The sequence below is a fragment of the Epithele typhae genome, assembly GCF_022376455.1.
Source record: "Epithele typhae strain CBS 203.58 chromosome Unknown BXZ73scaffold_8, whole genome shotgun sequence".
Lineage (NCBI taxonomy): Eukaryota > Fungi > Basidiomycota > Agaricomycetes > Polyporales > Epitheliaceae > Epithele > Epithele typhae.
This window is the reverse complement of record NW_025954199.1, coordinates 1-230353: the sequence shown is the minus strand read 5'-3', so window position 1 is coordinate 230353 and position 230353 is coordinate 1. Positions and strand designations below refer to the sequence as shown.

The following is a 230353-nucleotide window of genomic DNA, read 5'->3' as shown; positions in this document are numbered from 1 at the left end:
TCCACCTCGACTGGATCTGGTGGCTCCTCGGCATATCCAAATGGACTGGAACGGAACTCATCATACACAAACGGGACGACCACTTCGTCGGGCTACCAGGACAGCGAAATCCACCGACCATCGTCATCGCTGGCGACGACGGTGAATCGAGGAGATTCAATAGGCTCGTACGCGTCTAGAGGCTCCGACAGCGGTTGGTCGAACAGTACGCCTCCTTCCGTTCCTCCTACGTTCCAACATCAAGCTCCCGCGCAAGCGGGCTATTTCCATGAGCAAGATATGTATCATGCTCCACCTATGCAGCCGGTGGCTTCGTCATCGACATGGCGTGACCCTGACGTCGTTCGCATCGTCGCCGACCTGAAGCGACCGCTGGAACTCCACGACAACTACCAGGACGAGGACGACTTCTATGAAGAGGACCCTTCAGAGGACGGAGATGATCGTTTTTTCAACCCAGCGTTGCTCAGCCACATCGCCGTTCGGCTCCGTGACAAGGTACCAAGAGGTACACATGTGAAGGGCAACATTCCATACCCGCGCGCATTCACTGGCAAGGACATCGTCGTACGTGCCTGCTGCTTTTTCCGTGCGAAAATAGCACGCATCGCTTTGTGATTTGCTGACATGATCGGACTCCCCGCCTGTGCCGCAGTCAACAATCCAGTCTCAAATTCAACGGGAACTACTGGTTACGCACGGCATCTCGACCAACGACAGACGTGCAGCGTTACAGGTTGCACGGAGCTTGCAAAGCCAGCTGTTCTTCTATGAGGTCGAGTGGGTCGACCGGCCGCTGCAGGATGGGGTGGAGGACGTGTACATGTTTTGGGACGACCAGGAGGGTGCGTCGGATGCGCGTATGGAGCGTGAGGAGCTTCCGACGGCAGTCATTACGCTCCTCACCCGCTGTTACGCGTCGAGCTGCGACGAAGAGAATCCGTGCTACTCGTACACATGTCCCCGAAGGGTGTGTATCGACTCGACTTCGGGGTGGAGTTGACGCTGATGGCCTTGTTTCAGGGGGGAGCTCTGCCGCTCATTGCGCCGCAAGAGAAGGACGAGGAGGAGAGCAAAGACGAGTGGAGGGGAACTGTGCCTCAGGAAATCCTGGAGTCGCTGCCAGAAAGCGAGAAGAAGCGTCAAAGGTGAGCCCAGTATGCCATGGTCCTCGTCGTTTGCTGACCCAGGCGGTAGTATCATCCACAAACTTATTGGCAAGGAGAAGCAGTACATCCGTGACTTGGACACCATCGAGAGCGTGAGTCTACCTGATAGTGTGGTTCCCACCGTGTCGTTGAAAGCATGACCTTCCAGCTTTTCATTCGCCCCCTGCGCAATGCGAACCCTCCTATCATCCGCCCAAGCGAGATCGACGAGTTCATCGACGAAGTCTTCGGCAACGTCCTCGATCTTCGGGAGTGCAACCGCCGCTTGATTGAGATGATCTACGTCCGACAACGCGAACAAGCACCTGTTATCCAAGGTCTCGGCGACATCTTCCTCGATGCCGCGACCGAGTTCCGGCTTGCGTACCCGATTTACGTTGGACATTTGCCGGTGGCAGAGAAGCGGATGAAGGACGAGCTGGAAAAGAACGCGGAGTTCAAGCGCTTCGTCGAGCAGTGCTCTCGCCACGTGGACGCGCACGGGTTCGAGCTCAAACATTTCCTCAGCCTCCCATCCGAGCATCTGCAGAAGTATCCTGTGCTGCTCGAAGCAGTGTGTACGGCGACGACGGACGGGAACCCGGATAGCGAATTTCTGAAGGAGGCAATCGCAGCAATCAAGAAGCTACAGACCGTCGCACAACTGTGGACATGGCAGTCGGCCATGGGCAAGGGCCCGACGGGCAAGATGGAGTGGTACAACCTTGTTGCGGAGGACGTGCGTCAGGACTTGTCGAAGACTGAGGTCAAGCGTCAGAAGTGAGTCGGTTTGAACACGGCGTTCGACGTTGAGTTAACCGTAGCTCTCAGTATTATCTTCGAAGTCATCAAGGGTGAGATGGATTATGTCCGTGATCTCGAAAACATAGAAGTGGTAAGCTGATTTTGGTTCTTACTCGACGTATACGTTTCTCAGCCTATTTTCAGATGTACGTGGCCCCGCTGCGCGAGATGGATCCGCCCATTATCCCTCGCGACCGCCTGGAGCAGTTTATCCAAGAGGTCTTCCATAATTACGCGGAGCTGCATGGCCATCATCGGAGGATGCTGGAAAAGCTGCACGAAGTCCAGCGAGATGAGCACCCCGTCATTCGGTCAATCACTGCCGCGATCTACGACGCGGTGCTTAACTTCCGCGAGGCCTACATGGAATACATCCCCAACTATCCGATCGCCGCGTACCGGATTGACGATGAAATGGCAAGCAACCCGCAATTCAAGGCCTTTGTGGACGTGAGTATTTCGCTATGTGATTTCCCGCTCAAATTGCATGTTTCCGATGACTGACTTTGTGTAGCAATGCACTCGTCACGCAGACGCGCACAGGTTGGATATGAAGAACTTCATCAACCGTCCCATCCCCCGTCTGCTCCGCTACGAGTTGCTACTGAAGAACATTCTGGACGAAACACCAGAAGGACACGAAGACCGCGACTACATCCCGCAGGTGCTTGATGTGATCAAGGCGCTGGGTAAGGAGACGGAGCCTGGTGTCGTCTCGGCCAAGCAGAAGGTAGAGGTATGGCGATACAACTCCAACTTTGTCTTCAAGAGCGGAGAACACATCGTAAGTGGTCTTTCTTCGTTGGCCTTTGGCTCCAGCTGATCCTTATCTACGCAGGACATGGACCTATTGAACGAGAACCGCTCGTTGATCCACACCGGCAAGCTTCTGCGCCAGCCTGATACCGGTTTTGAATGGAACGGATGGACTGAGCTCTTCGTGTTGCTCTTCGACAACTACTGTGCGGCTCATTCCCACTAACACCCCTCGCTGTTTCCTAACAAATTGCGCAGTGGTCATGACTAAGCCGAAGGAACGGGACGGCATCACCAAGTACACTGTGTACAGGAGGCCTATCCCCCTGGACCTTCTTACGCTTGCCAACTTCAGCGATCCGGCCGTGCAGCGTGGTAACAGCATCCTGCGTCTCGGCCGTGGCGATCGGCATGCAGGCGACACGGGCACTCCAGCAACGGCATCGCCTGACACGGCCACCGACTCGCGCCTCGTCTACCCGTGCACTGTCCACCACAACGGTCGCCTTGGAGGGCTGTATACCGTCTTCGCAGAGTCACAGCAAGCACGGAATGAGTGGAAACAGAAACTCGAAGAGGCGATCGGGTTGCGGAAGGTCGTCCAGGACTCGAACAAGGTGTTTGAGATCGAGACATTGAGCGCCGACACATTCCTCGTCCCGTCGATGATGAACAACGCGAACACGGCGTACAGCCACGAGAACGCATTCACTGGCAAGGTGACGTGCTCCGTGCCATTCAGTGAGTGTCTTCAATCTTGGTAGTGAAGCCGGTGTACTGACTTGTGGGTACAGCTACTTCCGACGGCCGCGGGTTGGTCGCGATCGGGTGTGCTGAGGGCGTCTGGATTGGGTTCCGTCATGATTCTCGATGTGAGTTAGTCTCTGGCTGGCGTGATACCTTTTCCTTACCTGTTGATCCACAGCATTGCGACGTGTCCTGCACCTGAAGATGGTCACGCAGTGTGCCATGCTCGAAGATTTCGGTATCTTCCTTGTCTTAGCGGACAAGGTACGCATTTCAGATCGCTTTATGGGACTTGACGGCTAACTGGTTGCACAGTCGCTCTTCGCATACCACATCGAGGCGTTGGTACCGTCATCACCACAGAGCGCCCACACGTCGCAGACTCCCCAGAAGCTCAGCGGCAACAAGGACGTGCACTTCTTCAGTGTCGGCAATCTGAACGGGCGCACGCTCGTCATCTACATGAAGAAGAAGGGGGTATGTATGGCATACTGGGAAGTCTTCGTCTGGCTGATGTCTTCGTCTTGTAGCTGGACAGCGTCTTCCGCGTGTTGGAGCCGGTTGTGGGGAAGATCAACGAGAAAACAACCGGGCGCACCCAGACGTTCGGGTCTCGGCTTGGACTGCGGTCTCAGCGGTCAGAGTGGTTCCGTGTATACAGGGTAAGTTCCACGAAGGCATTTTTCCTGAGGATGGACGCTCACTAGATATTCCAGGACTTCTTCCTCCCGTCGGAAGCGTACGACCTGATCTTCCTCAAAGCCAGGATCGTCATCCTGTGCGCGAAGGGCTTTGAGATCATGGACCTCACCGAGTGCGTCATCTACTTCCATCTGTGTGTGATGGCTTACCAAGTCTGGAAACAGCTTCAAGAGTGTCACGATCCCTCAACGCGACGATCCACGTCTGGAGAAGCTGGCCAAGCGGTGCGAGTCCTGCCGTCCCATGGGCATGTTCCGCTCCAGCAACGACGAGTTCTTACTCTGCTATGATGGTGAGCTGTCTCAGGTGTTGTATGACGTTTGCTAATGATCGGTTTCCATAGAATTCGGCCTGTACGTCGATCGTCACGGGGATCCCAGCCGTTCGATCGGCACGATCGAGTGGGAGGGCACTGCAGAGCACGTCGCGTGGCACCCGCCCTACGTCCTCCTCTTTGACAGCCGGTTCATCGAGATCCGCCACGTTGAGACAGGCCGTCTCGCACAGATCATTCCTGGCAACGAGGTCCGCTGCATCTGGGATGGTCGCGGTGTCACCGGTGCCGCACCCGCTACGCCTGCGCCGGAGGGCTTCGGCCAGGAGGCTATCTCGCAGGAGCCACGCGTCCACGGCGTGATGAAGGCGGCAGACGTGGCCATCGGTCCCAACTCGCGCGCCGCGCGCCCGACTGCGCAGCATGTCTTCGAGCTCATCCCGACGATCCCACTCTACCTCCCCGGCTCGCTCGCGTCGCCGTCACAATCGACGACGTATTTCTCGCAGAACAACTCACCGCCGCACTCACCCCGCCTCAACCCGGCACTCTCGTGGGGCCACTAGTGATGACCACGCCTACGACCAACCTTCCCTTTATATATCAGACGTCTCACGAACCAAGCATGCGTATGTTGTTTATACCGTCAAGTCGCACGTGTCCCGCGCGAGCTGAAGGACGTATTAACAAGTATTCTATGTGGACATAGACTCTCTTTGTATAATAACCCCATTGGCTCGCTCTCCAATATTCATAAACGACGCCTTGCGAACGACCCTTTGGTGCGCATACGAGCGACGGGCGCGAAAACATATGGCACGTCTCGGCTGCAGCCCCTTTGTCGACACACGCTAGGTATAAGGCAACTGAGGGCGCGTCGGAGGGCCGCGACAACCCCTCCTCCACCACCACAGCCCATATGCGAACCACACGAAAGGCGCTGCCTACATGTCTAGCCTCAAGATCAAAGCCAGCTCCCACCGGATGATCTTGCACCGAAGTCCCAACCGCATCGTGGTGTGGCGTCGACGCGCATCCAAGTGGATTACGGCCGTTCCAAACGGGGTTGGCGAGGGGTCCGAGGATGGGGACGGAGCGACCGCCGTTGGAGACGAAGACATGGTTGTAGACGTCGTGGGAGATGAAAATGCGGCCGTAGACATTGTTGGAGACGACAAGGACGCCGGGAAGCCGGGAGAGGTCGAGGATGGAGCGGTGAAGCCTGACGGGGACGGCACAGTGAAGAGCGAGGAGGGCGACGCAGTGACGGTGGACAACGAAGATTCGGACGAAGACGACGAAGCCGACGAAGCCGACGATGACGACGTCGACGGCGGGATCTGGATCAAGGAAGACCGGGTCGGCGGGCTCGAGCCCGTCGTTTGGCCCCGCCTGACGTTCCGCGATGCGTGGATGTTCATGCCGAACCTGGTGGCGGCGAGCAGTAGAGTGAGCACTTGCGAGTGCCAGTTGCGGAACGCTGGAGAGTGCCACCGGGACGGCGGGGGTTGCTTCTGTGTATGCGACGGGTGCCAGCAGGCGTTTTACGAGACGAGGAGCGGAGTGGCGTCGGTGGGGGGGAAATGGGCGGTGTGAGGAGGGTAGGGCCGGTGTGGGACCCAGGAGAGGATGGTTGGTGGGAAATCTCCGGACCGGGACGTCAAATTTTCGGTGACCTCTTGCGATACACAATGGTCCTCCAAGCCATGGCTCCGGCCGCGTTGTGTTTCTGAGCGCTATCTGAGCCGTGCCTCAGTGTCAGTGCAACGCCGTGTGTGCATGGTTTCCACGTTCCTCCGTCGATAGGGCACGTCAACCGTCAACCACAAGATCCTCGCCGCCCTGCGAGCTCACGGTTTGCCCCACCTCATTGTCCTGGACGGAGACGCTAGAAAGTTCGCAGGGTGACGCCATCGCTTTGGGTAAGTTCGGCTTTCGAGTGCCGTCCGTCCACACAAAGGCGGAGCGGCAATAATTTCCAACGTTTGGTTTGGCATGACTCCCAGCAGCTCCAGCCACTGCCACATGCACCCCTCCGATCCAAACTACTCAAAACAATGAGAGCCGCGGGCACCGCGAACTGGATAAAAACCGGTAGCCCCGAGAGAGAGCAACAGCACCCCCTCCTCTCTCCTCTCAACCAAATATTCTCCACCATCCCTACGGCTCTCCTCGAACATCTTGCCGTCTGAATCACCACGTTCACTACCCTCTCCATCCACAACCTCACCCAGCACTAGACGTAGGAACGCTACCGAGACTCAACGCCATGCAGCTGAGCACCCGCACCGCGGCCGACCAGGACGTGGATGACTGCCACGAGTTCTTTGAGCCACTGAACAAGCCCCACGACGTCCCGTTTCCGGTGGACGACGACGGAAACACCATCACCACTGCCGGCGGCGCGAACACCCACACCTGCCACGAGCAACTTCCAGAACGCTGGAAGCAGCCACGGCAGGAGGCTCAGAACCCTGCATATTTTGTGCGCAAGATGAGGCGTCCGCCTCCATCTTTCTCTCCTGCGTCCCGCAAAGGTCTTCGCGAGGATTGCATGTCCCTTATCAAGCGTCTACACGGCAACGGCAGCGCACGAAACCCGTCCTCTAGAATCGCCGAAGACTGAACGATTGAGCGACGGCGCGACGGCGGCTGCTTGGACAGCAAAGCATCCGCCGTCGCGTCGCCCGACTCTCAACATCGCCCGAGAAATGCACCCTGGTCTCTGAGCTCAAGGAATTCTTGTATCTCGTACTTCCCTGTATCAACGCCGATCCGAACGACCCCTCTGTACCATTATGCTTGTGATCCGCTATTGTACTCTCCAACCCCAGTTGAATGTTCGGGAGGCTGTTCCTCCTAAATTGAATCGTAACATATTGACGCATTGATTTTTCTCCTTCCTTTGAAACTAGATGACGGCGAGACCGTTGGTGTGGCTGATTAAAATAAGCAGAAAGTCTTAGATGTGATGATAGTGGTGGAGGACAAGTCACATTGACGCCCACGTCCACGCCCACGCTTCTAAACCTGCACCGTGTCGAATGCAGTACCTCGTACATACGATTCACGAGCTCATCGTCGATCCTCCGAAGTTTGATATCATACATATTACACGTGACTCACTTAAGGATGATCCGGCGACTGGCTGTGGCCGGCCACTTACGTTGACTTGGCCACTGCATCCAAGTGGCAGGTGCCACTGAAGTCAAGTACCACCCAAGCACTACATCTCAAGACTTGTGGTTGCGACAAAGCGGGTCAACATGCGACACGCCTTTAAATGCGCGAACGCGTGGCGAGAGGATATCCACTCCCGACACAGTGAGCCCTCCTCCCACCGAACGCCTCCGATCTGGTGAGCACTTCGCTTCTCGAAGAAATATATTCTCAACGCTCATCCCAAAACATCCAGCCCTGCACGATGCAACCAACCATGCACGCATACCAACACCCGCCCATCTGCGAAGCGTACTACAGGGCAAACTTTCCACCCCACATTCCCACCCAGCCGATCATCACCGACCAGTCCGCATTCATGCACCGCATCCCAGCCCCGGGCCCCTGTCGTCCGTTCCCGCAGTCGCAGTTCAATCCGTCCGTCGCCCGCCAGCTGCTTGCCCAGCTCACCGCGTTCGTTGAGCCGCTCGGCTGCCGCGCCTTCTCGGATGCGGTTCACATCATCGCAGCTTCTGACCGTCCGATGCTCGAGGTGTGGGAGGTCGACGTCCTGCACAACCTCCACAAGTTCACCTGGCAGTATTGGGGGTACTCCCTTGGCGAGGCGGTAGATGCGTTGCTCGAGCACTTGCCGGCGCAAGAGGTGGCCATTGATCCAGAGGCGTGGAAAGGACTGAAGCAAAGGGTAGTTCTGGCGCGACGATTCGCCATCGAAAGAGGGGCATTGCAAGCACAAGTAGCCAGGGACGTGGTGGTGAAGGAAGAGCCGGAGGAAGCGAAGGTGCTGGTTAAGCAGGAAGAACAGGAAGAAGTCAAGGTGGTCGTCAAACAAGAAGTTCAAGAAGATGAACATACCCTATTCATGAGTGCCGGCGACGTCGTAGACGAGCGTGCCATAGACAATAAGGCGTACTTGAGACACCCGCGAGAAGGCGTGGTACGTGGCTATGTTGTTACTCTTCGAGATTGCGATGACGGGCCGCTGACACGATATCTCTGACAGGAAAACTTCATGCATTTCCTGAGGTCTGCGCGGATCAAGTTGGAAGCACGTACCGCTGGCCTTGGTGCTGGCTCCTGAATGATCTTCGTTCATAGCAGAATATCTGTAGCGAGCGCATCCATTTGTATACCCACTTGATGTACCATAGCTGATCGGTGATTTATAGCAGACATACCTGAGGGTCTGATCAGTATGGCATATTCCAGAGTGTACTTTAAAAGATCGAACCAGTCAAACGAGTCACTTTGTGCTAGGCATCCTGAATGTCACTGCATGCGATGTGCACGTTTTATTGGCTGGTGAGCCACAAGACGTGAGGGTCGAAAACGTGAGGACGGCCCCTCGAAGAATGAAGTGAACGCAATGACGCACACACATCGCCATGCCGTCTACTTTGGCGCAAGCGGAAAGAAACCCCCGAGAAGCGTGTGCAAGCCCTCAAGGCCTCAGGTCCGCGGTACACCCGACGACCTTGCATATACGCAAGTCTGCGCAGAACCGAGCGAAAATTTGTGTTGTGGTACGGAACAGGGCAGGAATGCGGTAGGAAATAGACATCGTTCACTCACCCATGCCTTTGAATCTCGTCCACCGAGATGTACTGCACCTGTCCGAAGCGGAATTGGCGATCTTTCGCCCGCGAAGATATCGAGGTCGAACGGCGTCCAGTGCGGCGTGCCCGTGCCCGAGCCGTCGTCCATGTGCGAGGTCGATGACGGTGGCGAGGAGGAGATGATGGTGGTGAGAGTCAAGGGAGAGCCGCTCGTCTGGACCGCGGACGCACGCTGGAACGGCCTCACGAGCCCTACCCTCTCTTTCAGCCACCATGTTCATCCAGCACAATGCATCCGGCCGGACGGACCCACTACAACGCTCCCGAAATTCTTCGTCAGCATATACAAAACGCGTTATCAAAGCCAGAGCTTCGCCCGTACAAGGTCGATGTAGCAGCCCCGTCGGCCGGACATGGCCGTCTCTAACGCACACGAGTACCGAACCGTCATCCAAGGCGAAGCGCACAACGAGAATCTCCCGAGGCCATCTGGAGGGAGACAGCCCGGCGTATATATGCTGCAACGACCTGCTCGTTAACAAAAGGCGAACTACATGGGCGGACCGCACTAACCTGAAGGGAGTCCATATAATTCCTTCACCAACAGGTGGGGAAAGCCTTAAAGAGTGCCAGCTGACGTGCTTACTACGCGAAGGTGTATGCGTCTATCAGGAGCCCACGCTCTTCTCCGTGCACAAGGAGCGACCAGTGACTTTGCCGGATGGACACGCCTCACCGGCCGACGCTGTATAAAAGCCACGACCACCGCCCATGTACCATGTCCCGCTCATCTTCCTCAAACTAACCATTGGAAACCTCCTCCATCTTACTGGAAACATACATGGGTAACGCATGGTCCGACTTCTCATACAACCTTCACGGTATCCTGCAAGCTTTTCCGCCCAAGTCCCAGTTCAGCATCGACCAGATTCCTGACCTCACTGGCAGGGTCGTCATCGTGACCGGTATGTGAGAAATAGCTGTGTATTTCGCGCCAAAATACACGAGCTGGCGTTGACACACACATAGGTGGTAACGTTGGTATCGGTCATGAGACCTGCAAGGTGCGCCCACAGGGATTCCGTGGCTCGTGACGATCTGAGCCCAGTCTCGCAGGCGCTGTTAATGCACAATGCGAAGGTTTACCTTGCGGCGCGCAGCAAGGAGAAAGCTCTAAATGCCATCACCTTGCTGAAAGAGCAGACCGGCAAGGAAACCATCTTCCTTGAGCTCGACCTATCGGATCTGCATTCTGTCAAGACCGCCGCCGAGGAGTTCCTCAGCAAGGAACACGAGCTCCACATCCTCTTCAATAACGCGTGCGTTTCCCGATCTTCTGCATCTCTCTCCCTTCCGCTGATATGTCTCCCGTGATCAGAGGCGTGATGTGGGCCCCGCTCGACTTGCTCACCAAACAGGGATACGATCTGCAGTTTGGGACGAACGCCATTGGCCACTTCGCGTTTACCGAGTTCCTCATGCCCGCCCTCCTCGCCGGCGTCGTGTCCTCACCCGACCACCACACGCGCATTGTCACTACGTCCTCGAGTGCCGGGTACGTAGGCAAGATCGACTTCGATGCCATCAGGGACGGCCCCGCGCGGAGGAAGCTGTCCACGTCACAGCTGTACTTCAACAGCAAGCTGGTGCGTTCAAATCCGGCGATTCCTCGATCAAACGTTTGAAGTCACTGAGCTGGCACTTGACAGGCCAACGGCATCGTCGCTAACCAAACTGCAAAACGATATGCCGATAAGGGCATAATCTCTGTCTCGCTGAACCCCGGTAAGTAAGCCCGTCATTGCTTACCTCGTTAGTGGTGCCAACGGTGTCGAAAATAACAGGAAACTTTGTTCGGACCGAACTCGGACGCTATGCGAGCCCGTTCCTGTTGTTCTTCCTGGTGCGCCCGCCTCTTTTGTTGTCGGCACCCGCCTCCTCATCATCACCTTCAGGATAAGATTGTGGTTCCCGCCAGCACGGGCGCGCTCACACAGCTGTATGCGGGGACAATGCCGGAGGCCCTCAACCACAACGGAGCGGTACGTGCCGACGCCTTCGGAAGTCTACTTCGTGCCAATGTCTACTAACATCTATCATGCAGTACTTCATCCCCTGGGCCCGTGTCGGGAGATTCAGGGAGGAGGCATACGATGACATACTAGGCGAGAAGATGTGGAAATATCTAGAGGGGGAGGTCAAGAAGCACACCTCTTGAGAATACATGAATTGACTTTGGCACTTGAACGCCCGTTCGAATAAGTCGGCAGGTTGGCGCTTCTTTTCAAGACGTCGATGTTGACACATCCCCAGACATACAATAATCTAGCGGAAATTCCTTCTTGGGCGTTGGGTTGGTCGTTGGCTGCGGTAGGCTGAGGCTGCGAGGCCTCTGATCAGATGAAGATGCGCACCGGCTACGGATCAAGCGACCCAAAGCACAGCCGAGCCACTACCTTCGGCCATTCGTGAAAAGCGAACACGACAGACTACAGGCACACACACACAGCACACGTCCCGCGTTCTCAGGCGAGCTTCCCACCCATTGTACGATCAACACGTGTAACTTGAAGCTCGGCCGGCTGCGCCAGACCACTGCACTCCTCTCGAAAGACTAAGCGACCACTGTCGACCACAACTCCTGTCGTCCCGCCCCTGCCAACCGGCTATGCCAAAGAAAAAGACGCAGTGGCGAGTTCGAGGGGTTCAAAATCCCGAAGTGGGGCGGGGGAAGAGCAGAGACTCGACATCCACTGCTGCCCAGATCGCACTCAGCTCCCCTCCTCTCAGTCGCACTTGAGTACGTCCTTGCGTTCGTATGCTGGCCGCGTTTTATATTGATTGGAAACACGCTAGTTTGTAACCATGCACTCAAACACGAATGCTTATTGGCAGCAAACCCACGCAAACATGGAGGCGTTCCTCCATAATTTTGTGGATCCGACGCCTACACTTAGGGCCGATAACAGCGACTCGGTGGCTGAACAGGCACCACCGACCTTGGGGAACAAGTACGTCCTACGCTGCCTTATCTCAAAACTCTATTACTCACTGTAACGACTCTACCAGCGCCCTCGGCTTGTACATCAACGGCGACGTACCTCCCATTAACAGGCCCACTCTGTCTGACGAGGTGGTGGTCGGTCCCACAACCGCCGTGCCAATTTCCGAGGTACTTGCGCCTGGGCCGAGACGTGCCTTCGTGCGCCCACGGTGGTTCTCTAGTCCCGAACCGAGACCCTCCCCGCCTAGCACGCCAGTCGATCCGACCACCCACCAAGGCTACATCCATCTTCCCACTGGCAATGGACCTTGGCCCGTCCCCGCGAGCGACTTTAACCCCCCCGCGCCACTCGCGCTAGGCCTTCTTAACCTCCCCGAGGGGGTGTGGGGACCGACGTACCAATACGAGTTCACCTTCCCGACGGGCCACCACGGCCAGGCGGCCCTGCCACAACCATTCAACATGCAAGGAGGCTTCTTCAACAACACCGGGATGGGGGCTTTCGAGAACAGAGGTACACCTCTCGCGCCAGGCCATCTTAACCTCCCCGCGAGAGTTTGGGGATCGACGTACCAAGGCACGTTCGCCTTCCCGATGGCCAACCACGGCCAGGCGGCCCGGCCGCAACCATTCGGCATGCAAGGGGGCTTCCTCAACAACACGGGGACGGGGGCTTTCGCGAATGGAGGTATGAGGATGATGGGAGGAGGGGAAGGGATGTACACCGCGCGCACAGGGCCGTCGACGGCTCACGCTCAAGTACCGTTCCCCACCTATCCTGTGAGTAGCGCCAAAATCCATTCTCAGAACAAGGGACAAGGGTTGCTAACGAGACACTTCCTCAGCATCCCACGCAACCTGCCTTCGTGCAAGACGCAAACAACGGGTGGCTCTACCGGCGTTCGCTCCCTCGGGGGCCGCCGCCTTTGGGAGTTCCCGGGCCTTCACGATGGCAGGCGCCCGCGCAAGAGAATGGGGCCTTCACGTCTCAGCCGGGGGACTCGCAACCCCGTGCTATATCCCCTGACTTGAATGCCATGATGCGTCCGGCCGCGTCACGATGCTACAGATGTCGGGGTTGGCACCCAGCTGGCACCTGTCGCAGGAGGCGCAGGACGGGCCACGGGGCACGGTGAAAGAGTAGACATTATGCATATATTGTAATCTATGAACACAATCCAGATGCCCCTCGTCTAGCCAATCCACGCCGCATCATGCGCATCGTTGGACCGGTCTGTGAACAAGCTTTCCTGCGGACAAGTGCACGCGAAGCCCACTCGGCAAAGTCCGAACTTCGCGGCGCTCGCACACCGGCCTTCCTCAGCGTACACACATGCCCATACGAACACCGATACACAAGTGGTCATAGCACCGCTGGGGCCCACTACGGTGTCACGGATCAAGATTTCCGATGTGGTCCCACAAGACTCGAGTCTCACAATAAGTGGGCGCTTGTGTGTGTACCCGCCGCACCGGCCATCGAAGCCTGCCAGTGCATACAGTGACATCACGCACGAAGGCTGCATAGGATTTTGGGAGAATACGTGCTCGACGCGGGAGGAGGACGTAGAAGTAAGAGAATCGGGGAGAGGTGATCGATGGGAACACACCTGCCGCGTTATGTCTGGGTATCCAGGCAGAATGCGGGAGGGTTATCGTGGCCCATCTCATGATTGTGAAATCAAGCACAAAAACAGATGGTTCATACTGACGAAAGTGATAGCCCAAGGCGCGCTGGCGGGTGAAAGTGATGGAAGTTGAAGCACTTCGTCGAGAACGATCACTTCTTCGCCGGATGGTGGATTCCACATAGGATATGAATTCCACCATCTCAGTGTAGCCGTGCAAAGGGAGATATGGGGCCAAATCATTGCGACTCGCCTGGAGGATTTCTATCCCTAGCCTGAACGCGGCCATTGCACCCTGACACCGTGGCCCTTGGATATAACAACCCCTCAGGCTATGAGACGTTCGACTATGCCAAATAGCAGCACTGAATGCGCCTTCACTTATAGGGGCGTGGAATTGTTCGAGCTGAGAGGAGGCGGCGGCGGCGGAAACGGCTGAGTACCAGCATGGTGGTGGGTCGGGGTAGGCTTGCGCTGCGCTGACACGGGTGGTTTACGACACTCGCAGTGCACTGCGAATCGGTCCTCAGAGCGGACGGTGGGTGGGATATATGGTCGAAGTGAGAGCTCGCGCAGTTCCAGGCATTTTGGAGTCGGCCGAGGTACTTAGAACGGTGGGGATGGTGGGCGGAGACAAGGGAATAGACGCCCATTGTCGCCCAGCCGAATCCCGCTCGTCGCCCTCTGGCGCGCCGTACGTCCCTTGTTTTCTACCCATCCACCATGTGTCCACAGTCTCCTTCCTAAGCCCAGATTTACTGATCTCTCCGTCCACGCAGGCAAATATCTGTTCTCGGGGCACCCCGTGGCATCACGGGCGGCCCGTAGTCTCAACCTGCCACGCGCGAATCGCGATCAAACGACAGTCTACCACAGTGCGCCTCTCCAAAGCCAAAGCGAGATCGTCTCCGCCCCGCACAGAGTCTTGCGCAGTTACAGACAATGTGAATAGCCACTGTCGGCGCGCGTCAAGTGTCTGCCCTCCGTCAACACGTGTGTCCCGTCGGCCCCTGCGCCCGCCGCGACGGCAAGACACCACACGAGACTCCCAAGCAGACGCCATTCGGCGAACCAAGCGGTACGCCTTCACGACATGCTTGGGGTGCCAAATTATAGGCCAGAGCGGCGCGTTCGAGGGGTATAAAAGGCGTACAGGACGGTACGGGAGGAGCAGACCCCAACTTCGTCCGCGACGCCAGCCATCACCGGACGCTTTCCAAATTTCGCATTAGTGAGTGACCACCTTTCGTGCTCGATGCTCCTCTGGCTGACAAGAGGACGTTCAGCCATCATGACGTTGATCAAACTCCTGATCGAAATAGCCTCTTCGAACGACAAGGATCGCGAGGCCAAACTCGAAAAGCTCGACGCGAAAGCCGCGTCCACTTTGCCTGGGGACGTGAGTGTTCCATTCAGGCATGTTACCAAATATTATAGGTCAGGTTGCTAACGACACACTTGCCAGGCCCTGGCGGAATATTTCTTCCTCCGCCTTACGCTCTATGGTCGAACGCCTCAAGGGAGAATCGCTCTGCGAGGCACTAGATTCTCCCCTTAACTTCCGCGCCCCCACGCTAGATCGTCGTCCACGTTCCAAGCAATTCATTGCCAAGATCAGGGCATGATCGAGGACATTGGTGCGAGGTTTGGCGCGACCCGGGAGTTTTGAACAGTGTGCAACATCTGTGATCTGGCTATACCTTTGTACATTACTTTTGCTTTCTCTCCCTACTTACTATGCAATATTTCATATGTTGATTTCGAATGAAGTGACATGAGCCACTCGGCCGCCTCTCCCGGCCTCGTTAAGCCTTGAATCACGTACAAAATTATGAGGAGACTCTCTGATACATCTCGAGGCCTTGAGCTTGAGGCCTGAGGCCTGAGGGCCGAAGGGCACGCTGTTTTGGTCATCATCTCTCTTCTGGCCACGGCGTCGAACACCCGCTTCCTCCACACGGCCAACATACCACCCATATGTACACTGGAATACAAGCACCCATCGCACAGGCCAGATCGACCGGGTCGTGCACGGATCCAGATTACAGATAGCCTAACAAGCCGTGAGCCATACAATAAAGGGCGCCTCTGACATGTGGGTGGTCATGACTCGTAGCCAGGTGGGTCACGGACTTCGAGCCACCTCAGACTATGGGTCGCGTTAGTAACGGAAAAGGTAGCCGCGGGATGTGGGGCGCGGTCACGGGGAGTGGAGGAGTTATTCGGTGCCCGAGTCAGTGGAAGTGCATTCAGTACACAGCGGACGGCAGGCCACGATCGCTTAATGACCTCTCGTCCCCGGTTTTCTAAGAGGCGCATATTATGTATGGCTTAGACACATCTGCATTTGCACAACGGAAACAAACGGGAGGTGCTTGCGTCGGAGATGGAGAGGTATTGCTGGGGCCATAGGGAATGACGGAAATCGCGTGGACATACGAGAAATCCCCCATTACGCCTACAGCATGCATGTGAAAATAAACAAGTAGACACGCACATTCGTCTGAGTAAGGAGTTCCTCCACAAACATACTACTATGCGCCAGCCGTCGAGGAGCCGTACGAAATACCGCCTGGTGTGATATTGTGACCGCTCATCAATCCATCGTGGAGACAGAACCACGTCGGATTCTCTGGTTCAATGCATCGAACACTAAGTGCCAGAGTCGCAGAGGGCAACTGAGCGGCGAGTGGGATGATGATGGCGGTGGTGGGAGAAAGCGAGGGGAATGATGACTTGCCCCGATAAGGCAACCCTTCTGTCAGGCCACGTAATCACTGTCGGCGTTCTACTTCTCAGCTCAAGACCACCATGTACCCTGCCGCAAGTCTCTCAACTAACTCTCTGCATCCATGGCTCACTTATAGAGTCCTACAGAATGATGATGTGACAGTTTGCGTCACGACGACGCAATACCTCGAGGCTCCTCGCCCCCGCCGCCTTGCTCACCGATGACCAAGCAATTCAGTGCAGTCTACCACGTCGTGAAAGGGCGCAGCCGCAGTCGCGCTTTCTGATTTGGCAGGCCGCACTTGTTGTCGATCAGCGACTTGTTGCCCGCATCCGGCTCAATCACCACAGGACGGCCTCTGCACCGGCGTCTGGACCTCCACGAGCCTCAAGCAGGAGCCACTCGCCATTCGAAAGCCAAAGCGACCAGTGTCTACACCCACACCGACAATTGGCCCTTATTCAGGGGCAAAGCGTGATCCCATGTCGGGGAGGATACAAAACGCAACGGCGTTCGAGTCGGGGAGGGCAGACTTCTCGCTCTACCTGAAGTCTAACACGCCACTTCCGCGTTATCTTCCTCCTTCGAACACTCGACTCCTGTGAGTATGCGCTGCTATCATGTCATAATGCGTCCCGGACGGCTGATGAGCTTGACAGACATCACCATGTCTCGCGGGCCCACTCCCTACGACTACGCACATCTGCTCGCGAACCGCGAGGCGCTCGACTATGATTCGCCTCCGCGCATGTCACAGGACACCTGCGAATGTAGCATATGCGCAAATCGGAGCACCACGTACTCGGTCTCTGATGAATACGAGACCGACTCTGGCGGACCAAACAGCGTCATGACGGACGACGACATGACGGGCGATTACACGACGGGTGGCTACACGACGGGCGACTACACGATGGGCGATTATACGATCGACGATGACTCGAACGACGACGACGCAACAGACGACGACGCGACGACACTGTATAGTTCGACCGCGACGGTCAGGCCACGCGAGCACTCCCTCCCCCCTGTGTTCCCGCACCCATCCCTGCCCCGCCGCGAGGAGACGCGCCTTCCGCCGTTCTACGTCGGGGACCCGTTCATTCCGCGCCCAGTCCCTCGCCCCATTGAAGGCCATGAGGAGCACGAGGATCTCTACGCGCGGGCCCAGACGCCCCAGGCCTCGGAAGCCGCGCAGGACGAGCATGCGGCCCACCCCACCACCGTGGTCACAGAGGAGGACCTTGAGGACGCTTTGACGCGCTTTTGGGACGATCCCGCCAACGCTGACTTCAAGAACTTCTTTGCTGGGGCTGCGTATACCGGCGAGGTGAGCATTGTCTCTCGTCCTTCTGCCTGCTAGATCAGGTACAAGGCACACCCGCTGACCTGCGTCCTCCCGTTTGCAGACGGCGTCTCCCTCTGGGACAATGCGGGGGCAGGGGATGTGGATCCAAGACTCGGATGACAAGGCTTGGTACTACTGGTCCCAGGATGAGGACGGCTTGCAGTTCCCGGAGTCGTTCGCGCGCGGGGAGCCGTTGCCCTGGCCCCAGTGGCTCATTTCACCGGACGAGATGGCCGGACGGCTGGCCATGAGCGATGAAGATCTTGAGCGCATCGGGTCTTTGTTGGAGTGCTTTGAGGAACACGGCGGTTTTGGGTATATCTGAGCTTCGGGATCTTAGGGCGAACTCGTCGCGATTCTTCGTTCCTACTTATTATGCACTTTATGGTTATGTTTTATTGAATATATGCACACTCTGCGCCTATTTCTCCCACTTCTGCAACTGCGCGATTGACGCAATACTGTTGTTTGCGTGGTATCAGACCGGTCTCTCGCGGCGTCGTAGCTGGCGCTGGAACCAGGCACAGTGGGCGCTTACTACTAGAGTGTCGACGTCGCGGCGACAAGCCTCGTCATAGTCAACGAATGTTCGAAGCTGCACAGGCAAGTACCTCTGAGCCTACTAACACGAACCACGCTCTACGTGGGGCGGCGGAAATACTATTCATATATATGGATTAGACTACAGAAATTATCCACCGCCATTGCGGCCGCAGACCCGGGGCCTCGTCGCTCGAACAGCTTGCCAGACGTCCCCAAGCCGTGACATACCGACAGTACTCCGGCCGTTCCATGAGGGCGCCCAAGAGGGAACGGACGCCATCAGTGGCTCTCACGGCGCCCGCCTGACGATCCATCAGCACACTCAGCACGCCCCTTCCAAAGAAACCGCAAGCCAAAGCAGAGACCACCGCACCTAGTGGCGCGGCGCTTTCTAATGAGCGGAATGCAAAATCGCCCGCTCGTCGCAAACCATGGTCGATGCATCTGCGCCGCCTGCCTCTTTGCCGCATTGCCGCAGACCTTAGCCCCGTGTGCGTGGCGTCCGTCCGCACAGAGGCAATGGCCCGGCCACGCAGGCCAAAGCAGAACTCGACCCCCACCGCGAGTGGCGGAATGCGACTGGATTAAAATGCGAGCGGGTTGAGCGGAGCGAGGTCGTCAGGATCTCAGCCCCCTCAGACCCAGCTTGAAGTGAGAATACAACCCCTCCACAACCCAATCCCCGATATGAACTCGAGATTTGCCGAGTAAGTCTCAGCCTTTCTTGCCGTCAAACGCGCTCACCGATTCCAGCAGCCTCAGGGCTCGTTCAGCGATCCTTTCCACCGAAGTGAGGGTCCGAGTTTGGTTGGCCGAGTGCGACGGCATCGCCGTCGCCGTTAGACACACCGAGGATCCCGTGCCGATGCAAGAGGATGCGGTAGAGGCGATGAAGACAGCGTCCATGGCGTCGTCGCCCACGCTAGGCTCTGATCCTATGGAAGTTGACGTCCCCTCTCCTCGGCACTCTCCTTCGCCTGCCCGCGATGAGACACCTCGAGATCACTGGGTCACCGCCACGTTTAATATTTACCGCGTGCTCGACCGCGCGGACCAGAATGACCGGGAGAAAGGGATGACTCGGGGGATGGCCGGGGCACTGGGGGCCGAGAACCGGTACAAGACGGCCAACTGGGGACAAGCGGCCAGAGAGGTGGAGTCGATGGAGGTGGACGACGTCGAGAGGGGAGGAGAGGGAGATCGCGGTTTTACCAACGCGGTACGTCTTGTTTCTCCATATCGGGAACAAGGTCCAACGAGAGCTGACGACCCGTTGCCGGTAGACCCCTTGAACCTGGAAAGGTTAGCATGTTGGTTCAGAAAGGTAACGAGTAGCACGATACGCACGTGTTCACGCGGGGCATAGCTCCGCCTCTTAAGTTCGACATATTGCAGCGGCCTCGTACCTCGTCCTACTGTTTAAGCCACAATTACACTAGTCTTTTCGTAATGCACGTAGTTTGGGAATCTATATTTGCCGTTTTGACTGTGTACATGATCGTGCATAAATGTATTGGACTGAACCAGAAGGTGCCAGATCTCGTTTGCGCAACTCACAGCCGTGCCGAGTGGAGGCTATCAAGTACCACCCAGTTTCTCGATATCCGGGCGATGCTGGGACGGAAGGCGGTGATAGAAGGCAATATTTCGCAACAAGAAGCGTGTACTAGACGTGTTTTTGATGCCGCAGCCCCGACTGCTAGTATGAACACGCTGCTTGGCAGTGGTACTCAAGTACTCAGTGTGTGACACGATGTGTGACTGGCACAGATGTTACGGCAGGATGGCTCCTGTTCTGCCACGCAGCGACCTCCTCCTCTACTGTGGGTCCCATAAGAAGATCGTCCCGTGATCCAACACAAGCACCCACAGCCCAAGGTGGATGGCAGGACAGTGCGCCGATCAAGATCCTAGCCAGATGACCACACAATACTACGAGCGTCTACGTGCGCGTCACGCGTGATCGCCTCTGTCTATTGAATTTGTTGCTGCCGGTATACGTCCGCGGACCTGCCCCGGGAAGCGTCTGAGTCCTCTGTGCAATGTTCAGAGACGGCAGGCGGCCGAAGGAAGTGCGCGCCCGCGTGAGCTAAGCACAAGCTGCCCACGACGGCCCCACAAGTCTTCCACAATATGGCATGATCAACACGACGGTGCACCTCCCGCACATCCGCGAGACGTGCGCCGGCGCGCTGAAAAGTCCTTGAAAGGCTTCCTAAAACGTCCAAATGTGATAGAGAGCACGCACCTGAGAGACGAACACGACGCAGCCCCGGTGGGGTGATGGTACTGCGTGGAAATATCCGCGACGTTCCGCGCACCGCCCCTCAGGCTGTATGTTCACAGTCTTTTGTCATGTCGCAGTTGTTGGCCGTCTTGAAAAATGGGGGCGCAGAGGACGGGGTCTGGACATGAGGAATCTTCGATGATGGCTCGAGACAAATGATACAAGCGCTTGCCAAAGCAGGGCGTGCGCACTTTGACGGCAAGCGCGCGCCTGGCCAGCCTTTTCGTTTCCTCCATCGTGGTTCGTGCAGTACTCCGGCCTCTCTCCCAAGTTCCCTCCCTGCACTGGAAACAGCGGAAGATGTGCAAAAACCTCCGGCGGGGTTACTAATCCCTTGCCATCATCCACCGAAAGTCCGCTGGCGGGATGATGTGTGCGTTATCTCGAGTGGCTTCAGTTAGCACCTCTTGACCACTGCTCACACCCACGTACAGGTCTCTCGCAGTCTTTGTTGCTGTTGATACGCGCGGGCAAAGCCATCGCTCCCGGGCGAATCTCAAGATGCTGGCAGCCGATCAAGCCTCAGCGCACTTGAGCCCGACCACTGCACCATTTACCACAAAGGCTAGCCCAAGGCGACACCCCGTCCACAGACCTCACAGTTGCTACATACCTGTTTGTTGAGCGCAATTGTTGCGGGAGGGTTAAAATGCGCGCGCGCGACGGGGTGGGTGCAGACGCACCTCATCATCCTCATCCCCACTGCTGCGACACCCACCCGTGGACTTCGCACTGAACAACACCCGCTTCTGTGAGCATACAGCCTTCGCCGCACCTCGCCTGCCCTCTGATCTCGTACGCCTAGATATTCGCAATAGGAATCCTCTGGTCCTTGGTAGCTAGATGCCCTTGCAAGATGCCGACTTGCCTTCTGCCCCCGCCGCGCCCCCGGAATTTCCGCTTCCCACTCCGCCGACTTCCCCCTCTCCGAGTCCGACTCCGCAGCGACCTCCCTCTGCTCCGCCTCTCGTCTTCGATGACTTGCTACCGGTTTCGGGACTCAGCCCCCTCCCGCTGGCTCAACAGTTGCCCGGATTCCAGGCCGCCTTCTCGTGCTGGCTTGGCGTCCTGATCGAGTTGAACGAAGCCGCGAAGGCTCTCGACGAGGCGCAGAAGCTTCAAGTGCGCGAGCACGTGTTCGACGCCGCGCGGATGGTTGAAGAACTGCGGTCCATGTGGGGCACGTGTATCAACGAGGAGATGTTCGGTGGGGAGGCGGTGGGGGCGACCCAATGGCAGGCGATGGCCTACGTGGCAGACCAGTTGGAGGAGGAGAGGCAGGGAAGCCAAGGGGATTCACTGGTCGAGAGATTTGTTGCACTTGACGTGCGGGAGGTGAGTACGATGTCCCTCGCCAGAAACAAGGAGCGAGGACAAGGTCGCTGATGCCGCCTGCCTTCACAGAGCGCCCTGCGCGCGCAGATGCAAGCACAAGTCTTGTCGTTGTGACTGCCGATGGAGCTCGCGAACCTCTGGCCTCTGGACGACGCATTATGTAATGACCACGGCGAACCTTTTGAGGGCACCGACGACTGGGTATACGATATAGGGAGCATTTGCTGGTTGTTTTTAATGTACTATGTATTCCACGCCATCTGTTTTACACAAGCACCATCTAATCTCTCGTGTGCCATATGTTTTGACGATTCTAGCGAGAGGCGTGAGTGAATACCGCCCATAAAAGTGACAATGAATCCGAGGCGCGGGGTGTCTTGTCGTCACCGTACCGCAGCCGGCGCTGGGGACGATGGGATACACGTGTGTCACAGTGTGGACGGGGGGCGGGCACTTGACGCGCGCCGACAGTGGCTTCTTCGCATTTTCTGGAACCGTGAAAGGCTCGGCGCGGCGCGGAGACGATCTCGCTTTGGCTTGCGGGAGGCGCACTGTGGTAGACGAGCTCATGAGACGTTGTCGTTTGATCGCGATGCGCGTGCGGCAGGTCGAGACTACGGGCCGCCCATGATGCCACGGGTGTCTCGAGAACAGAATGCCTGCGTGAGCTGAGGGGGTATGTCAGTAAATCCCAAGTAAATCTGAGCTCAAGAGGGAACAAGGGGCGCACGGCGCGCGTAGTGGAATTGGGCTGGGGATGACCGGGCGTCTGTTCCCTTGTCTCCGCCCACCATCTCGTCAGTCCCCAGCGTTCTACCTCGGCCGTCTCCAAAATGCGCGAGCTCTCACTTCGAATGTCTACCCTACTTCCCGCCCGCTCTAAGGACCTATCCGCGGTGGATGGTGAACGTCGTGAACCAACCCGTATCAGCGCAGTACAAGCCTAACTCAAGCCACCACAATGCCACTGGCCTTTTCTGCCGCCTCCTCTTCTCGACTCGGACAATTCCATGCCCCTCGACGTGTGGGCACATTCGGTGCTCCTATGCGGCGTGTTCTGACGTTTCCCGGCCTAAGGGTGGTTATGTCAAAGGGCCACATGGTGCGAGGCTTCAGGCTAGGGATAGAAATCCTCCAGGCGAGTGTTTGGCCCCATATTTACATCCCCGCACGGTTACGCCGAGATGGTGGACTTTATACGTTGTGTGGGGTCCATCATCTGACGAAGAAGTGATCGTCCTCGACGGCGCCGATGTATACCTTCTATTGTTGTGCTCCATTTCTACCTCGCTTCTATTGAAGAGACGAGCCACGATAACCCTACCGCGTTTTGCCTGGGCGCCCAGACATGACGCGGCAGGTTGGCCACCTCTCCCGGTCCCCCGTCGAGCACGCATTCTTCCCTGACTCTATGAGGTCTTCGTGCGTGATGTCACTGTATAAGTACCAGATGGCCGGTGCGGCGGGTGCACACAAGCGCCCATCTATTGTGAGACTCGAGTCTTGTGGGACCACATCGGAAATCTTGATCCGTGCACGCCGTAGTGGACCCCAGCGGTGCCATGACCACTTGTGTTCGGTGTTCGTATGGGCGTGTGTGGACGCTTTGGAGGAAGGCTGGTGTGGGAGCGCCGCGAAGTTCGGACTTTGCCGAGTGGACTTCGCGTGCACTCGTTCGCAGCAAAGCTTGTTCAGAGACCGGTCCAACGATGCGCATGATGCGGCGTGGATCGACTGTACGAGAGGAATAGGGATTATGTTCATAGATTACAATATATGCATAATGTCTACTCTTTCACCACCCCCGGCGACCCGTCCTGTGCCTCCAGCGGCAGGCGCCTGCTGGATGCCAATGGCGGCATCTGTAGCAGCGTAACGCATCTGGGCGTTCCATGGCGTCCATTTCGGGGGATACAGTACGGGGCTGAGAGTTCCCCCGCTGACCCGCGAACGCCCAATTCTCCCGCACGGGCGCGGGCGCCTGCCATCGAGAAGGCCCGGGAACTCCCAAGGGCGGGGGCTCCCGAAGGAGCGAACGCCGGTAAAGCCATTCGTTGTCCGTGGCTTGCGCGAAGGCGGGTGGCGCAGGGTGCTGGGGGCAGCGTTTCGTTAGCAACCCTTGTCCTTTGTTCTGAGAACGGACTCGGCGCTACTCACAGGATAGGTGGGGAACGGCACTTGAGCGTGAGCCGTCGACGGCCCCGCACGCGCGGCGCGCATCCTCCCTCCTCCTCCCATCGTCATGCCCATACCCCCGTTCGCGAAATCCCCCATCCCGGTGTTGTCGAAGAAGCCGCCGTGCATGTTGAATGGTGGTGGCTGGGCCCCCTGGGCGTGGTTGCTCATCGGGAAGGTGAACGCGTCTTGGTGCGTCGGTCCCCAAACCCCCGTGGGGAGGTCAAGATGGCTTTGCGCGGGTAGCGCGGGGGGCGAGGCTCGTGGTTGCCCATCGGGAAGGCGAATGTGTCTTGGTACGTCGCCGCGGGGAAGTTAAGAAGGTCTAGCCCGAGGGGCGAGAGAGGGCGAGGGTCGCTCGCAGGGAGGGGCCAAGGTCCATTTCCAGCGTGAGCGTTGATATAGCCTAGGTGAGTGGGCGTGTCGACTAAGAAGAGCGGCCTGTCGATGGGAGATACGTCGCCGTTGATGTGCAAGCCGACGACGCTGTTAAAGTCGTTACAGTGAGTAATAGGGCGTCGGAATCAGGGAGTATAGGACGCACTTGTTCCCCGGGGTCGGGGGTGCCTGTTCAGCCACCAGATCTTCTTCAGCCCTAAGCGTAGCTGTCGGGTCCAGGAAATTATGGAGGAGGGCATCCATCAATATCCGATTTGCGTAGGTCTGCTGCCAATAAGCATTCATACGGGATGGCATGGTGACAAACTGGTGTGTTTCCAATAAATATTAAACACGACCAGCATACGAACGCAAGGACGTACTCAAGTGCGGCTGGGAGGAGAGGGGGACTGAAGGCGATCTGGGCAGCAGGATGTCGAGTCTCTGCCCTTCCCCCGTCCCCCCTTCGGGATTTTGAACCCCTCGAACGCGCCACTGCGTCTTTTTCTTTGGCATGACCAGTTGGCAGGGGGAGGACGACAGGAGTTGTGGTCGACAGTGGTCGCTTGGTCTTTGGAGCGGAGTGCAGTGGTCTGGCGCAGCCCGCCGGCGAGGTACAAGTTACACGTGTTGATCGCACAATGGTCGGAAGGCCCGCCTGAGAACGCGGGGCATGTGCTGCCGGCGTGTGCCTGTGTGGCTCGTCGTGTTCGCTTTGCGCGAAAGACCAAGGGTAGTGGCTTGGCTGTGCTTTGGCTCGCTTGATCCGTACGTGGTGCGCATCTTCACCCGATCAGAGCAGAACAGGGCAGCTTCGGGCTACCGCAGCAAACGAGAAACCTGACGCCCAAGATGGAATGTCCGCTGAATTATTGGCACGTCTTGGGTGCGTCTAGGGAAACGTCAAAACCAATATCTTGAGATGAGTTGTCAATTGCCGAGGTAGCTGAAGTGCGGACGTCAATTCATAAATTCTGAAGAGGTGTACTTCTCTTCTAGATATCTCCACATCTTCCCGCCTAATTTTCATCGTATCCCTTCTCTCTGAGTCCCTCGGCAGGGGCCCAAGGGGTGAAGTACCGCACAATAGAAGCTAGTGGACGTCACGAGGTAGACTTCCAAACGCGTCAGCACGTACCGCTCCGATGTGACTCAGGGCGTGACGTCCCCCGCGGCAGCCGCCTCCCCTTGATGTCCCATACGCAGAACGCGGTCATCGAGGGTGTCGACCAACCGGTCGTCTGCCCGCTGATGTCGTGCCGAACGATGTTGTCCCAGGACGCGACTCGTGTCGACCTCGCCATCGAACTTGGACGAACCAACGGAGGACGGGCCGGAGGAACCCGGTCCACGGGTGCGAGGATGGTGATCTAGAGAGATGGACTTAAGGAAACTCAGGCGTAGACGGGCACAGAGTGTGGACGGTGGAGGAGCTGGCGTCCGTTTTCGAGATCGATTGAAGCAGTCACGGCTTACTAAGCTAGCAGCCGCGGCGCTTTTCTTGGGTCGCGGCGAGCGCTAGGTCCCACGCCTCTCGTTCTTCCTTAAACTCAATGGTCACGGAATCCGGGCGACACATTCTGGAGATGCCCCGCTCTAGTGAGAATCCTCCGCGCGTGGACGCCTTGAGAGTCCTGGCAAGCCTCCGATCCGCGCGACGACTCGAGGAGCGTGGCACGCGACTGGACGGAACGCTAGCGCTCAACCCTCTCCTCCGAACCTCCCCTCTTCATTCCAGAACATATTCCACCAGCACAGCATGGGGCCCTTCGAAGCTTGCTTCTCATCACCAGTTGTCTCAAGCTAGATCTCGAGCCAGATAGCGATCCGCACCAACCCGGCGCCTGGCCCAAGCACCCGCTTCTTGGTTCCAAGCGTTTGCCGAATCAGTGCGTGGACGAGTGGCGGGCCCGCTTCTCGAGGTCAATGTCGCTGGGCTTCTGGAGGATGGACAAAGCGAGGATATCTGAGGTTAAAAGCTGGGGCGCGCGAGGGACGAGAGAGCAGGATCGTCTCTCTTTCGTTCGCACCTCGGAGTAGCCACACAGCACCTCGCGTTCAACACAGCAGAATTTCTTGCAGTGAGCGACCGGATCCGTCTATTCTATCTCTAAGAGGTATACTGACACGGATCTTTCCAGTATAACCGCTCACGAACATGGAAAACCGGACTTACACCACGCCCTCGCCGGATGTCGTCGAACGGCTCCTCGCGGACGACTCCCCGAGCCCCATGCACGTTGAACCGGACAGAATTTTGCACTGGGTCTCTTCCCCGGGAGGTTCACCGGCCCACTATCCGGAGCCCTCGGCGACCACCGCCTCGGAAGGCTCTCCTGCTCCGCCATCCACATTCTCTGGCATTTCGCCATCCGCCACCCTCGCCGCAACCCCGAACGCCTCCGCCGGACAACACCACGGGCTCGCGTCCCGCTTCGAGTCCGAGCCCGAGGACGAGAACGAGGCCGAGGCCGTCCTCTCGGCCGGCTCACCAGGCGACCCGCGCTCCCCCTCGGCGCTGGGGGGCACGCCGCCGCCTCCTCTGCCGCCTCTGGACCCGAGCCTCGGCCCCCCCTTCTCCTGCCCTGCTCCGTGCCCGAGGCGCGACGCGCGGGGATTCTCATGGTGCTGCTCGGCGACGCCATCGGACTGGTATGACGGGCTCTCTCCCCCCGACTTCCGCGCCGCGCCGCGCACGCTCGGCCTCTCTGGCGGCGCTGGCTCGGACCACCGCGACCCGGAAGAAGGGGGTGCAGGAGAACTCGAGGGAGAAGGGCAAGGGCAAGACGAACAAGAACAAGAACCAGGGGAAGAAGAAGAAGATCGCTGAGAGAGGAAAGTACGGCGACATGCTCGAGCAAGCGAGCGTGTATGGATGGTCAGAAGAGATGGAGAAAAGGGCGTCCTTGTAATCACGCTCCCCTACTGTACTCTAGAGCTGCCTTCACCGTGCCGTCCCGATGAGAATATGTATTCCATCTTCCTTCTCCTTGAGTATGGTGCGCCGTGAACCAATCGACATGAAGTCCAGCGTGGGCGTCGGGTCCTGCGGACAGATGAAGCCCTCTCCCGAGTACCCTTGTTCAGGCTGACGGTCACCAGGTCGAAGAAACCGCACGGCACACGGCACACGGAAAATCATCCAGACAAGAAAGCATGCATTGCGCGCGGGGAATATACGGTACTTTATACATTAAGAGCCCCGCCCGGCCACGCGCGACCGGGGCGGGGGTGGGGAAGAGGGGCCGGTATGGTCGACAACATCGTGGAGGTGGTGGTGGTGGCACTAGTGGTGGCAGCAACAGTAGAGAGCACATGACGCCAGGGGGTGCACCTGGCGTCGCCGTCGTCGTGAGCGCGGGCGCGGATAATACGTATATAGTCTTAGCGGAGGGGGCGTCGTCGTCGTACACTGCGCGGGCGCGCGCAGGCGGGGCGGAGGAGGAGGGGACGGGAGAACGGGACGCGCGCTTAGAAGAGCACGGCCGCGATCTTCTGCGGGATCGTGACGGGCGTTTCCTCGGGGAGCTCGGTCTCCTCGATGGTCGGGATGCCGGTCACGAAGTCCATCTCGTGCGGCTTCCAGACCTTGGTCTTCTTGAAGAACTTCCAGAAGACGTAGAGGGCGAGGAAGAGCGGGATGTTGATGTCTGCGGGGCGCACACGACGAGGTCAGCACGCGGGAACGGTTGTACGGGGCGCGGAAGGAGAGTGGGGACGCACATGCGGTGAGGAAGTCGGACGCGTTGAAGTCCCAGAAGACGGAGAAGCCGTTGATGAGGATGAAGATCGTGATCCAGAAGACACCCCAGTACGAGAGCCAAGGCTGGAGCCTGTTGTAGTACACGAGCTTGGTGCGGTCGAGGCCCTGCGCCTTGAAGCCGCGGTCTGCAAGCGCAAGAAACAGTCAGCGGTCAACCCTGCGGGCGATTGAGGGCGCCGAATACTCACAGAAGAAGATGTACGTGATGTTGAAGGCGAGCCACGAGAAGAAGCCGCCGACGGTGGACAGGTTGACGAACCAGTTGAACACCTGCTCGGCCGAGGACTGGACGTTCAGGAACGAGAGGAAGGCGAACACGGAGGCGGCGAGAACCGCGAAGAGCGGGAGACCGCCCTTGGTGCAGTACGTGAAGACCTTCGGCGCCTGTCCACGGAGCGCGAGACCGTAGAGGACACGCGAGGAGCAGAAGAGGAAGGAGTTGCCGGCGGAGAACGCGGAGGTGAAGACCATCGCGTTGACGATGTGGGGGAGGATCTTGATGCCGGCGAGGTTCATCGCGATGACGTACGGCGATTGCGCGGCGTTACCGGTGCTCTGGAGCAGGTTCGGGTCGTCGTAGGGGACGATCAAGCCGGTGACGAAAACACCGAGGAGGTAGAAGACCAAGATACGCCAGAACACACGGCGGACGGCCTTCGCGATGTTGCGACGCGGGCTCTGGGTCTCAGAGGCGGCGCTAAGGGATGCATAGGTCAGAGCGAGGGGACGGCAGGAGTGGGCATGGGGGGGCTTACATGGCAACAAGCTCCATACCCTGGAAGGAAAAGGCAGCCTGGACGACGACCTTGAGCATGCCGAGGAAGCGGTCAAGACCGATGTGTTTGGGCTCGAGGCCGACACCAGCGAAAGAACCGGGGGTCTTCCAGTAGCGGAAACCAATACGGTCGTGCTTGGGGGCACCTCCGAGATCGATGACAAGACCGGTGATGATGAGGATGGTGATGAGCATGACTGGGGGAGAAGGATGGAGTGAGCTTTGAGGAATGGGGGAGCGAATGATCGCACTCACTCTTGATGATCGAGAACACGAACTCGGACTCGCCGAACCACCGGACACCGAAGATGTTGATGAGGCAGGTCAGAACGCAAATCGCGGCGGTGTAGCCCGCTTGGTGGTTGGTGTCCGAGTCCCAGAAGGTGAGGATGAGGCCTGCGGCGGAGATTTCGACCGGGACGGAGATGGCGTTGGTGTAGAAGTAATTCCAGCCGACGGCAAAACCGAATGCGGGGTCTACCCAACGCGAGGCGAAGTGGGGGAAGGAGCCGGAGATGGGCGCGTGCGACGTCATCTCGCCAACGGCGCAGAGGGACGAGTAGACGACGGTGCCGATGAACGCGTAGACGATGAGCGCGCCGGCAGGACCGGCGTTCGCGAGCGCACCGCCAGAACCAAGGAAGAGACCAGTACCGAGGGTGCCCGCGATCTGTGCAGCGGAGAGGGGTGAGTACACTGGACGATCGAGAGCACTGGGCGCGTCGAGGAGGAGCGTGGGCGGGGGTGGGGGACAGTGCGGGGAAAACGGAGGACACTGACGGCAATCATCTGGACATGGCGCTGCTTGAGCTTGCGCTGGACGCGGTCGAGGTCGGCGGCGTCGAAGTGGTAGCGCTCGTCGGTCTGGGTGACGACATAGTCGTGGACGGGGCCCTTCTCGAGGGAGGAGGTCTGGTCGGGCTTGTCGTCGAAGGAGGCCATGGGGAGAGCGGGCGCGGGCGCGGCGGAGGGCGCGGCGGCGGGGGAGGGCGCACGGGTGAAGGAGCGAGCGGGGCTCGGCTCTGGTGCGTGGAGGAGAGAAGCTCGACGGAGAGCGTGGGCGGGGCGGGTGTATATAAACCATCACCCACACCGGTCCATCATCCCCCGTTGGTCGTCCGCCTGTCGCGCCAGGCGATAAGCCTCGCGCGTGCGCCCTGTGCTCCGCACGATAACGCCTGATTTCCTGATGGCCCTTGGCCTGTCCCGCGTCGCTGCGTCCTTGGCCGCCCCAGACGCCTCCCCGCGTTGCACCTCGCGCCGTCAACCTCGAAGGAGGCGTCGGGCGGCGACCCCGGGCTGGTCGCGCAGGCCAGCAGTGCGAGCGCCGATATCGCGCGCTCTGCCACCCTCATCGCAGTCCCCCTCTCGTCCTTGCACTCGTCTTGTGCAACCTCCCTCGCGCACACGACCACAGGGGAGTCTAGCGAGGCATTTTGCTCCATCCAATCTTCTCAACACTTTCTCCGCCCTCGCGAACATCTCCGCGGCCCCCGTTTCCGCCACAACTGGCGAGGCGCGGTCCCGCACGACCTTGCTCGCGTTTGAGGTGGAGGGAGACACCACCAGCAGCGCACCTCCACCATGTACAGGCCGTCGTCAACACGCCGCCTCCACCCCCCTGCCCGCTTGTGCTCAGGCGTAGATCAGGAATCAGCGACTTTCGCTCGTCCATCGCCTGCGCTGATCCGCACCGATGGGCGCTATCACCTTTTGCCGTCCCAGGCTCGCGACCCTAGGCTCAGGAACGCGTCCCGGGCTCTTGGCCGGAAAAGCTGCCCGCCACAACCACCGCGCACCAGAGCCGTAATCCCGCAATCCCGGCTGCTGGAAACGCCGGGCTGGAGCACTTTCTTCCAACGTTCGTCGGAGCGAGGCCCGGCTCTCCAGAGTCCCCCCGTCAGTGCTCCGACTTCCAAGCTCGGACTCAGGCGCGGCGGCCGGCGAGACTCGAACGCATGAAAACTGTCGCGTCCGAAGCGCACGAGCGGATTCGTGTCGCGTGCGGCATCCTGCGGGATCACACATGAACCGCGTCCCGGGCCCTGGCCACCGCGGAGGCAGAGCGATCCATCTGAACAGGGGCGCAGAGATTGGCGGCGGTGGGTCCGCTCCAGCGAACTTTTCCAGCGTGTCTGCCGGTGTGAAAGGAGGGGGAAGGAGCGAGCCGGGGTCGAAGGATAGGAAGAAAGAAGGAGGCACAGGGACCCGGAGCACGCCCCAGATAACCCCAGGCACGGACCAGAGGTGCTCCAGCTCCAAACGGCTGCACTTCCCGTCCCCGTGCCGCTCGGCCTTGCTTCGACACAGCGCTGCGCAGCGAGCTGAGCTCCTGCCGCGGGAGACTCGGCACACGGGACCGGGGGGATTCGGGGTGCGATACGGGGGAGCATTCTTCGGGGAGCTCGAGGAGACGAAAGGGGCGCGGTTCGCGCGACGTCGTTGACGAGCTCGTTCCCCACAGCGCGACGCATCAGGCCAAGTGAGCACCGTCGCGCGCGAGAGATGGCATTTGTGGGTCGCGCGACAACCCGAGCGATTCAGTGATGGATGGGCTGATCCCTACCGTAATCGTCCGCGTCGCGTCGTGTTGGATCACCGACGTCGCACAACGAGCGAGTCTCAGCAGGTGCGGAAGCCTGCAGGCCGTCGACCGTCGCCGAGTGAGAGCGTACCCTGGCGAAGGAGGTGGAGGGTGGGGGCCAGAAGAGCATGAGCATGCAGGCCTGTCACGGCCCAGGTGCTTCTCGGAGCTCCTCCGCGGCGAGCTCTGAAAAAGGACGACAGTGTATTGCGCGAGGCCGGGAAGGCCGCGCGCAAGAAAGTACACGATGCCAAGATGCTCACCGTATGGTCCGATGGGGTTCGGGAGTGCCTCCGGTCTATTGCTCTCAACCTCCCACCCTGGCTGCGCCCCTCCCTTTCGGCCATAGCTCCCGTCCAGAGGGCGTTTGTCCGTGAACTTTGTTTGGGCGCGTTCGCCCTTGGACTCGGAGGGGACAAGTCCTCAACGTTCAACGACTATCGACGGTGTGCCTGGAAGACTTTGCGATTCAAGGTTTAAAGGACGACCATAGGGCCATGGAGTGGGACCAGTCACGGGTGGTCCCTATGCAAGAGCCGCGCCTGGTCCGCACACCAGTGCCGCTGGCGTCCATACGAACCGCAGAATGATTGAGGGCGAAGGATGTGTGGGAGCGTCCGGCTGCATCCACAATGACAGGAGTGAGCAATGATTGATGAAGGTCCTGGAGTGGCACTGCAGATAGACAGCTGAGAAGATTGAGCGGTCCGTTGAGGTAATGTGGTCTGAGATGATGGAAACCCACAAAAGCGAGCAGATATACAAAGATAGGCGAGTGCCTGAAGGATGCGGAGGTGGCGTGTGGTATGAGAACGTCTCACCGCCTTGTGAGTACTCAGGAATTGATGGACTAGCCTGTAACTTGCACGGCGCGCTGTGTGGGCATGTGAATGACGCGAGCCTGTGTGAACATGCCATGGTATCAGTGTTCCAGGAGCAGGGGTGAGTCACAGTCGTACTTGTGGTGGCGTCGGAGGGTTTCAAGAGCGAGGGGCTGCTTGTGGTCCGGAGCTACAGGAACGCTCACCTTTGGTACTCGTGATACAAGTAGAATAGTTTGGGTGGAGTGGGCGGGTGGACGGGCATTGTAGACAAGGAAATGACTTGCAACTGGGAGGGGCCTTAGCCTGGCGCTGAGCGGCACTGAGTGATCCACCGTGGCAGGGAAGGACGTCATCTCGCCCTGGGAGCGCGAAGCCGGCCCACGCTCTATCCCCTCTACCATCGCAGACCCCGTCGCGCGCCCGGTACGCACTATATGTTGTTCTCTCCTCGCCGTTCCCCCGCGCAACAGCGCCGATTCCCCCGCGCATCAGCGCCGATTCCCTTGCGCATCAGCGCCGATTTCTACGCAACTGTCCCGGACGCTCTCAAGACTCTGTATCGGCAGCTCCACGAGTGAGCTTCATCCTATCCCTACGCGATTATCGCCGTCGTGCTGTTTCCCTGAGCATCAGCGCCGACTTCGTCTTCGCGAGTTGTCATACTCTATGGTCCTTCGTGTCGTTTCCCTACGCTTCAGCGCCGATGTCTCCACTATTGTCCTGCTCCTTCAGAGCCTTCCTACTTCTCACTCACTTTCTCTCCCTCCCGTCCTCTGCCCCCATCTTGTCTGGTGTGTAGGTGCTCCTATTCCTATTCCCCTGCACCCCTATGATTGGTGACTCGCGACATGAGCACCCCTAGAAGTGGTGACTCGTGCGCATGACGTCACGGGACATTGGCAGGCTGGCGGCGTGGATCGGAGACAAGGCTGCTATGACATTGATGGCAGGCCTTCTGATTCATACTTTCCATATATGCGGTGGCTGATCACTGCTTCAATAGTTTCGTGACTTTCGTATATACTATATTAGACATGTGCTCGTGCGGCCACTCGTCGGACGACGGGGCGTCTACAGGACAGCGCGGGAGTCGGCGTGCTGCCGTGCTTATCTAAGTAGCGTTCCGGGATCACCTCCGGTAGAGGAGGTGATTGAACTGCCCTCTCTCTCTCTCTCTCTATCCGCATTCGTTTCTCAGGAGAAGCATCGGAGGCGCTCCAACGCTATCACGTGCGTGTTCTGCATGGTGGACCGTGCGGTGGGCGTATGAGGCTGGGGTCGCCCTCGCAGCAACTTGGCCCCTTCCGCCTCGCCTTCAACCCATCCGACGTCTCCCCCCTCTACTGTGCGTCTCCTCCCAGCCATCGACGCTCTGTGTGATATCAGGGTGACCACCGCAAAACCGACCCACTGTCGCGGATACCCTCATCGTACGTGCGCTCTTCCGATGATGTGTATCGCATTTGCTCATGCTCCCCCAAGTGTCTGTACTCCTCGTACACCTCAACTCGCACTCGGTATTAGTGCTTACCCTTGCGCGACACGCCCGTGCTAATATTCGTGATCGAAGCGATGTGGCTCCTGGGCACCGCGCGCGCAAACCTCGTCTTCTTTCCCCAACCCGAAGATGTTCCTGGACTCGGCTATGCTATCCTGTCGCACACCTGGGGAGAAGAAGAAGAAACGTTTCAAAAGGTTCAAAAGCTGAACGAAGAATCCAACAGCCCCTTCTGGAATCTGCGGCTCGCGAAGATGCTCTCCACCGGGTGGAATCCCGGATCATGCAGACTCTCGGGTTGCCATTGCGCTTACCCCCTCCTCACCATACCGAGTCCTCTCCCATCGTCCTCGATCGCGCCGAAGGGAATCGCGGAGACGGGCGAGCATCCGGTACTGAATTCGAGCCTGGCGGTCAGTGTAATAAAAGCTCGTCTTCCCTCCTCGACACTGACATACGAGACCCAAGGCCGCTCAACCCATTCACATCCACGTGTCCCCGCGATATCGTTCCCCCCTCCTCCTGCACCCGTCCCAGGACGTGCTGAGCCACACCAGTCCTCACCACCATGGTTCAACCCACGCGATCGCCTCACTCCGAAAGTTCGATCATTCCTTAAGCTCGCCGAACAGCACGGGCATGAGTACGCTTGGGTCGACACGTGCTGTATCAACAAGGACAGCAGTTCCGAGCTCTCGGAAGGCATCAATTCCATGTTCCGCTACTACGCCCTCTCCGACGTCTGCTACGTCTACCTCAGTGACGTCAGATACTCAGACACTGATTTAGACGGCATGTGGGACGCCTTCGAAACCAGTCGCTGGCACGAGCGGGGCTGGACTCTCCAGGAGCTGATCGCGTCCCGCATCCTCGTGTTCTATTCCAAAGAGTGGATATGTCTGGGCACCAAGTACGAGCTCGCCGATCGCCTAGAAGAAGCAACCGAGATCTCTGCGGCGGTCCTCCGCTTCGAGAGCCCGTTTACCGACGAGACCATTGCGACGCGCATATCCTGGGCAGCGCGTCGGTTTACCACGAGGCCGGAAGACGCGGCCTACAGCCTCTTCGGGCTTTTCGGGGTCAACATGCCGACGCTGTACGGCGAAGGGCGGCACGCATTCTGCCGGCTCCTTATGGAGATCTCGAAGACCTCGCGGGATCCTTCAATTTTTCTCTTGGGAGAACGAGTGGATGTGGACGACTTGGATGACCTCAAATTTCACCTCCAGCGAAATCCCAGAAGCCAAACCCGTTGTCATCTTCTCCCCCTTCAGCCTTCGCGCGACCTTCGAAGTTCTGTGTTCTACGACCCAAGTGCACGATCTCAGAAAGGACATAATGAGGTACGCTGGTATGGATATCATTCTACGCTGTGCTACATTGACGACCATTTGAGCGCCACTGGTTTGCAAGGACGACCGCAAAACTCCGTGCTCCCACGTTCTCCATTTCACCAGATGGGATCGAGCTCCGCGCGGCCGTTCGGCCTCTGGATGATACAAATAGATTCATCCTCGTCGATTTATTCTGCAGAGATCCCGAACCCCTCTTCCTCTTGCTTCAAAGGGTGGACAACAAGAGGTCCAACGATGGCGCTGCTCTGCTCTATCAGCCCACGGAGATACCTGTTGTGCGTATGAGGAGACCAAGCACGGCCATCGCCTCACATGGCTGGACGATGAAAGACCTGCACGTTGTAGCCCTCCCGCCGTACACCGGTGACCTCTCCGAGCGCAAAACCGCAGGGATGGAGTTGCTTAAACGCTTCTGCGAAACCACCACCACCAGCTCCCCCTTTCACCTTGCCTTTCGCGACTTCCTCCAGCTCAGTTATAGCATGTTCATCTTCGACGGCGAAGCAAGCACCCTGCCGTCGCCTTCTTCCGCCGAAAACGTCTCCCTTTGTTTCAATGCAACCCCGTATCAGTTAACGTTGACTGTCGTTCTTGGGACATGCTCTCACGGCGAGTCCCCCATCGACAACCACCTGCGCTCATCTAGGCTAACCTCGCTGTCGTATCAAACTGCGACGAATACGCCAGGTCCAGACGTACCGCGCCGACAACACTTCTGCGTCCTTCGTTTCTCCCGGGCTGATGAAGAAACCTCCGCCTCCGAGGATGCGCATTCGTGCGAAACGGATCACATCGACATGGACGAACCATGGCCAGTGCAGCGCCGAGTGCGGGGTGCGCTTCGGGAAGTCGTGTTATCGTTCTCCCCTAGTCCATTTGGTAGAAAAACGCTGCAAGTGAGGGTCGATTATATGATTGCTGTATAGCGTCAGGTTTGGTGGGACGGGATGTAGAGTATAAGCACGACTTATTGAGAATATAACTGCGCACCATTCGTTCATGTTTTAGAGAGTCAACCGACAGTAGCATCGTGCATGGAACGGTCGTGACGATGCTGTTACACGCTAATGTGACGCCAACTCCGGGGTGTCGACAGGGGTGAGGGTGAGAGGGCGAGATAGAGTCACCGCGAAGCTCGGGAAATCGAGTGAGGTGAAAAAAGAAGCAAGACACGACGTGTCGCGTGGAGGGGAAACGCGAAGAGAGGTGGAGCAGGTAAATTCGCGTGGCGCGCGAAGTGGACAAGGACGGTGGAACAGACACGAGGAAGACGAGCTCGCGCACACGGGCGCGGGGCGCTGGCGATATGATAAGGGATGCGAGGGAGTGGGCATTGGCGTTGGCGTATGCGAAGTCGAGGTGTGGCGAGAAGAAGTCGAGGAGACTGTGGACGAACACACCACACACGCGAGAACAGCCGGGAAGTGAACTATGAACCTGAATACATACGGCTCGTGGCGCGAGGACGTATCTAAGAGAAGAGACTGTACCGAAGACAGTAAACAAGAACGTACAGATCTGAAGAAAAATGTGAATCCTCGACACAGGAGACACTGCAGAAGAGGCGAGTGTGTGTGTGGAGATGGACGGAGGGGGACCAAGACAAAGAAATGAAGAGGAAACGAAGAGATGTGTGAACGTGTGGTATAAAGAAAATGATCATGAAGCGATAAGAGAATGTCCACGAGTGCCATCGCGAGAGGGAGAGAACGTTGCGCCGTGGGCGGTGGTGATCGCGTACGCGCGGTGTAGACCGTGAGAGCACACGGAAGGCGCCGCGGTGCGTGTTCTGACTGTTCTATCCGCTGTACTGACGCGTTTATCCTGTGGCATCCGCGGGCGGATAGCGAACGGTACGCGAAGCGGAATAGACGAGATGCACAAAGACGAGGACGAACGCGGGAATGATCGTGCAGGCGTGTTCGTGCGCCTGCGCCGTACGGCTACAGCGCGTGCGTATCAGTGGATAGGCCCGTTATACGGAGGTATGGATGTCAATACGAGCCAAGTCCTGTGATGTGTAGCGTATTGACTTACAACCCAAATAGCACACACGAGTGCTTCCTTGGCCTCTAGTGCTGTATATAGGCAGTCCGCCTTTCGCATCGAAAGCATCCTCTTCGCGGTTTGAGCAAGTGCAGGCGCGTACATGCACTTTGAGACTGCAACGACTGCGCTGTCCATGCAACCGCAGACAAGACAAGCAGTTAGCGCAGAAGTGTTTTGTGGCCTCGAAACTCACCACTAGCGTTCCCTCGCCTCCTGTACATCCATTTCTTGCTGTAAAAGTCGTGTACAGGACATAGGGAGATTGTAAGCTGCACGAGCGCGAGGGTTTGCGTCAAAAACTTCGCACAGCCATCAGCTACACCGAGACGCGGGACTCCGGCGCGTCTTGTTCTCCCACCAACACCACCACCACCCACGACGGGCAACGGCCCAGCTTCGGAGCCCGAAAAGGCGTAGAAAAAGCCTGTCAAAGGTGTCTTTTCTGCAGCCTTTTGTGCACGTGTGAAAAAGGCACTAAAATGGGCAATTTCTCCGTGTGATTTACGGGGTGCCGAAAACGATCGATAAAGAGACCTTTGGTACCCATTCCAATAACGCGCGTTACTTATCATTCGTACTCACTTGTTTGTTACTCACATACTATACACGTTCTATTGCCTTTACAATGAATTCTATTGTCTTTGTTCTGAGCACAGTATTCTGTCGTGCCAAAACATTCACCCAAAACGTCACCTTTCAGGATACTCTACGACACACGCAAACTTGACATAAAAGTTCGCCTTTCCCACCCTTTTTCTCCCCTGGAAAAATACCTGCCGAAAATGACACCTTTGACAGACTTTTTCTACGCGTTTTCGGGCTCCGAAGCTGGGCCGTTGCCCGTCGTGACCACCACCACCACCACCACCACCACCGCCTCTCGACGTCCTTCGTGTTCTTCAGCTCCTCTCCTAGGCCTATCTCCCACTTTCCTTCAAGGCCGTAGTTAACACCCCCCCTCGTCATCAACCGATTCCGGCACTCACTCCGCCGGAACGCCTCATCAGGTCGCGCTCCTCCACCCGCCCGCCACGGCGTTTCGTTCCCCGCCTACCGCTCTCTCCCATAAACGTAGACTGCTCAAAAGGACGTCTTCCGCTGGGAAACATGGAGCGGGAGTTTGGTGCAGTGGGAGGACACCCGCTGCCGGTATGTGTTACACGTGTAGCACCCATTTTCTCGCAATGTACGCGTTTCCCGATGAACATCTTCTCGTTCGTCATGCCGTACCCTTTCTATTTGCTTCTTGAGGCTTCTTGCGATCTTCGCTGGCTCACCCCGCGTGGGCCTTCTTTCGTTCTCTCTTTCTGGAAGATCTCGCTATACATCAACGGTACTTAGCGGGCAGACGCCATTGGTGCGTGAGCCCCTGTTTTTGCGAGTTCTCAGTCGGAAGATATCAGCTCGTTTCATTCTCAGCGTAGGTCCCTAGTATGAGCGTGGGTGCCGTCTTCAAGCGTGGCGTCTAGAGCAGAAGGCTCTCGGTTGTATGTAGCCCACTCCATCCATCGTCCTCCAACCTCTGACGCAGCTCCCAGACTGATGGTAGCACTAGCAGACTTACTGGTGATCTCTGCTCATCGGGTGACGAAGGTCGCGTTCGGGGCCTCAAACGATGTCCGCTGCCTTGAACATGCTTGCTTTCGAGCGCAATCCGATGAACCTGGAACGGCATGGCGTGACTCTTCCTGGTGCGCACTACTATCTCGTCCGTTTGCGCGGGACGTTCATCCTGGTTCCGGCGTTCAGATAGAAAAAGCAGCTCGCGGATCGCAATCCTATGGCCTACGCACACCGCAAATCCAATCGCCAGATCTATGTGTAGCACACCCTTGTACGCTGGACTGTCATTTCATCACCTCATGCGCGCATACACTCACTTCACATGTACGGACGCAGAGCACAACACTCGACCTCATCTCCCGCGACAAGTGCTCTGGCTTGTCGGTACCATCAACATCATAGCCATCTCGTGGTGCCTCCCCTTCCCTCGCTGACACGGGACAACGATTCTAAGCCCGAGGAGGCCGCAAAGGAGATGTTGGAGGACTATCAAGGTGTGTTTCTTCATCCTCGATCCATCTACATTGGCTCAATTGCCGCCTATTGTCCCCCGCACACGCTCCAGATCGCCCATCGCGATCTTGGTGTGTGTCTTTTCCTTCCTCGATTCTCGTGCTATTTCCTTTCTCAACCCGAACCCCCGACACTCTTTGGCGTCACCTCCTCCACGCCTCTCCTCGTCGCCCCAATAGGATACCAAGGCGTCGGGCACGCCGACGCCGAGTGCGCGGCCGCACGCGCCGCGGGTGCACTCAACATTCCTCCCATCCGCGGCAGCGCCATCTCACGCTCGCTCGAGCAAGTCGCAGAGGCGAACGACTGTACGTCGAAGTGCGCATATACCCATCTCGCATGACTGCAGGCAGCTCAATAAAGACACATTGCCCTCTTCTCCCCTGTACGCAGAGCTGCGTTTGTCGTTGCCGTCGACATCATGATCATCGACTGGCGCCACCTTACATCGACTGGCGCCACCTGAACATCGACTGGGTTTCTCCTCTTCGCCCGTGGCCTTGACATCCGGATGGCGCTCTCGGACCCATATTCATGGATCGAGCCGGGGCTGCACCGCATATTTACGAGAGCAAGATACCCGCGCCCCGTATGAGGTGGCAAGCTCGTCGAGTCGGGCGGATGATGGGTCATGTCGTCGATGATCAAAGCGATCCTGAGTCTCGAGGTGCGTCTTCCTACCCTTACGTATCGCGCCAATGTATCACTCCTCGCACAGAGCGCGGAGATCGTGATCAACGAGGCATCGACGGAATCATCGTCTCCAACCACAGTGCGTCCTTCTCTCTTCCTTCCCCTTGTGCGCACCGTGGTGATCGACGTCAACTTAGACCACCACTAGATTGACCTCCCTCTTCGCGCTCGAACACATCATGCAGTCTCATGAAGTCAAGGCCGTGTCCGCGTCCAGCAAGCTCATACAATATGCCCGGAATCGTCAACTCCGGATGGAGCCCCTGGATCGGTACATGGCCCTACTCCGGCTGCAAGGCTACGCAAGTAACCAGGCGTCGTGTTTTCTTCCCCACCGTAGCCCATTTTCCCCGCGACGCCACTCAGACACGTGTCAAAGCACCCGGGATTCAGTATGCCACCGCTCAACTACCTTGCCCGAATCTCGCCATCATGCCAGTCGTCTCCACACTATATTCGGGTCTCCAGTTCGCTGAAGACAACCCGCCCCTCTCCGCACACACCCGACTCAACGTCGTACGGCACGAATGTGACGGAAAGCGGAGGCCCGCAGACGACGGAGACCCTCTCATCCAGCCCAAGGTGTGCGCGCGTCGGTCTCGCTCACTGGCGGAACGCGCCCCCTCCCTCCTCTCGACGGAACGTGAGCGAGTTCGTGCCCGACCTTCGCGAACGTCTCCTCCGTGCCTCGATCTCGCCAGTCGCCCTGGTTGACCCGGACGCCAAACTCCTCGACACGGCTGTGTCGCCCGCGGGCTGCGCACCGTCCTCGGCGTTGCGTGCACAAGGGCGAGCCCACAAGCGCCACGCCACGGTCTTCCACGAGGCACACGTGGATGCGACACGATTCGAAGCGACGGCCACCACGTCCCGTTCATCCAAGCATGCCCTCGTCCACCGCTGGTCCTTCAAGCGCATCCAGCACTCGCGCTCTCCCGCGCGCGAGCTTCGAAATCCCAGTCGATCCACCTTGCAGACCAAACCACCGGGGCCGTACATGGAGATGCTCCTCTTCGTGAGTCCTTCCCTACACATCACAGCCCCGCGTTGAAACCAACTCCCCGCAGTGGATGTGTGGCCCGCTCGGCCAGCGCCCGGACGGCACGGCCGTGTTCGCCGCGCCCATGGTCGCGCTCCAAGACCTCGGCTTCTTCGCGGCTACGCTTTCGGCCACCGCTCGCGGCGCGACCTCGAGGTCGCGTCCGCGCGCTTCGGCTGGGTGGAGCTCGCGGCGACGTACGCGCGCGTGACGGGGCGCCGCACCTCCCACTCTCGCTCGACGAGTGGATCGGGGTGTGGGACGGGCGCGGGCAGCGACCAAGGCGCAGACGAAAGATGTGGGGCGTGATACCGCCATCCGCGTCTTCGCGTTGGCGAAATGCGAGAGTGGGCCGAGTCTTCCGCGCTTTGCCGCGTCGAGACCGCGTACATGCTCGTACATGTTGTGCAAGGACTATTACTAGTACCGCCCGAGCCGCGGTCGGCCACAGGAAGTTCGTGCGATTTTCCCTCGTCCACAATGCCAAGACCTCGAAAAGCCGGGCTTTGAGCGTTTCGCTCTTTTCACTCCAACGACATCTTCGCCTCTTCCCCGCGGCAGAAACGAGCAGGAAGGTGAAGATCTCAGACTCGTAAGTGCTCCGACTCCGTACGCGCGCTGTCTGGCGCCCTCTGCCTGTCCAGTCTCCAAGCAGCACGCCGAAGGCGTACACCGCCTCAAAGACTACCGCTCAATCTGCGACCTCCAGACGCGCGGACGTGCCATTTCGACGCGCACCACCGACCGAGGAAACCCAATTCATACATCTATGTAGTACAAGTCCTTCCTGATACAAAACCCCACAACTTCCTACACCCCGAACCCCATCCGCTCGCGCTCGTGCCACGCGGGTGAGCTCGGAGACGCACCGACGTCGCTCTCTCCGCCCTTCGTCCGAGTCGCGCTCCACGGAGAGTCTGCGTAGAGTCCGCGTCAGCGTCCCCTTCCTCTCTCTCTCTCATACACACTCTCGCGCGCGCGCGACGAACGCTCACCTGGAACGCAGTCGAGGCTGATGTGCGCCTCCAAATTGTCCGTCGTCGTCGTGCGCTCGATCGTGACGGCGATGCCGTGTGCGCGGCGCGGCCGGGGCGGCGTGGAGAGGCGCGAGAGGCGCCGTTTCTAGTTATGATAAGCAGTTTATGATTACATTGATAAGCAATTATAGACGGTAAACATCCTGATCTAATGGGAAGTTTAGGACTACAATGCGTGCCTTTCTGGCGGCTGTAACTCTTCCTCCTACTTTGTACCCGCCGACCTAACCTTCCACTCTAACCGCATTTTCTCTCTGCTGCGCTCACTATCGACTATTGACACATCTTCCTCGGCTGAAAAACCTACTTTAGCATGTCATGACGAGCCGCCTCAAGCGCAAGCTCAATGACCTCGGTGTCGACACCGGGAGCTCCAAAGCCAACGAGTCCTTCTGTCTCGTACGTCCACCCTCACACCCTCTCCACGCCTCTAACCTCGTCCCACACTCCTGCAGATCGGCACCCCTCTCCCTCCCCTCGAAAAGTCGAAGGACACCGGCGAGTTCGTGCCGCTATGGAAGCAAGAGGTACGCCCGCCCCCGTCGCCCCCACCCCCACCCCCACCCCCAGCCCCTCACGCGCTCGCCTCAGGTCCGCGACGAGAAGGGCCGCCGCCGCCTGCACGGCGCCTTCACCGGCGGGTTCTCCGCCGGGTACTTCAACACCGTCGGCTCCAAGGAGGGCTGGACGCCGGCGGCGTTCGTGTCCTCCCGCGGGGACCGCGCCAAGGCGCGCGCGGTTCGCCCGGAGGACTTCATGGACGAGGAGGACCTCGCGGAGGTGCGCGAGGGCCAGAAGCTCGTCGACGAGACGGAGGAGATGGACCTCGGGGGGACCGCGGCGGAGATGGCGAAACGGGGCGCGGGCGCGGAACAGGAGTGAGTGTGTATTTTCTTCTCCTTTCTCGTGCGCTCTACGATTGGCAAGTTGCGGTGGTGTACCGTATCCAGAACATGACCAGGCCAGGTTCCCTGGGTCATGACTGGTCATGGTACGGTCACACCACGGGCAAAAGGAAGGCTGGTGGAATGCAGACCGGTCTTGGACCGGCCTTGAGCAAACGGATGGTCGCTTTTCATCTGCGTTTGACGTATCATGGCGCATACACCAATCGACACCTGTACTTGTTTGTCTGTGCCGAGTCTGGTGTCGCTGAAGCATGTCCAGGACAAGGAACGTGTTCCGGTCACATGTCTCTGCACCAAAGTGACGCATTCGTCGTGTTTCGCCCCGTGTCGTCCCGTGTTAAGGGAAAGAAAGAGGACAGTCCATGCTGACACCACCTGCCCCTACAGCCCCATCGCAGCCGCTCTCGCCGCGTCGCTCGCGCCCGCGCCCAAGGACTCCGTCGGCGCGCGCATCCTCAAGAAGATGGGCTGGCGCCCGGGCCACGGCGTCGGCCCCCGCCTCACGCACGCGCAGCGCAAGGCGCAGGACGCCGGCTTCCTCGACCCGACGAAGGAGGTCACCGGCGCCGAGGCGGAGGACGACGTCGAGGAGGCGAAGAAGCACATGTACCCCCGCCGCGACGCCCCCGTCCTCGCTGCCCGCCGGAAGGACAACTTCCACGGGCTCGGGTACAGCCCAGGCATGGGTCTCGTCGAGAGCGTCTCCGGGAGCGGCGGGGGTCCAGATGCTGGTCCGGGTGGTCCGAGGATATCTGGTGCGTGCGTCTCAAGATCCGGCCGCGTGTGGGAGTGCGGGAGTGCTCATGGTTGCCGGGCAGCGGGGTTCGGGCTGGGGGCGCTGAACGACGCGGAGGACGACGATGTGGACGTGTACGATTCCGCTGCGGGCCTGGCGTCGCGGAGGACTGTGGCGTTTGATTCCACGCTAGGTGAAGACGACCAGCACATCAGCATCGGGTCGAGCAGTGCAAGGAGGGCTGCGGCTCAGCAGCCTGTGAATTACCCCGTCGTTATCATTTGTCGGCCCTCACGCTGACGAGGATGGAATAGAGGGCGCCACCTGGCATAACCCAGAATTTCAATGACGGCACCCCAGTGCTCAAAGGGTTCGTGTTGTCTGACAAGCCAGTGGCAGAAGATCGATTGTACGTTCCGTATCGCCATTCGCGGTCTATGTATGCTAATTCACTTCATCTCAGGTTCCCACTACCCGACGCGCCCCCAGGCTGGCAGCCCAATCCGAAGCTCGTCTGGGACAAGGGCGAGGACAAGGAAAATGTTGTGGCTTCCCCTCCCGTGCCGCCTCCCATACCGTCTCCCGCGCAGCCGCACGCGCAGTGGAAGGCGAACCAGCTCTCCGCCGACCAGGTCAGTGTCGGGCATCGCCGTGGTTATTCTCGTCTGACCTCCGGACCCCAGCGCGGCGCCCTCCTCGGCGAGACGCCGCTCCCCGCTAAGACGCGCTCCGTGTTCGACTTCCTCTCCCAGAAGGACCGTGAACGCCTCCAATCCTTCCGCGCCCGACCCGACTCCGACACCGCCGCCGCTGCCCCGCACGAGCATCCCACCACCTCCCCGCCCCCCGGCCCTCCACTGCGCGCTCCCGGGGTCGTCCACGTCCCGCCGCTGCACCCGTCGGCGGCGAAGGCGGCGCTGTCGGGCTTCCAGCCGTTCGCGGGCGACGCGACCAAGCACGCGCGCTACAGCGCGTTCCTCGCCTTCCGCGCGGACGCCGCGCGCGAGCACGCGGGCGCGGACGCGCTCGGGTTCGGGCCGCTCCCGGGGCAGACGGTAGGCGAGTTCAACAAGGAGCTCGACGACTATGCGAAGGCCGCGACGGTCTTCAAGCCGCTCTCGGGCGCGATGGCAGATCGGTTCCGGACCGCGGTCGTCGTCGAGAACGGGCCGAGGGTCGTCGAGGGGCTGCACCAGCCGACGGGATACGCGGAGGACGCGGGCGAGGACGGGGAGAGGGAGAAGGAGAAGGAGGTGGAGGACCCGAAGATGGGCGCGGTGCGGCTGGGGATGTTCGGCCCGCTGACGCGCGAGGCGAAGCCGTGGCGGCCGGCGAAGCTCCTGTGCAAGCGGTTCGGGGTGAAGGAGCCGGAGGTGGACGACGGCGCGCAGGGCGCGCAGGAGGGGGGCGCCGACGTCGGGGCTCCGGACACGCCGTCTGCGTCCACCTCGGCCCAGTCCGTCGCGATGATCGCAGCCTCGGAGGCGGAAAGCGTCGGGGCGACGGCACCGGGCGTCGGACACCGGGACCTCGCGCACGTCGGGCTTGGGGAGGACGAGACGCAGGGCCGGGACACGCTCACGTACGAGCGCCCGGCGATGGACGTCTTCAAGGCGATCTTCGCGAGCGACGACGAGGACAGCGACGACGAGGGCGCGGGCAAGGGTGAGGGCGCGGGCCAGGACGAAAACATCGACGGTGCTCCTGTCGAGGACGACGTCGACGGCGCGCCGATGGACGTCGATGGGGAGAAGAAGGCGGTCCCGACACCCGCGCCCGCGCCGGACGGCCCCGTTGACCTTGCGACGTTTAGGCCGACGTTCGTGTCGCGCGCGGAGAGGGAGGGCCGGAAGGAGAAGGAGAAGGGTTCGGAGAAGAGCAGGAGGAAGGAGAGGAAGAAGGCGAAGGCGGCGCTCATGTCGTTTGAAGTCGAGGACGACGGCAGCGCCCCCAGCTTTGGACCCACTGGAGACCGGAAGGCGAAGGATCGCGACAAGGATAGGGATAGGGAGCAGAAGAAGAAGAAGCGGAAGGAGGAGCACACCGTCGACCCGCCGCAGCCGCCGCCCGCCGCCGCCGCCGGACGCAGACGTCGACATGGACGACGACAGCATGTGGGTAGAGAAGCCCGAGTCCGAGGTGGCGAAGAATCTGGTCGTGCGGGCGCGCGAACGTGCAGAGGGGTCGAGGAGGCCGGAAGGAGGCGGGCAGAGGGGACGAAAACGAGCCGTGGACTTCATGTAGGAGGCATCAAGTGGCGGATTTCGGAGTATGGATCGATGTGGGCCATGGCCAAGGTCACTTCGTCTGGATCCCATGTAGGGGTCGATCTAGATGTCCAGACGCTGTGGAGGCGCATCTTCAGTGTACGGTCCCCGAGGCGGAGGGGGCTCCGTATGAACAAAGCTTCAATATCTACGTCTTCGCATCGTATGGTACGCTTCTTCGGCCAAGACCCCGATAAAGGGATATGATCATCATCGCACGAGTGTTCGGAAGCGTATTTCTCTTGAACCTGCGCCGCGGTCTCCCTTGGTCGCCATCGGAAGACGGCGAAGTGCGGAGCGTCGGAAGGCAGACGGTGGCGCGGACATCGACCGAGCACGATTTGAAAAGTTCCTGGCTTGGCGAAATACGTCTCTTCCTGATCGAAGTAGAGCACGAGGGGGTCGAAAGGTAAGGTAGGCTTCGGGAAGTGGCTGCTTGCGATGTTGAGGGAATGGAGAATGGGAAGAGCATCGAAGTCGGGGAAGACGAGGAGAAAAGGGAAGCTGGGGGCGAATGTTTCGCAGAAGGTTCTGAGCTGCTCCATGTTACGCGTCGCTGGCCGAAGATCCCCGGAGTAGCAGGGCCGCGAGACAATGTGTATCTCCTCCATCACCCACTGGTCGTGAGGGACGGGGAACTTGGCATGGACGCGTCGAGGCGTCGCAGGTATATACATAGGGTGTCCTTGCCGAGTGAGCGATGTGGAATGCTTCTGGAGTAGAAGGTAGTGCGGACCGAGGGTAGGAGGAAAATATGGCGCGAGACTTTTGCAGAAGAGGTTGACCAGGAGTAAGGGTGTCTGATTTTTCGTCATGTGAAATACGGGCGCAGTGAGGAGCACTCCGTCCGGCGTGGTGGAAAATATGGGTCGTCCGAGCCCAGTCGATCCATGTGCTGTGAGCGTTTCTGGTGGAAGTTGGGGTTCCGTCACTGCTCAACAGGCTTCAGTACTGCCACTACATAAATTTCAGTAAAAAGAGACGAACACTGTGACACCGTCGTCATGGCTGCTGGTCCTGTGATCGGTTTTTCATAAGACACGGTACTTGAGTGATAATACCACTCTGGGTCTGGTGGGAAGAGATAGAGGGATTCCGAGCCAGAATGTACGTGGACCTGATCCCACCCGTTGCGTGGATCATCGATTTGAAGTATTGGCACAGGACGAGCACTACAGAGGAATAAAGAAGGGTCGCCAGAAATCTTCATAATCTCTTCAAGCAGTCGATAGAACGCGTTCCCGCCTTCTCCGTAAAGAACCGGGATGTTGATCCCGAACAAGCCAAACAAACAATAAGCGCGATCTTCAATCCTCGTGGTGACGCGACTCGACGCCCAGGACATGCGCGCCGCGATGCTCATATCCGCGAACGGCGTTTCAAATCGCAGGACTTCCGCAGGGATGCCAGTCGCGTCCTTGAGGGCTCCTGAGAGCCCGAACTTGCTGCCGAAGGGTGTCCATGTCTTCGAAAAGAAGAAAAGGGCCCGCGAGGCGAGAAGCTCTTGGAGCGTCCAGCCACGAGTGATCCATCTGCATCTCCTCAAACGGGATGAAGCAAGATCGTGAGAGAAGTCGTCAGAGAAGTCGTCTACATCGGCCAGGTAGACGTAGCAAACGGTGGAGAGAGCGTAGTAGCGGAACATGGAGTTGATCGCTTCCGTAAGTTCCGTACTGCTGGTTTTATCAATGCAGCAGGTGTCAACCCACGCGTAATCGTAGCCATCTTTCTCTGCGAGAATCAGGAATTGGCGGACTTTGGAGAACAGTCGATCGCGGGGATTGAAGGCAGCCCGGGGCTGGAGAGGCCGTGACGTTGCGGAGGGTGTTCGTTTAGTGGTGGACACTTTGACGATGAAGTCCCGGAGCTCTTCGACCGTTTGTGGTAGTGAGTTGTCCCCATCCCGACGTCGTTGGCACTCCCTGTTGAGCGCTTGCACCTTCTGGAAGGTGTCTTCTTCTCCTTCTTCAGGCCGGAGCCAGGTGTGTGAAAGGATGGCATATCCCCCCTTTACATCCTCGGGGCGAGAAAATGAAACGAGATTTGCGCGTGCTGTACCAAGTAGCCACATCTCGCTAATGAATGGGTCGTCAACAGGGTGTCTTGCTGTCACAAGGCTAGTTGCCATGACTCACAGCAGGGCAAAGCTCTGGAAAGAAAAGCCAGAACTCCGTCGGGGTTGGACTGAGTGGGCAGGTGGGTGTGCAGGGCGTGGGGCGGAGATGGGGAGATAGACGGTGGGAAGGACGGCGAAGTCAGCGGCGAGTCAAGATAATGTACTGCGAGGTGAACTCACCCGCCCATCCCACGGTCACAGAACGTCTCGACTTCGGGCCGGAAGAGCTGGGCCCGTGTCAGAAATGCCCAATATGCGTGCATGCGCAGAGATGACATTACCGAGCGAAGCAGAGCTTGATGCAGCGGCTTATTGAAACCTGCCTTCCTGTTGAGGGCGACGCCCGTTCGCCGCCACGCATGGGACGACGGTTATTTAGACAAGTCAGCGAGACCGGCTTAGAGCACGAGAACAGAACGATTCGCGAGAGAAGTCAGACCGAGTGGATATGGTGGGAAAGGAAGAAGCAGCGAATGGTCCAGAAGACCAGCCGATAGTATTGAGGCAATGGGGGTAATGTGATATCTGCTGCAATACATAGAGTCAGAGGTGCCCGATGTCGTACCGTGCCGCTATCACTCCGCTTCGGAGTCACCACCATCGATCCCCTCCTCCTCTTCTTGAGCTTCGGCTCCAATTTGTTCGCCTTCTAGTTCAATCTCAGCTTCGTCTTCCGAGCCACTCTCTTCGACATTGCCGCGCTTCCGCTTCCCCTGAACAGAGGGAGACTGGTCCCCATCCGCCAAGGTGACGCACGTCAAGCGAGTGCCCTTCGTGTCGTACTCCGCCAGAGGGTCGAGCTGTATTGTCTCCACGGAGGTTTCGGGGACAAGAGCCAAGTCGTACAGACGGACCTTCCCGTCTGAAGAGACCGTGCAGACAACGGTGGTAGACTCGCGTGACGACCCTTCCGGTAGGCTTATGCGTATCGCGTCGACGGCTTTTACGCTAGAAGACTTGGTCATTGGTACCTCTTTTGGGTAGTCTACGAAGAACACCCACCGATTGCTGTGGCCAACCATCTCTGCGATGACCGCAGGTATTTGCGTACGATCGTCCGGAACAGTATATATCGTCAGCTTCTTGTCTTCAGCACCGACGAGCAGCAAGTCGCCCTCGCCAATGATGCGCTTGCAAAAGTGGATATCCTGTATGCGGGATGGATGGGTGACGGTGTGAAGAAGTTCCATGTCCTAGGTGGCAAACATAAGTATCGAGGCGAGACAACATCGAAGAACAGCCCGGCGTACAGTGTTATAGATGTCGATTGTGTTTTGAGTTTGTACGCCAAAAATTGAGCCATCCACAGACCACCGCACTAGTTCACCCTCTGCGCGATATTGTGAGCGTAAGTCCCAATCGTAAGGGGATGCGTGAAAGAGTGGGGGTTATGGCACCGTTTCGAGATCTAGAGGCTCACGGGATAACGGAACATACCTTTGCCCAATTTTATACTTGCAGAACCCTTGCCGCGCATGAGGTCCCACATACGCAATGTCCTGTCCTTGCCTACACTAAGGGCAACCTTGCAAGACTTGTGTACTGCGACCGAATTGACGCGACCCTTATGTCCCTTGAGCTCGCGCAGCACGGCCCAGTCCCGTGCTCGGAACAAGCAAAGCGTGCCGTCTTCGGAGGCAGAGAGGAGGTAAGAACGCGAAGGGAAGACGAGGTGTGTGATGGACCCTGTGAAGATCTCGCCATTCGAATATAGTATTTATGGTAGCAGCCGGAAGTACACACCTTGATGGTGCATGAGCCCTCCGATCTCCTTCCGCCTCCGCAGATCCCAGACTTTGATTATCTCGTCGTCACTCCCAGTCGCCAACCATTTCCCTCCTTCTGGGGAAGCCGAGACAGACTTGATGCACGATACATGTGCAGGGAAAATGAAGATGGGTTTTAAATCGAAGGCGTACTTCAACCCTTCCGAGTACACAGTGCCTTCGAGACCGTAGAGTAGTTTCTCGTAGGAGCCGAAAACAACCTTGAAGGATGTAGGCAGAGAAGAGCTCGGGTCAGATACCTGGACGCTGGCTTTCTTCTGCTTTTTGGGCGGGGGAGTTACGGCCCGGGCTTTCCCCTTAGCTTTCGCGCTGAGGGCAGGAGCATCGGCTTCTATGTGGAATTTGGGCTTTGAAGGATTGGAATGGATTTGCGGGACTATCTTCGCTTTCTTCTTCAAGCTTGGTTTGAGTGTGCCAGAGGATGCAGAGCGGGAAGACATGATCGAGGGAGGAAAAGGCCAGAAATTTTCCGAAAGAGGAAACGCGGGGCGGATGTTTGCGTGTGTTAGGATCCGGGGCTCTTGGACAACATGCACAAAGAACGCGCCCCCTCGGGCCGTGTCTTCCGCTCACCGCTGAGCGATCGCACCGTGGTTGCACTGGCAGTCCATTCCGATGTCCTCTCGTCCAGTTCTACGGATATCCTCGCGTCGCCATGCATCTCGACGGTTACACCACAGCTCTTCCATTCGCGCCCTTGTACCTGGGACGACTGACTCTCCCATTCCTCCGACACGACCGGGTTCATTGACGGGATTTCGACTGGCTGTGAAGGATAACATCTGTACCAAGTCGATGCCGACGACATGCTCCTCGAAGATGCTTGAGAACTTCTCATCACCGTATGATGCAACTGTCGTTTCTCTACTATCGAACAGCGGGGCAGAGATCGTAGGGAAGACCAACTGTGACGAGTTTGGCATGGGGTAAGCCGTCTAGCATATTGCCTCCTGAAAGTCGCTCAAACATCTCAGTTCCCTCAACATCCACTCCATTCATGGCGCAGTTGTCAATCCCCTTGCTATCCAGGACTCGGAACATGGCCAGCAGCACCGCTCGGCCGGAGGTAGTTCTGGAGGGAGCGCTGCTGCCGTCGCAGCTGGGCTGTGTGATGCGTACGTTGGCCGTCAGTACCTACGCGATCATTTCTGAAAATTTTTGAAGAACAGTGCCCTAGGCACGGATACTGGCGGTTCCGTGAGATTGCCAGCTTCTTACTGTGGAGTCGTCGGTCTCAAGCCTTCGTATGGGATCGTTAGTCGTTGGGGCGTCGTCTCTTTCGCGGACAGCATGGATTGTGTAGGAGTACTTGGAGCCCGCGTTTCCACGGTGAAACGTGTGCACGGTGAGTCCTTCTGTCTCATAAGATGCTGTGCTTTTCCTCAAAGAGAAGTCTAGACACATTGGCAAACTACGACATTCGTGATCCCACAGCAGCCCCACAACACATTAGAGACAGGGCTGCTGAGTTGTGCCGAAGCCACGATGCTATCCGTGGCGAGTCTTTGGCAGGACTACGGGTTGGCATCCCGCAGGTCAGTACTCCCCAGTCGCGCATCCATACGGCGTTTTCCAACGACGCACGCAGGAATACTTTCCCGCCGAACTCCAAAGCGATGTAGTGGAAACTGTCAGAAGTGTTATCTCTCAGTTACAGGCTCACGGGGCGACTGTTATACCTGTCTCTCTACCCACCACCCCTTACGCGCTCAGCGTCTACTACGTCATCTCAAGCGCAGAGGCCAGCAGCAATCTTGCTCGATATGATGGTGTTGAGTATGGTGAGTGTTATCTGCATATACAGAAGGAGATTGTGATATTGAGTTTTTAGGCATGCGTGTAACGCCTCCCCCCGGAGCCGATCTCACGAAAACAGCGAATATCTACGCCCTCACCCGTTCGCAAGGATTTGGGAGTGAAGTGCAGCGTCGAATACTCCTCGGGACGCACGCACTTTCTGCGGAGTGAGTGCAGTAGCTCTAACAAAGGCTCACAGAAGATCTCACCAACTTCGTTCTTACAGTGCTTTCGAGAACTACTTCCTACAAGCTCAGCGCGTGCGACGGCATATCAAGGCCGACTTCGACCGCTTGTTCTGCATACCCAACGCCCTATTGTCGTCACACTCCGCCACACCAACAGCACAAAACGGAGTACACGTCCTCATCCACCCTTCCGCCATTCAGACCGCACCTCTTCTTCCAACGAGTACAGCAGCCGACCGCGAAGATGCGGACTCTGCCCTCGATGCCTATGTCCAAGATGTCATGACCGTTCCAGCCTCCCTGGCCGGGCTTCCGGCGCTAAGTGTTCCGGGAGGGAAAGGAACCGATGGATGGCCCATTGGTGTCAGTATCGTGGGTCAGTGGGGTACTGATGAGCTTGTTCTGAAGGTGGGCGAAGTGATTGAACATTGTCGCACCGTCGGGTCGTCGGGTCCTTGATCAGGTGCAACCTCCATAAAGCGTAGATACTAGTACTTGCTTAATTTACGACTGGTCATACATTAGTTTTCACCTTGCTCTGGACGAATATCTTACCAGCCTGCGAGTGTCTCACCAAGTCGTGTGTAGCTTCACTTTCGGCTACATGAACCTCCAGTCCGCGAAGGGATCGGCCACCAGTGGAGACTCGATAACTCCCCAGGTCCGAGAAACTCGGACGCCGGGGCAACGCGTCTGGCTCGCGGCCACGACGCGGACGGAAACTTTCCCTCATCCCTTCACGTCTTATCCCTTTCTATTGTCCCTACAAAGCCCTTGCGTATTCCACAACCCCTACAAGACCCAGGGAATACGCGTCATGGGAAAAAGAAAGTCGAATATCGGTGGTCTCGCGCGATTCGTGCTCGAAGCAAACAACAACACGCCAGAACCATTTGCCACTTCTTCCAGCATCAGTGTCACCCCCGCACAAGGCGCAGCAGACTCGAAAAACGAAGAGAACATACTGGAAACCCCGGAACCTCGGCCTAAGAAGAAGCAAAAACTCCGAACGGGCCTTCTGGGTTCTGGGCTGGAGAGGATTGACGCAACGGGTCTGGTTCCCTTTTACACGGAGGCATCGCAGGTTCCCGAGCACCTACAAAAGTGTGAGTAATATCGTATCACGCGCGAAGTGGCACGAGGAGCTCACACGGAAGGCCAGACTTTTCTCAGCGAGAACGTTTCTTCTCGCTGTACTCGTCTGGGTGTCTTCTGGACGAAGAAGGATGGTACAGCGTAACACCCGAGAAGATCGCAGACCAAATTGCAGAACGATGTAGATGCGATGTCGTGCTTGACGCGTTCTGTGGGGTCGGAGGGAACGCCATCGCGTTTGCGAAGACCTGTGAGCGAGGTGCGTGCCGGTCATTTCTGCGTATTGCGTCGCCCCATGCCCACAAGGCCGTTCTGCCCCCCTCGCAGTCATCGCGCTTGACGTATCTCCGATCCGTCTTGCGCTAGCGCGTCACAACGCCGCGCTTTATGGTGTAGAAGACCGCATAGAATTCGTCCTCATGGACTTCTTCTCGTTTGCGCGCACCCTGAATAACGCCGCGAACTCGAGCCGTGCGCGGCGGAAGATCGACGCCGTCTTCCTTAGTCCTCCCTGGGGCGGCCCGGCCTATCTTGCCGGCTCACCAACCAAAGCCTCCGCGAAGGTGGCTGCCACAGGAGAAGAGGGAGAGGCACACGCGGATTACAGCCTGGAGAGCATACGGCCCGTTCATGGTGCGGAACTCTTCAAGATCGCGCGCGGTATCACCAAGAACATCGCGTATTTCCTCCCCCGGAATTCGAATCTCGAAGAGATCTCGGCCCTCGTGAAGGATTCCTCCACTGGCGCGGCGGTGGAGAAGGTCGAAGTCGAAGAGGAGTGGATGGGGACGAAGTTGAAAGCTCTGACTTGCTACTTCGGCGGTTTCGTGACGGGCCAAGAAAATATGTTCGAGGCATAGACGCGTTCGGTATGTTTTTACATGCAGACTGCTGTTTCTAGCACGGTGGTGACCTGTTTTTTGTGTACCATCATAACAGGACTTCGCGTCTTCGAACGCGGCCTTGGTCTTTATCTCTATTGCGCTCGGGCCTTCAGCGAGAGTCTATTGTCATGTCGGTGGACGCGATCACCAGCTCAGGGGAGACCACTGCGTGACGTCACGCGTTTGCGGCTCGCCCGCTATTGTCTTCCCATCTGGGCATACTCGACTGGTTGAAACCAACATACGGATTGCCGCCCATCCCACACCTCCGTATTCTTTTGGTTCCGTGCACCAACCCTCCAGTGCCCATCTGCCTCGACCTTGCCAACAACTCGCCTTCACCTGTCTCCAGCTGCCCACACGCGCGTCGAGAAAACCCCTTCATTGTCAGCCACTCCGACCGCCACTTACTTCTGCACCTTTCCGTGACTCGTCTCTCCACCTCTCTGCCACTTGCCTCTCCGCCACTTGCCTCTCCGCCACTCACCCTGCGGTCTGTCTCCCCACCCTTGGCCATGGCCACGAAGCGGAAGAACGATGAAGAACTCGACTTCGTGGGAGACAAGAGAAAGAAAGCGAAGCAAGAGGACTCGCCAGGCAGAGGAATGCTCGCCAGACTGCTCTGTCTACCAACCGAGCTGCAACTATTGGTACGCCTCGCCTCCCTCGTTGACCATCTAGATCTTTCTTCTGTCACGCCCCGCTCACTGGGTGGTCGCCGTAGGTCTTCCAAGAGCTGCACCCGAAGATCCTCTACAACATCAGCTTATCGTCCAAGCAGCTGAGGGCGTTCCTCTGGGACCAGTCTAATCGGTCTTTGTGGGAGAGAACCATCAAACGTGCGGAAGAACTGCCGGAAAGGCCACCATGGTTAAGCACATACGCGTTCATCCGGTTGTTGTACATGCCTTCTTGCCATGTGAGTACTCTACCAAGCTTCTCGCGTGCAGGTACTCATACCCTTTCCCCTCTCCTAGAACTGCGGCACGGATGGAGTGAGAGAAATCATTTGGCCTTGGTTTGCTCGATACTGTGAGGGCTGCGTGCTCGAGGTGTAAGTGTGTTCGCAACGTTGCGCCTCATTGTCGCTTACGCGCCTCTTCCCGCTGTCTAGCTCCCATTGGGAAGACAGCCGGGATGCCGATGCCAACGAAGTCCCAGCCAGTCCGATGGGGAAAATGTGGATCTCTGCGGAAGCGCAGTATCGCCATGTCGAGAGGTAAGCAATTTGACCTCTGTGAGACAGTTCACTGAAATTAATGGCTCAGAGATGGCACATGCACTTGGCGTGTCTTGAAGTCCTCTCTTCGCGAGTGGAAGCAGGATTGGAAGAGAGACCCCGACTCCTATCGGTTCTTCTTGCGAAGGCGGAGCGAAGGAGAAGAACGGGTTAAAGTATGTTCTTTGCCATGAACAATCGGCTTGCGAATTCTCATCAATGTGGCATAAATAGTATATCTCTCAAGGAAAGAAGTGGGAGGCGGAAGAACGAGCAGACGATAGAGCACGCGAGCAACAGTGGGTTTATATCTTCTCTATGCGACAGTTAGCGCTGAAATGTGTCTCAAGGATCATTGAGACACTCCGAAGCCAGAACTGGTCAGAGGTCTTGGATTTCATTGGCGAAGGCATCCGGTACCTACTCGCGCTCCCTTCACTTCGCTCGTTTGAACCAGGGAGGGTCCCAAGTGCGTGCCATTGCTTACATTTCACCTGCCAAAGTCTAACGCTCATTTTGAGGAGACATGGAGGTGATCCCCCACGATGCACTGGAAATTCTCTTGGGGATCGGCCGGGACATGGTATACAATAAAATACTCAAAGAAATGTCACCCCGTCTCAATGCTGTCCGAGCGGCCATCTTCCTTCACTACAGCACCCCGAAAACTCCGCGTGATCTCTGTCGGCCACACCTTGCAGATGTAGGGAACAGAGATGAAATCAAGTCATTGGTAGAACTTCCGCACAGTATCCCCACCACGCATCTAGGCCCTCACCTCGAGAACGTCATCTCGAAGCTACACGGCCCATGGATGTCAAGACGCCGCGCCAAGCTCAGGCAGGTCTTGGGTAGCTACCTACCCTCAGGCTCTCCCAACATCGATCCTCTTGCTTTGGCCATGGGGATTTTCTTTTGCTCCGGTCCTTGTGGCGGTGCCTTTCTCCACTATCCCGACATCCTAGGACATCACTGCACTCGAAGATGCGACAGACCTAGTCTGCCTTCAGTCTATCATTGGGCACTCAGCGCAGAAACCATTCACCACTACTCGCACTGGGATGATGCGTTTGATGGCGCGACTTGCCCCTTCTCCACAAATGTCCTCAAAAAGGAGGACGTGAACCTGTGGACCATCGAGGCCATGCGTTCAATCGTACGCGCATTGGACATCGATCCGTCAAGGGCGACGATCGAAGATTTGGAGGCGTCCCAGAAGCGCCTCCGATGCACCACATGCGTGAATGAACATAACGAAGGGCGCTGGTTTGCGTACGGCTGGCGAGCAGCGGTGAGTTCGCCGGTTACGGCTGCTTGTGTTCGGTCGGCTGACGGCGCTTGCAGCTCAAACACGCCTGGGACTGCAAGTGCGAGCCAGAAGGCGGCGGTCACCCTGCACAACTCGCCCAGTGCTCGTGGGCTCAGGTCCGCGAGGACGAGCTCCCGCATGTCCTCCAACTCGAGCGAGACATCGTCGCCGAGGCGATGGAAAACCCGCCGACCGGATTGGACGTCGTGTGGACGAGCTGCCTGAACGACTTGAGCGTCCCGTGGGAGTCGATGATCAAGAACCTTAAGCACCTGTGAGTCTTATTGCAGGTGCTTGTAGTAGGTCTACTGATCTCAGTCTCTCCAGTCTTCGTTCACAGGATCGGATCGTTCCCTGGATTCCGCCCCCTTCTCCGGCGCAGGCTCTGAAGGACGGTCTGGCTTTCCCTAACCCTCTCCTTTGCAAGAACACGCCGCATGTTTACCACTGGTACTCTCCTCGTATCGACTGCAGGAAGTAGAGGAAGTCAGGCGGAGGGAGGGCGGGTCGGCTCATAGATTGCGCACCATAGGACTTCCTCCTTGCCGTGTTCACATTGCCATGTCTTCTGTAGCTCCGGTCCTTTTATATTGTGGTCAATAAGACGAAATTAGAGGGGTTTCACCAGGAAACTGCCAGTCGGCCTCAAGCCGACGAATCGTGTCTTGCGGAAGGCTTCGGAACCGCCGGTCTCGAATTACCCCTGGAGTATCTCCGAGCCTCGTACCCGAGGGCGCCGCTCCAGAGTCTGTGGACTGTTCTCGCAAGACTATGATCAATCGGCGGAGATCCCCCATAAGATTGGGAGGCGGTATAATACCTCCGCCGCGTTGATGTGCCATCCTGCTTCAAAACCCACAGCCAGGTACACCTGACGGCCAGTTCAACTGGGCGGGCAATGAACAGTGGACACATCTCTCCTGAATGCGCCCCCCTCAAAAACCTGTCCGCCAATTCGGTTGGTTGGGATCAAGGGATGTTACCCCTCTTCTAGGGGAACCCGCGGTCCGAAAATTTGGATGTATCTCCCCCGAGGAATAGGCCCTGCACTGGGCCCGGAAACTCGGGCTTGAGTTGACCTCCTGGCCTGAATGATGGAATGGCCCCGGGCCGACCCCTGCCAATTCATGAACATGGGACGAAGCCTGATGCGGAATTCAGCTGTACGACTTTGACGGACTCGCACTCGTTGTAGCTCGAAGAGTGAGGAGAGCTCATCGCCCTCGAGACCCACCCGGCGCACCTCCGAAACTCGGTGCGGAACGTGGCTGACCGCTGCATACTGAGTACTGACTCCGCAGCCAGTCCCGAAGTACAGCATTAAATTGGAGCGGTGGAAGCTCGAACGTAGAACGGGCGCGGAACAGTGCAAGACGAAAAAGTAGCTCATGGCGGAGCCGGGGCAGGAACGCATTGCGCAACACGGGACCGTTGCTGCCAGTGGCAGAGCGTCGCCGGGGCTGCGCCGCGTTACTGACGTTACCGGGTGTAGACGGAGAGCACGGCTGAAAACGGAGCGCGCGATTGTCATCCATGCAAATCAATCTGGGCGGCAATGTGCAAGTGGCGCCCGAACACTTCTCTCTCTTATTTCCTCCAGGCACTCGTTAGAAGGTTAGCCTAAAAGAGACTACAGGCTCTCAACAAGCGTCGCGGTTCAGGAGCAGGTGAGAAACCCCAGGAACGGCGCAGACAGAGGTTCTTATCGCTGAGCGAATACGTATCCGATTTCCACCCACGCCGCGACTCATTCAGGGCCAGTAGAAGAAAGCCCGCTGCTACGCCGTGCTTCTTGTCTCCTCTTAACACATGAAAAGCCGTCGTAGGGTGGAGTCAGCTATGTCCAAGCTACGACCTACTATATCTGACGTTCCCGACTGGAGTTCATGGGCTCATTGGCGTCTTTCTTCTACTAACACAATCGTCAGCGGCAGGCTCTGCGAGTAGTGTTTGCATTTCGACGACGAATTTGGTGTGGAGGAATGAATTTGAAAAGACGCGTTGTTTACCGGCCCTCACGCGGCCCAGATGGGAACGGCTTCCACCAAAGAGAGCAACTGATTTGACCTCCGAAGGGCGTTTGCCAATGTGTACGTCACCGTAGGTTCTGGGAAGACTTGGATTTCCCGGCCCTCAACCTCACGGGCATGCACGGAGGACAGCGTCCGCGAGGTGCAATCATCAGTGCCGGTATCATTGTATACACAGAATATGGTGTGAGTACCTCGGAGTACAAATAGCTGGCCTGTTGACAGAATTTACCAGCACACTCCCTCCTCACATCATTCCGGATCATGTCTGCCACCGTCGATGCCCTGTACACCACGTCCACCGGGACACCTGTCTCAGAACCTTACTCCTTCCAAAGGATAGGCAACGTTGGGCCTCTCCTCTTGCAAGACTCCGACGCCATCGAAGCTCTTGCCCATTTTGCTCGTGAACGCATCCCCGGTGAGTTCATACGCGGCCATTGCTCCTCCCATCTCCCCCTAACCACATACACTCACTTAGAACGTGTTGTTCATGCTCGAGGCGCCGGAGCCCATGGGTATATCGAGGTCACGCATGACATCACGGACCTTACTTGCGCCGCTCTCTTCAGTAAAGTCGGAAATCGCGCACCTGTCACTATGCGTCATTCTCTAGTCGTTACTGAGTCCGGCTCTGCGGACACAATTCGTGATACTCACGGTAAGTAACTTCATATACTTTGTTGACCTCCAGGGACTCATCATGCGGTTCAGGGTTCGCTGTAAAGATCAAGACAGAAGAAGGAAACCTCGACTGGGTCTTTAACAACTCCCCCGTCTTTTTCATTCGCGATCCGTCCAAGTTCCCCGCGCTTAATCACACCCACAAGCGAAACCCCGCGACCCATCTACCCGCTGTTGAAGAAGGATGGGTAAGTTTGTCTCCCTATCTCTGCTGCGGCTCGTCTGACATGTGCTCCAACGGCTTTCAGGATTTCTTCTCTCAGAACCCCGAGACTATTCACCAGATCATGATAAACTTCTCAGATCGAGGCACCCCTGATGGGTACCATCGCGTCCACGGCTACTCCGGTTCTACCTACAAGTTCATCAACGCTCAGGGAAAGTTCACCTACATTCGCGTTCAACTGCGCAACGATCGTGGCTTCAAGACACTCACCGGGGCGGAGGCCCAGCGCCTCGCAGGCGAGAACCCAGACTACGGCATTCAGGCGATGTACGAGGACATCGAGAGGGGCGAGTACCCTTCATGGACCGTCTTGGTAGTATGTCGCGCCCGCGCCCGCGCCCCTTCGCCCCAGACACTGACGTCTTCCCCTCCACAGCAAACGATGACGCCCGAGCAGGCCGAGCACTTCCGCTACTCGATCCTCGACATGACCAAGGTCTGGCCGCACGCCGACTTCCCGCTGCGCCCGTGCGCGCGCGTCGTGCTCGACCACAACCCGGCGAACTACTTCGCCGAGGTCGAGCAGCTCGCCTTCTCGCCCTCGCGCGTCGTCCCCGGCTGGGCGCCCTCCGCGGACCCGGTCCTCCAGGCGCGCCTGTTCGCGTACCCGGACGCGGCGCGCTACCGCCTGGGCGTGAACCACGCGCAGCTGCCCGCGAACGCGCCCGCCGCGCCCGTCGCGAACTTCCAGCGCGACGGCGCGATGGCGCTCGACAACCAGGGCGCGCGGCCGAACTACGCGAGCAGCCTCGCGCCGATGCGGTACCGGACGAGGGCGGAGGTCCAGCACGAGGTGTGGCTCGGGCGCGCGATGGGCTTCCTGTCCGAGGTCACGGAGCGTGCGTGTTGTGTTCGCTTGCGTCGAATGTCGGGCGGCGTGCTGACGGCTTGCCTTTCTCATGCAGTCGATTTCGAGCAGCCTCGCGCCCTGTGGCAGAAGGTGTTTAGCGACGCCGACCGGGAGCGGTTCGTTGGGAACATCGCGCCCGCTCTCGGCGGAGTGAGAAGCGCAGAGATCAAGGCTCGTCAACGTATGTGGCTATCCACCGTTGGACCCGTGTGGGATCACTGACTTCTTGACATCAGTCGCTATCTTTGCCGCAGTTGACCAGTCTCTATCGGATCGGATCGCGGAAGCTATCAAGGTCCCGCCCGTGCAGCCTCTGAAGGTCAAGTCGGTCGTCGAGTTAGAAGGGCGACGCTCTTCCACTCTGTTGATTAATGAGAAGACCGGAGATTGTTAGAGAGACATGACGTCACCAATGTACGAGTAGAAGACTGAACATACATTTCACGGATTTAGTGAGCTTCACATGGAGGAAACTCTGATAGCCATGCTACAGACTGGTCTGAACGTGATCACTACTGCCAAGACTTCCTGCATTCCAGAAACGACCTGGGCGATCTCAGGTGCCTCATCATTTCATCAGCAATTCTCGGATATCAAGAGGAAATATTCTCGCAGAAGCGTCGTCGGTCTGCAAGGTCAAGGAGCTAGGGTCCACTAAGACAGAGCAGGTTGTTTGCGATGCTTCGGCTGGACGTGGTAAGCTTACTTAAGCAGCAGTGGACGAAGTTGAGGCTATCAAGCGCCTGAACCTAGATTCATCTATTCCTCCACGCAGCTTGCCCTCCTCCTTCCCCCCTTGGCGACAAGACAAGGGTCTTGGCCTGATGTGAATCACACTTCTTTTCTAGCTGATAAAATAGCCAGACCCAGTGCTCTCACGGATGGTCCTTATGGGTCGACCGGAAGGCTGCTGCTGGGCCATCTATCGCCGTGCATGCACCGTCGACGGTCAGATGGTGCGCACGCTGCTGCTCGGAGAGGCCCTGTACCTAGGGATGGAGGAACACGTATAAAGGAGGCCGCCATGCAAGCCCACCCGCCAACGGCTCGCCGTCACCCGCCGCCATGTTCCTGACCTCCGTGCTCCTCCTCGGGCTCACCCACCTCGCCGCCTCGAAGCCCTTCGCGAAGCGCTGGGACGACTTCGAGGTCAAGCACGCCTGGGCGGAGACCCCGCGCGGCTGGGCGTACCACGCGCCCGCGCCCGCGGACTACTCGTTCGACATGCGCATCGGGCTCAAGCAGGACCGCTTCGACGAGCTCGTCGCCAACCTGTACCAGGTCAGCGACCCCGCCCACTCTCGGTGCGTGTGATCTGCGTGGCATCATGCGAGTCCGTTCACTGACGACACAACGCGGTCAGGTACGGCCAGCACCTCTCCAAGGACCAGATCGCGGAGCTCGTCGCGCCGCACCCCCAGACCGTCGACCTCGTCGAAGCCTGGCTCGCCGCGCACGACCTCGACGCCGCGTCCGCGCGGCGCTCGCCCGCGGGCGACTGGCTCACGCTCCGCGTGACCGTCGCGCAGGCGGAGCGCATGCTCGGGAACGAGTACGCCGTCTACCGCCACGCGGACAGCGACGAGCGCGTCGTCCGCGCGATGAGCTACTCGCTCCCCGCCGCGCTGCGCGGGCGCGTGTCCGTCGTCGCGCCGACGACGTACTTTGGCACGATGCGCGCGATGCGCACCGCGCACCACGCCGACCTCGGCGCCCCCGTCGCGGAGGAGGTCTCCGCGGTGCGCGTTGCGCGTCCCGGCACGCTCGCGAGCGTGCCCTCGAGCTGCGCGAGCCTTATCACGCCCGACTGCCTCCATGCGCTGTACAACACGACTGGATACGTGCCCGCGGCGACCGACGTGAACTCTCTTGGGGTTGCTGGGTATCTCGATCAGTACGCGAACCGCGCGGACCTCCAGGTAAGTTTGTTCATCGCACGTTACACGGGCGTTACTCACGCTGTGCGCGGCCTCGATAGACTTTCCTCAGGCGGTACCGCACCGACGCCGTCGGCTCCTCGTTCGAGACGGTTCTGGTCAACGATGGTGGAGACGACCAGTCTGACCCGGGTATCGAGGTGCGTCGCCTGCCTGCTCCGGCCGCGATCAGCCGCTCACAGATCGCACAGGCGAACCTCGACATCCAGTACACGATCGGCATGGCCTACCCCACGCCCAACACCTACTACAGCACCGGCGGCTCGCCGCCGTTCATCCCCGACGGCAGCACGCCGACGAACACGAACGAGCCCTACCTCGACTGGCTTCACTTCATCCTCGCGCAGGACGCGATCCCGCAGACGTTCACGACGAGCTACGGCGAGCCGGAGCAGACGATCCCGCCCGACTACGCGGTGGAGGTGTGCCACCTGTTCGCGCAGCTCGGCGCGCGCGGGAGCTCCGTCCTCTTCTCGTCCGGGGACAGCGGCGTCGGGAGCCACTGCACGTCCAACGACGGCGCGAACACGACCAAGTTCCTGCCCCACTTCCCGGCGTCGTGCCCGTTCGTGACCGCCGTCGGCGGCACGGAGAGCGTGAACCCCGAGGTCGCGGCGGGTCTGTCTGGCGGGGGCTTCTCGGACATGTTCGCCATGCCTGAGTGCGTTGGTCCTCGTTGTGGGCGTCGATCGAGAGGTGTGCTGATGGAGATCGTCGCGTTTGCAGCTACCAGACCGAGGCTGTCGCGGGCTTCCTGACCACCCTCGGATCACCTACGAAGGCCTCTACAAGTGGCGTGCAAACCATCCGCCTTCTGTGTGACATGCATACTGACTGCCCACCAGCAAGAGCGGCCGTGCCTACCCCGACGTTTCCGCGCAGGCCGAGAACTTCGCCGTCGTCTACGCCGGCTTCACCTACCGCGTCGGCGGCACCTCCGCGTCGTCCCCCGTGCGTGTACCCCCGTCTCGTCCCCGCGCCCCGTCTGAATGTTCGCGATGTTCGCGGTGTAGACCGTCGCCGGGGTGATCGCCCTCCTGAACGACTACCGCCTGTCGCAAGGCAAGCCCGCGCTCGGCTTCCTGAACCCGCTCCTGTACTCGATCGGCACCGCCGGCTTCAACGACATCACGTCCGGCACGAACCCGGGCTGCAACACCGCCGGCTTCACCGCCGTCGAGGGCTGGGACCCGGTGCGTCCTCTCTCTTCCTGTTGTTGCGAGGCTGGCGTGCTGACCTGTTTCGCCGACAGGTCACTGGCTTCGGACCCCCGACTTTGGCAAGCTCCAGGCTCTGCTCGGGTGAGCGTCGGACGTCTGTCTGGGATACAGATCCGTTACGTCCGTACTGGCTAGCCTTGGCTAGCGTGGTATGTTTATAAGCGATGAGGTCACGAATGCAGCACTATGACGACCCCTGGAACCTTAACTCCAACGGTCGAACACATGCCCCGCCCTCCCACGCACGCCCCTAAGCCAGTGGCGCCCGTATCGTCGAATCTTGCACCGCGCGTGCAGGGCACCGTACTCGCGCTACCGATAGCAGCGGCGATTGAGAGGTCAGAACGTCGCCGCGCGCGCGGGATGCTCTGTCGTGCGCGCAGGCACAGGGACTCTGCGCGGGAGAATCATTGCGCCGACGCGGCGCGGCGCGAACAAGACGTGCGCGCGCGTGCGCCCCTCGACCGCGCGCGGCGGCGGCGACGATGCTCGCCTCTGTCCCGAGCTGCGCGTCCGGATTGCTCATGCATTATGTATGTGGCCACTTCACGGCTCGCGATCGCCCCTCGCCCTCGCGAGCCCCGCATCGCGAGCGCGACGGCCTTGGCACCGCGCGTTACGTCCGAACTCCGAACCCCGAACTCCGAACTCCGAGCGCGACCCCCGCTGCTGTGCCATGCAATGCGACACGGTAGCGGACGGGCGCGCGCGCACTACGCGCACTAGGTCGCCATCGCGTCCCGCGCGCCGTCACGCGCCGTCGCGCCGCTGACACGACAACAGCCACATAGTATGTGCATACCCGAGAACCGACCGCGCGGGCTCGTCGTGCGAGCAGGGGCGCGGCAGCCGCGCGCGTGGGCCCTCGCGCGCGTGCCACCGCGTAGACGACAGCGGACTCCGGCGGGAGCGGATCCGGGGCGGCCCCGGAGTCGCGTAAGGTACATACATAATTAATGGAGGACGTCCACACTCGAGGGACGAGACACCCTGGGCGCGGGCTTCTTTCCATTACGAGAGCGGACGCCCCGGCGGCGGCGGCTTCGCAGGGCGTGGGTGAGAACGCACGCGGCGCAGAGTTGGCTTGGCTGGGCGTGTGTGTGTGCGGGGGCGAACTGATGTTGTATTCGATCGGGCGGCGAAGCGGTGTGTGTACATAGCGGAATGAATAAAAAACCAGTCATGGAGCATGGCGCGGGATAGAGTATACAGTATGATGGTCTGGGCGGCGGGCGCAGGGGCGGAGAAGGTCATAGTAGTACAACGGATGCAATCGTCCAGTCTGCGTCCTCGAAACACGAAACTACAGCCCGTCAATCAGAGCCTCCGCCGCCTTCGAGCGCGGCGCGAGCGTGTACGCGAACGGCTTCGGACGGCTGCGTCGGAGAGGGAGAGAAACGGCGTATCAGCCGCCAGGACCGCAGAAGCACGGGGCCGCGCAGCCCCGCCCACGATGCACTCACCAGTTCAGCGCCGACGTCACGTCCGTCGGGCTCGGGAGGATCGGGTTCCCGGCTTCGTCGCGCGCGGGCGCGATCGCGAACACGTGCAGGATCGACGCGATGGTGATGAAGAGCGCCGCGTCGGCCATCGCGCGCCCTGGGCAGATGCTGTCGTTGACGCAGCGCACGAAGAGGGGTCCAGGGTCAGCGACGAGGCGCAACAGGCAGTAGAGGGGAGCGAGCGTGCACGCACCGGCGCCCAAAGCCGAACGCGACGAGGTTCGGGTCCCTGACAGACGCGTCGGGCTTCCCGTCCCGGAGGAACCGCCCCGGGTTGAACGCCTCAGGGTCCGGGTACTCCGCAGGGTTGTGCAGCATTAGCCTGTCAGCGGGGGCGCACACATGTGACGGCATGAGCGCGGGCTGCAGCTGAGGCCTGAGCAGCGGGCGGGGCCACGCACCAGTGGTTGGGAATGATGGTCGCGCCCTTGGGGATCCGGTACCCGCCGTAGTCGTCCTCCTCAGAGCACCCGTGCGGGAAGCCGATCGGCCGACGGGATCCAGCGCGTGCACTCCTTCACGACCGAGTTGACGTACGGGAGCGCGTCGCGGTCCTCGAAGTCGGGGAGGCGGTTGGGCCGACGACCTCGTCGAGCTCGGCCTGTGCCTTGCGCTGCGCCTCCGGATGGAGGACCATGGCGAGCAGGAACGTGAGCAGCGTCGACTGCGACTGCGGCGGGAAACGATGTCAGGGCGAAGTCTACAGGAAAGGCGTGGGAGGACGCTGGGCTGACCGTGTCCGACCGCCTGCGATCGTGCCTTTAGATTGACGGCGCGCGGGAAAGGGGCCGGGGAGAGCACGCACCACTGTAGACGACAGCCGCGCAGTACTTGATCAGGTCTTCTTCGTCCCGGAGGTCGGCGTCTTTCAGGTGCTCAGCATCCCGAAGGCCCCGCGTGACGAAGCACGAGTCCGCGGATCCATTCGCCTGCAGCACCCGGCCCCGTTAGCCCGTCCGTCGACAGGTTAGATGAAACCTATGTTGATGCGCACCATCGCTTCCTTGACTTCGTAAAAGGGCTTGTTCAGGAATGCGTTCACCCGGCTCCGGAGCTCGAGCAGGTGCGTCTGGAACTGCCCGCCGGGCATCCACGACGGGAAGTAGCGCAGGAAGGGGAGGTACTGCACCGCGAGCGTGCCGGGGAGGAAGGCCTCGGTGAGCGCCTGGGTGGCGCTCTCGGCGAGGTGGAGGTGCTCCTCCATCTTGGCCTCGGACAGGTTTCCGTACACGGTCTCCATGAGCGCGGCCCCGATCGAGCTGGCGAGAAGCGGGTGAGACGCTGCCCGATCGCGGCGATTGGGCGCACTCACAAAAGTGTGTGGTCGGCGTAGGCTTCGGGGGCGTCCCGAAGCCGCCTGAGAAGCTGCCTTGCCCGCCGCTGCTGTATCGGCAGCTGCTTCTTGACCGCCGCGTCGTTCGCGAGCTGGTGGATCACGCGACGGTGCTTGCGCCATCGGGGCCCGTACGGCATGAATGGAACGTGCCAGTCGATGCCCAGCCTGGCGGAATGTCGGAAGTGCGTTAAGAGACATCATGTCGGAGGCAGCCGTGCGCCGACGCGACTCACAGAGGAACAATCGGGAGGTTGGGGCGGTCGCTGTAATTGGACGAACGACCGTCGAGCAAGTCGACGGTCGCCTTCCAGGTGTTCAGGACGATCACGGAATGTCCAAAGAGATTGACATGGACGATATCGCCTGCGCAGCACGTCAGCCCTGTCCACGACATATCCTGAGCGCTAGCATCGGGGCAAACACTGACCGTAGTCCCTGGCCCAGTCGCGGAACTTGTTCCAAGGGTGCTTGTCGGACATGTCGATGACGCTGCCGATGAGCGGGATGCCATTCGGTCCAGGGGGGAGGGGAAGTGACTGAGTAGGTTTGGATATCCTCCAGCGAAGGAGGAGAAGCCCGACGAGAGCGCCTCCGACCACGAGAAACATTGTGTCTGAGTGAGGAGGGAGGGAGTGCAGTTCGGTAGAGTGAAACATGATGTAGCGGGGCGTGCTGGTCTGGACTGCGTAGCTGCGACATGCCTTTATGGCCCGGGATCCATGCTGCCGCCCATGCGCGCCGCAGGACGGTGGCGCCAGCGCACGATGGGCACGACTGCTCGACCCTGTTCGGGCGCATTGTCGGACGAGGGTAGCGCTAGAGCGCAAATGGGAGCGTGAGGGTAATGTCCACTTACCAAACGGCGGGGCAGAGATAATCGTAGATCAGCCACCGTTGGTGCACTCGGACGACAGAGCACCAGGAACGGAACCTTGGGCTTCCGGGTCGGAGGCACGGACTAGCCTGTGCTCGCCCATCGGCGATTGCGCGGACGGAGCTGAGAAGGGGCCGCCGAGGGAATGGCTTCCTGGTGCTAGCCGCAGAATGGGTTAACGCCTTCGTGCTTGGATCCGAACGCGCAGAGCGAGGAGCATCATCGCGCCGCACGAGCACAAGCAGCATGGAAAAAGCGGTGGTGGCGAGTGCGATGCGCTGTGCTCGCCTTGTTCTCGAGGTATGCTCATCCCCCGGAGCCGTCGCGCACCCTGGGGCCGCCGCAGACGACGCGGCCGGGCGTGGGAGCCGGGTCGCGTGGCCCGGGCCTGCCGCTCCGCCGTGGCGCCCACAAGTGGCTGTGTCGCTCCGGCCGGGTCCACGGCCCGGCGTTGTTCGCCTCCTCCCGTCCGCTCAGCATCGCCCGGCCTCTTGTTCTGGCCACCGCTTGCGCCATCAGCCACCCCCTGCCTGCTCCTTGTACTAAAGCTCGTCCAGAATCCACGCAGTCATCATTCTTGGGCATTCTCAGAGCACGATATCGATCAGCGGGCGGCAGTGGTGCGATTTATCCAAATTGCTCCTCAGACGAAAAACTGGCGTCACGGCATTCATCCTTAGCCTGCCCGGAGGACGCCGTCGGCCGCATGCTCTGAACCCTCGGAGTGTCCACGTAACGCCACATTCACTGCGTCCGCACCACATCGCTCACCAGTCCGAAAACTCAGGCATTTCCCTTAGCGTGAACCCGGCGGCACGCTCACCTCGACCGAGCCTCCTCGATCGAGTTAGTGCGGAGCCCCCCAGGCCGTCCCTCATGGCCGCCCCTGGACCCGGACTTTAGACCGCTATGGCTCACCCGAATTCCACGAACATTTAGCGTTCGCCCTCGCACACCGTCCGGGCCCGGCCGTCCCTTAGCACCGTCCGTGCACTCTGCACTCCCCCTCCGAAACCACTCCTCGGGCGGGGTTCCGGCAGCCACGAGCTTCCGGCCCTCGCGACGCTGCAGATCTCGCGCGCGAGCCTCTAATTAGCCTTTCTCGATGCGCACTCGCCCACGGCGCGCTGCGCCGACGCTTCTAGCGCGAGCCACCGACGGGCCAGCAGTGACCGGGCGCGCCACGGCGCCGCCCCATCCGGAGGTGTGCGGCACGCAGGACGCCCATGTACACGCATCTGCGCACGAGCACCAGGACCAGGGCCCTGGCCGAGAGCAGGTGCGCTAGGTGGAAAGCACGAACCCCGCCTTCTTCTGCCCCGGGTGCGGACCCCTGCAGCCCTCAGAATGAATCAACGAAGGGCGCCCCTGCGCCGCCGCGGTCGCTGTGCGGCGCAGGGGGGCGGCGCAGATATGAGCTGCTAGCCTACTGCAGACCCCTCGTCGTACGTGCGCACGTTCGGATTCGGGCTGACGGCGAGCCATCGCGCGAACGAGGTCCGGCCGGCGAGAGCCTTCTAGTGCAGAGCCCCAGCGATGGGGCCGCGTCGGAGCGGAAGGACAGGCTGAGAAGCAGGCGTTCAGGGTCCAGACGAGGTTCGTATGGGGATAGCGTGATCGATTATGACTACATACGACGTGATCTATGGCATTACAGCGTACAGTACTATCTACACGGGCGAGACTAGGGCGAGGGCGCACGTCGAGGGCGCACGTCCGCGGAAACTATCGTACACACCACACCCGGCCCTCAGGCCTCAGACGCACGGGGCGACGGCTCGCCGCTTCGGGTAGAGCTCGACGACGCGCTCGCGCTGGACGCGGGGGCCGTCGATGCCGAAGTAGCGCATGGACTCGAACGTCCAGCAGTCGTTCCCGCGCGGCCAGTTGAGCACGCCGTCGACGTAGAACGCGAGGTCCGCAGCCACCGCGGCCGGCACGTCCAGGGCGTGGATGGCGGGGACGAGGTCGTCGAGGACGTGGCGCGCGCGCTCCGCGTGCAGCGCCGCGGCGTGCGCGAGCGCGGCGTGCAGATCGACGTGCTGTGCGTGCATGATGAGCGTTACGACGTTGTGGAGGTCGTCCCCCGCCGCCTGCTCCTTGTTGTACGACGCCATGTCCTGCGGGGGCCGGAGGGTTATGTCAGTCACGTCCGGCGGACGATGTGGGGAATGAATAGAGGCACGCACGTTGTCCAGGGCGAGGATGTCGGTGATCGTGTCCCGGAGGTCGACGAGCAACGGGTCGTCGAAGACGTCCTGGGGGATGTCGAGTCCAAGTTCGATGATCGCGAACGACGGCCGGGAGCCGATCGTGAACCGCCGGAGGGCGAGATGCTCCTCTACAGTCCGGAAGCGAGTGTGGTCCCTGTCCCGGGCCTGCTCGACGACCGAGTCGACGTAGAGCTGCCACTCGTACACGAAGCGCCGCTGGAACGTCGGCGTCGAGCATCTCCGTGCGTTAAGCCAGAACCTGTGGAGCGGGAGGGGGTTAGGCGTTTCGTTGCGTGTTTCATGGCAAATAGCGACGTGGGTTTGTCGCCACTTACTGCCTAGTGATCTCCCCCACTGCCGGCTCGTTCTCCGGCCGAACCTTGTCGGGGTGGAGCATGGCGTCCATGCTGATATCCGCGAGGACTCGGACGCTGTCTCCCGGTAGTGTGTCTGTGTGCTCGTCGAAGACGAAGAACAGGTTCATGACGTCGCATCCCACGCGGAGGTGCTCCCTGCTCAACGACGGGAAGGCGAGCGAGGCGAGGAGGCCTGCAACCTTGTGGTAAGCAACCGGAGCACGACGGACATGACGGCGAGAGCACGAACCAAAGTTGCACTTGTCGAACGCACGCTGCGAGCGCGGACCGAATGCGCGGAAGCCGCGCACCCAGGTCGCCGACTCGGGCGCAACGGTCTCGTAGTGCGGGTTGATGCGCCGCGGGTACGGCCACGAGGCGAGGGTGTCGGGGACAGTGATGGTGCTGGACATGGTTCGGTGGTGCTTGAGATGCGAAAGGCTAGTGCGGCGGGGGCTTGCGATGTGGGGTGCGAGGCGGTCGAGGAACACTGCTGGTCCAAACGAGGCTCACCCCGGGCATTTATGGCGAACGCGCTCCCCGACTGTTCCCCCTGTCGCGCACCATGGCTGCATATGTTTTAGTCCAACCGAGCGAGGCACTGGCAGCGCAGAGCGCACGCAGGGTCCGAGTGGCAGACCGGCCACCCGGAGGCGGCCGGCGCGCCTCCTGCGGCGCGTGAGAACGTGTGCGCGCCCGCTAGCCCGAGAGGGACGGCCAGCTGCTTTCGCACCTCGTCCGCGGGCGAACCTTGCGCGCCGCGGATGCAGTTTAGCGCGCCCACCGCCTGTGGCAGGACCTCCAGCAGCGAAGGAGGCAAGGTCGGGGCGGCGCTCCACGCGCGATGCGATCCGTCCGCCCGGCGAGGACTGGGTGCCGCGACGCTAGAACCGTCCCGCAGAGTACGGCACGACCCCAGCACGCCAACTCGGATCCCGTGCGCGAGCAGAACCGTCATCCGGTTTTCCCTGAACACCGAGGGAGCTGGAGTTGCAAAGTTATACTGCGTGGCGACAAGGGCGTCGGAACGCGCGCTGGTCCGACGACAGGCCCGCAGCCGCTCCACCATTTCTGCCACTGCAGTACGGTATCAGACTACTGCAGGTTTGGAGATACGATCTCGGGCGCACGTACCCCTCAGCAGAACGCTCGCGAGATAGCGAAGGTGTCCACAGCCCCTTCGATGGCACGCAACCCGGGGCTCCCTGGACAAGACCACCCATGCGCGATCCATCGACAGTGCAGCCTCCGCTATGCCGTTCGTGTCCATGCGGCGGTCTCTTCTTCCCCAGCCGGGCGCGAGGGTCCATTCCATTCCCGTTGTCAGCGTCTGTCCATCAGCGCCTTTTGCGGGCTGTCGCGCGCGACCGTGCCGCCGTCTGGGAGCGTTCCTTAGCACGAGGATCCATGCACTGTCCATGACACCCACCATGGCTTCCGCGTAACATGACCGGATCGACACCCTGCCCCCACGCGCTCGCCTGCCCACAACGCGGTCCCGCGGGGCGCAGTTTTGCGTGCTTGAGCCTGGAACCGGGGCTGCATCCCCCGAGCTGATCGGAAGCGCTGTGGATCTTGTGTGTGCCAAGTCCATGCGTGCGTAGCGTGCAAATAGGTCGGCGGGCGTGAATGTGGGTGTAACAATGATCCCGGCCTGCCTAGAACTTGGTCCGTGAGCCTGATCGCTCGAACGCAGTGGAACTTGGCCCTGCGTGCGGCATGACGCACAGGCCATCGACAATCTGTACATATGACGTTAGCGTCACGTCCGTCCGAATAGCGCCCGAAGCGACGGACTAGCCAGTCGGCGGGAAGACATCCGCGGTGAGGGGTGCACAAGGGGCTCTTCGATGCCACCCACCGAATCCAAATCCCACCCGCCACCAGATGGCGAACTTGCATAAGACGAGCGTCGCGGGACGCGCAGTGCCGGAGGCGGCTGCCGGCTGCGCCTGTAGCCCCTCCAATTGTCCCAGAGCAGCCTTTGCCTTGTCCTTGTCCTTGGTCCTTAACCAACGCGCCACAGAACCTTCGCGGAGGTGTGTATCTCAGGACATCTTCTCGAGGAATCGGCGCGCGTTTCAGCCAAGTCAACAAATGCACAGGTAGCGTGATCGAGGCTGGACAGACTCACGACGGACGCCATCCTAGACCGAGGATAGTGAGAGACATGTGTCCTGCAAACCCGAGGGCCCGCCGATGGGCCCCGTCCCGAACTCGAACGCGACGCGAGGACATGACGGAATGCGGGCGTCGGGCGCGAACGAGGGTCCGGAGCTCGGCAGGGTTCGGGGACCTAGGTCGCGGTGTCTTCTCTAATGCGGTTCCGAGCAGCTTCTAGTCGATGCCAGTCTCGGGATTCATTGCACGGATGTGGCGCCTAGCCGAACCCGGTGTCTTGTGCCTTGGGCCGAGCTGGTTAGCCGTGTATTGGCCATCCTCGTAATGCCGATGGAGTACGATGGATTTGGATCATGGGACTGCGGCAGGGCGGTACGACGCATCAACAATAATGACGAAAAATGTTCATCAGGACCAAGTGGCCCACCAGGCGGCGTTGCACTAACCTTGGGACCCGTCGCGGCGTTCGAGAACAAAGTTAGGCCGTGGACAGCAAGCCTATGCGCGAGTGAATCCGGGCTTATTGGATCCGATTTTGTCGCGGGCAATGGGACGTCGCCGTATCCCACCACTCCAGCTGAGGATCGCTCTCGGGGACTAAGCCATATTGCCGAGCGCAATGTGCCCCGAGCGGAACCGGCTCGCGGCCCGTTTAGCCCCACATAGCTCATCTAATGATGGCTAAGGGGTGCTTCTCGTAGCTTTGTGGCCCGCGTCCTGGGCTATGCCCTCAATCTCGCGTCTATCGTGTCCCCGCGTCAACGTCCGAAACACACCAGACCGGAGCGTACTCACTGCATCATTTCTCGCTGCGATCGGGCGATAATGCCGCTGAGCGCTCAAATGAACGCCCTTGTCCTCTTTCTATACCTGGCCTCACCACGGCCACAGTCATCAACGACGAAGGCGGCCCCGCAACGAAGCGCGGTGGGTGCTCAGCCGCCAACGCTCGCGGCTTCGGAAGCGGGGAGCAAGCTCGCGTCATGGTGAACGGGAAGAATGGGGACGGTGGCTTGCAGCCGCCGAGCAGTTCTGCAAAAAGTCCATGTCAGGGGCACCATCCTCATATAGCACAGCGCACGCACCAGCTCGAGAGCACATCACCAGAGCCCGTCTCGACGCCTGACGCGGACACCTGAGGGACCTGCGACAGCATCTCGCATGCGCAGCTCTCGCCGAAACGGACGCGCAAGCCCCGCGACCTAGCGGCGGTGCCTCACGATCAGGCCAAAGGCTGAGCGGGGCACCAATAATGGATAGCCGCGCCGATATACCGCTCCGCGCTTCTCCGCGCGTCCCGACCAGGGCGTGTCTCCGATGACCCCGCGCACTAGGACAACCACGTCCGAGGCGGGCATCGCGTCTCCGGAACGACAAATCATCCCGATCACCTCGACGGGCACCGAGTGGCACGTACCATGCATCCAGACAAGGTTGCGACACCCAGGGACACCCATGGTACAAGCCAAGGTCGTAATATTACTTGGCCAATGGAGCAGTAAGCTGCCACGAATCAGTCTCATTAGGCGTGCTAGGAGGGAGAGGTATCTACATGGCGAGGACCCCAACCATCCAAGACGGATCTAAACCTTGCCGGCCTTAAGCTCGTCGAGGTAGCGCTGGGCGCGGCCGAGCATCCAGATGGAGAACGAGAACTTGAAGTTGGGGTATGAAATCGCCACGTTTTTGTTGAATACACCCTCGATCGCCTCCTGTGGCCACGACCCATCCTACGAAGCAAGGAGCGCCGTCAGCCGCGGGCAGGGAAGGCGTCGCAGAGGGCGAGAAAAGGGGAGGACGCTTGAACACTCACCGGCCGCTGGCGCGACATCACGAGGCGCACGCCGCGCTCAATAGGTTCAGGGTGCGGGTATTGAGCGTACATGAGCGCCATGACGGCCCAGTTCGTCTGCGTGACCTGCGTCTGCTCGTGCTCCACCCACGCAAGCACTTCACAGCTCTGCAAGGCGGCAGCGAGGCCGATGCGGGCAGCGGGGGAAGGGTCGCAGGAGGGGGGAGGCCGGGTCAGATTAATAAGGGTTGATAGCAGCGACGGCGTAAACTCGCCTTGTAGCTTTCCCCCCAGCCGCCGTCAGAGCGCTGCTTCGACACCAAGAAATCGCACGCGCGGCGGGCTGCTGCGCTTGTGCTGTAGGTCTCGCCGACGAGCGAAAGAGACTCGAGAGCGAACTGGGTCGCATATGTGAAACATATGCCCCACGACCCGAACCACGGACCCTCCGGCCGCTGGCACTTGTGCAGATACTCAACGGCCTTCGTTATCACAGTTCTAATAATAAACCAGATTGAGTACGGGACGTCTCTCAGCGCGGCCGATGCCGCGGAGCAATAACGAGACGCACTGGATGTCGCCTTTCCGATAGTGAGGGTAGTGCTTGCGGAAGATAGCTAGGGCGGTGATTACGGAAGTCGTGCACTCGGGATAGTTGAATTCCGTCATGATGTTTCCTGCAAGGCGACGCAAGTCATCCAACTGCGATGTGCCGATAATGTAGTGTGACGTACCGAAAACCTCGGCAGGATTGATGTACTCCATAGCTTGAGGAGCACGGATGAGCTCATAGCTCGCGAAGCCACCGTCCGAGTTCTGGAGGTCTAACATAATGTCCACTGCATCGCAGAGGCGCCGCTCCGAAATGAGTTTTGGTGCGTCCCTGCAGCAACGTCAGAAGGACAGTCTACAGCGTCCGAACTACTCGCGAAACTCACCTGAGATGCTCTTGAATGTAGAGCACAGCCTTGAGACCTTCACCCGTGCAGTCGCTGACCGTGTAGCCCTGCGTCCGAGTGCTGAACGGCCACGCCCCTTTGGTCGCCTGGCGGTACGCGCTCTGGTGGTGTTTCGGATTCTCTCGGATCTGACAGATGTCGAGCCATTCGAGAGCCTTGACGAGGCTCGCGCGGAACTCGGGCTCCGCACCGAGCCCCGTCTCGATGAGCGCCTGCGCGGTGAACGCGATGTCCCAGAGCTGCGAGCCATTGGTGCCGCACATCATCATGCCCTCCTGGCCCATCCACATGAAATCGGCGCGGCGGTCGCAGTGCTTCTTGAAAGCCTCGCTCTCGGGGCCGTCGGCGTGAAAGCGGACAATGTGGTTCATCATTTTGTTCACCGGACCGAGATTTTGGCAGTCGGTGTTCTCGTCCTCGAGGACGCAGAGCTCGTACGCCCGGCGGATCCCGGCGCGACGAAGAGGTGGGAAGGGGCAGCTTTCATATGTGTCCAGGATCTTGTACAGGCCCTCGAGAACCATCGTGTGAGGCGTGTACAGGTCGACGGGGTTGACGTAGCTGCGTTGAGCAGGCCAGTCGATCGAGTAATAGTTTTGGGTGTACAGTTCCTGTGAGAATTGGGTGAGCATCTTCACATATGAATTCCATGGACCACCGAGATCGATACATACCTCTCGCAGGGCAAGAACGAGATCGGTCTCCTCCGCTTTGAACCGGACGCCGTATAGGTACCCCATCGGAATGTACACGTTCCGCGTGTGGATCCACCACCGGTGCGGGTGGATAGGCACCCAATCAGGCAGCAACCTGCGGCGCGAACCGTCAGTCCCATCTCGCCACATGAAATCGAGCGCAAGCGTACCAGAGCTCCGTCGGGACAGGGTGGTTTCCGTCCCAGTCGTAGACGTTCAGGATCGACAGCCAGAACTTGCCCCAGGACGGGATGCCTGTAGCGCCCCCGAGCTTATGCAGGCACGCACGAGCGCGGAGCGCGACAGGGTGGTCCGGCTTCAAGCCGAGGAGGCGGGCAGCGCAGTAGTTGAGCGCTGTGCCGAAGACGGTGCTTGGGCCTTCGATGTGGCTAAAAGAAGGAGCACTGAATGAGTATATTGCGTACGTAGTTGAAGACACCTGCACAAAGCTCGTGGGGCAGCAAAATACCTCCACAGCGCTCTAAATGCGCCCATATATGCGCCAATGCATGCGTGGAGATATGCGAGGAGATATACGTGCATGCATAGCGCGCATACATCCAAACATCGCACATGCGCATACAGCCTCCATCCAGTGCCCACACATCCACCCACCCACACGACCAAACCGCAGAAAGCGAGAAAGAGAAAAAGACGGAACACTCACATCCCCCAGCCCCCGTCCTCGTTCTGGTGGTTGAACAAGTACCGCACCATCTCCATCCTCTCCTCCGTCTTGAAGCCGGCCCCCGTCACGTACGAGCCGATCACCAGGCCTGGGATGAGGAACATCGGCCCCCCGTACTCCCCCGGCCAGTGCCCGTCCGCGACCTGGAGTCGTTCGAAGTACCGGTACCCGTTCCGCGCGGCGTCGAGCGGGGTCGCCGCGGGCGGCAGCGTCGGGGCCGTGCGCTGCGCCTCCTCGAGCCCGAGCCAGTACCGGTCGCACTCCGGCTGCGGCTCCGGGGACGCAGAGGGAGGGAGGTAGTGCCACGTGTGGTCGCCGTACGGCGAGCAGCGGAGCCGCCAGCGGGTGTAGTCCGTGAACGGGAGCTTGCCCGACGCGGGGAGGTCGAGGGGGGCCCAAGTGGTGGCGGTGACGGACATGGCGAAGATGACTAGCGTCCGGGGTGAGCAGTTAAGACTTGAGAGTTCGCAGTTCGCGATTCCACGTCCGAGCTACGAGGGGCGTTTGAGTAGCACTGTATCTGCTGAATCACAGGCCAGAGACGAAGATGTGGCTCGGTGTGAGAACGGTGGAAGTGGACTCATGTTGACGGCGGGAACGACTCGAACGAGACGGCAAGAAAGGACCGTGGGCCCACTCCCGCGTATTAATCGGTTAGGCGCCCACTACAGTTACGTGCGCAACTTACTACGTTCATAGGTGTGAGAGCCATAAATATTGAGACCCGTAGGTCTACCACTCCGGGAAAGCGTGTCATCCTTGTGCAGGGGCCATGCTAATCTTCTCTGTATCGTTCCAATTTTTTCGTATGTCACCCCGAAGGGGACATTGTGGAAGGCGGGAGAGTCAACGTGCGCGTAACGTTCATGCATTTTGTTTAGCCCACGGGGACGCCCTCGCTTATAGTGCCAAGCGTCCCGAGGCTCGGCAACCGCCACCCTCACAACAGTTCGCACTCGCTCGACTCTCCCTCGAGGATAGGAATGGGCAAGCACACACGATGTCCACCGCCAATACGTATGATTATGATTGGGAAAAAGGTAGTAATATGCCCCCAGCATGCTACAGGATAAAGTCGTGGTGTCATTACAATTCATGCCGACAACTCAGTCAAGAGACGCCAATGACTCTGCTCTGCTGGCTATCGACGCACGCCTCTTGATCATGCGGCGCGCCTTCCGAGAACGCGGAGAAGGATCAGCAACGAAGACTTCAAGGGACGGTTGAGGCATGGGGGACGCGGTGTCTGAAGACGACTCGGTGGGCGACGGCGATGGCGACTGTGTAGGCGTGGGCGTGGGCGTAGAAGCGGGGACAGATGAGCTGGTGCTAGGCACCGGGATAATTGCCAGCCCGGGCGGTGCGCTTTCGGCCCCAAGTCGAGCCATCGCCGCTCGTTGCTCGGTCGCTGAATCGGGGTTGAACACCTTGACATCTAAGTCCTTTGGCATAGAACCGTCTCCGAAACTCGAAGAGCCTGAAGGCGGTGTCGTAGGAGAGGGAGTCCCAGAGTTCGAGGGCGCAGAGTTTGATGCGGTAGCAAGTGAGGGAGATCTTGAGCCCGACTTCGTGGCGGTAGGCGTTGAGCGAGGCGTCGAGCTAGAACCGGCCACGGCACCAGGGAGAGCTCCAGGTAAGACACTAGAAGACGAAGGCGCTGAGACGTTGGAAACTTCAGGAGCAACCGGAGTGAACACCAGCATGACAGGGCGAGCATCGTCGTTGTCGTTGTCCATAGCTGCCGAGTCCATCGGAGTCTTCTCTGACATCCCGTCCAACATCTCGTCCCGGAACGAAGATGCGCCGATATTTTCATCCATGGATGACGGATCCTCGTCGTCCATCGGGCCATCCTGGGAGCTCGGAGCAGCTTCGTTGTCGTCAGATGTGTCGTCTCCTTCAGGATCAGCAGGGTCCTTGGAACTGCTCGTCTGCTGGGCTTGAGCGTCGCCGTTGGCGTTTGGTGCGGAGTCGTCCTCGGGAGTGTCGCCATCGAGCAACAAGGGACGGATGACGTGAGACTCAGGTTCAAAGGCGAAAATTTGGCTCTTGTGCGCTCCGCGGGTGCCCGTCGGGTCGTCCATACAGGGTTCCACGGTCATAGCCGAAGGGGTAGAAGGACTGGGATCGAACGTCGCACAGAACGCTTTCAGCTCGGCGCTTTCGTCATCGAAGACCGGCATCTGCAAGAGAACCTTGATGAACGACGCGGGATCTGACGGGTTGGTAGACAATGCGCTGGCTCCCATGAAGTCCGGGCTAGTCGTCGGCGTAGCGTCGGCGTGAGTGGTGGGGGAGGCAGATGTCGAGTCGTTCCCGGAGTGCATGCTCCCCTCTGTCGAGTTCCAGTGGCCCGATGACTGCGAGTCCGGAATGATGACCAGGTTCATCTGCGTGCGATCCTTGTCAGAGGCGTGAAGGACGAAGGAAGTCGGCGTGGTCGTAGAGCTTGAGTTGCCGCCTTCGCCTGAGTCGCCAGTTTTGTTCGAAGCGACGACAAGAGAAGCGACCCTAGTCCCGGTCCCGTCGCCTCCACTCTGAGTGCGCTAACGTATACATCAGAAGCTGTAGACGGGGAAGTTGGAAGGTACGCACAATAATCTCGATAGTACCTGGGACCCCGCTGTCACCGGCACGCTTTGGAAGCTTGATCCCTTCGCCGATCAGAGTTTTCGGATTCGCAGTGGCCAGTGCAGGCAATCCATCCACCACAAACGAATGGCCGTTGGAACCCGAGATGAGGAAGGAGGGTCGTAGTACTTCGTCTCGACGATGGACATCGACGTCGTTGTGGCTTCCCTTGACAGTGACCTCGCCGTCGTCATCATGATCGCCGTGGTGGTGGTGATGGTGGTGGCGACTGTGAGGAGAGGGGAAGGGTGTACGACGGAAGTGGACGTGCTCGTGGTCGCCCTTGAAGACGATGGGATCGTGATGACCATGCCTATCGTCGTCGAAGATGATGCGATTGTCGTGCCCCTTGACCACAACGTCGTCGTGGTGACGATGAGGCTCGCGACGTAGACGAGCAAGGTTCGACGAACGCCTGATGAACTCCGACTGTTGCCCGTCCCCATGGTCCGGCGTGTCGACGGAGAGCTCGCGCATAGACGCACGGCGCGTGCTCATCCACAGGTTCTTCATCCGGGTGATAGGATCAAGCGACCAGTTCCGCTGTACGAATACCTACGAAAGTTAGCCATTTGAGATAGACGAGCAATACTCGCGCGCACCTTCTCTTGGGAACGCGTCGCCGACTCGCGAGCCCGTCCAGACCCACCCTTGCGCTTCTTGCCCTTGCCACCCTTTCCCTTGCCTCGAGTCTTCCTGTTCTTGGCGACCAGCGACGCAGGAAGGGGTACCATCGGCTGGTGCTCGCGTTGCTTGGCCGCCGAAGCGCCCCTGGTCTTCGACTTCTTGACAGCCTTGGACTGAGACCGAGGAGGATCTTCTGCCGCGACGTCGGACACGTCCTTCGGCGTCGAGCGTCGAATGTTGAGTGAGCCGAGCGGTGTTCCGTTTGGATTGTTGATGTTGATGACGGTAGCGTCGGCGGGATGTCTAGTGTTGAGTGAGCCGAGCGGCATCCCGTTTGGATTGTTGACCTTGATGACAGCAGCGTCGGCGGGAGTGGGGAGGACCGAGACTGCGGCGAGCGACGTCACCGCACCGGTGAGGAATGCGAAGCGAGAAGTGAGTTTAACCATCTGGGATCCCAGACGCCAAAGTCAGCGCGACGGAGGGTAGTCGAGATGAAGGAGACTCACGACGATGAAGTGTAGAAGGGTAAGGCTGGTACGACGCAGTCGTAGGGCGAAGTGTGAAAGCGAAGAGGACAGCAAAAACCACCAGGGTCTGCAGAGCGAAAATGGGGGTGGAAGGGGGAGAAAAGGAAGATGGGGTAGGGCGAACGACGCCCCCGGCGGGTTTATATGGCGGGCTCGTCCTTCACATGGGCTGACAAAGGCTGGCGAATCCACCTCCGGGAGCGAGCAGGCAGGCGACCATCGTTGAAGTTGCTGCTGACGGGTCTGAATCGGGCAATCCTCCAACCATTCCTGGCTCGGTGGCGAACGTGGCCAGCGCTCTTGTGCCGAACGTGCTGTCAACGCCGTGGGCTCGGCGAATGAGTGTGCTCAGCGTGGTCGAGGATTGCGCCTAACACTCACTCGTTCCAAGAAAGAGTGGACATCGAAACCGCGCGCCGAACTGGAAGGTCTTAGGTCTGCCTAGGGGAGACTGGCGCCGAACGCGTCCAACGCTACAGACGCGCGACACGCGCACGTGAAGCTCGTCCACAGTCATACCGAGGCTTCGAAAATCGCATGTCTTCAGACATCGGCGCAGTGCATAGCAAACTGGCAAAATTATCCTTCATTTATACTATGTAGAAGCGACCGGGTAAAGAGCGACTCCCGGGCTGCACCGCCTACAAAACAGGCGGGCGCGGGCATTAACAAGAAACAATACTATGGGCGACGAGATGGTGACCGAGGTAAGATAAAGCGAGTGTGGGTTCTCGAAGCGCGTAAGGTTGTAGTCGTGGGGGAGCGTTTTTGGCGCAGGATGCGTTCGGTAGCGAACGTGTATGGGAGGACAGATTGTTTAAGCCGAAGTCGTCGAGGCGGAAGACGTCGATGCCGTTGAGGCAGCAGAGGAAGCCGCGGTCGTGGAAGCGACCGTGGAAGCGACGGAGGACGCCTCACCCGTGGAGGTCGAGGACTCGACCGAGGAGGACGTCGCGGACGCCGAGGAGCTCGCGGACGCCGAGGTCGCAGACGCGGCCGCACTGCTGGAAGAAGGGCCAGCGATGTACGGCACGCAGACGTTGGGGTCGTTGTAAGCCTTCGGGTCCTCGGTGAAGAAACCGCGCTCAACGCCCTCGAAGTACGACCACTGACGACCAAGGTCCCCGTTCTTCTCGGTGCGGAAGTTCCAGAACTGCACGAGCCACCAACGTCAGCCGTCGCTTCGGGAAGGCCAAGGAGAGCAGAGATACGTACGAACCAGCCCCGGCCCTTCGAGTACGCGAACTTCTGCGCGTCCGCCCACTTGGTCAAGAACGCGTCCGTGGCGCTGAACTGGGTGGGGAGGCCCCACTCGCCGAACCAGAGCGGGGTGTTGTTCAGGGCGAGGTCGTCCGCGACGCGGGGCAGGTTGCAGCTGCTCGTCATGTAGGCCTCCTCGTTCGGGTCCGCGACACCGCCCCACGCGTAGTAAAGGTGGTTGTCGTAGCCCATCGGCCCGCTCGCGGCGTCCGCCGGGTTTGAACGGTTGCCCCACTGCCAGGTGGCGTCCATGAAGCTCGCGACAAGCGGTTCCTTCCCATGAGCGGAGAGAGCAGAGCCAAGGAGAGAGAATTCGAGCTGGGTGCTGAGCTCGACGAGGATCGGGATCGAGTCGAGGAGGGCCTTGCGGGTCATGTCGCTGAGCTGGGTGGACTTGGATACGCCAGCGGAGAGTGCGGCCGTGACGTTGGGAGAAGACTGGGAGACGTCGACGGAGATGTCGAGGAAAGAGGGACCAATGCCCATCATTGCCTCCATGGCGCGAATGGTCTGCACGTAGTTCTGCTGGACTGTACAAAAGGCGCGCATGTGAACATCCGAGCGTTAGATGAACGTGAAGTTAACTTACAAGTGCCGTAGCCGGGGGTCTTGCTGGAATCCATGATAGGCTCGTTCATAGCCTCGATGCCTGCAACAGAACCGAAAGCGGGGTCGAGGTGGGAGATAGCAGTCATAACCGCAGTCCAAGTGAGCGCGCGCTGGTAGTTGTAGTCGGTGTAGAACTGGACGTCGGACGTGCAACGACCAGTGAACTGCTGGTTCGCAGTCTGGACGCCGGGAAGCGCGTGGTGGTCAAGGATGGCAACGATACCAGCGTCCTTGAGCTGCTTGAGGCCGCGCTGGAGCTGCAGAATACCACCCTTGGGGTAGTACTCGGTCGTCCGGTCGACGAGGCGCTCAACGATCCAGTAGCCGAGCTGATTAGAAAAAGCAGATTGAGGATGAGCGCGCGTACAGCAAAATGAAGCTTTGCTTACAGGAACGCGGACAGCGTTGAGTCCGTACTTGACGAGGGTATCGACGTGGCTCTGGTTGAACCAAGTGTCCCAGTGCGTGTTCATGATGGCGTCAACAGTGTCAGGGTATGCCTTGGCAAAATTGCTAGAGTCGCTATCAAAACGAGCATCCCATACACGGGGCCGAAAGGAGTGCTCACAACTCATCGCCAATACACCCGGCGTCAGAGCATGAGCAAGAGGTGTTGCCACCCATGGCAGTCCACTCTGCAAACCGGGGAGTAGGTGAGCGAGTGTAAACATGAGGAATACAAGCGGGCTGACGTACCGTTGGGAAGCATCCATGCCTCAAGAACGAGCCATGAGCCGATGTTGACACCGTAGATCTGGTCGGGGATCGCAGCGGCAGCGGCAGCGTGGCGAGCGAGAGATGCGAGGACGACACTCGCGATGACCGTAGCTTTCATTTTGAGAAGGACCTCGCGGGAAAACGAAGGGCGAGGGGGGAAGGGGAAGGGGCGCAAGGAGAAGGCGAAAGTGCGGATGGGGACCACGTCCACCGCAAGGGACGATATATATACCCCGCCCTCCGAGCATCCTGACCTGGTCCCGGTCGTCGGGAGAGGAAGCGAACTTCGTTCTCGATTCGGTCGGTACGGCAGCCACGGCCCACGGCCCATCCCCTGATCCAACGCGTGCTCACCCGTCACGGCGCGGCGCATCCCCGCACATCTCGTCGCGGCGCACGCGTCGCGACCCCTGCATCGTGGCGCCTGCAACCTCACACTGAGTCCCCCATCTGCACGGCCGCGGCGGCACGAACCAAACCAGGACTCGGCAGGGCGCTCGCTTGTGCCCTACGACGTGGGGATTGCCGTGGGCGGTAAGAAGTTGAGCAGGGCTGAGTCCATCAAAGGCTGGTTCGAACGTGCATTCTGTAATCACCCGCTGTTTCAGCACGAGCAGTGAATGAAACAGGCGGAGCGAGCGAGCGCACATGCTTTGCCGATGCTGCGGTGACCTACCATGTGCTCGAGAACAGGGCAGACGACATCGAAGCGGCGGAATGGGCCAGCTGATCGGGGGACTGCGACGTGGCTGCCGAGCTAGCGGAGGTCTTGCCGGTCGCCCAATGCAATCCTCGGTCTTCTGGCCCGTTTCATTGTTGGACGGAGTGGCGGGAACGGCGGAGAGACGGACACAAACGAGGCTGCAAGTCAGCTGGTGTCGTCCAAGTGTCGTCGTCGCGGTTGCGCGCAAACTCCTGCCTGTCAGCGTCTCCGTTGCCAAATCCCCATCGGACGCCGGGAGGAGGCGCTGCCTCTCAACGCCGGTCCCCTCGTCCACCGTCTCCATAACCTTGGTGAGCTGCCCGGCCCCCATGCATTTTACGGCGTTCTCTCCAGTACCATCATGCTCTACCTCTCCTCACACTTTCCTGAAAATCTCAAAACCTTTGCTCTACTTTTCCTGTTGTAAGCACGTCGGGCCAAGACCGGTCGACGGTCGTTGGACTTTCTACATCAATGCTTCTGACTGGCACTGCATCAAGTTGCTTGGTGATCGACGCAGTGCCACCCTGTCACTCCGTGTGCCATTGGTGCGCTCAATCTAGGCGGTCCTCAGACCAACGATCGAACTTCGGCTTCCAAGCAGCCTCCGACAACTCCGCAATCATATCACGCACAAGGTCGCAAGAGGACGACATCGAGGGCACTTTACGCATGATAAGCTCACCGTTGGTGGTGGAGTTTGGTATGCAAAGCAGGTCGTTTTAGTCACGAGTCTGATGATGCTTTCCCTCCAGGCCCCATGTGCACGAGGCGGTACGGGACTTCATCCAGGGATTCATCTGCCGCTGTGAGTCGAGCTCGGCGCGCTTGTCGCAGCAGGTTGAGACACTCTTCACGGTCCAGGCACAGGGGCTCATTTCAACGTCCCTGCACAGGTTACATAAGTACTCAAAGCGTAACAGCTGTTTGCATTTTGAACGCGGGATCGCTGATTTTGCAATTTCTGGCAGACGTTTGCATGCGCAGATGCCGGCGACGCGTCATGGGCATTGGGATCTGCTTCCGCAATGCCCGTTCTTTCCGTCAATTCGCGCCCAACACGCCATGCGCGTCGGAAAACCCGCCGGAAATTCCCTGACGTGTTTGCTCTCTCCCTCTCCCTCACTAAATTCCCGATGGCCATGAGTGGCAGTCGATAATCGCGACAGGCCCCGACTCAGGTATAACTTGCGCGTTCGAAATGCAAGCGGCCGTGCAATCTCACAACGCGTAAATGACATCGCGCGCCCTTGAGAGTGCATCATTCGCCTTCTCTTCCACGTAAGTAGTACAGATATCTGCTCACGGTGCAGTCGCGCCGCTACGAGGGGCTCATTGACCTGCTTTCGCGACCTGAGCCAGGGGATCCTTTCGCGCAATGTGTCGCACGTGTGCAGACGGACACGGGCATCTCTTGCCGTCAAGTACGATGCCATCGCCTGGCGACACGGACCCAGTCTGCTTGCCTCAAGCGCCGCAGGGGCGTTTCCAGGAACACCTTGGCTCTGTGCTCAGACACTGACAAACGGACCCAAGCCCCGCCCACTGCTCTGGCGCACCTCGGGTTGCGCGACTGAAAACTGGCGCCCACGGGTGGGGTGAGACCTGGTGAGACTAGAGTGTTGTTCAATTCAGCGCCGACTAGAGGAGATATATAGACAACGTACTACTAGTATACTCCCCTGGTGCGTGGACGGGCAAGTGCCGCCCAGGATAGTTCAACGCTCTCCGCACTTCTGCCAATTTTGGGGGCCAACGAAGGACATAACAGGCGTGTATAGCTGTTGGGAAAGTGAACGACACTAGTGTCACAAGTCGTCATGGCAGGCGCGGTCCTGGCGCCCAGGGTGAGACATGCATTCCCCCGGTGTGAGATGAATGCATCCTCGAGATCGACGCAGCCTGCGCTGGGCGGACGTAAAACTTCACCATGGGTGTGTGAGAAGCTACCTGGCCAAATATAAGATTTCATGATTGTTTGCGGATTCAGTGTACGCGTATTCTGCGGCTCTTGCTCCAAGGGCCGCTTCACTACCGGTCCTTGAGGTAGTGGAGGAGTTCCTGCACTCGGGGGCTTTGGCTGCTCATTATCCCTCGTGCAAGCACATCTGTCCGACATCCTTCGTTCAGGCCGGACATCACGCATTCAGATCTGAACACGAGAAGCAACACGTACCACTTTCGGTCCCGGGGCGTGTAATCGCAAAGTAGTGCGGCGCCGAAGCGTCAGAGGGACGAGACCAGCCCTTCCCACCGAGAACGTCCGCCGTCCAGCCCAGGGCTTCCACCAGAGGCTGCTCCGCGTAGAGCGTCTCGTTGTCGAGGATGACCTTGAATTCGCGGCGGGATGGGGTCCCGGAGGACATACACCGAAGAGCGCGCTTGCGAATGACGCAGGAGCTCGCTCTCAGAGCCAACTTCATGACCATGTAGTAAGCTAGACTAGTGACTTATGTGCATGCGCCGGCTCTAGCCAGGACCGTGGAGATGACGTCATCGGTTTCGTACGCAACGCGCTTGACGTGCGATCGAGGTTGTCACTCACCCTCGTGGACCAACACAGAGCCTCGCCCGGACTGCAACAGCAGACTCCGATAGCTAGAGTTACGGTTCACTTTCCACGCATATAAGCCCCCACGAGCTCAGGAACGACATGCCCGTCCCAAAACACATCGTCAACCAGATCAAGGCGATTATCCCTCCCCTCAATGGCACCCTGCACAAAGGGCAGTCAGGAAGGGTAGGCGTCCTCGGAGGAGCGATGGAGTGAGTCATTCGTTCAGTTTTCACTTCACCTCTTCATTGATTTCGTGTTGATGCTCCTGCAGTTATACGGGTGCCCCCTTCTTTGCGTCGATGACGGCGCTCCGTATCGTACGCTTTGCCCACATGCACACAAGCCATGCAATTCGATAACCAGTTTTCGTTGTCCAAGGGAGCGGATCTCTCGCATGTCATTTGCTCGCCCACAGCCGCTGGGGCAATCAAGTCGTACTCTCCTGACCTCATCGTCCACCCCATCCTCCGGGAAGACGAGTGAGTATCCACCTCCCAGCTTCGCAACGCTAACTAACATACCCTGATCTACGGGCCCACGGAATCCGTCAACTCGACACTCTCCTCGCTCCTTGCCCGCCTCCACGTGCTCGTCGTCGGCCCCGGCCTCGGCCGCGAGGACTACATGATCAAGTACGCCAAGCTCGCCATCAACCTCGCAAAGGACCGCGGAATGTACCTCGTCCTCGATGCGGATGCGCTCTGGATGATCGACCAGGACCTCCCGCTCATCAAGGGCTATCGGCGCGCCGTCCTCACCCCCAACGTCGTCGAGTTCAAGCGCCTGAGCGAGAGCGTCGTGAGTCCTGGCGCGGGGAATGTCATCGTAAACCACGCTCACTCTGTGGCCCCGGTTTCAGAAGATCGACCCCAGCGTCCCGCCAGAAGAGCGCGCGATGCATGTCTCGCGCGCTCTCGGCGGCGTGACGGTGCTGCAGAAGGGCGCCGAGGACATCATCTGCACCAACACCGGGAAGGCCAGCAAGGAGCAGGCTGAGCTCAACAAGATAGACGAGGGGGAGAGTGCGGAGGAGTGTGTCGTCGTTGATGTTCCCGGGGGGCTGAAGCGCTGTGGAGGACAGGGAGACATCTTGAGCGGCGCGGTGGGGACGATGATGGCCTGGGGCAAGTGTTTCGATGATGGGGCGTTTGGGTGAGTCTGAAATCACCTGCGTGTTAGAAAAACGGGAGCTTGATCGCCTCAATTTACTCACTTTCTCAGAGACGGCTCCATTCCACGTTCTCGGATTCCTCTGCTCGCAGCGGTAGGGGGGTCGATGATCACGCGCACGGCTTCCAAACGCGCATTCAGCCGGCTAGGGAGAGGCAAGCACCAAACACTGCTGGGGTCATGCTTATACATGCTCATAACATCTTTGTAGGAGTTGTAACGCAAGATATGCTTCCAGAACTTGGGGGCGCATTTGCAGAGGTCTTTGCCTCGGAAGGTGAGAAGGGCTGGGGTGGTAAGTTGTAGAGTCCCAGGAACTACGTGGCGACCACATACGCGATGTCAAATGTGAACCATCAGCAGCTCTCTGACAGAAATGCTACTGGCTTGTTGCTTTTTGCAATCGGTTGGCAGTTGGGAGGAAAGTGACCCGAATCACGCAAGTTGTGACTGTTCGCATCGATGCGTGATGCATCGCGTCGTCGCGCCGGTGGTGACAGTACGTAATCCCAAAACTTCCTTCTGGATTCGATCCACAACTGCGCATGCTCGCTTCCATGATAATTGTCTACAAGTGGTATGTTGCATGCTCCCTCCTTTTGCCACGTTTTCTCAAATTTGGCTCCCATATGTAGGTGCAAGGCTTTGAGCTGCGTACGCGTAACGATGGACTCACCTATTGATTATTGGGATACTCGACTCTGATAGTTTCTGAATGAGGCGCTTTGCCCGATTACCGCGCTACACAGCTGCTGCAGACGACGCGTAGGTGACCTTCCATTCGGGGGCTTCTTGCAGTCGTCGCTGATGCCGTCAACACAGGCTCTCCGGGCGCTGTGCACTGCGTCCGAATGCCCACAGCTTGTCGAAGCTGAACATTGTCCTCATGGGAGCAGGCCACGTTCGCTCACGAGGCGACAGTCGGCCACCTTCCATCTCAAATCAACCATGTGGGCGTGTCCAGGACCGTCAATCGATGAAATGTGCAAACAGCGCGCGATATAAATAGGTCCCCATCCTACTTTTGGAGGGCGAGCTCAAGGCAAGCACGACCGACCGAAGTTCTAATCTCCTGACGACTGAACAATTGTCCGCGTTTTGATTCGTCGCACTAGCCCAGACAGGGAGCCGTCGGCGTTCGGAGAGGGGCGCTCCGAAGCGTCTTCCCCGATACGACCTTCACGTGTGCCACGAAGAGCACATGCATCGCCTGGTATCAACGCAGGTTGGCCAGCTCGTCGAATGAAAGGCTCCAACACGCCCACGGTCCCACGCGACATCCTGCAAGAATATGGAGCGCCTGCGCCCGGGTCCTGGTGTGGCCTGCTATTCGCGTCCTGTAGCCCATGGCGCGGTGGTTTCGACATCAGCTTCACCGGGCCACCTTCACCCCTTCTTCGGCACAGCCCATCCTCCTCGGTATAAAAACCCAGGATCCTCAACCCAACCCCCCGAGCCGAGTCCCTCCCCCTCCCACTGCGTCCGCACTACGTGCCCTGCGTTCTGCCCCACACTCCCCCTCTTCACGCCCGTTCTCTCCCAGAGGTCGCAGCATGGTCTTCACACTCAAGAATCTTGGCCTCGCACTCCTCCTCGCGCCCCTCGCCGTCCTCGCCGCGCCGGCCTCCCTCAAGACGCGCCAGTCCATTACGACCCTCACGGCCTCCCAGGTCAACGCCTTCACGCCGTACGCCTTCTTCGCCAGCGCGGGGTACTGCACGCCCGCAACGACGCTTGCCTGGGACTGCGGCGCAAACTGCGCCGGCGTGCCCGACTTCAAGCCCATCGCGTCCGGCGGGGACGGCTCTTCGGTTCAGTTTTGTAAGTCGAACGAAGCTTGCCGGCTCTCGGTCCCGGGCCGTCGCGTGGTGCGTGACGCGCCCGCGTGATCTGCGCGCGGCCCTGAGCGTGCGGGCGCGGGGGTTGCGGACGACGATGCTGACCGCTCTTTGGCCACGTGTGCAGGGTACGTCGGGTTCGAGCCCTCGCTTAACTCGATCGTAGTGTCGAACCAGGGCACGAACACGTCCTCCATGTGAGTCTCTCGCGCGTCCTCCGACGGTCGTGCGTGATGAGCTGATGCTCGTGGCTATTTGCAGCGTTGCGCTCCTCACGGATGGGGACATAATCCTCGAGAACCCGGACTCGACGCTCTTCCCCGGGCTCGACTCGTCCATCGAAGCGCACAATGGCTTTTTGAGCGCACATGCGAAGTAGGTTCGACAATCTTAGATTGTGGAACATCTGTTCTCACGTATCTTGAATCTGCCATTAGGACCGCAGCCCAGATCCTGTCCGCAGTGCAGACGGGCATGTCGCGTTTCGGGACGAACAGCATCACGCTCACGGGGCATTCGCTCGGTACGTTCCTGGTCTTTCAAATTCGGGCCTCTTGCGAACCCCCGCGCTCACCGGTCTCTCACCCCCCTTCCTTCGATTCACCCCCAACAGGTGCCGCCATCTCGCTCCTCCACGCCGTGTACCTGCCCCTGCACATCCCTTCGGCCAAGATCACCTTCGTCGGCTTCGGCCTCCCTCGCGTCGGCAACAAGGCGTTCGCCAACTACCTCGACGCGCACACCTCCGTCGCCTCTGTGACGCACATCAACAACAAGGAGGACCTCGTGCCCATCCTCCCGGGCATGTTCCTCGGCTACCACCACCCGTCGGGAGAGATCCACATCCAGGACTCGGGCGCGTGGGACACGTGCCCCGGCCAGGACAACGAGAGTGACCTGTGCACGACTGGGGATGTGTCCAACATCTTTGAGGGGGACGAGAGCGACCATGACGGGCCCTACAACGGCGTCGAGATGGGCTGCTAGGTGGCGTTGAGCTGTTTTGTGTCGTTGTCAGCGCTGTCGCGTGTACCACATACCCTGTACTGTTCGTGACCACCCTGCCACATCCTAGTGTTGTACTTCATCGGGAAACCATGTGTATAGTTATACGACCTGACATGCAGCACTCTGTGCTGCAGAACACCGCCTTCCCGCCGCACGAACCTATCCACCCATCAGCACGCTGTCGTCCACCCACCCGGATTTCGAGGAGAACGCCCGCCCGAGAACTTCTTGAGCTCCGCGCCAGCCCCGCCATTCCCGCACCCGAAGCATCGCTGCCACGGTGGACACCAGCGCGCCGTTCCAGCCCCCGAAGAGGATCACCTTGCCCAGCGCGCCGTTCTACGGGAATCGCCGTTAGCACGCATGTGGGTAAGATGGGTGGCAACGTGAGAAGAGACTCACAAAGCATATGGACGCCTCCGCGCGCGTCACCGGCGGGTTCCGGGTGATGCGCTCCCGCTGCCACTCGCGCGCAGGGATGTCCCACGACCGGCAGTTGGTGTGGTGGTGGTGCTTCTCGTGCCGTGCGGCGCGCGCCTCGAGAACCGGTCCACCAATAATCCACAGCTTCTCCTTCACCGGGTCGGACCACATCATCGTGTGCTGTCGCGGGTCCGGCCAGTGTGTGTCGGGCTCCACCTTCCTCCCGTCGACGTATCCCCCGAACTTCGTCCAGAGCCGCGTCTCGAGCTGGAGCATTGCGAGCAAGCTTCTGTCGAGCATGCCTTACTCGGGGATAGTCTCCGCGAAGACGTATATCTCGTGCTTGAGAATCGCGATTCAATTCGAACGCGTATCGATTCAAAGAGCCAGTTCCCGAGCCCTGCGACCAGATCTCGAGGCTGAAGACGTGAATGATGTGATCGCCAAAGAATATGCAAGCCTGCACGGTGTCGTGGTCGACGTCCATGTTGTAGCCTACGGTGCACCGGGGGTTGGTGTAGTCAGGGAGATTGCGCCGACCGCCACTTTTATCGGTGAGATCGAGATACTGGAAGTCGCGGAAGCTGAAACGAGTCGTTGGTGGTGGTTACTTCGCAACCAGAACAATGCTTGCCACCGTGTTTGTTCGGCGTTGTTGGCCCTGTCACCGCCCAGCAGGTATGCATTCCCTGGAGCAGAAGCAAATCAGACCTGAGTGGCAATAGAGGAAGAGAAAGCATACGATTCTACACGAAATAAATGAAGCCTTGGCGGGGGGCGATGCGCTTCTTGAGAGCAACCATCATCTTCCGTGACTTGGAGGCGAGGGTCTTTGATTTCCACCCTTAGGTGCTGCTTGACGTCTGGGTGTCGATATTTTGGTAGGTCAACCGGGCCCCTCTCCAACGAAGCGGTTCATCCGAGCTGATGATCGTCTAGCGGTGGCCTCGAAACCATGAGCTTTGCGATGCTTGGCGGCGGCGGCGTTTCCGAGATCCAGGAAGGCTTCAACCTCGCGCTCCCGCGACATTTGCTCATGGGATGGGTATTCGAGACTCTCCAAGTCCGTTGCAAGAGAATTTGACTGACAGAAGGCTGACATCCGTGGTGGACATTTATCGAACCTGTTCTTTTTGGTGGCCACTGGCATAGGTTCTGCGCCACGATTGAAACTTTCTCCGGAAGCCGCTCTAAAGCCTACATGACATTAGTTTTCGACAATCAACATCAGTAGAGCCGCCGTACCTCATGAGCTTGACTGCTGTTTTTTTGGCTCCAGCGGTACGTAGAGACGGGAAAAGACTCCCCCGGCATCGTTGAAGAACAGCGGGATCGCGGACGCGGCGTTATTTGCGACAGTGCGCGGTCCATTGTAGCTTCGCCCTTACGGAAAGCGAGCGCACGTTCAGCTATGTAGTGTCTCAGCGCCAAGTATACGTCGAAATGATAGACTCCACCTTTCGAGCGCGTGTCTGTGACGATAAGCATCCTGTTACCTTAGTTCGCTGCAGTCACTGCATGCGCAGAGTCAGTCGAGGTGGTGACCTGGGTGGTCCAGTGGCGAGCAGGAGGAGGATGGATGCCTTTGGGTGTCACACACCGAACCACAAGCGTGATTATAATGGATAGTACGAGGAATTCATTAAGACCTAGACCACCGACGGCAACAAAGGAGCACATAGGCGACGTGTGTAAGCTCGTGCCACTCACTACTTCGCTGCCCCCTCATCCCCCTCCTGCCTCAAGCGCATCCTTCTCTCCAGTAGTGCCCGAACCGCCTCTCCGGGATCGCACTTCGTCAGCCGGTCATAGTCGTACCACACCAGTACTGAGTCGCACTCGGTCACGATCCGTCGCTGTGCGTACGACCACATCGCCCCCTTCACGCCGAAGTGGGTTTTCGATGGCCGCGGGCCAGGATGTGGCCGGTGTGCAACGAGAAGGGTGTCGGGGTAGACGACCGGGCGGCGGTACTCGACGGAGAGGGACTTGAGGATAAGGGAAACCCCCTTGCCGGCAATCATCTCCTGCGACTTCTGGGGACCACCTAGTTCGTGGCCGAGGGCGCGCATCCAGTGGATACGACCGGATTCGAAGAAACGGACTGACAGAGGGCGTGAATGACCACAAGTAAAGACAATCAAATGCATACGGGGCTTACTGTAGCGTACATTGTTGACATGTCTTGGGAAGTGTGCTAAGCGCAAGAAGATATACGGAGCGCGACAGTGCTCACTGGAATGCGTCATGGTCTCCCCAGACAATCTTCTGCTCCCAGAAGCTATCTGGATCATAGCCGAGCTCTGCCAGCTTCGCGCAGCCCTCCTCTTCCGCGGTGAGTTCTTCCTCCGGAGGATCTGGGGATTCAGGACCTGTAGTACCAGGAGGTAGGTGGAAGGGCGAGGTCGGGTCCCGGAATCGTGCCTGCAAAGCCTGTGTATGCGGCGTGTTATCGCATTGGCCGAGAGAGCACGGCGTGATGTTCAACTCACCTCAATGGTGTACAACGAACGACGGGCTTGAACACTAACCGCACGATATTTTGCGGTCCGCGCGTTGCTCGTGACTGTTCGTCTAGTGGCTACTCGCAGGAGGGTATTCATCGAGCGGCGGAAGCTCAACGGTCGGAGGGGTAGATGAAAGGACAAGTGGCCTCGCGTCGAATGTCGGCATCGGAGGACATGGTGGCCGGAAACGCGGGCGTGGGGTCGGCGCTCGCTGTTTCAGCCCCAGAGCCCGTTGCGCCGCAGTCTCCACCACTTGGACTTGGACTGCTATCTCTAAACTCCAGGCTACACTCATCTTTGCTCTGCCGAACGAAACTCATACCACGTTGCCATTATACCTTCTCATCCGTCATTCTTCACGATCATCCAGACAAACTGTAATGCGTCCATCTCAGCCTACGCAAGTATTCTCTCTGTACTGCTCGCCTTCTCCTTCCTGAGTCCTGACACTGGGATGGCCAGGACAGTCAACGTCTTTGTTCGCTCACCAGACACTCGTTCAGAGCGGCGATATGATCTGGCTCTCACAGTAGGGCAACTCAAGGTCTATCTTCGTCTGCACACAGTCGTGTTTTCTCAACTGAACGCTTGTCTGTAGAACAAGTTGGAGCTAGTGACCGGCATACCGCCTCAGAACCAGAAGATATCGGTGTATGCCAACGAAGATGTACCAGAGCCCATCATCGTTTTGTCCGATGACAATCGGCCACTTGGTTTCTACGGCGTCCGCGACTGGCAGCTCTTGAAAGTATGCGCAGCGTCTTCCGTGTCCATGTCCGAGCTCATGACGTCGCGCCGCTAGGTGGACGACTTGAACCCGTCAGTGTCGTTTACCGGGCAGCTCACGGACACTTCCCAAGTGGATAAATTTGAGCTAAGCCCAGAGGAGTATGAGCAGAGACAAGGTACGTCCCTCAACGCCGCCGCCGGTCACGTATTTTCTGAGCGCACCTATGCAGACACTGTGCTTGCATACAAGCAGCGGAACAAGATCGGCCGATTTGCCGAAAAGCCCGCCGAGGAGGATGTGGAAGGGGAGGAGGTAGAAATCCAGATTGGCGCACGATGCGAAGTAGAGTCCGCCGAGGAAGATTTCCGGAAGCGAGGGACTGTGAAGTTTGTTGGGTCGACGGAGTTTGCCAAGGGCGTGTGGGTGGGCATCGAATACGACGAACCCATAGGGAAGAACGATGGCTCGTGAGTGCTATGTTCTGTTCATGCTCGTGCATCCGTTCATTGTCCTATCAGTGTCAAGGGCAAGAAGTACTTCGAGTGCAAGCCAAACTTTGGTGTCTTTGTGAAGCCGGACCGAGTCAAAGCAGGCGACTTCCCCGTCGAGGAGATCAACTTCGATGATGAGGAAATGTGAAGTACCAGACGAAGTCTCGGACCGAGCCTATGCGCAGTTACAACCTTGTACTTCCATACCGGACTGCATTCTTGTTTGAGAGGACCATTTGGACTGTTTTCGTCGATATGGACGAGCGTGTGTTTGCGACCGGAGGAGGATCAAGCGGATCCCGAGACGTGCGGGGTGACGCCATAGCTCGAACGGCCGAGCCAGCACACCTTGCCCCGCCCGCGCGCGAGTCGCTCTTGCCCCAGACCGCTCTCCACCCTCGCACTCTTTTCTTTCCCCTCGCTCCAGACAGCGCACTTCGGCCAGCCCCGTTCACGCAGTGTCTGCGCTTACGTGAACGGCTTCGGTCCGCGCACGCTTCCCCTCCTATATCGCATTGGACTCGGGCGTGACCTCGCTCACCACCGCGCAGGCACGATGGAAGTCCGGAAGGCGTTCACGTCCGCGACGCGCTCCGTCTCGTCCTCGTCCCTCCGCGAACGTTTGACCAGCCTCAGTACTCTGACGACGAAGCCCCTCAGGCCGGTCGCGAACCTCCACGCCCATATCGAGTGCGTTTCCCTCCTCTCTTCCACCCCGTCTGAGCGCGGATAGTATGGCTGATGCATCGATGCCTCTCTGCGCTGTGTGGGCGCGTGCGTACTTTCTTCTGCGAACTTCCCTTCCGGTCGATGAAGATTTGCGCCGTCAACAATCCCGAGGAAGCGGAGGCTTCAAACTCTCATGGTCGCAATATGGTCGACGTCGGTCATCTGGGCCCCGGTCTTGTTCATGTTTCTATGGTGCGTGCTCTGTTCGCGTGTCTTTCCCGATGTGTCGTTGACGGGTGCCATTTCCCGGCGATTGTGCGCTTTGGTGGTGGGGGCGGTCCAATAGCTCGTTTCCTCCATTATGGCCCTTCCTAGCCGCATACATGATATGGATACGCTATCTGGACAAAAGCCCATCGAATGGAGGACGGCTCAGCCCATGGTTTCGATCGTCGCGGTTCTGGAGGGACTTCGCGGAGTATTACCCGGCTTCGTAAGTCTTACACCCTGATCTATTCGGGTTCCTACCTTCATGCTCTTCGCTACCGTGCAGATTTTTGAAGGTTTGTGCTTTCAAGCTCGCTCAGTACTCGCCTCTGAAGCACGGACGGAGTTAGACATGCGAGCTACCGCCTGATAGGACTTATGTGTTCGGTTACCATCCACACGGTGAGCATATCTCCTTACCTGTCCCGTTCGAAAGCTCACTTGGCCGTTTGGACACCAGGAATCATTGGCATGTATGCGATTTCCCTTACTCCCTTGGCATCTGTGATGCCGACATCATACGTACTGTTCAGGGGCGCCATTTGTACGTTTGGCACGGAAGGTATGTCACTCTGGGCCGAGTTCAGCCATTCCAGCCTCATTCGAGTTATTGCGCGACAGGCACAGGGTTCAGCTCCGCTTTTCCCGGAATTGTTCCCCACTTGCTCACCTTGACTTCGAACTTCGCGATGCCATTCTACCGCGACATCATCCTAGCAATGGGGATCTGCTCAGTCTCCAAGGAGTCGTGTTCCAACATTCTCAAGGGAGGACCCGGGCAGTCGATCACCATCGTCGTCGGCGGCGCGGCGGAGAGTTTGAGCGCGCATCCTGGTACGGCGGATTTGACATTGAGGAAGCGGCTTGGGTTCATCAAGCTAGCCATACAGCACGGGTAAGCCCACCCATTCCGTGGTAGTGCTCGCCGACCCACACAATTGCAGCGCCGACCTTGTCCCGGTCTTCTCTTTCGGCGAGAACGATGTGCGAACCTACCTTCCTTCTTCGGACCTCAGCTGTGTCTCACCGACTTGCAGATTTTCAAACAGATGCCCAACCAAAAGGGCACGACGCTGCACAGCCTGCAAAAGAAGTTCCAAAATGCTTTCGGGTTCACATTGCCTCTTTTCCATGGTCGTGGACTACTAAACTGTCGGTTCCCGCAGACTTTGACCCGTCGAAGACGCACTGACCTCTGCTTCAGACAACTTAGGGCTAATGCCGTATCGTAAACGAATCGTCGCCGTCAGTGAGTGACGGTCTTGTTGTGGATGCGACTCTTTCGCTGATTATCGGTCCAGTCGGTCACCCCATTCACGTCGAGCAGCGCGACAGGCCGACTCTGGAGGAGGTTATGTATGTGCAGAAACAGTACATAGATGAGTTAATGTGGTGCGTCACAAAGATTTTCCTGAACTCAGATCGTGATGTTTCTCCTGCTGACATCGCTTGTCCAGGATATGGCACACGTACAAGGACGAGTTCGCTCGGACGAGGAAGCGGGAGTTGAACATCATCGAGTGATTAGACTGGCAAGTCGATAGACCGTGGATACCTGCAGCCGTTGTATTTTTGGACCTCTGTCGCAAACTTCTTGCAACGAGAACGCGATGGTGGCTGGTACTGAGTACTGAATACCCGGCAGTGGAGGAGATGACCACTGCTGAGATGAGCAGTCGGCTAACTCGTTAAGTACCTGGACGCAGCGATCTGATGATACCGAGCATTCTTGGAGCCGACGTTGGGCATTGATCGGCGACGACTGGCGACGACCGTCTTGGCTTGAGGCTACGCGAGAGGCTATGCGGAAGTACTGTAACTTGAACTTTGCGAGACTGACGGTTGTGGCAGTCAGGTGATCGGCTGCGTGGCCGATCAACTGCCGTCCACATGTGTGATCTCTTCCACTTTTGCCTCTGCCATCTCACACTTGCAAACCGTCTGGGATATGACTGGCGACAGATGCACGGCGAATATGAGAGTGCAAGATGCAAAACTTCTTCCAGCCGTTATAAAAGCACGCGTTTCAAACCGGCCAGACTCCGCTATTACCTGCTATTACCGGACATCGGTTCTCGCGTCCAGGGGTCGCTAAGGACGACTCGCGACTCATGGGTAAGCATGGCAACTCCCGCCACTCATTAGGGGCGCAAAGGAGGTCAGTGAATGGCACTAGAGCTGTGTATATTAGGGCATTGACGGAACCTTTCAAACCCATCCAGCGCTGCGATCACCATTGACGATGGGCCTTTGCCTTCTCCAGGCATGATTTACACCTAGAACCGATGGTCTGGACGCGAGCTTTCTTCCGGTAGGTAAGTAAAACGCTGCTGGCACATCATTCCGTCTGCCAGCCCGCCTTGAACCATTAATATGCACGGAATTCGGCCTTCAAAGGTTAGAACTTTGCTCGAGGCCGGCGACAGCTGCCAACAGCACGTCACAAACCGTGCCTTCCGGGATTCGCTGGGCTTTCAGGTTTCCAGCCTGAGATCACAGGGGCCGCCCATGGTCCAGGTTGCGAGCGAGGGGGACAGACCAGATCGCACCCTCCGGGATGCACGATTGCGATCGAGTACATTGCTCTGTGGGGATGGGCGGAGCGCAGACAGTTGCCCGTGCAGGGGTGAGCCTGGGTGAGCACAGCGCGGAGGCCGGCCGTGATCCAATCATTCATCCACTTATGACCTGCCAGTGGTCCCCTTCGATGTTAACGTCAGCCCGACGGCTGCCATCGTCGACACTCTCCTGCCTTTGTCCCTAGCCCATTCCTTCGCTGCGCCTTCATGCATCGCCTCCCACGGTAGTCCTTGTCCCTTCGCGCCGTCTCTTGCGATTTCGCACCTGCTTTCACCTGGACGACCCGATTTTTTTGCCCACTTTGAATTCGACAACCCTACCCCTCGTCCACGCCGACCCTCATGCCCCGAGGGACACCGTTTTCCAAGTACGCGGCTTCTTAATTCAGTGTTTTCTGCTCACCAACCGAGCCCACAGCCTGGGTGCCACTGTCGTCTCCGTGTCCTCGGAAGCTCTGTATGTGCTCCAACTCCCGTGTACCCTATTGATAGTTGACCATCTCATTCCCCAGACTTTTCGGCAGTGAGTCTGACTCACGGACGAGTTGCCATTTCGTGGTCCTCACCACATTTGTCAGTACTTAGCGGGCAGTTGTGTTTTTACTTCAAGCGTTGCTTCCATCATGACAAGAGGTACATCAAGGTGTTGGTGCGTCGGGTCGCGGGTTTCGCAATAGCATTGAAGGTACTGACTATATACAGGTCTTCATTTCCGCATTTGTCACGGCATTCAGACTGGCGGCGCACACGAACTCCTGTGCGTGATACGAGCATGCCTCCTCTCGCAATGTTTCCTTAAACCTCGTCCTGCAGGCTGGATCCTCCTTGTAACAAGTCACGGTAACAAGAACTTGGTCTCGAAACCACCATGGTGTGTAGTTTGTGCTCACTTCGCCACCGCGTGCATTTACATTCGGTGCTGTACAACGTCCATCAGGTCAGGTGCCGTACGTACATTCTTTTTATCTATCAGCATCTCGTTGCTCACGCGTATCATGAGACATTCAGGCTCGTAATGCGGCAGATGTGAGTCCACTAGTGTGTCAATGCATGCCTTGTTTACCTATACTAGCGCACAGGCAGTTTGCATCTTGATTGTTCACTTGTACGTTCTCTGTTACCTCGTGCATAAGACAAGCCCTGAGCTCTGAGCCCGTCATTAGGTTTTACCTGATGCGCATATGGTCGTGTACGTTCGAAACTGAGCTCAAGAGGGATACCAAAGTTAATAAGCATAATCTCTTCCAGTCAGCAAACAACCGTGGCTCATTGGTGTCCTCGTTAGTGATATCAACTTCCCCGTCGCCTTGAATGTTCTTAAGTTGATCATACAGTCGATCTTCGTCGTTGCTACCTTCGGTGCGTTCATACTTCTTTGCATCTTCCTCAGGCTAATAAGGTGACTTTATGCACAGCGATGTGGATTTGTACGTGTCCCATTGCCTTACAATCCTTGTTGACTGAACTTGTTGCCATCGCGTAGTTTTAGTATTTCAGATGTGAGTTAATACCTGTCTTTTGAGACTGAAATAATCATCAACAGTGTTCCAGCATCGCCACGAACAAGCTAGCATACTGGATAAGCTCCAAGGTATGTGGTTTATTTATGTTTTACGTATATGAATTCATGTGACGGTAGGATACGATGATCATATTGAGCGTACTCATCGTCGTTACCGATATCGCACTGTCAGGTGCTTTTGTAATACAGCTGTTCAGAACCCAAGACAGTGGTTTGCGACGCCGGTAATATCTCCCGTGGGCCGGGACTTCAAGGTGACACTGACCATGCGTCGTTTTTCAGTCGCGGCGCTCACGAAGTCATCCGATCCTTGGTAAGCATGTCCCGTCTACCAAGGAATCCCTCGTCATTAACGGTCATTACAGAGCGTTTTTGCTATGACAACTGACCTTCTCGTGTGGTAGGATTAACTCACTCAACCGAATGTAGCACAGCTCCTGACACCATCTTTCTCCAAGCGTGTTCGCCGTGGCTTCAGTAATTGCGGTATGCACTCTGCCATTCTCTGAGATCCAGCTCTAACTCTGCCCGTAGGTGACCGTCGACTCCACATCCATCATTTGTCTCGCGCTCTTCCATATCATTGGCATCCGTAGGCGTCTGCTTTCCTCAGAAGGTCCCTATCTTCTTATCTGCGCCCCACAATGCAGTATACACTTGCTCGTTTATAGCGAACCTAAACACTCGCCAACGCCTGCGCACCCTGTGGGCGGGGTCTATCGATGTGACCACCATCCCGGTGACAACTCAGCGCGACAACACATTGACTGTCGAGTTTGTGCCTTCTTCAGCATCGCTCTCTTTCTTCAGTCTTACAAACCCCTCCTCTAGTCATGTCAAAACTATGGACGCAGCGTTGCACTCGCGGGCCTCTTTCCACTCCCCCGCACACCCTCCTACCTCTGGCGCGCTCTTCTCTACCTACAAAAGGGAGCGCCCACAGTCCTCCTCTCACTCTTGTCGCGGCTACACACCTGCGCAGGCGCAGTTTTTGCCCCTCGCGAGGCGCTGCGCGGTCTCCGCGCCGCCATCACCGATCGTCTGCTCCTCATCCACGGAGCGTGGGCCGTCGTGGCCTCCGTCGCTGCCCCCAATGCCGGCGTCGTCAGCGACGGCTGGCATGCGGCACATGCCGTCCGAGTCGAGCATGACGTGCGTCGATGGGGACACGGACGACGTCGCCCCGCACGACGTCGTCTCCGACAGCGACCGAGACCCGGAGCGTCTGGACGGCCTCCCCCTCCATCGGCATACCCTCGACATTGGGAGCGGCAGTGAACTGACGCGGTCAGCGGGCCTGCTGCGCCGCGCCTCGGTGACGCGAACGGCGCGGTCCGGGGACACGACGCCCGTCCAGGGACGCGCACGGTCTGCGTCCACGGCCACGGCCAGGCCAGTCGGCCGCGCGCGGTCGGAGTCCACGGTCACCACGGTCCCCCTTCCCCGGCAGCCTCGTTGAGCGGCCGGCTGGCCAGTATCATCTCTTCTGTATACCACGCGGTCCTCCCGCATGCAAGAACGTGATTCGGTTCTCTGGGACACTATTTATACACTTGGGTAGGCCCCTCGGCCACGAGTTACTCCGCCAGCATAGATGCGTCTACGCGTCGACTCGCACTGTCGTTCGTAGATATCGGTCATATTATTTCAGATCCCCCGCATATTGATATCCGTCATATTGGAGCTCACCCGTATATTGGAAGGGCAATGTACTCATAGTATATACATCTCTCGATGAATATCCGGTAATCTGGTCAGCGAAACGCACGAATGACTCAGGTTTGTATAGAAAAATGGCCCAACCGCCGTTGACGCAGTTTATGAAGTTCGGTATCCGCCACCTGCCATCGTCATTAACTCGCCGGAACTCCCGCTTGCAAACACGGATGCTGTCACCGACCACCCAATTCAGACGCAAAGGCAGCGGAATACGAGTGAAATAGAACGGATGGCGTAGCAATACAAGCGAGAGAGATGTGACGACAGCATTAGCAGCCTGGTATCAAGGGCTATGTTACACTGTGCGGGTGCGAGAGAGTATGGGGATGTCACACAAACAGACAACGTGAGGTAGATGGAAATATGGAAAGTGGTGTATGTGTATGTGTATGTATATGCATGTGCAGAATGTGATGACGTGGGGTAACGGCCAGGGACCGGCATGTACGCGTGAGGGGCGGCGGGTGTGTGGAAGAGACAAGGTTGGTGGAAATAGGGAGCGGTGGAGCGATAGACAGCGATGAAGTGGGCGATCCGGTGATAAAAAGAGCGACGGGCTGCAAGCAAGAATTCTAACTGTAGACAAATCGTGTCAGCGTTTCTGCATAACACCAATAGAAAAGCGACTCACCTCAGATACAAGAACCGATCCGACAGGATAATTTAACTAAGAATACGAGAATGTAAGAGTATGAGGGTGGGACGGGATAGCGGCGAGAGCGCGATCACAAAAAGGGAATCCTAGGTTGCTGGCGCGCTGTCACTCGACATGCGACCTCGCAACGGCTGCATCGCGTTAAGTCCAGGAACAGAGAAGCGCTGCTTCGTCGTGCTGCCTCCGCCGCTGCCGCTTCCCCCAAACGGCCATCCGTCGAACTGCTTCGACTCCGAAGCGGACCGCTTCAAGTCGCCCGGTTCCTGAATTTCCTCCCCGTTGTGCAGTGGCGGCGGCTGCATTGACTGTACCCGTCTTGCGAAGAAGTTGCGGCCCCGCCATGCTGAAGGCTTCATCCGGGTGCCCTTCTGTGCAGGCTGCTGGGGCTGCGGATGGAGTTCCAAACTGTAGTCGCTTCCTTCGGGGATGTTGATCATGGGGATGCTGCCGAACGTGCCTGTAGTCCCTGTGGGCGATTTCTCGGGCGGACCAAGCATCTCTTCTGACCGGGCTGTGTGTTGCCCCGGGTGATTGTCAGAAAACCAAAATAGGACGTGGGCGCGGCGGACACTCACAGGCGGCGCTGTTCAGGGACATCCCAGCATCCAGATCGCTCTTGGGCGGCGGTGGTGGGGGCGCCTCGCTGTCGTTCCGGGAATGGCCGTGACTCACGCCAGATGGCGATGAGGCGCGCGCGTTGCTGTCCAAGATCGACCCCTCTCTGCTCCGGGACGGCTCGGGGAGGCGGATGATTGGTACGTCGGGAACGTCCTTGGAGCTGCCCTCGCCGCGCTCGGCTCGGCGCAGACTCTTGCTGCGGCTCCGTCGGCGTGCGTGAATTGAGTAGACGGAGGAACGATCCGGGCGCTGGCGTTGCTCGCCGTTCCCCTGCGCTGGCGTCTTCGGGACGCGGAGGCTAGCCTTCGATGTCCTGCTGCTCCGTTTCTTCGCGGCCGAAACACGGCTCGTGCGGTCGCCCGATTTGAGGTCGCCGTTCGCCACACTCGTCAGCGTTGCTTTCGTCGCGACCGCGGTCCCGACGATGCCCACGACACGCGCCGAGTGCACAGAGCCGCTGCCAGACATACGGTCGAGGTCGCTGTAAATGTCCGCCTCGAGCGCCGAGTTGTTGGGCCCGTCGTCGTCGTCGAGTTCCATGTCGGGTGTAGCGCCCTCCTCATCGAACTCGTCTTCGTCGAACGCCAGGTCAAAGTTGTCGAGGTCATCCATCTCTTGTGCCATGTCCTGCGCCATGTTCCACGCCTCCTCCAGCTCTGCTTGAAGCTCTTCATTACGGAGACGCAGCTCTTGCAGCTCCCCGCTCCGTTTGGCGTACGAGGCGTTCAGTTTTCGGAGCGCCATCGCCAGTGCCGACGAGACGTGTACATCCACGATGTGTTGAATTTGTGCCTTCTGGTCAGCAATACGCACGAGAGTCTCGGACAGCCTGTCGCATGCAGTGGTGAGGTCCGCGATCTGGATCGTAAGGCTGTACAGTGCTTCGCCATCGCCATCCACTGCGATTGCGACAGTGCGACAAGCGACTGAAGGAGATTCGTTCGTCGGTGCATGCTGAACCTATATTGCGCCTGGGTCGTAAGTTTGAGCTACACGTCCGGGTATATGTCAGCCATAGGCGCTCATTCGTTGGTTTTTATTGCATGCGCACCTGTTCTAGCCGCTCCAACTCCTGCGGAAGCTCCACGTCGGATGTCTGGGTCGAGATGACGTGGATGAAGGACTCGGCAGCCGACTGCCGGATCGCACGCGACACGATCTCCTGCAGCTGTTCCGACGTGAACGTCCACTGCGCGGCCTCGAGAGTCATCGACTTCCACTGGATGGGCTCCGACTCGAAGTTCAACGCGGGAGGGGCTGGGAGCGGGGAGCGTTTTGACGCTGCCCTGTTCACCCCTGGCGTGGACGCACGAGTGGAAACGGGAGTGCCCGACCTTTCCGAGTACACCATGCTCCCCTGCGACACCCTATTGGGTGCAGATGCCGCGCCGCTGAGCGTATACGCTGAACCGTTCGACCCGTTGAGCGCATATGTCGACCCATTTGACCCGTTGAGCGCATGCATAGTCCCGTTCGTACCGTTAGTCGCATCTGCTAGTGGGCTTGGCGCGGGCGCGGGAGGTTCCTGCGGGATAGGGGCCTTGATATCAGGAGGATACGAGTGCGTAGGCTGTGCCGGTGGAGAAGGTCCTTGGGCAGGTGGAGGTTCCGCCGCGAATGAAGGAGGGGGTCCCGTTGAGGGTGAGAGTGCAAGCGTCGGAGAGTCGGGATTCGCGGGCTGGGTGTGGGGAACCAGGACGTGGGGAGGGGGCGCACTGGCGAACATGGCCGTCGGCTGTGTGGTCGGGTCGGGCGATAAGGCGGGGAGACGAGGGTGGGCGAGCCCGGGATAGCTGGCTGGGGGGTGGCTGCCCCGATCACCCCGCGCACCTCCAAGGACACGGCCGCGAGGGCGTCGGGGTAGGGAATGTGCTCCTCTTCGACTACGCGCGGGGGTTCTGGAGGTGCCAGAGCGGCTTCGTGCTCGGGTATTGACCCTCCATCCTGATCCTCTGGCGAGGAGGCAGGTCCGACGAGGACGTAGGTGTTTCGAGCAGTTCACTCGATGTTCCTCCGTCTTCGTTTGAGATGTCCTCGCCCTCCTTCAACGCTGGCTCTGGTGTTGATACTGTGTCGCCGCGCCGTCGCATAGCCCGGCACTCACTGACGCATCCCTTGGCGAGCTGGCCCTCCGAAAATCCGATTCCTTTGCGGAAGACGGGCGCGAGTCTGATGCACCTCGGCTTGCGAACTCTGGTGGCGCCGAGATGGCCTCCGGGGACCATGTTTGCGGGATCTCCGGTGAGTCGTGGAGACGAGCGGTGAGGTCGAGGGGGATGATGCTCTTGACGGGTCCCGTGCCCGGCCTGCCTGGGTTGCGAGGGCCGATGGGCCGACGCGATAACGTGGAGGGTGGGGAACGAGCGCGGGCGATGTCCATGGCGAACTAGGGGTGCATGCAGCGGGGGTACCGTCAGAGGGACATGGGAGGACGGAGAAAAGAGAGGGCAGGTGAATGGAGTGATGTCCGGCAGTGATGGCTTCCTGGGAAGCCTGCACGCTTGATTATCGCCGGTCTTCCTTGACGCGCGCTCTTGGGCCTCAGGCATCAGGCATCAGTGCTGAGCGCGTTGACGAGCATACAACCGGCCAACTACAAGTAAATCGCAGGGGTCCATAACCATTATACATACAAGTACAGGCATACACTCGACGATGAAAGGATATTCCATATCACCTTCCAGAGACTCTACTTCTCCCAGCTCGTGACGCGATGCGAGAATTCTTCATCAGCGTCCAGCATCATCTCTTCATGAAGCAATCAGCACCTGTTGTCCGGGATTCAGCGAACAACGCTCGTTGCAAGCAGAATTTGTCAGATAGACGCACCGCAGATGGCGTTAGTCCTAGATCACGCAACGTCCGCGAGAAGTCCGCCCGGGAGAACGTCTTCCTACATGTTGTGTGTCGGCATGTCGCCCTGTTAACAAACATGTCCCCCACGCAACCAGCATAGCACGCACCTGGGGAACGTCATTGCGAATGTGACGCTCTCGACGTCAACGGCGAGGGTTTGTCCCGCGAGGAATTCGGCGACCTCACGGAGAGCTATGTTCGCAGGATGATAGAAGCGGTCAGCTCCTCCAGGGTAGCCACGCGGACAATCAAGGGACCCAGTAGGGTCGCTTACTTGAATCACTGGGCAACGTGGTCGTGTATGGTTGCCCTCCGCTCGCCATTCGGATCTGTAGTCGGGTTTCCGGGTAGTCCCTCCCCGCGGTTTTCGGCGCCGTGGATACCGGCGCGGCGGGAGCGCTGCTGCTCGCCCCTTGCTCCGTTCCAGGAGGTGGCCTACCCTCGCGCAAAGCCTTCTCGCGCGCCGCTTTCTCTGCGCGCTCCCTCTTGTCCGCTTCTATTTGCGCCTTGACTGCCGCACGCGCCTTCGCATCCTCGGCTTTCTCTGGAGGTGTGTCGTACGTTGTTCCGTTAACCCTGGAGACAATATCGCGAAAGATGGACGAGCCGCACCTCGACGCTTATTCTCAGCTTCTTTGATCAGCTCTTTTTGTTTCATATCCTCTCGGATGGAATTCATATCCTGGGGCATGATAGATGAGAAGAACATGTCAAACGTTATGGGGGTTGGAGTACGCACTTTGCCCGCTTTCCGCCGGATCGCCTCATTCGCCTGTGCCTCTTTGACCTCTTCTTTCACCTTCACTGATTTCTTCGCTGCCATCCTCTCCTTGAGCTCGGCCAGTTTCTGCTTCTTTTCCTCCTCGGTTAGGGGCTTAATCTGTAGATAGCGGTAGCAGCGGGCTCAGCACACTAAGGACATACGCATACATTCACCCCTATAACTCGCAACGACGCTAGCGAGCGCATACAGGAGGCTAAAGTGACATACCTCTTCTGTAGATTCCTCGAACTGGTCATGCCCACTCTTCTCGGCATGGTAGTTGGCCAAGTCGACGTTCTTGAACGTCTTGCCGCACACCGAGCACTTGATGCTCTTCGCTTCTGCACCTTCCACTTCAACACCACCCCCGCCACTGGATCCGCTCGCTCCACCCTTGCCGTACACCGCACGAAGGGCAGCGAGATCTTCATCGTCTTCGTCGACATCCATCGGTCCGCCACCACTGGGAGCAGGGGCGGAGGACGAAGTCACGGATGACAGATCGGGGACAGACTTGGACTCATTTTCGACCAAATGGTCCATCGCGGGTTGCAATCCGCGATTGCCAGTGGCCTTCAAGGCCCCTGCAGAGAGTGGATTGAATACGAGTGGCTTCAGCGAATTCTAGGGAACCCACAATCTACGCGCGCGGCGTCGAATCCCATAGAGAGCAGAACATCTTTGTCAGACATGACGGAGGTGTATGGGCGAGGTAAGTGTACGGTTTGTAGGTGCTGCAGCGACCTGGCTGCGTTTGGGACGAGGGGGGAAGCACGATGGGTCGCTCGCAACTATGCCATTGACTCGGAAGAGGAACCCTAACCCTTGCTATTGAAGGCGGCGGCCCGCCGAACTTGAGAGCTTGAGAGTCGACGTCGGAGTTGGACGACAATGTCAGTAAAAATGAGAGGGTAACCTCAGTATAATTCCAGTCTTAACCCAGGGTATAACGTAAGTACAATGACGAGAGCTACAGTACAGCCAAACAAACAGCGCCCTGCGAGAAGCACAACAGCAACGGGGTCCGGGAGAACCGCACAACTACGGGTACGCAACTTCGGGGGATGGTGACGGCCAGAACCAACTCATGATGTGCCACAAAAACCATAGCCCAACAATCGCAGCTACGCAGTAACCTATTGTTCGCCATTGCTTCACTCCTCCTGGAGTGATACCGAATGCTTGGCCGGCGCGACGAGATGACGCAGCGAGAGATGAGCCGAAGGAGGAGAAGGCGTTACGCTATGTATTGACGCAGAAAGAGGGACGCATCGCAGGCGGAGGTGAAGAGACCGTCAAAAAAGAGGAAGGAGGAGAACGAGATTAGTTACTCACTGTATCATCTAGCGACGAGTTTTGTCGCTCTGCATCATCGTAGATGTCGGTGGTCACCTGAAGTAACGTGTATAAGACAATGAAGAGGAGCAGAAAAGGGGTCACGTACGCCTCGTAAAGTTCGCAATTTCGAGTGCAGGTCCTCCAATCTCTGATCGTTTTGAAGTTCGTAGGTGTCCTCGACTCGTGCATCTCTTGAAGAGGCCATGTCAGTCGCTTCTAGAAATCGCTTGGCGGAGTTTCGAGTATAAGAACCGGCGGTGATGCTGGCACACGAGAGGAAAGCGAGAGTGTATGCGAATGGAGCTTGAGGAGGGCGGAAAGGTGGAACAAGCGCCCATAATACGGTGTGATCACGTGGGGGCCCAGAATAGCAGCGCGACGTGTCCAACGCGTCGAGCGCAGAAGTCCCCACATCTCCTCTTCCTCCCCAACTCCCCCTCTTCCTTTTTACCCCACATTCGCCCAGTCCATCGCGGACGGGGTTCCCGACATTGGCCATGCCTCAGGCCTACTCTCTTCCTACCAATTTGTCGCCAGCGACGGTGACGAACACCTCGTCGCTACTGCGCATCGTCGCCCTTGCTCTCATTTCTGGGGCAGCCATTGCTTCGCGGTTGTTTGCTGTCGTAAACTTCGAGAGTATTATCCATGAGTTGTGAGTCAAACTATGCTAAATTGGGTCGCACAGTATGTGACTCAAGGCAATTTACAGCGATCCATGGTTCAATTAGTGAGTATATGCCCAATTGGCAGTCGAGTGCGAGTTGACAACGGGGTCCTTAGCCGTGCTACCCGGGTTCTGGCTGAGAAGGGGTTTTATGTGAGTGTTTGCGCTAGCTGCGCTTGCGAGTTCTTACCGATATGATTTGTTCAGGCATTCTGGAACTGGTTCGACCATACCGCGTGGTACCCTCTCGGGCGAGTGGTCGGTGGTACCATTTACCCCGGCCTTATGGCCACCAGCGGCGTCATCTACAACGTCCTTCATGCGCTCAACCTCCCTGTCGATATTCGGAACATCTGCGTGCTGCTCGCGCCTGGCTTCAGTGCACTCACTGCATGGTCTACCTACATGTGCGTCATGTCCTTCATTATATGCGCGCGAAAGAAAGTGCAGAATGGTCGTCTGACACGTCCCGTAGGTTTACCAAGGAGATGAAGGACGAGAGCGCCGGTTTGCTTGCGGCTGCCTTTATTGGCATTGCACCGGGCTACATTTCGCGTTCCGTCGCCGGCTCCTACGACAACGAGGCGATCGCAATCTTCCTGCTCATGTTCACCTTCTTTTGTTGGATAAAAGCCCTGAAGACCGGAAGCGTGTTGTTCGGGACGCTTTGCGCCCTGTTCTACTTCTACATGGTAGCCGCATGGGGTACGTACTCAAATTTGTGTGGTCTCGGCCCGTCGCGATCCCCGTACATGGAAGATGTGCGCGGCGCCTCTATCTCATGTGCAGCGCGGTCTCCTGCGATGTTACGGACCGCGCTCCACTGCGTCATACATTGCCCTGTGTCACGGTTACGATAGGCTGACGCAATTCCTTGTTATCAGGTGGATACGCGTTCATTACGAACATGATCCCGTTGCATGCACTCTCATTGATTCTCATGGGTCGTTTCACCAATCGCCTCTACACCGCCTACTCCTCCTGGTACGCTATTGGTACTCTGGCCAGTATGCAGGTTCCGTTCGTCGGCTTTCAGCCGGTGCGAACGAGCGAGCATATGGCTGCACTTGGTCCGTGTCAGGCTTTTTGCGGCGCAGATATATTCTAACTCCGCTCTCCAGGCGTTTTCGGCCTCCTGCAAATTGTCGCGTTCGCTGAGTTGGTCCGAACACACGTGTCGTCCAAGCAGTTCCAGAGCATTCTGTTTGGGTCGGTCATTGTGATTGGCCTCTCGGCGTGTTGGCGTTTGCCGGCCTCACCTACAAAGGATGGATCGCGCCTTGGACCGGTCGATTTTATTCCCTCTGGGACACAGGCTACGCCAAGAAGTTAGTCCCTTCCACCTCTCCGTCCAGTCGGTAGCTCATTTCTGTTCTAGGTATATCCCCATTATCGCCTCAGTCTCCGAGCACCAGCCTACCGCATGGCCATCATTCTTCATGGATCTGCAATTCCTCATCTTCCTCTTTCCCGCTGGCGTCATCCTCTGTTTCCGCGAGCTGCGCGACGAACATGTGTTCGTCATCATCTACGCTGTCGTCGGCAGCTACTTTGCGGGTGTTATGGTCCGTCTGATGCTCACACTAACCCCTGTGGTGTGCGTCGCCGCTGCAGTCGCATTCTCGTCCCTGCTGGACACGTACATCGACCCCACTGAGCCGGAAGCCGTAGCGGGGGCGCCTGTAACCGAAGTCGACGCCGAACCCGCCTCCAAGAAGGACAAGGAGAAGAAGAAGACTGCCGCTGTCTCGGAATCCGGGCTTGCTTCGAGCTTTGCCGCGGCCATCGACCCTAAGAGCACCAAGGCTCGCGGTATCTTCGGCCTCGACACTCGCCTGGTCGTTGTCTTCAACGCCCTCGGCATGCTGTTCTTCTTTGTCATGCATTGCACGTACGTTACGTCGTCTGCGTATTCATCACCCTCCGTGGTCCTGGCGTCTACGAACCCCGATGGGAGTCAACACATCATCGACGACTTTCGCGAGGCGTACTACTGGCTCCGACAGAATACGCCCGAAGATGCGGTTGTTATGAGTTGGTGGGATTACGGGTACCAGATCGCTGGGATGGCGGACCGGCCGACGCTGGTTGATAACAACACGTGGAACAACAGTGAGTTTCATTATAAGGGTCATTCCATACGTAATCCAAGCTGACACGCCTTTCACAAACAGCGCACATTGCGACCGTCGGAAAGGCCATGTCTAGCCCTGAGGAGGTCGCCTATCCGATCCTTCGCAAGCACGACGTGGACTACGTCCTTGTTATTTTCGGCGGCCTTCTTGGGTACTCCGGTGATGACATCAACAAATTCCTTTGGATGGTCCGCATCGCCCAGGGCGTGTGGCCAGACGAGATCCAGGAACCGAACTACTTCACCCCCAAGGGTGAATATCGGGTCGATGAACAAGCGTCACCTGCGATGAAAAACAGCCTCATGTACAAGATGTCCTACTATCGGTGCGTGTCCGGTCGTCCCTTCCCTGACGTGTTCCTGGCGTGGATTAGGCGTGCTGAACTTCGATCGTGTAGCTTCGCGGAACTGTTCGGTGGCGCCAATGCTGTCGACCGCGTGCGTAGTCAGCAGATGCCTAAGACGGGTCCCACGCTCGATTACCTTGGTGCGTCGCTATTTCCGATTGGACACCATGTGACGCTTATCGATGTCCCCCGCCGCGCCGCGGACCCGTGCCGCTTTCGCAGATGAGGCATTTACGTCCGAAAACTGGATCGTAAGTCACTTTCCTGACTTCTGATGAGTCCCGTGCACCTAACGATTGCTCTTCTTCGTCCGCGCCCCATGAACACGTCCCGTACCCACGCACTTTGGTCGGATGTTGTATCTGGGATGCGTGCAGGTCCGGATCTACCAGGTGAAGAAGGAGGACCCACTTGGGCGTGACCTGAAGAGCGCCAACGCGTTCGAGGCAGGCAAGAAGCGGAAGAAGTCCAAGCCCATGGTTCGGAGAAAAGCGGTGGTCTAGACTGCCACTCTGTCTGTGATACGTGCTCTCATAATATCGCTCTCGCACCCGGATGATTGGCATCGCGCACCTGAAACACTCGATCAGAGATCCTCGACAGGCATGTATTTTCTCTAGCAGCAAGTGGACATGATGTATGGGGAGCCGACACCAGAACGCGTGGATGCGTCAAGGCGTGCACGCAATGAATAGGGCCTCTCGTCCAATTCGAAGTCAGCGGCGCTGAGACATGCCCAGCAAAATTTCGGGCTGCCTCAGCTGGGTCGCTGCGTTGCCTGCAGGTCGGAGCCATCGCGCCGTGCAGGAGCGCGTCCATCGATGGGGACGTCCCCGTGCGGGCACTCACGGCGCTCGACGTTCGATCGCCCCGCGCGCACATCCGACCCGGGCAAGCGACCCGCCCAGCGACGCACCGCCGAACACGATCGTGTGTCTCACCCACTGAGCGTGTGCAGGCCAGCAGGTAGTCAGTCGGCCTACGGCGCTCGTGGCTGCAGCTTGCGTTCCGTACTTGCCGCGACCCCCGCGCGACGCGTGCAGACAGCTCAGCCACATACTCGCCGCAGCGACGTGCGCGCCCCAAACCATGCGCGATCGCCGCGGCGTGCCGTTTTGCCATTGAGGGAAGCTTCTGAGCTTGCGGTGCGCACGCATCCGATCGTTGTGTGCGCTTTGTGGGGTCCGCACGGAGGGAGGCGCGCGTTCTGGCGGTGTCGCCTGCCTGCCTGCGCTCGTCGCCGGCCCGCGCGCCGCGACGGGTGACGTCGATGCAGCCGCACGGAGCCGTACGTGCAGCACGCGCACGTTGTGAACGTCGCAGCGCACGGGGGACGCACCGCACCACGTACACACCTACCGTACGTCTGCCCCCCACCGACTTTGCTCGCGCCGTTCCGGGCAGAGCCTGCGCCGCCCCGTGCGGTACTTAGGCTAAATCACCTTTAACTTTATCTCGCGCGCGCAAGGCCCAATGGGTTACAGCCACTGCCACAATCGCCGTGAATGCTCGCCCGAGGCCAGCGCGGGCCCATTTGATCCCCGGCCAGTCGGCGTGCGGACGGTACTAGCGAAGCGACTTCGACTTCGGACCCCGGCGCGCACGGTCGAGCTCCCCGGCGTCGCTCCCACGGCGAACCCGGCACCTGCACACGCACGCGCGGTGGGGGCTGCACGATCGAATAGATAGAGGGCGTTCATTCAGATTCGGATGAGGCTACAGGGGAGGCGCGGCGGGCCGCGGTGTCCGGGGCGAGTGGATACGGGATACAATGAGGCGGCGAAAGCGTGGGGCGGAAGCGCGTGCGGGGACGCGTATGGCGAGTGCGGGGCAGTAGAGTGCGAACAGCGACACGAGGCGACGGGGAGACGGGGCACGGCGAGCAGACGACGCAGGCGGCACGGTTCTGCCGCGAAGGTGGCACAGGCGCGTGAGTGACTGCACGGACGGAGATCGACGCGTGTGCGGGGGCCGCTCACCTGGAGTGGACGAGCGCAGGGGGCGACGCGCGAGCGCGCGCGTTCAGGCGGCGCCCTCCTCCGCGTCGTGCTCGTGCTCCGTCGCGCCGTCCTCGGGCCCGACCCAGGGTGTGGGGTCCTCGAGCATCTGGCGGAACTCGGCGTCGGTGATCTGCCGGAAGTAGATCGTGCCCGCGAGCCAGCCGCGGGAGAGCGTCTCGAGCTTGGGCAGGTTCGTCACGTCGCTCAGGTTCTTGAACGGGACCTCGGCGAGCGGCCAGCCCTCGATGCGGACGCGGTAGCGGCCGACGATGTCCTTCATGTACGCGCGGCGCGTCCAGCGCATCTGCGCGTGGATGTCGCCCGTGATCTCGCCTGTGGGAGGGAGCGCGCGGGGAAGGGTCAGCGGCGGTGGCGCGGGGCGCGCGATGGCGGCGGCGATGGCGGCGGCGGAGCGGTGGTACTCACATAGCTTCGTCTTGACGAGCTGGCGCAGCTGCGCACGGGCAGCGATCATGCGCTCCGAATACGACTGGCGGGGGTTGACCGGGAACTTGTGCATCGAGCTTTGCATGGTGGGCTGGGGAGGCGGGAGGAGAGGCGGGAGAGGCGGGCTGCGGACGAGCTTGCTGCTACGACGACGGGGATGAGAGAAAAAACAGAGAGTGGTGGCGGAGCCCGGAGCGGGATGCGGGTGCGGGTGCGAGATGCTGAGGGCGGCTGTGGCGGTCTCTCGAGCAGCGGACGCGAACTCTTATACGCCCGCGCACGGTTGTGTTCCAGCCTCTGGAGCTGGCCGGGCGCGTCCACCCCCCGTGGCCCTCGCGAGGCGGAGGGAGGCCACAGCCGAAGCTGATCACTGCGAGACACGTCCCCCTTCGCGGGGTCGGACGACAGAAAGTTTGCGCGCGGCCGTGGGCGTGTGCGCCCCGAGGGGCCGTCGTCGTGTGGATCGGGCAGGGGCCGGGCAGCAGTCCGTCTGCCTGTTTCGCGCGCGCACGCGCCCGCCGTCCTCCGCGCGCGGGAACGCGAGTGGCGTGAGGTCACCCGCGGTCCCCGCTCGCGCAGGCACACGCAGGCGGAGAGATCCCGGGCGGCGGAGCGCGCGTGCCCCTCGCGCTGCAGGCTGCAGCTGCCTTCGGCGGGGACAAGGCCGTCGCGCGCGAGGGGGCGCCATTGGCTCGCGGCGCCAAGTCGTGGGGGAGCCCTGGCTGTGGCCTGCACGCATGCCCGAACGAGCGCGCGGAGAGGCGCGACGCAGTGGATCCGGTAGCCGTTTAGGTTCATCCAGGGCACAGTGGACCTGGTAGCCGTTTAGGTTCATCCAGGGCAAACACGCTCGTGGGCTCTGCGCCGACCAGCATCTGATAAGCGGCGGAGAGGGCCATTGCTTGCTTCCTTGATACCGTCCCCAGAGCCGTCCGAGATTGGGATCGGATGCGAGGGCGGCCACGGGCCACGCCGTGGAGATGACCTCGAGCTGTCTCGAAATTTGCACATGTTGATCCTCCTCGCACCGCACTGCGAGCCCATTCTATCCGCGAACGGCTCGGGGCTGCCGGCACGTCCTCCCGCACCGGCCGTGGTCCGGGCTGCCAGGGCTGCAGAGCCGTGAGCCTGAGCCACGTTCATCGCCGGCGAGGGTGGCGGGTGGTGGGCAGGTGGAGCGGGCGAGAACGACCGCCGTCGAGCAGCCCCTCTAAGAGAGCAATCAGGGTTGGGACGGTATGGGATGATGACATAGTACTGAGCCCGACGCACCGCTGTCCCGCTGTGCAGCACGAGGGCCCGATCTCAATATGGCCCGCACCGCCTTGTCCTGCCGGCGGACGAGAGGGGCGCCGTGGTTGTGCTGCATGCTCTCGACACGCACGGTTCAAGCTCCGCAAAGATCAGCGGGTCGGCGTGAGGCTTGAGCTTGAGCCGTTCTCCCGCGTACCTGCGAGGTGGATCTCGGACGCTTTCCATCTGATGTCGGACAGGTACTATCGCCAGCTGTGGGCACGGTGAGAGGCATATGAGCATCCGACGGGGAGAGCAGCTTGTTCACCCGGAGAAAGTGCTCGGTGATTGAGCCCATTCGTGTCCGCAGGCGGCTGTCGGCCCCATTCATCCGGTGAGCCTATTCGACTGAGAAGCGTGAGGCAGATCGCCCAACACGTAAACACGGAACTGAACGCGCGAGCAGGGTCGCATTCATCGGCCTCGTCACCGTTGCGTATGGGCAGTCGACGTCTGTCGGGGAACTGCACACGCCCCGACGAGAAGCGAGCTCGGGGGCACAATCACCGGTAGTCCTGGAATGTCCGATAGATTATAACATACACACCGACACGAAACTGCACCCACAGAAGGAGCTAATCACAAACCCAAATGCCACGCGCCCGCCCTGCTAAAGCTCATCCGTCGCGTGCTTCGAGTGCGTTCCTTCCGCCGGTGCAGGGGCCTCCGCGTCGCCGACAGGTGCGGGAACGGGCACTTCGTCTTCCTCCACTTCCCTCTTCTCAGCGTCGGGTGCCGACGTCTCGGCGGCAGCCTCTTCACCCGCAGCGGGCGTCTTCGGATGGCCGGTGGGCTCGGCCTTGAAGGCGACCTGGGCGTCGTCCGTCTTCGCCATCTTCGCCTTCTTGCGCTCAGCCTCCTCAGCCTCTTGTGAGTGCTTCATAATCTTGCGAATCATGTCCTCGTTGCCCTCCGCGTGAGCTTCGGCGTCGCCCTCCTTCCCCTCCGTCTTCTTCTTTGGCATACCGCCGCCCATCATGCCCGGGTAGCCGTTCTTCTCGTGGTAGTCCGCACCCGCGCCGTTCTTGATGGCCTCCTCGAAGTCGATGAGGTCAGTGAAGCCACCGTGGGCGAGCGCGATGCGTTGCGCCTCCTGCAAGCGCTCGATCTCCAGGTCCTTCTCGTCCGGCACGAACTCTTCCTCCGCGGCAGCGGCGTTCACGAGCTTGAGATCCGCGGTGCCATCGAGGACGGAGTCGAAGAATTTGGAGAGCGAGTCGTGCTTCTGGATGCCTGTGGGCGGAGGGCAGACGCGCGACGGGTCAACGGACGAGTCGGGGAGCAAAGCGACTGCGGCGCTCACCTTCATAGAGGACGAAGTCGCTCGAGCCGGGAGGATAGACAAGCACCTTCGACGACTTCGGCTCGCCCTTCTCCAGGCCCATCTTCACAGAGCTCTTCCCACGGCGATCTCGGTGAACGGAAAACTTGATCTGACCCTTGTACTTGTTCCCGAGGGTCTGCCACAGAAGAGGTATATGCTTCGCCTGGTTGAGCAAGAGCGCGCGGGGCTCGGCCTTGTTCTGCGCAGCGAGATCGGGTGAGATCGGGCGAGGAAGGCGGGAGGTTACGGGAGAAGAGCCAGCACTACGGACGTACATACCTCTTCGATCCAGGCAGGGACGTCCTCGAGTTGATAGATCTTCTTCACATTATGCGGGATGTTACGGCTAGCGAAGTAGTAGAAGGCGCTTGCGGTCCGCGAAGGCCCGTCGAAGTCGATAGGCTTGGACTTTCCGCCCCGGGGGAACAACTGTTACAGAACCGGCGGGGAAGCAGCGAGCGCAGCGGGGTAAGCAATGTCGGCAGACGCGGAGGGTGTTTCAGAACATGCCTTGACGGTGGGGAAACCTTGCACGCCTTGAGTCGCACATAGCTGTTTGTTGCTCTGCTTGTCACAGTCGACGGCGTAAAAGGGGATCATGGGGTACACTCCGAGCGCAGCCTTGCTGTATTCAGGCGCCATGCGTTGGCAGTGCTGTGAGATGAGCACGTTATGGACGGAAAACACGCATATAGTGAACCGTGCGACGCACGCCACACCAGGGCGCCACAAAAGCGACGATTGAGGTTTCCTAATGAAAGCGGGCATATATGAGCGAGCATGTTCCTGAACGCAGACCGATTCACGAAGGCGCGTGTGTGCGCTGATGCCGCCACAAGACCTCATAAACGCAATGACGCAATTCCAGGCGCATGAAATGAGGTGTGGGTGCACATGCAAGGACCGCCATGACGTCGGAGCCTCGCGGAGGGGAGAGAAGGCCGCAAAGTGAACACGCACGTTTGCCTTCATGGCAGCTTTGAAGCTCTTCGCGTCGAGCATCTTGACGAGCGTGTCTTTGGGGAAAATTGCGGCCGATGCCAATGAAGGGATCAGCGCCGCAGCGGCGATCCAGAGGTGCAGCTGCATGTTGGTGCGGGTCTATGCCGGGCGGATGGAACGCGAAGCGTCGGAAGCGGGCAGCGGGGTAGTGGGGAAAGCGGGGGAGAAGCTAGAAGGCCGGGTTGCTGAGCGAGCAGAACGCGTCGCGCCCTTATACGACCGGGGCGGGGTGCGTGGGGAAGAGTTCGGGGGGTGACGTGGCGGAACGACAGCGGGCGAGTTCCCACCACGGACCCGGAGGAGACAGCGCTGCCGACCCGCCGACCAGTGTCCAACACGATGGGCGTACTCACGAAACACTGTGCATGCTACTGAGAGAGGGCGGAGGACAGCATCGCGGCGCCAGCCTGCTGCCAACCCGCGACGAGGTCCTCACGCTCCCGACGGCCGTGGCCTTCGCGCTCTCACGCACCGCGCCTGGTCGCGTCCATGTCCTCTTGCGCTCCTCCCCCTCTCGCCCTCTGCCATGTGCCCCGGCCACTCCACGCACTCCGTCTTCCCACCTCCCTGCTTCCGCTCTCAGCTCCCTCTTGCGTCCTCCCAGCAATATATATATGCGCCCAAGTCATCGCCAATCCACCTAGCGCCCCGGCGCCCCTTGAACATCCAGATATCTCTCCATTCCCCGCACGTGTTCTGCCATGTCGGCCTCATGTCGCGCGCGAGGTCCACATCACGCCCTCGCATATAAGCCAGCCGAGGATGTCTGAGCACGTTTCCGCTCTCCATTATCGCCTCCACCGCTCGCCGCTCTCAGCGCAAGTCCTCTCCCCATCTCATCCACGCGTACCGCACACAGCACTAGCAAGCAATCACCCACTACAATGATCCCCTTCTTCGCTGCCGCCGTGGCCACAGTGTCCGCCGCGGTCGGATACAACGTCTCGCGCAGACGCGGACGGAGCACTACCAACAGGCAAGTCCTTCCCCAAATCCCTCCGCCCCAACCCATCAGCTGAGCCCAAGCTCCGCCGTCGCGCCTCACTATATGCGCCTCCGCCGCGTTCGCCCGCGCATATAGCAACTCCAGCGCGGCCTCACGTTCAAGCCGCATCCCATTCTTCAAGTTCCACCGCCGCAACAGCACCGGCAGCGCGCGCTCCGCCGCCTCGGAGACCCAGAGCGTCCAGAGCGACTCCCCGAGCGACTCCACCGACGACGGTGCGAGCGCGAGCGCGGGCCCGCCCGCGCAATGCACGCCCGAGCAGCGCGACGCGCGTGCGTTCGAAGCCCCGGAAGCCGAAAGCGTGAGCATCTTCCGCCTCTGACCTGCACCCGCGTGCCCGCCGCCCCCCGCGTTATCTTTCGACACGCAACGCGCTCGCCGCCCCCTCCGCGCCCGACTCGAGCCCCTCTGCAGCGGTTGCGGGGATCGGTCCGAGCGCCCGAGGTCCGTCCGCAGCGTCCGTTCGCCTCCCGACCCTCTCGCCCGCCCGCTCGTCGCTTCAACGGCACGATCCGTCAAGGCCATATGTTAATCCCAGCTGTGTCTGGTGCAGGTTTCCGACGAAGTCGAGGATGGGTCGCTGAAGCGCAAACGAGGTTCGGCCCCGCCCGTCGCGGTGAGTAGCGAGCACGGTTTCAGCATGCTGTTATCTATAGCGGTGGCTCATGATCCGTCCGTCTACAGAATTTGAACTCGGACAACCCGCCCATGAAGCGGCGCAGGACTCCGTCCGCGGGCCAGAGGATGGATGAGTGTGCAGAGGGTGATGGGAAGATCGAAGAGACCATGCCCCAGCCGCAGTTGTCTAGCCAGCCGGCCCGGAGTGCTATCTCGGAAGCTCCTGCTGCCCCGGACGCTGTCAAGGTGGAGGACAAGGCAGTAGCGCTGGACACTGTCATCGTCAAGGTATGCGAAGCACGCTCATAATACTCTTGCTCCTCGTGGCTGAGACAATTGCGCTAGTCAACTGTTGAGGAGACGAAGTCTGAAGTCCTCGCTCTGCCCAGTCCACCATCAACCCCTCAGCCCCAGTCCACGCAGGTCGTGAAGTCACCTCTCTACACCCATACCCCGTCCACTTTGTGGCACGCTACCTCCACGCCCCTTGTCGCTGTACGTCGGGCTCACTCGGAGACTGCCCGGGTGTAGAACTTACTCCCTTCTGCAGGCCAAGCCCTCCAAGGCGTTCTCTGCGTTCTCTGGACAGTCTTCGGCTTTCGCAGTCTCGTCCTTCGCTTCGGCCAAGGCTCCTGCCTGGTCCGCAACTCGTGACTCTAACTCCGTGTTCGCGCCGGCCGCAGGGACGGCCCTCGCTTTCGGCTCCCCCGGTGAGGAGCCAGCTGCGCCCGTCGCCAGCACTCTCCCCATCGTGACGGGAGAAGAAGATGAGGAATTGGAGACGGAGCTGAAGGGTGTGAAGGTCTTCATCAAGCGGGGAAACCGCGATTTCTGCGAGGGCATCCTCGGGAATGCTAAGCTCCTTAAACACAAGGTTTCCGGTCAACAGAGGATACGTGCGTTATATCCCTCTTAAAGCTGTCTCTGACCTTGACCAACCCGATGTCATAGTATTCCGCCGAGAGCCCGTGTGGAAGGTCACCATGTCCGTGCGGCTGCGCCCGGCTGTGCGTTGCTCGTTCGAGGAGGTGCAGGGTGCGCTGCGCGTGGCCCTGAAGGAGCCTATCGAGGGCACTCAGGAGGAACAGTTTGTGATCTATGTTCTTAGGGTATGTGACGATGAAGTCTGCCCTTGTTACGCGAGAGGCTGACTTTCCTATTTTGACCAGAGAGGCAAGGCATCCCGCAACGACTTCGCCGACTTTGCGCAGGCAATCATCGAGAACTCGCGGACGCTGGAGCAGTCTCCTTCGGCCGCCTGAGCCGAACCGACTGAGACTCTTCGGCCTTTGGACTGGGAGCCGCCCTTGCCGTGCTGCTCGGAGATATGTAGAGAAGGGCCGCATCCCTTCACGGTCGCCGTTTCGTGCTTCTTACTTACGTTACGTCCACAATGACCTGTCACGACACCGCACTGCGCCAGCCGCAGCGGCACCCGACCGTAAATTATTTAGCAATGTACTCTTCCTGTATGTGACCCGGCGTTAAAAACTGCCCAACTATCACAGAAGCTCCGCCAGTCCTTGTGCCGCATTCACCCGGCGTCTGCCCGAGCATGCATTGACATCGCCCGCGTTGCTGCCGCGCGGGGCTAAAGCGCTGACACACCGTGGCTCTCCGTATTGATCTTTCCCTCCAGATGTTCCCCGCGGGCAATGGCACCCTAGGGACGAAACCGGCGCGCGACCCCGACCTCTCGCCGCAACACACAATTAGCATTCGCGCAATACATACACTAGACTCTTCGCGATGTTCGTCTTGGGGCGGGCGACATTGCACTGGTCCGCGCGAATACTTCGAACGGGCCTGGTGCGAGGCGCGAGACAATTAGGTGGGAGCGCACGCGGGCGCGACTTCGCCGCGCGCCCTCTCTGGGGTAGGTGAATGGAAGCGGGACCAGTCACGGGTGGTTCGCAGCGCACAGGCCCTTATTGTGTTTGCAGCCTGTGGTGTGCACGCCTGCTGTGGCCAAAACGGCAGGCGTTGTACTTTGGAGCCCTGACCCCAGACACTGCTATATACACGCGGCGGCAGAGGAGGCGCGCAAGACAATAGAGGCGTCTATTGCGTGACGGCACCACTTCCGGGGTCCCGGCATTGTCCGCGTCCGGTTTGTTTGGCTGTGGGCGAGATAGACGCCGGCCGTGTTTATAGCCGGATGTTGACCTCGGCAAGCGACAGCAATTGTCCCTCGCGAGGGCTACGCGGACGACTTTTGTCCGCTCCTCCGTCATAAGGGCCTCTCTGCCTGCACTGGACAGCATCACCAGCTAGTCTAGTGTTCCCCCCATCAGCCTCGCCTCGCAACCCTCAGCTCGCTCGCCTTTACCCCCAGGACCCGCGCCCAGCGTCCTTCTGTAGCCCTACCCAGCAACTCGCCTTCGTCTTCTACGCTCGCCTCATTTCCGCGCAACCGCACGAACCGGCATATATCAGACCCGTGTCACGTCTTGTTTCGTTTTTGGTGAGCATCCACCGCATATCGCCTCCCATGTGGACACGCGCTGACACGAGGCCCGATGTGTGCAGACGCCTCCAAGCCACACTTAACGCTCGCACATAACTTCATGTCTACCCTCTACACGACCACTTACCCCAACACCCAACTCGCTCAAGTACAGCCAGCCCAGCGTCCCGCCTACGCCTTCCTCGCATACCCGCCCCCGCAGAAGAAGCGTCCCACTCAGCCTCTGCCTTCGCCCCCGGCCCCCAAGCGCGTGCCCTGCTCTCAGCCTTACCCCCGTCGTCGCTCCGCGTCCTCTTCCGCCATCTCCACCTGGGTTAGCGCAGTCCAACCGGGCTCCCCCGCCCCCTGCTCCCCGCGCCGCCGCTCGTCCATCTCAAGTCCCCGCCGCTCCTCGTACGGCTCCAGCCTTTCCCGCCGCCCGTCCGTGTCCAGCACCCCGCGCTCGGCCACCTTCCTCGCCCTGAGCGCGGCCGGCTCGCCCACGCGCCAGGTGATCACCCCCAACACCGCGTCGGACTTCAAGCCGGACCTCACGCCTGCGGCTATACCTCCGTCTTCGTCCACTGCCCGGACACCCCGCTCTCCGCGACCATCCCGCTCGCGTTCGCCCCGGGCAAGGTCCGCCCGCCGCCCACCTTCACCGCGCGCCCCCGAGCCCGACGAAGCAGCAGCCCGCCCGCGGCCTCAAGCACTTCCGCTCCCTCACTGCCTTGAAGACCGCCCGCCGCGCCCGCTCCAAGTCCGGCACTATGCAGCGCCCGCCGTCTTCCCCGCTCAAGTCCCCCACGCACCACGCCAGCAGGGCCGCCAGCCGCGCACAGGCGCGCGAAGCCGTGAGCGCGTCGAAGAAGTCGAAGTACGCCAAGTTCCGCCCGCCGCCGCTCGCGACGGAGCTCGCGCTCGCGCAGCTCGCCGACGGCGGTCCATCGAGGATCACATCCGGCGCTTCGCCGAGGCGCAGGCCAAGGCGGCGGCGCACACGCGGGCCGGACGGCCGCCTCGTCGGCGTCGCGGACGTCTACCGCGACGGCGCGGGCGGCGTGTGGCGCGACCAGGACGAGGAGTGGGAGTACGCGCACCTCCTCGGCGGCGACGAGGAGTGGTGCGAGTCTGAGGCGTCGTGGGTCCGCTTCGGCTCGTCCCCGTGAAGCCGCGCGCAACGCCCTCCTCGCGCTCCCGCCGCGCAAGCACTCCGCCGCAAGCGCGGACTCGGACGACCGCCGTGGATCCGTGTCCAGCGCGGACTCGGACCTCGATCCGCGCTACGCGATGCAGGCGGAAGACGAAGGCCGGGACGACCTCGCCGCGTTCGGGAGCGCGCTCGCGCCCGCGTGCGCGCGCCGCCCGGGCATGTCCGTGCTCGCGATCCCCGCGCGCACGCGCCGCACCGCCCCGCACCTCCGCAAGCCCGAGTTCCTCCTCGACGCGTTCCCCGTCCCCGTGGACGAGAGGGAGAAGCAGGCGAGGCACCGCCACCGTCCCGCCCCGCTCACCCTCGCGCCCCCAAGCCCGCGTTCAAGTGCCCGACGAACCCGCTCGACCCGCTTAAGGTCCGCGGGGACTTCATCGCGTCGTCCTTCCGCCCCGCACCCGCGCCCTCGGCTGCGCCCGCACCTGCACCGACGTCGATGCGCAGGGCGCCGGAGCCGATGGCGGTCGTTCCCCGTCGCCACGCGAGGCTAGCTCGAAGAAAACGTCTGGCAAGATTGGCATGCGCGGGCTCTTCCGCGCCATGGGTGGCAAGAAAGGCGACCTCTGAGCCGGTCTTGCTCTTGCGCCCCACGATTTAGAGCCGCGAGACGCCGCAGGCTGACTTGACCCTCGGTGCCCCTCGCGAGGTATACTGGATATTGCCTCCGCTCTGCATAGAAGCACTCCCACGACTTCTCACGTACAAGCTTCATTCTCACGTTCACATTCACGTTCTATGTTCTTCGCTTTTCTCTTCTTGCACATCATCGTCCTCTCGACTGCACTCCCATCTGTATCCATGCGGTTAATCCGGCTGTATTCTCTGTAACTTACCACACGTTGGGCCTTGTAGCACTATAATATACTCCGCATCCCCTGCGGCTTATCCTTTCATTTGCCCATGTGCCTCCACACGACCTGAACAATCCACGAACCAGGACTCCGACATACACGGAAAGCGCGGGCCGCGCAGCCGGCGCCCAAACATGGCCAACGTGCGGGTCTCGTGCGACGCGTCTCTGCACGCGTCTCACACCACCCTTCCAAGTTCGCTCCCCCCGCCACCCCGGCTCCCTCGCATCCGACAGGCGCAAGACCACCCGTCCATCATGGCCGTCGACATGGACGCGGTCAAGGAGACCACCCTCGGCCTGATCGCCCAGATATTCGCGGCTGGGGAGCTCGAGTGCGTGCCCCATCTGAAATCCACATACGTGCGCGTCAGCCCAGCTGCGGCGCGTACGCGCCCGTGGCGGCGGGATGTATACGGAGGAGTCTGTGCAGCCAGAGCTGACGCGCCCGGTAGACAGCACACGAAGAAGACATGCGGCGGCTCGTCGAGGAGAAGATGGGCTTCGACGAGGGCGCGCTCGACGTGCCGGAGCACAAGGCGGCCGTCTCCGCGCTCATCACGGAGGGCATCGTGAGCGGCGCGGTCTGTGCTCTCGTGTGTACCGGTGCTGAGGTGCTGTTCTACGCAGCAGAAGCATGTGGAGCAGGAGACGAAGAGGAAGAGCCGAAGGCAAAGGACAAGAACAAGGCGAAGGCGAAGCAGACCAAGCCAAATGCTGAGAAGCCTGCCAGAGTCAAGGCGGCCGCGAAGGCCAAAGCTAAGGAGAAGGAGAAGGAGAATGGGGCACGAAGGCAAGAAGCGGTCTGCGGTGAGTCTGTCCTTCACTCCTGCGTGTCCCGCCACCCTCAGTCGGTATTGCCGTGGACATCGGGTAGTCCGTTATCAATTCCGAGGACGAAGACGATGCCGTGGAGGACAACAAATCCAAATCCAAATCCAAATCCAAAGCGTCTCCCAAGGCAAAGCGAAGGCGGCACCGAAGGCGAGCTCGAAGCAAAGCGGCGCGTCGTGAGCGAATCGGAGGTACGCTGCTAGGACCCGCAGGCTCCGGCCGCCGTGCTCATGTTTTGGTAGGACTCTGGCGCAGATGAACCTTCTGAACCACCCGCGAAGCGACAGAAGACCGCATCACCGGAGCCCATCCTCGCAAAAGGAAATGAGATGTAGCCATGGCTGAACCTGCCGAGGACGCTAAGTCGGCGCGCAAAGACGTGCGTGCTTCGTAGCGTTCACTTCTGCTTCTGTGCGCACGTTCATCGGGGACGCGAACGTGTAGGCGAGCGATTCGGAGATGTCGGTGCTGGAGGACGAGCCAGAGCCTGTCCGCAAGCACAAGTCTAGGAAGAGCGAGGCGAGGTGTGTTCGGGCTCTGGGTCCGTATATGCGTCGGAAGCTCATCCTTATTGCTTCCGGACAGGGTCCTTCGAGGACGAAGGTCCGTACATGCGCTCGGCTACGGTCGGGAGCGCCAGACTAATTGGTGCGGTGCGCAGGCTGAGAAGGCAACGAAGGGCAGGAAACGGAAAGAGCCTGCGAAGGAGTTATCGAAGGACGAGGAGGCGATCAAGCGGCTCAAGGTGTGCTTCGCCTTGTGGTCTCTTGTGGCTGGACTCGCGCTGACGGCGCGTATAGTCGTTTGTCGTGGCGTGCGGGTGCGCAAAGTCTGGTCGAAGGAGCTCAAGGGCCTCGACAAGCCGTCCGAGCAGATCCGTCATCTCCGCAAGATGCTCATGGACCTGGGCATGAAAGGCGGATGAGTCTGGAGCAGGCCAAGGCATCCGGGAGAAGAGGGAATTCCAGCAAGAGCTTGGTCGTCCTCCTTGATTGCTCCAAGGCCGCAATACTGACAGCGCCGCAGAGGATGTGACCGAGTTCGCACCAAGATGAAGGCAACCGAACGCCGCCGGTCCAAGGCAGACGAGGATGATGATGACCTTTGGTCAGATGCGGACGTGAAGCGGAAGCCTCGGCTGACCACAACGCAGAGTATCAATGCATTCCTCGGCGACGAGAGCGACTAGCTGCGTGTAAAACTATATCCGGGGATTATTTGCTGTCCTCTAAGTTACTGTATATCCGTGGTGTCTTTGCTATCCATCGTTGTGCATGTTCGTAGGTGCTACTTCTTCCACGGCCGCATGCCTCGCCGTCTTCGTGTGGATGTCGCATGACAGGTGGAGGATAATTCTTGCAAATTCAAACCGAAATTATTCGGCTAGTTACATGCGGCAATTCCCTCGCGTCCCGTCTTCCTCTACTACCTTGCGAAGGCCTGTGATTTTTGTGGCCTGCACATTGCCCATCTAGTCAACGCTGCGGCTTCTTCGCAGTGCTCGCCTTTCGGAGCAGCATGGTTCGGTGCTTTTGGGTCATATTCCGTTTGCAGATGTGACCGTTACAGTGTGACTAGCGACTAGTAAGCTATGGAAGTGGCCTCTGAGCGGCAAGAACCATAGCTGTCCGTCTCGTCCTCGTCAATGAAATCTCCGCAGATCGCACACCCCCGGTGTTTCGCGCCGTTGTATGGCCCAACGTCCCCGCACAGGCGTCCAAAACCTCGATCTCCAGCTTCGCGCGGAATCTGGGACGGCCGCTTCTTTGTCGGGCATAACGTAGATATTTTGCATGCATCGTCGTCGAAAAAGCGGATAGAACGAGACATGAGGTGCTTTTACAAGGAAACTGGATGGATGTGTATGGTGGGGCGCTGCTTGGACGATCACCCGACGGCGAGGGTCCGTCTTCCCGGGCAGAGGAAAGTTCGAGGGGAGCTCATAGCTCGGCGGCCTGGCGCACCTTGCACATGAGGTACGTGCTCTGGAACGGACCACGGCCAATGGCGAGCGGAGTGTCGAGACCTTCGGAAGCTAGCCCCTCGCCGTCTCTTCGCCCGGTACGTCAGGTGCAGCCGTGAATGTGAGCTCCAATGTCGCCCGGGAAGCCTTCGTGCGTGCGCCAGCGTGTAGGGCGGAAGAGCGGTCGAAGTACGTACGCGCAAAAGAGACCGTCAATCCCCTCCTCCTCTTCCCTCGACTCGGCATGCAGATCCAAGTCACAGTCGACATGGACACGGGTGCGGAGGAATTCTTGGCTTGACCTGCGGCTTCTTCTGTGCACATTGCTGCCCTAGGCCCCCTCGCACGGCCCACACGTCGCGCTCCACATGGTTGCGCGGTGGGCGCGAGGCATGCAGGCTGAGGGCAGAGAAGACGACAATGGAGAAGGATTTGCTCCGATCGATGGTATGGATAGGGCGTCGCCGCGGGGAGAACGTCGAGGAATCCGGACCATCCAGAGACACGATGGGAGTCGGGTGATGTTGCAGTAGTACCAGGACTCGGGGTGGGGGGAGAGAGCAGCTCCGGACGGCGGGAGGAGTTACCATAACCGGAGGGTCGGAAAATGGAGCGGCTGCAACGAGCAAGGACGACGCTCGCCGGCTTGTTCTCCTCCCCTCAGTACAACCTCAGTTTCGTCTTGATCTCCCAGCGCGATTTCCTCGTCCCAATGTCGCCTGCTGCAAATGTATCAAAGACCGATGCCGGGTGAACAGAGTGCTCAAGATTTGCTGACATTGTATGGACCCTGACTCGAAGTGACCCCGCCGACGCCGGTCGGCCACGCCCAGCAAACGGACTCGCTCCTATCGCCTTTACCGCAATAACGTCTCCACGGCGGTCGGCGACTCCAAGCAAGACGACACGCGCGAGACGGTGTCGACGACGCGTCACACACTGATGAATGGCCGTATGAGACCATGGCAGACAGCAACAAGACTCGATAACTTACTCATGCATTTTTATCTGCTCGAGGGACAGCGGGGTGCGTCTTCCCACTCGAAACCAATTCATGTTAATCAGTTGACTTTGCTCGTGCATTATCTTCTCGTTCATTCGTTGCTGCTCGTTGCTGCTGCTACTTGCAATGTGAACACATGCGCGTCCGACCAATATATAAACGCGACGCCAAAGCTTTATGCAGTGATATCTGCACTGTGGTGGAAGACACTGGTAGAGGTACGTGTCATATCGAGTTTCCCTAAATGTTTATTCGGATACCTCCGATGTCCCCATGTCTGGCGACACATCCCTGGAAGGGGATGGGCGGAGAAGAAGGGCGTCATGGTTTGAAAGTGAGAACGACTTAGCTCACGTCTTGTCTCTTCCGAGTACCCCCAACCATTCCGCGACGATTTTATGCAGCGATATTTGCACTGCGGCGGAAGGCAGCGGAGGTACGTGTCATATCGATTCTCCCTAAACGTTTCCTTGGATACCTCCGACGTCCCCATGTCTGGTGTTACGTCTCTGGAAGGAGATGGGCAGAGAAGAAGGGCGTCATGGTTTGAAAGTGCGAACCACTTAGCTGTCGAATACCTCCAACCTTCCCGCGTTCTTCCCTTCAGAACTACAGAGCATGCCGAGAGGAAACCCAGACGACGATCCCAATTTTAATGTCAGGTGGGTCGAATTACAGCTGTCGGAGGATGCGCCGAGATGTGTCGATGACACTGTCATCGTCGAGAGAAGGAGGACTGAGAGCGGGGCCGTTGACACGCACCGTTGCTTCTTTGGTTTGACAGACAACCCCGCGCACAGCTCCCTCGTTGAAAGAATAGTGATGCTTTGGATATCGAAACATAGGTGAATCGTAACCCTCCAGTCCAGGTCCCCATATCGTAATTTCGAGCTGAGCAGCGCACCTTTTTTCCGTCCTACAGAACTGCGGTAAAGTCGCGCGCTCGCGTTGGTACGTCTGATTCCTTTTGTGGGTACCGTGCAGAGTAAGCTTGAGAGGGAATGGCCGCTCGACAAGGAACGGCTGCTCGACGAGGGTGGGGGTCTACAAGATGATGAGAGAGGCGTCACTGGCGCACCCCGCCTTGGTCACCGTACCCTGCTCGGGCCCACGATGACGTCGGTTGACTTCGGGTCTCATGAACACCCAACCCTCCTCTTCCACCCGCCGCCAGCCCTACGATCTCAGACCTCCCCTCCGTACACTCGCAGGCCTGAGAGAGCTGAGTTCTTCCCCCTTGGTTTCTGTTTCTGTCCAGGCGATGCTCCCCGGACCAGGAGCGACCTGCAGCGACTCGCGCGCAGGAGTAGTTCGAGCAGGGGGAACGCCCCTCTTTCAGGCTCTCCGCTGAGCACTCCGTCCCCCGCCGTCCCGTCATCTCCGTCCGCAATCGCTGTCCTCCAGGGCGGGGCGGAGCGCCTCGGCGTCGGGTCTTCCGATAAAGCGCAGGGGATTAAGATTTACTTAACGACAAATACCACACTTGTATTTAAACCGGCTTACCACGCTTCCCGCGCGTGGCCCAGCGTTCGGAGGACAAACGCGAATTGCGCTCCATCCCTCCACCGAAAATCGTGAAATAATAGATTTAGCTAGGATGGCTCCTCACAAACCTATGTGTGAAGTGTCGTGCTCCCCCAGCGCAAGCTGCGTCCGATCTTGAGTATGCAGCGCCGGGTGACCGCATCTGTGACGAACACTTGAGTCAGTGGATGACGTTCCGTAAGGAAATGCGGAGCTACGGACGCTCCGTAGTTCTCTAGACCGCTCGAAAGGGCAGTTCCGCCGAGATGTCAACGAGAAAGTGATACCCGAGGATCTCACTGTGGCTGCTGGAACAACAAGCGCCCAAAAGTCTGTGGAGGGGTCGGCACCCTGTACTAGTGTAGTTGCTTGCCGCGTGACATGTAAACTATGCTGGTTTGGGGGGCGGCTAAGCGACATAATCACCCGCCTCCTCCCTCGCAGAGCAAACAAGCGTCCCGAAAAGTTGTATAGGCCTCCTCAAGGCCTATTACGGACGGGGGGTCGTGATGTGGACCATTACTGGCGCTGGAAAATCGACGACTGGGCCTCAACGGACATCCATGGGGTCTGGCTGAGGTCTCCGCGCGGTGGAGGCATTCCGTTGACGCCGGCTCGACGCCAGAGATCCCTTTCGTCGCTTAGCCTCGGTTAAAGCTCCGGAATTGCATTTACGGGTCTAGTAAGAGCGATCTGGCTTATGGACCGTCATCTATGTCCTCCGCTCCCCCAAAAATTGCGGAAGTGCGGAGAGAAACAATCAAAACGTGTCTGTCGAGTTTGGAAATTCTCCGTTGAGGTGGCCGACGCGAACGCGTCGAACCATCCGGGAGTGCTAGTACGTGAGCAAAATGGTTGTCGAGGGAATCGAACACTGGGCGTCAATCGCCACTCCACAAGCAGGCGACGACGCATTCCGCCGTCCTCCTGCCGGATCTGCAGCTATTCTATCACCCACCATCTCGGATCACCTGGGCATTATCAATTTGTGAGTAGGATAGCCTTTCAGGGAGCGTGTTGCTCAAAATACCTTCAGACTGCCACCACGGACTCCATAGTCGCTCCATCCCCTGCAAGTTTAACTATGTCTCTGCCACTGGCAACGGGGGCACGAAGGGCAAGAAGCGGTCAGTGGTGAGTCTGTCCTTCACTCCTTGCGTGTCCCGCCTCTCTCAGACGGCGTTGCTGTGGATATCGGGTAGTCCGTCATCAACTCCGAGGATGAAGAAGATGCCGCGGAGGACAGCAAGTCCAAATCCAAATCCAAAGCGTCTCCCAAGGGCAAAGCGAAGGCGAGCTCGAGGCTAAAGCGGCGTGTCGTGAGCAGATCGGAGGTGCGCCGCGTCAGGACCCGCAGGATCCGGTCGCCGTGCTCACGTTTTGGTAGGACCTTCTGAACCACCCCCGCGAAGCGACAGAAGACCGCATCACCGGAGCCCATCCTCGCAACAGGAAATGAAGATGTAGCCACGGCTGAGCGCTGAACGTTGAACCTCCTGAGACGCTAAGTCGGCACGGGCACCGGCGCGCAAAGACAAGGACGACTTGGTGCGTGCTTCGTAGCGTTCTCTTCTGCTTGTGCGCGCACGCTCATCGGAGACGCGGACATGCGGGCCAGCGATTCGGAGATGTCGGTGCTGGAGGACGAGCCAGAGCCTGTCCGCAAGCACAAGAAGAAGAGCGACGGCGAGGTGCGTTCGGGCGCATATGGGTCCCTTATTGCTTCCGGACAGCGTCGTTCGAAGGCGGCGAAGGGTCGTGCATACGCTCGGCTATGACCAGGAACGCCGAGGCTGGCTGGTGCGGTGCGCAGGCCAAGAAGGCAACAAAGGACACGAAACGGAAAGAGCCTGCGAAGTCGGGGTTATCGAAGGACGAGGAGACGATCAAGTGGTCTCTTGTGGCTGGGACTCGCGCTGACGGTGTGTATAGTTGTTCGTCGTTGCGTGTGGTGTGCGTAAGGTCTGGTCGAAGGAGCTCAAGGGCCTCGACAAGCCGTCGGAGCAGATCCGTCATCTCCGCAAGATGCTCATGGACCTGGGCATGAAAGGCCGGATGAGTCTGGAGCAGGCGAAGGCCATCCGACAGAAGAGGGAATTCCAGCAAGAGCTTAGTGCGTCCCTCTTTGATTGCTCGAAGACTGTAATGCTGACAGTCGCTGCAGAGGATGTGAAGGCAGACGAGGAAGATGATGACAACCTATGGTCAGATGTGGACGTGAAGCGTCAGCCTCGGCTGGCCATAACGCAAAGTATCAATGCATTCCTCGGCGACGTGGAAGAAGGCGACTAGCTGTGCGTAAAGTGCACCCAGTGATTACTCGCTGCCATTCAAGTCACTGCACACCCCCAGTCTCCTCGCCAACCATCATTGTGCGCATTCGCAGGCATTAATTCCTCCACGGCCGCATAGCGTGCCATCTTCACGTGGATGTCGCATGACAGTCGCTTGGGCTGGAGGAGAATTATTGTATTTTTGCAAGTTCAAACCGAAATGCCGCAATAATTGATTAGCTAGCTGCATATGTGCCGTCTTCCCCTCCCTTCAGAGTACCTGTGACCTTTGTGGCCTGCACACTTCTCGTCTGGTCAACGCTGCGGCTTCTTCGCAGTGCTCTTCCCTCGAAGCAGCTTGGCTCGGTGCTTTCGGCAAGCTTTTGGGTCATATTCGAACGTTCGCAGGCGTGACCGTTACAGTGTTACTAGTAACTATCTGCTAGGGTGCCGGTCTCAGCGGCAAGAACCATCCGTCTTGTCCTCGTCAATGAAACCTCCGCGCGCAGATCGCATGACCCCGGGGTTTGCCCCATTGCGTGGTCAAACGTCACTGTCTCCCCAGTTGAGGCGTTCGACCCCTTGATCTCCGACAGCTTCGCGCGGACTCCGGGACGACCGCTTCTCCAATGTCGGGCATGATGTCGACATTTCGCATGCATCGTCGTCGAGAAAGCGGATAGAACGAGACATGAGGCGCTTTTAAGAGGCAATGGCATGGACCTGTGTGGTGAAACGCTGCTTGGACGGTCACCCGACGGCCAGGGTCTGGCAGAGGAGAGTTTGAGGGGAGCTCACCAGAGCGGCCGGGCGCACTTGGCATGGCATGAGGTATGTACGTGCTCCAGAACGGACCACGGCCAATAGCGAGCGGACTGCCGAGACCTCTAGGCCCAGAAGCGAGCCTTTCGCCGTCTCTTCGCCCGCTACGCCCGCGCGCAGCCGTGAATCAGAGCTCGAAGGTCGCCTGGGGGCCCCAGTGGCAAGCCTTCGTGCGTGCGCCAGCGTGCAGGGCAGGAAGAGCGATCGAAGTACGTACGCGCAAAAAAAGACCGTGAACCTCCTCTTCTCTCGACACGGCGTTCCGATCCTAAATCACCGTCGCCCATACGAGGTCATTGACATGGACGCCGGGTGCGTAGGACTTCCTGGCTTGACTCGCGCATTGCTGCCCTGGGCTCCCTCGCACGGGCCGCACGTCGCGCTCCGCATAACGTCAACGCAAGTTGCGCGGTGCGCGCGAGGCATGCAGGCGGAGAGCATAGAAGACGAACTGGCTCCGATCGATGGTGGGGATAGGGCGTGGCTGCAGGGAGAACGTTGAGTATGTGGGCAGACAACTTGAACGGACCTTCCGGAGCCACGATGGAAGTCGGGTGATGTTGCAGTAGTACCAGGATTCAGGATGGGGGGAGCAGCTCTGGAGAGGGGGCCCGGAGTTACCATAATCGGAGAGTGAGGGAAACCGGAGCGGCTGCAGCGAGCAGGCAAGGTGACTGGGACGCCTCTCGCTTCAGATGACAGACCCCATCCTCGTCGAGCTGCCGTCCCGTGTCGAGCCACCATTCCTTCACAAGTTTTCACTGTCAGATACCCTCAAGAGGAGCCAGTCGTACCCGAGAGGAGCCCCAAGAGGAGCCAGCCGTACCCGAGAGGAGCCAGCCGTATCACCGCGAGTGCGCGACTTACCGTAATTCTAGATGACGGAAAAAAGGTGCGCTGCTCAGCTCGAAATTTCGACATGGGGACTCTGGACCGGAAGGTAATAATCCACCTATACTTCGATCTCCAAAGGATCACCATCCGTTGACCGAGGGAGCTGTATGCGGGGTCGTCTGTCAAACCAAAGGAGCGGTGCGTGTCAACGGCCCCGCTCTGCGTCCTCCTCTTCTCGACGGCGAGCCGCGACAATGTCATCGATGCGCCTCGCTGCATTCTACAACGGCTGTAATTCGACACACCTGGCATTGAACTTTGGGTCATCGTTCGTTTTTTCTTTCGGTGTGCTCTGTGCTTTCGAAGGGAAGAACTCGTCGCGGAACGATTGGAGGTATTCGACAGAGACGACACGTCAGCTAAGTAGTTCGCACATTCAAACCATCGCGCTCTACTTCTCTGCCCATTCCCTTCCAGTGACGTATCACCAGACATGGGGAGATCGGAGGTATCGAATAAACATTTAGGGAAAATCGATATGACACGTACCTCCACCAGTGTCTTCCACCACAGTGCATTAGTATGTAGTGGTCGGACGCGCATGTGTTCACGTTGCCAGCAACAGCGGCGACGAGCGACGGATGAGCGAAGGCAACTGATTGACATGAATTAGTTTCGAGTGGGAAGACGCACCCCACTGTCCCCTGAAAATGCATGAGTGAGTCATCGAGTCTTGTTGCTGTCTGCTGTGGTCTCATACGGCCACTCATTAGTGTGTGACGCGTTGTCCGAGACACCGTCTCGCGCGTGTCGTCTCGCTCGGCGTCGCCGACTGCAATGAAGACGTTACTGCGGTAAAGACAACAGGAACGAGTTCGTTTGCTGGACGTCGGCCAACCGGCGTCGCGAGGCTCGAGTCGGGGTCCGTGCGATGTCAGCGAATTTTGGGCACTCTGTTCACCCGGCACTACTCCTTTGGTAATCGGTCCCTTGCAAGTAGGCGACCTCGGGACGACGAGATGGTGCGGGGAGACTGAGACGAGACTGAATTTGTATCGCAGGTACTCGTGGGGGGAGAACAAGCCCGGGCGAGTGTTGCCCCGGCTCGGGCCCACGATGACGTCGGGTCTTATGAACATCCAGTTAGCGACAAATACCATCTGTATTTAAACCGGCTTACCACGCTTCACGCACGCGCGTGGCCCTCGTTTGACACTGTTTATAGGGGTTCGGACAAACGCGAATCCAGTCCCTCTCATGAAAATTATGAGATTTCAGATGCAGCCAGGATCTATAGCTTCTCACACCCATGCATGAAGTTCCACGTGCCCCAGACGCAAGCTGCGTCTGAGCTCGAGGATGTACTCATCTCACTGAGGACGGTGAGGCAGTGCGCGCGGGGAAAATTGTCCGAACGCTTCACTCTTTCAACAACTATACACGCACATGTCCTTCGATCGCCCCCAGCCCTTGCAGATGTGCGGAGAGAAACAATTCAACCAGGTTAGTCAAATTTGAAGATTTTCGGTGGAGGGGGCGGACGGGCACATCCTAGCCGGCGCTTGCCCGTCAGAACACTTGTAGAGTATTACATAAGATTGGCTGTATGGGTAATCGACCCCTGGGCGTCTATAGCCACTCCACCAGACGCGTTCTACCGCCGAATCCTCAGCGGTTCTGGCACCCACCACCTCGGATCTTTTAGGTATTAGTGACTTGTGAACATACTGTGTCAGAAATCGTGTTGCTCAAAGTACCTTGAGACAGCCACCACGGACTCCATAGCCGCACCAACCCCTGCAAGTTTGACTATGTCTCATGCAACGGCCCACACGACGGCTTCAGGTATGTGTCTCAAGCGTCACCGTCTCTCAAGGGCGAAATTCATGCTTTCTCTCAGGGTTCTTGCTCCCATCCATCCACTCAGCCCCGCCGTTTTTCACGTACGGCTGCCCACCCTTCCTACTTCACCGCTCACCACTCCTCTCCCACAGACGCCAGCCGAACCCAGCGACACAAAAGACGGCCACACAAGACTGGGAGCGCCTCATCCTCACCTACGCCCGCCACCGGAACCTCTTCGTCCTTCGCGTCGAGGACGCGGACGCGCCCGAGGGCTCGCCCTGGGACGAGATCCTCCGCAACCCGCGCATCAACCGTGCGCCCCCACCTCCCCATCCTCCTCTCTCGCACGTCTCTGACGCACAGGCATTCTCTCCCCGCACCCGCGTCGCGCGCGGACCAGGCCGGATGCGCCCCGCCCACCTCGCCGCGATCCTCGCCGACATGGTCGCCGCCGGCCAGGCGATCTACGACCCGCCCGGGCAGACGCACGCCGCGCTCCTCTGCTGGCGCACGCCCGAGGAGTGGGCCCAGATCCTCCACGACTGGGTGCGTCCAAAGTCTCCCCTCCTCCCCTTCCTCTTCCCCCTCCCCTTCCCCCTTCCTGGCCGCCTTTCCGCCCCTGGCCCCGCCCCAGCCCCGGACGAATCTGACGCCCACGCCCGCGCACCGCACAGGCGACCGCGACCGGCCACCTGAACACGATCATGACCCTCTTCGAGATCGTCGAGCCCGAGGTGCCCTCCGCGCTCGCCGGGCTCCCGCTCCCGCTCCTCCACCGCGCGATCGCCGTGCTCGCGCGCGCCGGCCGCGCGCAGACGATCGCCGCCGCCGACGGGGAGGGCGTCCGCTTTCTCCAGGGCGCGCCGGGGCGTTGAGGTGTTCTGGTTGGCACGGACGGTGTTAGTGGGAGTGGTAGTTCCGTGCATGTACATGTACTGGGTGTTGTACGATGCCGTTGTGCGTAACGCGAGGCCGTGGGGCTCTGTATCGGGATAGTGTGGACCCGCTGGGTCGCCGCGATATCCGAACTGTGGCCGATCGCGGGGACCGGGGACGACGACGATCGCCGTTGAGACACAGTCGAGGCGGCGCGCGGGCCGCCTGGCCACGCTCGAGTGGATCGTACGGCACGCACCGGTGCGGCGTACGGGCCCATCCACGGGTACTTCGGACATGGTGTCGTTGCTCCTCGGGGTTCGGTAACGACTGCAGGTCTAGATGGTTCCCGATTAGATTCTAGATTACACGGGGTCCGGTTGTCTAGCGTCTTGTACACCTTGTATGACGGACATATCGATGGTAGAATGCTCCTTCTGTTGTCTTTGTATGTGTGGGGGTATGATACACTTGGGCTGCTCTGATGTACATCGGCTGTAGAGTACAGGGTGATAAGATTAATAAATCGAGTAAATAACTGAGCGGAGGGAGGGAGGAGACGGAGACGCGAGGAGGGCAGGACGTATGCGACGAAGCGGTTTGTCGCCGCGCCTGGAGCGCGTCGAGGCGCGCCAGGTGGCGGCGGCGGCGGCGGCGAGGGTAAAGGAAAAAAGAATAGGAAGCCCAGCTCTGGCGCATATGGGTGTATATGAGCACGCAGGGGCACATAGGCGTTGGAGAGGGCCCTGGGCCCGGAAGAGATGCCGAGGTCGTGGGGCGCGGAAAGAGAGGAGAGCGGAAGGAGAAAGTAGACCGCGTCTTGCCCAGTTGTGTTCCAGTCGGGACTGGTATGTGACGTCGCGTATGCCTGCACTTGTAACGTCGGATGTCGGGTCGTCAGAGCGAGAGCGTGCCTTCCAGATAGCTCGCGATCGTCCGCTCGGGACTGCGTAGCGGGACCGGGGCAACGGGAACCTCGACGTCTTGCTTGGTTTCGTGATCGATCTCCATGCCCAAGTCCGCGGGGGATGACGAGTGCGAACGCTTGACCGCCCGTTCTTGAGAGTCTTCTTCTGTCACCTCCGCCGACCGTTTGCGCTTGCGCTGCTCGAGCGCGCGCGAGCAGTCCGAGCAGTCCGAGCAGTAGCTCGATGTGGAGAGCGCCGGGGAGGGAAGACGGTATAGCGACGGCGACAGGACGCGCGGCTCGACTCCGCGGGGGGAACGCGAGCGTGACAGGCTGGGGGGAATGTCGAGGTCCTTGGGAACTGTGAGTGGAACGGCATTGGTCGACGCCGAGGCGACGAGCTCGGAGAACGACGGGAGGTGAAGAGGGAACTTTGGAGAGCCGCTGCTGCTGTTGCTGCCCTCGGATGGCGTGTCCGGGGGTGTCTGCGGCGCCGACCTGTGTGCCCACGCGAGTCAGCCATCGCAGCTCCATGCGACCTAGCGACCGCAAGGCGACTCACAGCTTCTCGAGCTTCTCCTGGAGCTCCTTCAGCTTGCCCTCCATCTCGTCGCGCTCCTTCTTCATCGCGAGCCCGTAGTCGCGTGCGAGACGTGCGAGTCCGGAGAGCCCGAGGGTCGCTGACGCGTGCACGGCAGCGCGCTTGCGCCAAACGTAGGACGCGGTTCGGAGCGACGCGTTCTCCGCGAGCAGGCGGTCGCACTCGGCGGTGAGAGCGTGTGCGCTCAGTGCTGGTTTCGTGCCGGGGGCGGGGAGGGTGTACTCGAGATGCAGGAGGCGGACGGAAGGAGTGACGTGCTGACGAAGGTGGTGGGGAACTAGGGCAGCGTCGACGTTCTCTGTTATATGGGTGGCAGAGGGAGGACGCGTACGTGGTCGGCGATCGGGCAGAGCGGGGAAGGCGGGGTCGGGATGAGCGAGCGGGCGGGCGAGAGGGGAGGGATGTTCCGGCTTACCAATCGAGTATGTTTGCTTGCATGTTGGACAGAGATGGCTGCTGGTGTAAGGCGTGGTGGAGCGAATGAGCCGGGTTATGCATTCGTGACAGAAGACATGCCCTGAGAGAGATGATTACATGAGCGATGGGTGGAAGGTGGACAAGCAGGTGACGCGTACCGCAAGGGAGGGCGGCCGGGTTCTTGAGAGCGCTGAGGCAGATGATGCACGTCGGCATGTAGAAGGTGCGGGATCCCTAAAGGACGGGTGCGAGGTGTGGGTGTGGGGCGCTGAGCGGAATAGACAGGATGTGTGTGGAAGAGCTTAAGCGGGCGGCGCGGCGTCGATTTATACGCCGCGGACTGAGACGATGGACAGGGCTCCGAGTTCTGGCGGGAGTCGTAACGGAGGCCATCCAGACCGGACGACGGGAGTATCATGGCGCCTGCGCAGGCGTGGACTCAGTGGGCTGATGACAGCGGACGTATGAGTAGACTCGCCTGGACTCACCAGCCACGCGCGCCCACCGTGTCCGCCTACCGCCGCCCCGGTGAGCGTTGTGACTCTGCACTGGGGCGGTGAGTAAGGCCCGCCATATGTTTTCCAGGTCATCCTGCTTGAAGATGACATGGCAATCCCGCCCGCAGAAGATCCGAGCCTGCGTTCTGGCGGCGGAGTGAGTAAGAATGAGTAAGCGCGCGGAGGAAGTCTGGGCCCGACGGACGGCGACCGGGCGCCTTCCGGATACACCGCCTCCGAGCCGGACTTCTGGCCGCGCGCGGCCGAGGCCCGCCCTGCTCGGACTCCAACGGAACGGTTTTCCGTCCGCCTCGACTGCAAATCCTCTCCCATACACATCCGCAGTCATTGCATATCGACCCCGCCCGGACACACCACTCAGCTCAGTGGCCGCAAGTCACAACGTTTGACTCTGTTTTGCGGTGCACTCCCAAGGCCCAGTGTCACCTCTCCCACACAGCGCACTTCTCGCGCTGGCACTACTCATGTCCGCGATCTCGCAGGGTCACTCTCCCGCAGGCGGCGCTCCATGAGCCCAAGTGTTGAATAGACGAATCCCTTGTTGCCGGCAAGACAAGCTTCCACGCGGTCTTCGATTCCGGGGTCCACGCGTCAATCAAGGGATTTGTACTTCTCCTCCGTCCTTTCTTCCGGAACTCCGTAGTTTGGAGCCTGATTCACGTCCTCTGCGCTCTCCCTCAGCTTCAATGCGCTTCGCTCGTCGCCGAAATCCACCCGCTAGTGCCCTTTGGGGCTCTCGGCCGCTTGAGTGGGCTCTGTGAACTCGCGGCAAGCTAGGGCCGGGTCCAGTCTGGGCGTAGTACGAATCTTCACACAAAGGACATGTCTTTCCATTTGTATACTCGGCGAATCAGAACCTCATGGCGAGTACACCTGGGACGTAGCATTTTGCGCCGCCACTAGTGCCAAAGCCGTGGTCCGCGTCGATGGTCGGCGCTGCCTCGCGGCACACTCAATCAATCAGCATCAGAGGTGAGATCCCATGTTGCTTTTCTTGCCTTGTCCCCGGTGCCACCCACCGCTCAATTCACTACTCACGGCGCCTCCAGTGGGGGCGCCGTGACCCTCCGGCCACAGCCTGGAATTCTCAGGCCTCCTGGATTGCCTAGGATAAACTGCTCTCACAGTGCAGTTACTTTCCTGCATGGCTTGCAAGTCCCTTTGTCCAGGTCTCCCCGCTCGCCTGGTCTTATAGCTTGGAGGATCAAACTTGGAATGTACGCGTTGTGCCCCGCATCGCTGGCTACGATGTACTCTGAGCATCACATCCAACCGCATGCGCCCCATCTTCAGAGGGTAGCGACCCATCAACCATACCCATACGCACCCATTCCCGATGCCTCCACACAATTCTTCGTCCCTGTGCTAGGACCGATGGTATCGAGGTCAGTATGGTTTCCTTTGCCTTGTCTGGGCCCGCGCTCACTCGTCAACTGAACAGTCAGTCGGAAGAACGCTCGTTTTCAGCACCTGCACTCAGCCCTCTGTTCAGCGACCCATTCCTGTGGCATCCTGCCTCATTCTCTCTCCGTGATGTTCCTACGCCCATCTTCCCGTCCGCATCCATCCCTCAGTATTCAACTATCCCGAACCATCTCCCCAATCATGTCTCATTCCCTCACAATGCGATGCACGCGGGGGCGGCCGCGGTCGGGACTTTCTCCGCACAGATCGCTCCCACACAGCAACCACCCCCACCTAAATCGACCCCTCGCCGCCAACCACCCCCGCTCGCGCTTCGCTACCACCCGAGCGTCCGATCCCGTCTTACGCGCCGCGGCCCACCGCGGCCCACCGTCACCACCTCCTCCTCCCCACTGTCCACGACCGCCCCGCGCAGGACCAGCCGCCCCGGGCCCGCCCATCGCTGCCCCGAGTGCGCGAAGGAGTTCAACCGCGGCCAAGACGTCGCGCGGCACGTCAGGGAGGTGCACAACCGCATCCCGGGCGCCTGGGCGTGCTGCGGGCTCCCCGTCGACTTCGCGGCCCGGACGCACTCGCGCACGTACAACGGCGTGGAGGTGGCAGGCGGGTGCGGGCTGGACTGCTCGCGCAAGGCCGCGCTCGCGCGGCACCTGCAGCGCAGCGCGGGGTGCGTGGGGGACGTGCGGGGGTGGTGGCTCATTGGGAACCAGGTCGGGGCGCGGTGAGGGCGAGGAGGGGGCGGGAACGGGTGTCTCTGCGTGCACGGGTCCAGGGCGCGAGCGTCGGAGGTCGTGGGGCTTGTTCTTGGGGCGCGAGCGCTCGGTCGTGCATGTCACGTCGTAGTCCCGCGAACACAAATCTCAGTAACAACGCATTCCCGCCTGCGCAGTGGCACACTATGCTTTGCTCTTTCCAGAGAGCATGCGATGCGAGCCACCACCAGACTGCTAGGGCCCAGCTGCAGCTCGCGGCGGATCCGGCCACGCGCGTCTGGATTCTACGCACATGGCAGGCTTCTTCAAAGATCACTGTTCTCCGGAAGATTGGCGCTCTCCGAGCGCACCATCGGAGCGCACCAGATGGAGCGGCCTCGAGGTATCGTCCTGTTATGGCTTGTGCCACTGCTTCAGGTACCCCAGGGGGTCAATAACCGTGGTCCGGCGTTGTGTGCGCGATCGGAGAATGACAGTCCTTCGGATTCGAAGTATCCCTAGCGCGCTCGTCGTTCAATTAATTGCAGCTCTGCAGAGAAGAAAGAGTCATGCGAGCGCCGCAAGCGAGTGGCCTGCAGAAGCGTCGTGTCCTGGAGTTTTGGACAGGCTGGGCAGTGGGGACCCGCTCCGCAACGTGTACCGAACACGGAGGCCAGACAGGAGGCACCATGTGTGGCGAGAAATTCGGGCACTGGGTGACAAAGGTACCTGGAGGATGAGACATGGCGTCGGACACAACGCGCCTGTCCTGGGGAGTTTCCAAGGCTGTACGAACAGGGCTGCGGGCATATACGTTTCTTTGTGGCGGGGCGTACGAAGGTCCTCGGGCTCGGGCGCCGCGGAATCGAGACCGGCCGGAAGCAGGCTGAGGGATCATCAGCGCGCAAGAGCAAGAACGCTGAGATTTTCTCCGGTACGACAAACGGGTAAGCCATGAACTTTTCGTGACGAATCCGGGATCTGAAAAGTACGTAGGGCGCGCAAGACCGCCGTGTTGTGAGCGGCCACCATCCTCCCTTGTCCGGAGATGCTACAGCATGCCGTTCCTCAGCGATCGGCGGAATTGATCACGCGCCATACAGCTTCCAGACGAAACGTGGCCGGGGGGGGAGGTTGGTATACGCCGTGCCCGTGATCTTGACATCGGCTTTGAGAAGATGCTCCGATCGTCAGACAGCCCCGATACCTGGTTGAGCACAAAGGAATCGCGCGACGAACACGCTGCAGGTGCAAGCGCTGGCGCCTGGGCGCCCAGCACGGCGTCTACAGTGGTTTCGTCATCACCTGGCAATTTTCAATTCCGGCCAACTCCGCTGGCACGTCTCTCTCGAGCTCCCCGACGACCACGTCCCTCGTCCCAAATATCGCCGACCATACCACTCGTATTCCGTCATGCTCCAACAGCGTAACTTATGCTTTGAGGGCTCCGATAAATCGTTGTCATACTCGGAAGCCGCCAGAGCCGGCTGAACAGTGTCTGCACACTCCGAGAAACCTTCGGTTGCCCACAGCAGCTCAACCGACCCTCTTACTGTAGCCGTCATTGTGAGTGAACTCGTCTCTAAATCCCCTGTTCAACTGGCTCAAGTCCCACCGTCCGTCAGCGGTCGAGGGCTCCCGCCCTGTGTCCATCGACCGGGCACATTTCAGATTCCGCGAACGCGCTTTTCAGCCCTCGTGCTCCGCTTGGTCTCGGGGCGTGCGCGTGGATCTGGCAGGACCCCAGGCAGCGCACGCGTTCATTGCGTCGCCGCCGGCCCCCCTTCCTCGCCCAGAAACCTGCCTCATGGTGTCAAGTTACCCCGAATCGGACTACATCGTAGAGGCTGGCGTGCTCTTCCATCTTCCAGTGGCGCGAACATGATTGAAAAGCTGCTTTGTCTATGCGGATCCTGGCCAGGCCTTATAATGTCGGGAGTTCGTGAGCTCTGCTCTAGCGTCTTGCACTACGAACACTCCCCACCACCCTCCTCGTTCCAACAGACATGAACCCCTCGTTCCACACCACCGATCAGATGCACGAAGGGCTGCCCTTCTACTCTGAAAACTATCTCGAGCTTCAGGACTGCTTGTGAGCCCGATTGTACCATCAGCACGCGCATCCACTGATCGCTCATCACTCCGCAGCTTGGCGAACGGTCAATCTCCCATCCAACAGTATGCCCCAAACGGCCAGTACAACGAATACCACGCGGAACCCGTCCAGGTCCCGGCCCTCGTTCCTGTCCCCGTTCGGCAGTTCCAAGTACCCTTCATCCCTTCCCCACAGACTCTTCACCTGCAGAACCCAGCGCCCCTCCCACTTCCTCCGCTTCAGTACACCCACTATCCCGATGTGGCGGGCTATACGGGATCGATGTACGGGATGGGCCACTTCCCGTACCCATTCTATCCCCTCGAGGCACAACTAGCATCGGCTCCCCATTCGGAGGTCGACGCGCTCTCTGCGATGGCGGCGCTGTCTCTCGAAGCCGCGGCTATGCACACGGCCACCACCACCACCACACCCCCGGCCCCTTCCCCCTCCGCGCCTACATCTGTCGTTCACGAGCAGGCCGGTCACCAGGATGTGACTACCGTCACCGGCCTGCCAAGGATACGCACAAATGCGCACTACCGCTTTCGGAACCTGCACCGTGGACAGCTCTCCTCGCACGGCTCGTCCTCCATGCCACCGCACTCCCCGTCTCCCTCGTCGTCGTCATCGTCCTTCCCATCGTCCCCGTCCTCGTACGCATCGTCCCAGCCACCCTCCACTCCATCCTCTCTCTCGGCACACTTTGCCTCCTCACCCCCACCCCCATCCCCGTCGACCTCCGCGCGCCCAGGCGCGCGCGTCCCCTGCCCACACGACCCCGCCTGCCCCGCCCGCTTCTCCCGCCCGCAAGACGCGTGGCGGCACGTCGAGTCCGTCCACCTTCGCACGCCCGAGGACTGGCTCTGCTGCGGCCTGCCCGTCGCGCTCCGCGCGTGCGCGCCCGGCGAGCCCGCGGCCGAGTACAACGGTCTGGCCGTCGCCGGCGGCTGCGGCGCGGAGCACTCGCGCGTCGACGCGCTCCGACGCCACCTCGACGAGAACCGCGGCCGGTGCGTGGGCGACCCCGCGGGGCGGTGGATGGTCGGGGTCCAGCGCAGGCCGGAGCTCGCGGAGGCGCGGCGGGCGTACATGGTGCGGGCGCGCGCGGCGGGGCACGTGCGCGAGGCGAAGAAGGAGCGGCGGGGCGCGGGGCGGCGCCGGCAGTGAGTGGAGGCCGCGGGCGGTGTGCCTCATTGTAGTATTGGATCCATTGTTCTCAGTCCCGTGCTCTGAAGTAGGTGCAAAGTGCTGCCCAGTATGTATTCCTGTTGTAATCTCTCCAGATTCGTGAATGTAGCCGTGTCCCCCCACTCCCACCTACCGGCGTGGTTAGAACATAACCCACCGTGTGTACATCGCCTGCCAGCTACTGCGCGCTTATGATCGGCGCTCAAGGCCCCCCTAATAGTGCACATTAAGTGGCGGGGAATCGGCGCCAAACATCCTTTGTCAGTGCGTTGGACGACCGACCCGCAGGCGTCTAGTGCCACATCCTTGAGCTTGGAGCTTGAAGCTTGAGAGCCGAGATGCATGATGGGCATCGGGCGCGATGGCCCAGATCCTTGGCGTAAGAAGGCTCCATAACCACGGATCCTGTGCCACACGGCCACGAGAGGGCTGCATCTGCGCCCGCCGACGCATCGGACACTGCTGGGCGACTCGGCTCGAGCATGTGCGCGGAAACCCCCCGACACTTGGGACGCGCTCGAGTCGGGCTTGCCCGAGTCTCCCAACGTGGACATGAATGGCGGAAACAGAGAATTGTCGAGGCACAGCCTAGCGACGAAGGCGAAAGCTGGGGAATGGACAGACGGACAAAGCGATCCCAGAGTGTTCCCGAGGCTGTACGGACATATACTGGCGAGACACAGGGCGGTGTGTACGATTGGTCTCGGCGGCCTGACTGGAGGCTCTCTGGAGGGAGGAGATCAGGGCCGTGTTCCTCCGAAGGAACGAAGTGGCATGCCCCGATTGGCCACAACTTCTCAAGACTGGGAACCGTAGATTGTTTCCGGAAGATCCGGAAGAGGGGGGACGAGCAAGTTGCAAACCGCTGGGTGAGAAATCACCCCCCTTTGTCCAGGGGGGTCTGCGGTCTTGCATGAGCAATTAAGCCGTAGCTCTATAGATCCGTCCTTTGTCGCCACGTTGCATCCGCACCGCACCAGGTGGATGCAAGGAGCGAGAAGGTTGGTACTATGCGCCGACTCTGGTGTCCGCGGCAATCTGGTCGTCTACAGTCCACCCTACGGGTTATATGACCATGCCCTCTAGAACACTGGTATAACATGGAGATGGGACGGGGCCGTCAGCAAGGAGTGGCCAGATACTCGACGTCACCTGGCAGTGTCACGTGGCGGAGTAGTTTCGTCATCAATTTTCCGATACTGCCGGGGCCCGGGGAGTCCTCAGCTTGCCTCTCTCATTCCACGACCACGTATTTGTCCTCAGACCTAGTGTGCCTTGCCACTCCGCGGAAAGCGCCACGACTCTGTGCCCTATAGTGCTTTGAGGGCTACATTCCATGTCTAGCCAGACACACAACTCATCATCAGGTACAACGGTGCCAGCGAACTCCGACTCGCTTTCGGCCGTCCGTAGTAGACTCAGCGAGTAATGGTTCTCTCATCATAGTCGCCAAGGTGAGCCCATTAGTAGCGTCGATGACCATAATATAACAGCTTGGCAGTGCACCGTCTCTTTGCAATCCTGGGCTTTCGTCTCGGAGTCCTCCGGCATGCTGCTCCTCGAGTCGGTCGGACACATTTCAGGCTCCGCGAACGCGCCCAGAAACTTCAGCCCTAGTACTCCGCCAGGGCCTGGGCGCAGGGCGTGCCCGCACTAAATCTGCCAGACAATGCAAGCGTTGGGCACCATCCGTCCGCCGCCCCAGGGCGACCCCCCCTCCGCCCACAGACGACCTCCTGCTTGCACTGCAGCCAAATATTTGAGTGGCATCCAAAAGCCCTTTGTTTTCAGCCCCCATATAATGTCGGGCGTTCATGCCCTCCGCGTTAGTGTCGGGCGTTGCGAATTTTCACCCAGCTGCCCTCCCCGTCCCATCAAGCATGTACTCCCCGATCTACCACGCCCACCAAGTGTACAGCGGGCTGACCGTGTACTCGGAGGACAATCTCGACCTTCAAAACCGCTTGTGAGCGCGATCATGCCCTGAATGTGCCCTCCTCATTGCTCATCACTCGACAGTCTTGCGAATGATCAGCTTCCCACTCAACGCTATCCCCCAGACCACCAGTACAATCAGTGCTATGCGGGACCTTTTCAACCTCCCGGTCCTGGCCCCCTTCCCGTGCGGCATCTCCCAGCCCCCTACATCCCTTACCCGCAGGCTCCTTCTAAGCAGAACCCAACGTTCTTCCTCCAGAGCCCGCCTCAGTACCAGCAGTGTAGCGCGTGGGATGGGGTGCTCCAGCCCTCGTATTCCAACACTCTCCTTGAGACACCCGCGCCCGTTTCCCCCTCAGCGACCCACACGCTCTACTCGATGGCAGCGCTATCCCTCAACTGCGCGGCTCCGCCGATGGACATACCTGCGCGGCCCCCGGCTCCTCCTGTGAGCGCACCCCGCGCGCAGGAGCAACAACAACCGCCGCAGACGCAGCCGAAACAAAAGAGGGTCTACAACACCCCCACAGGCCTGCCTCCGTTGCCCACCTTTGCGCACAACCGCATCAACGCAAGGGATCGCAAGCGCTCTTCCGCCGAGGCTCGGGACCGCGCGCACCCCTACAATCAGCAAGCTCGCCCTTCGCGCCTCTCGTCCTCGTCCTCCCCGTCTTCCACCTCGCCGTGGTCCCCATTTTCGTCGCTGCCGTCTTCCCCGTCCTCGCACGCGCCCTCCCCATCCTCCACCCCCTCGTCCTCGCCCTCGTCCCCTCCGCCGGACGCCAAGCTCCCCTGCCCGCACTCCCCCGCCTGCCCCGCCCGCTTCTCCCGCGCGCAGGAGGCCGCGCGCCACGTCCGCTCCGTCCACCGCCGCGCGCGCCTCGACTGGGCGTGCTGCGGCCTGCCCCTCGCCCTTCGCGCGCCCGCGCCGGGCGAGCGCGCGTACGACTACGCCGGCGTCGCCGTCGCGGGCGGGTGCGGGCGCGAGCACTCGCGCGCGGACGCGTACGCGCGCCACCTCAAGCGCGGGCGGTGCGTCGGGGACGTGCGGGGCGCGTGGATGGTCGGCGCGCGGGGGAAGGCGCGGGCGGCGGCCGGGGTGGGCGAGTAGGTGCGCCTGCGGGGAGTGGGTGGGAGGGCGCGCGCGACTTCCCCTCCGAAGTTTGGGTGGTGCGAGGCGGGTGGTTCGAGCAGTCTACGTGCGGTGGTGTCTAAAAGCAACGGTTCGGTCCTTCGTTCCCCGCACCCGTCCCCATTTGTCATTTTTCCGGTTTCGCGAAACACATGTTTTTCCCCACACTCCCCACCCCCGGACTGGCGGTGGTTAGAAAGTAACCCACCGCGTGCGCGTCGCGTACTTGACCCCGCACGCGTAGCTCAGGGTCTTCGTGATCTGCCCGTCGCCCGTTGGCACACTCCATCCTTTGTCAGTCCGTTGGACGACCGGCCGGGCACGCGCGGCCCGCGCCTCTCCCTTGCGACTGCTTGTTGCGACTTCCGACTCGATCGTGACGCCTTCGAGAGCCTCGACCCGCCCACGAACGGCGGGGCACGAATCGCGATGCATCCTTAATGCTTGGCGCAACACGGTCGGAAGCCCTCGTACAGGGGATGATTCTCGAGGCGGGAGAACCGAGACGAATATGGGCGCTTGCGACGGACGGGCGGGGTCGCCTACCGTCTTCAGACAAGAGGTTGCTCAATGGGCATGAACGACCAAGTTCTGTCACGTAAGGCCGCGGTGAATACAGTTCAAGCGTTCGCCATCGTCCATGAGCACTTGAGTTGCGAACCCAGTGCACTGATTCATGGCACTTTGGTCGCAGGTTCAAACGTTTCACGACCCACGCGGACTCGAGCAGAAAACACTTCAGCAGTAGAAGTCAGAGATGGACTGTGATATAGATCCGACTGTATGGTATACTCAAACCCAACGTCCCGAAACAACACCGACGACACCAGACAAAAGTAAGTAGCAGAGATTTCCAGTGACCACGGCAGACACATGACGGTCATCACCCCGCCGTCGCACGCGGCGATCAGAGGAGGCCGAGAACGCGAGAGCAGCGACGACGAGCGCGGCACCCGCGCTCGCGAGGAGGCCGTCCGCCCCCGCGCCGATCGCGCCGCTGTTGTCCGCCGAGCTTGTGGTGTTCGAGGTCGTGCTCGGCTTCGCGCTCGTCGGCGCCGCGGGCGCGGACGAGTGCGACGTGGTGATCTTTGAGCCCGCCGACGTCGCCGTCGTCGTCGCCGCCGTGCTGCCCGGGGTCGTCGTCGTCGTCGTCGCCGCCGTGGCGCCGTTGAGGTAGCCCGGCGCGGCGGTCGCGGCGGCGGCGTCGACGAGCGAGCCGGTGCCGAAGAGGATCGTCGTCGTGACCTGGGAGGTGTCGGACTCGGTCGGGGTGGCGGTGGTGCCGTCCGCTGCGGCGATCGTGAAGCGGGTCGTCCAGGTCAGGTTCTTTGGCGCGGCGGGCGTGCTGAACTGGTAGAAGTAGATCGCGGAGTTGGGCGACACCTGCGATGGGCAGAGGGGCGGAGGTCAGTGTACTGTGATGCAACATGGGTCCTCCAGGAGAGAAAGGGAGCCTTCCCGCAGACTGGAGGGGATGTGAACGGGTGGCGAGACGGTGCGGACGCACGGCCCGCCAAACCCAACAAAGCAAACACGGCTCACCTCGGGGCAGTCATATTCGTACGACGTCGTAGCAGGGTCAGTGCCATCAAGCGTAGCGACAGCTGGGCGTGCAAAAGTCTCAGCACAACACGTTCGCACGCATACAGTCGAAACCCAAGGAGAGGGACGCACTTGTGAGGTGGACCATACCAAGGTTCCCGCCGGTCATGAGCTCGACGTTCATCGTCTTCCACGTGCCGGTCGTGTCAGGTGTCCAGCTGAACGAGCACTTGCCGCCCTGGGTGAAGACGTCGCCGGGACCGGGCGCGGTGGGGACGGGTTCGGCGCGGACGAGCTGGGAGCCGGCGAGGAGTGCGGCGGCGACAACAAAAGCGAGCATCGTGAATGATATTAGGGTGATAGATGGAAGCCTAGGAGGAGGGGGGCTGGGGGGCTGGTGACGAGCTGGAGGTCAGCGCTAGTAACGTCGTGTGAGGGAGGGCTGGACGAAGGACGTACGGGGACGCTGTGAGGCGAAAAGAGCGACTTGAGTAAAGAAAGGACGGTTTGAGAACCGAGCGTCCAGAGCCTGAGGGTGCGGAGGGAGAGAGGAGGGTGCGAGACCGAGAGGCAGGGGACGTCGACGGCGGTGGGGAGGAAAGCGAGAGCGGGAGCAAGAAAAGGCGCGGGAGACGCTCGGTTGTGGACCGGCGTCTACGGTCAGGTACCAGCCGTCCTCCTCTTTCTGCCTCAGCCGACGGTTCGCCGTGGCGCCGTCAATCATGTCGAGCCCACACGACATAAACAGCGTCTCCACAGGAGCGTAGCCGATTTACGTTCAAATGAGCGACTACAAGACGCACCTTGGCGTGCAGCGGGCGAGCGAACGCGACTCTACACCCGGAACCGCACGTGCGCGCATCGATCGGTCGGCGTGTAGTGCAATAGGCAGCCAAAACCAGTTACACCCTCCGCAGACTCCCCACAGGGCCACCAGAACGAACAGTGGGCAGCAACAATGGCCAATCGAGCGTGGGCATTACAACAGCTTAGTATACCATACATCCCTAGTCACGGAAGTCCAAAGTCGAGCAGGTCGCCCGGCGCACATCAAAGCAAAGCGAAAGCGCACACCTCCGACCGCTCTCGGAACTGTCAAGCCGTCATCTCCCCTCCCTCCTTTCCTCGTGCCCGACGCGCACGCGCGATCAGCAGACCAGCAACGCCGCCGCGACCGCCGTGAGCGCGCCGACCGCGAGGGCCACGCGCGGCGCCTCCAGACCCACCGCAGCGCTCGAGCCGTTCCCGGTACTGTTGCCGGTGGGCGTCGACGCGCTGGAGCTCCTCGTCGTCGTGCTCCCCGGGCCCGAGTTCGTGGTGCCCGCGCTCTGGGCGACCGACGCGCTGGACTTGGACGAGGTCGTGCTCGCCGAGCTCGACACGGAGCCGGACGAGGTCGTCAGCCCCGAGGTGGACCCCGAGGTGGACGACGTCGCGTTCGAGACGATCACGTTCTGGAGGTACGACGGCGGGGCCTTCGCGGCGGACGGGTCCGCGAGCGCGCCGACGCCCCACTTGACGCCGTCGGTCGTCGTCGGCGTGTTCGTGAACTCTGGCGCGGTCGAGCTCCCGTCCGCGCCGGCGATCGTCCAGCGCGTCGTCCAGGTGAGGTTCGTCGGCGCGGCGGGTGTGCTGAACTGGAGGAAGTAGATCGCCGAGTTCGGCGTCACGGCCGGGCAGGGGAACGAGCCCGAGGTTTTGGACGCGTCGGTGCCGTCAAAGGACGCGATCGCTACGGGCGGGGGAGGGGTAACGGACGCATGAGATGCAGTGCTTGGATGCGGGGGAGGGCGGACGCGGGAAAGGGATGAGTACTCACTGTCGAGGTATATCATGTGGAAGTTGTCGCCGGTCATGAGCTCGACGTCAGTCTGCTTCCAGAGGCCGGAGGGATCGGGGGTGTAGGAGAAGGTGCATGTGCCGCCCTGCTTGAAGACGTCGCCGGGGCCGGGGGCGAGAGGAACGACGCCAGGAGTGACGTCGCTCTGGATAGCAGCGCGCAGGCCGGTGCCGGTGAGGGCGCCCAGAAGCATCTTGTTAACGCCGCGCATCGTGAAAATGAATATGGATGGAGGGGTCTGTGGTTGTGTCGGAGCGTCAGCATCGCTTGCCTCATGCGGCGAGGGGTCGCCTGCCAAGCCATCAAATTTGGGGATAGATGCCACTCACAGTCGAAGTCAAAAAGCAAAGTCAAAGTCGTGTCGCAGGGACTCGGGGGCGGGGCAAAAGCAGAACCGCAAGGAGAGGGCGGGAATGGGATGAGAAGAGGGAGAACAGACAGGCGAACGGGATGGTGGCACCAGGCCCTTTTCAAGTCTGCATCGCCGACTCTTGATCGGCATCGAATGCGATCCCAGGCAGTCCTTCCGGGCCACCACCTGCACAAGACGCACGGGCAGGGGGCGCCATGGCTGTGATCGCTGTTCACCGCCTCACCGCCCTTTGGCCTGTCGAAGGCTGCTGCGTGATCGGCGGCGCGAATGGGAGGCTGACCGCTGCTGACCGTAACGCAAGCAACCGTGGTGATGGCGAGACTCCATTCAGCTGGCCTGCCCCGAGCATGGCGCAAGTACGATCTTGCTGGCGACGAGCAGGATGCGCGAGAAAGTGATCATGTGGACCCCAGGGGGGGATGAGAGCAGTTTGATGGTGGCAGGACGAGGGATGGATAGAAGCCGCGCGTACCCGCCGACAGCATATTTCCGTCACAGCCACCCATGTCCGAGAGTGACCGCGGTCCTTACCACCTCGATTGCGAATCTTAGGACCTACAACATATTTGCGACGCTATGTGCATGCCTGTGTTTATATCATGCCTTCGTCCTCGCCCACTGCCGCTTTATCCTGGTGATCATCCTTCTGAGCCGGATACTACTGCATCCGCTTCCCACTCCGAGAGGTGCGGAAGACGGATCCGTCGATGCGCGGATTGATGTTATCTACGAGCCAACAATAATTGTGCTTGCAGTCCGCCGATCTGTGGTCGCTGTTGCCATTTCTCGCCGCAAGTTTGGGTGTCTCAGGTTGAAGGGAGCTCGACAGCACTCTTCTACAAGCACCCCCGAGACATCGGAAAAGGTGTGTAGGTTTAAAGTCGCCAAGAGAAGGACAGCTCCGAAGAGCCTGGGGCGAGATGCTCTCTACACTGCATTGATGCGTGGCATTCTTGAGGCTTGAAGACGGAAACACTACGTAGTACGCGTGGTGTTCCGGGCGGGAGAACCTACATCTAGGTTAATCACCAGGTAATGCGAACTCATACGACGCATTCACTACCGTTCCGATAAAGGGCGACGGAAGCTGGAGTTTGCTCTGTAGACCATCGGAGGACGGGGTTGGCAGAAGTCGTTGAAGGGTAGGTTTGAGTTCCACGATTCCGATAACGGCTGGACATGCAGCCTGGGCGGCGCAGAGCCTCTGGCCACCTGGGACCGGCGACGCCAGCACAGCTGTTTCACCCTCCAGAGAGGGCGGAGACATGTAATCCGACCATGCCTCGACGCCTCAGTCCTCCACACGATGGATCTGCACCCACAGCGCCTCGCTCAGCATTGCCCACAAAGACCTAAGCCTAACACGTACCTCCGCTGCCATCCGTGTCCACTCTGTCAACGCCCGCACGTACTCGTCCCGCGCCTCGTCCACAGGAACGTCCGGGTTCCAGAGCACGAACGAGCCAAACGTCCCCTCCGGCCGGAGCACCCTCTCTTCCCCTGCCCCATCCCCTTCCGCAGCCCCGGCGTCCTCCACGACCCCGCTTTCGGGGAGCGCGTCGACGTCGACCGCCTCTTCCATCTTCGCCGCCTCCGCCCGCGCTGACTTTCGTGCCGCGCGCCCCTTCGCCTTCACCGGGGCCTTCTCCCCCTTGCTCTTCTCCTTGCCTTTCGACGCCGACCGAGTGGCGGCCCTCTTCCCAGTCGTCGAATCCGCGGCCGCCCTGCTCTTCACGTTCGTCGCGCCTGTGTCGCCCACGACGCGCAGGACGAGGCCCGCGTATCCGTCGGGGAGGTCGACGACCGTGCCGTGCATCCCGCGCCCGCGGAACGCCGCGCCAAAGTGCCGCGGGGAGGAGACCGACGGGTCGGTGGGGTCATGCGACGCGCCCCCGCTTTCGCGCATGGAGACGTCCTCGTCCGCTGGCGTCGCGGCGAGAGTGGAGTCCGAGCCAGGCGCGAGCGAGGACGAGGACGAGGCGGCGAGGGTGGTTTGCGAGTCCGCGTCCGTGACTGCGGCTGTTTGCTGTAAGTCGCTCGCGTCGGGAGGGGTCGAGGTTGCGTCGCGGCCGTATGTGGGTGGGGCGAGGGGCGTGACGCGAAAGTAGGTGGAGATCGGCGCGGGTCCCGTATGCGCGATATGGAACGGCATGAGATGCGGGGTAATAGTCTCAAGTGGTCCGTCGACGGGCGTGATCTTGGTGGAAGCTGTGGCAGACATTATCGAGTAGAGGTGGATGTACAGCGTTAGAAAGATGGTCCAGAAGAGAGAGGAAAAGTAGACAGCGTCGGGAAACTACGTGAGGCTGCATAGCGCTCTGAAACGCGTCGAAGCCGGCCCTGAAGTGAATATACGCCTCTAAATGAATGCCACAAATGGGATTCGAACACTGGCTGTCTTGACATGACGTAATGGTCGTGCGTTCCCAGCTCCCTTGGACAACTTATCTTATTCGGACTGACTCCGACAGATCCTCTCAGCTCTCCGGCTCGCATGTTCCTAACAGCGACCCACGTCACCATCGAACCGAGCCCACCTCGCCGACCGTCGACTACAATCTTGGTCCGAAAGCTCTGACTTCCTTATCTGCAGTCTCACAACGTGTAGTACTACGGCCATGAACGTTAGCTTGTTACCAATCGACATACTCTTCCAGCTCTGCGCTGCGCTCGATGTGAACGATATCCTCTCTTTACGGCAGGTCTGGCACTTCTCTCGATTTCTGGCTTTGAAGCCACTGATTCCGAACTCGCTCGTGTCTTGCAGACCTGCAAATCCCTCTGCACCGTCACCCGCGAGCGCTGCGTATGGCACCAAGCCCTGATCTCCCGCTTCGTTCGCTCGGGTCTTCCCACTCCGGGTCTCCACGAGACCGATCTTACATCGCTGCCTTCCGCCGCGCTCGAACATCTCGTCGTCTGCGCACACCGGCTGCACTCAAACTGGACCTCTCCCAGGCCGCAGGCGACCCGGCGCGCCGATATCCATCCAACGCATCGTGCGTGGCCGGCCATCGGCGCCCGCAATCTGGCCGCGGAATTCCTTGCGGGCCACGGAGGACGGTACCTCCTCACGCTCACACTCTTCGACTCGTCGACCGAGTCGAACAACCGCAGGTTCTCGTTCGAGTGCTGGGACCTCGCCGCGCCGGAACGGCCCGTGCTCCTCGCCGAGTTCCTCGTTGCGAGCATCCTCGGGTACGCGGTGAACACGGAGCCTGGGTACCCGCACGTGCTTGCCGTGTTGCGTAGGGAAGATGATAGGTGGGATAGACATCTACTTTGAAACTACTTCATTCTGAGACGGTCCCCACAGGGTAATGACGACCACGTATACGCTTGATTTCTCGAGGCCCGGGGAGAACCCTTGGTTCAGACGGATGAACCAGTTCAACAGCTATCGGAACACCCTAGGTATCCACGGCAAATACTACTTCGCCACCAATCCCGGTCAAGCCGTGTACATGATCGACGTCGAGACGGGCCGCCTGCGAGCCGAAATGCAGGTCCCACTCGTCCACAACGATCCCACTATCCGACTACCTGTCAGTAAGACGGTCCTGTCAGCAATCCTCTGCTGACATTCTGCGGCAGGAACACCAATGCATCAACTTCGAAATCTTCGAGGACTTCGTCCTCACGTTCCGCAAACAATGGATCTGCCTCTACCACATCCCAGCCCAAGACCCCGCTTCCGACCCCCCGAAGCTCCTGCCCATCGCCGAGTACAAATGGCGCTGGCGCATCGACACCATCGCCGTCTCCCCGCGCCGCACCTCCCGCCCACCCGGCGCGCCGCCCACGCTCGACCTGCTCATCCGCTTCGACACCTGGTACCCCTGGCCGGTCAACATCCTCCACCACTTCGCCCTCTCCCCGAACCCGTCCTACACCCGCGCGACGTACGCCCCCGCCGACCGCGCGACGTTCCCGTACCTCGCCGCCGCGCCCCCGTACCGCGCCCCCTCGCCCTCGGCGTCGCGGGCGCGCCGCACATGCTGCACTCGATCCCGTCCCCGCTCCGGCTCTTCACGCCGTCGGACATGGCGCTCGGCACGCACGGCTCCGCGCTCTGGCTCGACGCCAGCGCGGACTCGTCCGGGCCCGGGCAGGCGGGCGACCGCGGCCAGCGCGTCGTCTGCCAGGTCCTCGCGCGCGGCGCCGTCGCGGTCCCCGCTGGGGACGAGCTGCGGGGGTTGACCGAGCTGGGGGAGGACGCGGGGGACGACCTGGTGAGCCCGGGGCACCCGGCGGGCGACGTGGAGCGCATGTTCGGGGCGTCAGGCGGGCAGCAGGGCGCGGGCGTGTTGATGGCGCAGGAGGAGCACGAGCGGTGGAGCCGCGTCGCGATGTGCGAGGCGGAGGGGCTCGTCGCGGTCGGGCATGTCGACGGGAGCGTGACGGTGCTGTGGTACGCGCCACCGGCGCCGTCGGTGGGGGAAGCCGTCGGTGGAGAGGTTGGGGAAGCTTAGGATTACATCGTGATTCGACAGTAAGATAACACAACGATACAGATCAGAAAGCAAGAGACCCAGTGTCCAGAGAAGCTCCGTTCCTTCGTCTTTGGTGGAATAGATGAGCAGCGCAACCTCCTACTGGTTCCCCGGCTGCCAGTACGCATCCTCGTCCCCCCAGCACGTCCCCGCCCGCACCGTCAAGTGACGTTTGTACGCGTCCTTGCGCGTGAACGAGGTGCCGCACCCCCCGAAGAGCCTGACGACGCTCGCCTTGCTCCCGGAACCGACCTGCAGCTCGAGCTGCGTATGGGCGATCGCCGCCTGCGGTACGCCGCGCCGCGCCGCCTCCGCGGCCGTGATCCCATAGCAGCCGTAGAGTTGTCTCGACCTCTGGCCGGACCCGAGGCAGTTCTTCTCGTGCCGCACTCGGTCCTGCCAGCGTCCGAACACCTTGCCGCAGACCGCGCACGACCGCCCGTCCATGGCAGCAGCGTGGGCGGGGGCGAGGGTCTGCGCGGGAATCCTGCGAGATGAGAATGAAAAGCTGCGATTAGGATGGAAGCGGCGAGGTGATGGGGTTGAAAACGCGTACGGGTAGGGTTGGGCGAGAGGAGCCTGCTGGATGGGCCATGCCCCCTGGTTGAGCTGCGCCGCGTGGTTCGGATGAGACGCGTAGTTGAGCTGCTGCTGATAAGCGTTGTAGGCCGGCTGCCCTTGGTGCCCTGCTGGATGCCCGAAAGGCACGGAGTGAGATGTGGTAAAGAACTCGGTGCGGCGGGCATACCAGTGCTCCCGGCAGCGGCGTTGCCTTGGGTGGCGGAATGCGAAGATTGCTGCGGGTTCATTTTGAGCGCCGAGTGGTTAGACGGTAATTGCGAGTAGAGGAGAGTGAGTGCAAGTGAGTGTTTGCAGTCCGGATGAGGACGGTCCAGTGTGCACGTACTCCTTCTTATATGCGGGTACTGGAGAAGGTGGTGGCAAGCGTTCCTTCCTTTCCAGAGGGCGAGAGGGGGCTTGGTGGCTACTTGAGATTAGACGGGTGGCATAATGCGTGGCTACTAGGAGGCTATTTGGAATGGGCGAGTGGCATACGACGCGGCGAAAGGAACGCTGTCGGCGTGCGGGAGACCTTCCCGACTCGTTGGCCTCGACGCAAGCCGTCATTGGGGTTTCGGAGCCCTTTGTGGTCGTGTGGTGGCAAAGGGTTGCTTTGAGTAGGCGCACTGAGAGGTCGCCGTTGGGCGCGGGATGCCACTCGGGTATACTCGCTAAATGATGCAGAGAACAGTACTCGGTATTGCGGACGTTGTGGAGTCATACCGTGCAGGCATCGAGGCGACATTCCATCAGTGGCACCCAGTACAGGGTCATTTCGTTTGTCCACCTACCAAATGGGTTGTATGCATGGCCATGCATCTGCTTTTCCGTTGGAACCCGAGGTGGAAGTATGCGGAGGGGAAGCAGGAATGTGGTTGGATCCAGATGGCCAAGGACCTCGAGGAAGCTCGGGAAGATGAGCATAGAGGGCCTGCGACTAAATTAAACGCGCAGGTGCGTAATCCGGGCGCTACAGCCAGACACTCTCCGGACTGGCTTCTCCTGGCCGGGCGCACGCGGGCTCCCCCTGCCCGTTAACTTACCTCCGTCCACATCCCCCGCGCCAACAGTCCCCGCTCTCGGCACTTCGCGTCAGTCTCTCCGATTCTGACTGGCCCCCCGCACTCGTTCCGCCATGAACTCGGCGCGTGCCGCGGCCCTCTCGATTGCTCTGCTCTCCTTCGCCGCCTCTGCGCTCGCGCACGACCACCACGATGAGCTGACCGAGGAGGAGAAGAACGCGCCAGTGGACACCATCCTATGGCTCCATATCTTCCTCCAGATCGCCGTCTGGGGTGTTCTCTTCCCCACCGGCATGGTCCTGGGCCTTTCGCGGAGTAGATGGCACGTCCCGCTTCAGGTGTGTCTCTCAACCCCGCAGCCCTCGCCCCCGCTGATGTCTCGCACGCGCACAGAGCGCAGGTCTTGCTCTCACTGCCGCTGGATATGTGCTCGGACACGCGCATGGCGGCCGCGCCTTCCCCGCCTCGGCCCACGGCGAGATGGCGAATATCCTTCTTATCCCGCTCGCCCTTCAACTGCTTCTCGGAGTCTACCTCAAGCTCCACATACACGAAGAATCTCTGCGCCCTTGGGCCGTCCGTGCCCACGGTGTTGTGGGCAAGCTTTACCCCATCTTTGGCTGGGTTCAGATGCTCTTTGGCGCGATCGCGTTCAGGGGGTACTGCCGTGGAGGGAACCTCGGGCAGTGTCTCGCGCACTACATCATGGTCCGTTTCCTCCTTCTCGTCGCACACTATCTCCTTTCTCACCAGTGCTGTATTCGCGCGCATACAGGGGGGCGGTTTCATCGCATATGGCACGATCATGGCCATTCTCCTTCTCGTCGGCGAGGCGTGGGTACGCCGCAGTGGTCGCAGTCCAGATTGGTGGGATTCCTGGGTGATCATGCTGTGGGTGAGTATTACGTTCGCTGTGCTCGCGTTGCTTCGCCGACAAACACCGTCAACGTGTTCCGCATTGTCAGGGAATCGGTATGTGTCATCTCATGTTACGCTCCCTTTCGCGTGCTTACCATCTGCCCATCAGTCAATACGTTCACCGAGCATCACGGCGGCGCTTGGTCAGTCAAAGACATGCAACACACGTGCGTTGACGCGTCTCGCGAATATGAGATTCCACTGATTTGTGTATAGGATCCTGGGGGTTCTCTGTGAGCCTGTAAATTGCTCCCAACCTCCGTTATCTGACAGTGGGTAGGGTGGGCTGGCGGTCTCTTGGGAATCTTCCTGTCCCGTAACAACCAGGTGGGCAGCTACCTTGCATCATGGATGAAGTAGCTTTGTTCTAAACCATCCTCCAGCGATCCGTTGTCCCTGCTATCATGTATGCGGAATTCTCCATTTTGCTGCGTCCTCAGCTCAACCTTCATGTAGTATTATCCTCACAGGATGGGCAATGTCCGACCATGCACAAGCACTGATGCTGTCGACAAAGGTACACCATTGCTCCTTAGTATCTATCTAAATCTGATTTGTATGTGTCTTGCAGGTACACTCGATCTTTGGGTACACTTTGATGTCTGCCGGCGTCACGCGCATTATCGAGGTCTGCTTTGTCGCCCCCAAATACACTCAAGACTTGTCAGAGGGCGACGGTCACAGCGAGCACACCCTTGACGGTACCCACTATGATTCAACTCCCGCGAGCAGCACACAGAACCCCATGCGCGCGTTCAGGCATCTACCCCCCTTCGTGAGTGCATCCTCGACTCTGTTGGCATGTGCCCCTCTGATCACTCCTCACCGCACAGCTCCTTGTTGCTTCTGGGTGAGTCATTGAGCGACTGCAGTGCATTTCAAATCTGATGTCGCACATATAGCTTGCTCTTCATGTCTGGGACGGACGAGGAGATTAATTTCGTGCACGAAGAGGGCATGGACCACGTTACCTACATCCTCATCATGTTCAGGTGCGCCGTGGTTACTCCATTACTTTTCGTCGCCCCCGCGCTGACCCCACTTTCCAATCACAGCCTCGCATTCATCCTGTATGCGCTCATCGTCTCCTTGATCAACCTCTACGCCATCAGCGGCCGCAACGCCGCGTCCGCGGCCGTCCGCGACGGCGGCGCCATCGAGCTTCGCGCGCCGACTAACAACAAGTGGTATTCGCGCGTGCCAGCGACGCCACTCACCGCCGTCGACCGCGAAGACAACCATCACATCCTCGGGGACGACGAGGACTGAGCGTGGTCGCGTGTTGCGTTGTGTATCTTGAGTGTTGTGCTAAATGTTGTGCTTTTCTGTTGTTTTATTCATGGTATATCTACTCCATCTGTAATAGACGTTGGGTTGATTTCATGGGGGTGTAGCCATTTTCCTGGACGCACGAATACTGATTAAGCTGGAGTACATGCCAATACGGAAAGTGCATCGGCTGGTCTTGTGGGGCCCACGCAACGAATAAAGCAGATACATGTGCATCATATTGCCGGCTCGGGAGTAATGTCCAAGAATCGAAGCCAAGAAGCATGTACCACATTACATACATTACTACGATACATAACAGAATCGGGACGAAGGAACGAGGCGGAGGTAATCAAGAAGAACGAAAACCAGAATCCCCACATCGTGTTCGAGGAGGGTGGACTCGCGTCAAGCCCAGCACCGACTGTTCGGTGCCCAGACTATCAGCACGAGCCATTTAGTCGTCCTCGGGCGTCATCAGCCACGGGCAGCTCATGCTCGCCCGTCCACCACCGCGTCCGCCGCGGTGGCTCGGGGAGAAGATGTCGCCCGTAGGCAAGCCGGAGCGCTGGGGGCCGACGCTCGAGAGGACGCTCGACGAGCCGAAGCTGACGTCCGCGTCCGCGTCGAGCTCGTCGTCGGACACGCCGCGGTGCGCGCGCGCGCGGCGGCGGGCCTCCATCCGCTTCTGGAGGTCGAACGGCGAGCCGAGCAGCCGCGGACGCTTGCTGATGCGCGACTGCGGGCGGACGACGCGGGCGAGGTGCGCCGAGTCGGAGTCATCCTGCGAGTCGGGCCCGGACGAGACGGTGGCGTGCGCGAGGGCGGCGAGGGGGTGTGCGGAGCGAGCGCCGTCGAGCGAGGCTTGGGTGCTCGTGCGCTTGTGCGTGGGGCGCGCCCCGGGCGCGGGCTGCAGGGGCGGGGCGCGGGCGGGCGCCTTGTCTTGGCTGATGCTGGGGGATCGGACATAAGGACGAGGACGGGAGGAAGAGTGGGTGAAATGGGGACGCACGGAGCTTTGAGCATCTTGTACTTGCCCTTGAGGCCCTCGTACTTCATGCGGAGCTCGCGCATCTCGCGCTCCAGCCGCTCCTTCTCGAGGCGCATCTCGCGCTCGCCCTGGGCGTGCGCCTGGGCAGCGCGCTGGGCGGACTCGCAGCGGTCCACGAGCAGCGCGCGGTCGCGCTCGAGCCCGTCGACCTTTTCAGACAGGCCGACGACCTGCGCGCGGAGGCTGTGACGGGCCTCGGTGTCGACGACGGTCGCGGAGGGCTCCTCCTCGACGTCGATGGGGATGAAAATGCGTCGGACGCTGGGTATCATAAAGGAGTGATACTTTTTGGGAACAAAATGAAGGTCGGGGATCGCTGCAAGACGAACGGGGTGAGCCGGTGCTACTCCACGCGTGCTGCACGCGACCAGGGAGGGGGAGGGGACGGGAGACGGGCAAACGCGGGGGAGGTGCTTACCTATGGTGAAGTTGGCGCGACAGGTGGGACAGGACGCGCTCATTGCGTTATCGCTGGCCTCGATGTACGCCGTCAGGCATCCCTCGCAGCAGAGATGGCCTGGAGGGGCAGAAGACGCGTGAGAACGAGTAAGGGGAGCGGGCGGATGGCAACGGACCGCAAGGCGTGCAGACGGGCACTTTGAGCCTATCGAGGCAGATGCCGCAGGTGAGCGCGTCCATTGGAGCGTCCGAGGTGACCAGACCGTCGCGGACGAAAGGAATGTGGGTCTCTCAGTGGTGGAGGTCGGAGGGAAAGGAGAATACGCGACGACCCCCAACCTCGCCTAGCCATCCGTTGCTGGCAAACCGCGTCGCGATCACGTGGCCCTGTCGTGCAGTGCCTGCCCTCGTTACTCGACTAAAGTGAGTGGTATGGCCCCCCCGCCCGCTTGCTTTATCCGCGTCTTCAACAGATTCGACCCTGCTTCATACCCCTGCGCCCCTGCCATACAACATCACACAAACTCTACCAACCCCCGGTCGTATATCTCCCCGCATGCAACGCCCACGCGTTTCTGCCTTGACCATTCGACAAGCGCGGTCATCCACTCCAAGAGGTCAGCATACCCTCGTTCGACGTATAGTCTCCCGACCAATTGGTCCATCAGACTTCGACATTCCTGTTGGACAGTAAGCCTGCGAAGACGGCATTACGGGGAACACGCCCACCGCAGGGTCATGTACACCCTTCTCCGCCTGCGCCCCACGCAGCTGGTACATTTCGACCCACCACTCGACGAGCTCGCCGAGGTGATGGAACTTGAACTGGGAAGCAGCCAGGACATCATGTATGCCTCGCAAAAGGGGGTTCAGGTGCGCACCTCCATCTCGTCCTTGCTGATGCACGGGTGCCGCTGCACGAGGGCGGCGAGGAAGACGGCTTCCAGCATCTTGCTCCCAATGACCCCCATACGGTCGTTGGTAGATCTTTCGACGGCCCGACGGCCACCGAGGGGTGCGATGACGGTCGTGTGGTCACCCAGCGACTTGAACCGGGTGGAGGGATTCACTAAAACTTCCAACGTCATCTCCCGGTGGATGGCACGCACCGGGAGGAAGTCGACGGCGTCGCGGATTGTCATGGCTATGAGGTGAGTGTGAGGGCGGTTGGACGGAGGTGGGCAACGATGATACTGATTCTGTGCGATACTTGTAGGGCCCCGCTCTGCCGCAGCTACTAGTACTACCTCTCGCACCTCCAAGAGCTGCGGTAACACGTGAGGATGAGGCGCTTCGACGACCATGCATTCCAGCTGGACGCAGAGATATAGCTACAACATGTGATAGCACTGCGAGAAACCAGCCCCGTCGAGCCTATTTGTACGAAGCCCACAGCTTCTGCATCCGGCTTCGTAGATTCTCGATGGCATGAGGGATTCCAACTTGAGTGTGCGAAGCGGTGAGGACGTGCGTGGGGTCGTGATATGTAAAGGTTCCTCTGGTGTTGGTGTACTCCTGCGGAGAGACGACGATCGGGTTCGTGCTGCTGGAAGGCGCGCCCCTAACCAAGAGAAAACGACTGTAGGGCGCAATCAAGTCAACTGATGTTCGGCATCAAGGCGAAGGGTGACCATACCAGGCAATCCACTTCGTCTGGTTGACGACGAACGTATTCATTTGCATCTCAGTTGGCGGGGTGAGTTTGAGAGGGTCGTAGTGGGTGGGGTAATGGTATATGAATGCCCGGGGAAGGTTCACGATGTCGGCCAGTGCGGTGCATTGGTCGACGTTGAATGCCCTGTTCGGCCATTGAGCCGTCTGAAGGGCGAATTCGGCAAACCGTAGAGATATTTTGAACTCTTTCGCGAAGTAAACTCCTGCGATGGGCATAATCAGTTATGCAAACCTATGGAAGGTATGGTTACATACGTACCATGACCGAATTTGCGTGCATGATGAATGCCTTTAAGCCATAGTCCATGGAATAGAATCTGCTAGCCCGTCAGCATATGGTATGACCATGGTGAAGAGTCCCTCACTGATTGCCAATTAAACACCGGGGACCCGTGAAATCCCTGCAGAATATTAGCCCCGTCGTGGTCCCAATAACGACTAATCCTTACAGGAAGTGATGGAAAGTAACGCGCATGAGGGTATACCGCTTGCGCATCGGCGACCGCTCGATTGAAATCGCGCTCAGCCGTAGGAGGTGCGGACACGAGGCAGAATTGGCGCCACCCGTGACCTATGGAACGAACGAATGTTTAATCGTGGGCACGGTTGCATGCACAAACACCACACTCGCTGCGCACCGATGTTTTGTAGCCCCTCTCCTGGATCGCGAACTTCCCGGATTTGCATCGGGCACGACCCAACGCACCAGCGCAGTAGAGTCCATGCGTCGTCTTCCACCTGTAGTCCTAGATCGTCGACACACACTCGCTCCGCATACATGTTCAAGTTCCTAGCGGCTTGCGAGCGGCCAAGGTGCTCTTTGATCGTCAATATCTATGCCTACTTCGTGAGCGAAATGGATGACGGTACTACCCAGACCTGCACGCGCACCGGGGGTATGGTTTTCAGCAACGCGAGAACAGCATCACAGACCTGCAAAAGGAGCCGCTCGCATTCAGCCGTGGGTGGTAAAACGTTCAAGTAATTACCTGGTGAAGGCCGTCACCTTCGGTGCCTGGGAGACCGGGGCCGATGGGCAGCGGGTCCAACAGACCATACGCCGCCGCAATATACACCAAAGATACGAGCAAATCAACCGTATTAGGTTCCGTGAATATCATGTACTGCTAGAAAGTCAATGTCTGGAGTTCACTGTATCGATGGTAGATGGAACATACTTCAAGAGCACCACCTTTCCCATAGCAATGCCGTTCGATGCACGCGACTGCATTGCAAGGATGAGGTTTCGATGCCAAGCTTCCGGTTTTTTTATGAGGTTTGTGACACGTTGGACAGAACTCCGCACATAACTGTGCTAGTACGTGAGCGCACAGAAAGCGGATTGGATAGATGGACAACACACCAGAAACCGACGAATGAAGTATTTGAACGCGACAAGAAATGTGTTGTCCCCGTGTAGCATAATCTCATAGTCCTCCTTGTGACCTCCTTCCTCGTCCGCCTTGAACAGCTTTTAGGTGTGAGCTTTGTTAATTGTTCGGGTCGGAAAAACAACCTACCTGCCGTATCTCTTTCACTACATCTTCCTCTATGCCTGCATCAGTCGCCGCTAGCCTGAAGTAGAGCGCCTCAGCAGCGGCCCACGACAGTCGGTGACGGCGGCGAAGCCAGTGTACGGGAAGAAACAGCTCGTTCATAGCGCGCTCCAGAACAAGAGTGGCGTCGAACTCTCTCAGGCTCCTGTCAGGCGAGATGTCTTCCAGTGTTCCGCGTGGCGATCTGTACATCCTGGTTACCCCGACCTTGAACGCAGGGCCATTGTCGTGGAGGCCGGCCGAAGTCCGCGCGCAGGGTCCCTGAGGATTGACGACCGCGAGAGAAAGGAACGAGTTGTCTTCCAGAAGTCGTCGGTCCCAAGCGTTCAGCGCCGGCTCCGGTACGCGGCTGGCTAGCGCAATGACTGGAACGGAGATACGAACGTCGATGTTCCGGTTGGCAGAACAGTGGAAACCTGCTTGCTCTATTTCTCTCATGTACCTACGAGGACCGTCACAGTCAGTCAGCGTGGTGCAAAAACATATGCGCACCGGACAAGCAACGCGAGGTCCATCGCGTGTTGATCGGGGACTGCATTGGACCCGAATTGGGCATTGACTGCGTCCTTCTGTAGCTTCGCATTTCCCTTCTTGCGCTGATTAGACTCTACGCAAGATCGTAAGAAGGATCAGTACGATGCGAGATAACGTGGGTTATTGGGAATGTACTGTTGGAAGTAGACGACAAGGTAGTTTGATGTTTGCTCCGCTTTATCCCAGTCGTCGTATTCTGTGAAGGATGTGAAGTGACGATGTGCCGCGTCGACATCGTCACCCAGCTGCATGGGAGGAAGAGCAGAAAGGTTGAGAACCCAACGTATGCGACCGGGTGTGCTGCGGTAGTATGAAAACCCTAATCCACCGCGGCGCGCCTGTCCGGTATTCGCTGACAGTGGAGGTGAGAATGACCTACGATATCAGGGTAAGAACCTTGATCATAGCGCTCGCCCCGATGGGCTACTCGTCTCGGGCGTCCGGTTGGAATCCCATAATGGGAACGAGACGGGCAGTTCCATGGTCGGAATTAATGCAACTAAACCAAGTCCATTGAGAAAGTGTGTCTGCAATGGAACTGAGCATACATCAGCATGTGTGGCAAGCGAGCGAAATGACTACCGTAGCTGCGTCCTTCGAGGTGCCAACATCCCGGACCTGTGGAACTGATAAGAGACCCGATCGCCCAGACCGCGATGACAGTCATATTGTGAGGTCGAAATCGACCCCCGGGGAGCTTCTCAAACACGTAGAGCCGGTCGAGGCACAGGAACTGTGCGGAACAAAGCAGGTTTAGTTCAACAATCAGATACCTCAAGGACACACCTTCCTGCTTGCCAGCCCGAAGGGCAGGACCGGACCGAGTACTCAACATGGACGACTTCCCACCCGGTGCTGGTGATTGCAAGCTTAGATTCGTGACCAATATGCTGTGGCAGCGCGTCGACGGCGTCACAGGGCCCGACTAAAGGCAGCAATGGACGTACTCAACTCTGATAGAAATTATATGTATGAATCCAACATCATCGTTCAGTCAGGCATAACGTCCGTCAATCTCATCTGTTACGAGAATTTGTCAGCACGTTGGGTCGTCAAGCTTTCAAGCTTTGCAGGCATTTACTGACCTCGAATGACTTGCTATCCAACTTTCTCCCGAGCGCCTTCAGCAAGGCGTCGATTTTTGCGTAGCCATGCTCGCTACAGCTCGGGCAGTCTCCTATAGTATCCTTGACCTTGGCCAATATGCGGGTTGCATTCTCTTCCACAGCAACCCGACATGGACGTTTGCGCAAAACCTCCGTCAGCATCCCAAAGACACCTGCCATCCACTTCGGAATCCAGCATGGTGAATGTCGCCCTTTGGCGAGGTCCAACGCATGAGGAGTCGACCTTGAGCACTTGCACTCCCTCGTATATTTCCAACCTTTGTCGTACCACGCACAGAGGTCCCGTTGACCAACGCCTCTGCCCTCTCCGCTGATCCCTGCGTATGAAGAAGACGGAAATGCGCCGCCCCCGAGATGTCTTGCAGCTCCCCCACGTACGGGACGACTCTACCACGCCGAGGTACTCCCTCGCCGCCAGGACCGCCGCCTTGCGCAGCCCGTTGCTCACCGCGACCGCGTACGCGCTCAGCGGCGCACAGGCGTGCGCCTCGACCGTCCGCGCATGCGCGATGAGCTGCTCCTCCAGCCGCTCCACCACGCTGTCCATCAGATACTTGCGCGCCGCCACGATCACGCGCTTGAGCTCGGGGAGCGGCAGCGGCGGGGGCGCGGGGAGGGGGTAGCAGAGGCGGAGGAGCGCGTCGAGCGTCGCGGTGGGCTCGGCGAGGGGGACGACGGGCTGACCGGAGGGCACATACTGCTGCGCGGCGTCGTGCGCGGTGGCGACGCGGGACGGGGGGAGCGGGATGGTGCAGAGGCCATCGAAGACGGGGGACGCCTCGGCGAGGATGCCCGTGCGGACGTAGAAGTCGACGTTGTCCGCGGTCCGGAGCACGATCTCCGCCACGGTCGCCTTGTTGAAGGGAGCGGAAGCGTCGTGGAGGAGGCTGGGGTGGCGGACGATATGTCATCCATGGAGCTTGACATCGACGCGCTCACTGGAGGGTGGTGTCTCGGGACAAGATTCCAGGGGCAGGGTCGAAAGCGTACACACTGTTTGATAGGTAATCGAGCTACGTCGAGTCGCGCTCGAGCGTGCGTGTGATGGTCGGGTATACAAAAGTGTCGAGAAGGGGAGTGGTGCCAGTGGTTGGGGGAAGGAGGAAGACTCACCAGAGCAGCCACTATCGTGATCGCACGCGGTAACGTGACCGTCGGCGTCGAAGCATACATTCTTATATTGACAAAAACGTCTCTTCATGAGTGCTGCTTTTCGTCACAAAACTGGGGCGAGATATTACAGCGTCGCAGACAGTAGGGTATGAACACCAGTTTACAGGTAGTGTACCTTCCAGATAAACACAGGACGCCACACAAGAAGTAAGACATGTCTGGTCCCATGCATTAAGTAGGGAAAAGCAAAATACAACACTACCCCGTCCATCCGAAGACAAGGCCCTCAGCGAGCTCAGAGCTTTGCCTTGACCGACACCCGTGCCGCGTTCTCCTGCATAATCTGTGCCGCGTCGGCAATCATGGTGTCAACAATTTGCTTTGCAGGGACGACCTCGTGAATGAGCGCAGCGACGCGGCCGATGAGCCACGCGCGAGCCTGCATCGACATCTCGGGGTGCTTCTTCAAGTCCTCCTCGTAGGGCAAGAGGCCCTTCGACGTGATCTCCTTGATCTCCGCCTGGCGGTTGTTGTTCCTGCACACCGCCCGTCAGCCTCCCGCCGCTCACCCGAGCCTACAGAAACCTCATCACTCACCAGTCATCGACGTACGGCGTCCTCCGCACCCGCAGCGGGCGGCCGGTGTAGATGAGCGTCGTCACCGCGTCCTCGATGCCCGCGCTGAGCACGGCCTCCTTGTGCGCCTTGGGCGCACCCGCCTCCGTGCTCGCGACGAAGCGCGTGCCGACCCAGACGCCCTCCGCGCCCCAGGCGAGGTTCGCGGCGAGCCCGCGCCCGTCGTAGACCGCGCCCGCACCGACGACCATGACCGGCTTCTTGGTGAAGGACGAGATGCGCTTGCGGCAGATGTCGACGCAGGCCGGGATCAGGATCGACGCGGGCACGTCGCCCGTGTGCCCGCCGCCCTCGCCGGCCTGGGCGCAGATGATGTCGACGCCGAGGTCGAGCGCCTTAGTGACGTGCTTCGGGTGGCCAACCATCTGTGAAGTAGGGGTCATCTTCTGCTCGGCTAGATGGCGGGAGCAAGAGAAAGAGGAGGGGGACGTACGTTCATGACGGGGATGCCTGCGGCGTGGAGCTTGTCGATGGCCCACTTAGGCGGGACACCGACGGCGCAGACAAAGAGCCTCGCCTTCTCCTCAATAATAACATCGATGAGCTCCGGGAGTTGACCCTTCGTGTAATCGTACTGCGAGATAGTGAGCGGGCACGCTACAGACGAGAGTATTACGAGCGCGGTACTCACGTTGGTTTTGCGCGCGTTGCCACCAACCTGGGGCAGGAGCAAGTCGACGCCGAACGGACCGTTTTTGTCGTGCATATCTTCCTTAATGGCCTTAATCTAGTAGCACGACGGGCGTGTGAGCTCATGCACTAAAGCCGGACCGTCGTGTGCACGGTGCACGACGCACCTGCTGCCTGAGAATCTTAGGGGTATATCCGATGCCACCAAGAACACCCATGCCGCCGGCGTTGGTCACGGCAGCAGCGAGCTCCGGGCCAGCAGCCACGTTCATGCCTGAGACGGACGGGCAGCATTTTCAGCGGGCTGAGCGGTCGTACGAACACGTCGACAAGCATACCTGCGAGCAGGATGGGGTGCTTAATGCCAAAGAGCTCGGTGATGCCGGTGGAGATGGTGGCCATGGTGCGGAAGGGGGGTGGATAGGGAAGGATGAGGGGAGGAGGAGAGAGGGAGAGCAAGACGGCGGGCGCGGGTACATAAAGCTGTCCAAAGCCGGGGCCGGCGACCTGCGCCCCGGAGGCTGCAACGCAGATTCATCGTCCGCGGGGAAGGCGCGTTTCACGTGTCGCCCTGCCCCGCACTTTTGGTCCTCGGCCTTCGCGTAACTTGAGTCCTTGACGTTGGCCCGCCGCCCATCTTTGATGACCTTTCTCGGTTGCACACCAATCGTAGCATGAGCAGCGCTCGCGGCACATGCATAACTTATTTCCAGTAAGATGAAGTTCCTGAAGAGAATTCGTCCGCCAGCCATCTCGAATTCCTCGAGGCAATTTAAACCTGTCTCAGCCACATCGCCGCCACTACCCACCTGCCAAGTCCTAACTAGTGTTGGGAAAGGACACATGACCTCACATTGCGCAAGGTTCTAACCGCACGACTTACCGGTATTCGTCAGCCCTGGCTTAGGGTCGGTCTAGACGCACTTCACAGATGGATGCTGAAACGAGAATAGAGATGCTACCCATGCAATATATACAATAGTGGCAGAGAATATGACGACGAGAATAGAGAATGACGAGACTGAGTGCGGAGTGCGGAGGGCGGGGTGCGGGTGCAGGGTGCGGAAAATGAGCGTACGAGGGGTGATATGGCTGAGGGGACATGGATGTGGCGGGTCCCCGGGAATAAGTAGGTAGGGTGATTTACAGCACAGCGACGTAGCGAAGAACACACGAAAGGATGCAAAAAGAGTGCAGAGGATGAATGGCGGATGGATGCAGGTAGGGCGTATCGGTCGTAATGGAGTCCGATGGAGGAATAGAAAGTCAAAAGCAAGCAGGATGATTATGGGCCATGGCGTGCTTCCTGCGCAGCAACGGCTCCTGCTTGTCGCATGAGACGCCGTAGTCGGCTGAGCTCGGTGGCGAGCACTCTGCCAGGCAGAACCACCCATTAAGCGGGCGCACGCACGAACAAAAAACAAGGGTACGCACTTTGCGGTCTGTATCGCCTCGTCGCTCTCCTGGGCATGCCGGTCGACCTCTCCCCGCAGTCCCTGCATCTCCTCCTTGAGCGTGACCTCCATGAGCTCCGATATCCGCTTGTTCTCGTGCAACAGCCACCGAATCTCTCCCAACCCGCCCGACTCGCGCTCCTTCCGCACCTGCTCGAGCAGCAGCTTGTACTTGCGGCCCATCTCCTCCGCGTCCGCCTTGAGCTTGTCCTCCCGTTGCTTGACCTCCTCCCGCAAAGTCAACGCATCCTTTTGGAACGACTCGACAAGGTCCTTGATCGAGTCCCGGAGGACGGTGTACTCCCGCTCCGCCTTCTGTGTCCGACCCGTATATTCGGTCAACGACGTCTCCATGTCCCGGATGGTCTTCTTCGACGTCGATGACTCGTTCTTGAGCGACGACTTGAGCGTGATCACTTCTGCTTCCGCTTTCCGCGCGCGCTCGAGCACCTGATCCCGTTGCCGATCGGTTCCCCTGCTCAGATAAGACCAAGGACGACTCACCTCCTGCAGCAGCCGCTCCTTGCGCGCCACGACGTTGTTCAGGCCCTCGTTCTCTAGCCGCAGCCGCTCGCGGACCTCCTTCAAATCTTCCGTTTGCCTCGTCAGCTGGCTCACTTGCCGCTGACTCACCCGGAGCTGCGCCTTCGTGTTCTCGAGCGCGTTCTTTGCGTTGAGCACGCCCGCTTGAAGGTCCGCAAGCACCTTGGTCGTGTTCCCGGGGGCAAAGGAGGCGCGCCGAGGTGAGACCCCGCCTCCGGAAGATGAGGTAGAAACATTGAGGCTCATGCTGAACTGGGAGGTGTTCCCGGAGTCGTCCCCAGCGAGAGCACGAGCGTTGCCTGCAAGGAGCGGATGCGGAGGTCAGCGTGAGATCCTTGCGCGGCTAAGCCGACGACCGTCATCACAGGCGCCTCCTCATCGAGCCATGTCTTGTTGCGCCACAGGCAACATCCTCGCCGGCGCGCACAGAGGCTCCTGCAAATGCAAGGCGGACAGCGCGCGCCCCTTGTGTGGCAAGGGACGCTCTTTTCCAGCGAGGACCGCCGAAAAAAGCAGTCACACAGGCGGTGCCACAGTGGCAGAACCAATGAAGACAGCCGGCGCGTCATAACACGAGTGTATGCGCGGGACACAAGGCAGGTGCGCGGGGAACGCCAGAAAGACGGGCAGATAGCACGCTCCAGAGGGAGAAACGATACCTAATTCATACCGTACCCCACCGCATCCAACACCATCCATGATGCACCATCTCCGTCGACAAAATCGCGTGTTCGTGTTCGCAGCGCGGGTCGGAGAATCAAGAGACACTCACCGACCGATGACACGGGGATGCCTGCGCTGGGGTCGTCGGCATCCATGGTAGGCGTGAAGGACAGAGCGGGGACTCACGACTCAGTGTACGCGTTGGACTGCCCGTCCTATATGACCCCGAGCCGGTCGGAATACCTTCCCGGATCCCGATATCCCCCAGCGACGGCTTGCGGCGCGGCAACGGCAGTCCTGACTCCCGGCCTGCAAGCCCCGCCAGCGTTTCGAAGCTGCTCCGGCGACCCACGCGTATCGATTGCTCCAGTTCCGAGGGCGACATGGGCGGGTCCGAGAGGAAGCCGGGCGGCAATGGGCGGCGGGAGGCGAGGATGTTGTTTTCGAGCTGTTGTAGTTGTGCTTGCTGGTGCCGGATGTTGTGCTTAAGCGTACTCATTTGGTTTCGAATGGCCACTACACGAAGAGGAGCTCAGATCTCAGAACCCATTGGCGGTCATGGCGGGCAAACCGGAGGAAGGACGGAGGTGACGGTATGGGGCGGTGGTGGATGTATGCGCATGCGTGTGGAAAGTGACATACCAGAATCATCTCCCAATGTTACGCTCGGGCTTTGTGACCTGTGAGAGCCTCTTGAGGAGGGCCGGGACGCTGGGCGTGGCGGAGAGAGCGGGGAGGTAAGGTATCCGTTAGACATACGGGTGACTACGCCCAGGGAAGGGAAGAGTTCAAAGAGAAACAAGACAGGAGGAAGTGAGTGTGATGGCGGTCGGTCAGACTCCGCCTGCTGCGACTTGACGATGAAGGAGGTGTGTTCGGCGACGGGGAGAGTATCAGAATGACATGTTTACCGACGTGAGCTCGCCAGCGCCGGTGGGCAGTACCACATAAATTCCCACGAATATGTGATGTAAGGACTAGAAACCCATTAACTAGTTCTAAAAGAGTCTCGCTGAGCTCTAGGCAGGCGAATGTTCGAAACATTCGAAGACCTCAGCCGAGGGAGGCGAATGTGGTGGGCCCCACATCGGCTACCAAGCGCACCATCTTCCAAGCTATGGGTCCACGTTCGTCTTCTGCTCTACCGCGGGAGCACATCGTTTCCGCTGATCTCGGGCTTCCTGCGTTCGAGAAAGCGCCGTAATGATGAAGTACATTTCGGGCCCAGAATCCATGCGTGGTACTGATCTATATCTCATGCTCTGCCGGGAACCATAATGCAATAACTTCTGTGGACGTCCTTTGGAGTCGAGGTCCAAGGGCAAGGTGGTTGATTTAGACAGTGGCCGCGCGACACGGTCGCCACGGCGCCGGTCCATCTCCTTGGGGGGAAGACTCCAATCCGAGCTGAATTTGGGTGCTTGAAGAACTGTGCTTCGTATCCGGTCGGTCGTCGGATCGTGAACTACAGCCTCACGAAGCAGGTCTGGCTCGTCGGGAAGAGCTGTGGTACGCTTTCGCTTCAGCGAAGACACAGAGATGCGGTGTGACGAGACAGTCATCGATGCACCGACTACCAAGTGTTATTTGAGCCCTATTCGAGCGCTTGGTGAGAGATCGTATGACACGAGGCGCAAAACCGCGTACTCGAAAGGATGAAGAGCCTGCTTCTAGTATGATGTCAAGATCATCTTGACTCTCTCTTGAAGCCATCTCGACCTGCGACGCTTCGACTCTGGTTTCTAGTCTCTTGATCGTGTCCTTGCATTCCTTGATCTCTTTGTCCTGCCGTGTTTCCTGCGTGATGGTTGGTCATGTAAGTCCCTTTCGCAGCGTATGACAAGACCTCAATCATACCCGCGTCTTCATGTTGGTGAGGTAGCCTCGCAGTGTCTTGTTCTCCTCAGTCTTTGATCGAGCTCAGACTTCAGCTTATCTTGTCGTTCTCGAAGAGCGTCACAACTCTTCTTGCTTTCTTGCAGCTCGATATCCCGCTTCTGAAGCAGGATACTGTTGCTGCGGACTGTTCCAATGCTCTCTCTGCGAGGCTGTGCTTCTCCCCAAGCGCCGCTCTTGTCGTGGCTAGATCCGACTGCTGCCGGTCAATAGTCACGAACAGAGACATCATCTCTTTGAGACGCGCGGTGACTGCCATAAGGAGTGCCTGGACGAGGGGGAGAGGTTCCAGAAATCGGGAATATACCGCAGAGCAAAGAAGAAGCACCTGTATGCCGTGTTGCTCGTCCATCCACGTCGCCACCTTCTCTATTCCTCCACCGCATTCGCGACTGTCTGGGCAGTGAGCCGATCTTCGAGCCGTCGGGTCTTCTGTACGGCCGATTTGACGCGTTTCCGGAGCGTACTTCATACTGTGATTCTGCAGGGACTTCCTGTGATGCGGAGGGATCTACTAGTCCAGAAAGATCCCCCGGGCCTGGTCAGGGAGGAAGGGTTTGCGACACTTGGGGCACTGTCTCTTGTGCGGGTTGTGCACACTGACGGAGTCAGGCTGAGTGGATATAAGTCGTTTGGTGCAACCTTCACAGAATGTGTGTCCTGGAAGGGTGGGCTTTCAGCGCGTGTAGCGGTAAAGAGGGAGGATGATAATCACCACACAACAGAACCCTCATTTGGCCCAGTTTGTAGTGATCCAGACATACGCCGCAAGAAACCAAGTCGCGCATAGCTTCAGGAGATTGTTTGGGGTAAATAAAAGCTGCACAGGTATGGAAGATGAGGAGATGCCGCTGCACGCTTGCCAAGTGAGGCGCGTCACACCGCGCGTTGGGAGACGCGTCCAGCGCACGTGATCGCTCATTTGTGACATGATGCAGACTTATTAGCGCCGGTTCCCCCTCAGTGGCAGAAACATTATTCGAAGCATACGACCGTCGACGACTTCGCTATATCGGCCGGCCAAGAAATTTGATGCGTATCAGATCTTCATTAGGGGAAATAAAAGCTCGTCAGGCCGCGTCACCTGCGGCAAGATCTCTCCACAGTCTTTCGGATGATATTGTCGACTCAATCAAGTACAAATAGAACGAGAGGGTGTACATCGAGTTGAAAAATGGCGCAAGGAAGAAGACATCTTCGGGGCGCACCACGCACTGGTTTGTCTAGCGTGACGCCTGGGACCTGAAGGAGTTTCAACGAAGGCAACCAAATCCTGAACTGCCTGAACGCATGAAAGCGTGGTGGACGGTTGCGCACGGAGAAAACTCCTGACGTATATAAATGGCACCTCGCGAGCTCCTGTCTACCCCCCCGGGTCGAGTGTCCTCATGCCTCCTCATGCGCGTTTTCGAGCTTCGATATGTCAATGCCGTACGCGTGTGTCCGCTCACCTCGACTATTTCCGCAAGCCGCCCGGTCCCGGGTCAGCCGCCGCACGACTCCCGGTGATTGAGTCCACCCGGCACTCGTACGAGCTTGAGGCAACGCCACTCCGAACCCCGATCGCGTTGGATGCAAAGGCGATCCGGAGACCCCGAGACCTGCCAGGGAAGCCGCATGTGAGTGATGCAAGGGGAATAATATAACATGGCGGTGTGCGACCTTGATGATTGCAATACACAGAAGATGCTGGCCTGGAATCGAGACGGCGAAACTGAGGAGGTGCATCTAATTGACTGCCCGATGTCCGTCTACCCAGGGGGTCACTCTTCCGTCTGGTGCTGGTCATAGGAACGGCCGAAAGAAGAAGCACTTGGCGTATATTCTCGACCTGGAGCAGAAGTCGATGATACCAGTCTGCCATGGCCCGGGGTCAAGACTATCACGACCAAGAGGGGCATACGCTTGGATATTATATCAGTATATACATGTGAGCTTCACTGAAAACAACCCAGCGAGAAAGCCTACTCCACAAGATCGGCAATTCAGATTCCTGCGATGTAGCGTAGCTGGCCCATACCGCCCACGCAGACACTACTTTTATCAGCGCATGCTTAGAAACGATCGAGAATGACAACGATGCAGAGACGCCAGCCTCGCCAGTACCCACACCAATGCTCGGATTTCAATGCCTGTGATCGCAAAGTCCAGTTTTAGTCACGTCGTAACTCTGACATGAGCTGGGGGCGATGAATGAATTGGCGTCATGAGAATGAGTCCTACACCACGATGGTCACATCCATGAATGTAAAGTGGCTGAGTGGTGCACAAAATAAGGTGCGGGTGAGAGGACATGCAGCAACGGTGTGCAGGGCACTCATCTGTTCAAGCGCGGCCAGCGCCAAGGACACCACTGCCTTCGCTCAGCGCGCCAAGCGCGACGAGTGTGTTCCGTGCCGCTGGACTGTTCTCCGACGACCGCGCCCCGGACGGGGACGGAGAAGGGGAGGCCGAGGAGGGGGACTGGGCTGTTCTCGTTCCGGGCGGAAACCGTTCGAGGTCGGCGAGAACGTTCTGCGACCAGTCCGCGGCACGCTCCCGCGGGCCGTCGGGCTCGCCTCCCCGCCCAAACTCGGATCATCCATCAAACCATAAAAGTCCCTCCCTTCCATACTTATCTCCAACGCGTCCAGCTCCGAGACTTTGCTTTGCACTCCCTCTTCTTCCGTCCTCCTCTCTCCTCTCCCTCCGGCAATGCGGTCTCTCGGATTCCTCCTTGCGACCCTTTCGCTTTCCGACGCCTTCGTTCACGCATACACAGGGGGCCACCGAGACATCCACCATGATCAGTTCGGCCGCGACTTCCGAAAGCGCAACCTTGTCTCCGACGGCAGCTCGCTCTCGGAGTCCTATGACTTTGTCATCGTCGGTGGTGGCACCGCAGGCCTTGCGCTTGCTGCTCGCCTCTCCGAGGACTCGAACCACACCGTCCTTGTCCTCGAGGCGGGCGAGTCGGGTGACGCGGTTGCCGACCAAGTCAGTGAGTGTCTTTTCGTCTCGGCACGTGATGACGTCATGCTGAGTTGGCTCGAGACACCCCCAACTGCGCGTACTACAACGGCATCACCCACTCGTCCTACGACTGGAACTACACCACCGTCCAGCAGCCCTATGCCGGCTCCCGCAGCATCTCTTGGCCGCGCGGGAAGCTGCTCGGCGGCTCGGCGCCATGAACGGCATGTATCACATCCGCCCATCCAAGATCGAAGTCGACGCGTGGTCGACGCTCATCGGAGGCGACTCACGCTGGAACTGGGATTCGCTCCTTAGCGCAATGGATGCCAGCGAGACTTTCGATCCCCCGTCGTCCGACCTCCAGACTACAGGTAACATCCAGTACGTCGCGTCAAGCCATGGAACCAGTGGCCCCATCCAAGCGGGTTACGTCGGATAGTGAGTCATCTTCATTCACGTTCCTCCACCCGAGGTGCGCGTGCTCAAGGTCGCCCATCCTATAGCATCCCGCCTATTGTGAGCAACTGGTCTTCCACTCTGGCCACCGTCGGCATCTCAGCAACCTCAGACGCGTACAGCGGTTCTAACTGGGGCTCGTACATCTCTGTTTTGTCCATCAACCCGGCCAACTGGACGCGCTCATACTCCCGCTCCGGTTACATCGATCCCTTGCCGCCCCGTTCTAACCTCGCCATCCTCCCTGGCGCGACTGTCACGCGCATCGTCTTCAACACCTCCAACTCAAGCAATCTCACCGCCACTGCAGTCGAGTGGGCCGCGTCAGCGAGCGCACCGCGCCAGATCGTCGGCGTCACAAAGGAAGTCATCCTCGCCGGCGGTACGATCGGCAGCCCCCAGGTGCTCCAGCTGAGCGGCGTCGGACCTTCCGATGTGCTGAAAGCCGCTGGCGTCAATGTTCTGCTCGACCTCCCGGGAGTGGGCCAGCACTTGCAGGACCACATCAGCACCCAGGTGTCCTTCAAGTCCAACATCGAGACCCCCCGTGACATGTACAACAACAAGGAGCGCACAGATGCCGCTTTCAACTCATACGTCAACACGGCCGTTGCTTACGTGACCGCCTCCACTTTGCTCGGCGACTCCGCGGCGACTCTCGCGTCCCAGATCGCCGCCAACTACTCGGCCCAGGCCGCGCTTGTGCCGTCCTCCGATTCCGGCGTCGTGCTCGGCTTCGAGGCGATCTACAACCAGACCCTCGCGATGCTCACTTCGAACGTCGCTCAGGTAGAGATCCTCCTCGGGCTCAACGCCGCCGGCTCCGTTGGCGTCCAGACCGCACTTCAGCACCCATTCTCTCAGGGCCGGCTCTACATCACAACGAGCAATCCGTTCACGTCTCCCACGATCGACCCCCAGTACCTCTCCCACGCCGCGGACACCGTCATCTTCCGTGAGGGCCTCAAGCTCGCACGTACCATTGGCAACACCGCTCCTCTGTCGGAGAACCTTGGAGAGGAAATCTCTCCCGGGACGACCAACGTGAACACGGACGACGAATGGGACGCGTGGCTAGCGAATAACTTCGGTACCGAGTACCACCCCAGCTCTTCGTGCGCGATGCTCCCGCGCGAGCAAGGTGGTGTTGTCGATGGTGATCTAAAGGTCTACGGCCTCGCAAACGTGCGTGTTGCGGACGCGTCAGTGTTCCCGAACACGTTCTCAGCGCATGTGGGTGCCTCGTTGTATTGACCCTCACGAGTAGCGCTGACTAACTTATTCGAATAGCTACAAGCACCCGTGTACGGCGTAGCGGAGAACGCGGCTTCGATCATCCGCTCGTTCTACAATGCCGCGCGGCGACCCCCACGTCGTCGATCTCGCCGGGAACCACCGGCAGCCCGCAAGACACCCATACAGGCGCAGCATCCCCGCGCTCGATCAGCTCCTCCTGCGTCGCCCTCACGGCACTCGCACTCACACTTTTCCTTTTGTAATGGACTGCCTGCCTTGAACTGTCTCGGACCACATCACGAACGACTCTCGCGGACCACTACCCTCGCACGTATCATTCTCACGAAGCCCTCCCTGCGAGCGCGTCCGATCCCTCCCTACTCTCTCCCATACCATACTAACTTTATACTGTCCCTTGCATTTTGGACTCTTCGGACGTGTACTTATTCCTCTCTTCGTTACGTTCTGTATGAGCTCTGCCTCGAGCCAACGCATTCGGACCTCATACATGTCACCAACATACCGCATCGCGCGTCCCCCTGCATTCACTGACATTGACTATCGCATACCATTGTAGCCTTGAAGGTGTAATTCCGATGTAGCATACACCAACGGTATCTCCGCGGGTTTTGGCCTCGTGTAGACCACGTAGTCGGCTCTCATAATTGTGGAACATGGCGCGGTGGACGCCGTCTCTCTCATTCACGGTTGACTGTGGGGTCGATGCTCGTGCCGTCACGACTCACGAATGTGCGGGACAAAAACCCCTTCGCATCAAGCTCCGACAAAACAGATTGACAAGGGGGTTGTGCGGCCTAGAGCGCCGAGCGTTCGAACACACTGCAAACACCGTGGGGCAGATATATGACCGAGTCTATAAGTTCCAGAGATCTTTCCAATCACTACCCCAGTGTCACCAACATGTCCCATAGCGTCTGCCACTCCTCTGTCCCCCGCCTCTTGTTCTCCAGGTGCCGCTCCACCTCGTACAAGATCCACTGCGGCGCCGGGCTCAGCGTGTTCCCGTCGACTCCCTGGCGAGGCCCTTTCGTGTTAGAGACCGCGGACGCGAGGTGGCCGGCGAGCATCTTGCACGGGAGCCGACCCTCGACGTGGACGTCGACCGTCGAGCAACCGACGGGGATGTCTCCGAACTTCATGTTGGGATACGCCGCTCCGTCGAGGACGTACACGCCTTCCCCCGTCTGGGCCGCCGCCGCCGCGGTCGCCCGCGGCAGCCACTTGCCCTCCGCGTTCCAGACGCAGAATGCGGTGATCCACCCGCCCATCCTGTCGACGCGGCCGCACAGGTAGGCGTCGTGCAGGACGATGGAGCTCCAGAACGCGAGGTCGACCGCGCCGTCGAACGCGGCGACGAACCGGCGGAGGACGGGCCGGAGGAGCTCTGCCACCGGGCGGGCTCGTCGCCGAGCTCGGGGAGGCGGTCGAGGCGAGCGAGGAGCGACGTCCAGTCTGGCGCTCGCCCAGCAGAGTGACCGAGGGCAGTCCGCAGGTTGCGCTCCCCCTGTAGTCGAAGTACCTAGAGAGGGGCGGCGCGTTGGCGCTGGACGTGCTACGCGGCATAGGGAGATGTACGTACTTCGTCAGGTGGACATGAGCAACACGGAGCATATGATCCTGTCGTGTGGCGTGGAAGTCGTGAAGTCGGGGAGTGTCCATTCTACAAGCGTCTTGTCCACGACCTGAAAGAATATCGGAACCGTCAGCTAATAAGTCAACTGCGAAGTCGGAGAAAATCCTGGCAGCGGACGCACATTTTCGTCGAGTAGCTCTGAGAACTTTACGGCCATAGCCCCAAAATCACATCCGACCCCCGCCAGGTCGACGTGGAGTTCCTTCTTGCCTTCCTGAGCCACGAAGTACCGGCGAAGCTCTTCGGCTGAGCATTGACACTGGAAGGGAAATGCGGATAAGGTCACAGCAAAACACAATGATGGTTTACGCACTAGAAACTGAGCTGCACAAGAATGGCAATCCACACATCGTCCGGACTACATACGAATAATGATCAGGATGGAGTGTTAGATGATATGCTTGTGAGGGGCGCACCGGAGAACAAGATGGTGGTGCTGGCCGTATGCCTCAAACGCCGTTAAAACGAAGCCGTTCCCTTTAGGGATAATGTTATTAAGGCTTTCGCTTGACAGACTGGACTGCAAGATATTCCCGCAATTCGGCCATTCGTTTGGGCAAACTTTGGCTATGAAAGAATCAACCCCAGTCAAATCGGCGCCAGGCCGTACCGGATTGGCGCTGTGCCTGGCAACTTTGAATGTGATGGGCATGCTGGCCAAGTGGAGTGGATGAAGGCAGCAGGAGAAACGGCAGAGAAGAATCGACACGGTCAAGCGTCCCTCGAAGCACCTTATAGCCTTCTGTCGTCGAAGTTCCACGGGCGACAGAACGTAATACACCAAGGTGAGCTGCGTCAGTGGCTCAGTACGAACTGTTGCCTTGTCGACGTACTTGCTTGACAGGTGATGGCATACAGAAGGGTGTTGGGTTAGCGGACTCAGCTTCGGACCCGAGTCCCGACTGTCCGCCGTTCAACTGGAATAATGGGAAGTCAGAGCACATGCCTGTGAGGGAATGCAGAGCTATACGTACCGCTACAGACCCCGGGAACCAAACCGTGCCTTTGACATGTCCATGTCCATAATCCCCTCCCCGGGAGATCTCAAGCTACGACCTCATGTAACTGACCTCGGTCCGCCAGCTGCCTCGAACCCTGATCCCTCCACAGCTCGCTTGCGCGCGTTGTCGGGTCTCCGTTGACTCGAGGGCCATCAATGTTGCCGTTGCTCGAGAGCTTCGTGGAGACACCGCTTCTGTCATCCCATGGGAGCATGGCACGAGGCAAGCTGCCTCACCAGGACGTCCATGCGCACTGAGCGTACCACATTCAGACTCACTTGGAGGCCAGAACCCTGCTGACAGTGCCAAACTTGGTCACGGAATGCGGCGGTACAGATAGAGATTGGAAGACGCACGACCAGCGGGATATCCCCAACGCACCCTTCCTTCCAAACTCCACCGACTTCCTTATCCTCTACATCATGCATTTCGCTGGAACCATCGTCTCCACAACTTGAAGGAGGAGCTGGACGATGCTGGAAGTTGGTGTGCAGTCTGTACAGGAAAGTGTTCCTGACAAGTAGCATTGCTTACTAATCAGAGGTCTGTTGGGCGTCTATATCTGTTTGGCAAACTTGAGTACTTGAGTTGGCATCATGAACTTCATATTTTGCGACTGCGATGCTGGTCCCTAGTGGTAAACAGCTTGTCCATAAACTATGCAACCCGAAATCTCGGTCGACCAGCGTTTCTCCCGACGATACAGCGTGATGCCAACTTCTACTGACGTCCAATATTCTACATGAGGTTGCTTCGAAGCTTCAGATTTCAATCCACCCGAGTGATCTTCTGGACCAACACCTCAAGCTTGGCCGCTACATCCTCAGCCGCCGCCCTCAGCTGCGGATTCACCACAGCATTCGGGGCCTGCGGCACAGAGACGATCGACGCCAGGTCATCCCATACGACGCGCGTCCCTGAGCCTGGTGCAATCTCGTAGATGACCATCCGGGGCGGAATATGGTTTGCGCTCGCGAAGTCGTGCGGCACTATGTTCGCGGCGAAGAGCGGATTTCCGATCACGTAAACGTGGGCCTTCGGTACCGCTTCACCCTTGTACCTGGAGAGCCAGCCGTGGTAGGCCATGTCCATGAAGTACCTGGGTGTACGGAATGAGTGATGGGGTGGGATGCGGGAGGATCGCGGAAATCAGACAGACACGAAGCCGCTCCGTGCGGTCAGCGATGTGAACGCTTCTTCAATTTCGGCTTTAGAGTTGCTGGCGCGCAGAATGCGGAACACTTCAGGACCACCTGCGGAGCGGTTGGTCTCCTGGTCGAGGCGCGTGGTGACTTCGTCTATGGGAAGGGTCGTTTCATAAGTGATCCGACGGGCGGTGTATTCGACCACAGTCTTCGACATTCTGAGCGGGGGCCGAATAGCGCGATCAGACTAGTGTTGCTCACACGAAATGATTGGAACTCACGGTGTGGGGTCGATGGGGGCGGAAGCGGTGAGAACGAGTAGCGGTATCCGGAGGAGGTGCTATGCATACATCACTTCGTCGCAGCGTCGGGGAAGTGCATCCGTCCCCGCGGGAAGCTCTGTCATGTGAGGGGCAGACGCCCATACCGGTTTACGCATTTACAGCTCTCCAAATTCCAGATGTGGTCGGGATTGCTTTTATCTTCAGCCGTCGTGAGAGTGCGGTGAGAGGGCCCGCAGTTTGAGATTAATGTATTCTGCTCGAAATATATGGGTACGAAGGATCGATTGTTGCATTCGGGCATGGCGTCAGCACTCACTCGTCCAGAGCCAACAAAGGTGTCGAGGGGGGAACGGTCTACACCGAAAGCGCCAAAGGACCTCAGAGTCAAAGGACGAGCGCATGCTGTGGGCGTCTATAAAACGCGACGATCACGTGGGTTTGTTGAAGCTCGCGTTTGGGCGCTTGTCATTACTCCATACGCGGCCATTGCCAGGAGTTCACCTCAACCCCGCACGCATTCACTTCTCTTCCATCTGGCCGCCCGCAGGACTACTTCCTTCTTGTTACGGTCACTTTTTCACTCACGGGGCCGATCTAACAGCTTGAGTCTGTGACCGCTCGCCATTCACCACTACAAACAAAGACCTCCGAGCCACCCATACTGCATGGCTGCGTATCTAGAGACCCCTTCTCGAGTATGGAGGCGCATACAAGCCGATCAAGACAGGGACATGCCCTCTCTTCCATCTCTCCCTGGCTTCGAAGAGTCGGGCGCGCCCCAGGAGAGCATAGAAGAAGAAGACAGTGAGCAAGACATGCACATCGCCTCCCCCATCCAGTCCACCCCCATCTTCCTCTCCCGCGCCGCGTCCACGGTACGCGCCCCCTCGAGCACTTCAAGCACAGCAAGATTTGCACGCTCTATGGCTTCCCGTTCTTCCAAATCCTCGCTCACAGGCTCGCGCGGATCTGTGTCCCGGCGACCGGCTGAGGACAGCTTCGATGTCAGCTCGATCCCTAGTCTTCCTGTCCGACATGACGATAGCGCAGAGATGGACATCCGGAGCAGCGATCAAGACACCGAAAGCTCGGTTCCGGAGGTGTATCTTCCCCCAACTATGGACGAGAACTCAGATCTCGAATTCGATCTATCGGAGGCACTGCAGTCTGTGAGCCGCGCAAATTCACCAAGCCCGGAGCCGGAGCCTCAAGATCATAACACACCGCGAAAGAAGTCGGATTACGATCTCTCCGTGAGCTTGCGGTCAGAACCCAAGGTGAGTCTTCCGTCCAGCTCCTAGCGTGCCAATGCCAACGCCTGTGCAGCCTTCTCCCTTCGACAAGCTGCGGAACGGTTCGTTTCGCCGACCGCTTTCTCGCACCCGCACTCCATCCCTCACGCGCACGCTCTCCTCTCCTTCCTCGTCCGTCTCAAACTCTACCCCACACAGTTCCCGCTCCGCACGATATCAGCGGCAGGACTCCGACCCACCATTGGCTGCTCTTACAGTCCCTCTTCCGCGTTCAGCGACGGCCTCTCCCGCATTCCCCTCTCGGGTCGAAGAACGGTACATTAGTCAGATGCGCCTCAGCCCGGAACTCCCCAGTCCAGACTTGGAGGGACCTGCAGACGACACCGAACTCCTTCCTGAAGTTGCAGCAGAGATAGAACGCGAGCGCGAGTCGCTTCGGGAGAGCCAGTCCAGCGGCCGCCAAGAAGACAGTTCTTCGCGTCAAGAACCTACCTTTTCCTCTGAAGGTGCTTCTGAGAACGGAGGGAGCGCAAAGAAAGGTTCGCGTGGTATCCGCTCTCCAACACCACTCTCCGTCGCGTTCTCGTCTCCGGGATCTGCGCTATTCACTCCTACCCCCGCTTTCCAACCACGACCTCGGTCCCGCTTCGGCACGCCCGTTGAGTCCACGACTCCGCAATCTACAACCACACCAGCACAGCATACGGTCCGCTTCGATATGGATACGGAAACCCCCCGCCCCCGAATCGTGGAAGAGGATTCGGAGGAGGACTTCGACCAAGACTACACCGCACATCCAGACGTGAACGACCCCACTACCCCGCACGCGCACAAGCGATCCTTCCTGCTCTCCGTCATTAATTCAACCGCTCGGCCCCGGATGCGCTTCCCGACCCCCCACCATCCTCGGAACGACGTCGATGAATCGCAGTTCCAGGTGGAGATGACACCTGGTCCAGGAGTAACCATGACTCCCGCCATGACCCCCGGCCCTGTTCCATCCATGACCCCAGGGCTTGCACTCAACCTCCGCGGCGCCTTTGCCGGGGCCACGCCCCGCGCTCGCCCCATGCGCCGTCGCCTGTCGCAACCGCTCCCCCAAGCCTTGTCCGACTCAGCGTCCGAGCACGACGCGGCGGCGGGCGCGTCGTTCGTGTCGACCGCATCCTCGCACGACCTCACGACGCACGCGCGGGCGAACGCGTCCTTCGACCCCGTCATGGGCCTCGGCGACCGCGGACACGGCGTCGGCCGCTTCAACGCCGGCAAGCTCAACTCGTACCTCCACGGACTCAACCGGCGCCTCCAGGAGGAGAACGAGATGCTCGTGTCCAAGCTGCGCGTCTACGAGTCGGGTTCTGGCTCAGGGTCGAGCGCCACAGGGAGTTCAGCCCCTGCGTCGAGCGCGGGCTCGTTATCGGCTTCGGTGTCGGGCTCGGGTGCGGGTGCGGTCACACCAGCTTCTGATGGTTCGAGGCGAGCAAGCGGGGGCAGACGGGTGAGCGCAGGGCCGGCCCTCGGGCTCGGGGCCGTCGCCGAACACGTCGCCGAGGGGTTGCTTGAAGAGAAGGCTGCGCTGGAAGAAATGGTCGAAGAACTCCACCAGGAGCTCGAGGCGTGCACGGCGGAGAAGACGAAGGCGGAGGAGACACTTGAGGCCGAGCGCACGGACCGTGCCCGGGACAAGGAGCGGTGGCGCGAGCGCATGAACGAAGTCGAGAAGGGCGTGGAGGAGATCGTCGCGGGGCTGGAGCAACGCGTGGCGGAGGCGGAGGAGGCCGCCAGACGCGCGGAGGAGGAGCGGGACGAAGGCATCCGAGACGTCGAGCGGCGGATGGCGGTCGTGCAGGTCGAGAAGGAGGTCATCGTGGGGCGCCTGAAGAGCGCGGAGGCCGCGCTGGAGAACGGGCGCGACCTCGGTGCGGAGGTGAACACGGCCAACCAGCGCGTCGCGCAAGCACAGGCGGAGCTTCAGAACGCCCGACGCCAGATCGAAGAGCTGGAGACGCACATCATGCGCTCGGAAGAGCGGCTCGATGACGTCGAAGGCAACCTCAGCGCCGAGAGGAAGCGCACTGCTGCTCTGGAGGAAGAGCTGCGGTCGAAGATGGACGAGCTTTCCGAGCAGGTTCAGTGCGTCGAGCAGCTCGAAGAGGAGGTCCGCAACACCCGTACCCAACTTCGCCAGGCCGAAGACGCACTGGTTCAAAACGAGAACGACGCCGCCGAAGACGTCGCACGCTTTGAGGACCTCAAGAAAGAAGCCGATGTCGTCCGTCAGGGCGTTGAGCAGCTCGAAGCGGAGCTCGAGGAGGAGAGGGTGGAGAACGATCGTCTCGCCGACGAGGCTGACAAAGGCGCTGAGCTTGCACGCCAGATGGAAGACGCCCTGGAGGCCGCGGAGAAGAAGATGCTCGAGGACGAGCAGGAGGTCGCCTCTCTCAAGGCGAAAATTACGTCCCTCGAGCGTGCCGTCGAGAAGGCTCAGGAACGCTCCATGATCCAAGCGGGTCCCTCACAGAGCGCCATCGCTCGGGACCAAGAGGCCGAGATTGCGGCTCTCGAAGCGGAGGTCGACGATGCCAACAAGGAAATTGCCCGTTTGCGGACAATGATCGCCCAGTCACCAGCGCGGAGGGCTATCGAAAGGACCAAGGACGCTCGCATCGAACTCTTGGAGAAAGAGAGAGAGGATCTACTTGAGAGGCTGAGGGCGACCAGGAACCAAAGCGCTGTCTTCAACAGCCCTGTTCGAGTCGCCAGCGGAAGTGGCATGTCTCCTCTCCATCGGCAGCTCCTCAACATGTCACTGAAGAGCCCCAAGACACCTGGTGGTCCTTTGAAAGACGTGCGTTGGTCGACCGTCTTTGTGGGGTCCTGTTACTGATAACCCTTCGACAGCTATCCTGGCTTCACAAGAGTATGAACGACCCTACGGTTGCGCCCCTAGTATCAGAGCTCGCCCGTCTCCATCAGGAGCTCGACCGTGCCAACGCAAGCATCGACGAGAAATTGGATCGCCTCGAAGATGCCGGCCTCGGAGTTGTCGAGCTCACCCAGCAGCTTCAAGATGCGCACAGCCGGATCATGGACCTGGAGGACGACCAGGGCCGATTGTCCCGCCGAGAAGAACGCAGGATTCGTCGTCTGCAACGTTTGAAGTGTCCCAAGTGTCGGACCAAAGTCGACACGAAGGGACTGGACAGCACTGGCAACGCAGATGAAAGGTATGAGCTTCCTTGAACGACTCGAAGGCAGATAAGTTGACGCGTTGTTCTTTAGTTCAGTCCTCGAAGCGTCAACGATGAGCTTTGCAGCAGAGCCCACGCGTAGCAGCGAGACTCTTCGTTCTGAGCTCAAGGAGGTCAACACTCACTTGGACACCATGAAGCGATCCTGGGAGGAGGAGCGGAAACGCCTCTTGGGCGAGAAGGCGGTCCTCCAGGATGCGGCGACCCGGCTAAACGCTGAGATACGTGACGCGAAGAGCGAGCTTCGCAAGCACGCCACCGCGGAACGCGCCAGTGACCGTGCACGTGCGAGTGCGCAAGACGTGAGTAGATATCGTCTGGTTGTGACCTCACTGTGCTCACACGACCGACGCAGGAACTCGACCACGCCAAGAAGGTCATGGAAGAGCTCGAAGCCGAACTGAAGGATGAACGCAGTCGTCTGCGGGCCTTGACGTCTGAGCAGACGAAAGCTCAGCGCGAGAAAGACAAGGTCGAGCGAGAGCTGCGTCGTGCGGAAACGGTGAGCCCCCCTGGCCTCCGTTGACACAGGAGGTGCTCAATCCTTTGTCTCGCAGGACATGTCAGACATCCGGGAACAACTCCAGCGCATCAAACAAGAGAACCACGATCTCGAGCATGAGCTCCGCTCCAACTCCAGTGCCGAGCAGAAAGCCCGCATTCTCCAAGCAAGGGTCGCCGAGAACGCAGCGAACCTCGACCAACTCAGGCAGGAGCGTTCGCTCATCATCTCCGACCACAAGGACCTCCAGCGCCAGTACGCCAAAGCGACGGATGAAGTGACCCGGCTCCGCACGGAGTTCGCGGCGACGCAGAGCGCGCACGACGCCCGCCGCGGCGAGCTCGACGCGCGCGCGTCCGAGCTCGACGACCTCCGCCGGGCGCTCTCCGCGCAGGCAGGCGAGCTTGAGCGCGCCGAGGCCGAGCGCGCGCGCCTCACGCAGGAGAAGGGTGACGTCGCGCGCACCGTCGCTGCGCTCGAGGCGGACCTGCAGCGCGTGCGGCGCGACGCGGAGGCGTTCGGGCGCGACCTGCGTGCTCTCCGTGCGCAGAAAGATAGGCTCGAGGACGAGCGCCACGAGGAGCGCCAGCGCGCCGAGCGCGCGCAGAAGCAGGCCGCAGCGCAGATCAGGGTCCTCACCGAAGAGCTCGACGGGCAGAAGGCGCTCGGGAAGGAGGTCGCAAGGGAGCGGAAGGCGTGGGCGGCGCATGTGTGCGCTGGACCCACGGCAGCGGCGGCGACGGCTGACGACGAGCAGCTCATGCAGCTCAAGCTCAAGCACAAGCTGGAGTGCAAGGGCCTGGTGGTGCAGATCAAGTACCTGAAGGCCAAGTTCTCGCGCGAGTCGACGTTCCGCTCCGAGCTTGGCTTCCAGAAGAGGTGGCTGCTCACCTTGATGGGGCAGTCGGAGAGAAAGTACGTGATCAGCTGCTTATGTTGGCGAGACAACGTTCTGACATGGCTTTAATCAGCGAGGAGAGGATTTTGGCTGCAGTGGCACAGATCGGTTACCCAACGCCACGGACCTCCCCAAGGCGGCGCACCCTGAGGAGTGTCGCATACATGGTACTGTTTGTTCAACGCACAAGGTACGCAGGTCGCTCTCTAGTCTAGTACACTCGAGCTCATGATCCGGCGCAGATTGCGAGCTCAATTGGGCTGAACAGCGGGCGATCAAGCCAGCCATCAACGCCGCCTTGAGGAAGCCCGCAAACGGAGAGCGCCACAGGGCAAGCACCCACAGCCAAAAAATCCTCTAGCCGACCGACGGCAAAGACCTGAGATTCTTCGTGCCTCGGACATCTATTGTTATCCTGTTTTCGTTCACCTCGCGTTGTACATTTGCTTTCGACTGCCTGCGACACCACATCTGTACCATTTGCATAGTGTGATTATATTACGAGCGAACTAGTGTCCCAAACAATCTATAGTTGTACTCAGCGGCATCTAGACGGCCCACGCAGCCGGCCAAGTGACGGCGGTCATGAGGGAGGCGGAGGCGGGGGCCGGATTTTGGAGGTCACGGAGACAATGCGGAAGCCGTCTCTAGCGAAAAGGTACGATGCCCCGCTCCAGATTGTCGTGCCTGCCACAACCACCTAGCAGACTCGTTAGCACTGCGTCCCCTCTTCGAACAGGGTGGAGACGTACTGCAACGCTTGTAATGGCACGCCGATGTCCATCGGGAGGATGGGACTGACGGTCGCGGTGCCCATCAAGAACAACTGAAGTGCGGTGTTCACCTGGTGAACTGGTAAGCACCCGCGCAGCACACGCACGCAAGAAAGCCGACCTTGCTTATCATAGTCGGGCGGACTTCTGCAGAGGGGATGGAAAAGTCCCAATATCGCTTGAACGTTTTCTGGAAGAACGGGGTCACGTGACGAAATCCTGGAGCGACAGAGACACGTACAGGAGCAGGCAGAGACGTGTAGCGATGTAGAACGCGGCGAGGCTGAGGAGGACGTCGCGGCCGAGGATTATGACGGCGACAGGACTGGACGTGGTCGCACGTGGGAGGGGGTGATGCACGGGGATGAACGAGACGTTTGTGGAGCCAACCACGACATAACGCACCTGGGATGAGGTCCCGCATCGCAAGCGTCACGGTAAGGTCGTCATGAGGATCTTGTCCGCGGCGGGGTCGAGGATGGTGCCGAGGACAGACTGCATCTTGAACCGCCGCGCGAGGTAGCCATCGACCTGGTAAACGCGGTCAGTACGCACCACCCAGTGTAATTGAAAGCACACTTCGAGCGCGGGAGAAGAAGAAGGAACGGACCCAGTCAGTGAGGCCCGCATAGACAAGGAGGCCGGTGGCAGCGTAGAAGTTGTCATTGACGATGGCCAATCCCAGCACCGGGCAAGCAAGAATGCGCGACACAGTCAGGAGATTCGGAATGGTATATATGTTTTCGCGGGATGGGAGTGGTTTTGACGATGCATGGCATTCAGGACGAATTGGTGGTGGAGGCGGCCCAACGCTGCGAGAAATTGAAGTCCACTGGAAACCACGACAAGCGGGCAGGAGAGGCGTTCGGGAGATGCTGACGGGGGCGTGAGCTACACCACGCACGAGGAGTGGAGGAAAATAGAAAGCAAGCCTAGCCGGTGGTCGCGTGCTGGTAAGCCGTCGAAGCATCGAGAGGCCAGGCAGAAGTGAATGTTAATCTTGATTTAATGGTGTTCAGCACTTGGTCCTTGAGGCCCACGTTCTGTGATGCTCGTTTATTTCTTATGATAGCACTAACGTTGCTAGTATCACTTATGGCCGCCTGGCGTAATGGCAACGCGTCTGACTACGACACAGTAATCAGGAGATTGCAGGTTCGACCCCTGCGGTGGTCATGTCCTGTGGGAAAATTCGGTTTTTAACACAGTTTAGCTAATTATTTTAGATTATCAATGCTTGACAATGGCGCTAGCTTCTCTAGTGATGCTTCCCTGACCTGCGCGTTCCCTCCCAGGCCCTTACCGAATATGTACAATCGTCGTACGCCTTTCTGGGAGCAGCTGAGTGCTTGATGGGCACCGAGGGACATTGCTGGGTCGTGCTCTGGCGGTTTGCTAGAGAAAGCACCACGCAACCATCACTACGACTGAGATGTGCTACGTAACCTGTGCTAACAATACAGCAAGCAGGCGCCTGCATTCGTCAATTATCTTGCACCTTACCGTACCCTCCTCATCGTATCGATTATCACCCGCAGGCATATCCACCAAGTGCGTGACATTGCGTGACGAAACTCAGCGCCGTTGGGAAAATATTATCCAACGCTCATTCCATTGTCCCTGATGTACAGTGCAGTGAGTGGTTCCTGCTCCGAGTCCCTTTCCTGGCAACAAGAACACGGGTGTCTTACGCGTTTGATACCAGTTCTGCTACTCGTGGCGAGCAGGCTCACTCGCGGGCGTTCTATAGCTTGGTCCCTCCCCAATATCCCGCAAACTCTCGTCAGCGTACGCTCCGACTCCGTGGCCTTGGCCAGGCGTCGCCTGTCGAACTCTCTGTGAGATAACCACTCGCCTCCCATCGCATTGGACGTGGAGGCGGTTATATCTCGGTCCACACTTGAGGTCTTAAGGGACGTGACCTACAGGGGCGACCACGGTCGAAGGCGCTTTTTGATCCTAACCGACGCATATTTGGTTGCCTTGCACTGCACTCATCTCTGAGGATCCCAGCAGCTGCTGTGGACTTGGGTACCAATCGCTCTCGGAAACCTCCTCCAGCAGCCGCGTCCACTTTAAAGTCCGTTTTTGCGCTCAAGCGCAAGGTCTCCTTCAGCGCCTCGAGCATCCCCTCCCTCTTATATACCTCCCCCCTGGCATCCATCCCGCCGGTGCGGTCGCCGTCCCGAACTTGCGCGGGCGTCCCCTCGCGCCTCCAGCTCCTCGCCGGGCGCTGGTCCACCCACCTGCAGGGGCCGTCGCCCAACTCGAACCCGTCAGACTCGAACGGCGCGATCTTCGCGCGACGCGCGCACCGTGGGCGACGCCGGCTTCTCGCCGAACCCGACGGTCCCGGGCACGCCGCGCTCGACTCGACCCCGAGCCAGTTCGACTTCGTCGACGCCCTCCTCCGGGGCACGCTCTTCCCCGGCAACGCCGGCGAGGTCACGTCTCCGCTCGGGGGCGCGCGCGAGTTCGGATGGCAGCAACGTCGACCGCGCGCGACTCGTGGGAGACGTTCACCAGTGCGCGCGTGCGCGCGAGCTTGTTCTTTTTCAACCTAGCTGATGCCAGTGCACACACTGCGAGCCCCAACTTCTCGATCGTGGCGACCAACTTCCGAGTTCTCGGAGGGGGTCGACCCACGACGCGTGAGCGCTTGAGCGAGCTAATTAAGAGCTCTCGGCGACAGCCCGCTCCGAGTCGCCGACTGCTCCGAGGAGTCCGAGGTCGTCCCCTTCCCCGCCCCTCGAAGTATGATATATGACGCGTCGACGTCCCAGTGGCTGCGGTACCGGTGCGCCTACGTATCTCCCCTTTGCCTGTACCTTCTTCTTCTCTGTCCCTCGCGCGCTCGTCTCCCCCCGCCCCGACGCCCGATGCACGTCCCAGCCCCAACATGTTCCGACGGCTTCCATCGCCCGTCCCCCTGCTTCCTCTCCTCTTCCCGACCGCAGCCAGCCAGCCTTCCCAAGCGCGGGGCTTAGAAACCCGGTCGGGCCCTTCGTCTCATCTGGCGCATACCATCCTCCCGGTCTTCGCGGCCGCGCAGCTCAGCAACGGGCGCGCGTGCTACCTTCCTGCGCGTGCGTGCTTCTCTTCTTGGTGGTTCGCGGCGGTGCGTGCGCGACGATGGAGGTGCTCTGGAGACGACTACGGCGCGGGATGCTTCCCGTAGAGTGTGCACCTGTACTTGTCCGGTGCCGCCGCAGCAATCCGCACTTCTTCCGCGCGAGCCGAGGGGAACGTGCACCAGGGTATATTCGCGCCCAGCCTAACACACACACAACGTCTACGTGTCACAACAGCGGCGGACCAGCGGCGCGTGGCCAGCCCATCCTGTACAACCAATCGTACAGCGTCCCGTCCAAAACCCGAGCGTCCCCGTCCGCTCAGGGCCTCAGGCCTCAGGCCGCGAACGACTCCCCCGGCCGGTCCGCCATCTCGATCTCCCCGTCCTCGCTGCCGCGCGCGCCCTTCAACCCGCCCCCGAACCCGTACGGCCCCGTCGTCGACGACACCGTCAGGCGCGCGCCGGGCACGGGCACGCGGCCCACGCGGCTCGCGCGCACGCCGCCGGCCTTGCCCAGGTACGGCCCGCCGAGGACCGAGTCGATCGTCGTCGTCGCGCCGGCGGGGTGCCCCGCCCACTCGATCGTCGTCGTCCGCGCGGAGCTGGGCGACTTTTCGGACGACGCGCGCCGGCGGAGGCCGACGCGGAAGATGACGATCGCGAACACGTTCGCGGTCACCGGCACCGCCTGCGACGAGGACCGGCGTCAGATGGGTGGAAAAAGCCGTCAGCGCGCGCGCGCGTGAGCGGGCGGAGGCGAGTGGGGGAGAGCAGGCACGCACCATCTCGGAGACGAGCTCGAGCGCGGACGAGTTCGCGGCGATGATCATGACGAACGCGAAGAGGAAGACGGCGTTGATGAACCCGGACTCGAGCACGATGCGCACCACCGGCCAGAGCCCGCCGTCGGCGCCCCCCGCGAGCACGTTCGCGCTGCTCCGGTTCACGTACCAGATCCGCGACGCCAGCAGCGCTGCCAGAGGAGCGACGTCAGCGCCAGTGCGTGAGGAAAGGGGGGCGAGGACGGGGACGCACAAGTGGAGAGCACGTTCGAGATGAGACTGAGGATGAAGCAGATCTTGAGAGGCTCCGTCTGCTCGAAGATCGTCTGGTCGTGCAAGTGCGTGTACGCGTACAGCGTGTAGCAGCCCGAGACTGTCGCGCGCCGTCAGCGATGCGCCCGCGCGAGGCGCACGAGGGACGACTCACTCGTGCTCGACAGCGAGAGAATGAACGGCACGACCGGGATCCACCACTTGCGCCCCCACACGACCCAGCACCGGTAGTTCTGTGTGCGCGCGCCCGTGTCAGCGTTCAGATGCTAGCCGATCCTGGTAGAGAGACAGCCTCGACGCACCATGAACGAGTCCCCCACAAAGAGCGTCGTGAGCAGCGACGCGTGCTTCGCGATGAAGTTCTTGTTCGTGACGTTGTTCATGAAGGCCAGCCGCGCAGCGCGGCCGTCATGGTTGATAAACCCGTTGTAGACGTATACGGTGTCGAGCACAAATCGGGTTGTGGCGAGGATAAGTAACGCTACGCCCGCAATGACCATGATAGGGTTGATCTGACCCTCGCCACGCGCACGGCGCGACAGGAGGTCGTACGTGCACACCACGAAGAGGCACAGGAAGGCACCTGTAGGAACAGAGTATGCCCATGGCAGATGAAAGATGGGCGATGGAGGTGGCGTAGTCGAAGGTGGTGTGATGTGTTTACGGAATGGCATTTTCGGAAGCAATACGACGTGGGATGCGGAACACCCATGCCGTCGAGAGAAACATGTCGACGCCAGTCAGCCGCGCGGAAACCCAGCGAGCAGCCTCGAGGAGACGCACCATATAGAGGCCCGGCGATAGCTATGCCGAGGAGTTCCGCGACGTCGATGGTGATTGGCATCCTGCTCTGCAACCTTCCGTTCCGTGAGTATGAAGGAGTGGACGACAGGTGGGAGGGGTGGGGAGACGAGGGTCCGAGGAACCGCGAGTGCGCTTTGCGCGAAGATTATAAGCCGCTGCGACGCCGCAATGGTTCCGAAGACTGTCAAAGTTGGTAGCTCCAGATGATGTCAGGGACATCTCCCACAGCATGGCGAGAGAACGGCGATCAGGTTCTGCGGACACATGTGGGACGTCGTCCTTCCCCGGCTCGAGGCCCTGGGAGCTACGCGGCATCATCGGCGAAGTAAGGCTTTGCTACCTCACCAGCATGGTCTGACGAAGTTGAGAACGTGGTCTTGGTGACCAAGGTCAGGCTGCGTGAGTTTGGTCTTCTGGGCGGCACGGCAACTTGCATTCAAGGTAGTACCTCAACATCGCGTGGTCGACTTTGAAATCAGTCAGAACACGCTTCCACGCAGAGATCCATTTATGTAACATGATGGATTGGAATGCGTACAGGGGCTGGGGAAGAGATGATCAGATCATGAAGAAGCGTCGCATGCAACGATGAACTTACCCGACAGATAAGCGCCGTCGGATTTTCCGCTCTGAGCATCATTACTAAGTATACAGTCCCACAGCCACCCCTTCCCCGTCCATGGTGTAACAGTGTGATTCAGGAAGCACGAGGCGGTGAACCTCATACCTCCCCGACCTTCTCATCCTCCAGGGCTGCAATGTCGAGGTCTAACGCGCAGCGACGCGCGTCCATATCATCACTCTTCCCCGATACGCTCGCAGTGGTGCTGTCCGACTCGCCTAGAGCTGCGGCGGAGAGGGACACAGAGACGCAAGGGGGGAGCTGCATGGTGCAGTCGGGGATGTCGGCGTCCGTCGTCGCCCGGTTGGTGGTGAAGTGCCACGGGAACGTGACCATCTTCGCGGTGAACATGGCGTCGTCGTGCCGCCGGAGCGCAGCCCGGAGGATAACGATGGTGAAGACGATGCCCGTGAGCGATACGCCCTGGCAGATCCGCGTGAGCGCATGCGGGAGGGAGATGGATTTGGCGCGAGGGGGTGCTCACCATGTCGCACATGAGCTCGAAGGCCTCGGATCCGAACGCGGTGACCATAACGAACGCGAACAGATACGCGACGTTGATCGAGCCGCTTTCGAGAATGATGCGGACTGCGGGCGTGAGAGAAGAAGATTTACATGGGAAGACTTTGTGGACTTCGCGGTCGATGGACCAGATGCGGTATGCCAGAAGAGCTTTGAGCAGCGTGGTTATCATTAAAATTCTGAGGCGAGACCAGCCGGGGGAACTCACAAGTGGCGAGGGCATTTCCGACCAGGCTGAGGCAGAAACAGAGCTTGATCCATAGCTCTTGAGAGAGCTCTGTCTGGTTGGGAAGGTGGTTGAAGGTCCAGACGCTGTATGATCCACAGGCTTCTCGAAGCGTGAGGAACGGATCGGGGGAAGCGGAGATGGCAGGCACTGACCATTACTGGCAATGGTAAGTATGATAGGGAGGATAACAATCCAGGTGTTCCTGCCCCAGACGACCCAGCAGCGGTATATCTGCCAAAATGAAAAGATGAGCACATGGAGGGACAAGACGGGCGAGGGGCGAGGGACTGACCACGAAGGAGTCGCCGATGAGCTGGACGACGAGGAAGATCCAGTGGCGGGCGAGGAAGATGGGTTGGGTGAGATCGCGGATAAAGGCGATACGGTCGGGCCGAGTCTCTTGGTGGATGAAGGCGAGGAAGACGTAGGCGACGTTGAGCACGAAGCGGGCGGTGGCAAGCAAAATGAGCGAGAGGCCGGTGGTGACCATGGGCCAGCTGAGACGGGTCTCGCGCCGGGCGGCGCGGCGATAGAGATCATGGCCGCAGACGACGAACATGCAGAGGAAGACGCCTGGAAATCAGAGAGGTGGAGTGAGCACGAGGGTAGACGAGGAGGTGGGTGTATGCACACCATAGAGAGGGCCCTCGACGGCGAGGCCGGTGAGCTCAGCGGTGTCGACGAGCATGGGCATGGCGGGGCTCGGAGGGAGGGGGCGGAGGGGAGGGAGTTGTGGGGGGCGCGGGGACGGGAGGTGGTGGGCGTTGGCTGGACATAGCTAGCGGACGACGCGCGCCACGCTCGGGATGTATTCGCAGATGACATGGGGCGAGCGATCGTGCGGGGCGAGCAGGGTCCTCGGGCGGGAAGCCGTCCGCTCGTGACGTGCTTAGGCCCGAGGGGAGGAAGAGGCACGCCAGTCTCCTTCTGGGGCAGTCGGTGTGCCCTCTCTCCCTGCGCACATTGAACGTTCTCTGGCGTACTTCCCACGCACGCCCGACCCTTCCCTGTCAAACATACCGCTCGTCCAAGGTCGTCAGCTCCCCATCGCTGCGCCCTCCCCGCCCTAGTACCGTCACCTGTGCAGCATCATGAGCATAGCAATGGCGGCACGCACGTTGTGCACGCGCTCACGCCGACCCCAGAGGCTTGTGCTACGGCTTGGGCCTGTGAGGTCGAGTGCAGAGGTGGAGGTCGTCAGTAGATGGAAGGGAAGCGTCATCGGGACACGCGGCGGGCTATCGCCGATCGGGCAGCTATCGGGCATTTCATACATTAAACGCCGATGCGGGATCTATAATAAAAAGCAATTATCCAGCCTCAATCCTGACCACCGCAGGGGTCGAACCTGCAATCTCCTGATCACTCAATCGTAGTCAGACGCGTTGCCATTACGCCAGGCGGCCATAAATACCACCCTACTAATGTTATACACGGACATAAAAAAACGTAGCGTCATACGTTGCACGCTGGCATCAATTGCCTTCCCTCGATCACTTCCTTCCCTTCCTCTTCCTTCATACCACTCTGAATGCTTGAAATCTCGTCTATTGTGCGCACCCGTCAAATGCCATTGTGTTATCCTTCGTGGAGCCACATATCGTATCCCTAATACATCCGAGAACATCCCAATCACAACTTTCCCAAGCCACAAAACATCAACCAACAATGAACATACCAGCCTTCAAACTTCAAGCTTCAGGCCTTCAGGTCCTATCTAGCGGTACATATCCTATGTTAACTTCCTCATTCCTCAACACGCACTGCTCGCGATCCCTACTCCTGCTTCCACTTCTACACAAAGGGGGACGACTTCGCCCGACTCTTCCCCACCCTGCCCTTTGCGACACGACGCACGCCCGTAAATTCCTTGGACGTCCCCCACGGCTCCGACGCGTCCACGACGCAGTACGACGCACCTCCGACAACATCCCCGGTCTCGACGACGCCTTTGCCAAGCGCCCCCGGCGAGTCGACGACGTCTCTGGTCTTCTTCCCCTTCCCCTTCTTCCTCAGCTTGTTCTTCTTCTTGCGCTCGCGCGGCGTGGGCTCGTACACATCCTTGACGAACGCCGGGACCTCCGCGTCGTCCACGTCGGTGGCCGGCGTGTCCGCGCGGCCCTCCACGGCGCTGAAAAAGCTTGCGCCCGTCGCCGCGGTCACCGCGGACGTGCTCGAGTACGACCGGTGCGTGTGCCGGTCCGGCGCGTCCTCGCCCTCCGCATATTCGTCGTCGTCCACCACCACGTTCTCGAGCGCGCGGGCGACGGCCGACACCTCGTTCGGCGCCGCGGCGGCCTCCACGGTGTCGCTCGACGCGGGGACCGGAGCCCCCTGCGTCTCGCTCTCGTCGACGCCCTCGCCATCGGACGCCTCCTCACGAGCACGCGTCTGCGGAAACCAAGTCAAGCACGGGCGTCAGTCGGTCGGCTCCGCGGAACGCAGTCAAGCAGCAAGCGCGCACCTGCTCTCCGAGAAGCGCCAGCCACTTCGACCGCGGCTGCACCCACCCCCCCGGGGCACGGTCGAAGGTGGGGCTGGGGGCGGGCCGCACGTCTTCATCTGTGTGGTGGGGGATGTCGACCCCCACGAGGCCCAAGCAGTTGTCGGGCAGCGGGGCGAGCTCGCGCGGGTCGTCGGGGCAGGGGCAGTAGTCCCCCGCCATGGGGGTGAGCTGCGAGGGAGGGGGATCAGGACGGGGTGCGCCATCTGGAAGAGCTCGGGAACGCGTGTGGGGAGGGACAGAAGGGGGCGAGGGGTGTGCGATAGGCCGGAGGGCGGGGGAAGCGGGCGCAACAGCGGGTGGCGGCGGAGGTGAGTACTCACAGTCAAGTATGCGCCCATGCGGGGCCGGCGGCGGCGGAGCATTGCTCCTGTGTTGGGGCTGGCCTCGTCGGCCGGCGTCGAGGCAAAGGGGATGTTGTCCCAAACGATTTCGTCCCCAGCTTATAAGATAGGGGAGCGCGAGTGGGGAGAGGGTGGTCATGGTCGCTGTGTGTGGGTGGCTGGATGTCGTCCGAGTCAGTTGGTGCACACCAGGCTGTCGACCGCGGTGTGTACCACTCACTCGTGTATGTGCAAGATCGTGGCGGAGAGTGCGGTACTGCGCGAGGGGTATAGATGCGACTGTGCGCGGGAGGGGGGAGTGGAAGACCAGAGGAGGGGTGGTCGGGAAGAGGACCCGCGCGCTGCTTTAACGCGTGGGGCGCGGCAATGCGCGCGGGTCATACCGGTCACGTGCTGTTCCCGTCTCTTGCCACTTCAGTCGCGCAGCTCGACCAGAGGAAGCCTCCCCTGCCTGCCCCGCTCCAGGCCCTCGTCCGTGGGCGCGGCGGGTCGGCGAGCCGTCCTTTGCACTCCGTGTCTGCGGGACTGGCCCGTCCCCTCCATCGCAAGTCTCTGCCTCCAATCCACCCTGCCACGGCGCAACATATGCATGACGTCGATGCCGCCTCGCGATCGGACATATTGTAGGCTCGCGCGCACCTACACGTCGCGCCCCCCCCGCGCGTTGCGCGTCCTGCAGTAGCCGCCCCCAGGCCGACGCTCGTCTCCTCGCCCGCAGCGCGTGGCGAGCCTCAGGCCTCATGTCGGAGTGGCAACAGACCGAGCGTCAACGGCGGCACGAGAGCACAATGGAGCTTAATACCGCGCGCACCGGCCGTGGCTGGCGTGGCCGGCGTGGGGGCGCGGCCCTGGGCGAGACGGATCAGCAGCGTATCGCGGACGCAGCGGTGCTTCGAACGGGTTCAAAACCATAAATTCGCGCGCGTGGCCGACAAAGCGAAAGAAGGTTGAGGGTGGGAGCCGCTTCCGTGGCTACGCCCCGGCCCGCCCTCCCTCTGCCCTCCCTTGTGCCCTCTCCGGCCAACGCGTCCCATCCCCCCGGCGGTGCCTCGTTCCCCTTCACATCCACGCACCGCGATCCTCACCGCTGCGCGCAGATCTGGCCACAAACCACCACAGTCGTCAGCGTGACGGTCCACCACGGGGAACGGGGACGGGATCCGACGTACCCCGATGCTGGCGTCGGGCGTGCCGAGTTGGAGGTTGCAGAACACGCTGACCCCGGCGACGGGGCAGCAGGGCAGCGCGCCGGTGTTCGTGCACGGGAAGCCCTGCGCCGCGCACAGCGGCACCCCGACCGTGATCGTCGGCTCGGGGGCGGACGGGAGCGCCGTCGCCGACGCCGCGAAGGCGACGGCGGCGACGAGGGACGAGAGAGCGAGAGCGAGGCGGGACTGCATGTCTGCGCTGTGGGACAGTGGGCGGTGAGCGACAGGATCCTCTGCAGGCCGAGGCCGAGGGCGGTGCGGGCTCACGTTGGGCTTCGGTGGTTCGGGGGTGAGGAAGTCGCAGAGAGGTGAGAGCTCGGTGGGCTGTGGGGTTGCTCCCGTTCGGTGAGAGCCTTATGTACGTGCGCGACCTCCGCTCGAGCTCGGTGCTGACTGGGTTTTACTGCATCCAGGTCGTATCACCTGTGCAGTTGGCGGGGAACAGAGGCACATCGCGGCGTCGTACGTCCACCGTGGACAGGCAGGCCCGAGAACAGGAACGGGTCTCGGCTCTGTGCCTTGCGCAGTCGGTGTTGAGTAGACGGGAAGAATTGATCGCACTGCATGCGGGCTCTCGTCACACGCTTACCACTCTCCTCCAAGTTGTGCCGCCGTCTCGCGGCACTGTGCGCCATCTGCTGTTCTCGAGCCATAAGCATGCATGCAAGTAAGTCTTCCAACAGAAACACTCGCACTGGATCGCTCTAACTAGCCCAAGCAGTCCGAAAGCAGACGCCAAAATGCACACCATGACACTTCGGCGGCTCGGCGAATATCTGCAGCGGACGGTTCCAACCTCCGTGCTTCGTGTACGTACCCATGCTCGCTTCGGCGGCGCTCTGGCCGAATATGCTGATCAGTATTGTGTCGATTCACAGGATAGCGGCATCTCTGGGTGCCGGCTACATAATGGTCCTCACGCGGTGGTTCCCTGTTACAAGCGGAAGTCTATGTGGGGCAATCCATGTGTGGGAATGAAGCCTTGCGCTTCTAAAGTATACTCCGCGCATCCACGTGGGTCCAAGTTCTTCGTGGATGACCCAATGGTTCAAGAAAGGCTTGGGGCCGGGATTTTAATGTAACGGTACGTGCAGCCGTGTCGTGCGTTGCAGCTAAAGCCTCACCATGAGCTGACTCCGTTCAAACCCCGGAGCCTAGTTGGATTTCTGCGGGATTTGCCTTCGCGACGCCCGGTCCCTCTCTACTTAGGCATTCTCTAATCACTGGATCATTGCTACAACCCCGAATGAGGAGGGCGCGGTCGCACATCTCACATGAGAGCAGCGAAGCAAGTGGTCGCGCCATCTTCTATTAGGTAGGAAAGGCAATCCATGTTGTATTTTCTTCGGCCCCTACACTGAAGAATTTCTGTCTTCGCTTGCAGATATCAGCCCATCGAAACATGCCATTCGGGAAAATACCATCCCATCGACGAGAGCAAGGCGAATGGCTAGACCCGTACTGAGCGCATACCGTTCTCTCACTGCACCCAGGAAGCGAGGTGCAAAGTGGGGTGTGCTCGTCCGACAGGCAAAGATTTATGCTCGCACCACTCTCGAGCGTATATAAGGGTCTCAGCGAAGGCGTAGTGCTCCAGCTCAGTACACTCTGCACTCTGCCCTGTTGCCTAGGTCCGCTTATTTCCCGCCGCCCTTGCCACCGTCACTCATCTAGTTCCACTACGATAGGAATCATGCGTTTCTCCACCATCCTTGTCACTCTTTCGGCCATTGCTGCCGCTTATGCCCTTCCCCTCGTCCAACGCGACGACTCTAGCCTCCACCATTTCCCCACCGACCCCGTCCCCGACCCTATCCCCACCACTCTTGTGTCCTTCCCGGCCGGCCTTTCCCGAGCGACCCTTCCCGAGCGACCCGTACCCCAGCCGCGCTCCCTACCCCAGCCACGCTCCCTACCCCAGCCACGCTCCCTACCCCAGTGCCCCTTCCGAGCGACCCTTCCCGAGCGCCCCTTCCCTAGCGACCCCTTCCCGAGCGACCCCTTCCCGAGCGACCCTTTCCCCACTGAACCCCCCCTGACTGGCCACGGCGCCTTCCCGACTGGCGTCCCCCCCACCTCCGTGTACTCTTACCCCGATCCTTTCCCCAGCCACTATAGCCGCCGCCAGGCCCCCGACCTCGGCGGCCTCGAGGAGGTCATCCAGGAGCTCGCCGGCGCCATCATCGGGGAGCCGACCCCGGTCGCCAACAGCGCCGCCGCTGCCGCCGCGTCCGCTACTGCGGCCGCCAGTTCGGCCGCGCCGCACCTGCCGCTCTCCGCGGTCCCCAACGGGCTCGGCCTGTTCCTCTAAGAAGGTCACGCATCGTTCGATGCGGGCATGAGTACACCCCGTCTCGTGCGTACCTCGTTCCCTCCTCGCAGGCCAGATGCGCTGACATTGCCGGTTTTTTAATCCTCGCAGAGAGCTTCAATCATACATCTTGCGCTCCCGAAGCCATTCCACTCTTTCCCCCTTGCGTTCGTCTTCCCAAGTACTTGATCGAAGTCGGTCTGTCGAGCTCGAATGTCCAACTCCTATGGACTCGCAGTGACACCACGGCTGTACATTTCGTGATTTAATATGTTGATCTTCATAGCCTGTATCAGGACTGCTGGAGCGCCCTCGGTTTTTTGTATCCCATTCGACTTGTGACACTTCTGCTGTACATACTTATCGTAGTTGCATCCGGCCTGTTGTAGCGCCTACGTTCGTTTTTATTCCATTCAACGCCCTTGAGGGTCGTGATTACATAACGTTGTTCTGAGATCACATCGTGAATTAAGAGCTGCATACTCTGAGTGTCTGGACAAGGTCTCAGATCTCAGTGCTTCAGCTCACTGAACGCGAACGAACGACGTCTAGGGACATCCCGGCGGGCAAGTCGACGGATGTCCTGCAAGTGAACCGTGATGTCGACTTGCGTCTGGGGTTTCCAGCACGGATCGTGGAGCTCGCGAAGGCCTAGGCGTTCTCTGGCCTGTCAAGGGCAAAGGCCGAGTGCTGAGCGCTTGAGCGCTCGCTTCGAGGCAGACCAGAAACTGATGCTGAGGGTGTGGTCCCCACCTTCGAGACGATCTGCAGAATGAATTGAGGAACGCCGGCATCGCGGAAGCAGTGCCAGGGGAATCACGTTCGTCTTCTTCCTCACGTTCACCATATGGGTGAGGGCCGAGGTCCCCCTTGTCATCGCGCCAACCACAGCCCACTCCCGCGCCAGCCTCGCACGCCCGCCCAGATCGCTCGATGCTGTCCACGGCTGGATCGATAGAACGACGCGATGGACGAGATCGGGCGCAGATGGGCGGTGGGAACGGCGGACACGCTACATGTGACTTGCGGGCTCGCTTTCCGAATCAGAGACGCCCGGACGCGTCTTGATTGTCCGGCGCGCCTATCTGCTCCCGCGTTGCGTCCTGCAGCCATCTGCGCCCCATCCATCGCTCGCATCTCCTCTCTCCCCCGTCCTCTTCTCCGTCCATCCTATACCACCACAACGTCCTCGTCCGCTTCGCTGTGGATAGATACTCCCGATCGACAACAGATTCCTCTCCTTGCCACGACCCATTCACGACATGACCCTCCCTTCCGTCACCCTCCACCGCGATCGCGCGTCCCGCAAGCTCGTCCAGATCGTCCACCCCCGCCCCGAGAAGGCCTGGGCGACGCACAAGGCCGTTCTCCTCAGCGTCGACCCCTCCGTCGCCGCCTTCGACAACGATCTGAGCGACCGCGACCCGGTGCGTGCTGCTGCCCACCCTGACCTCCCGCCCTACGTCACGCTGACGTGCCCCGCGCCCCCTCCCGCGCCGCGCCTCCCCCCGCACAGATCGTCGAGAGCCCCGTCCGCAAGCAGGCCGCGCGCATCGACAACGCCTGGCGCCGCAGCTGGGCCCTCTACAAGCTCAACCCGGACCCTGCGGCAATCGCCCCGCCCTGGCCCCCTTTCAAGGCTGGTCCCCCGCTCGGCCCGGTCCCCGCGCTCGCTCCCATCGGGCCCACGCCCCGCACCCCGACGCCCGCGCCCGCGGCGGACGACGCGGACGAGGGCGTGATCTACGCGACCCCGTCGCCCCCGCGATTCCCCCCAGGGCTCGGCTACGCGCGGCCGGTGACCCCGCAGGGCGCGTTCGCCGCGCGCGCCACCCGTCTCGAGCGCGAGGGCGTCGCCGCCACGCGCACCCTTCCCACCACCAAGCCCCCCACCCACGCCCGTTTGAAACCGAACGCCGACCAGGGCGCGGTGCCCTCCGAGGGCGTCTGGATCGCGAACGGATACCCGCCCAAGCCCACGCTCGCCGCGACCGCGGCCGCGCGCGGGCAGAAGGCCCCCCTTATCACCGCCGATGACGACGACGTCGAAGAAGCGGCCGCGGCCGCACCGAGCCCCGGATGGTACGCGCTCGACTGGATCGTCGGCCAGCGCAACCCCAACGCCGCGATCGGCGTCCGCCTCGCCTCGGACGCGGACGCGGACGCAGAGCCGGGCTTCGCGTGCGGCGAGTTCGAGGCGCCCTCGGGCTGCGCGGCCGCGCTCGCGCTCGCGCCCGACTCGGACTGGGGCGACGCGCTCGAGCTCAAGCTCAGGCTCGCGGGCGGCGCGTTGGACGACGAGATCGAAGAGGAGCTCGAGCGCGGCTTCCAGGAGCTCAGCCTCCTGCTCGAGGAGATGGAGGCCGAGGCCGAGGCCAAGGGCACCGCCGCCGCTGCTGCCGCCGCAACGACGAAGCGGCACGTCGCGCTGCCCGGGCTTGGGCTCCGCCGGAGGCGGGGTGCGACCGGCTGAGCGGGCGCGCCGCTCGCTCGGCCGGTCGCGGTTGCAGTCTCGGGATCTCTTTGGACAAAAGCTGGGATTCTGAGGTTTCCGGTCGCGGCCTCGGGATCTCCTTGGATAAAGGCTGGGATCCCGGGGTGTCTGCCGCCGTCTCGCGGCTTTCGTGTGTACGACTAGGGCAGCAGTGATATTTGCAAATGTACGATTATCATGTATGTAGTCTGTGAGATGATGTAGTTTGTACGATACTTCTGGGCGAGATGATGGTTCAGGGCACCAGACTGGGGATGTACACCTACCTATGCACGCCAATGAGGATGTACACGTCGTTTGGGCTGCACGGTGGTACTCTCGACCTACTGGGCGCTGCATCCATTCAGGGGTATCGTAGAAATTTGGGAGGGCCGTGGATCGAACTTCAGGATACCGAGCACGGGACCCCGATCACCACTCTTTCTCTCAGTGGGATTAATGTTCGTCCTTTGTCGTGCCCCGACAGCCTCATACACGGTGTCCTTCGCTACTTCTATGATGAAATTGCTCATTGCTACGAGCGACTGCTGTAATAACAACATGGTCATCCAGGCCATGATTGTGACGGCATTTCAGTGAGAGCACCGCATAACCTCCCAAGGCCTCGGGAGTCAGGACATGATCGACCTGCGCTCATCGGCAGCAGCTCTGCGCTCGAAAGCCGTCCGACGTCAGCTGGGGCTTTTTTGGCACTCGTCTGACCCTGTGTGCACTCACGAGTAGCATCCAACGCCGCACGCGCACGCAGACGCAGACAAAGAGGCAAATCCCGAGATTATATTAGAATTACAGTACGTCCACGACCGAATAAGTTACACCCAGCCGCCGCGTCGACCGCGCTACGCCACGATCTTCTTGAGCTTGCCCACAGCTGCGACATCGGCCGCCTCTTCCTCCCGCTCTTCTCGCTCACCTCCTTCGTGTGAGCCGCCGACCCCTTCTCCTTCGTCGCGGGGACGGCGGCCTTCGCCTGCTCGGCCTTCACGAACTCCTCCGAGAACGGGTACGTTGTGTAGCCCTCGGCGCTGTTCGGGCCGTAGAGCGTGTGTAGTCCGTCTGGGCGAGCGCGAGGTCGTGCTGCAGCCGGAACGGCAGGTCCGGGTTCGCGACGAACGGCCGGCCGTAGCCGATGAGCTGGCCCGTCTCCTCCGCGGTCTTGACGCCGCCCGTGCGGTCGTAGCCCCCAGTCGAGACCAGCGGGCGCGGGCTCCAGAGGTCGCGGACGAACGAGAGTTGCTGCACCCGCGCAGTCAGCTCGCGGTGTCTCTCTCGAGAGGTCAACTAGGAGAAGAAACGCACCTTTGGGTCCTCGGGCCCTTGTTTCCCGGACCACCGGCGTCGACGACGTGGAGGTACGCGAGGTCGGGCCAGCGCTTCGCGAGCTGCTGCACGAGGTAGGTGAACGTCGGGACGGGGTCCTTCATGCGCATGTCCTGGTACTCGCTCCACGGGCTGATCCGGAGCGCGGTCTTCTTCTGGCCGACGGCGAGCGTGACGGCGTCAACGACCTGGAGCATGAAGCGCGCGCGGTTCTCGACGGAGCCACCGTAGACGTCCGTACGCGTGTTCGAGACGTCCTGGAGGAACTGGTCGGGGAGGTAGCCGTTGCGCCGTGGACCTCGACGCCGTCGAAGCCCGCACCGTCGACCGCGTTCTTGGCGGCTTGCGCGAACCAGTTGACGTACTCGCGGATCTCTGAGCGGGTGTGAGACCCCAGGGCGATAGCGACTGATGGAAGAAAGCTCACCGTCAATGGTCAGCGCGCGGGGAATGTCGTCGGGGTGCTCGCTGAGCGGGATGGGAGACGCTGCGACGTAGGGGTAGTCGGGGAACTCCTTGTTGAAGAGCGCGGGGCGGCTGCACGACCGAGTGCCCACAACTGGAGGTAGATGAACGAGCCCTTCGCGTGCACCGCATCGACGATCTGTGACCACAGCCTCGGTGTCAGCATTCGATCGTGGCGAACGCAAGAGAGAGCAGTCGAAAAAGGGCAAAGTAGCTGTAGCTTCGGAGCTCCAGCCCTGGAACCCAAAGCCCGAGCGTGACATCATGGACCCCGGGCTTCGAATATCCGACACGGGACGCAGAAGGGGGAAGAGGATAAAGAGGAAGGAGAAGGACGCACCGTCTTCCACGCAGCGATCTGCTCAGCGTTGTAGATACCGGGCGCGTTGGGCTGCCCGCCGGCCTGAGCAGCGATGTACGCGGCCTCGGTGATGAGGAGCGTCCCAGGCACACTGGCGCGCTGTCTGTAGTACTCGAGCCCGAGCACGGTCGGCACGTGCGCGTCGGTGTTGCGTAGGCGGGTCATGGGGGCGAGGACGACGCGGTGGGCGAGGGTGATGTCACCGACTTTCGTCGGTTGGAAAAGCTTGGGCGTGGCGGACATGGCGGAGGTGAAGATGCAAGTTTTGGGAGAGGGGGAAACTGGAGACAGAGGCTGATGAGACGAAGTGCTTTGCCCCGGCCTGCGTCGATTTTATACACCGCGGGGGACGATATGTCGGACAGGACATGCGGTGATTTCATACCCGGGATGGCCTCGGCGCACGGTTATGGGGGTATATGCGTCAGCTCAGCCATGGTGACAATACACGCTGTGTGATGCAAGCTGGCCAAAGAATGGGAGGATGAGCTTTGTCAGAGAGAAGACGGAGGAGGACGGGGACATCGATCACTCATTTTGTCAGCTGCGTCCGTTTCGAGAAACCTCTTCGGCGCCTCCCCTGCGGCCGGCGTCTGGGCGTGCTCTGTGCAGTGTGCGGCCACTCGTCTGACGACGGGACGCCTACAGGACAGCGCGGGAGTCGGCGTGCTGCCGTGCTTACGGTATAGGACTGCCCGAGTCTCTCTCTCTCTCTGTGGAACTTAGTGACTCAGGTATCTCTCGCAATGCCCTGATTGCGTCATATGCATATGTAGTGCGCACGCAGGCTCTCCATGGACTCGGCGGTGAATCGCGTGCAGGAAAGCGCGGCGTCAGCCCCCTTCCCCCCGCCTAGGCGAGAACATTTATTTCATCCCTTGCAAACCCAGAGTCCACGCTCATTTCAACTGCAGGTGCATGACGATGCCCTGAGCTGAGCATAAAGATCGGAAATAGCGCCTTTCGCCAGCTCTGAGGCTACCATCTCCCGACCGCTGTTTGATTTAACGGCTGACATGCACGAGGTTTCGGTGAGACGCACCATCGAGCCCGAAGAATCGTGTACGGTGCTGGACGCGCTCCATAAAATCTCCGTACAACAGAAGCAGGGCTATGGGCTGTTGCGACTGTGCGGGATTAGCACTTACATCGGTGGGCGCAACCGAGGAAATTGGATCTCTGCAGTGCTAGTGTACAGAGTTAGGGCTTCTTTTCCCTACATCGCGCTCGCAGCCCCACGGTATGTACCAGTCCCGACACTCATGCTCGCGAAGGCTAATTTCCTCTATCGAATCCTCTATCGAACCCAGAGCGAAGGCCTGTAACGCTATGGATGTCTCTCCTTTTAGCTCACATACGTCTACTATAGACGGTTGCAAAAGGGTGTGCACTTCGACGATCGCCGGATACAAATGAATGACCAGATGGAGACAGCTGTAGTACGATGGGAAAGTATTGTAGTGGTGGTGGTGGTGGTGGTGGTGGTGGACGTCTGGGCGAGGTTTCCCCAGCTGCCTTCCACTTCGTCACCGACCGGGTTGGGTGGCAGCCCGGTTCCGATTGGTGCGTGGCAAGTCACCAACAGGACTGTGTCACCAAGCTACATACCACACAGAACTTGTGCACTGTACACACCATAACCATCCCCGGTGGGCAGTAAACGTTGTGGAGGTTCTTCAGAAGCGCTTGGTCTACAAGCGCCATCCGGCTGATGTCCATTCTTGTCACGGCTGCCATGTTGCTGGGCGCCACTAGTGGTCGGCAAAAACACAACCAGGACCCTTGTATGCGTCGTGGTCCCGAACGTGTCAACACAAAGGGTCCTCCACGGCCACGCTGAGGGAGTAACGCGTCTATGTACATGCACACACCATCTTTGTCCATCTACCACAGCGTCGCAACGCTCAAGCCCCTCCGCCTCATACCACACCTGCCTACGATGCACGCATATAAGCACTGGCGAACTTGGAAGCGCAGAGAGACAGTGCACTCGCTCACCTCCTCCATCCGACGCGCACAAAAACGGGCCACCGCCACTGCGAGAACAACTGCGAGGAACGCCCATAAGCGCAAGACCGCACACGTGAACCCTGATACGCACCCAACAGCGCCTACAATGAGCTACTCCGACCCCGCCGCCACCCCCAAGCCCCGCATGAAAGACCCCCGCCCCGAGCCCGAGCCCGACTGCGACTACGAGCCCATCTCGAGCCCCAGCGCGAGCGTGAGCACCGACTTCTTCACCGCCACGCAGAGCAACCCCTCGCCCGCGCCCACACCTTCCCGCCGCAGCCCGGCCCCGAGCGAGGACCGGAACAGGCCCGACCCTAACGTCGACGAGGCGAGTCTGCGCCGGCTGTAGCTTGCAATCTGCTGACGACCCACGACGCAGCGTGTCGGCCCCCTGCGCTCGGCCCTGCTCCGCGCGGTGCTCGACAAGTCGCGCCGCCGCGCGGAGTGGATGGCGTACCTGCAGACACGCGCGGCGATCGGGCCCGCGTCCGCGCTCGCGCCGCCGTGGCCCCCGCTGCCCCCGCACGTGCCGGAGCCGCGGGTGCACTACAACTGGGTGCCGCGGCCGCAGCCGCACGCGCATGCGAATGGGAGTGCGCACGTGGTGCATCTGGGGCCACGGTTCGCCGGGTGGCCGCAGTACCAGGAGCAGGACCGGGGCGCGGCGTCGCGGGTGCCGGACGAGCAGCCCGCCGCGAGGCCGCGGACGTGGGAGGAGGAGGAGGAGGAGGAAGCGGTGACGTGGGCATTCAATGAGATGCTGAGGGAGTTGTCGAACCGTGGAGAGCCGGTGGACGAGCGTGAGTTGGGAGAGGCATTGGTCGCGGTGCGGCAGCTGCTGCGCAGGGAGGGGCCGTGGGCCATTGAACAGCGGGGGCAGAGTATGTCAAACTATTCAGGGTACGTGGGGTTGCGCTGAGGAATCGAGAAGATGCTTTTTCGAGCCGGCCGGCGATGGTATGCTGCAGATATGTTAACAAGGCGATCATAGAGAACGTATAGGATTCGTACCAGCCAGCGAACAAAGTGATCCAGACAGGGGATTCTTGGAAGAATGGCGAGTGAAAGAATTACGAGATGGTATGGATACAACAAGACAACAAGAATGCAGTTACTCGCGGCTAGAGCGACAACCATCGACGATATAGAGCCTGCGCGAGCGATGTGGCGCCAGTTGTGACATAGATGAGAGATAAGTTATAGGCCGTTTCGAGGGCCAGTCCGACGTCCTACGAAAGATCAGAATAAGAAGATAAACCTAGTAAGACGCATGGAACGCACCTCATGGTTGGTTTTCGACCTGTTCTCTGCCATCTCTAGAACTCTCTCGTAGTGCTTGACTGCGAGAGAATGAAGGCCTGCGTCTCGCGTCGGCAAGCATGTCGCCCAGAGATGCAACTGACTTACCAAGCTGCTGGAAAACACGTCCGAAGTTGTACTCAACTTCTTCCATACCAGCGGCAGAATCACCTCGTAGTTCTCGATAGCGAGTCAAGAATGCCATGCCCTAGAAGCAACATTAGCCAGGTACTGTTGAGAAAGCGCAGAATACACGCACCTGTGTAATGAGATGATGTCTGTTGTCGGACTGTCGCTGCATTGCACGCCCAACAGAGGCTACTGCCAGGGACAAGCAGATCATAGGGTCGTCCGGAGCGTGGTCATAAGCCTGCAACAGATAAACTGGGGGACGTGAGTATCGTAATGCCGTATAGCACGGCGGTAGCGCTCACATAGTGCGCTTTGATAACTCCTGGCCGACATCAGAATTTGACCGTAGACGGCGACATTGAGGGGGTTTGGCTTCGTAGGGAGTGCTGATTTCTCAAGCTCGATAACGGCGGACGCTTCGACATCGTCGTCGTCGTCGGGGGCATCGTCTGGGTCGGCCTTGACGGAGGCGGTGGTCATTCCCCAGCGGCGCTGAGCATTATTGAATCGGAGGCTTTCCGGATCGCGAACGGCAGCATCGGCGAGCCGAGTTTCTCGAAGGAGGTGCTTGGATAGCGTCGATAGCAGGAATGCGTCCGTTGCGCGCAATCCACTCGCAAGGGAGGAGACTAGGATCCGGATGGGCTCGTTGTTGAACTGATGACCGTTGATGATCTTTCTGACGTGCTCGACGACTGTGTGGAACTTGTCTGCATGGATTGCTATTGCTGCATCGGGGTATAAGCTCTAAGTTGATCCGACTGATTAGGTGCGACTTACTTATTAGCCTAACCGGATAGTGTCCTGCGACGAGCGCGACTGGTACGCGCTGGAGAAAAGCAGATGCTGAGGATCTCGTTGCCAAGGTCGTACTGCCCTCGACGAGTGAGAAGGAACGCGTACTAAACGCAGGGTGTGAGATTTGGGAATGCATCACGAGGAACAACGAACTCAACATGCAAGAATAAACGCAGCCAGTCATCGAAGGGGATTGTACGGAAGTTATCCACACTCTCAGTTTTGTGGATGACTTCCGGGAAAGAGATTCCCTCCCTGATATCACATATCGTTGAGTGACAGCAAATCGAAGGCCGGGTGAGTGCTAACCAAGTTCAAGTTGAAGCCGAGACGCCATATTGTCTTCATTAGCTTCCGCCGTTTGTTTCTTCGAACTACGGGGGAACATTCCCCGAAAACCGCGATGCTATCCAAACATGAGCATACAATCCACAGTCCATTACCAAAGGGACGCACCCTGCTAGTCACGAACAACGCTCTCGTCTCTCGGAACGATTCGATCAGCTTCTCCGCCTCAATGAGCCATTCCCTGAGTGCTTCATCGTCGTCAGCGAGCACGCGTGGCCACAGCTCCTGCACGCGTCGCCATTGCTGAACAGCTTCGCGTTCTTTCTGCGCCTCAAGCTCTCGCAGTTGCGTCGCCGAAAGCTTGTTAGCGTTCGACTTGGTTTTTGTCTTCCCGGGGGTGCCACGGGCTTTTCCTTCTTCGAACAGCGAAGTAGAACCAGGCTCTCCTGCGTCTGGCGCGGTGCGTTGGGCCCCGCGCTTTCGCCGGGATTCGATGACTATATGCTGTCAGCTGCATGGAACATCGATGAAGGTCAGATTTACCTTGCATGACGAGGTCGAGGGCCTTCCTCGGCTCGTTTAAGATCTCGTAAACCTCTGCCAGGGACATCTTCGCATCGTTGTGCGTTGGATCGGCTTGGATGACTAGGGTTCGAGTCAATGCGAGGGTGCGTTGCAACAATTTGAGAAAATCCAACCGTGCTCGTACACCTCGGCCGCCTCCTTTAGGTCACCAACCATCCGGCGACACGCAGCAGCTTGGAGCAGCACGTACATGCTACTTGTCTGTCAAGTTAAGCGACATTCAGTGTCCTTCACGAAGCTATACACGTTCAGTTCACTCACTCCCGCGTCGCCCCCGAGCATCTCATAGATATGCCCAGCTTCTGGGTACATCTCCTTCTCAAAGTACGCGTCCGCGATTTCCGAAAACAGGGGCGCGTACTCGGCCACGTCTTGCGCCAGCACGAGTTTTGCATGCATCTACGATGAAGGGATTAGAACGACTGCGAAGATATTGAACAGAGGGTGCGCACCTTGCCCTCCTCGATATCCCCGTTTTTGATCCTCGCAATGGCGAGTCGATGTCGGGCGTTCACATCCAGAGGATACATCCCTGGAGGCATCTCGCCTTCCCCGCCTCTTGTGACCCCACCCTCTGGCACATCCCACTCTCGATCGTCCTCGCATGAATCCCAAAACTTTTGTGACGCACGTCCCTGCAACCACCTACATCCTTGCCTGATGACATCCGCTGCTCGTGGATACTCACCGAGGGTGTTGTATAGGTCCGCAAGGATAAGGACGTGCATGAGACCGAAGCCACCTCCGGGCACATCTGCGCCAGAATCTCGGTCTACACCACGTCCTGGTGGGAAGGTCGCCATGTAATACTCAAAGGACGACTGAAAGAGCTTCGCACAGTTGGCGAGGTCGGAAAGTTCGATGAGGATGGGATGCAGTTGGTCGAGAACGGGATGTTGTTGGGTAAGCGGTTCAGCATCGCAATGAGGGTAGACCGTGCCTATATGCGCGCCGTTTTAGTGAGAATCTTCTGCTACGGGACGAAAAACTCACAATTTTCAACTCTCCAATCTCTTTTGCTAGCTGAGCACGGTCCCAAAGTGCGCTCACATTCGTCGGATCTAGATTGTAAATCTTCCCATAACAGTACAACGCCTGTTGGTTGAAACCCTTCTCCCTGGCGTGTTCCTTTCGTCAACATGTGTGCGCTCCCACGCTATGCAATAAACACATACCTTGATAACCTAGCTAAGTCCGCCCACTCATCCGCGTCGTGGTTCAGATGCGCACCCATAATGCGTAGCTGCAACGCCTTCCCAGGTTCGCCCATCTCGTCGTAGCATTGTGCAAGCACGCTCCATGCCGGAGCCGCACGAGGTTCAATGCGAATGACCTCCTGCATGATTCGGACTGTCTCGGGGTAGTTCGCGTCGACGTACGCCTGATTTCCCTCGCCAATGAGAGCGCGTACTTGTTGCGAGAGAACGACGCCGCGCCGTCTTCCTCGCTACAGAGATAGTGACACGTTAGGACTCGCGCGCACACCCATACGCACGGCGAATACGCACCTTTCTCCTCGCCTTCGCCGCACCGACTCCAGACGCCATCCTCAGGTCGTCTCTGAACTCTGCCTCGCGCTCCTCCAGGTCGATGTCCCACATCTTGTTGAGCATCCCCTGACTTGACCCGTCCCCCGCGTTACGTATGTTTTGAAGGAGCCTGTCGAAATCTCCCTCGATAGCCGCTTCAACGCGTGCATCCTCGGGATCAGCATCTCCTTCAAGCGTTTCGTCGCGCATGCCGAGGCTGCTTGGGCCTGCAGTTGGACCATCGTCATAGTCGTCCTGAGAGCTATCCGGTTCCGAGCTCTCCTCATACTCGTCAGAGCCTTCCGCATCTTCATCTAATGAGGAAGCTTAAAGTCAGTGAACAAAAAGGAAAACGAAAGGTGCAACACACCGGATGATGCCCAGAGTTCTTCAACATCCATGCCACTAACGCGATGCCGTTGCTGTGGAGCACAGAAAGGATGGAGGTAGTACCAAAGAGTCGGCCCAATTGGCTTCACCTCGTAGTGTACAGGGTGGACCTTTACAGAAGTGGTGGTAGGTTTATGTACTTTGCGTATTCAGATGGAGAGCGGGAGCCTCAGTGGAGCGGGATCCACGGGCCGCAGGTACGCGCCGGAGCAGCTAGCTGCGCGCAGCCAGACCAATTCTGACTGGGAATCCCAGTAGCACTGCGCCTCTCTCCTCTCTCCTCCCGCCTCCACCTCCTGACCTCCTTCTGAGCCTTCAGGCCTCTTTGAAGTACTTTGCTCGTCTTGTCGCACTCCATGTCGGCAGACCAAGCTCTGAGTGCCGCTCTTGGCAAGGTCACTTTGCAAGACAACCCCTCACCTGTTCCTCCCTCCCTTCCGGCTTCGAGTCCAGAACCCAACCCATGGCAAGAAACCACTGCGGACACTCCTGTGAACCATGGGCCAAAGGATCCAGATCTCTCGCAGCTCGACCCGCAAGCCACGCAAGGGCTGGCAGCCTCTCCAGAGTTGATTGTCGCACCGCTTCCTCCCGTGAAGCCGGAAGTTCTTGCTGAGTTCGATCCATTAGCCAACGCGGAGGAGAAAGAAGCGCGGAGGGCTTGGGCAAGCTCTGAAAGTCACCCACCACCACCACCACTCCCGGATAAGGATCCCTCTGCTCCCCAACCTTCCGCCGCTGCGAGTGCTCTATCGACCCCGATCCGCTCCTCTCCCCCGTGCCTTCTTTCCCCTCCCTCGCTGCATTAGCCCGAACTTTTGCACTGCCAATCTCAAGGGCACAAAGCCTCGCTCCATGGATTCGGCGGCTGCAGTACCGTCTCCGGCTACATTGTCCTCGTTCGCCAAACAGCAAACCTCCCCAGCGCTCGCTTCTTCCAATGGGGTCACTGGGGCGAGCACTCCTCCGACGGCCAGTGGGAGTGGACGAAGCACCCATCCGGAAGGCCAAGGACCATGATCCGTCGCAATTCGACTTCCAGAGGTTTCTCGACCAGATGAAGATGAAACAGGCCGAGCCTGTGGCTAAATACTTGCGGTCGTATGTCAGTATGCTGTCGTCTGCTCTATCATTTGCTGACGACGAACAGGTTCTTGGGCAACTTCGCCAAACGACATTCACTGTGAACGATCAAGTTAAGCTCATCAATGATTTCTTGAACGTATGCCCATATCTCATGTTGGGTATATGCGCTCTACTGACCTCATTACCAGTTCATTGCCACCCGCATGCGTGAATGCGAGTTGTGGAGGAACACATCTGAGGTAGAGTTTGACAACGCCATGGAGGGAATGGAGAAGCTAGTGATGAACAGGCTTTACGACTTGTAAGTGCTCGAGTAATCTCTGGTATCCTCTGTTCACCATTGTGAAGCACTTTCACCCCTCAAGTAGCTCGTGCCGTACCCCCACGCCCCATCACAACCGACGATCTGGAACGTGACCGTGTCTTGGCCCAACGAATAGCTCTATTTGGATGGCTTGAGGCGTCACATTTAGATGTTCCTGAAGGAGATGGTAGCGAGGGTTTCCTGATGTTTGCGCAACAAGGTGCGATATTTGCCTGACTCAGATGCAATCCTTGCTGACCATCAGTGCAGAGCTATTGAAGATCAACCACTACAAAGCGCCACGCGACAAACTGATCTGTATTCTGAACTGTTGCAAGGTCATCTTCGGTTGGTCTACCCCACCCAGCCTCCGGTTAATATTAACAAGAGCCCAAGGTTTAATTCGACATCTGCGTAGGGATGAGGGCGCTGACACTTTCGTGCCAATTCTCATCTATATCGTCATCAAAGCGAACCCTCCTCATCTCCTCTCGAATGTCGAGTACGTGTTCATATGCTATGGCAGGTCCTGTAACTCACGATTCAATACTGCAGGTTCATCAACCGTTTAGAAATCCGACGAAGCTAACGAGTGAGGCGGGATATTATCTCTCCAGTCTAGTCAGCCCTCTTCCTACGGCCACTTTTGCGTCTTCTGACATTCTACAGATGGGTGCTGTATCATTCATAGAGACCATGGACCATACCTCGCTGTCTAATATCTCTCAAGAAGAATTTGAGAGGTGCGCAATCTCACTTGCCATTTCCTCTCATCTGACACCTGGGACAGAAACGTGGAGGAAGCAATCCAATCGCTACCAAGCACGGAGTCACAAACACCGGAGCGCGCAATGACTCCAGGGTTGGAACATGTCACTTCCCTTCCCTTATCGTCGTCTTCAAATTCGCATGCTGGAGAAGAATCCGCACAAGTTCTTTCAATGCCAGCTCCAACACCAGGTTCGACCCTTGGTGACGACGCCCGACGGTTGTTGCAGAAGACAGGCGATACAATGTCAAAGCCATTGAGCGCAATCAGTCGAATATTCAACGAGGTCCTTGACGGTGCCGAAGATGCATTATCCTACCTCCCCGGTCCTTTCGCTCCCCTCGAGCTCGGACGTGAACAGCAGCAGCAACTGCAGTATACGCAAGATTCACATTCCGCGTACCCGCAGACGTACCTTCCGCAGACACCCAACGGTACAAGCCAAGGAGAATACCAGCCTCCACTGCAGACCCCATACAAGCCGCGCGTGCGTCGTGGCTCACCCGCACCTAGTATCCGCTCCGCATCCTCCGCGCAGTTCCCGTACATACCACCAACGCCTGGGCAAGACGTCGAGGACACGCCGACACGATTCCGCGCACAGAGCGTTGGCCCGCCGACGAACCGCCCACTCGCTATTGGGCCCTCGGTCCCAGCGCGCCCGCAGCACCTGCAGGACCCACGCGTCGCAGCGCTCGCGGGGCAGGACCCGGGCAGTAACCACGTGTCACGAACACCAACGCCGAACCTAGACATCGCGGGCTTGCAAGACGAGATCGACCGCGCGCATGAGAAGGCGGCCGTGGCGGCGCGTGAGACCCTGCGGCAGATCTTCCCATCGACAGACATAGAGGTCGTGGACTGGGTTCTGGAGGCGAACGAGGGCGATTTGGGGAAGAGTATCGAGGCGTTGCTGGAGATGAGTAGCGGGAGCTAGTCTGTTGGCAGACGGACAGTAATACATTCAGCGCTCTATCTCTATCTCCACCACGTGTGCGGGGGCAGAGTCGAAAAGGTACGTGTTTTGCGCTTTTCCGGTGGCCATGGGACGCTCCGCCTTCAATTCGTGCTCTGTGCGTTTGCAACTCTTGGTCAGTCTAACATTCGAAGCAGATAATAAATGTCTAACAGAATTTCCGTCTGCATCAGGCTCAGAATCCGTCCCAATGAAGTGACAGACTGGACGAATGAATTGGCCCGCCTCATTACCGCAGGAGTGCTGCGGTAGGGTATATAATGGTTCATTCTCGATAACAAAGCAAGTTCTCTCCTTGCAGCGGACGTCCACAAGCCCACAACTGGACCATGGACTCCTCTCCGATATCCGTTGCACCCTCTCCTTTCGACAATCCCAAGGCAGATATCATATTACGCACCTCGGATTCCGTCGACTTCTATGTGTTCAGTCAAGTCCTCATCGCCGCTTCTCCGGTGTTCGAGAGCATGTTCGAGTTCCCTCAACCTCCTCCTGACGACCAGACCCTCCGAATCGGTCGGCCCACCGTCACGCTCACAGAAGATAGCAAGAGCATCGCCACCGTATTGAAGATATGCTATCCCATCATAAAACCCACCGAATGGTCCTTGGAGGAAATGGAGGCCGGCATGCGCGCTGCCTTGAAGTTTGACATGGAGCTGCCCATCGCCGTGCTGACCGACGCACTCGAGGCGGCTGTCCAGACCCGCCCTCTGGCCGTCTGGGCGATAGCCTGCCGCATCAACCAGGAGAACCTCGCATTACGAGCCGCGCAAAATCTCAACCGCACCCCACAAACTGCGCGTTCGCGTCGTCACCCTATCCTTCGGCTGAATGGGCTGGATGGTGCAGAAGAACTCGAGGCCAGCTGCGAAGGGATCACCGCCGGAGACTTCTACCGACTATGCGAGTTCGATCGGCACTACATCTGGTCTCGTGACAAGTACGAGCTGGACTGCCCTCCATTCCCACTCCTCACGCCACCGGGTTCCTCGACGGATCCGACTGCATCTCCCACCCCGTCGGACGAAAGTCACATTGCTACGACCATAGCCATACTCGCCGATGTCCCTTCTCCAGATGTGATTTTGCGTTCCTCCGACAACATCACATTCCAGGCACACCGAGCGGTCCTCACCACTTCCTCACACAAGCTCGCAACAGAAATCGCAGCACAAATGGACCCATCTTCGCTGGCGTCCACCAGTGACGCTTCTTCTACTTCGATCGCTCTCCCCAGCGTGTCCCTGGACATTTGTGGCGTGGTGCTGGCGACCCTCGTCATCACTTGTTACGATAAGCACTTGAACAGTCCACCCATCCTTCTCACCTCTCCCACCCACTGCGTCCAAGTGATCAAAGCCGCAGAAGCATACGGCATGATGGACACCCTCTCACTGCTGTTTCGCCATTGGAGACTCACCGCTGCCAATGCACCTCTCGCGGCGTTCTGCGAGGCGGCCACCGCAAACCATGCTGCATGCGCCCAGGAGGCCGCCCGACTCGCTATACACAAGCCCCTCGCCGGTCAGTATGTTCCAGAAATGGAACTTTCCGGAGGATTTGCCTACATGAAGTTGTTGGAGTACGACGAGAAATGCCACCATCTCCTCTTGAAAGGCCTGAAGACAACTCGAAATGCGCTGCATCTGCCTCTATCCGAGGTTCCATACGTAGAGGCCCCTTCAACCTCATCGGCTGTAGCTCCCCCCACAGAGTCAACTCCGCCACTTCCATCGTCCGCCTCAGGCGCCTCGCGAACGCGCAGGGTACGCATGACTATAGGACCCGTACCTGCGATATTCGTATCTCTCCGCCCCAACCCTGCGAGAGACGACACAAGAGCAACTTGGGCGAGGTGCTTCGTCTCCGACGCCTTCGACCAAGCATCACAGATGGGATCCGAATTCGCGCCGCCGACCGTGCAGAGTCTACTCGAAGGCTCGCTCCGAGAGGACAACGCGTCGGTCGGGGCAGCAACGTGGTGCGACAAGTGCCAGCCGCTCGCCAAGGACATGCTGAAAGTCACAAGCGACTTCGATCGGCTCTCCAGAGAGCTTGACGCGGTACGTATCAGTTTGCAGCCTCGATACTGCGTCTGGCTGAGTACCACTTTGCTCCGTAGGTCACAATCGCGCTGTGATCCAGCCCGGATGCCAGGGATACTTGCACGTATGGGGAGCCGAGCCGAGGTGAATGTCCAGGTCATGGTGATACGCAGGAAACGGGACTTTGAACCGGAATTGACTCATGCATAGGCACACTGCTGCGGTGGGAAGGAGAGGATAAATCGCAATGTATTAATGAGATCTGGGCACCCTGGCGCCATCTGCCATCATGCTCGATGCCCTCGCCGTGCCGTACCAGGTCGCGAACAGCGCTTTTTTTGCGTCCCAGAGCGACCCCTGCTTCCCATCCACCTGTGCGCCCGTAAGACCTATCGAATAATGCCCACGCAGCCCCTCCGCAGTCATCGTGACTTCCGTCTTGTCTGGAGAGTTGCCGAGCTTTGTCTTCGAGAGCGGATACACGTCGCCATATTGACGCCAGTGGAGGGGCGACTGGACGACGACGAGCCGCTCACCCTCTTTTTGAGCCGGGGGCAGAACGAACATCTTGCGGACCATGCGAGAGCGTACCCCGATCAATACGGCGATGATACCACAACAGCAGAAAACGTCCAAGGCCACGAAGGGTGCGCGCTGGTACCATGGCCGAAGGACGTAGTGTCCAAGAGTGTCCGGCGTTGTTTCGCTGCTCGCGGACGACGCGTCCGGTCTTCGTGCGGGCGCGTCTGTGGCGGGCGTGTCGGCGGGGAGCGGCTCCCAAGTGGTCCAATGGCTCCAGATGAGCTCGGCGGCGAGCGTTCTGCGAGCACCTCGGTGCTGAGTGGGGCGGAGAGGGAGCAAGTAAAAAAAAGGCTCACGATGAGATTACCGTCCCAATCCCTAGGGGATACGTCCACCGCGCCCACCACTGCATCCTTCCAGCGTCGAAAACAGGCTGCACACCCTCGATGGAAATACCGTAGTGCGTGAGAGGCCGCGGAGTGACCTTTGCATGTCGCAGTCGAACCCTGCGTACGAGGCGGCTGAAAACAGAGGGCATGGAGGGCGAGGGGACGTAGTGGTGGCGCTGGACGAATGTGTTGACGCCATAAAACAACCGTGTTGATGCTAAGCGCTAAGTAAGCAGGCTTACAGGCCCATAATGCACTCGGACAGATCCAAGGACGCTCGTTGCCCCTTAATAGCGCTTACACGACAAGAAATGGCGGATATTCGGTGCCCGAATAGGACCTGGGACATGGTACTGCCATGGTACCTGTCACGGTCACGTTCTTTGTCTGGTCCGCGCCGGACCGGACAAAGAACGTGAATCCTGGTCGGGGCATGGTCTGCACCCGCGCAGGGTGGCATAAGGAATCGTGCTCTGCCCCCGAACATGCAAAGAACATGGTGGGCCCACGTAAGCTGTCTGAGTCATGGACCCGGCCTGATATGCGCGCCACCAGGTATCATGACATCAGCCTGGTCTGCCGCAGACCAGGCCATGGGCAGGATTGATGGCCTCAGCCTGGTCGGCCACAGATCTGATTTCATGTTCGGACTCTTGCCGCCATGTAGTAGTGTACCAAATAAATATATTTTTATCGCCAATCATACATTCCGCGTGCTAACTATACAGGAAGTTTCTGAGCCAGACTTGAAACCAGGTCTGTGGCCGACCAGGCTGAGGCCATCAATCCTGCCCATGGCCTGGTCTGCGGCAGACCAGGCTGATGTCATGATACCTGGTGGCGTGCATATCAGGCCGGGTCCATGACTCAGACAGCTTACGTGGGCCCACCATGTTCTTTGCATGTTCGGGGGCAGAGCACGATTCCTTATGCCACCCTGCGCGGGTGCAGACCATGCCCCGACCAGGATTCACGTTCTTTGTCCGGTCCGGCGCGGACCAGACAAAGAACGTGACCGTGACAGGTACCATGGCAGTACCATGTCCCAGGTCCTATTCGGGCACCGAATATCCGCCATTTCTTGTCGTGTTAGCCTTAACATTGACTCGGTCCTCGGAGCTGATTTCCTCCCTCCTCCCATTCTGCTCGCCACGAATGCCCTCCGAAGCTGGTCCTCCTTTCTCAGAGCCCAGCGCAGACATCATTCTCTGCTCGTCCGACGATGTCCTCTTCAGATTGCATCGGATCATCCTTTCGCTTGCCTCTGACTTCTTCAGAGACATGCTCAGTCTCCCACAACCTTCAAGCCGGGATGATACTGCGTCAGGCGGGGACGAGGAGCTTGACGGGCTACCACTTCTGCGTGTCGAAGAGCCAAGCGATGTTCTCGACCGTCTGTTCCGACTATGCTACCCAGTGGACGACCCGGCCCTCGACACAATACACGCTGTCCGCTCGACCCTCGAAGCAGCCAGGAAGTATCAGATGGCGGAGGCAGCCAACATCGCCAAGAATCGCTTGCGCTCATTCACCGTTAATGATCCCCTTCGAGTGTATATGCTCGCATGCCATTTCGGGTTGGAGGATGAGGCGGCGGCGGCGGCCGTGGAGGTGTATAAACAGAAGGTGCAGCACAAGTACGTCGAGGAATTGCAGGATGTGCCCATCGGCGCATACCACCGTCTCCTTGTCTACTGCGACCGCCGCGGGCGTGTGCCGGCCCGCTTCAAGTTCACCTTCTTCCATCGCGCGCTCGGATGGAACGACCCCATGTCCACTGCGTACAGCACCCCCGCCCTCACAGAAGTGCCCCTTCCACCCGAGGAAATTTCAGGCCCAATGATCGCCTCCCATCCGTTCGATATGCAAGAGGCGGATGTCGTTGTGGAGACCGCCGACGGCGTTCAATTCCGCGTTTTCAAGACCATCCTCCAGTTGGCGTCCCCCGTCCTCTCATCACGCCTCTCCTCGTCGTCCGCGGGTCGCTTGATCGTCTCGGAACCGAGCCGCATCTTCACGATCTTACTGGAGCTCTGCTATCCCACTGCCTACCCGCCACTTACCGACCTCTACGACATCGGCGCCGCTCTCACCTCTGCCGAAACGTACCAAATGGCCGGGCCCGCCGCCACCCTCCGCGGCGCGCTTGCGGCGCGCAAAGACGACCCCTCCGCCGACCCCGTCGTCCTGTACGCCGTCGCTTCGCAGTTCGCCATGCGCGACCTCGCCAGCGCCGCTGCGCGACGGACGCTCCGCACGGACCTCATGAAGGCTCCCATCTCGGAGCTCGACGCACTAGGCGTCTCGGGAGTCCGGCTCTACTGGTTACTTGAGTATCACCGCCGGTGCCGCGCCGCGGTGCACCGTATACTCAAGAATCACGACTGGCTGCCGGCCGACATGCGCGCACAGCTGCAAAGCTGTTGCCCGAGGCCCTACTCGCTTCCAGAGATGCCATGCTGGTTCGACGTGTACGTTGCGCGCCTGGCGGAGCCCTCTTGGCCGCGGCCAGAAGCAGCGATGGATGAAGTGCTGCTGAAGTCGGTGATGGAGTGGCAAATACGGTGCATGAACTGCGACCCCGTTCAAAGCACGTTCACGTTGCTCGCGTTCAGTCGCTGTCTGGTGGAGAAGATGGAGAATGCGGAAAAGGCGGTACGCTTTCCTTCATGTTTGATATAACCACGATCTCTCAAGTAGCCTACCCGGACAGGTACAGCTGGAATGGTACACCAGCCCTCAAATCTCTCCATCGGGTGCACCCTGAGTTGGAAACAAGTGTGATACATTCGGCCAGATCTTCAAGTAATCGCGTTCAACTGGTATCCTTGCACGTCCCAAATTTGGATGCGTCGGCTCCGCTCAACACAACGTTCTGGCAATCAAACGTCGCGTCGCCATATTTCGACGGAGGTCTAAATCCACATATTGTCAGCGCGGCATTTAACACACATTCCGATCGACTCACGCCACGGTGATTGAAGCCACGTTGATGCCGCTGCACCGAGCTCCCGGCGAGCAATCAAGACTCGCCACCACGGCCTTCTCCTTCCCCGACGACGTCCCCGAGATGCTGGCCACGACAACCCGTCAACCCTAGGCATCCTCTACTTCATCGGGTCCTCACGCACCTCGTGAACCAGACATCCTGGATGTACGTGTTGGAGGGGTTCTCAGCACACTCGTCCGCGTCGGTCATGTAGCACTGGTCGATGATGACCGGGTTGTCCACGTTGGATTCAACGAAGCCCTCGAACGTGATGTTCTTCACGATACCCGAGCCGACACCTTTACCTGCCCATGCCTTAATGCGCGCACCATTTTGGGCATTGGACATGCGGATGTTGCTGTAGACAATGTCATAAGACGCGGAGGAGACGTGGAGGGCGGAGGTCCTCGACTTACGTGGCTGTTACGTTCTCGACGATGTCGTACTCGCCCGAGTACTGACCAAGGAGCCGACGGAGATGCCGCTGCGTAGCCGAGGTCCGAGGTGAGTAGCGTTCCCCGACCACAAACTCGGCAGCTTACTGAGAACCATCGCAGGACAGGTTGGACACGAGGATGTTTGTAGCGTCTATACCCCATCAGTTTATGCAGTCGCTCTCTGATGCAGAAGCGAAACATACTCGGCTTGAAGCTCACGCAGTCGTCCCCGTTGACGACGTTCGAATCTTGGATCACGACGTTGTTGCTCCGGAAGATGTCCCACCCGTCTGTGTTCTTCGCGGCGCTGCTGCTGGTCGACTGAGCGGTAATCGTGATGTTCTTGAAGGTGATGTCCGTGCCCTCGTTGACGAAGTTGATCCACTCGGGGCCGTTGATCATCTTGATGTTCTCCACAGTCACGTTGGTGGCCTGGTAGATCGTCAAGAGGATGGGCCGGACAATGGAACTGTCTTTTGCGCTTTACGGGTCATCAGCCTACGGTCGCGGCTTCGTGGACACGTTACTCACAACTTGTCATACCAGGCCTGGCCAGAACCGTCAAGAGTTCCTCCGCCATCGATGACAATGTTCTTGCCGCCAAGGAGCCAGAACGCGGTCTGGTCCTGGAAGTCGAAGGTGAACGCGTTGTCGGTCCAATAGTCGAGGTTGTCCTTGAACTTGATCGTCCCTTGCAGACTCTATAACGCGCAAGTCAGCGTTCGTGCGCGCGCTGTACAAAAAGGGCACTTACAAGATGCTTGTTTGACGTGCTGTCATGTTCATCTTCGACTGGATCGACAGCGTCGTTCCGGACGGGACGGTCACCTCCGGACATGCCGAACCCGCCATAGCGCTCAGGAATGCGGGCGCGTCGTCGCCGCCGCTCGCGGTGAGCGAGCACGACGCCCTCTGCTCCAAGACCGCGGGCTGCGGGACACGCACCCGTGTGCGGTGGCGGACAGTGCGCACAGAGAGAACAGTGCAGAGCGTGGGGTCATGGTCGGCTGAAGGTCCTCCGCGAGCACTGAGCTGATATATACCTCGGTGAGTTCAGTCTTCGTGATTTAGAACATAATTGGCGGATCACTGTCTTTGATTGGATAGCCCCTCAGTCATTCATAGTCCTCATCCACATGATCCCCACTTCCGTCGCCTACGAACCTCTCGGTCATGTGTGAGAGCACGCTCGCGCGACGCCCAAACATAGCCTGTGCACCGACGACCCGCACGAGTCAAAGAGAGCTTCGCAGCCATGTATATTTCGCCACTATAGATGAACCTGAGCGCTGAGCACGGGCTCCTGCCACAGACGGCGTTTTCGTAGCGGCTGGGACCAACCACGGAGAAGGTACGGAATAAAGCGTCCCGTTGGCGGACCGGGCGGACCGATGATAGTTGGAAGTGTCCTCTCGCACATTTACCCTAATGATGAGATCGAGTTCACCCATGCCCTTGTCTTCGGACCCCCATGCCTTGTATGTTGCTCAGGTGAAGCTGCAGATTGATTGAATATCGAGTTGGATTTATTCCGTGAAACGTGATTCGTGGCGTGTTTCCATGGGCCATCATAGAAATGGATCCGGGGAAGCATATTTTGGAGGCTAGTACAAGTTCATACACATGTATCATATAACCTATATATCAGTACTGTGGCTTTCCAGCGGTGGTGAGTTAGGCGCTTAATCCTGTTAGCTGCACGCTGGTCTGCATACTGCGAAAACTCTGCCCTGTTGTGATTGCTCGGGCCGAGCATGGCGCCAATCGTCCTCACCTGGACATGCGTACGCACGTCGAGAGCAGCGGGGTCGTTGTGCCGTTACGGTTCAACTGGAGCACAAGGTGTGCATCCTCCCGCGCGCCAAGCCTGCGGCCCGCGTTCGCGGTGCGGGTTCCAGTGTACGCTTGTCACCGGGTGACCCTGGGTGACCGCGCTGTGTGTGTCCTGCACCTCAGTCGAATCGTCATCGATCCATCCTCTACCGCAGCCACCCTTCTTGGGGTACTCCCACCATCTAGTCCAACCCCACACTCCTCATCGACACCACCCATCCCTTCATTACTCCTCCACAATGGTAGACGATGCCCCAAAGATGAAAAGCCCTACTCAAGCAGACCGTCCATTCAACGAACCGTCCGCGGACATCATCTTACGCAGCGCCGATCTCGTCGACTTCCGCGTACACCGCGGCATCCTCCTGCACTCATCCCCCGTCTTCACCGACATGTTCTCTCTGCCGCAACCACGTCCCGCCGATGGCCCCTTCCGGCGGATCTTCCTATTATTCATGTCACCGAAGACAGCGTAACCTTGCGCCGTCTCCTTCTGATCTGCTATCCTGTGAACAAACCCGTCCTGTCGACCCTTCCGGAAATCGTCCCTGTTCTCGAAGCCGCTTTGAAATACGACATGGAGTGGCCGATCACGCATCTTACCACTGCCATAACTTCCGCCATTCCGAGTTTTCCACTCCAAGTGTGGGCTGTCGCATGCCGCTCGGGACTTGATGGACTGGCGCGAGAGGCCGCAGTGGAGATCAGACGACGGGGGGAGGGAGCCCAGGGTGTATCAATGCTCGAAGATATGCTGAAGTGGGGGCTAGGTGTCCTCGAGGGTGTTAGTGCAGGCATGTATTCTCGCCTTCGCGGCTTCGTCCGCGACAACACCGAGTTTATCATCAAACCCGCTCCCTCTCCCGTTCCCGATGCCCCCAAGCCGCTTCCCTCCGCGACGTCTGCATTTATCCCGCGATGCCCAGCCCCGGATGCGATCGTGGTCTGCTCGGACGACGTCAGGTTCGACGTCCACAAACTGATGATCGCCCTCCACATGCCTCGTCTTGCCGCGCAGCCTGCCCCGAACGACCAGCCTCGCGTTGAACCTCCGCTTCTTCCTCTTTACCGCATCGACGCCCCTTCTGCTTCATTTTTCGATGTCCTTGGAATCGCATATCAAGAGGCGGACATTGACTCCTGGGATCTCGACCGGCTTCTACCAGTCATGGCAACAATACGTAAATACGGCATGGAACGGATCTCTCGTACCATGTTTCCCATGTGGAAGAAGGCAGCGGCAACGTCGCCTTTGCACGCCTACTTTGCCGCCCTCCAGCACGGTTTAAGTGACACCGACATCCGAGCAGCTGCGCGGGCGACCCTGACCTTGTCAAACATTGACGATGCATACGACAAGAGTATGGAGGATGTCACCGCGAGTGCTTACCATCATCTTCTGCGCTACCACTCCGACGTCGCTCAGTCCGTGCAGAGATCGTTGCTACCTATCGAAACCAACTGGAAAGACGGGGTTCACTCCTTCTTCCCAAAAAGCATCTACGCCACCGACGCCCACAGCTTTTGCAACGCTGTCCTGGGCTGGTTACCTCCCAAGCTGAAATCCTCTGTTTCTCCAGTAGGCCCTGCGCAGATCAAGTCATCCTTCACAGTCTCCGCGATGCTGCAGGACGCCTCGTTTCCTCAATGGATAACCTACATCTCCGCACCGCCTACTCGAGCACAGTTCATCTCTACGTTGCAAATGGTGGAAGATACGCTACCTGGTAAGGTGGACGAAGGGACAGAAAAGGTGACTTCTCTTGTAATATCCTGCGCGAAGCATGCGGCTCACATACCATGTATACAGGTTGCACTTGTCATTTGAGAGCAGTGATGTGTGTACATTGTAGCAGGAGGTGATTGCTTCAGCGCAGTTGGCTCGAATCGGGGGTTTGTTGGAAACGGGGGCCCTACTACATACCAATCTTGGATTACTCTTTCTTCTCACTGCCGCTCCTCTTGAAGTGGCGCGGCGATCGGGAGCTGGCGAGGTTGGATCACACGTCCAACTACTCAGCGTGAATGATTGTGTCTGTGCTAGGGTTGTTGTACACATTCTGTATGCTCACGGGTCTCGCAGGTTCCCGAGGGTCCACTGTGCAGCTACGCGGATGGACGAGCACGCCCCGTACCGCACCCGACCTGCATACCCACGCAGGTTGCCCGTACCCACTAGTGGTAGTTAATATGATTTTGCATCTGCTAATGGGAGAGATGATACAACAAGGGGCAGCCACTGTTAATAGCACGCAGAGTGAGCGAGTGCTCAGTCGGAATGGAGAGACGACTAATTATATCATACCTAATAGCACGCAGAGTGAGCGAGTGCTATGGGCGACGTAAGTACATGTGTCGTAGACAGAGTACCGTAGGAGACATACCTCAGTCGGAATGGAGAGACGACTGAGGAGAGAAGCGCAAGCGCCAGCGCGAGATAGACACGAGCGCGGGCGCGGCCGAGCGGAGTACGAATAGTAAGTAAGAGTAAGTAAGAGTCCATCTAATCGAGTTGTAAACACCATTCTAACACTCCCCCTCAACGAGAAGAGACGGACGTAGGTGAGGAGAGTCCCAATTGCGCTGCGAAACGGAGGTGTGTAACCGGAGGGAGCGCCTTCGTGAAGATGTCGGCGACATTGTCCTCACCACGCACATGCTTCACGACGAAGTGCTTGCGCTGGACCGCTTCATGAACCCAGTGCAGCGCGACGTTGATGTGCTTGGTGCGGTTCGACACAGCATCAGGCTGGTTGATGTACCCGATCGCGCCTGTGCTGTCCATGTTCTGCGTGGTCGGTGGAGGTCGAGGGTTCGTCGGCATGAGACAAGCTCCTGGTAGACTGAGCGGAGCCAGAGGACGTCGCGTCCACAGTTCGCGGCTGAGTAAAACTCGGCCTCAGTTGTAGAGGCAGCGACAACGGTCTGCTTCCGTGCGGACCAAGAGACGACACCCTGGCCGACGAAGACACAGTGGCCAGACGTGGACTTCATCTTCGCCGTGTTTGCGTAGTCAGCATCGCACCAGGCAACAGGGTCGATCGGACCTTCGCCGCCCACAGTGAGGACGAAATCGCGGGTCTTCTTGAGGTACTGGAAGACGCGCTTGACAGCGAGGTAGTGTGAGCGATTCGGGTTCGCCATGAACTGAGCGACGTTCTGGACAGCCTTCGCAATATCGGGTCGAGTCCAAACAGCGATGTGCATGAGTGTACCGACAGCTGAAGCGTACTTGAAGTTCTTCATGAACGCTGCGTCCTTGTCCGAGAGCGAATCGACCTGGGGAGTGAGGCGTACACCGAGTTCCATGGGCGAGTCAGCTGTGCGGGCATCAACGAAGCCAAACTCTTTGAGTGCTGCGTCGATCTTGTGCGTGTGGTTGAACGATACTGTCTTCGCCTTGAGATCGCGTCCGACCTTGACACCGAGAAGGACCGATCCTGCGATGGGTCCGTTGTCCTTGATCGGGACATGCGATGCGATCTCGGCCTTCAGCTTCTTCATCAAGCGTTCAGACGGGCAGAAGAGTGCGAGATCATCGACATGCGAGGTGATGATGGTGAGGTCGTGGTCGCCCGGATGCGGTAGAAGACGCAAGGGTCAGATCGACAGATCTTGAAGCCAAGTTCGATGAGGATAGCGCAGAGCTTCTTGTACCAGAGATGGCCGGACTGCTTCAGACCGTAGAGCGCCTTGCGGATGATCCAGACGAAGTGCTCCTTGCCTGGCTCCTCGAAGCCGGGTGGCTGCTTGACGTACGCATCTTGGCCTTCAGGTATCTCGCTGTTCAGGAACGCGGAGTTGACGTCGACAACGTGGATGGATGCGCCGCGCATCGCCATGATAGCGCAGATTGCGCGGAGCGATTCAGGCTTGACGACAGCAGCATACGTCTGGTTGGTGAAGTAGTCGACGTTGGGCTCCTGTGAATATCCTTGAGCGACGAGACGAGCCTTGTAGCGTAGAATGCGACCGTCCGTGTCGCGTTTGACTGCGTAGACCCAGCGCGTACCAATCGGCTTGCGACCTGGAGGCAACTCGACGAGCTCGAAGCTGTCTAGCTCAGCAAGCGAGTTGATCTCCTGGAACATCGCGTCCTCCCAGTCGTTCGCGTCCGGTGATTCCATTGCCTCCTTGTACGTCCGTGGTTCATCGCCTGAGAGTGCGAAGGTGAGCTCGAGGAGGATGGAGTCCTCAATCTCGCGGGCATCGTCGGACGAGTCATCACTAGACGTGATGGGTGAGAGATCGCCGGGGAACGGATCAGCTCCCCCTGAGCCTGAAGCGTGAGGTGCAGGAGGGACAGATGGAGGAGTGGTGGTCGCAGTGATGTTCTGCCGGATACGAGAGGAGCGACGAGTTGGGCTACCTCCATGCTTGGTCTTGGACCCACGTGGACGGCCTCGTTTGCGTGGGACAGGTTCTGGCGCAGGAACAGGAGGTGAAGAGGCCGGAGCAGGAGGTGGTTTGGACGGTGCCACTGGCGTGAGGCTGGACTTGACAAGAGGGTGTCATCGGTAGAATCGTCCTGAGAAGCAGGAGACGAGGGACCGAAGAGTGAGTCGTAGTAGTGCTCCCCCTCAGCCGAGGTGCTGGGGTAACCGTTCATGTCGTCGTTGAACCTGACGTGAATCGAGGTAACCACCTTCTGGGAGCTAGGGACATAGACCCGGTATGCCTTCTGTGTGCCCGAGTAGCCAACGAACACACCCTCAATCGCACGAGGATCGAGCTTCTTGCGTGACGGACTGTCGTTGTAGACGTAAGCACGACATCCGAAACGGTGCAAGAAGGTCGCATCAGCAGAGCGGCCGATGTAGAGCTCGTATGGGGTGCGGCTGCCGAGGGAGGAGGTGGGATTTCGGTTCTTCGTGTAGGCAACGTAGTTCACCGCTTCGCCCCAGAGGAACAGAGGGGCGTTGGCGTCAGCAAGGATGGTCCGGACACGGTCGAAGAGGCTGCGGTTCTGTCGTTCTGCAACACCGTTCTGTTCGGGCGTACGAGGTGACGTTGTCTCGAGACGGATTCCGCGTTCCCGAAGGTACGACGTGAACTCGTTGGAGAGGTACTCACCGCCGTTGTCCGCACGGAACGTGGTGAGCTTGCGGCCGTTGTCCCGTTCGACCTGAGCGAGCCAGTCCTTGAAGGCGGAGAACGCGTCGGACTTGTGCCGGAGGAGCGCGATCCAGACCCAACGTGTTGAATGGTCCGTAAAGGTCATGACATAGCGCTTCCCGCTAGGCGTCTGAACCTGCGCAGGGCCCCAGAGATCCGAAGAAACGAAGGAAAGGGGGTGTTTGGGTCGTTCTCGCGTGGAGGGCGGAAACGAGGCACGAGTCATCTTGCCCTTGATGCACGAAGGGCAGACCGGGTCAGGCGAGGCGAGCTGAGCGGGGCTGAGCTTGAAGCCATCAAGCCGACCGTTGCGGGCCAACTCTCGAATAGACGAGAAGGAGAGGTGTCCCAGACGACCATGAATGAGGATTTTGAGGCGGGAGACGTCGTCAGTTGTGAGGGCGAGCACAGATTCGGAGGGCTGATCGAGGTGATAGAGCCGGTCGAGACCCTTGCTGCCTGAGAGGACAACGTCGTCCTGCGCGAGGATGTTGCGGAGAAGTGCGCCCTGATCGTCGCGTTTGAACGAGACGCAACGTCCGTGGCCGAACAGCGTGTAGCAGTTGGCATCGTCGAGGCGCGAGATCGAAATAAGACTCGGAGAAGTCTTCGGGGCATAGCAGGAGTCGAGAAGTCGGAGGCGTGTGTTGCGGCCGTCAGGCAATCGCGCGATGATGTGCGCTTCGCCGCGGCCTGCGATAGTAGCCTTGCCGTTCCCGAAACCGCGGATTGTGGTCGAGCTAGGCCTGACGTCGATGAAATCGGAGCGTCTAGCGTGGATGTGAGAGGAGGTACCGGAGTCGATGATGACGGATGGTGCCGAGGACGTCGAACGCGCTCGAGTCGAGAACGCGGAGTCGCATGCGGCAGGAGAGGTGGTCGGACGGGGGGCGTAGTTGGAAACAAATGCAATAAGCGCGTTTTCTTTGCTTACAACGTTCGAGCTCTCCCTGTCGGACCCCGATCCCAAGTCGTCATCCGCAATGTTTGCCTTTTCCTTCCCCTTCTTCTTCGTCCGCTTCCGCTCCCTGTTCCCACTCCCGCTGCTCGACGCGGGTGACTCCCCGTTGATGCGCTTGTAACACGTGTCAAAGACGTGCCCGAGGTGGTTGCAGTAGCTGCAGAGGGGCCTCTGGCCGCGCGCGCTCGCGTTGCGATTGATGACCGCGAAGGCGGCCTCGACAGACATCGCGGAGTCGCCGGACCCGGTGGAAGTGGGCTGGTGTCCGAGGACGTGACGGCGCTCGTTGCGCGCGCTCGCGATCACGTTGTCGAGCTTCGTGTCCTTGTTCACGATCAGGGAGGCGGACCAGGCGTTCCAGGCCGTGCCTTCACCAGGGACGTCGACTAGAGTGGCGACGAACATGCCGGCAGCGGCTCCGATGTCGTCCAGCTTGACCTCGCCTGCGGTGAGGTGATTGATGGCCTCTTGGAAGGCGAGGACGTGCGCATCGAACGCATGGACGGAGGCGAGCGGGGTGTAGATAGTCTTGAACCACATCGTGAGGGAGGAGTGTGAGGTGCGGCTGTATTGCTGCTTGAGAGTAGCCCACATGGCTGCGGAGGTGTCCTTGTCGGCAATGGAGGGGATGAGGCGACCGTGAAGCGAGCGGAGGATGTAGCCGACGGCGAGGTCGTCCTTCTGCCCCCAGATAGCGATCTGGTCGGCGGTAGCGCCGTTCGCAGAGGTGGGGCGTTGCTCGGCACCACTCACCACATCGACCATTCCTCCGATCTTGAACGCCCTCATCATCATCAGCTGCCAACCCAGGTACCCCGCTTCGTTTTCAAGCTTCGCATTTTCGGATGGGAGAACATCCTTCGCCTCCCGCGCAGGTGCCCAGAGAGGAGTCGATCCGGGCGTAGACATCTGTGGAGAGGGAGCGCGGGAGTTTGTCGTGGGAGGCGGCGTAGTCGATCCGGACGCCGTAGGCATAAGCCGGTGAGAAAGGAACCTTGATCGTGGAGATCGTGAGCGCCGCGCGAACTGTCGAGCGCGGGCTTAAGGTTGCTGGATGAGCCGGTGACCTCGATCCATCGACGATGAGCTTCTCGCGTCTATTGGCGAGCAGCAGGGCTCATAACCTAATAGCACGCAGAGTGAGCGAGTGCTCAGTCGGAATGGAGAGACAACTAATTATATCATACTAATAGCACGCAGAGTGAGCGAGTGCTATGGGCGACGTAAGTACATGTGTCGTAGACAGAGTACCGTAGGAGACATACCTCAGTCGGAATGGAGAGACGACTGAGGAGAGAAGCGCAAGCGCCAGCGCGAGATAGACACGAGCGCGGGCGCGGCCGAGCGGAGTACAAATAGTAAGTAAGAGTAAGTAAGAGTCCATCTAATCGAGTTGTAAACACCATTCTAACATTATCTTGGACTTCTGGTTTTTCTGGTCTGTCTGAGATCTCTCACACGACATCTCACTAAAAATTGGAAGTAAGAGAAATTCTGAATGTCTCAAAACGTCTCACAATGTCTCACACCTCTCTAAAGAAATTTTGAGAGATTTTGTGAGATTTTGTGAAGTACTGATGCAGACTCACACATACACGCCCAGCACGCGAAATTCCCCCAGGCCATTCCTACCCTCAAGCTTGTCTGACTATAACAACATCTCTGCTTCAGAGGTCCACCACATTGAGGCGCTCTGTCTACTCTCCCTCCAATTTATACATGTGGCCCCTCTGCTCCGTGTCCTCGCACTCTCTATGTGCTGACTGGGGCTGACTGAAGTGTGGAAGTGGCTACAGGACATACCTCCAGCCATCGCTGCTGAGTTTGCATATGAGGAGGAAGTTGAGTGGTGGTGGGGGCTAACAACTGAGTTTGTAAATGCAGGGCCAATGGAGCTGAGAGAGTGGTGGTGCGTGGGGGGAACAGCACCAATTGTGTTTTGCAGGAAGCAGTGCACAAGAAGGAAGGCTCGGAGGTAATGATACACATAAGGGTTGATGATGCCATGTACTGTCCTGATCAAACCCTTATATTGATTCTGTACTATATTTATGGACATGTCTAATGTGTGTCACAAGTGCCCTGAGTTCTGAAGGCCTGACTGAACTGGTTGGCCTGGGCCGTCTGGTGCTCTGAATGCACGGAGATGGCCTAGACACCTGGACACCTGGAGCAAAATCTCTAGGTTCCTGGGAACCCTGGTCAGGCCCCCCAGGACCCCACAGGAATTTGGGAAATTACTGATGAGTCCAGCGTCGCTGGTGGGCCTCCTGCACCTATAATTCGTGCTGCACTGGCCCCTGCTATAGTTGGTCTTTCCAAAGAACACATCACTACCATTGGCGTCAAAGGGCCCTCATATGGGAATAGCAGCTGTCTGACCAGGGTGACCACAAACCACTTTGAGGTGTCCATCCTGCAGGAGATCATCCTCCATTACGATGGTACGTCTATTACCGCTGCCTATTGAACATCCTCTCATACTTGTGTTGCAGTTAGTGAGTGGCCTTGGTGTCTTTGGGTTGCAGTTGCGCACATGAGAGTGTGGGAGGTCGAGTGGGTATAGACAAAGGTTGGCACATGTTATCAGTAATTCGGCAAATGTGTGGTTGCCTGGATTGTCTGAAGAAAAAAACCCAGATATTTCAGACACAAACCAGGCAGTCAGGCAGTCAGAAAATCACAGCTCACTACTCTGTAAACTTTGGGCCCCCTAATGGGCAGCCTCTCAGTGGGCATCAGCATTCACACATGCTGCATGCCACTCTCCTCAAT

General features: G+C 59.4%; 69 protein-coding genes and 2 non-coding genes across 71 annotated transcripts; 41 read left to right on the top strand and 30 right to left on the bottom strand.

Annotated features, from left to right (window-relative positions):
• Positions 1-279: 279 nt before the first annotated feature.
• Positions 280-4997, top strand: BXZ73DRAFT_42491 (Dbl-like domain-containing protein; the record flags this gene model as incomplete). The annotated part of the gene is made up of 17 exons (XM_048018963.1): positions 280-567; positions 656-970; positions 1024-1148; positions 1198-1261; positions 1318-1928; positions 1980-2043; positions 2097-2402; positions 2467-2736; positions 2791-2914; positions 2967-3449; positions 3503-3580; positions 3634-3719; positions 3771-3932; positions 3986-4117; positions 4172-4269; positions 4322-4449; positions 4501-4997. The coding sequence occupies 17 exons, from the start codon at positions 280-282 to the stop codon at positions 4995-4997; spliced, it is 3831 nt and encodes a 1276-aa protein (XP_047880633.1).
• Positions 4998-5379: 382 nt separating this feature from the next.
• BXZ73DRAFT_98610 (uncharacterized protein) lies at positions 5380-7057 on the top strand (the record flags this gene model as incomplete). Its single annotated transcript, XM_048027739.1, has 2 exons — positions 5380-5880; positions 6707-7057. 2 exons carry the CDS (start codon positions 5380-5382, stop codon positions 7055-7057), a joined length of 852 nt encoding a protein of 283 aa, XP_047880632.1.
• An 810-nt stretch (positions 7058-7867) lies between these two features.
• BXZ73DRAFT_75327 (uncharacterized protein) lies at positions 7868-8692 on the top strand (the record flags this gene model as incomplete). The annotated part of the gene is made up of 2 exons (XM_048022196.1): positions 7868-8548; positions 8615-8692. The coding sequence occupies 2 exons, from the start codon at positions 7868-7870 to the stop codon at positions 8690-8692; spliced, it is 759 nt and encodes a 252-aa protein (XP_047880631.1).
• A 1316-nt stretch (positions 8693-10008) lies between these two features.
• BXZ73DRAFT_88503 (NAD(P)-binding protein) lies at positions 10009-11385 on the top strand (the record flags this gene model as incomplete). Its single annotated transcript, XM_048024975.1, has 8 exons — positions 10009-10132; positions 10197-10231; positions 10284-10486; positions 10546-10813; positions 10877-10952; positions 11012-11070; positions 11123-11209; positions 11272-11385. The coding sequence occupies 8 exons, from the start codon at positions 10009-10011 to the stop codon at positions 11383-11385; spliced, it is 966 nt and encodes a 321-aa protein (XP_047880630.1).
• Positions 11386-12032: 647 nt separating this feature from the next.
• Positions 12033-13315, top strand: BXZ73DRAFT_75325 (uncharacterized protein; the record flags this gene model as incomplete). The annotated part of the gene is made up of 3 exons (XM_048022195.1): positions 12033-12178; positions 12237-12951; positions 13241-13315. The coding sequence occupies 3 exons, from the start codon at positions 12033-12035 to the stop codon at positions 13313-13315; spliced, it is 936 nt and encodes a 311-aa protein (XP_047880629.1).
• Positions 13316-17197: 3882 nt separating this feature from the next.
• On the top strand, positions 17198-18203 carry BXZ73DRAFT_75324 (uncharacterized protein; the record flags this gene model as incomplete). The annotated part of the gene is made up of 2 exons (XM_048022194.1): positions 17198-17860; positions 17940-18203. 2 exons carry the CDS (start codon positions 17198-17200, stop codon positions 18201-18203), a joined length of 927 nt encoding a protein of 308 aa, XP_047880628.1.
• Positions 18204-23363: 5160 nt separating this feature from the next.
• On the bottom strand, positions 23364-24914 carry BXZ73DRAFT_75321 (uncharacterized protein; the record flags this gene model as incomplete). Its single annotated transcript, XM_048022193.1, has 6 exons — positions 23364-23478; positions 23518-23777; positions 23835-23905; positions 23988-24135; positions 24201-24450; positions 24763-24914. The coding sequence occupies 6 exons, from the start codon at positions 24912-24914 to the stop codon at positions 23364-23366; spliced, it is 996 nt and encodes a 331-aa protein (XP_047880627.1).
• A 1840-nt stretch (positions 24915-26754) lies between these two features.
• BXZ73DRAFT_75320 (uncharacterized protein) lies at positions 26755-27426 on the top strand (the record flags this gene model as incomplete). The annotated part of the gene is made up of 1 exon (XM_048022192.1): positions 26755-27426. The coding sequence occupies one exon, from the start codon at positions 26755-26757 to the stop codon at positions 27424-27426; it is 672 nt and encodes a 223-aa protein (XP_047880626.1).
• Positions 27427-28067: 641 nt separating this feature from the next.
• Positions 28068-30076, bottom strand: BXZ73DRAFT_42486 (general amino acid permease 1; the record flags this gene model as incomplete). The annotated part of the gene is made up of 6 exons (XM_048018961.1): positions 28068-28246; positions 28320-28484; positions 28548-29056; positions 29115-29331; positions 29390-29804; positions 29915-30076. The coding sequence occupies 6 exons, from the start codon at positions 30074-30076 to the stop codon at positions 28068-28070; spliced, it is 1647 nt and encodes a 548-aa protein (XP_047880625.1).
• Positions 30077-34114: 4038 nt separating this feature from the next.
• On the top strand, positions 34115-35971 carry BXZ73DRAFT_88500 (HET-domain-containing protein; the record flags this gene model as incomplete). Its single annotated transcript, XM_048024974.1, has 4 exons — positions 34115-34237; positions 34598-35227; positions 35662-35758; positions 35904-35971. 4 exons carry the CDS (start codon positions 34115-34117, stop codon positions 35969-35971), a joined length of 918 nt encoding a protein of 305 aa, XP_047880624.1.
• A 6636-nt stretch (positions 35972-42607) lies between these two features.
• BXZ73DRAFT_88499 (uncharacterized protein) lies at positions 42608-46177 on the top strand (the record flags this gene model as incomplete). Its single annotated transcript, XM_048024973.1, has 10 exons — positions 42608-42688; positions 42745-42816; positions 42881-43167; positions 43585-43952; positions 44016-44191; positions 44248-44342; positions 44397-44565; positions 44617-45752; positions 45774-46024; positions 46113-46177. The coding sequence occupies 10 exons, from the start codon at positions 42608-42610 to the stop codon at positions 46175-46177; spliced, it is 2700 nt and encodes an 899-aa protein (XP_047880623.1).
• A 951-nt stretch (positions 46178-47128) lies between these two features.
• BXZ73DRAFT_88498 (heterokaryon incompatibility protein-domain-containing protein) lies at positions 47129-48271 on the bottom strand (the record flags this gene model as incomplete). Its single annotated transcript, XM_048024972.1, has 4 exons — positions 47129-47157; positions 47377-47955; positions 48045-48069; positions 48140-48271. 4 exons carry the CDS (start codon positions 48269-48271, stop codon positions 47129-47131), a joined length of 765 nt encoding a protein of 254 aa, XP_047880622.1.
• A 620-nt stretch (positions 48272-48891) lies between these two features.
• On the bottom strand, positions 48892-50543 carry BXZ73DRAFT_42512 (WD40 repeat-like protein; the record flags this gene model as incomplete). Its single annotated transcript, XM_048018971.1, has 5 exons — positions 48892-49264; positions 49319-49509; positions 49567-49646; positions 49754-50002; positions 50060-50543. The coding sequence occupies 5 exons, from the start codon at positions 50541-50543 to the stop codon at positions 48892-48894; spliced, it is 1377 nt and encodes a 458-aa protein (XP_047880621.1).
• A 175-nt stretch (positions 50544-50718) lies between these two features.
• BXZ73DRAFT_42500 (amidase signature enzyme) lies at positions 50719-52547 on the top strand (the record flags this gene model as incomplete). The annotated part of the gene is made up of 7 exons (XM_048018967.1): positions 50719-51029; positions 51078-51218; positions 51273-51448; positions 51502-51638; positions 51692-51884; positions 51935-52067; positions 52127-52547. The coding sequence occupies 7 exons, from the start codon at positions 50719-50721 to the stop codon at positions 52545-52547; spliced, it is 1512 nt and encodes a 503-aa protein (XP_047880620.1).
• A 358-nt stretch (positions 52548-52905) lies between these two features.
• BXZ73DRAFT_42420 (S-adenosyl-L-methionine-dependent methyltransferase) lies at positions 52906-54043 on the top strand (the record flags this gene model as incomplete). The annotated part of the gene is made up of 3 exons (XM_048018952.1): positions 52906-53194; positions 53251-53442; positions 53511-54043. 3 exons carry the CDS (start codon positions 52906-52908, stop codon positions 54041-54043), a joined length of 1014 nt encoding a protein of 337 aa, XP_047880619.1.
• Positions 54044-54582: 539 nt separating this feature from the next.
• BXZ73DRAFT_98596 (uncharacterized protein) lies at positions 54583-57076 on the top strand (the record flags this gene model as incomplete). The annotated part of the gene is made up of 10 exons (XM_048027738.1): positions 54583-54717; positions 54792-54986; positions 55045-55121; positions 55182-55286; positions 55336-55462; positions 55521-55585; positions 55637-55755; positions 56297-56577; positions 56631-56869; positions 56923-57076. 10 exons carry the CDS (start codon positions 54583-54585, stop codon positions 57074-57076), a joined length of 1497 nt encoding a protein of 498 aa, XP_047880618.1.
• Positions 57077-58889: 1813 nt separating this feature from the next.
• Positions 58890-60779, top strand: BXZ73DRAFT_42389 (catalase; the record flags this gene model as incomplete). Its single annotated transcript, XM_048018947.1, has 7 exons — positions 58890-59046; positions 59107-59286; positions 59340-59497; positions 59558-59851; positions 59912-60374; positions 60441-60566; positions 60622-60779. 7 exons carry the CDS (start codon positions 58890-58892, stop codon positions 60777-60779), a joined length of 1536 nt encoding a protein of 511 aa, XP_047880617.1.
• A 671-nt stretch (positions 60780-61450) lies between these two features.
• On the top strand, positions 61451-63627 carry BXZ73DRAFT_42495 (subtilisin-like protein; the record flags this gene model as incomplete). The annotated part of the gene is made up of 8 exons (XM_048018965.1): positions 61451-61689; positions 61749-62304; positions 62364-62462; positions 62514-62983; positions 63049-63118; positions 63172-63273; positions 63336-63519; positions 63575-63627. The coding sequence occupies 8 exons, from the start codon at positions 61451-61453 to the stop codon at positions 63625-63627; spliced, it is 1773 nt and encodes a 590-aa protein (XP_047880616.1).
• Positions 63628-64845: 1218 nt separating this feature from the next.
• Positions 64846-66988, bottom strand: BXZ73DRAFT_88492 (cytochrome P450; the record flags this gene model as incomplete). Its single annotated transcript, XM_048024971.1, has 11 exons — positions 64846-64918; positions 65006-65152; positions 65238-65366; positions 65446-65559; positions 65582-65598; positions 65631-65714; positions 65860-65973; positions 66039-66303; positions 66357-66545; positions 66614-66743; positions 66808-66988. 11 exons carry the CDS (start codon positions 66986-66988, stop codon positions 64846-64848), a joined length of 1443 nt encoding a protein of 480 aa, XP_047880615.1.
• A 2023-nt stretch (positions 66989-69011) lies between these two features.
• On the bottom strand, positions 69012-70236 carry BXZ73DRAFT_98592 (terpenoid synthase; the record flags this gene model as incomplete). Its single annotated transcript, XM_048027737.1, has 4 exons — positions 69012-69374; positions 69444-69726; positions 69803-70016; positions 70074-70236. 4 exons carry the CDS (start codon positions 70234-70236, stop codon positions 69012-69014), a joined length of 1023 nt encoding a protein of 340 aa, XP_047880614.1.
• A 3291-nt stretch (positions 70237-73527) lies between these two features.
• Positions 73528-76497, bottom strand: BXZ73DRAFT_42430 (lanosterol synthase; the record flags this gene model as incomplete). Its single annotated transcript, XM_048018955.1, has 9 exons — positions 73528-73674; positions 73758-73894; positions 73999-74234; positions 74308-74413; positions 74471-74619; positions 74675-75306; positions 75370-75505; positions 75561-75779; positions 76058-76497. 9 exons carry the CDS (start codon positions 76495-76497, stop codon positions 73528-73530), a joined length of 2202 nt encoding a protein of 733 aa, XP_047880613.1.
• A 521-nt stretch (positions 76498-77018) lies between these two features.
• BXZ73DRAFT_75309 (uncharacterized protein) lies at positions 77019-79785 on the bottom strand (the record flags this gene model as incomplete). Its single annotated transcript, XM_048022191.1, has 4 exons — positions 77019-77140; positions 77232-78624; positions 78674-79264; positions 79312-79785. 4 exons carry the CDS (start codon positions 79783-79785, stop codon positions 77019-77021), a joined length of 2580 nt encoding a protein of 859 aa, XP_047880612.1.
• Positions 79786-80683: 898 nt separating this feature from the next.
• On the bottom strand, positions 80684-82570 carry BXZ73DRAFT_42556 (glycoside hydrolase; the record flags this gene model as incomplete). The annotated part of the gene is made up of 6 exons (XM_048018979.1): positions 80684-81019; positions 81082-81656; positions 81716-82064; positions 82125-82248; positions 82304-82370; positions 82432-82570. 6 exons carry the CDS (start codon positions 82568-82570, stop codon positions 80684-80686), a joined length of 1590 nt encoding a protein of 529 aa, XP_047880611.1.
• Positions 82571-85808: 3238 nt separating this feature from the next.
• On the top strand, positions 85809-87188 carry BXZ73DRAFT_88488 (Ribokinase-like protein; the record flags this gene model as incomplete). Its single annotated transcript, XM_048024970.1, has 7 exons — positions 85809-85921; positions 85984-86029; positions 86091-86165; positions 86331-86510; positions 86572-86864; positions 86934-87037; positions 87094-87188. 7 exons carry the CDS (start codon positions 85809-85811, stop codon positions 87186-87188), a joined length of 906 nt encoding a protein of 301 aa, XP_047880610.1.
• A 1247-nt stretch (positions 87189-88435) lies between these two features.
• On the top strand, positions 88436-89707 carry BXZ73DRAFT_75306 (lipase; the record flags this gene model as incomplete). Its single annotated transcript, XM_048022190.1, has 5 exons — positions 88436-88703; positions 88848-88917; positions 88982-89095; positions 89158-89243; positions 89334-89707. 5 exons carry the CDS (start codon positions 88436-88438, stop codon positions 89705-89707), a joined length of 912 nt encoding a protein of 303 aa, XP_047880609.1.
• Positions 89708-91860: 2153 nt separating this feature from the next.
• BXZ73DRAFT_88486 (Thioesterase/thiol ester dehydrase-isomerase) lies at positions 91861-92754 on the bottom strand (the record flags this gene model as incomplete). Its single annotated transcript, XM_048024969.1, has 4 exons — positions 91861-92255; positions 92313-92335; positions 92388-92584; positions 92644-92754. The coding sequence occupies 4 exons, from the start codon at positions 92752-92754 to the stop codon at positions 91861-91863; spliced, it is 726 nt and encodes a 241-aa protein (XP_047880608.1).
• A 358-nt stretch (positions 92755-93112) lies between these two features.
• Positions 93113-94027, top strand: BXZ73DRAFT_88485 (CAP Gly-rich domain-containing protein; the record flags this gene model as incomplete). Its single annotated transcript, XM_048024968.1, has 5 exons — positions 93113-93202; positions 93257-93406; positions 93461-93563; positions 93618-93855; positions 93907-94027. 5 exons carry the CDS (start codon positions 93113-93115, stop codon positions 94025-94027), a joined length of 702 nt encoding a protein of 233 aa, XP_047880607.1.
• Positions 94028-94435: 408 nt separating this feature from the next.
• On the top strand, positions 94436-96339 carry BXZ73DRAFT_42320 (DAGAT-domain-containing protein; the record flags this gene model as incomplete). The annotated part of the gene is made up of 13 exons (XM_048018934.1): positions 94436-94569; positions 94696-94800; positions 94895-95041; positions 95102-95111; positions 95166-95217; positions 95276-95288; positions 95349-95377; positions 95437-95710; positions 95760-95799; positions 95853-95967; positions 96020-96064; positions 96117-96207; positions 96273-96339. 13 exons carry the CDS (start codon positions 94436-94438, stop codon positions 96337-96339), a joined length of 1122 nt encoding a protein of 373 aa, XP_047880606.1.
• A 1397-nt stretch (positions 96340-97736) lies between these two features.
• Positions 97737-100375, top strand: BXZ73DRAFT_98586 (uncharacterized protein; the record flags this gene model as incomplete). Its single annotated transcript, XM_048027736.1, has 19 exons — positions 97737-97762; positions 97813-97851; positions 97907-97917; positions 97973-98043; positions 98097-98151; positions 98208-98265; positions 98332-98341; positions 98403-98420; positions 98474-98499; positions 98558-98583; positions 98643-98753; positions 98810-98821; positions 98878-98893; positions 98946-98985; positions 99034-99088; positions 99199-99229; positions 99375-99402; positions 99451-99532; positions 99588-100375. The coding sequence occupies 19 exons, from the start codon at positions 97737-97739 to the stop codon at positions 100373-100375; spliced, it is 1503 nt and encodes a 500-aa protein (XP_047880605.1).
• Positions 100376-101376: 1001 nt separating this feature from the next.
• BXZ73DRAFT_88483 (uncharacterized protein) lies at positions 101377-104288 on the bottom strand (the record flags this gene model as incomplete). The annotated part of the gene is made up of 8 exons (XM_048024967.1): positions 101377-101747; positions 101866-102779; positions 102809-102897; positions 102960-103043; positions 103065-103189; positions 103220-103275; positions 103312-103716; positions 104131-104288. The coding sequence occupies 8 exons, from the start codon at positions 104286-104288 to the stop codon at positions 101377-101379; spliced, it is 2202 nt and encodes a 733-aa protein (XP_047880604.1).
• A 3074-nt stretch (positions 104289-107362) lies between these two features.
• Positions 107363-110516, top strand: BXZ73DRAFT_88482 (oligosaccharyl transferase STT3 subunit; the record flags this gene model as incomplete). The annotated part of the gene is made up of 12 exons (XM_048024966.1): positions 107363-107520; positions 107578-107595; positions 107649-107685; positions 107740-107939; positions 108008-108237; positions 108417-108602; positions 108654-108776; positions 108800-108860; positions 108911-109644; positions 109707-109992; positions 110065-110182; positions 110391-110516. 12 exons carry the CDS (start codon positions 107363-107365, stop codon positions 110514-110516), a joined length of 2277 nt encoding a protein of 758 aa, XP_047880603.1.
• A 1519-nt stretch (positions 110517-112035) lies between these two features.
• Positions 112036-112545, bottom strand: BXZ73DRAFT_98583 (uncharacterized protein; the record flags this gene model as incomplete). Its single annotated transcript, XM_048027735.1, has 1 exon — positions 112036-112545. One exon carries the CDS (start codon positions 112543-112545, stop codon positions 112036-112038), a length of 510 nt encoding a protein of 169 aa, XP_047880602.1.
• A 1818-nt stretch (positions 112546-114363) lies between these two features.
• On the bottom strand, positions 114364-116166 carry BXZ73DRAFT_88481 (uncharacterized protein; the record flags this gene model as incomplete). The annotated part of the gene is made up of 6 exons (XM_048024965.1): positions 114364-114986; positions 115057-115276; positions 115357-115506; positions 115588-115731; positions 115790-115828; positions 116038-116166. 6 exons carry the CDS (start codon positions 116164-116166, stop codon positions 114364-114366), a joined length of 1305 nt encoding a protein of 434 aa, XP_047880601.1.
• Positions 116167-116963: 797 nt separating this feature from the next.
• Positions 116964-118965, top strand: BXZ73DRAFT_98581 (uncharacterized protein; the record flags this gene model as incomplete). Its single annotated transcript, XM_048027734.1, has 8 exons — positions 116964-116998; positions 117161-117386; positions 117639-117701; positions 117770-117991; positions 118049-118198; positions 118254-118599; positions 118655-118812; positions 118873-118965. The coding sequence occupies 8 exons, from the start codon at positions 116964-116966 to the stop codon at positions 118963-118965; spliced, it is 1293 nt and encodes a 430-aa protein (XP_047880600.1).
• A 1305-nt stretch (positions 118966-120270) lies between these two features.
• On the top strand, positions 120271-121929 carry BXZ73DRAFT_98580 (uncharacterized protein; the record flags this gene model as incomplete). The annotated part of the gene is made up of 6 exons (XM_048027733.1): positions 120271-120483; positions 120549-120788; positions 120839-121294; positions 121359-121610; positions 121679-121720; positions 121807-121929. The coding sequence occupies 6 exons, from the start codon at positions 120271-120273 to the stop codon at positions 121927-121929; spliced, it is 1326 nt and encodes a 441-aa protein (XP_047880599.1).
• A 418-nt stretch (positions 121930-122347) lies between these two features.
• On the top strand, positions 122348-123381 carry BXZ73DRAFT_98579 (uncharacterized protein; the record flags this gene model as incomplete). Its single annotated transcript, XM_048027732.1, has 4 exons — positions 122348-122600; positions 122672-123022; positions 123185-123237; positions 123289-123381. 4 exons carry the CDS (start codon positions 122348-122350, stop codon positions 123379-123381), a joined length of 750 nt encoding a protein of 249 aa, XP_047880598.1.
• A 124-nt stretch (positions 123382-123505) lies between these two features.
• BXZ73DRAFT_98578 (uncharacterized protein) lies at positions 123506-123971 on the top strand (the record flags this gene model as incomplete). Its single annotated transcript, XM_048027731.1, has 2 exons — positions 123506-123570; positions 123632-123971. The coding sequence occupies 2 exons, from the start codon at positions 123506-123508 to the stop codon at positions 123969-123971; spliced, it is 405 nt and encodes a 134-aa protein (XP_047880597.1).
• Positions 123972-129164: 5193 nt separating this feature from the next.
• Positions 129165-129828, top strand: BXZ73DRAFT_98576 (uncharacterized protein; the record flags this gene model as incomplete). The annotated part of the gene is made up of 3 exons (XM_048027730.1): positions 129165-129227; positions 129469-129649; positions 129701-129828. The coding sequence occupies 3 exons, from the start codon at positions 129165-129167 to the stop codon at positions 129826-129828; spliced, it is 372 nt and encodes a 123-aa protein (XP_047880596.1).
• Positions 129829-133276: 3448 nt separating this feature from the next.
• BXZ73DRAFT_88479 (ESCRT-II complex vps25 subunit) lies at positions 133277-134185 on the top strand (the record flags this gene model as incomplete). Its single annotated transcript, XM_048024964.1, has 5 exons — positions 133277-133310; positions 133366-133408; positions 133460-133623; positions 133711-133856; positions 133985-134185. 5 exons carry the CDS (start codon positions 133277-133279, stop codon positions 134183-134185), a joined length of 588 nt encoding a protein of 195 aa, XP_047880595.1.
• Positions 134186-135083: 898 nt separating this feature from the next.
• On the bottom strand, positions 135084-136327 carry BXZ73DRAFT_98574 (uncharacterized protein; the record flags this gene model as incomplete). Its single annotated transcript, XM_048027729.1, has 4 exons — positions 135084-135591; positions 135656-135992; positions 136110-136211; positions 136270-136327. 4 exons carry the CDS (start codon positions 136325-136327, stop codon positions 135084-135086), a joined length of 1005 nt encoding a protein of 334 aa, XP_047880594.1.
• Positions 136328-137877: 1550 nt separating this feature from the next.
• BXZ73DRAFT_98573 (uncharacterized protein) lies at positions 137878-138779 on the top strand (the record flags this gene model as incomplete). The annotated part of the gene is made up of 2 exons (XM_048027728.1): positions 137878-138014; positions 138071-138779. The coding sequence occupies 2 exons, from the start codon at positions 137878-137880 to the stop codon at positions 138777-138779; spliced, it is 846 nt and encodes a 281-aa protein (XP_047880593.1).
• Positions 138780-140752: 1973 nt separating this feature from the next.
• On the top strand, positions 140753-142011 carry BXZ73DRAFT_75293 (uncharacterized protein; the record flags this gene model as incomplete). The annotated part of the gene is made up of 2 exons (XM_048022189.1): positions 140753-140838; positions 140895-142011. 2 exons carry the CDS (start codon positions 140753-140755, stop codon positions 142009-142011), a joined length of 1203 nt encoding a protein of 400 aa, XP_047880592.1.
• A 1901-nt stretch (positions 142012-143912) lies between these two features.
• BXZ73DRAFT_98571 (uncharacterized protein) lies at positions 143913-145081 on the top strand (the record flags this gene model as incomplete). Its single annotated transcript, XM_048027727.1, has 2 exons — positions 143913-143998; positions 144052-145081. 2 exons carry the CDS (start codon positions 143913-143915, stop codon positions 145079-145081), a joined length of 1116 nt encoding a protein of 371 aa, XP_047880591.1.
• A 588-nt stretch (positions 145082-145669) lies between these two features.
• On the bottom strand, positions 145670-146984 carry BXZ73DRAFT_98570 (uncharacterized protein; the record flags this gene model as incomplete). The annotated part of the gene is made up of 4 exons (XM_048027726.1): positions 145670-145693; positions 146003-146485; positions 146645-146706; positions 146777-146984. 4 exons carry the CDS (start codon positions 146982-146984, stop codon positions 145670-145672), a joined length of 777 nt encoding a protein of 258 aa, XP_047880590.1.
• A 3164-nt stretch (positions 146985-150148) lies between these two features.
• On the bottom strand, positions 150149-151078 carry BXZ73DRAFT_75291 (ribonuclease H2, subunit C; the record flags this gene model as incomplete). Its single annotated transcript, XM_048022188.1, has 1 exon — positions 150149-151078. The coding sequence occupies one exon, from the start codon at positions 151076-151078 to the stop codon at positions 150149-150151; it is 930 nt and encodes a 309-aa protein (XP_047880589.1).
• Positions 151079-151475: 397 nt separating this feature from the next.
• On the top strand, positions 151476-153329 carry BXZ73DRAFT_98568 (uncharacterized protein; the record flags this gene model as incomplete). The annotated part of the gene is made up of 5 exons (XM_048027725.1): positions 151476-151559; positions 151625-152121; positions 152174-152402; positions 152452-152810; positions 152945-153329. 5 exons carry the CDS (start codon positions 151476-151478, stop codon positions 153327-153329), a joined length of 1554 nt encoding a protein of 517 aa, XP_047880588.1.
• A 120-nt stretch (positions 153330-153449) lies between these two features.
• On the bottom strand, positions 153450-154159 carry BXZ73DRAFT_98567 (uncharacterized protein; the record flags this gene model as incomplete). The annotated part of the gene is made up of 3 exons (XM_048027724.1): positions 153450-153837; positions 153907-154036; positions 154099-154159. 3 exons carry the CDS (start codon positions 154157-154159, stop codon positions 153450-153452), a joined length of 579 nt encoding a protein of 192 aa, XP_047880587.1.
• Positions 154160-155046: 887 nt separating this feature from the next.
• BXZ73DRAFT_98566 (uncharacterized protein) lies at positions 155047-157120 on the top strand (the record flags this gene model as incomplete). The annotated part of the gene is made up of 13 exons (XM_048027723.1): positions 155047-155271; positions 155327-155641; positions 155709-155828; positions 155899-155905; positions 155961-156018; positions 156068-156084; positions 156132-156178; positions 156235-156257; positions 156308-156368; positions 156423-156626; positions 156685-156701; positions 156754-156843; positions 156907-157120. 13 exons carry the CDS (start codon positions 155047-155049, stop codon positions 157118-157120), a joined length of 1398 nt encoding a protein of 465 aa, XP_047880586.1.
• A 457-nt stretch (positions 157121-157577) lies between these two features.
• Positions 157578-159712, bottom strand: BXZ73DRAFT_98565 (uncharacterized protein; the record flags this gene model as incomplete). The annotated part of the gene is made up of 7 exons (XM_048027722.1): positions 157578-158073; positions 158133-158487; positions 158590-158688; positions 158747-158775; positions 159198-159250; positions 159300-159395; positions 159452-159712. The coding sequence occupies 7 exons, from the start codon at positions 159710-159712 to the stop codon at positions 157578-157580; spliced, it is 1389 nt and encodes a 462-aa protein (XP_047880585.1).
• Positions 159713-164869: 5157 nt separating this feature from the next.
• On the bottom strand, positions 164870-166242 carry BXZ73DRAFT_88475 (2-nitropropane dioxygenase; the record flags this gene model as incomplete). Its single annotated transcript, XM_048024963.1, has 6 exons — positions 164870-165110; positions 165172-165575; positions 165644-165784; positions 165842-165937; positions 166008-166114; positions 166179-166242. 6 exons carry the CDS (start codon positions 166240-166242, stop codon positions 164870-164872), a joined length of 1053 nt encoding a protein of 350 aa, XP_047880584.1.
• Positions 166243-167125: 883 nt separating this feature from the next.
• BXZ73DRAFT_42475 (uncharacterized protein) lies at positions 167126-169257 on the bottom strand (the record flags this gene model as incomplete). The annotated part of the gene is made up of 6 exons (XM_048018959.1): positions 167126-167213; positions 167275-167744; positions 167799-168136; positions 168610-168630; positions 168687-169016; positions 169143-169257. 6 exons carry the CDS (start codon positions 169255-169257, stop codon positions 167126-167128), a joined length of 1362 nt encoding a protein of 453 aa, XP_047880583.1.
• A 3209-nt stretch (positions 169258-172466) lies between these two features.
• On the top strand, positions 172467-175061 carry BXZ73DRAFT_88473 (GMC oxidoreductase; the record flags this gene model as incomplete). The annotated part of the gene is made up of 4 exons (XM_048024962.1): positions 172467-172498; positions 173231-173376; positions 173546-173789; positions 173855-175061. 4 exons carry the CDS (start codon positions 172467-172469, stop codon positions 175059-175061), a joined length of 1629 nt encoding a protein of 542 aa, XP_047880582.1.
• Positions 175062-175945: 884 nt separating this feature from the next.
• On the bottom strand, positions 175946-177349 carry BXZ73DRAFT_88471 (uncharacterized protein; the record flags this gene model as incomplete). The annotated part of the gene is made up of 5 exons (XM_048024961.1): positions 175946-176448; positions 176510-176616; positions 176658-176770; positions 176819-177016; positions 177122-177349. 5 exons carry the CDS (start codon positions 177347-177349, stop codon positions 175946-175948), a joined length of 1149 nt encoding a protein of 382 aa, XP_047880581.1.
• Positions 177350-178466: 1117 nt separating this feature from the next.
• On the bottom strand, positions 178467-179060 carry BXZ73DRAFT_98559 (TT1751-like protein; the record flags this gene model as incomplete). Its single annotated transcript, XM_048027721.1, has 2 exons — positions 178467-178797; positions 178858-179060. 2 exons carry the CDS (start codon positions 179058-179060, stop codon positions 178467-178469), a joined length of 534 nt encoding a protein of 177 aa, XP_047880580.1.
• Positions 179061-179792: 732 nt separating this feature from the next.
• BXZ73DRAFT_42510 (uncharacterized protein) lies at positions 179793-185246 on the top strand (the record flags this gene model as incomplete). Its single annotated transcript, XM_048018970.1, has 9 exons — positions 179793-180404; positions 180454-181038; positions 181138-181765; positions 181841-183228; positions 183282-183607; positions 183663-183933; positions 183987-184133; positions 184189-185048; positions 185105-185246. 9 exons carry the CDS (start codon positions 179793-179795, stop codon positions 185244-185246), a joined length of 4959 nt encoding a protein of 1652 aa, XP_047880579.1.
• A 497-nt stretch (positions 185247-185743) lies between these two features.
• On the bottom strand, positions 185744-187174 carry BXZ73DRAFT_98557 (uncharacterized protein; the record flags this gene model as incomplete). Its single annotated transcript, XM_048027720.1, has 5 exons — positions 185744-185875; positions 185912-185951; positions 186013-186129; positions 186241-186335; positions 187130-187174. The coding sequence occupies 5 exons, from the start codon at positions 187172-187174 to the stop codon at positions 185744-185746; spliced, it is 429 nt and encodes a 142-aa protein (XP_047880578.1).
• Positions 186902-186980, top strand: BXZ73DRAFT_t53. The gene has a single exon. It is a non-coding gene; the product is annotated as a tRNA-Arg (tRNA).
• Positions 187175-189211: 2037 nt separating the features above from the next.
• Positions 189212-192803, bottom strand: BXZ73DRAFT_98556 (uncharacterized protein; the record flags this gene model as incomplete). The annotated part of the gene is made up of 12 exons (XM_048027719.1): positions 189212-189565; positions 189660-189850; positions 189913-190032; positions 190087-190165; positions 190235-190515; positions 190716-190782; positions 191464-191781; positions 191843-192030; positions 192089-192208; positions 192262-192340; positions 192402-192682; positions 192743-192803. 12 exons carry the CDS (start codon positions 192801-192803, stop codon positions 189212-189214), a joined length of 2139 nt encoding a protein of 712 aa, XP_047880577.1.
• Positions 192804-193436: 633 nt separating this feature from the next.
• Positions 193437-193515, bottom strand: BXZ73DRAFT_t47. The gene has a single exon. It is a non-coding gene; the product is annotated as a tRNA-Arg (tRNA).
• Positions 193516-193903: 388 nt separating this feature from the next.
• Positions 193904-196356, bottom strand: BXZ73DRAFT_75281 (uncharacterized protein; the record flags this gene model as incomplete). The annotated part of the gene is made up of 6 exons (XM_048022187.1): positions 193904-194500; positions 194574-194783; positions 194936-195054; positions 195177-195212; positions 195768-195804; positions 196126-196356. The coding sequence occupies 6 exons, from the start codon at positions 196354-196356 to the stop codon at positions 193904-193906; spliced, it is 1230 nt and encodes a 409-aa protein (XP_047880576.1).
• Positions 196357-197857: 1501 nt separating this feature from the next.
• BXZ73DRAFT_75280 (uncharacterized protein) lies at positions 197858-198475 on the top strand (the record flags this gene model as incomplete). The annotated part of the gene is made up of 1 exon (XM_048022186.1): positions 197858-198475. One exon carries the CDS (start codon positions 197858-197860, stop codon positions 198473-198475), a length of 618 nt encoding a protein of 205 aa, XP_047880575.1.
• A 1262-nt stretch (positions 198476-199737) lies between these two features.
• BXZ73DRAFT_75279 (uncharacterized protein) lies at positions 199738-200948 on the top strand (the record flags this gene model as incomplete). Its single annotated transcript, XM_048022185.1, has 2 exons — positions 199738-199902; positions 199992-200948. The coding sequence occupies 2 exons, from the start codon at positions 199738-199740 to the stop codon at positions 200946-200948; spliced, it is 1122 nt and encodes a 373-aa protein (XP_047880574.1).
• An 860-nt stretch (positions 200949-201808) lies between these two features.
• On the bottom strand, positions 201809-203358 carry BXZ73DRAFT_98552 (NADH:flavin oxidoreductase/NADH oxidase; the record flags this gene model as incomplete). The annotated part of the gene is made up of 8 exons (XM_048027718.1): positions 201809-201829; positions 201883-201994; positions 202060-202233; positions 202269-202555; positions 202588-202664; positions 202717-202776; positions 202833-202893; positions 203095-203358. 8 exons carry the CDS (start codon positions 203356-203358, stop codon positions 201809-201811), a joined length of 1056 nt encoding a protein of 351 aa, XP_047880573.1.
• Positions 203359-204131: 773 nt separating this feature from the next.
• On the top strand, positions 204132-206130 carry BXZ73DRAFT_75277 (uncharacterized protein; the record flags this gene model as incomplete). Its single annotated transcript, XM_048022184.1, has 5 exons — positions 204132-204355; positions 204577-204678; positions 205009-205447; positions 205508-206028; positions 206097-206130. The coding sequence occupies 5 exons, from the start codon at positions 204132-204134 to the stop codon at positions 206128-206130; spliced, it is 1320 nt and encodes a 439-aa protein (XP_047880572.1).
• Positions 206131-206249: 119 nt separating this feature from the next.
• On the bottom strand, positions 206250-210160 carry BXZ73DRAFT_88468 (TPR-like protein; the record flags this gene model as incomplete). The annotated part of the gene is made up of 17 exons (XM_048024960.1): positions 206250-206357; positions 206410-206486; positions 206536-206635; positions 206687-206811; positions 206862-207287; positions 207386-207431; positions 207468-207589; positions 207667-207763; positions 207814-208142; positions 208189-208290; positions 208344-208431; positions 208492-208629; positions 208683-209170; positions 209220-209347; positions 209406-209677; positions 209739-210073; positions 210130-210160. The coding sequence occupies 17 exons, from the start codon at positions 210158-210160 to the stop codon at positions 206250-206252; spliced, it is 3012 nt and encodes a 1003-aa protein (XP_047880571.1).
• A 345-nt stretch (positions 210161-210505) lies between these two features.
• BXZ73DRAFT_88467 (uncharacterized protein) lies at positions 210506-213245 on the top strand (the record flags this gene model as incomplete). Its single annotated transcript, XM_048024959.1, has 10 exons — positions 210506-210893; positions 210959-211254; positions 211300-211371; positions 211424-211536; positions 211584-211759; positions 211810-211887; positions 211936-212041; positions 212112-212160; positions 212209-212282; positions 212330-213245. The coding sequence occupies 10 exons, from the start codon at positions 210506-210508 to the stop codon at positions 213243-213245; spliced, it is 2268 nt and encodes a 755-aa protein (XP_047880570.1).
• A 368-nt stretch (positions 213246-213613) lies between these two features.
• On the top strand, positions 213614-215427 carry BXZ73DRAFT_98547 (uncharacterized protein; the record flags this gene model as incomplete). The annotated part of the gene is made up of 2 exons (XM_048027717.1): positions 213614-215350; positions 215410-215427. 2 exons carry the CDS (start codon positions 213614-213616, stop codon positions 215425-215427), a joined length of 1755 nt encoding a protein of 584 aa, XP_047880569.1.
• A 157-nt stretch (positions 215428-215584) lies between these two features.
• BXZ73DRAFT_98546 (uncharacterized protein) lies at positions 215585-216392 on the bottom strand (the record flags this gene model as incomplete). Its single annotated transcript, XM_048027716.1, has 2 exons — positions 215585-216152; positions 216211-216392. 2 exons carry the CDS (start codon positions 216390-216392, stop codon positions 215585-215587), a joined length of 750 nt encoding a protein of 249 aa, XP_047880568.1.
• Positions 216393-217398: 1006 nt separating this feature from the next.
• BXZ73DRAFT_98545 (uncharacterized protein) lies at positions 217399-219010 on the top strand (the record flags this gene model as incomplete). The annotated part of the gene is made up of 2 exons (XM_048027715.1): positions 217399-218898; positions 218957-219010. 2 exons carry the CDS (start codon positions 217399-217401, stop codon positions 219008-219010), a joined length of 1554 nt encoding a protein of 517 aa, XP_047880567.1.
• Positions 219011-219058: 48 nt separating this feature from the next.
• BXZ73DRAFT_88465 (glycoside hydrolase family 28 protein) lies at positions 219059-220670 on the bottom strand (the record flags this gene model as incomplete). The annotated part of the gene is made up of 11 exons (XM_048024958.1): positions 219059-219158; positions 219212-219316; positions 219375-219590; positions 219649-219662; positions 219695-219716; positions 219775-219820; positions 219873-220150; positions 220201-220370; positions 220424-220442; positions 220463-220579; positions 220615-220670. The coding sequence occupies 11 exons, from the start codon at positions 220668-220670 to the stop codon at positions 219059-219061; spliced, it is 1143 nt and encodes a 380-aa protein (XP_047880566.1).
• Positions 220671-222241: 1571 nt separating this feature from the next.
• Positions 222242-223330, top strand: BXZ73DRAFT_98543 (uncharacterized protein; the record flags this gene model as incomplete). Its single annotated transcript, XM_048027714.1, has 2 exons — positions 222242-223255; positions 223313-223330. The coding sequence occupies 2 exons, from the start codon at positions 222242-222244 to the stop codon at positions 223328-223330; spliced, it is 1032 nt and encodes a 343-aa protein (XP_047880565.1).
• Between the last annotated feature and the right edge of the window lie 7023 nt (positions 223331-230353).